The sequence below is a fragment of the Podarcis cretensis genome, assembly GCF_951804945.1.
Source record: "Podarcis cretensis genome assembly, chromosome: 5".
Classification (NCBI taxonomy): Eukaryota; Metazoa; Chordata; class Lepidosauria; order Squamata; family Lacertidae; genus Podarcis; species Podarcis cretensis.
The window spans coordinates 5,775,311-6,063,668 of record NC_137174.1 but is presented as its reverse complement, the minus strand read 5'-3'; the positions used below and the strand labels follow the sequence as shown (position 1 = coordinate 6,063,668).

The window sequence follows — 288,358 nt, the reverse complement described above, 5'->3', positions numbered from 1 at the left end:
CAGAGGGATGTCACATGCTGCACTTCCAGGGGTGGGGTTGGGTTAAGCTTCCAGAAAGTTTAAGTTTTTGGTGATGATAAAAGAAGTCTTTTGCTCATATGGCTGTGAAAATATGCCTGAAAGCTTGTTTGAAGAATGTATGTCATCATCTTAGAGCCTTACGGGAAGCTGAATGAGATCTCTAATAGGGCTGTTTTAGTTCCCTATGTATCCCCCTGCTCCTTTCTCTGACTGCTGAAATTAGAGTAAAACACAAAACAAAATTATTCAAAACAACTGAAATTTTGAAAATGAGCATCATTGGCACAGACTACATAAACTTTTTTCTTTCTTTCTTTTCTTTCTTTCTTTCTTTTTCTTTGTTCTTGGATGTTGGAGACAGCTTTTACTTGGTCAGAGCCACTGTGTCCCATAATCCAGCATTTCTTAATTGCTCTTGGATGAACTTGGTAGTGTCTTTTTTTTAAAAAAAATCACACACAACATTATATGTGTATATCCATGCACAGACACCAGAGATGCCATCTTTTGAAGGGTTCAGCCTCAACAATGGAGAGCCCACCTTCCCTAAAACACACATACCCCTCCCCTTGGAACTGGCATTTGTGACACACATCCCCACACATGTGCACACACCCATTGCTTGCAGACCAAACATTATGTTTTGAGAGCAGTTGATCCCCTTGACAAACAGACCTCGCAAGTAGGGCATCAAGGTGAGAGAGTGATTCTGTTGTCCGTCCCCAGCATCCAACCTCTGATTTAAAATCTCCAAGGAAGGAGAGTCCACAAGCACCCAAGGGAATCCATTCCACTGTTGAACAGCTCTCGCAGTCAGAAAGTTCTTCTTGATGTTTAGTCGGAATCTCCTTTCTTCTAACTTGAAGTCATTGGTTCGGTCCTACCCTCCAGAGCAAGAGAATAATCTTCCATGCGACAGCCCTTCAGATATTTTCTCAGGTGGGGGGAGGTCTCCAGAGAAACTTCAGCTCAGCACTTAAAAAGCAAAATATTCTGTATCAGAATAATGCCAAGGTATTCTCTTTCCAACAATCACCAGTGAGATGTCTTTGGGTAGCTTACAAGCAGGACACGAAGGTGATTGTCCTAAGTATCGGGCATTCAGAGCAATAAAGCTTCTGTCCATGGAGGTTCTACTTAGATATCATGGCTGTTAGACCTGCTTTGATATCATGTAACCCTTTCCTGCCAAAAGCCATCACAATTTTCTTTACCATGACTCACCCTCCCTCAGGTTTTCCTCCACTTTCATGTAAAAAAGGTAAAGGGACCCCTGACCATTAGGTCCAGTCGTGACCGACTCTGGGGTTGCGGCGCTCATCTCACTTTATTGGCCGAGGGAGCCGGCATACAGCTTCCGGGTCATGTGGCCAGCATGACTAAGCCACTTCTGGCAAACCAGAGCAGCACACAGAAATGCTGTTTACCTTCCCGCCGGAGCAGTACCTATTTATCTACTTGCACTTTGATGTGCTTTTGAACTGCTGGGTTGGCAGGAGCTGGGACCGAGCAACGGGAGCTCACCCCGTCGCAGGGATTCGAACCTCCAACTTTCTGATCAGCAAGTCCTAGGCTCTGTGGTTTAACCCACAGTGCCACCCGCATCCCACTTTCATGTAACTCCTTCTTAATTCTCTGATGTGCTTACAAATGCAAGCGGCAAACACTGACTTCAACACACAGCATAGAAGACAGACTGTTCTACTACTGAACACTTTACAGGGGCTGCAAATTCAGCAATTTACATCACATGCTGCTCATTTACTATGTTCCAAACATGGAAATGCCAAGTGACACAAAGGCCACAGAAATAAGTTGATTCAGAGGAGGCAGGGGAAAGAAAACCATAACATAATCAGGAAAAAATGCTTTAAAAAAAGAGTACGCACATACAGTTCAGAATCCTGTCTGTTTATGTCAAGCGTATGCCATCCTCCAGTTTGTGACTTCAAGACCTATATAGTTACAGGACCTCTTTGACCCTGAGACCCAAACCTGCATTTTGCATTCCAGTGCATGTCAGGCTTTGAGGGACCCTGTCATTCCTGCTCTGCATGCTCCGCTACAGCATGTTGCGGCTTTAGTTCCACGCCATACAGTATGTCAAATTTTACATTTATGACAGCTCTTTTGAAGCCAATGTTTTGGTCTGGAAGGTCATTGGAACCACTTCATGCACGCTGACATTTCCCCCTTTAAAAAATAAAAGTAAAGAAATGTTGCTTACTCCTGCAGAAATTTTTGCTTGGAAATAACTACTGCATTGCATTACAAATGCTATGTAATCCTTGCATATTTTTGTGAAGTGGTGTGCAGGCATTCAGAATCTGCCTTCCTTACATCTCTATGCATCCCAGCTGAGATTGAATTAAGTGGCATTGACTGAAGGTGCCCCTTCAAAAGATTATCTTCACTCTGGGGTGTTTCTGAATCCTAGAGGTATTGCTTGTTTTGTGCCACATTTGTCCCATCCCCCTCGCCCCCACGCTGAGCCCCTCTGTGCCTAGAGGAGATCTGTATCTACTGCTCAGTTGGGTAAAGCCCTCCTTCATGCATGTGTATTGGGGGGGGGAGAAACTTAAGCTGCCCGTTATCAATCACAAACCAAAAAGAAGAAGCTATTTGGGAATAGCCATCAGTTCTTTCTTGAAAGCAAAGAGGATTACACTACCCAAAGGGTTTATTGCCATTGTTGCAATGGGGGGGGGTGGTGGTTCCATCAAAGTAATCTTTGCTGTGCCGCAAACAGTAGGCAGAGGGTTAAACTGAGGTTAAACTGTGTTAACATAAATGAAAGCAGTTGTATAGCCCTGGGTAACATAGCCCCATTTGTCTTTCAGGGCAATCTGCAGACTGTTCCAAAAATGGCTTAAACCACTGTAATCCATTAAAATCAATGGGATTTGTGCTGTGGACTTCAATGTCTGCCTTCAGATCCTTCCTAAAGCCCAACTTTTAGGTGAAACCTTTGGTGTAACCCTTTAATCCAGATCTTTGGCAGAAAATAAAAACAAGGTGCTTGCTTGTGACAACAAAAACTGCTGACGTTTTATCCCCACCCCTTCTATTGTTCTCACCCCTTCTATTGTTCTCATCCACCACCCCAGTCAAAATGTAGGCTATAAATTTTGCTAAATGTGCATCTAGATGCTAATTGCATGCCTCCAGGTGAAAGCAGCGGGACGCGGGTGGCACTGTGGGTTAAACCACAGAGTCTAGGACTTGCCGATCAGAAGGTCGGCGGTTCAAATCCCCGCGACGGGGTGAGCTCCCGTTGCTCGGTCCCTGATCCTGCCAACCTAGCAGTTTGAAAGCACGTCAAAGTGCAAGAAGATAAATAGGTACCGCTCCGGCGGGAAGGTAAACGGCATTTCCGTGCACTGCTCTGGTTCTCCAGAAGCAGCTTAGTCATGCTGGCCACGTGACCCAGAAGCTGTACACCGGCTCCCTCGGCCAATAAAGCGAGATGAGCGCCGCAATCCCAGAGTCGGTCACGACTGGACCTAATAGTCAGGGGTCCCTTTACCTTTACCTTTAAGTGAAAGCAGCAAACCCTTCTAGCTCCCCTTTGCCTCACCATAGCGTCCTAGCCATCACTATTGACAAACTTGTGTTTTGCCTGTGCCATTGTAAGAGTGTGCATGACTGAGTGTTCCTTCATGAAATTTTTCTAAAAAAGAATCCTTCCACACAGGAAACCGAGAATCAAGCTAGACATCACATTAGCTCTGCCGCGTGGCCCTTAAGTAATCCCACCAGGGATCCTAACATGGGGTGGTGGGGTGGTAGGAGTATTTTCACTATGGGCCTAATCCAGATCCCCCCACAGCTGCAGTTTGCACTCGCACAAAGGGCCCCAATGATTGGGACAAAGGCAGACTTTGGTAGTCTTTCTACAGCCAAAATTTGGTGCCCCCAAATGGATCTTCTCAATTCTGTGCCCCCTTGGTTTGGTGACCTGTGCAGGGAAGCTGCCTGCACCACCCTATATCTGATACTAAATGGGACTTTTAGTCATGCAAATCCAGTTGCAATTCTTTTAGACCAAAGATCTCATTTCACATTTTTTTGGCATGTTCTCAAAATAAAATAGAAAGAAAAACTGCACCTTGCCTTTCTAGCAAGGTAAAGACACTTTTTGCCAATTTTAATCTTTTTGAGAAAATCGCCTTTTGTTAATGAAAAGGGGCTACAAGCAACATTTCCCCATAACTGAACAGAGTAATTTCTAAGCAGTGTACAAAATTGCTTGAGCATCAGATAGTTCGGCTCCCTCCCGTCTGCAGCAATTTTAGCTAATGATAAAATTAAATGTGTAAGCCTCCAGGATGGGTTATCTTTGGAGACGCTGCAGTCCTTTTTCAGACAGACAAGTTTCAATAAACACCCTGTCAGTTCTTGTTTATAGAATTAAAAGAACTTCCATTTTATTCTCCCTTTAAACATACCTCCTTTTACACCAAGCTCTTTGATGTATTTTCTCTCTCCCCCCCCCCCGCCCCCTTTATTCTGCCTCACAGCAAAGGCCCTGGAGGGAATTCAATAAAGCCTCCATTTAGAGCCGGAATATGGCAGGGTTTGCACTTTAAGTGAAAGCTGTTTATGCTACTTCCATTTTTAGAGAAGGGGGAGAGAGAGAATTTAAACCTTGTAGGACAAAATCCCACCCCTTTTCATATGATCCAGGTCACTCAAAGGCCAGTCTTGACAGTTTAGCTGTGACACTTTGTGTGAAAAACGTAGAGAGATCCCTTGATTGCTATAATTTTTATTCTTACAAAGAGCCAGTTTTAATTTCTCTTCATACCACAGTTCCCAAGAACCTGCATCTGTAGAATAAATTGTAAAAGAGCTTCTGTTAGGCTGCCAGCTCAGCAGAAGAAGGGTGACACTTTGGGTGAGTGTCACAAGCTTGCAAAGTGATACCATCAGTTAGATACAGTTAGATACAGGCACGACAGACTTGGAAAGTTTCATCCAAGAAATATCTTCTTCTTTTAACTGAAAACAATCCCATCACAATCCAAACTACCAAGTTCTGTGGTGACTTTTGCTGAAATGGAACAGATATTTGATTATTCAGAATCTCCCACAATGTTTGTTGTCCTGTAACGACATTTTCCGAAGAGGAATATGGCTGAAATCCTATGACTAGGGAGTACAGTGGTACCTTGGGTTACATATGTTTCAGGTTACATATGCTTCAGGTTACAGACTCAGCTCACCCAGAAATAGTACCTCGGGTTAAAAACTTTGCTTCAGGATGAGAACAGAAATTGTGCTCTGGCAGCATGGCGGCAGCAGGAGGCCCCATTAGCTAAAGTGGTGCTTCAGGTTAAGAACAGTTTCAGGTTAAGAACGGACCTCCGGAACAAATTAAGTACCGTATTTTTTGCTCTATAAGACTCACTTTTTCCCTCCTAAAAAGTAAGAGGAAATGTGTGTGCGTCTTATGGAGCAAATGCAGGCTGCGCAGCTATCCCAGAAGCCAGAACAGCAAGAGGGATTGCTGCTTTCACTGCACAGTGATCCCTCTTGCTGTTCTGGCTTCTGAGATTCAGAATATTTTTTTTTCTTGTTTTCCTCCTCCAAAAACTAGGTGCGTCTTGTGGTCTGGTGCGTCTTATAGAGCGAAAAATACGGTACTTAACCCGAGGTAGCACTGTAAACTCCATTGAACCCAGGGAATATTCCAAGTAGGAATTGGGCAGAAAAACTGATACCTAAACTCAGAACTTAAACTGGAAAGCCAGGCTACTTTGTTTAATTGGCATGAATGTTGGGGTGCAACCCATGAGTTAATATTTCTGCCAATAGTATTAATATTGGTGTCAATGTTGGGGTGCGACTCATGTATAACTGCTGTTAACATCGTGCCATCAGTGTACATGGTGTTTTACACAAGATGGTCTTCTGCTGGTCTGGTTTGATGAGCAGTACCTGCTCTGGTTATGCAGGTGTCTCCCTTTGCACAGGACACAGCTCCCCTCTCGAGTAACAGCAACAAAAGAGGCCGGTCCCTGCCCCCAAGATGTTGCTCTTTAAAGTTTGTCAGTAAAGGAGACAAGGGAAGGTGGAAGGACAATAAGACTGAAGACTCTCAAATAATAGTCTCACCAGTACTTTGGTTGCAGTAGTAAACCGTGAACATAGTGATATTTACTTCCAAGTAAATATGCATAGGATTCACACCACCTGGGCCCAAGAACTAAGATTTTATTGAAAAGGGATATTGGATGGATGGACTAAATGCAGAGACCGCATTAAATTCAAGCCCTGGAAGGGATTATATGAAAAAGGCAGAACTGTTAAGCAACAGAAGATTTGGGGTTGGTGAGGGTTGCTAGAGCTGGCAGAATAAAGGGCTAGGTTGTGGTGGGATGCCGAGGGAAATATATTGTTGTGCATGCACACACACACACACACACACACACACACACACAGACAGACAAAATCACAATCTCTGAGCGATGTGAGATTCCAGCGTTTCCAGGCGCTTACCTCCTTACACAGAATAAGGGGCTGACAACAAAATTAACAACCAAGATCTCCCCCCAGAAGGCAAAATATTACTTGCTCTGTTTTGCAGCTGCATCAACTGATACATTTCTTAGGATACGGAAACCCAAAATGGAGTTCTTGGTTTTGGTGGCAGCCCAGTGTCCTGGGTGTGGTGCAATTGTGGTCTGTCTTGGACCACGGTGACCAATCATAATTGTCCCCAAAGTCCTTATTCTAAAACTCAATCTTGCTCAGCCACTGTTTCCATTTGAAGCTGAGTGTCTTGGTGAAAGGGAGAGGTTTCACCTGGTGGAAGGTGGAGCCAGGTAGGTTTTGGGGTAACATGAAAGCTGAGCTGATTTCTTCCACCTCACCCCTACAAGACATACTAAAAAAGAATCCTTTTGTTGTGTCTTAGGATTTTATCCCCTCCATCTTAGAGGCAGGAAAGGTTATGGACTCACAACCTCTCTTTCCCTCTCTTGGGAAAGCTCTAGTTTGAAACCGCAGTGTCTGTAGTAAATATTTTAATCACAACCCATCTCTGTCACTCCTTCTGATCTCATCCTGCTGTAACTCAAACACATGTAAAGGTTCTAACCTCTGTTATTAAAGTTTTTCTTCTTCTTTATTGTCCAAGTCAAAGGGATTCTCAAACTGTAAAAAAAGAGATTGTTTTCAATAAAATATAATTGGAGTTGTGTTTTAGACAGAGTGACAACCAGATGCTGAGAGGAAGATGACTACAATTAGAAAAGTTTTTCAGAACATTTAGTCTGTTCAGAGTTATTGGCAGACATTTTGTCTGCCAGAATCCACCAAGTAATTCACCATCCCTTGTCCCTCCTTCAAAGCTATCTAACCCTGACCCCCTGAGGTTCATCCTTAACCCTCTGCGGCAGAGACTGGGAACTAAAGGCAAAGAGTGGGATGATGATAATGATTGTGATTTATTACATTTGTATACCTCCCTGCATCTGTAGATCCCAGAGTGGTTCACAACATAGAATTACTGTTAGGATTCCTGCTCCATGTGTTGCAGTCATGGGATTGTTGTCTATCACATGATGGTGTATGTTTTCATTCCATAGTGTGGGAAGTGACGGAGACAGGATGTTTATATTACTATGTTCCATGAAGTAGGACTATAGTCCTTTGTTTCTTTCTCTTTGCTGTCTGATGAGAAAGAGGAAGGAGCTAAGTCAGAATGCTCCGCGTGTATTATATGTAAATAAAGTAGATTAGCCAAAATGCTGAGCTATTGAGTCTGTTACGCAACTGCGCAAACTCTGCAGATCCCTAAGTGTGCCAGTGTCGGTTGACATCAGTCGCTGTGATGTTCGGGCTGAAGAAAGCTTTTTAAGCTCCCAAACAACCGACCAGGAGGGAGAGAACATGCCAATTGGGCATGTGTCTCTACCAGGGTCCTACACGAGAGTAGGACCATCCTAACAATTACAATATAAAAACCACAAAATATATAATAAAAATATGAACAAAGACAAGCCAATAATCTCTCCCCCACACACACACTTAAATGGGGTACTAGTGTCAATCAGCCAAAGGCCTTGTTGAAGAGGAACATTTTCGCATGTTGCCTAAAGGTGTTTAAGGAAGGCGCCAGGTGAGCCTCTCTGGGGAAGGCATTCCCCAAACAGGGAGCCGCTGCAGAACCGGCCTGTTCTCATGTTGCCACCCTTTAGACCACACATGGAGCAGACAGATATTTCCCCCAGATATTATGTCTAGGTATAGATGCGCAGCAAAACAGTTGTGCCAAGTGAACAGAACAAAACAATGAAAAGTCACACATGTAGGAGAGCTATTGGCAAGTGTTCTGTCTGCACATGGCCAGTGTTGGTTAATTCATATAAATTTTGATGGCTCAAGTGTATGTTTGCTTGTTAGTTACGTTTCTGAGCACAATTCAAAGTGTTGGTGCTGACCTTTAAAGCCCTAAACGGCCTTGGTCCAGTATACCTGAAGGAGCGTCTCCACCCCCATTGTTCAACCCCAACAGCACCGAGGGCCTTCTGGCGGTTCCCTCATTGCGAGAAGTGAGGTTACAGGGAACCAGGCAGAGAACCTTCTTGGTAGTGGTGCCTGCCCTGTGGAACGCCCTCCCAGCAGATGTCAAGGCAATAAACAACTATTTTACCGAGGGCCTTCTGGCGGTTCCCTCATTGCGAGAAGTGAGGTTACAGGGAACCAGGCAGAGAACCTTCTTGGTAGTGGTGCCTGCCCTGTGGAACGCCCTCCCAGCAGATGTCAAGGCAATAAACAACTATTTTACTTTTAAAAGACAACTGAAGGCAGGCCTCTTTAGGGAAGTTTTTAATGTCTAATGCTGTATTGTTTTTAATATTCAGTTGGAAGCCGCCCAGAGTGGCTGGGGAAACCCAGCCAGATGGGTGGGGTATAAATAAGTTATTATTATAATTATTATAGTTAAAATGCATATTAATATTCATGTTCATATTACAGTGGTACCTCGGGTTACATACTGTCAGAGCTGCCTCCAGGTCCCAGCTCACAGAGGACCAACGCTAGGCTGTAGTTATGTACAAAAGTCTTTATTGAGGTTCAGTTTCCATTTTAAAGCCGCAGCGCGCAGCTCTACGTCTCAACCCTAGACCGGCGAAGTCCCGTCTGAGTCTCCGCCCCCTCCACACCAGTTTAAGACTCTCGCCTTGCTCCACCTCTTCCTAAGTTCCTTTCTCCTCTGGGCCCTCCTGCCCGCTAGGGTTTCATCCTTCCTGGACTCCTCTGACGCTGACCCTGATGATTCTTCCCCCTCCTTCCGGCGGGCTTTAGGACCTGGTTCCCTATCCGGGCTACCTTCTGTGCCACTCGCCTGTACATTTGAACTTGGCGCGCGCGCCCAGCCTGCAACTTTCCTCTTGACCGTTCCCTCGCTCTCCGATGGAGGCGTGGCCACCCCTGACTCCTCTTCTCTCGCTGGTGGTGAATATGTGGGCTCTGATACCAGGGACTCCTCCCCCCCACTACGCTCTGGTGGGGAAGCTGGTCCTGATTTCCAACTGCTGCTCTGGGAGTCCCCGCTGGCCCCTTGTTTCTGGGGTGTCCCCCTTGGGTCCCCCCTTGCCCTGCCCATCGGCGCCCCCTTCTGTGAATCTTCCGATTCGCTGGAGAGGCTCACGGAATCTATTGGGCTGCTGTCATCCTCTCCTACGCTGCCCTCGGATTGCTCCCCCTCGCTCTCCATCTCCTCTCCTCCCTGCGCTCCCGCTGAGTCCCTGACACATACGCTTCAGGTTACAGACTCCGCTAACCCAGAAATAGTGCTTCAGGTTAAGAACTTTGCTTCGGGATGAGAACAGTAATTGTGCTCCGGCGGCGCGGCAGCAACAGGAGGCCCCATTAGCTAAAGTGGTGCTTCAGGTTAAGAACAGTTTCAGGTTAAGTACGGACCTCCGGAACAAATTAAGTACTTAACCCGAGGTACCACTGTAATTAAAAACAATAGGTCTGAATGGGGAAAACATAATTATTTTGAGAATGCATGCACATGTCACAGCAAGCATGTGCAGGAATGGGAGCATCAATGGCAGACGCATCTTGAAGATGTTTTCATTCATTCATTCATTCATTCATTCATTCATTTAAATTGGCTGTCTGATTAATTGGGAGCACCTTTTAGTCAATCAAATTGTTTGAACAAATTAATCTCATGGATGAATTGACTGGACATTGCAGTCCTGATCGAAAACTCTCCGATATTTGCCTTGTGTTGCATGAGACCTGACCTCAAGTATGCCTTGGTTTGCACAGGCAACATTTGCCAGTGTGTGATGGATTGAGACACTATAATAGGTGTCAGCTTTCAAGAGTGACATTTAGCCGTGGCTGTTTTTGACAGCATATGGGGGATGGAGTACTGAGAAATGAAAACCAGTTCTTGTAAGTGATAAAGAGTCCTGACTCTCAATAATTGCCTTTTCCCTCCCGTTATAACTCTTCAGAATGTCTTTCTCAGCCTTTGTGTGTATGTTTTTAAGTGAAATGGTGTTTGTTTGCTTTTTTTCTACAACTTTAAAACATATATAGGTCGATGCGTATATAATGATCTCATTGGAAAAAATAAATTTACCTGTCTACTCAAATATAATTCCCATTGAATTCATTGAGGAAAGTGGGTGTAAGATGGCAATCTATGTCAATTACAAGTATCATTTACATGAAGTGAAAATTGAAGGCATTATTATTATTATTATTATTATTATTATTATTATTATTATTTATATACCATCCTATACCCGGAGGTCTCAGGGTGGTTCACAGAAAAAAATTGAAATATAAAACCACAAAACATATAATCAAAATAAAAATAGCAACCCAATAACAAAACTGAAATGTTTGTATAGTAAGCAGTTACAATAGTCCCTTTAATTAGGGACTAATTAGGGACGCGGGTGGTGCTGTGGGTTAAATCACAGAGCCTAGGGCTTGCCGATCAGAAGGTCGGTGGTTCGAATCCCCGCGACGGGGTGAGCTCCCGTTGCTCGGTCCCAGCTCCTGCCAACCTAGCAGTTCGAAATCACATCAAAGTGCAAGTAAATAAATAGGTAAATGGGAAGGTAAACGGCGTTTCTGTGCGCTGCTCTGGTTCACCAAAAGCTGCTTAGTCATGCTGGCCACATGACCTGGAAGCTGTACACCGGATCCCTCGGCCAATAAAGCGAGATGAGCGCCGCAACCCCAGAGTCGGCCACGACTGGACCTAAAATTCAGGGGTCCCTTTACCTTTACCTTTAATGAAGTAATAATCTGTTGCTTGACTGTTACTTGATCTGTTTTGAAAAGTTAAACAGATCCTGAAAATATAAAGAAAATATGTCAGAGAGGATTTTCAGTGAAGCCTTCTCCCTGGAATGCATGTGCAAGGATTACGCACACACAAACACACACAAACACATTGGAAAGTATTCTGTAACAATGCACTTCTTCACTTTCAACCTGCAGGAGTCTAATTTAGGAACAGTTTTACCATCTCAGCTCCTGTCTGTGTGACTTATGCCTCTGTTAATGTGCTGTTAATGTGAAGTTGTATGTGCATCCATGTGTACATACATCTACATGGATTGTGAATAAAAAACTTTTTAAAAATAGTTTAAGCGTACAGTAGCAGATTTGCATTCAGAAAGCAGCTTCAAGGTGATGATTTTTTGCTTGATTTAAGTTATAATATATCTTTGCTGTTACACCTTTGCTTTTGGCTTTGTGAGAATGGTTTGATCAATGCCCAGAGCCAACATTTCTGCATTCAACCCACTTTTCATATAATTTTAAACATATGTTGAATTGCTCACAAGACAAAGACCATGTGGACTTTTCAGTTTCATGGGCTTCTGTTTATTAAAACAAATCTTACATGAAATCTTGCCTGCCTCCTTGGAGGAAGAGCTGGTCTCTAGAGTTTTGCAGTAGAGACAGGTTGGTTGCTTTAGAAATGGCGTAAGAATAGATTACCGTACGGTAGTTTTGTCTTCCCAGCTCTGCCTCACCACAAACCAGGAAGAGTTACATGAATGATTCAGTTTTCTTTTCAGAAGTGAACTCACTTAGACCCCAGGAAGAAAAAAAATGGTACTCTTCTTTAGTTTCAGCTGTCTGGTTGCTGTTTTTTATTTGAGGCAGTCCATCCATCCCTAAACACTAAAGGAAATGTCTCACCAAACTTTCCAACTCCCTAGAAACAGTAACTTTGCCTACAGTTTTTCCAGATACTACCCTGGAAAGAAATCTTGCAGTAATTCTAGCAAATCCGGCCATTCCACAAGACCAATATTTTGAATACTGTGTACAGTTCTGGTCACCCCCATCTCTAATAGTGATGATGATGATGATGAAGAGGAGGAGGAGGAGGAGGAGCACAACAAAAAGGGATCGAAATACAGTGGTACCTTGGTTTACAGATGCTTCAGGATACAGACGCTTCAGGTTACAGACTCTGCTAACCCAGAAATAGTACCTCGGGTTAAGAACTTTGCTTCAGGATGAGAGCAGAAATCATGATCCAGCGGAACGGCGGCAGCAGGAGGCCCCGTTAGCTAAAGTGGTGCTTAAGGTTAAGAACTGTTTCAGGTTAAGAACAGACCTCCGGAACAAATTAAGTTCTTAACCTGAGGTACCACAGTAATTGAGCAGAGTGGCATCTTCCTATGAGGAAAAGCTAAAATGTCCAGGCTTAGATAAATAATACACATTTGCGAGGGGGTGGGGAAAGAATATACAGTAATAGACTCTTAGATCCCACTGTTGATTAAAGTGTGTGCCATTCCTCAACAATGTATTTGGATTCATCTCATATGCTGGGGGAAGAGTAATGTGATCCTGCCTGGTGGCCCGACTCTTACACGTGTTTCACAACTGACCTGGTTCTTCTGCAAAGCTGGTTGAGCCTTGTCCCATGGGTTCAGGTGTCACAGATGCATCTGACAAAGCGTGTTCTCCTTCATGGAGAGCACGTGTTGCGGTGGGGTCTGCTGAGCCACCCCTCTGTTACCGGGCAGGGTCTCTAAAGATGGCCTGGGGCAGTGAGTGGTTCACTGGGTTGCTGGGGTAAAAGTTATGTTGCAATTTTGGTGGGAGGTGTAAAATGTTTAAATACTCTGCACGCAGCCTGGAGCTTTCTCTTTGCTGCGTGCAACGGATCACCCGCCCACCCGTCCTTGAGTAAGGGGTTGTTGCATTGACCTTGCTATGCATGGGGTCGTCTGCCGTTGGGGCAGGGGCTTGGTAGGAATTTTGTCCATCTGGCTGATTGGCTGGGCCATTAGGTTTTTGCCTACTGCGTAGCAAATCGTCACAACTTGTAAGGTTGCGGTTAGGCATTGGTTATAAATTGGTGGAGGAGGGGTTAGGATAGGCTGGGCCTGCCCCTCCATGGTTGCTGCGGAAAGGGAATTCCGTTAAAGGAATCCTGGGGCTTGCCATCTTTTCGTCCAATCCCTGGAATGGGACTATGGCCGGCAAGCCTTCGGGGAGCATGCGGATGAGAATTGAGGGTCTGTGACTCAGCTCCATTTCTCCCCGACTTGCTTTCCCCCGCACTGTCTTTCGGTGATGCCCGGAAGACAGTTCTGTCCCCAGGCGGGGGGACAGATAGTCTTAACCAATGCCTAAACAACCACTCACGGTTTTGTATTTAAATAAAGTTGTGGCCCAAATTATGCCAAAAACCTTAAACAAAAATTAAGTGTGCGTTGTGAGTTATTTGGGGGGTGGCTTGGGGACCTCGACACGCAAAGCTGATCTCTACTCCACAGTAGCTTAGGCCACATTCCATCCGTTATTCTTTAATGGCTATTCCCATGGTGGGGATGAGCTCTGGCATGAGGCAGCTCTGGCCCCAGGTGGTAGATTGAGAGGGGTGGGGAAATGGGCTGGAGGCAGTCCCAGGGGTGGGGTGGGCTCTCTTAGGAGTCAAAATGGGACACCTGTTGTCCTGGAGAACTTATCTGCTGCATGGCTGCCAGCAGGGGCGTAGCTAGCTGTTCTGCCACCTGGAGCAGCGGGGGCGGGACGATCTGCCCAGGGGGGCACCATGGCGATCCACCCAAGGGGTGGTGCGGCAAGCTGCCCACAGAGTCTGCCTGGCAGATGCATGCCCCACGCTGCCATTTCTGGCAGCGCAGGGGCCCCGAGCCACCGTGTCACTCCCAGGAGAGACGAGTGGCTTGGGCACGCTGCAGGCATTAAGTGCCCCCCCCCCGCATTGTACTATTTTGTCACCCACCCTCAAGGATGACACACACCCCACGCCCCCCTTCCTACGCCCCTGGCTGCCTGCCCCAAATGGAGGCTGAGTGGTTCTGTCTGGTATGGAGAAAGGCCTGCAATCCTGCCTACATCTGTGTTCCGTGAAATGCTCCATGTGTGTTTTATATATGATACCCAGCTCTATCTCTCTTTCAAATCAAAACCAGTGAAGGCAGTGAGGGTCCCGTGTGAGTGTCTGGAGGCGGTTGGAGGATGGATGGAGGCCATCAGATTGAGGTTGAATCCTGACAAGACAGAAGTACCGTTTTGGGGGGACAGGAGGCGGGTCGGTGTGGAGGACTCCCTGGTCCTGAAAGGGGTAACTGTGCCCCTGAAGGACCAGGTGCGCAGCCTGGGAGTCATTTTGGACTCACAGCTGTCCATGGAGGTGCAGGTCAATTCTGTGTCCAGGGCAGCTGTTTCCCAGCTCCATCTGGTACCCAGGCTGAGACCCTACCTGCCCGCAGACTGCCTTGCCAGAGTGGTGCATGCTCTGGTTATCTTTCACTTGTACTACTGCAATGCGCTCTACGTGGGGTAACCTTTGAAGCTTTGACCCGGAAACTACAATTAATCCATAATGCGGCAGCTAGACTGGTGACTGGGAGTGACCGCCAAAACCATGTAACACCGGTCTTGAAAGACCTACATTGACTCCCAGTACGTTTCCGAGCACAGTTCAAAGTGTTGTTGCTGACCTTTAAAGCCCTAAACGGCCTCGGCCTAGTATACCTGAAGGAGCATCTCCAACCCCATCATTCTGCCCGGACACTGTGAGAAACCAAGTTACAGGGAATCAGGCAGAGGGCCTTCTCGGTAGTGGTACCTGTCCTGTGGAACACCCTCCCACCAGATGTCAAAGAGAACAACAACTACCAGACTTTTAGAAGACATCTGAAGGCAGCCCTGTTTAGGGATGCTTTTAATGTCTGATGCATTACTGTATTTTAATATTTTGTTGGAAGCCACCCAGAGTGGCTGGGGAAGCCCAGCCAGATGGGCAGAGTATAAATATTATTATTATTATTATTATTATTATTATTATTATTATTATTATTATTACCTTTCTCCAGGTTAATTGGCTAGGTGTGAAACAAACCCGAAGGCAAGGGCACACTTTGTATGTCCATGCATATGTGAGAGAGGTGTGTGTGTGTGTGTGTGTGTGAATGCACCCAGAAGTGTGTGGTACAATTATAATTGTAGCCCAGTTCATCACAGGATGACACTTGTGAATACAACTTATTGTGCCTGAGGAATTAAACTCTCTGGGCTTTGGAGGCCTTTGCAAGCATCAGGTTCTCAGTGCAGTGAGATGCAATATGGAGAAAAATGGAGCTGCTTCTGAAAGATAAGGAAGGCATGTATATGGAGTAGCAAAGAGGGAGAAAATAGAGCTACCAGAGAATCTTTGGGGCACCATCCCCATCTTTTTTTGTTTTGTTTTGATAAGGAAATCCGTACTAATAGTATCAGAACTGGATACTATGCAAAGGCAGCACATGAACAAACTCATCACTGTCAAATGTATGAGAAATGTGCCTGCCTTAAATATATTATTGTTGGGGTCACCATATGTTTCCCATTTTGAGAAATGATCATCCTTTGGTTCCAAACTCTGCAGCCACTTTTCCAAATCACTTTGGTTTCAAAGAAGCTCATACCGTTGTCCTTGGATTGTCGCCGTCTTCTTTGTTTTGAAATTTGGGTCTGGCAGCCTGATGGGAATGAAGCCTCCCTGGAGCCTCTGGGCTGATAGCAACGTTGTCCTGCTTAATAGTTAAAAAATGATTCAGCAGAACAAGCTGTTTTTTTTAAGAGAGGGAAAAAAATATGAATGCTTTATTTTATGTTCAAGGGCAAAGTGTGGTCAAGCATTTGCAAATACATTCTTTCTTTCATTTCAGATGCTTGTAGTCACCCGCCGGCAACATTTTATTTGTTTTGGGAAATGTGAAAAATTATATGTGGTGCTGGCCATCTTTTTTATAGTGGATTTTGTGCCCACTAGAATTGTGTAATGAGGAAAGATAATGAATGTAATATGTCTTTAAGCCACTGACTCTACAATTAATCACTTTCATTTTGGAATGCCTCTTGCTTTTACTCCATGACCCCAGAGAATAATTCTGCATGCAAACATTATGTTACAAATTTAGTCACTAAAATTTAGTTTAGCCACCACCACCAAGCACATGCAGTTCATGGGTAAGCTCAGTTTTCCCCAGGCTCTTCTATGTAACTGTACTTACCAGCAGTTCAAGGGCTGCTAAGTCAGTCATCAGTCTTGCTTGCCTTTCCCTGTGCTTCAGGCAGGCCGCCTATCTTTTTATTTTCTACTGTGTCCATTTCCTACAGCTTTGGGAATACAGCTCTGAGGATGAGGAAGGTGACAACACTGGTGTTAGTCAATCAGTGCTGTGCACAACCTGTTGGCATTCCATTCCCCCGCTGTGCAGATATGTGGGATTCTTTCATCACATGTCTGTATTTACATTCCATCACTGATGGAGTCATGGGAACGGACGTTCCGTTCTGTTGTACTTTCGTAATTCCCTTCTCTCTGAGGAAGGAGAGAGAGAGGAGCCATGTTTTCCCTTGTCCTGGTTTGTATATAATAAAAGTAGCTTAGTACTCACACCTCAAGTCTAGCTCTGCTGTTGTGGACTCTGCTAAGTCAACGTGTGCTCACGTCCCAAGACATGAGTCACGGATGCATGTCGGGGAAGAAGATTGATGGATCTCCCGAGCGGCACGCAGCAGGGAGAAACAGGCTAGTATGTGTATGTCATTTGCCTGGGGGCCTGTCCTACCTCCCGGCAACCCCCGAAACACAACCAACTCCTGCCAGTATGGTATTCCCTGGTGTGGCGAACACACGCAGGGCCCCTGGATGTTTGACGGTCTATTGACCCTGTGCCGCCACTGCGATTGCTTTTTCCGCTGCCACCACCCCGTATCACACGGGGACACACGGAGTCCAGTCAGTTGTTAACATAAACAAATAATCAAGTTTATTTTTAAATGCAGGAACAAGCTTATGGTTTCAGCTAATTTATCTCTTGTCAGTTTCTTATTCTTAGTTCCTAACAACTCCAAACTGATTATTCCCAACCAACTATCTGACTCCACCTAACAATTCCTCTCACTCTCTCACAATACAACTCTACCAACCCACACCTAAACCTCCCTCTTCCTTCTTCAACTCCCAAGCCTCAACTCTCAACTGACTTTCAAAACCTCCCACTCTAACTTTTATTCCCCCCTTGCATTCTCACTGGCCAATCACATCACACCCATTTTAACCCTTTCCTTATGAGCCATCCTAGGAGGCAAACGCCACACCTGGGTTCTGAGAAAAAGATGCTCATTTGAACAGAACACAATGAGGGCATAGAATCATAGAATCATAGAATCCTAGAGTTGGAAGAGACCACAAGGGCCATCGAGTCCAACCCCCTGCCAAGCAGGAAACACCATCAGAGCACTCCTGACATATGGTTGTCAAGCCTCTGCTTAAAGACCTCCAAAGAAGGAGACTCCACCACACTCCTTGGCAGCAAATTCCACTGTCAAACAGCTCTTACTGTTAGGAAGTTCTTCCTAATGTTTAGGTGGAATCTTCTTTCTTGTAGTTTGGATCCATTGCTCCGTGTCCGCTTCTCTGGAGCAGCAGAAAACAACCTTTCTCCCTCCTCTATGTGACATCCTTTTATATATTTGAACATGGCTATCACATCACCCCTTAACCTCCTCTTCTCCAGGCTAAACATGCCCAGCTCCCTTAGCCGTTCTTCATAAGGCATCGTTTCCAGGCCTTTGACCATTTTGGTTGCCCTCCTCTGGACACGTTCCAGTTTGTTAGTGTCCTTCTTGAACTGTGGTGCCCAGAACTGGACACAGTACTCCAGGTGAGGTCTGACCAGAGCAGAATACAGTGGCACTATTACTTCCCTTGATCTAGATGTAATACTCCTATTGATGCAGCCCAGAATTGCATTGGCTTTTTTAGCTGCCGCGTCACACTGTTGGCTCATGTAAAGTTTGTGGTCAACCAAGACTCCTAGATCCTTTTCACATGTACTGCTCTCAAGCCAGGTGTCACCCATCTTGTATTTGTGCCTCTCATTTTTTTTGCCCAAGTGCAATACTTTACATTTCTCCCTATTAAAATTCATCTTGTTTGTTTTGGCCCAGTTCTCTAATCTGTCAAGGTCATTTTGAAGTGTGATCCTGTCCTCTGGGGTGTTAGCCACCCCTCCCAGTTTGGTGTCATCTGCAAATTTGATCAGGATCCCCTTGAGTCCATCATCCAAGTCGTTGATAAAGATGTTGAATAAGACCGGGCCCAAGACAGAACCCTGTGGCACCCCACTAGTCACTCTTCTCCAGGATGAAGAGGAACCATTGATGAGCACCCTTTGGGTTCGGTCAGTCAGCCAGTTACAAATCCACTGAGTGTTAGCATAGTCAAGACCGCATTTTACCAGCTTCTTTACAAGAATATCATGGGGCACCTTGTCAAATGCCTTGCTGAAATCAAGGTAGGCTACATCCACTGCGTTCCCTTCATCTACCAGGCTTGTAATTCTGTCAAAAAACGAGATCAGGTTAGTCTGACACGACTTATTTTTCAGAAATCCATGCTGACTATTGGTGATCACAGTATTCCTTTCTAGGTGCTCACAAACTGTTTGCTTAATGATCTGCTCCAGAATCTTCCCTGGTATTGATGTCAGACTGACTGGGCGGTAATTATTTGGGTCCTCTCTTTTCCCCTTTTTGAAATAGGGACAACATTTGCCCTCCTCCAGTCTGCCGGGACTTCTCCTGTTCTCCAGGAATTCTCAAAGATGACTGCCAGTGGTTCTGAGATCACATCTGCCAGTTCTTTTAATACTCTTGGATGCAGTTCATCTGGCCCTGGAGACTTGACTACATCTAGACTAGCCAAGTATTCTAGACTAGCCAAGGCATTGAGGAGTTCAGCCCTTTCTGTGTCCCCTGTTTGCATTTCACCATCTTCTCCTCTGAGTGACCCCACTGTTTCTTTGTTCTTCCTTTTGCTACGAACATACCCATAAAAGCCTTTTTTGTTGCCTTTAACCTCTAGAGAGCTAGAGCAAGCCTGAGTTCATTCTGTGCTTTAGCTTTTCTGACTTTGTGTCTACACGTGCTGGCTATTTGTTTGAATTCCTCTTTGGTGGTTTCCCCCAAACGGTTGAGGGCACTTCCTCAACCGTTGCACTTCTCAAACTACTTGTCTGGGGGCAGGAGAAGGAATTCCTCTGGGATTATCCTGGACCCACACTTGGGGGTTGTGGGGCATGGTGACTCAGGACAGCCTCCCTTGACACCAGAAAGGTGTGGCCAGATGTGGCTGAAGCAGGCTGTGCCCAGTTCAAGGTCAAGGAAGGGTAACTGTCTCCTTCAATTACGCAAGCAGGTGGAGGTTGCAAGGCGGCGGCTGCCTCCTCCAGTTGTGCACAACATGTAATATTACTTACAGATCTGCTCTGTTAATGGTGAAAAGGTTGTTGCGCGTCGAGGTCCCCAAGACACGCCCCCCAAAGAAAAACACAATTGACACTTAATTTTTGTTTAAGGTTTTTGGCATAATTTTGGCCACAACTTTATTCAAATTACAGCAATGTGAATGGTTGCTTAGGCATTGGTAGCACTAACTGACCCCGCACGGGGACAGCTCTGACATTCGCACCCCCCCGCGAAGTCAGGAAGGGTAAGTCACCTGGGGAGAGAGACGGGACTGGGAACCATGCCTCACCTCTCCCCAGAATGCTCCCAGGGGCTTGCGTGGCCATAGCCCCTTGCCAGGGGGTTTCAGACAAAAGCATGGGGAGCCCCTGGGTTCCTTTAATGGAAAACCCTTGAAGCAGCAGCATTTTGGAGGGGCAGGCACAGCCAAATCCATACCCCCCCACACCAACTAATTCCAAAACCAATGCCTAACCGCAAACCTTACAAATTGTGATGATTTGCTATGCAGTAGGCAAAAAACCAAGTGGCACACACTAATCAGCCAAATGGACAAAATTCCTACCGGGCCCCTGCCCCAAAGCAGATGACCCCATGACAGGCATAGCAAGGTCAAGCAAGCAGCCTAAAATAAGGGAAGGGAGGGCGGGTGATCCGAATCACGCAACGAAAAGAGGAAGTTTGTCGCTGCGTGAATTGTATTTAACAAATAGGGCTGTCAATCAACAAATGGCAACATCTAGATTTCCCCAGTAACAGCTCGCCCCTGCTTAAAGGATGGCCAAACCATTTGCCTAGCAACAGTGAGGTGTCTCGTCAGCCCCGCCCGCAACCCGTGCTCTCCATGAGGGAGAACACACTTTGTCCTAATTATCCCAGTACAAGCATCTCGCCTTTTTATTGTGGGTGCGGGCTCCAGAGTGGTTTCCCATTTGATTCTTGCTGAATATACAAGTGGCATTAATCAGATGCTCAATCCAGATCAGAGGCATCTTTCCCATAGGGCCCTCTCCCGCAGCGGCATGAGGGAGAGTTGCCCCCCCCCATGGCTGGCAGTGTGCAGCTATGGCCACCCCAACTCTATCCGTGGTAATTTGGGGGTGCTGGGCAGATATTTGCACCCCGGCGCTGCATTTGCTAAAGAAGGCCCTGTCCCTGATTGGTCTCAACTGAGTGGGGAGAGGAATCCTTCCTGACCACAACTGGAAGAATAGCTGTTCGTTCACGTTTGACCCAAAGCTGCCCCCAAGTGCACATATTTGCTTGCAATGAAATATATGAGTGGAGCTAACCACAGCAAAATGACAGAGTACTGTTAAAACCCTAAGTGGAATTCATAGAGTGAAATTTCTTCCTTATTTTGCTGTTTGGATACATAGCCTTTTATTTAAGATTTGTGTACAGCTCTAATGTCTGACTTGTGTTGGCTTAGTGACGGAATATTTGAAAGTCTCTCTCTCTCTCTCCACACACCCTTTTGGAAGGGTTGAATCAGCCTAGGACATCTGGCATTTTTGAAGTTGCCACGGTAAGAATAAGAGCAAAGAGAGAGAAGAGCAGGAAATCTGCTTTTTTTGTTCTTCAGTAACGCACTCAGAGGGGCAAACACTTGTAACTCAAATCATGCTTTTGTTGGGATTGGGCAAAAAATGTCCCACTGTGTGTCCTTAATCCATTTTGAGAGAGACATCCTGGGGCAATCGACTCATCTGCAAATTCTCTACATTTTTCCCCCTGCTGGAGAGGGAATTGGTTTACTGCCAAAACCTGTTAAACAGTAACCTATATAAAGTACTTTCTTTTTTTCAAAACAAAATAAAGCAAAGCAACCCACCGCAAACTCCTTTCTCATTTAAATCCACCTTCTAACAAAGCAGATGGTCCTATTTTCCATGTTCAGGAAAAGGATTGTGCCTATGTGCGCACAGATTCTGAAAGCCCCCCAAACCACTGAAGGAGGTTATTTACATGGAATAAAATGTAATTTGTGATGAATAACGCAGTGATTCTTGCCAAATACATCATTGCTTTCAAATGAAATCAGAAAATGCGGTGGAGGAGAATCCCTCTTAGCCCTTTTGTATGTCACAACTGCACAGTACTTGTGGCATAAATTTAAAAAAATCACATGTCCTGTTTATTTTCTGGATGGAAATTAAGACCCTGCCTTGGCAAACAGCAAACAACCTTTTAAGATTACTTCTGGACTTGGGAATGTAGGTGGAAGATTATAGGCTTGAATGGTGTCCCATAGAGGAACTCCCTGCCCATAGAAAACTGGGTATCAGAATGTTCTAGCCTACCCTTCTCCCAAACTCTGAGTTCCAACATGCAATCTGGTGGGACGGCTCAGAGGTTTTGCCATGACATTTGCTGCGTATATACACAGCACTGAAATTATTTTGCTGGTCACTGTAAAACTGGTGGGGAGTATGTTCTAATAAAACCAGCATAGATGCACAAGTAAGGAAAGGGCACTATTATGTTACCCAGGAGAAAGAATCTGCTCTTTTAAAAATGGATTAACATGGTTTCGAATTGAAAGTCTACCCCTTCCTATTTTTTTATATACATTGAGAGACGCCTTGCTATTAGAGGGTGCTTTCTGTAAAGGAGAAACCTGCAAAATGTGTGATTTCTGACACCTCTATTTCTCCTCCAACAATGGGATCCACAGTATCTTTTCTGTCATGTATCCCAAATTCCCATTCTACAGGGATACTGGCCATCTAACAACTAGGTTTTTTTCATTCATTGGCATGTGGTCTCCCATGTTTGGCCCTACATTTCTCCAAACTACCCCTTGGGTATGAAACTTCTGATTGTGTGGCAAGTTCCCGCCTCCCCCCTCCGAAATAAAGACACGAGACACAAGAATTTGAGTGAATGGGTCAAATTAGGCCACAACTTTATTGATTACAGGAATTGAGCGGTATTGGCTTAGGCATTGATCCTCACAACTAACCAGCTTCAGCCTGCATGCTTGAAGGCCGGTGAGGGTTAACCACCAGTATGGGGAGTCCTGCTGAGGCACGTCAACTAGGACCTCCCCCCAGGGTCACCGTGCGGGGACGTGCCGTGGGCCCACAACTCCATAGGCTTAGGACAAGGCCACGCCCCCCGGAATCCTTTACCGGACTACCCTTTGTTTTGGGGGAAGGTGATGGTGCTCCTTCCCCCCCTTCATTTGCACAACAATAGGACAGTACCCCCACCAATGCCTAACCGCCAATACCATGGAGTTGTGACGGATTGCTACGAAGTAGGCGAAAACCAAGTGGCTGATGCCAATCTGCCAATTGGGAAAATTCCTACCAGGCCCCTTGACGGTGACCAACCGAAGTCCATAACAACGTCAGAGAGCCTAGCCTAACGGGTGGGAGGGGAGGGAAAACCAGGTCAGCTGTGGCGCGCGAAAGAGGGAGACCCTCGGCCGCACCAGCCTCAAATAGGCGAGGCCACGCACCCTGAGCCAGCCAATTGGTTGGCTCAGGGTATGACGCATCCGAGGATTCCCTGGTATCATGGGGGCTGAAGCCAGCCCCCGTGAGTGTGGGGAGGGGCATGAAGCCCGCAACCCCACCTCCTCCCTAGCTCGGAAGTGGCTTTGCTTGGGAAGGGTTAGGGGTGCTATTCAGTGGGGGCAGGAGGACTGTTTGCTCCACCTAGCCCCTTGGGCCAAACTAACCTATATTTCTTTATTTCTGCAATTCACCTTTCATTCTACCCAACTCACTGGTTACACTCACAAGTAAACAAGCCATACTCCCTGCTCCAGGACTCTGCAGGAGTAAGCCCTGTTGAACAGTGGAACTTTCTTCTGAGTAAACATGAGCAGAACTTCATTGAGTTGCAACTGATACAAACAATTAAGGCTGCAAATCTATACCCCTTTAACTGGGAATAAGCCCCATTAAACTGCATGGGGGTTGCCCTAGACATGCATAGGGCTGTGCTGTAAAAAGGAGACTGTAAAAGTGACTCCTTGGCTTGCATTAATAATCATTCCCCCAGGCATTATGTGGTATGAAGAAACTACAGTGCTTGCTCTTAGAATATCCCACTCCCCCCCCCCCCAATTGCATATTGTGGATGCAATCCTATGCACACTTGCCTGGGAGCAGCATCGATTGCACTATCAACATAGATCAGATGTACCTATAGAATCATTCTCCTGTGCTCACGTCTCTTTGCGCTCATCTAAATGAGATCTGAAATGTTACGCTTGGAATGGTAAATGATGCAGCTGATCAGCAGAATTGCTGAACAATTCTGATCAAGTTAAAGGATTTACAACCAATATGCAATTCCTGTATTAGAGTTATTAAGTCATCAGTCACAATTTTAACCCTGGATTCATTGACTTGCTCAGTTGTGACATGATCTAGCCAAACATAAGCACTAAAAATCCCATTTATTTAATGAAGGGCTTGTCCACATTTACTTTTCCTCTACTGTTTCCCAGCATGGTCCATGCTTTAAAGTGCACCCTTCTTTTTGCTCTGGAGCTTTCCCCACGAAAACCTGCTGGATTGCAGCCAACGACAATCTGCAGAAAACCCAAATTGCTGTTTGTTGCATGTCAGCTTTAAAGAGCAGGTTTTCATGGGAAAGCTCCAGAGGAAAAAGAAGGGTGTTTGAACATGCAGCTTCAAAGTGCAGACCTGTACCTAGAAAGAGCAGGGCAAACAGTAAGTGTGGGTGAGACCTAAGTTCTCCCCGAGTCTCCCCTTTAGGTACGGTAATATGCAGGTCCTGTTTCACCCAGTAGGTTGGAAGGTGAGCAATGCAACTGAAGAAGGAGTCAGAGAGGGTGTGATCTAGAGCATTGCCAGAGCCTGAGTTAAAGCTAAAGGTAAAGGACCCCTGACAGTTAAGTCCAGTTGCGAACGACTCTGAGGTTGTGGTGCTCATCTCGCTTTACTGGCTGAGGGAGCCGACGTTTGTCCTCAGACAGTTTTTCTGGGTCATGTGGGCAGCATGGCTAAGCTGCTTCTGGTGAAACCAGAGCAGCGCATAGAAACGTTGTTTACCTTCTCGCAGGAGTGGTACCTATTTATCTACTTGTACTTTGACGTGCTTTCGAACTCCTAGGTTGGCAGGAGCTGGGACCAAGCAACGGGAGCTCACCCCGTCGCGGGGATTCAAACCACCGACCTTCTGATCGGCCAGCCCAAAAGGCTCTGTGGTTTAGACCACAGTGCCACCCACATCCCTCAAGCCTGGGTTACCTCCTTGCAATTCAAAATTAAGCACGTGCCTTTAGTTTTTTAACTCTTCTACTGAAATCAGTGAAATTAATGGTAGATTTTGGTACTTAATAAAGGATTGTGGATTTACCTTGCACGTGACTGTATTAATAGGAGTGGAAGCCAGATAAAAAACGCTGTGGGCAAGTATGAGTCACAACACAAACACCAAGAAGGTCAAATGAGCATTCCAGTGGAGCGCTGTTGTCCTAGCCCTCCCAAAATATCCAGCAATACTCTCAAGCCAAAAAAGTTCAAGTAGATGCCAGCATGGGAAACCACCCAGTAACCCACTGGCAGCTTCCACAACAAATCAGAGTTTCCAATGTTTGACAGTTAGGCCTGGATCAGCTGTTTGTCACACCCTAGCCATGAGGAGAGCTGTGCGCCACTCATTTGAGTGGCAGCCCTGCACACAGATGGCAGAGCGATAAATACTCACTTGGTAGGCTTTCGTTCAGAAAAATAATATCAATACACCCAGGCTCATACAAATTATTTAGGGTTTGGGGAACATGGTTGGCAAAACACTCATCCTGTGAGTCAAATTTGTTTGTACTTGTCTTTGCCGAACATATTGGTTTAGTTCTTTGGTTGCAGCCTGTCTATTATAAACAATTTGCACACATACTGGGCAGAATTCAGAGTGAATTAAGGCTGATCAAAGCTGATGTGCAGTCCCAGCCTCCTAGTATTGTGGATAAAAGCACAAAAGGCTCGAGTCTGAGGATGCCGTGTCATCGGAATTCTGTGTTTCCTGTCTTCGGCTTGTATTACAACATGTAATTTTCATTATAGCTTTTGATTTGTAAATGCCCTTCTTTTGGGGATTTACTTTAATGACAGCCTCCATGAAATACTTCCTGGAATGTTCTGAATGTATATTTAAGATCTGATTCTGTAGAATGTGCATTTAATTTTTAAAGTGTGTGATTCCACATGCTTCTGCTAATAATTCAAATTTGTACGATAACGCAGCCTTTCAGCCACCCACCCCCACTGAAATTTATATTGCATCAGTGTCTGCTAAAGGCAGGATTCCCATTCTGCTTGGGCTTTTCTGCATACAAACACTTGACAGCCAACACATGAGGCCATAAATGAGCTCTGTTGAATGGGAGCAAATCTCCCTCTCACCAAGCGTTCAGTTTCCAAGAGTGGTCAACTTGAAGCAAGCAGAGCATTTAGGCAAAATCCCTCCTGTGTTGTGGGTACCAAGCCCCTGGTATGCAGAGGCATACTGTCTCTAGTATTAGAGCCTCCATTCAGTTTTCAAGGCTGCGGCCATTGCTAGACATATCCTGCATAATATTGTGTAATCCTGTTGTGTGTTGTTTTCTTGAAATGAGAGTAAGAGACATATGTGGTAAAAGAGGAGTGGGGGAGAAGTCTGCTTCTCCTGGTCTTACCGCCAAGCACTGGCGAGACAGAGCAGTAGGGCATTTAACTTTGCAAATTATTGCCAATCTGGCCATCTACCACACCAATGGAGCAATGTAAGTAATAATAATAATTTATTATTTATACCCCGCCCATATGGCTGATCTCAATGGGCTTATTGCAGCTATTGTACAATGATAGAGGCCTAATCCAAACCAAGTTTTAAAATTATTTAGGCATATAAAAGTGTGATATTTTGTTTTGTCTCTTATTATTCTATATGTCTCTTGCCTTATTATTCTATACATGTCTCACCAAAAACAGCAGGGCTATGATACATCATATATTGATTAGAAATGTTGAAAGGGATAGGATAATGTTCAGGCGACAATCATAGCATCAGAAGATGGATGTTATTGGCTTATCACCTTTTCACAGGAAATTTCAGTTGTAAATGTTCAGGGTTTGCATTGTTGGCCTTTCCCCTGCAAAATGAACCCTCACAGCTTACAGTATCATGGCAACACAAATGACGTTTATTAATAAGACCTAGCATGTCTTTTTGGAGAAGATCATCGGGAGATGAAATCTCACTGGAAATATTCCAGTTGGATCTCAGATATTGACAGTATGAAGGTCTAGTCTAGAATCAGCATGTTGCTTCAAAGATTAGTTGATAAGAACGTCAGCCGGCTCTAACTTGCTTCCTTTGGAATGAACTGTTTACTTTACTTCTTAATATACTTGAAGGCATCAGGGTAGATCACAATACAAACCTTTATGAAAAATTATGAGTTACATACCAATGGGGATATTATAAAATGCCTAGAGAGTAATATGCTCTTACATATACATGATGTAAGTATACGTCTTACAATTCCCAACTGTCTCTACGTACAAGAAGCACACTGTCGTAATTAGCTTCTTCTCAGATAATTATCATTTGTCTGAAAATCGGAGAGAATAGTAATCCTGTGCTCAGAGTTAGGCTGCTTAGATTTCATTGAAGACCTCGGAGATTTAAACAGTTTTACTACACAGGTTGGCAGTCTGTGGAATTATCCCTTTGGAAGTGTGCAAGTGGATGGTTATTGAAGTACCATATGCCACCCAGTCGACAAAGCGTGTTCTCCTTCATGGAGAGCACGTGTTGCGGTGGGGGCTGCCAGGACACTCCAAAGTTGGGAGGCGGGCTAATTGATCGTTGGCCACTGATGCGATTGGGGCTTCCCTTGTTGTTGGGAAGAAGTTAATGTTGCCATTTATTGATTGACAGCCAGAAATAGTAAAACTCCTTGCACAAGGCTAGGGCTTTCTCTTTTCGCCAGTGCATTGGATTGACCGTCCCTTCCTCCCTAGAATAGGGTTGTTTGCTTTGACCTTGCTATGCCTGTCATGGGGTCGTCTGCTTTGGAGCGGGGGCCTGGTAGGAATTTTGTCCATCTGGCTGATTGGCTGGGGCCATTTGGTTTTTGCCTACTGCGTAGCAAATCGTCACAACTTGTAAGATTCGCGGTTAGGCATTGGTTTATGGTTTGGTTGGTTGAGGGGCATGGATTGGCTGTGCCTGCCCCTCTAATGCTGCTGCTGCAAGGGATTCCGTTAAAGGAATTGGGAGCTAACTATTGCTTGTCCACTCTGTCAAGGGGGCTCGGGCCATAGCAATGAGCTCCTGGTTGCATTTGGGGTGAGGGCAGGTTCCCTGCTCCGCGTAATCCCCAAGTGTATTCCCCCATTCTGACTTTCGCATCGTGCGGAATGTCAGACTGTCCCCCATGGTGGGGGCAGCTAGTCGCAACCAATGCCTACGCAACCACTCACAAATTTGTATTTTAATAAAGTTGTGGCCAAAATTATGCCAAAAATCTTAAACAAAAATTTCTGTGTGATGTGTGAGTTATTGGGGTGGACCTGGGGACCTCGACACACAACTTGACGGCACACATATTTAATTTGTTCCATTGTGCTCTAACTAGGCGACGTGCACAAATCAGAACTTTCGCTTTACAGGCTTAAAATGGATTAGAGCACTCTGCCAACCTGGTGTAACAAATCCACTTTAAAAAACAACCAGTCTCCTTGTGGTTAAGAAAGTGATGGTTAAGAAAGGGAAAGTGTTTTTAAGGAAGGGGAATGCACTAAAAAGTGAGGAATGAATGAATGATTAATGGAAGATGTGTGAACACCACGTAATCAAATCAGGATGGATGCCCATTGTCGTATAACGTCCCTGAAAACAAATCAGAACAAATATTTCATAAAGATAGCAGATCAGGATGCATGTTCAACAAACAGGTTGTCTAGAGGAGCCCATAATGAAAGTATGCTTTAAGAAGGGAGGGGGGCTCGCATAACATAGCATGTAGTTCCTTGGGTCCTCAAAGAAATAAATAAATTCATTACAGTGGAGGCAAATGTTTTCCACTCAAGTTCAGCCTTATTTTACACTGCTTCCAAATCTTTGGAATTCAGGTTTAAGACACATTTAATTGGATGTGTGGTTCCCTGAAGCTAATAGGGCTCATGACCAAGTAAATTTTGCTTGGCACAAAAGATACGAAAAGAATAAACAATTGTGTGAAGTTCTGAGGCTACTATATCCAACATCTGAGTTCTGTAGCAAATGATTGGAGCTAACTTGGAAACTCTAAAGCATCTTTAGAACTGCTGTTCAAATGGGATATATTGAAGTGCTGGAGCATTCTCAGGCGTCTTTGGGCTTTGTTCACATTTAGTGTAATCTATAAAAGCGACAACAGTGAATCTCTAACTAGGCACGGAATCAAAAGTCCCTCCATGAACTTGCCAAGATCAAAGGGCATATATAATAGCCTTAAAGGCATCTCTTCTTACACAGGCCGTTCTTAGCCCTTCTGCTGGCCTTGGGGGTAAATTAAGCACCTTAGGATAAATGCTGAATAAAACATGAAGCGATGAAGAGTTAGATTTCACAGAAGATGAATTAGTTGGATTATGGACAGGGAAATAAGGAGCCTGGGAAAACAGAGAACATTTGCATTTCAGTTTTCTTTTGTTTGTTTTTTAAATGAAACAATAGTAATTATCACGTCCAGCTTTGAAATGATCTGGTCATTTTCTTGCTCAGCTCCACAAGACTTCCAGTGCCTGACTGCTCTTAAACTAGACTTTCCTGTTAAACTGCGTTTAGAACTCTTGCTTCTTGCCCAATAAAACAAATTGCAATGTTATTCTTTTTTTTCTTTTAAAGACTTTGAAAAATGAAAACAAAGATTCTTAAACTCCAAGCCAGTCGCTCCGACCCAGCAATTCCATACACATACTCATTCAATAACTCAGGGTTTTCATCTTCATTTCAATAGAAGGCAGTCCTTGATGCCCACATTTGTCATTTTCACGTGCATGCAATCTTCACCCTCTATTGCAGTGAATAGAGAAACCCATCCTCATAAGCATTCAGTGTATGTACTGGAACACATGTACGAATCTAGAATAGGGAACTTGGAAGAATCCGCTGAAATGGAATATCAAGTGAATTTCCTTCTGTCGGCTCATTTAACCCCAATTGCAGCACTGATTCTTGCTGTGAAAGCTATTTGCTACAGTGATCGTTTTAAAAGCATGCACACGTCATACATAAATAGTATGTAAACTGTTTTGCAATATATGTTATTTATATATCAGTTGTTGTATGCAGGTGCCTGTTTCCTTTACTTGTTTCTGAAGCGTTGCTTGATGCCAAAGGCAGCCAATATGCAGTAAGATTGCAGTCCTAACAATGTCTATTCAGAAGAAATCCCACAGAATTCAGTGGTGATTTCCCTCAGGTACATGGGTTTACGACTTTCATTGAATCATAGATTTGTAAATAATAAAAATAATTTATTATTTATACCCCACCCATCTGGCTGGGCCTCCCCAGCCACTCTGGGCGGCTTCCATAGAAACCAAAAATACAGTAAGATATCACACGTTAAAAACTTCCCTGAACAGGGCTGCCTTAAGATGTCTTCTGAATGTCAGGTAGTTGTTTATCGCTTTGACATCTGCTGGAAGGGCGTTCCACAGGGCGGGCGCCACTACTGAGAAGGCCCTCTGCCTGGTTCCCTGTAGCTTTGCTTCTCGCAGTGAGGGAACCGCCAGAAGGCCCTCGGCGCTGGACCTCAGCGTCCGGGCAGAATGATGGGGGTGGAGACGCTCCTTCAGGTATACTGGGCCGAGGCCGTTTAGGGCTTTAAAGGTCAGCACCAACACTTTGAATTGTGCTCGGAAACGTACTGGGAGCCAATGTATGTCTTTCAAGACCGGTGTTATATGGTCTCGGCGGCCGCCCCCAGTCACCAGTCTAGCTGCCGCATTCTGGATTAGTTGTAGTTTCCGAGTCACCTTCAAAGGTAGCCCCACATAGAGTGCATTGCAGTAGTCCAAGCGGGAGATAACCAGAGCATGCACCACTCTGGCGAGACAGTCTGCAGGCAGATAGGGTCTCAGCCTACGTACCAGATGGAGCTGGTAAACAGCTGCCTTGGACACAGATTTGACCTGCGCCTCCATGGACAGCTGTGAGTCCAAAATGACTCCCAGGCTGCGCACCTGGTCCTTCAGGGGCACAGTTACCCCATTCAGGACCAGGGAATCCTCCACACCTGCCCGCCTCCTGTCCCCCAAAAACAGTACTTCTGTCTTGTCAGGATTCAACCTCAATCTGTTAGCCGCCATCCTAGAGTTGGAAGGGACCCCAAGGGATATCTAGTCCAACCCTCTGCAAAGCATTCATGGCAGATGACCATCCAACCTCTGCTGGAAAACCTTCTAAGAAATAGAGTCCACCACCTGTTATGGGAGTCCGTTCCACTATCAAACAGCTCTTACTTTCAGAAGGTTCTTCCTGATGTTTAGTCAGAATCTCATTTCTCCTAGCTTCCAGAGCTGGAGAAAACAAGCAAGGCAGGTAATAGATCGGAAAATATCTGTTGATGGCTAAGATATGAGTCTATTGTGTGTTACAAAAAGAATACATTTAAAACATGCATATTTCCACATATGGAACAGAGACTTGTGCAGAATAGCCCAATTGCAATCGAACAGAAAATACCAGATGGAAATGCAAAAGACACATGTTCATAAACCTCTAGTCAATCTTGGTCATTTTAAAGCCCATTATTTGCAGGGCTGCTGCTGGGCTCCCAAGCCAGCAAGGAGTGCATGAATGTTCTAAATTGGGTCCTCCCTTAAACATGGCACGTATTGCGGTGAAACCTGGACAACCGACACCCTGTGTTGTGGGTGGGTACAATTGGTAAGCCACAACACCCAATTGGAAGGTCCCTCGAAGCTGGGTACAATCTGGCCAATGGGGCGCAGTCTAAACGGATCGAGGGACCTATTTATGCCCATGCACATGACCCAAAGCTTCCTCTTTGGCGCGTGCATTCAGAACACCCGCCCACCTCTCCCTATATTTAGGGCTGTACACTTGATCTTGCTATGCTTTCATCTGTCATTGGAAAAGGGGCACGGCAGGAATTTTCCCCACTTTCCCGATTGGCTGTTGCCATTTGGGTTTCGCCTACCACGTAGCAAATCATCACAACTTGTAAGGTTACAGATAGGCTCTGGTTAAGGTGACAGGGATGGGAGAACGCTCTTGCCATCCCTATGTGAAGGGTATTCCGTTAAAGGAATCCAGGGACTTGATGGTTTGGTCAACCCCTGAGAGAGGGTTGTGCCCGTGCCTGAGTCCAGGGGAACATTTGGGTGGCAGAGATAGCCCGTTCCCGGCTTTCCGCTTATCCAGGTGTTCACCCTTGGCTGACCTATGCTGGTGCCCTGGGTCAGCGCTACCTGCATGGCAGGAAGCTAGTAGAACCAGAGCCTATGCAACCAGTCACTTTCTGTAATCAATCAAGTTGTGGCCTATATTCTGCCAAAAACCAAACCAAAAATTTGAGTCAAGTGTGAATTTATTTAGCGGGGAGGTTTCTGGGTCTGAACATGCAATTGTACAAACTGCTGCTATTAACACTGTGCAGTTGCAACAACCTAAATATGATGATCATGTAAGAGCCAAGAGACATATGAACCAGACCGGATAATCACTTTCTGCGTAAATCAAAGTTAGAAGAGTTTGGCAGGCATACTTCTGTATTGCAGAGTTGCCTTTTTGGCTGGAAGTGGAAATATATATATCTGTATTGTTTATTTGAACAAAATATTATTTTATAAATTCTGCTGCTTTTCCAGGAAGCAGGGAGGCACCCCAAACACTTTCATTAAAAAGATATAAAGCTAGAATAATTTGTAGGGTGTTTCTACCTTCCCTACCAAATTTTGGCACATCTGCAGCTCTCCACAAATGCTTTTACAGCTTGAACAGTTTTAGGTGCATGGCTAGGAATTGCTCAAATGATGCTGTATTAACATTATTTCAGCATATATGTGGAAAGACAACAACCCCGGCAATAATGAAGCCGAGACAGAGCTGCTTTCCTAAAGTAATGAGTTCAGGAAAGTAATGATTTGAACCAGGGGTTTCCTAGGTAGTAATGAGTTCGTGGAAGAGCAAAAATTTGAATATAGGATTTCTTATATCTCTTTACTATTATGCTAGCCCAGGGCACTGGATAAATGTTATGAGTTGTGCTTGAATTCATTGGCCTAGATAGTGTCTCTGAATGGGTGATAACCCACTGTATTAGGGCTGGTAGTTCTTCAGATTTTATTGAACTCCATCAGCTCCAGTCCATGTGGTCAGTACTCAGGGATGATAGGAGCTGTAGGCCATTAGCATCCAAAGTGCCACACGGTCCACATGCAAAGGTAGTGATCTAATTATTTTGTGTTACAGCCTTATTTTGGGTTCCAGGCAACCCATTACTTTGAAAATAGAGAGGGGAAAAGATGTCAATTTTCCATTTTGCCAGCCACCCGAATGATGGAATTCAGTCTAATGACTGTCCAAGGCAACAGTGGAGATAGCATTGACTTCACATGACATATATGATGGTCACTTGAGGTTCAAGTTTTCTTGGTGGCTAAGAATCCCTTTTGCCACCTTTGACTGTCGACAATCCTTGATAGCTTGCCTTCTGTGGTTCAAGCTTTGGTAACCTCAAAGCTTGATTACTGCAATGCTGTCTACATGGAGCTGTCCTTGAGGTTGGTTTGGAGAGCATAGTTGATGCAGAATGCAGCAGCTAAACTGCTGACGGGCATTGGCTTGTCAAAGGAGGGCTTTTAGCATGGTGGCCAGAAGAATGTGGCACTCCCAGCCTCATGAATTTAGGCTGGTACCATGAGGTTGACTTTGGGGCACCAATGAAAACCTTGATATTTCCGCAAGCTTTCTTTCTTTTTCAGTATGGTTTTAAATTCCTTTGCACACCACACAGATAGGCTTAGATTCCATAAACATTGCCTTGGGATGGTGCCTATCAGCTTTGCATGCAAAATCATTAAAAAATGGGCAGAAAAACCATCTACACTGCCCTGAGGTCCTTGGAGGAAGCATGGACTGTTCCTTTTCCACAGATCCTCATTCATGAGCAGCCCGAATACAAAAAACAAACAAACCCCAGGGCCCTTTAATTAAACCAAATAGTGATTCACCAAAGTACTAGTTAACCTGCTGCTGCAGTAGCAAAGCTGTTACAGAATTCTTGATTTTATCATAAATGGAGAAGACTTCATTTTTAAAGCTTTTGGACCCCTAGAATGGATGAGAAGATTTGTGTTCTACAATTCTGTTCTGAAGTCAAGCAGATCTGATCCCGCTAGCTGCAGGTGGAGAACACCTGGGAACCATACTGTATATCTGGGATCTCTCTCTCTCAATCTCTCTCTCTCCAGTGCTCTGAACTTTTTGGAGCTATGGGTGGTGCATATGGCTTAATCTGAGATTTTAAGCCAGTGCATTTTTTCTAGAAAAAGAAGTGCTGCAACTCTAGGATTGCCATATTGCAAAAAGCAAATTTCCTGACAACAGCAAAGATTTTCACCCTCAAAGTGAAAAGGTCTCACAATAATTTCCCCAGTAACTCTTAGCATTCTTGCAGTGTCAAAACCAATCCCATGAATATCTAACATCTTTCCTGTGTTTTCATTAGCTGAACAAAAGAAGTCAAATTTGAACTTCTGTGACCACAGTGACCATCCAACAAAAGAAGAAAATTACTCTGTGGTGCAACTCCAATTGTTCCTTTTCAGTCCCTGCATTCAGTCCCTCCCCATTTATCCTGGCAGTGTGGACATCTGATGTGTTTACACCACTGTAGGGAAAGGAACTGATGAACTAAGGACTTTTTGAGAGCACCCTGCCAAAACCCAGTGGCATCAAAGCAAGAACGGGTTTCTTCACCACTCATATTGGTTTCAGTCGTACAAGCTGAAAATGCTTCACAGCTGTAGCAAACTCTTTTGCAATTATTTGTTCGAATTCCTGGATATCTGCCCCTTTTGATAGTTTGTGAACTTGGCAAATAGCTTAATATTCATGCCGCTGCTGTTTTGGCACAATATAATGTAGATCAGAAGCCTCTTGGTTGAAAGTGAAAAAAAAGAATTATATTTTATTTATGGTTGTTCTATTGTCCTATAATAAGATGTGCTGTGGTGACAAAATGTCAAAGACATAAAGAAGATATTGTTGATAGTCTGTAAGTTACTGTGCGCATTTGTGTGTGTGTGTGTGCGCGCGTATGTGTTTAGGAAATATGTGTTCTCAACTTAGTGTTGATTGCTAATTCTGGAAGTGTCCTAGAGGGTTTATCAATCAAATGCCCTTGAATTCCTAGCATGCATAAAGTATTTCTGGATGCTTTTATGAATGCAAAGATTTCCACAGCGTTCAGCGTAATCAGCCATTTGTGATGCTTTTCTGCATAGCTCAGAAGCATGTGTTTGACCTCAGTTCATCCAAGTTTTGGAAGGTTGCTTAGGCAGTAACAACAGCATTTATTTGCCACAATCAATTTTTAATTTCTTCCCTCTTGTTGCTGAGTGCTTAGGGAATCCCAGACATGATATTTAGCCAACAAGCTTTATTTCAAATCCAGTCCTAACAAAAACTCTGTACAAGTGGTTTCTGCCAGACATCTGATGATAACCAAGGCACATTTTCTCTCTGAACTTAAGTTGGAGGCATGCTTCACTCAAAAAAACAAACCCTTCTGCTGTAAGAATGTGAGATACAAAATCTTTTCAGAGCTAGCCCTCTGTATTTCTGAAGGATCTTGGCTTGCACCCAGAGTGGGTGCAGTTGGATGGGGCCTTCTGGCAACTCCTGCAGGCAAGCTGGTGTCAAACACATCGGTGAGGCTGAGAGAGGGGTCTTGTCATCTGGGCAGTCCAGGACCTGACCTCCATACACCAGCCCAGGATTGTGTCCCAGGTCACTTCAGTACTGTTAATGCAACTCCATTGCCTCTCAAGATAGATGCCAAGAACAGTTGCTTTATGTGTGTTCTGAGGGTCCGTTCTTCATCACTTAAAAGTAAATACAGCCAGAGACTCACTTGTCTCTGATGAAGGAGAATGGCTTCTGGATCAGACTAGGAAAGGTAACCAGGAAAGGGCTGTGGTGCTCATGCCCATGGTGGGCTTCCCACAGATATCTAGTCACCACCACAGAGAAATTAGATGGGCCTTCAGCACGTTCCATCTGTACCCCGCCCCCTTAAAAGAACCTTCCCTTATTAGGTGCATCTCAGCTAGGGCTGGATCCATCAAATTCAGTTCTCAGTTCTCAATTTTCCCAATCTTATATCTTATATATTCCCAATCTTATATTCAGTTATCCACATTTTGCAGCAATTTGTTATCGTTTTAAAGTTCTCTTGAAAATTCATCAGCATTTTAGTGGAATTTTCTCCTAATAGACACTCCTTCCTTCCTTCCTTCCTTCCTTCCTTCCTTCCTTCCTTCCTTCCTTCCTTTACAAATGCAGTTTTGACAAACGCATCCCCCCAGTAATTTCCACAAATATAATGCATTTTTTGTAAGCATTACTTGGTTGGAGAACTGCATCACAAAATTGGGATAAGTGTAAATTTCAAAGTATAGCTGTGTTTTGCTGAGCATATTGTGTTGAAAAGTGTGAATTTCACAGATTCAGCTTTAAATGCATACTGAATCGAATGTCTCTTGTGTCTCTAATCTCTACCATTTCTTCCCACACCCCTTGTGGGAACAATAACACAGGTGTGAGCAGAGGCTTCTCTTTGGCACATACAGAGACATGAGCAGCTTAGGGGAACCATAAGAGGCGGTCTCTGCCAGAGCCCCTCCTACTTAAGAAAGAACTTGGCGGCCCTTGCAAGAGTGAATCAGGGGGCAGCAAAGCCTGTGAGCTTCTTCCACCCTTGGTTCAAGACAGCCATTGTCAACCAGAGTTGCCATTCTCAGAAGGCTGAGTAAGAGCAAAAATGAAACATAACAACTTGCTTGGTTTTGGAACTGCAGAGCTGTGGAAAGCTTCTTGTTCTGTACGATTTGCAAGAAAACAACTGAGCAAGAAAACAACATTTTTCTGGGAGCTGCAGTGATTACAGTTTTATAGGCTCAGAACGCTGGGTCTCAGGGATGCCAACTTGAATAAAATATTATGGGGGTCCAAGTAATCAATCACATGACACAGTGCACACACACCATTTGAATGGGAATGCCCATCAACTTTGTGGGGGCCCGATCCCCTCAAATATTTTATTATGGGGCTGAAGCTCCCACAGCCCCTAGGAATTGGCTCCTATGTTGGGTCTTAGTGATGTTGCTAGAGGCTGCAAGAGAGACCTAAGAGCTAACTTTAGGCTTTATCCACTTAATCTAATACACCTTAACTGTCCATTCTCCACCTTTCTTTTAAAGTGTTTAAAGCAGGGGTCAGCAACCTTTTTCAGCCATGGGCCGGTCCACCGTCCCTCAGACCACATGGTGGGCTGGGACTATATTTTGAAGGAAAAAAATGAACAAATTCCTATGCCCCACAAATAACCCAGAGATGCATTTTAAATAAAGGGACACATTCTACTCATGTAAAAACATGCTGATTCCCGGACCGTCTGAGGGCCGGATTGAAAAGGCGACTGGGCCGCATCCGGCCCATGGCCTTAGGTTGCGTACCCCTGGTTTAAAGAAACTGCTTCCACCGTGGCTCATCTAGGCTGCCTTTTGTGTGGCATTTCTAGGCAAAGGCTTTAAAACTCTGAGTCCAAGCGTTTGTTTGTTTGTTTGCTTGCTTGCTTCCTTGTTTTATGCTGGCACTTTCCCCAGGAAAACCTGTGTTTTAGCACTGAATTGGAGCAAACAGGTTCTCTGTGGATTGCCATTTGCTCTGATTCGGAGATAAAACACAGGTTTCCCCGGGAAAAGTGCCAGGACAAAACAAAAACAAAAACTACTTGAACGTGGAAATTTAAAAAGTGGACCTGTGCCTGGACAATATAATGCAAAAGGAAGCCTGGGTGAGCCCAAAGTTAGGCGTTTTAGTGCTATATCTCCATCTATCAATCAGTCAATCTATATCATTTTCTCTGTTTTCAGTTGTTTACCAGGCTGAGGAACAGTGTATATACAGTATGTCTTTTCTTAAAAAAATGTCTTTTCATATATATATTTTAAATACTCCATTCCCATTTCTACTAATGTTTTGCCCAGTGAGTTCCTTGAGCCAAAGCTTTGGATTTTGACAGGGGAGGCTTAGGTTTAAAGTTTGTGGGAGGTTTCTTAGGCTTAGGAGAAGCGGTTCTTGCCAGCTGCAAAGAGAATCATCCAGGCAGGAAAATAATGTGGAAAATATGGAAATAATTTTCACTGAATGAGGCAGAGCCCGGCTTACTTTATTACTGTGCACAGAAATAAGTCTTTTTTAAAAAGAAGAAGAACACTACCATGAGAGAAATTAATATTAGTGCTAGGAGAGAAAAGAGAATATGCCTATTAAACTTCAGCAAGTGGAAGATAATAACTACTGATGAGCAAACTGCCAGACTCATCCGCTCTTCTTGATTCAGAATCAGATTATTATTTAAGAACTTTGGGCGGGGGGAAATGGGGGAAAGCTCTCTTGTTTTCTCACAGTTCTGTCGTGGCTCATAATGATGGCTGCACCTTATCACAGTGCTTTGTTTTCAGGTGTCCCTCAAAATATATTATGATTCTTTGTTCCCTAGTTCCTCAGCAACCTACCTTGGAGAACAAGGGAGCTGAACAGTCCCTGAGCTTGCTTGCCTGGGCTTTGGGAAAGACAAAAGAATGGTATTATATGGGTTTTTTCCCACCCTTTTCCACCCAAGCAGTTAAATCTCTGAGCAATGTCAGTCACTTTTTGTGCTCTCTATGGTTTAGGCAACATTTCATATCCTTTTAGAGAGATGTTGGCAAGTACGAGTAACGGTGGTCTCCCTCAGTTATTGAATTTTGTGGTGGATCTGCAAAATTACTTCTATTGCAACCAAATGGCTGGGGGCCGGGGGAAGCCTTCAAAAAGCTGTGGTTACTGAAAGACACGATGATGACAGAAGTCATATTATTACTCCTTCTATTTTGTATTTTTCTTAATGTAAAGTAAAAGTTTTCATTCACAGCGTGATCGAAAACAGCTGATAATGCAAACTTAATGTCAGAATGAATGAATGCAACTGTGTCCATATGGCCTCAAATGATATTTGGATGGCAGAGTTTTAGCTGAACTCTTACCCCTTGATGCATGGCACACCTCTTTGGATATAAATAACATTTCATTACATGAGCTGGAGCCTCTCCTGGGCTGCTTCTATCAGAGAAAAGTAACTTTCCAGGGGGAGTGATTTGGAGTGAGGTGAGAAGTGGCAGAGGTAAACTCTAACTTCCATCAGCCCCAGGAAACATGGCCAATGACCAGGGATGTTGGGAGCTGTATTCAACATCTGGAAAGCCAAGAGCTCCTCACATCTGACTTCTCCTTTCTCCTGCTCATGACTTTTCCACTGTAGCCTCTTTGATGTCCACACCAAATGTTTCCCCTCTGGGACTCCAAACAGGAGGACTTCTGAAGGGGAAAGTCATGGCCCATGGCCACTGAGATAATTTGTCTGGCCAGTAAGCCCCACCACAAACCTTCCTGTGCTGTTCTGCTCCCCTCACAGTAAGCAGAAGAACCTCCCATTTCAGCTGCCTACAGATTTGATGATAAGGGGGGCATTTGGGGTGAGCTCTACCTCACAAACATGTGTCTGGAAAACTTGCAGGAAAAGCAGTGAGAGGAGGAATTGCTGGGGACAATGGGAATGAAATGTCTCTTTCGTCTTGGTACTTCTCTGCTCCAAAGACCCTCCCGTCCCGAGCTGTTTTCCCAAATAGGAATTGTTGCCGTTTCTTAGCATGGCATGGTGGCATATCGATCAAAAATCCATAATTTCATTGTGCAATAGGTAAAAGGAACATTAGAAAGAAGCTGTAGCATTATAACCAGGAAAACTAACACAGTGATCCCACATCTGTCAGAAACCACACTTTTCTAGGTGTTGGTCAGCCTGACAATTCCCTGCTTTGGTTGGTTGTTGTTGTTGCTGTTTAGTCGTTTAGTCGTGTCCAACTCTTCGTGACCCCATGGACCAGAGCACGCCAGGCACTCCTGTCTTCCAGTGCCTCCCGCAGTTTGGTCAAACTCATGCTGGTAGCTTCGAGAACACTATCCAACCATCTCATCCTCTGTCGTCCCCTTCTCCTTGTGCCCTCCATCTTTCCAAACATCAGGATCTTTTCCAGGGAGTCTTCTCTTCACATGAGGTGGCCAAAGTATTGGAGCCTCAGCTTCACAATCTGTCTTTCCAGTGAGCACTCTTAGTTGATTTCCTTAAGAATAGATAGGTTTGATCTTCTTGCGGTCCATGGGACTCTCAAGAGTCTCCTCCAGCACCATAATTCAAAAGCATCCATTCTTCGGCGATCAGCCTTCTTTATGGTCCAGCTTTCACTTCCATCCTGCTTTGGTTACGTGCTGTAAATGGCTGTATTTGTCTCTTGGGATCACAAGTTGCACATGATGACTGCTGTTGGCTGCAGTCAATAACTGAGATTTATATCAAACTTGGGTGATTCCATGTGGTCACACTCAGAGAAATTTATTGTTGAGCCACTCCATGTAGCTGTGAAATGACACAGGGATGCTTTAGGCTTACATCAGCCATACTTTGTTTCTGACAGCGGGGTGATCTCTGGCAGGAGGGGTAATCAATTAAGTTCAAATCTAATCCCTATGAGGTCAGCTTTTTATAGAATCAAACAGAATTATTTCTAAAATTAATGTTTGACATCTAGACATGTCTCTAGCATGAGCAACATTTGTCACTGATGTAAGGTAGGAACTGCTCATTTCCTGCTTAAGAAATCTTGCTAAAATGCACAAGCTCCTATGTCAATCACCAAGCCAAATGAAAGCTGTATTAATTTAAACATCTTTAAAATAAAAATCAAATAAAAAATACAGGCCCCATTCTGCTTTGGAAGTTTTAGATTTATTGCTGTATTTTGAGGGGAGTGGGGGGAATATTACAGATTATGTTTCTGCATAAAAGAACTAAAAACACTGATGTTTCTTATTGTACGTTTTTTCTGTTTTAAATGTGTCATTGTACTTCTGTCCAGACATTTGGATTCAACTAACCTGTGCTCTTCTGTGTGCTAGAAGGTATGTCACATATGATCCTAAGGTAAAAAATGGCTGCTTTTGCAAGTTTTAATTAATTAATTAATTAATTAATTAATTAAATTCCTATACTTGCCCTTCACCTGAACATCACAGGACAGTTTGCAATATAAACACACAAATATACCAACAATAATAACAAACAAGTGCAATGATCCACACGCACACAGTTGCTTATTTATAATTCAACTACATTGCTATAGTCTTCACTGTTTTTTATCTAGATTTATGGCCTTTCCAAGAATACTTGGCTCAAACACTTTGCTCCCCATCCCAACTGTACATTCAATGATTTTTTATATTTCCCCCCTCCTATTGTTGATGAGAAGGAAAAGGATCATCTGCCCAAGAAAGAAAAAAATCCATTTTTAAAGATGCCCAATTTCTTTTAAAAAACACATGTTGCTGATGACCTCATCAGAGCATCTATGTGTCATCAATTTCAAGCTGTCAAATGATGTCATGTTTCTTCTAGGGCAGTCCGTTTCCTCATTAGGCCTTGAACATCTTTTAGTTGAAGTCACTTGCATGAGTCTTAATGACTTCAGGGGAACTATAATCTGACCTCTCCTTTTGTATGTTCTCATCCCAATGCTTCCTTCCCCTACCAAAGGGGTAATAAAATAATCAAGGTCACTTACGAAGAGAGTTGCTTTGCTTTAACAAAGCCACCCATCCCATGAGGGCCGTTGTGTCAAAAGCCACACCAGTTTCTATGGACTTTGGTACACAAAAGGGGTGTGTTAGTCTCTATACCAGATAATCCACAAACAGCAGTGGGCAAAACATAAACCATAGTTTACTAGTGCATCATCGTCAATTCCAGTGAAGGCCTACAACATCCTGCTGGTTTCTAGGATAAAGTAGTGCTCAGAATAAAATAGATCAAGATTTCATTGTAAGTAAACAATTGAAATCATGCAAAACATTACAATTTGCAAATGCAGAATTAAAGGCTGCTAATGGAGAAGAGGCCCCTAACATCTTTAATACCAAAGATCCTGTCTTGATCTTGGCAAATGAACCCCAGTAGTGTGGCTCACCTAATAGTGAGCTGCCATACATGATTATGGACACGGGTGGCGCTGTGGTCTAAACCACAGAGCCTAGGGCTTGCCGATCAGAAGGTCAGCGGTTTGAATCCCCGTGACGGAGTGAGCTCCTGTTGCTCGGTCCGAGCTCCTGCCAACCTAGCAATTCGAAAGCATGTCAACGTGCAAGTAGATAAATAGGTACCACTCCGGTGGGAAGGTAAACGGTGTTTCCGTGCGCTGCTCTGGTTCACCAGAAGCAGCTTAGTCATGCTGGCCACATGACCCGGCTCCCTCGGCCAGTAAAGCGAGATGAGCGCCACAACCCCAGAGTCATCAATGACTGAACCTAACAGTCAGGGTTCCCTTTACCATCCATGGAGAACGGCCTGTTAGCCACTGCCCAGAACAAGCAATAAGGACAGTGCTCTCTCTGCCCACATTTAATGGTCAGCAGCTTAGGCAGCCCTCCTAAATCCCCCTACTTGAGGCCAGACGATGTCAGTGATTCTATCTGAGCTTTAATCTGGCTGCTCCTCCATCACCTGTCCACCTGCCACAAAAAGAAAAGGCAATTAAAGCCAACTCCATTAGACTTATATGAACCTTCTCTAAAGCCGCAGGGAAGACAGACCAAAAAAAAAAAAAAAAAAGTGTATCCTTTCAGGCCTCCCTGCCCCATCTGGTGACCCCAAGCAGGGGCTGAAGACACAACAAGCTAAGTGAGAGTATAACAGTAACTTTTTGTATTAAAAATGTATGTCCTTCCTCAAATAGTTGACAAAGAATAAACATTTCAGCCAATAAAATATCCATGAATTGAAAAGCCGGGGGGGGGGGGGCGTTATTTAAGCCAGTACATATAGCAGCAGTAGGATGGAAAGTAAGTTCTTGAAAGGTAGACTAGAATAAATAGACATCACATTTCTTCCTTAAAAAAAGAAAGAAATCCATTTACCTTTTAGCAGGGAGCAAATTTTATTGCATTGTGGCCTCTGAAGAGAACATCCTATCTCACCTTGGCCCATTTTATTTCCTGTATTGATCTGCAAATATTATTATCTGCAAACATCTCAGCAGGAGGGCTCATATTCAGACATGTGTGGACTGCACTGACTGTAGAGTCTCAGAGCAAATTTTAACCTCTGGTCAACAGGTTTTGTAGGTTTTTGAAATGTGCAAAATGTTTTAAGAATGGTAGAGCAGACTGAACATACACATCTGTACCATAATCAAAGATTATCATTTTACAACATTCAACTCTTTGTAGTAGGGCCAGGTGAATCTACTTCCAACCTTTCAGATCTAAGCCATTCAAACTGTTGTACTAAAAATCAACTATAAATATGAAGAATTTGCAAATTAAATCTCCCTATATGGGATTAATAATCCATTTTCTGACATTTCTGTTTTATTAACTTGGGTGAAGAACATAGCTGTCAAGCGTCCCTTATTTGGCGGGAAACTCCCTTATCCCAGCACCATGTCCTGCTGCTGTCCCTTATTGATGATGTCCCTTAAATTTCCCGGGTTTCAAAGGAAGCAGCTCCTCTCCCTCTCTGCCGGCCAGGGAGGAGGGAGGCTCCAACTGTGTTGCTTGGATGTGTTGCTCACCCAATAAGGAGTCTAAGAACGACTGGGGGGGGGTGGAGCTTGCATGCCTTGTACCGATCAAATCAGCCGTGTTGCCTGGAGACTCACCTTTGCTCAGCGCTTCCCAGCAGAGAGGTGATGGTGGTTTTCCTTGCTGCATCCCCTTTGCCGGGTTGCTGCGCTGTGGGAACCACTGCTTGAGGCTTCGTTTGGCTGCTGGCTGGGCTTTCTGCCTTTGGCTCGGAGGGGCTCAGAAGTTAAACATATCTGTGCCCAGAAAATCCCTTATTTTGGCTGTTGATCCCTTATTTTCAAGGCTGCTGGTCCCTTATTTTCAAATCTGTAAGTTGACAGCTATTGTGAAGAATGCAATTCACATCTCTTGGTATTCTTTGTTAAGGCTTCCTAAATATTTCTGCTTGTATTTTTCAAGGTTAATTTTTGCCATAATCTGAACCAATAACATCTAAGTAAAATTTATAAAGGAAGAAAGAGAAAATAAGGTGTTTTTAGTTGTAATGACTTCCATATTCAGAATGTCTGTCCTGATAAAAACTGCCAGAAGCAAATAATTTAATCAACATTAAGTGTGCCAAAAAAAAAGCATAGGAAGTGAATCACAGCCAACTTTTTCACTTAACATGAAAGATAAGTATGCCATTAACCATGCCTCTAAAAGTTATTTTTTTATTGAAAGCTAATGAGTTCAAGGCCTTCTATGTATTTCGGTGCTAATAGTAGATAACTACTTTCAGCTCTGAGCTGCCTAAGCTGAGCTCTTGAAAAAAATGAAAGCTTCATGGTGTGGAATATATTCTCCATCTAATTTCAAAATAATGAGAAATGCATGACCTTTATATCATTTCAACATTTGCCTCCAGAATATTTTAGACAACCATTTCACTCACAGTTTGTTTATTTCCTCTGTCGCAAAGACAGTAGAACCAGTGTCACTAGTAAATGGTTAGACATCTGTCAGCTTCGTGAAACTTTGATTCCGGAAAGCACATTCCAGAGGTGATCATTCCCCAGCCAATCTGAAACTGACATCTGGATGAATTGATGTGAAACTATCAATGCAGCTGACATGTTCAACATCACTGAAGCAGGATGTAACAGGGAAGACACAGAGAAGTGAAACTATTAGCAGGAGCAAAGTGAACAGGTGAGGGGGTTTGGGCAGCAGGTAGCCCAGGGGGCATAGCATATATCTTTAAAGGGTTGTGTGGAACTTCTTCCTGCCATTTGTGCATTTATCTGGCACTGCAGCCTTGTGACTTGGCAGCCCCTTCTTTGGCTGAAGGCTGCTAGAAGCTTTCTGTATTGTTTTGTTTTCATGCTGGTTCCACCGATAATGTGCTGATAGCCATAAAGATAGGCTTCGTTTTCCATCTAATTTATTTCACGTTCCCAGTAATTTGCAACCAATAAATCTATGGTGGCTTTTCACAGTATGACAAAGTGTGGCAAGCAGAACTGGTAGCTCTAATTCCACTGTAGTTTTGGTTTGGGGAGTGTGTGTTTTTTTAATATAAAAAAGACACACACAAAAAGCTTTGTAATGTGATATGACTAGACAGTATCTTCCCGCAGTATCATTACTTTTTCAAAGTAACATATGTTGATCGCTAACTCTTACAAAATATGTGGATAAGACCATGGCTTATGAAAAATCGATGGCTTTCTAAAAGACTAGTCTGCAGAGTTCACTTTTCGAAATAAGAAATACGGGTTTCTCTTTCCGAAACAAGTTGTGAATATAAAGCCAAGGCTAGTTGGAGAAAGAGCCAGGAATCTCACAGAATGGGACTGAAGCTTAGCCTAGCAGGCTTTCTCTGACAAAGAAAATGTACTGTACATATTTTGATAACCTTCATATAATATTCTATTTGCATTATTTGGGATTTTGCAAAATATTTCAAGGCTGAACATAATAGAAATGGGAAAGGAACAAGGGAAGTATTGTAGCTTGGTGATAGTCATTTACTTTTTATATTTACAGATCATTCAATAGCAATGTTCTCTAAAGAGTGAACAAATCAAGCAGCTTAATGACATTACAGAAAATAAACCTGAGAAGGCAATAACTGAGGAAGCACAATGCAGCTCTAATCACATCCACTGATGTGAGAAGAGCAAGGACAGTTTCATAAGGCTAAAACACAAATCCAGTTGATGGAGACTACAATTCAGTAGTAAATGAAAAGAATGACAGTGTTCAATCAGTTAAATCCTAAGAAAGCTAGGTGAACAGAAAAGTCTTTGCCCGACACCAAAAAGATAATTATTATAAGCTCCAAACAAACTGGGGATAGCATTCCAAAACAACAGAGAACTTAGAAAAGTTCTCCTTCAACATCAGAGTGAGGAGAAGAAGGGCCTTCATGTCATCTTAGGTGCCAGCAGGAAAGGTGCGGTCCTTCCATCCTACGCTCAGGTTGTATATACGACATGTTGCAAATAAAAGCAGTTATCATAAAGACACCACAGTCCCCTTCATTCCTAGGAAACCAAACCCTGGGTAAGTGTTGAAACCCCTGGAGTCTCTTGCTGCTTGGAGACAATATTATTTGTAAAATCCAGGGCCAAGACATTTTGGCACTGGAGGTGAACCACAAAATGGCACAGGCATCCCACCAGGGAAGGGGTGAGTAAAGATCTACAGTGGGGGAACGGGGTGGGTGTGGGTGTGTCAAATCAACCTTACCCAACAGTTGAAGTGTAAATATTCCCTGCAAGCCTTGACTGAAAGATATGTGCAACTCCCATATCTTTGAAGCTATGGAAGCTATTTCCCAAGGGGAAGCTATGGAATCCTCCAGTCTAGTCTATGTAGGGTGGCTCAGGTAGATTTCAATTTGAACTAGATTTCAGCCAATTTCCCTTTAAATACCCCAAGGAAATTATTTCCCTTCTCCAGGGGTATCCAAGATGGTGCCCTCCAGATGTCATAGAATCATAGGATTGTAGAGTTGGGACCATGAGGATCATGCAGTCCATCCCCTGCAATGCAGGAATCTTTTACATTGCATTGCGTGGCTCAAACCCACCCATCATTATTTCCCAACTGAGCCATCCCTCACGGACTTTAGACTATAACTCCTACCATCCCTGACCATTGGCCATTCTAGCTGAGGCTGATGGAAGCTGAAGGCCAGCAACATCTGGAGAATCCCACATTGGTTGCCCCAGCCCCAAACCATGTGATTGTCGGTAGCTCAGCCACTGCCATTTGAAACCTTCATTGCATAAAAGCATACCTGAAAATTGCATTGATAATTACCGTATTTTTCGCTCTATAAGACGCACCAGACCATAAGACGCACCTAGTTTTTGGAGGAGGAAAACAAGAAGAAAAAATACTGAATCTCAGAAGCCAGAACAACAAGAGGGATCACTGTGCAGCGAAAGCAGCAATCCCTCTTGCTGTTCTGGCTTCTGGGATAGCTGCGCAGCCTGCATTCGCTCCATAAGACGCACACACATTTCCCCTTACTTTTTAGGAGGGAAAAAGTGAGTATTATAGAGCAAAAAATATGGTATTTCTTGAGCAGGTGGCTGTCATCGCCACACAAATTGGCGGCATGCTACACAAACCGTTGCAGAGAGATTTAAGGAGTGATTTAAAAACAAGGCTGTACTGAATCATGTTCCAACTCTTAGTTTGACATGTCTTAAACAAGCAACCACAAAATATGTTTGGGGTTGGATGGTGGTGGTAGAGAAACTGATAAAGCCATAAGCTCTGCAGGGGATTCTCTGAAAGGAATTGTTCCAAGTGCACCACTCCCATGTATGCAAGGATATTTCATGTCACTTGGCTGAAATTAGCGTGTCAGGACTGTAAGTCAATATGATATTAGAGGAGGTATCATAGCAAACAGCATTTTTCAGATCAAGTTTTAAACCCTTGCTTTTGGCTCTCACAAATGGGCACTGTGGAAATGATTACTATGTCACAAACAGAGGATTATGATGTCAGGTGGGGAACAAGGAGAAAAAGCCAATACATTCCTATGGAACAACAGCAATTCTGTTTTTACGCACTGGCTTTGTGAAAAGGCAGAATGAAAAATGGGAGCCAGAGTAAATAAGCTGTGCTGGCTACAAAAGGACTCCTGTTCCTTAACAGAATACACTTTCCCCCCCTTCACAGAAGTTTCCGTTAAGCAACAGCTGCTGTTTCAAGGGCCACATTTTGTTTTGAATTTGTTATTCCAGATTCACATCATTCTAACGGAACCAGTTTAGCATAGTGATGAACCATGCAATCCTATACGAATGGTATAATGTACTGCAGTGTAAGAGAATGGGCCGTAAGCAGGGAGGTCCCTGGTTAAAATGTCACCTCCGTCAAAAACTGACTGGGTTGTCTTGTTGCAGTACCTCATTTGTAGTATGTTGATAATAATTCTGATTTATTTTAGAGGTCTATTCTGAGGATTATTGGGGGAGGAATTGCGTACACATAGAGAAATGTTATACAAATGCAAAAGAGATGAGAGATAAAAGTAATTTAATGCTTAGAGGTATCCTCCTATATACTGTTTTGTAATGTAAAGTAATGTAAAGGAGGGAGAAAGGTTGTTTTCTGCTGCTCCAGAGAAGCGGACACGGAGCAATGGCTCCAAACTACAAGAAAGAAGATTCCACCTAAACATTAGGAAGAACTTCCTGACAGTAAGAGCTGTTCGACAGTGGAATTTCCTGCCCAGGAGTGTGGTGGAGTCTCCTTCTTTGGAGGTCTTTAAGCAGAGGCTTGACAACCACATGTCAGGAGTGCTCTGATGGTGTTTCCTGCTTGGCAGGGGGTTGGACTCGATGGCCCTTGTGGTCTCTCCCAACTCTATGATTCTATGATTCTAAGCACACACCCCATTGAACACACTTTTCATGTGCATTACAAATGCCTCTCTTTATTACCAGCAATCAAGCCTTCATATTGAAAAAACCCTCATGAAAATTATTTAGCGTTATACTGCTCATTTCTCCTAATAAACATACTTTAGCTCATGCACAAGCAAACTCGGCCCTCCAGATGTTTTGAGCCTACAACTCCCATCATCCCTGACCACTGACTGAAAAATGTCAGTCAAGGAGGAGGAGGTAACAGTGGCAATGGTGAGGTGGTCCCAGGATTTTGGCCATTCAATAACCATGGCCCAATGGGAAAATTTATGGAAGATCAATTGGAAATTCACAAACTGTTACACGATTAGAGAGAACTTTCAAAAAATGCGACATCGATGGTATCTAACACCATGGAAACTTTCCAAAATGTATAAAAATGTGTCAAGTAATTGTTGGAGATGCGGAGACTCAGGAACATTCTACCATATGTGGTGGACATGTAGGAAAATACAGGTATTCTGGGAGAGTATACATGCAGAACTGCCAAAAAAATGCTAAAGATCTCTTTCAATAAAAAAAAGAGGCCTACCTCCTGGGAATAACAGATTTGGATATTCCACAAAAGAGGAAGGGTATATTTTTATATGCGACGGCAGTAGCAAGAGTTTTGATCGCAGCAAAATGGAAGAGTAATGAAATCCCCTATATACAAGATTGGATCCAAAAGCTGACAGAATATGCCAAATTAGATGGTTTATCAGAAAAAATAAAGAATAAATCAAAACAGGAATTTGTTTCTAAATGGGAGGTTTTCAAAGAATATCTGAAAAATAAATATAGTAGTTTAAATTCTGTTGCAGCATTCGAGGAACTTCAGTAATAGATAGAAGAAATTAGATTTATTGAGAATAAGTTAATTATGAAAAAAATGTGTATTGGCAATAAGTAATATGAATTTGAAATATGAAATAGACGGGAAGTTGGGTCTTTAGTGTTAAGACCAATAGATATTTTATTATTTGCCAAGAAAATTATGTGTCTATGGTTATTTTTGTAATTTGTGTGTAATTTGGTATTTGTGTTTTTGTGTGTTTTTTTCTTGTTGTATAAATAAATAAATAAAAAGAAAAATGTTATACAAATACAAAAGAGATGAGAGATAAAAGTAATTTAATGCTTAGATGTATCCTCCTATATACTGTTTTGTAATGTAAAGTAAGCATACACCCCATTGAACATGCTTTTCATGTGCATTACAAATGCCTCTCTTTATTACCAGCAATCAAGCCTTCATATTGAAAAGAACCCTCGTGAAAATTATTTAGCGTTATACCGCTCATTTCTCCTAATAAACATACTTTAGCTCATGCATAAGCAAACTCAGCCCTCCAGATGTTTTTGAGCCTACAATTCCCATCATCCCTGACCACTGGTCCTGTTAGCTAGGGATGATGGGAGTTGTAGTCCCAAAATATATGGAGGGCCGAGTTTGCCTATGCCTGCTTTTCTGTAGCTTTGACTCATGTACACATTTTTGCAATACTTTTATTAACGGCAATGCATGTTTTGAGTTATTTTCCTAAATATATTCATTTAAGACCCCCTTTCCTTTAATATATGCATTTTGTGAACACTGCACAATTTGGATAAGTACAAATTTCGAATCATGGCTTTGTTTCAGTTCTAATATTGCTTTAGAAATGGTGAAATTGATGACTTTGCTTTAAGCGCAAAGCAAATTGAATGTCTCCCCATCCCTAGTCACTGGAGGGGGAACTGTTAAATATCTGTTAAATATCTGAGCAGAAAATTGAAGATCTTTGTTTGAAGATGTTTCCTTTTCCTCCCCACTCTCTGCTAAAGTGAAAACAAAACAAAACCCCAAAACTTTAGAGCAGCTCAGGAGCTTTGTAGGCACTTTGCTTCTTTGCCAACACAATAAGCCCCTTGGGGAAGCTAATTCTAGTTTTCCATGCACTCTTCTAACTGAAGCACAAAGACGTTAAAGTTCTTCACCAGCAGTTCAAAGGACCTCCTAAAGTGAAATTAAGGTGGTCGTAATCTTGCATCCTTTTCTTTAAAATAACAAAGAGAGGACTTGCAGCACAGCTTAAAGGCACAAGAGATGGTTGTTGTCACCCTCTCTGATGCAAACCTGATGCAAAGAAGAATATAAAGGGTTCAAATATCACAGTGCAATCCTATACATATCTACACAGAAGTACTGTAAGCCCTGTTTAGTTCAATGGGACTTACCGTAATTCTAGGATTGCACTGTCTGTGTGTTTCTGGCCATTTAATTTTTCTTCACAACGATGTCTGGTGCCAGATGTAGGGACATTCTGTGTGAACCCTCTGTGTTGTAGGTCAGTTCTCACAGAGGACAAGGTCTTTGAAATGGGATTTTTGAGTATTTTGTAAAAGGTGGGGGAGTGAGTGAATAAGCCTTTGAAAAGGCACTTGGGGACAATGCATTGAACTACTTTAATGATAAACTGCTGTCCCTTCAAGCATCTTTGAGATACATCTCTCTTTCTTGCTTATTTATTTAAGCAAATTGCTTTTGCAGTGAACATCTGTGAGTATATCCCATCACTGCTCCCCCTTTTGTCATTGATGATGCCACTCATAATATTCTCAGACTGATTTGTAAGAGGACATGCATAATTTTTATACTGGTGTCAGAAAATTGCATATATGTTTTTTGCAACAGCATCTCTAAGAGCTTCCAGTTGCTGTTTTTAATATGGAATCCTTGGCATTCCCAGTCCTTCCCTGGCATTTTTAATTCAAGTACCTGAAGGCACAGTTCTGTCTGAAAACCCTGAGAGCACCTACCAGTCAAAGACACAATATTGAGCTGGATGGAGCCAGAGGTCCGATATGGTACTTGGAGTGTGTCTACGTGGAAATAAGACAAGATAGCTGTCTGCTTTAAAGCAAATGAAGTCTTCAGTTTCAAATCTTCAATGCCCACAACTTTGCTGCCTTCATCTGTATTCAACAGATGCCTCATTTTTTCCTCCTCACTGCCTAGTCTGTACTGATGAGGATAAACAATGGAAGTTTTGTCTCTCGTGAATGTATTCTTGTTCCATTTCACTTGAAGGTGGAGATAAACACTTACGGGGAGGGGGAATGCACAGGGAGGTAATTATAATTTTAAAAAGAAAAATACAGAAAGCTTTCAGAAACTGTTGATAACTTTGATATGTGGTAACTGTAGGACGCATATAGTTTAAATGATGGTGGGAGGAAGAAATGAAAGAGAAATGATTTGCAGAATAATCTCAAATGGACACATTAAAAGACTATTTAATGTGAATAACAGATGTAAAGTGGTATTCTTTATATGTGTTCTTAAATAATTTTAGACATGATATCGAAGTACAGAAGAATAATTGCCTGTGCACGAACTATCACAAGAACACTTTTTTATAGAAAAATTGCTGATTATTCAAATGTGTGTGTGTGTGTGTGTGTGTGTGTGTGTGTGGTAAAACAGAACAAGAAAGACAACACTCCATGATGCTCCCTCAAATTCTCCTAACTCAGTAGTCAGGTGTAAGAATACCAGTTGCTGGAAACCACAGAAGGAGGGACTGCTCTTTAGCTTCAATCCTGTTTGTGGGTTTTCCACAGACTCCTGGTTGGCCGCCGTGAGAACAGGATGCTGGCCTAGATGGGCCATGGGCTTCATCCAGCAGGTTCTTTTCACACTCCTATGTTCATAAGGGAAATCAGCCAAGTAGTTGCCATGTAGTAATGTTGGCCTGCATTGAAGGAGTATGCAGAGCAATTGGGGTATTTCTGGTTTTTCTGAGATATTCCTTCCCTCCTCCCATTTGCATCCTGCCCTTTTCTCAAAGACTTGTGCTTTAGGCTTTACAGTACTGTACGTTCCACCTCTTTATGGTCCAGCTCTCACTTCCATGGACCATAAAGAAGGCTGATCGCCGAAGAATTGATGCTTTTGAATTATGGTGCTGGAGGAGACTCTTGAGAGTCCCATGGACTGCAAGAAGATCAAACGTATCCATTATTAAGGAAATCAGCCCTGAGTGCTCATGGAAGGACAGATCCTGAAGCTGAGGCTCCAATACTTTGGCACCTCATGAGAAGAGAAGACTCCCTGGAAAAGACCCTGATGTTGGGAAAAATGGAGGGCACAAGGAGAAGGGGACAACAGAGGACGAGATGGTTGGACAGTGTTCTCGAAGCTACAAACATGAGTCTGACCAAACTGCGGGAGGCAGTGGAAGACAGGAGTGCCTGGCATGCTCTGGTCCATGGGGTCACGAAGAGTCGGACACGACTAAACGACTAAACAACAACAACAACAATGTTCCACCTCAGTTCCATGCCTTTAAAACCTTACTTCTTCTTCCTCCTGTGCAAATCTGAAGAGTCAGGGAATAACGTTTCCTAGTTAGTCCTCCTACTGCCTGCGGGTTTTCCTCCTGCAAACACATTTCTGAAATCTTGGTTGGAAGTGAGGGTGGGAAGGCACTAGTGGAACTTGTAGGGGAAACTAGTGAGTCAGGAACAAGTTCTGTGGGAGCAACCCCCTTCCACCCCAAGCTTCTCTGCTACAGAATGTACCTTCTCGGCTCCATTTTACATTGGAGAAGCCAAGACACTCAGCAATTTCCAAATGGTCCATGGGGTTGGAGTTGGGGAACCTGTGTCCTAAATGACAGCCCTTTGGATATTTGAAGCCCACTATCATGTGTCTTCTTAATTTCCTCCTCTCCAAGCTGAACGTACCCAGCTCTTTCAGCTGTTCCTCGTGGGACTTGGTTTCCAAACATGCACCTTCCTGCTTGCCCCATTCCACTTTTTTTCTTTCTTAAAATGTGGCACCCTGGAGTGGACACTGTATTCCAGATCTTGTGGTCACTGGTACTGGATAGATGGAGAAAACTGAGCTCTGGTCTGTCCCATCGTCTCCCCTTAAGTATTCCTTTCAAAATTTATGCAGCTTCACAAATCAAGTCATCTTCATAAACAAGTTGGATGTTTTAGGCAGCATCCCTATACCTATTTACCCAAGAGTTAGCCCCATATTAAACCCAATGGGGCTTACTCCTGCGTAGGAAGGCACTGCTCAAATGACGTCTTCGTGACGCTGATAATGTTGCCCTGACATCTAATTATTATTACCTTTTTCTGTTTGAATGGCAAGACAGGAATTGATAATCAATGGCTCCAGTATAATTGTGAAGCATATCACTTCTTTGGGGTTTGTGACTAACCTGACCCTTTTCTTCTTCGTTAGAGTCACTATTATATAACATCCCTGAAAAGAGGCTTTTGATGCTTTTGTCCCTGTTTATCTCAAATGTTTGGAACTTTAATGTCACAGGAAGCACTTGTACACAAAGAGGCAAGAAAGTAGCTTTTTCCAATTTGTTCAAGAATTAGCCCAGCAGAAAGGAAGCATTCCTTTCCCTTATTTTTCCTTCCTTCCTTCTTTTCTTTAAAAAATAAATCCTTATGGTGTTTATCAAGAAAAGCAAGACAGATAATGTGTGTTATCATTTTACTCTGTCATTGAGTTTGCTTTCTTTTTGATCACAGAGCTCACACTGCCAGCATCCATGCTTTCACCTATTACTGGAACATCAAATTACTAAAAGTTTGCTTTGAGTTTTCCTGAATGGTTACAGTTTACCTACTACTCCCCTCTTCTACTGAATGTCTTTGGGGTGATTAAATAACTATTATTATTATTATTATTATTATTATTATTATTAGGACCAACTATTTTGCTCCTCCTTTCTGCATGCTCTCTTTTGATCTTCTTCAGAACATTGAACTCTCAAACCCACACACAGTTTAACAGATTCACTGTTTCTAATTCTCAATATCAGAAAATGCCTCATTAAAAAAATGTTCTTCTCTTTAGCCTGAGAAGGCAAGCAACTACAGCAGATATGTGCAATGATGACAACCTGTTATTATAATTTTGTTGTAGTATTTTTGTCACATACTAATGAACCATTCTGGAGGAGAGAGAAGGAGGGGAAGCAACAGAAAGAGCAATGAAAATAGCAGATGTTGTGCTCAGATTCTCTTGTGGGTTTTGTGCAGATTTTGTCTCAAACACACCTCAATCCTTTCAGAGACTGAAAGTGCGAGACATGAACAAATGGAGTGGATCTTCTTCTCAAACATGTATTATACAGCAACAAAAGTTCCTTGGGCAAAGCTGGGAGAGTTGTAGCAAACTGGGCAGTACTAGTGTGGTTCTAAGATCTAAGGAGTGACTTAGGGACAAATGAGACATATCACTAACAGTGTCATTAGCAACTATGTCTGCATTTTATTTTAAAACTAATAGTAGGTGAGTAGGTCTAACCACAGTGCCTGGGGAGGGCAGTATTCACCTTTTCCTCCCTCACTGCAGTCCCAATGGAAATTCCTCTCCCTGGAAGAAAAGATCTCATTGGGCTAACAGAAGCTTCCCTTCCATTAACAATTGCACTGGGTGGGTTGCAATTTAATGGGGACAGGAACCAGGAAGAAGAGTTAAACCTCCCTTCTGCATGCATTGTGATCCTGACCAAAAAAAAAAAAAGAGCTGTACTGTCAATATCCCCTGCCCCCAATAGTCTGGAAGGGCCTTGGTCTCTTTCTGAAGAAGAGCAGAACATCTATGGGAAGTGCTTCCTTGGAGGTGGCTCCAAAGCTCCTTCACAATTTCTACCATGTTATCTGCTTCAGTTATTTTGGGTTGCCCTCCCCGTTATTTTAATTATTGGAATGATGTGACCTTTGCAATCACCTTGAATCACCTTAGGAGAGGTAGGAAGGAATTTGAATAAATTAATTAATCCCCACCTAAGCATGCACTCATGGGACATGGGTGGTGCTGTGGGTTAAACCACAGAGCCTAGGACTTGCTGATCAGAAGGTCGGCGGTTCGAATCCCCACGACGGGGTGAGCTCCCATTGCTTGGTCCCAGCTCCTGCCCACCTAGCAGTTCGAAAGCACATCAAAGTCAAGTAGATAAACAGGTACCGTTCCGGCGGGAAGGTAAACAGCATTTCCGTGTGCTGCTCTGGTTCACCAGAAGTGGCTTACTCATGCTGGCCACATGACCTGGAAGCTGTACGCCGGCTCCCTTGGCCAATAAAGCGAGATGAGCACCACAACCCCAGAATCGGTCACGACTGGACCTAATGGTCAGGGGTCCCTTTACCTTTACCTAAGCATGCACTCAGATACACTGATGGTTGTGCTACACTTGTCTCCTGTTTAGTTAGTTAGTCCCCTGATCCATGTTGATAACAGAACTAAAAAGAATGACCACAGCTTCCTTATCTTCTGAAGTTTAGCTTTGGGTCCAGAAAAAGGCGGAGGAATGATTGGGAATTAATATCCTGATTCAGCCAAGCTTTACCCCCTCCCCTCCCCTTGGACCTTTATATGGGTTTAAATGCTGAGCATCTGCTTAAGTACTTTGCTGATGTGGGGCTGAGGAAAGGAAGCTTTCTGCCCCCCTGTGGTCTAGATTATTTAAAAACTGTACATGGGCTATTTGTGCTTTCCCCCCTAACAGGGAGCCTTCAGTCATTAACAACACCAACACAACAACATTATGTTTGTGTGTTCTGTTTAAAACTCAGAGGTATTGTGCATTACCTCAGAGCCACAGGTGCATGTTTTAAATGTTAACATCTTTTGGAAACAAAACTTTGAGATGGGGGTAAAGGAAGACATATTCAGCTTTGAAGCAGATTCAGAACATTCTGTTTTAAAACAACTCTGTTCCCAGATATAGTATGAGGAAGAAGGTATAGAGCTTTGGGGGGAAAATACGGTTTCACATAAGGTGTTTCTGAATCAGAGTAAGAATTTGAAGTTGTTTATAACCACTTGCCTGGTTGCCTGTGATAGGAGAAGATTGTGTCTTGGTAACCAGGTAGGGAAGCTGCAAAGTGTCTCAATCTCCACATTTTTCAGGTACACCATATATGACTAAAAGCAATGGGGGAAATATTTGGTGCCATTCACCTACCTAATTTGCACTTCCTAAAACATAGTGTGAACTGAGATGCAGCTCTATGTAGATATTTGCACTTCTCCGAATTTTATGACACAGTTCTCAACACTCTTTTTTTCTTTTACAAAGCTGTGTTTATAAAGGGGAGGTGTGCACAACAGTCACTGCCCCATGTATATTGATGAAAATGACATACCTTATATTAGGAAGACTGTTTGCAAAAATGTGTATGTTAGATAAATTTGCACACAAAACTGTGCATCAGAAGAAATGAATGCAGGTGAGTTTTCATGAGGAATTCATGGTGCAGAAATGTGGCAAACTGAATTTGAGACCAGAAAGATGCTGAGCTCTGCACCAGGGAGTTTCTGGATCAAATCCTGTCTCAACCAGGAACTCACTGGGTGATTTCCATCAGCCTCAACTCATTTACCTGCAATACAGGAACTGTTCATCCTTCGTACAAATCTGAGATAACTTAAATGAAAATATTTGTGTACACTTTAGCAGTGCGCTTTAATCATAGGAACCCTGGAGTTCCTTGGGAGCTCACTGGCATTCCTTGAAGATCAGGATGGTCGGGGGAAATGTATGAATGTCAGCTCGCCCAACCACTACAGGTTTTGCTCTGGCATGCACAGTAATGAAGGAGGGCTGTATAGGTTCCAGTGTATACTATCAAGCTGAGGCATGGAGAGAGTCAAACCCAGCAGATGTGACCAAGTAACCCATGCAAACCCTAGGAAAAAGGTTCCAGATTCAACCCTCCGCAGTATATGTTTCTTGGCAGAGAAACCAGTGTGAAATGGTTTCCTGAAGGTACAAGTTAGAAAACCACAGCTCAAAAATGCTTAAATATCATTGCCTTCTTTGAGCAAGTGAAGCTAGAAATATACTATTTTTTTCTTTAAGCATTTTAATTTCCACATACACCAACAGCATGGTACAAACGGCACATTTTACAAAGTCTTGATTGTGGGTCAAGGCTTGATTTCATGTTTTGTTTGCATTGTGCCCCTCAGATAAAAAGTGTAATTCACTGAGCCACCTCTCCAGATAATCTCGTTGTGTCAAGGGTTGTTCTGTTTTGTGAATGTCTGCAGTAAGTAATCCATGGAAAACAGACAGGCGTCTCTTGTCATTTTGGAGTGTTAATCCATTGCCCCCAGAGCATGAGCGTCCACAAGGATAACAAGTGTGGGAATGACCAAAACTAACATTATGTTTGGATCTTATTTTCTCAACAATGCCAGAGATCAATGGAACTGCTGAGTGTGTCAGATAAGATGTGGTGGGATTAATGAATTAAACTCAGGAAGCAGAAGGGGTTTGTTGAACATGCAAGGAGATCTCCTTTGTATCCCGTTGGTGTGCTGTCTATTAAACAATGAAATTGGAAGCAACAAAATGCTAAGGTTTTGCTTCATAACAGTTAAAACCTCATTGCAAAATAAGAAACAACAACACGTAGTTGAAATCAAGGAGTAAAATGAACTAATCCTATTGGTATGTGGCGCCTGTGCCATCACACAAAGAAGTATGTATGAAGAAAGCTAGAATGGCATTCTGTTCCAGTTCAATGTACCAACCCCATCCTTTCTTTCTGCTTTTCAGAGTACAATTATAATGAAGTTTCCATCAAATTGTTGATTGCATTGTTCCAGTATAGCTGATTTTGTGGTGGCTGAAATGCCATTAAGGACAAAGATTAAATGGATTATTATTTTTGGTGGGGCAGGGGTTAAACTCAAATTAACCTTCAAAGAAATCAGATTATACTTTCCTAATCTGAATTGTTTTCCATCGCTTGTCATTCTTGCTTTTAAATTAGTTACGTGATTAAAGCTTTTAAAATCCTTCAGAGATGAATTTCGAAAGAAAAATGTGGAAAAAAATCAGGACTAAAATTTGAATTGAATATTGCCTCTGCTGTAGGATGGTGCATAAATTGACTGCATGCAGCTCATCACAAGCCATGCATAATACTACCATCCAGTAACTCTGCTGAAACACCTATAGCCAATACTGTGCCATTTCTTCTTTCTTTTTTTTAATAATACACTTTTATTGAAGTTTTTTTTCAAAATACAATAACAGAGAATATTAAAGAGGGTAAAAAAAGAATAAAGAGACAAAGATAGATAAAAAGAAAGAAATAGGTAAAAAGAACTTCCAACTATCCATCTGTCAGTTATATATACAATAATTCTTCAAGACAGTCAAATATTCAAGACAAATTTGTCATCAAGACAAATTAATATTCAGCTGTTCCTCCCTCTGCTAGGTTATATTTTTCCAGTCTACTGTATGAGACTCTCCAGTTCATTCATTTCTTTCAGTGCAAGAAGTCCAAAGAAGATTCTCCCATTGTTGTTATATATAAGAATCAACAATAGTTCTCCAACATTACAGCATTGCCTAAAATATCAGGAAACATTCGATCCTTCTCAATTATATTCTCCAAAAATTTCTTCACTGTGTTTATTTATCACGGCATCAATGCATAATTATTTAATTACTATATGGTCCTTAACAGCAGTGCCAACTTAAATAAAATATTGTGGGGGGCCAGGTAAGCCCCACCCCATATAATCAATCACATGATTCAGTACATGCACACACCATTTGAATGGGAATGCCAATCAACTGGCCTCACCCCCCTCAAATATTTTATTGTTGGGGCCAAAGTCCCCATGGCTCCTAGGTTAGTTCCTATGGTCCTTAATTCACACCCAAGTCCATGTCTCCCAATCTCATTTCCTTCCAACCACACTTATCAATCTTTATTTTTCAAAAGAATCCAAATTTCCACCTCCTTTTTTATTCTTTCCTATTCTATTCTATTTCAGAAAAGTTGCAAGAGGCTTGATAGCTTTTTCTTCCAAATTCAATCCAAATTGCACACAGAATCCTTCCTTTCTCCTTAAGTCATTTTTACAGGTACATTGAAACCTTCACATTCTCGTATAGATTTCTCTGACTTTAAAGACAAGGTTTAAAAAAGTGATTAAAATCAATAGATGTTCCCTCTTGTGTGAGTAACCTTGCGTTGCGACCGATGCAGTCTCTGCATCCTTGTATTTAACTAGCCTAAAACATATGTCAATTATTTCATCCTGGAACAGTTTGAAACATTGGAGCAAGGAAACATCGGGGCAAGGAACCATAAACACTTTTGGACAACAAGCATGTTTAGAAAAAGCTGGCTTCTCATCTATTTGCTTATGCTGTGAACGATCTGGAAAATCTGGGAATGCAAAAATAGAACATTCTGTATGAGCATGTCTGCATGAGGCTTTCTTCCAGAGACCAGATGTCTTCATTAAGTTATCCTCTAAAATGCTGGGAGGTTCAAATAGGAGTCTCTGACAGCTTTCTCCCTGCACCACCCTGCAGTGGTTTGCCAGAAGAGGGAGCTTCTGGTGCTGTGAGGTTGATATCCACTGCTTCTTGGGGGGGGGGGGGGCATCAGTGCAGATACATGTGTGGAAGAAGGCACTGCGGCCTGATCTTCCCACTGCTGACTTTGCCAATGGACACACAGTCCAAACAGTTTCACTGGTTCAGTCTGAGAAAACTCAATTCCACAAAGAAGGAACAGGGAGGCTTTCACCTGATGCAGATAACCTTTTTGGTTTCCCCAGCCCTGCAACCCACACACCCCAGAACGCCTATACATGAAGCTGTCATCTGTGCATGTGCGATGGTTGTCTCAAGTGTTTGCACCATTCTTAATATTCTTTCGTATCGTCTTTGGGTAAGAATTGCATAGAGATGAAGATGAAGGGCAGTTTGAAGAAGCTTGTGTAAGAGTTCTTCCCAGGGTGAGAGGCTGGGAGGAGAGGGATGCATTTTTCTGTATGAGACAAAAGTTGGGATACACTTGTGAGAGAGAATCTTGTATTTTTCTATCTCTCTTCTTCTTCTTTTTGTTATTCTTTGCTTCAGCTTGAGTGTCTTTTATTGTATTGTGGAAATTTTAATAAAACTTCATTATCAAATGTCTGCACCATTCTTAAGAGAATGTGGCTTAAATTGGAGAAGAAACATGTCAGACAGCAGTATTTGTCAAGTAACTACATAATTTATATGGATTGTGGCTGAAGTCGTATGAAGATGCCTTCATTAACTAGCAGTGGGAGCACACACTGAAAGTGGAGTAAGTGGCAATGTGAACATATATTAAGTTCATTGACCTTACTCTGAGTAAAACATAGTTGAATATCATTCAGTGACGAGTTGAAGGCTACCCAAGACTCACATGAAATGAGCTTCATGGGTAAATGGAGATTTGAACCTAAGCTTTTCCAGCCCTGGTCAATGAACCACTCCCCCACATTGACTGTCAGTAATAATGGTTCCTTGAGAATGTGTGCCCTGATGAGGACATGTTAACAATATTTCATTAACAGACATGAGCATAAACAGATATCAAACAAATCTTTTCTTCACAAAACTGAATCCATGATCTCACCAAATGAATGTTCAAGTGTGCATATATATTGGATCTTCCTTTGCCCCTTGAGAGAGGGGAGCAAGTTTACTAATAGATTGCTTCAGAAAGCCAGAGCCGCCCCAAAGAGAGGGAGGAAAATGGATATTTTTAATTTAAGGTGGTGGTGGGGAGAGAGATCTTGAGAGAATCCCCTGTATAATTTACAAGTCTCATTGGACTTATATGTGTCTTAACGAGGACTTTTTTGTTTTAACTAGGAATTTCTCTTGCTGGCTGGGAGGTTCTTGGGGAGGAGGGTTTGTTAACAAGACTTTAAATTAAACTCCAGTAGTAAAGTTACGTTGATGGAAGGCTCTCTAACTCTCTCTTTCTTTTCCCTTTTGTTATCAGCAACGGAGTAAAAACAAAATTACACTTATCGTTCAGATGGATTATTTATGACAGTCGAAAGAGTCAAGGACTAACACCAGGGGGGAGAAACTTTTCCTTAAGATAGGGGAGGGAGAAACGGCAGTGGGAGAGAAAACTCGCGCATTTGATGGCGAAATTTATTGCTCCCTGCCTTTCCCGAACTGGTCCCTCCGCAAATCCTTGGCTCGATGTTTTTTGCATGTGTGCTTGGTGACAGCAGGAGGAAGGAAAGTGGGCTGTGCTACGCTTGTTCTCCCATTGTCAGACACTCTGGAGAGAGTGTTGGGTTAAAAAGAAGGGGAAGGGAGGAGGGGAGAGGGAGAGAGAGAGAGAGGGAGAGAAACTCTGCAGATTCCTCTGTCATCTCTGCCTCTCCATGTGCGCAGGAAAACTCGGTGCTGCTGCTGCTGCTGTTGCGTCTCTCTCTGCCCCCGTTTGGCATTCCTGCTGCCTGCAACTGAAGCCGGAGGGGAGCACCAGAGCGGGATTGGCTCCGGGCACAAGGCGACCGCCGAGCAGGGCTTTGGTTATGATTCTTCTTTTTTGAAGGCGAGAGAGGTTGGCGGGGGAAAGCGCCAAGAAGCCGCCACTCTGGTCCCTTTTCCGCTTTTGCCCTGCACCGGTTGCGCCTCTCTCGGAGCCACTGCGCGCTGGCTCGCCATCCTTCTCCTTCCACGCCGCGCGTGGGGTGAGGGTGGCGAATCGTTGCGAGCTGGTTTTTGTGTGTGTGTGTCTGTGTCCACCCCCCCCCCCACATGTGTGTCTGTGCGTGTCCCCTTCCGCTCCGGTGACTTAAGAGAAGGAGGAGATGTTACAAACCTGGCCATGAGGTTTTTGGATCACCCTGCGCTCCTGAACGAAACTGATCCGCGTCACCTGTTACCTCTCAGTTTTTAGATCGCTTTGAACTTCTGCTTGGACCCATCGCTTCCCCCCCCCCCCCAACTCCCTACACCCAGGAGACCAGAAGGGAGCGTCGGGGGGGAGGACTATCCAGTGCTCTTCTGCAGCATGGGCTGCACCCGCCGGACGGCTTGCCTTGTCTGGGGAGTATTTCTACTAGCAGAAAGCGCTCGCTGCCAACATGCCAAGAAGGACAACGTGCCGCGCCTCAAATTATCCTACAAAGGTAAGCCTGCTCCTTTCGCCCTCCTCCTCTTTTTATTCTTTCCTGCTGGTGGTTCCTGCTCGTGCCGTTTCCCCCTTTCCCCCGAGGTTGCTCCTTGCTCGGCGGGGCCAAAACCAGCCTCCTCCTCCCAGGTATCTGGTCTCGTAGTTCTGCTCGGACAGACAAAGAGGCGCGAGTTCGCCCGGGCACTAAAGCGCGCCGGGCGGGGGAACCAGCGGAGAACGCTGCTGCCACTGGATCGCGGTGGATTCCCTCGGAATTCCGGCCAGTCCAGGGTCCCCAGCATTCCTATCTCCCCCTCACCCCCTTTCTGCATTGCTTTCCCCATTGCATTGATCGTTTGGGGCTGCCGAGGCTTCCTAGCGCTCTCTCTCGGCGCCTGACTTCGGCTGGGATGGTGGCGAGCAGGGAAGAGTTAAGCCGTCGCCATGCATATTCAGGCGGCAGAAGTCTGACAGTCGGATGCCGAGCCGAAGCGGGGTTGGGGGGGGGGGCATTTGCCAGGAAAACGAGGAAGCGCAAAAACGCAGTACTGGAGAGGTGCGCGCGAGGATTATATACTGTACTGCGTTTCATACCAGGGCACCTCTCTGGTGTGGACACGTCGCCCGCATGGCTCGGATCCGGGCGCAAAAGCGACAGGGGAGAGAGGAAACTTGCACGTGATCCTTAACTTCTCCGGACCCCGCAGAACAACACCGTCGTGCAGAATTTTGCACGCAGCAGTTAAGCTGCTCTTGCAAGTTCAGGCTCCTAGTCACACCCCTCCCTGCTCCTCCCCCCCCCCTTCCTCCCAGGGCTTGAAAAGCGCAAGAGCTGCGTGCCGTGGAAGGTTTACCTCGCACTTGCATTTGGTCCACGGATGGGAAGAAGACAGAACTGCTCTGTCTTAAGGAATCGATTAAAAAAAAAAAAAATCAGCTCGTTATTAATTTGTAATAGGGGAGAAGATCACTCTGGCTTCAGATGGGGAAGCGAGACGCATAGCTTATTTCCCATAATGCAGAAAAGAAAGAGCTTGTGTCTATGGTTATAGGCGTCCCTCGTGGCATGTTGTATTTATGTCTGTGCAGGTTGTGGCAGTGAAAGGAGAAAGGGGGGGGGTGTCTCCCAGCTTCCCACTTTCAATGAGGAAGATTTATGTCCTTGTTTCCACCAGTTTGTTTAAACGAAAAAAGGAAAAGTCCAGCAAAGTCTCAGGGACCAAGTAGCAGCACACTCCTAACCAGGCCTACTCAGAAGTAAAGCCTATTGAATTCAGTGGGGCTTACTCGCAGGTTTGGACTGCAGGGTTTGGACTGCAGCCTAAGTTGTGCAACTCAAGCTTGATAAACCTTGGGGTAGGTCCACTGATGGTGAAGGAGATGATGGGAGGAACCTGCCCATTAGCTGCTCAGGGACTGACTGATGCCAGGCGGACAACACCAACATGCCTTGGCTGAGCAACCTAAAGGCTGATAAAAAAAAGCACAGGACAACAATGACATATGTGTATTCTGACTTAAGAGTGAAATCAGTGTATGGGAATATCAAAACAAGTCTGTGTGTGCATGTGCATATGTATGAAAGCAACACTCTGTTGTTCTTAGAATACGCTAATTAATTTGCCATGAAAAGATGGCTAATAAGAATGCAGGGAAGTTACCTTTTGCTTTCTAAGATGAGTCATCACCGTATAATCGGACCCCTAAATTCCAATTGACATTTAATTGCTTATGATCTAATTAACTTTAATGCATCTATTGAACTGCAATTACATGTACAGAAGGGATTATTTAAGTAGCTTGTTTTAATTGATCTGTTAAGAGGAACAATGTCTCATCAAAACTATTTCTAACATTCTGAGGCGACAATCCTTTACTTAGGAGCAAGTCCCTTGGAATCCACTGGGACGTACAGTACCTCTGAGTAAACATACATAGGTCTGCACTGTTAGCCTGCACTCTTAAGGAGACTTACCTGGCAGCAAACCTCACTGAACTCAGGAGGACAAACTTCCGAGTGAACAAGCATTGGATCGTGCTGCTAAAGTTTAGTGGAAGTCCTAATTCTGCCACCTCTCAGCAGAAAGAAAGACCATTTATTCCATGGGTTTGGGTGGTGTATCCCATGGTTATTTTATTTTGATTGGGTTTGGCATGCGGACTGAGATATCAGTGTTGTTGTGTTGCTTCAATACATTTCCTACATGTTTTGATGAAAACTATACCAGAACGGTGGTTTCCTGCTTTTGCTTTTTCCATTAATATTCATCAACTTAGACATCAAACAGGAGACTGGAGGATCTGGAGCATGAGCTTCCTATGCATATTTACCACGAAGTAAGGACTTGCTGCCAAGTGAGTTTGTGTACAATTGCAACTCTAGTGATCTTTCTGCTTTTTGCCTTACATGGAGCTTGTGATGGGATACAACAGATGATCTTTCCCATAACTACCCTCTGTGGGAGGTTAGATCCGAGTGATGATATTAATTTGAACCCAGCCACCCACCGAGCCTCAGGGTGAAGCCACAATGTCAAATCTCTCTCTCTCTTCTCAGTGCTCAGAGCTCTCCACTACAACATGCTGGCTCTGAATCTAATATGAAAACTAAATGAGCAACAACAAAACCAACCAAAGAACCACCTTAGTGCCCAAATCTCTGTTCTTCATTAATAAATCAAATCGAGTGTTTAAGCACATGCAGCATACATGAAATACTTTGAAACACTCTTAATATGCTTCATAAACACTATGCCAGCGTTATTGATTTCTTTGATCTACTTGCTTACCTCTGTGCAGCTTTTGCTACAGGATCAGGCTGGCAGCCTGAGTGAGGGATGTGCTCTAGCAGTGCCTGCAATGCCATTAATATCTAGTTACCAAGGGACATGGAAGAATAAAGAACATGAGCTAATAAAGCTTTGGATAATTAATTGTCCTTCTAATGCGCACGCTGTGAATATTTCCTCAGTGAAATGAGCACAGCAGTCACTGTAAGTGCTCTCTATTAACAGAGAGATGTTGTTGAGCAGGAGATTAATATGCTGCAAATGAGCATGGTGGTTCTATTGCATGACAGCACCACAAGGCATTTTCTCACTACTAGGGCTAACTCTGGCGAAGGGTTGGGGGAAATTCTTTTTTCCAGATACTGCTAACAATGTGAAGATATTGCCCTTTGGCTACCCAGCAGGTTTCTCTTAGGCATAGAGTGCTGGGTAATTTAATAACATAAACTGCGAAATGAGCAGGTGGGTGTGTAGGAACACGCCAAGCCATTTTCCTTCTCCTATCTTACGGACTAATATTTTTCTCACACACTCTCTGTTTTACACGTGAGCAGCTGTCTTGCAGTCATTTGTCAGATAACTGATGCTAAAGGTTTCTTTCTAAGCAGCTTGTTTCTTCCTGACTTATTAGGTGTTAAGCGCAGTTGAACTTCATAGATTTGTTTATTTTTCTGAAAGATTTCTAACCTGCGTTTCTGGGCAACCTGCCTTCTTTAGGCAGTTTGCAAAGATGTAAAACACCACAACAAAATTAACTCCACTAATGGGAAAGAGGCTTGCTGGAAACATTTTTTTTTTTTTTAAGAGTAAATCATGAAGGGTTAAATCCCCACCAACGTTAATTTCCTACGGTCACTTGTTTTCAAAGGTCTGCCATTAGCTCTGCCATTTCTCAGGTTGGTAGAGACTGAAATTTCTGCAACCTCTCTTTTTTTGAATCCTTGTGACTTCCTTTCGCTCAGACCTGTACCAAATTAGAACCATCTTATATTATGAGAGGGAGTGATATGAAGAGCATGCATTTAGATGCTCAGAGTTATGGACTTTTTATTGGAAATACTGTAGCAGGTGCTATGACATATCTAGGTTTCCAGGAATCAAATAACTATATGACTAGTTCCATGAGGCGAACAGGTTTCTAAGACTAGCTTTTCTCACCCTCAACATACACGTGCATACACACACACCCCTTTGAAACTTAGTGCAGCTTTTTAAAAACTCCTTGTGATACCATATGTAGAGTCTCAGCTGCTTCTGGAAGGGAAAGACAAACATTTCAGTAAGCCCATGCAGGTCCTTGGTTAAGGCTAAAGTTGTTCTTTGGAGCCCAGTTCTAAGTTTTTATGTAAATAGGGTCTTGTCCCAAATCCCCGTTTGTTTTTCCCCAAAGCAGCCACAGTACAATTAATGCTGTAATATGTACACATATGTACACAATATGTACACAATGTACACTTACTTTTCAGCAGAACACACATAAATTCAAGATAGCCATCTGGGTTCATTAGCTTAATATAACCACCCAAAATGTCATAAAGTTGTGAGCAAGCTTCCAAGTTCCTCAAAGCTCTTCTTTATGCTGGATGTAAAGTGAGGAGAGAAAATGTTAAGCCCTAAAAGTCAGCAGTTTCTAACTGTCACAGGTGTGGGGGGCTGTTTTGTTTTCTGCTCAAGGTAATTGCAAACTATTCCCAGGGAAATTGGACTTGGGTGTAGAAGAATTGACATAAGAATTTATGGTAAGCTAAGGTGATTTCCAGTGTGTACACTCAAAATCTTATTTAAACAAGGTGGTCTTCAACACATTGACCATAATCCTGAGGCATATATCCTTGGGCTTGGAGAAGAAAAAAGCGACAGCATGCATCTCTTGCTGTGGATTCCAGCAAATTCCTATGATCTGGTGTAGGTTATTCCAGCTGTTTCTCAATAAACTTCCCTCCCAATAAACCACGGGTGCCCAAACTTTTTCCAAAGAGGGCCAGATTTGATGAAGTGAACGTGCATGAGGGCCGACCAAAGTTGTTGAGCTTTATATACATTTTTTTGCAAGGATTTGAGCCAAATAAATAAACTGCCAAAGGAGCCGGATAAAACCAGCCGAGGGGCCGGATTAGACCCCCCCAAAATGGGCTTTGGACATGCCTGCAAAAAATGGAATGGATTTTTAGCACTGTACTTAAGGATAGCTTCATTGTGTTCAAGGGGTGTACATTAATTGAGTCCCAATAACTTGTCTCAAAACTGAATTACCGTATTATTATTATTATTATTATTATTATTATTATTATGGCTTAATTTCTACACCACTTTACAATTTTGAGGAAAAAATCCCAAAGCAGTTTACAACACATTAAAACATTAAATAGAACAATCCAGAATCATACACTACTAAAGAAAGTCAAATTTAAAGTATACATTCAAAGCAACATAATTAACAGGAAACATGTCATCTTAAAAGATTTCAAAATAAAACATTACAAAGGAGGTCAATCACAAAGTGCACATAAATTAACATAAATTTATGTTAATAAATTAACATAAATTAACTAAAGCAGCATAATTAACAAGAGAATAACATATGAGTTAACTCTACGAAAACCATAATATTGCGGAGAGATAATACAAAAGCCCTTTTCTTTGAGGCTCAAATGTTTACCACATGAACAGCACACATGGCTGAAGTGTCACTGTCCCTTGATTTTGCAAAAATGCATGAGCTGCCTCAACAGAAAAGTATTGTTCTTGGGTTGACATTGGTCAATATGCACATTCTGTTCACACGTCCATATTTATTTTACCTATTTCATGAAATTTATACACCACTTAATTGTAAAAAAACAACAACAACCCAACAACATCAAAGTGGTTTACAGAAGATAAAACAGAAAAAAAAATAGAACCCTACATTAAAAAGTATAAAAGTTAAAATACTAAAACTGATTAAAATTACCTCGACTTTCAAAGCATCTGAGTAAGGTAAAGGTAAAGGTATCCCTGACCATTAGGTCCAGTTGTGGATGACTCTGGGGTTGCAGCGTTCATCTCGCTTTACTGGCCGAGGGAGCCGACGTTTGTCCGCAGACGGTTTTTCCGGGTCATGTGGCAAGCATGACTAAGCCACTTCTGGCAAACCAGAGCAGTGCATGGAAATGCCATTTACCTTCCCGCTGGAGCGGTGCCTATTTATCTACTTGCACTTTGACGTGCTTTGGAACTGGTAGGTGAGCAGGAGCAGGGACTGAGCAACAGGAGCTCACCCCATCGTGGGGATTCGAACCGCTGATCGGCAAGCCCTAGGCTTTGTGGTTTAGACCACAGCACCACCCGTGTCCCAGCATCTGGGTAGGATTGTCTAAATGTTTTTAGCAGGTGCCAAGAAGTTCAGTGGAAGGGCGTTTGCTAATGCCACATGGGGTAGGCACACAGCATGTGGGGCATAGAGGGAGCCCCCTGAGGGGCCCTCACCACTACTTCCACCACACAGCTTTGCAAAGCTGCAACAACTTCTCTATCATGATGTTGTGGTGAGCATGGCCAGGCGCATGGATTATCACCAGGCAGTTGCCACCACTCCTCCGACGGAGTGCCATCTGGATGAGAGAGTCTCGCAAGGTTGACTCTGCTCACAGATGGCCAAATTCTGAGGAAGCAGCTTCCATGTGATGGTGACAGCAGGGCCCCTCTGAGTTTTACCCTGGGCGGGAGTTCCTTTCCCTTCCCATTGGTGGTAGGCGAAAGTGGGCAGGGCAAGGGATGTGATCTTTGCACAGTAGATGTCTGTCCAGTCATGCAAAAGGCAGAGGTTTCTCTCCCGATAAGCAAGAGGCATGGCCACAGTCCAAGGACACTGTTCAATGAGGGAGAACCAGTCAAGGAGAGCGAGGAGCAGGGCTGCAAGAGAACATGGACCAGGGAGAGTTCCAGGAGCTAAACCTGGAGAATTAGATTACCCGCCTGGGCTTCCCTCTACTGAGCTGTGCCAACCCAGTATCCATATGCACATTTTTTCTGTTCTGTTCTTTTCTTTTTGCATTTGTTTTTAGAACCCAAGAAAGCAGCAGATACGAAAAACGCCTATTTTTTGACATCCACTTAAATTGACTTACAAACCCTTCTACCTCTCAGAACCTCTCTTAAGTCTGTGAACCACATTCAGTCTCTGCACGCATAAACCAAAAGTTTCTCAAATCCATCTGTCTCATCCCATTTGTTTATTGAACATTTCTCAATTCTCTTAAGGATGTTTGGGAAGAGTAAATGTGTGGTTCTTTTTGTTATTGTTGCTGCTATTGTTACACAATTGAATGCACATCGCTTCAGGACAATTAACGGGAAAATGATTCCCTGCGTATTCATTTCTTCTTTTCACAGTCTTTCTTTCAAGTCTTATTACAATAAAGTACTCTGGCTCATAATTGTCCACAAATGATCAAGATGTGAGACGTAGCAAAGAGTAGCTTGAGAACCTCAAGAAATGGACACAGTTTAGATTAAAATCAGCAAAACTGCATATAAATCTCCTATCAGGTGACAGATCAGTAGAACTTCATGAGTTCCTACAAGTTTTCAGGGAAACTTTACAAAGCACTTTGTATAAAATTAATAATAATAATAATAATAATAATAATAATAATAATAATAATTATACCCCGCCCATCTGGCTGGGCCTCCCCAGCCACTCTGGGCGGCTTCCATAAAAACCAAAAATACAGTAAAATATCACACGTTAAAAACTTCCCTAAACAGGGCTGCCTTAAGATGTCTACTGAATGTCAAGTAGTTGTTTATCGCTTTGACATCTGCTGGAAGGGCGTTCCACAGGGCGGGCGCCACTACCGAGAAGGCCCTCTTTAATAATCCATTTCACAGATAACATTTCACAAGTGTTAACCAAACAATGTAAATTGTGGCTATGACAAGGAATGCAGCATGGTAGTATATTTGGGTGGACAGCAAGGACTGGTATTTTATTTTATTTTAACATTTATACGCCACCTATCATTCAAAGAGCTCAAGATGGCTTAGACTGTTCTTTTACTCCCCTGCTCATCATCACACCAACCCTGTGAGGAAGACTAGGCTGAGAATGAGTGGCTGTTGGTCACCCAGGGCTGCAGCTCCCTGTCGAGCCAGGTGGCCCTTGTGACCAAGCCAGGTCTGCCGCCACCTGACAGCCCTTACATAGTCATGGCCAACAGGAGAAATGTGAAAGGACTGGAACCTTTTGTAGAAAATAAGAATGTAGTCAGGGCATCCAAGGACATGATGCTTGTACAGTGGTACCTCGCAAGACGAATGCCTCGAAAGATGAAAAACTCGCAAAACGAAAGAGTTTTTCGTTTTTTGAGTTGCTTCGCAAGACGGATTTCCCTATGGGCTTGCTTCGCAAGACGGAAACGTCTTGCAAGTTTGTTTCCTTTGTCTTGCAAGTTTGTTTCCTTTTTCTTAAAACCGTGCATTCACTTCGAGGAGCAACTCATAGCACGTGGTGTGGTAGCCTTTTTTGAGGTTTTTGAAGACTTGGTGATTTTTGAAGCTTTTCCAAAGTCCGTGCTTCGCAAGACGAAAAAATCGCAAGACGAAAAAACTCGCGGAACGAATTAATTTCGTCTTGCGAGGCACCACTGTTGTGTCTTAGCCCCATGAGGATTTTGGAGAATAATAAAAAACAATCTCCCAATGGAGGCTGTTCCACTGTTGCTGAACAGTTCTCACTGTCAGAAAGCATCCCTCCAAGTCTCCCTATTTTCCAGAGACAGTCCCGGAATTATGAAAGCCACCCCGGCTTCTGATTTGATCTTGAAATGTCTCTATTTCCACCGCTAGTAGCGGTGCCACCGAACTTGGGGAAGAGGACGAGCCAGCGCTTGTCCTGGGCGGCAGTGGTAGCTGTGAGGGAGCTTGCTATGGCCTTTCCATGGCTGCTGCTGCCGGCCTCCTCCCCATGGCAGCTCCTAGAAGCTTCTGGACAGTGGATGAGGAGGAGCAGAGGCTGCTCCCACTCCCAAAGCCCAGCCTTGTGTGAAGCGCCAGCCCTGAGGTGCAGGCAAAGGGCAGTGCCGCCCTGGGTGGGGAGAAAGGGGAAGCGGAGCACAGCTCAAGGAGTCTTCATTGGGGGGGGGGATGCTTTGTGCATCCATGTCTAATCTTTTCCCTTTCTAATTGGTGTGAGTTTTTTCTTTTTAAAAATCTACTAAAAACAGTCTACTAAATACAGACGGTCGTTTACCCTTGCTAGATTCAACGTGCTGCCATCTGCCTTATTGCAGGGCAGATTCAAGGGTAAACCATACGCGAAATGAGTCTGCCCCTGTGGCTTGATGGAGGTAGAAACTGTCTCTCATGCCTTGTTCCTCTGCCGTTTCTATGGGGATATACGCTCGGCATTTATCATCCCTGTTATACAGAAATCTTCAAATGGGTCTGAACTTCAATGTCTAAAATCCCTGGTAGAGGACAAGGATCCTGAGATCACGCTAAGGGTGGCCAAATTCTGTGTGACCGCCATAAAATGTAGGGAACAAGCTGTGCTACCATAATGACTGAGGCCTTAAATAACAATTTTAGGTTATATTTTTGCGATTAAGATTTAATTTACATATTTTTAACTGTTGCTATATCTGTATTGCCCCTGTTATACCCAGCTGCAAATTCAAATGTTTCCCTATCGTATTTTATGACTTCCCTGATGTTGTATGTGAGCTGGAACTGGTCTGTGACCAAAATTAATAAATTCTAATCTACTAAAGAATAAAATAAGATCGGGATTAAGGAGTTTTCTCAGGACAGTGGAGGGCGTGCATGCTGTGTCCCATTGGTGAAGTGGGCATGGCACTTGCCCTTCTTCTGATAGGAAATACTCTGCAGGTGGGGGGAGAATGGGGGTGGGTCCAGGAGGGTCAGGGGGGTTGGAGTGAGAAATATCCCGATTTTCATCTGAGTAATGTTGGAGGGCATGGGATCTTCTTTCTTATAACTTGAATCCATTGGTTTGGGCCCTAGCCTATGGAGCAGGAGAAAAGAAGCTTGCTCCATCTTCCATATGACAATTCTATACAATTTGAGCATAGGTTTACTCCTTCATATGGGTGAAAAGGTTGCTGCATGTTTTCCTATCCTTGTGACTTGCTGGCCCAGTTGTTAAGGCACGGGCCAAAATACATCGGCCCTCTTTCATCTCTGGTTGTTAAAACAGTGACACTCAAACACTTAAACCTTCATTTCTGTACTTTCTTTTTTTTATAATAATATTTATTAAAGTTTCAAAAGAATTACAAAAAGAAAGAAAACAAAAAGAAAACAAAAAATACAAAGTACAGAAAAAGTAAAAAAGCAACTAAAAACATTCCAATCTTTCCATATCTTATCTTTCTTTTACTTATTTCCCTGACCTCCTCACACCTCCCTCTTTTGTATTCTAGTTCAATTGTTGTTTCAGCAAATCCTTACCCTTTGTGCATTTATCTTGATACTTTATCATAATATATTATGACTTTACATTTTTACATGTTAACAATCCATTTTTACATACCCCTTAGCCACCTTATTGCTAAAACCACTTAGTTTCATTCCAATCTCTCTCTAACATTCCTTGATTTTACAGTGTTTCTGTAAATAGACTTTAAATTTCTTCCAATCTTCTTCTACTGACTCTTCTCCCTGGTCTCGGATTCTGCCCATTTCTGTACTTTCCAGCTCTATGGAACTTGGTCTGGGCACACACATGTGCCTAAGACGTGTGTGTGTGTGACTTTTTCTTTCTGGGGCTGTGATGCTCACCTGCCTCCCGAACACCAGGGAGCTGCCGAGAAGAGGAAGAGTGAGGCAGCAAGGAGACATTCTGTTTTGGGAAGTGATTTATAAATTCAATAAACTAAAAACAATCCTGTGACTTATGAAGGCGCTACAGGGTCTCGTCATTCTGATGGTTAGCTTTAACAGCGAAATGGTGTGGCACCTTTTCACTAGAAGTAGGGAAAGAGGAGGGTGAGCCTGTTGGACTTGGCCATCTTTTGCTTGGCACTCAGTGAGGAGAGGGTGAAGAGGAGAGAGAATCCCTTCCAACACCCTCCTCTGCACCTCCCCTCTTGCAGCTGCTCTCTGCAAATGGAAAGCAGGATTTTACCCTAAGAGATGCTTTGCAGAACTTGCTATATTAAACAGCAGAAACGTGCATGCTTCTGGACAGGAGCTTTCCAGATACTCCTTTTTCCTTAGCTAGCCCTTTTGGGTGCTAGTCCATGCCATGCCATGCCATGCCATGCCATGCCAAGCCAAGCCATGCCATGGTTTGGTTTGGTGTGTCATCTAAACCGGGCCTTGTGGTTAGGCTCTCTCTTGCTAATCACCAGCTGTAGCCAAGACTTGGCTTAGCGTGTGAAACAGGCTGACTCGTTGGGCTATGCTGCTCTCTCTCTCTCTCTCTCTCTCTCTCTCTCTCTCTCTCTCTCTCTCTCTTCCATGCTTGTTTATATAGATGACATAACCACATTTTAAAACAAGCAACATATTTGTGGGATAACTGTAATGTGAGCCAGCTCTTCAGGGCAATCTATTACTTGTGTGTATGTGTGAAATTACATCAAAGAAGGAAACTGCCAACCAACTCTTTCTATTTTTGGGTTTCCTTTTAAAACTAGGTTTCTTTTCCAGGATTTCTTTAGTGCTGTGCTATGATGCTCAGATTCCTGCGTGATGTTTTGGTTTTGAAGTTTTATCTTTCTTCAGTCTGATCGCTACATCTTTAGAATGAGCTTTTGTTGTTTCGACGTGCAGGCTTTAATCTTTCCAGTTGCTTCAGATCTTCCTATTTGTTCTTTGGAGGCTGCAAATGTATTTCATTTTCCTCCCTGATTCTTCTCATGTTCTTTCTTTCTCCTGCTTCCCCCCCTAAAACAGAGTGTCAAATACAATCATGCAAAATTAACTCTGGCATTTCGCATTAGGAATGGCAGTGTCTATATTTTCAGAGGCTGCTCTATTCCCTAGACAGAGATTCAAGGCCCAGGAGAATATTCTGCCACATAGTCTTTTCCCCTCATGATAAATTCTGTCACTTCAGAGTAAGTGTGCATTCAAGTTTGATATTACATACAAACTCCAAAGATGTGACATGAAAGGGTGGAAAACAGTCTATATCCCACAACTTTTGAAAGGAAGAAGAAACAAAGTCCTCCTTTATGAGAATCAAAAGGGGGACATTGGACAAATTTTTGCAACTAATGGAACAAAGTCTCCAAATCCATTTTGCTGCTATCCAAACTGCAGTGTAAGTCAAATTCCAAAGCAACTGAAACTTCAAGGCCAAGCATTAAATGATGAACCTCAACCAAGGACTACTTGTCACTACAGAAGGGAGGCTTGAAGCAATTCCTGGTTAGCACTATTAAAGGACTAATAAGCTCCAATCAATATGTAAAGATGTTGTCTTGGATTTTCATTGGGCATTTGAAAAGGTGGCAAGCGTGCATCTCAGAGGTGTACTGTTGTCCGCCAATGATACCTTGGCTAGATTAGGTCAGCTACTCATTTGCTGATGAAATTTTGTAGCAAAATCAGGAAAGGTGGGGAGAGAACCTGTATTGCTGGAGCATTTAATAATATAGAGGCACTAGGCTTCAGCTTTACATGCCCTTCATGCAGAATTATTTCTACTGTAAACCATGATAAATTGGTATTGGCGAATCTGGTATTTGCTACCTATTTTTGTCAGTCTATGAGTTCTTCACTGATTCTATAGATTTGCCATAAACAAAGACTTTCCAAAATATAGCAGCACTGGAACTCTGCAAGAAGTATGATTGCTTCTGTATAATTTAAAATATTTGCTGTCTTTGTGCTGCTTTGCTCAAATGCTCAGCTAGGTGAACGTCATTAAAACAGTTTTTGCTGATAAAATAGTTAACTAATTTCCTATGAGAAGATGTGAAGGAGATTTTCATGTACCTGACTGCATTCTAAAAGTATGATGGTTCAAGGTTTACATGGCTCCTTCTAACTAGATGTCCTGCTGCCACCCAAGAACAATAGCAGGTGCACTTTTTTGGTAAATAATGAAGCCATCCCAGAAGACTGACAAGAGAAGCAGAAACCAGTCATTACACACAAGTTGTGTGGCAAGAAACAAACCAAATTAGGGAAGGAGTGTGAAGATTCCTTAAACATAGTTCAGGGACAAAGCCCAGAGCCAGGACTCCAGGGTCAGGAAACTGCATAGGAGTGTCAAGACTCCAGGGTCAGGAAACTGCATAGGAGTGTCAAATTGTCCCAACAATTGGCCTTGGCTACTCACCACACTTTAAAGAGAGACAGTTAAAGTCCAACTTCTCAGGAGAATGTCTGCTATATCAGTAACTCCTGGTCTGAACCTGGGTGTTCTTTCATGAGGACTGGTTCTGCTCCTGCCTGTTGAGGTGCCACTGTTGCCTCAAGAGACTGTGCCATGGAGTTCTCTCCACCACACACACATCTGATGTACAAGCAGCCTCCTAGGCATCTCCTCACTCTGAGCGAAGGAAGAGGGTGCCTGCAAGACTTCCAGAGGGCGAGTTTCAGTGGAGGGGTCTTGAGTTGGGGTCCTGAGTTGGGGTCTTGAGTGGAAGGGTCCCTTTCCATGGCCTCTTCCTCACCCTCATCAGAGTCCTCAGGGATGGCCATGATGCTACAGGCCTGGACCATTGGGTTTGAGAAGATTCTCTTCTCCATCAGTTTCTTCTGCTGCTTATTCATATGAGGAATGATATCCGCAACATTTCATTGGAAAGGCATTGACACCCCCTCGCCACAAAAAATAACATGAAGAGAGAGGCTTGGGTCCTAGTTCAGAATCAAGTCTGTTGTGTACACGTGGCTTGAGTATTGCTCAAAGTTAGGATATTGGGAATATTCTTGCAATTTTCATTTTTCATAGAGCCGTATTTATTTTACCAGCTCTTCTAGATCCAGAGATGGCTGCTGTTTCTGTCTGGTTGTGTCTACAGACCCTTTCCTAACAGCCATAGTTCTTTAAGGCAATAGTTCTACAATCAGTCATGGAATCTTCTCTCATAAACCATTGGAAGATCATTCATAGACTCCAAATCAGGTCATCTTCCAAGACTAATAGTGTTATCTTTCAAACACTACTTTTTTAAAGTTATACAAAACACTTGCATGACCCAGATTCTGGTACTGTGTTTCCACGTAAGCATACATATGCATATATGCAAATCTAGAAATGTTTCTACACCCTGAGACAGATTTGTTATTTTTCTTTTCTTTTAGTATGGGACTGTAAACTCATTTATTTGAATGTTCCGGATTGAGTTTACACTGCTAGGAATCAAAGCAGTACCAGACCCAGATTCCTCATTAATTCTGAATTTTTCTAGTGGTAAGATTATGTGAGGAACTACTTCATTGACTCTTCATGGGTTCAGATTGGCATTCTTTGGCCAGAAAGTATATTAAATTGATCCACCTAGTATCAGTTCAGTAGAAGTGATGAAACAACCTAAGAACAAACAGGCAGTAAGGAGTTGCTGGGGGGAAGTGGGAGATGAGCCGGGGAAGAGCCTACCCCTGCTGTTTCACTTCAGTCTGGAAAATGTCTGGGATTGGTTCTGGGCGTGAGCTTTATATAAATCTATTTGGATGAGCTAAGCCACCTAAATAAGGTGTGCAGGTGTGGGCTGGGGGGGGGGTCTTCCGTTTTATCTTCCATAGACATAAGTCCACAAATACCTGATATCTCAGCAAGTACCAGAACACACCTGTCAGGAGAGTCTATTTTAGATACGTAGGAGGAGAGCACATGTTGGAAGATCTCCTGCCTGTTCCAGCTGAAGTTTCCTCCTCATCCCTAGGGAAATGTTCTCTGCATAATTGACAGTCAAAGCCTCAGCGCCTAGGGCTTGCTGATCGAAAGGTCGGCGGTTCAAATCCCCGCGGCGGGGTGCGCTCCCGCTGCTCGGTCCCAGCGCCTGCCAACCTAGCAGTTCGAAAGCACCCCCGGGTGCAAGTAGATAAATAGGGACCACTTACTGGTGGGAAGGTAAACGGCGTTTCCGTGTGCTGCGCTGGCTCGCCAGATGCAGGTTTGCCACGCTGGCCACGTGACCCGGAAGTGTCTCCGGACAGCGCTGGCCCCCGGCCTCTTGAGTGAGATGGGCGCACAACCCCAGAGTCTGTCAAGACTGGCCCGTACGGGCAGGGGTACCTTTACCTTATTCAGTATTCTCATGCACTATTCAGCTACATGTCACTGGGCACATTTATATTCTCAGCTACCATCAAAATTTAGATTTAAACATTTCAGGATAGGGGCCTATCATTCTCTGTGGTTTTTTTTTTTATATAATAATCTTTATTAAATTTTGTATAACCAATAAAAGGCATTCATAATAACATAATATTTTCCATTATCCACATTTCATTCTCAACTTTGGACTTCCTCACATCTCTTGTTCCTGCTTTCTAAACATAAATTTTGCCAGCAAATTATTAACTTGATTTAATTCATATAATATAATTTTCCAATATTTAATGTCTCAAATTTTGGGATTTAACATACTCTTATTGAAGCTTAATCATAAAATATTAATTATCCCGAATTTATCTTTTCATCTTCCGATTGAATTTAAATTTATATTCTTTATAACTAGTTTGTTGAAGCCATGTTTTTGCTAATCTTACATCTTTCCTATCATTCTCTGTGTTACTGTGTAAAAGGCCGTGTACAGCCAGATAAATAACTAAACAACTAGAATAAGTGTAAGTGTAAGAGCAAAAGCAACAAACAGCTATTTTTAGAATTGCATATACATTGCTTTAGATTCCTAATAAAACATGCCCTCATACATTTTAAGATTACAGAATACCCCAAAATATTCATTAAAGTAAGACTTAATTTAATATATACATTTACATTTAATGTTTAATTTTTTAGAAGTTCAGAAATTTGAGAAGTGCAAGTTAATTTGGTGGAAATGTCACCAGTCTTTTTTCCACATAGCAAGCAGTTATATATGTTACCTTGGGGTTTATATATTGATTCCCAAATATAACATTGAATAACACCTTGCTCTAGATGTTGTCCCAATGCATTCCATATCTGTGTTTCAGTAAAATGTTAATTAGTTTATTTTCAGAATGGTAAAAACAACCAAAGAAAGACATTTATAATGACAGTGCTGAGAGGCAGCTGTATACTTTGGTGAAACCACCTGCTTTGCTGTAAAACTGGAAACAGGATCCAGTTTACGGTTCCACATATTATTTGGAAATGGGAAGGTAGAAATGGTTCATAATTCATTTTAGCTCCCTTTACAAATTTCGCACAAGAGTTTGTGTGAAAGAGTGTAAACAGCTCAACTATTGCGAAAGCAGGTACACAGGCTGTACACTTGTTGAACATTACATGTGAAATATACATCTCAGCTATTTGTGTACAGGGAAAACAGATTTGACACTCCTTGAATTTCACACTCATGTGAACACCCTTTTGATAATCAGCAGAAGAGGACTGAACAGACTGGGGGGAAGAGAGAGAGAAAAGCTCTGTCAGTGCCGCAGAAGACAAGTCGTGTACAGATCTGGATTGGAGTGGTGCAGCCACACACAAAAAGCTAGGCTCCCGGATGCCCAGTATTATACTGCAATGCTGGGTTTATCCCTGTTACGTTGCTGTTCCAAGGCAGTCCGCTATACTGCTGTTCTAGACTGTTCCTAGCAGTAAAGTTGGTCTTCTGTTAGTTGCTGTCAGGGCTGGTTCAGCTGCAGGGCAGCACGGAGACTCAGAGGGGAGCAGTAAAGTAAATTCTGCATTCAAGAATAAAGAATAAACCGGGAGTTGCCTGCCCTAAGGTTCTGTTTGTGGGCTTTCCTAGGGCATCTGGCTCAGCACTGTAAGAGCAAGAAGCTGCACTAGGTGGTTGTTTTTTGTCAAATCCAGCAGGGGTCTCCTGATGTTTTTCCTTGCATATTATTCTTTGCTGGATTGGTCCCCCCACCCCACCCCATTGCACAACTTGTTATACAATCTCATAAGATTCAGTAGGATCAGGACCTTGGTTCTGATCCTTTTAAAATCCCACTTCCTCACAACCAAGGTGGGTGCCAGAGACCTCAGGCCTGTGGCATTCATAAATTTCACTAAAGATCTGCCCGTTGAATAAGAAAACACCCAGTTTCAGACATTTGGCTTGGGGTCTCAAGCTGTCATTCTGCCTAATGTCTCCCATAAGTTCAGCTACATTTAAATGCAATGAAAACCCCCAGGAAAAAACTGGTTATAGTTGCATCTGTGCTTACCTCATATCCCATGATGTGCTGTAATGTTCAAACTAGAATTTTATTCCACAGTAAATGTATCTGCTTTTTATGATTGCTGTGCTAAATATGGACAACCCAAAATGAGTGAAACGGCTAAAGACTTGTTTTATAAAAGTCTTTATTTGAAGTAAAGCAAATTAAATGTACAATCTGAGGAGGTTGTTTCTTTCATCTCATTCTTCCCTCCACTCCCTTATTTTGATCCACAAAAGGCCTCTTTCAAGACATGCAAGTGATATGGAAACTAACTGGTGCAGCTATTAAATACTCACTAAAGAGCAATTTCAAATTCAAAGTGTGGTGGACTTGAATACTTTAGTCAGCCATAAAGCTGGCTATGGGCAAATTTCCATTTCCTAGACACGTTACCTCATAGAAGTGCTGAAACCATAATGATCTGCTCTTCCTGATCAGACCAAGGCGGTTGCATCTTGTTCCCAACAGCGCCCAGCCGGATGATCACAAGAAAAGCCCAAAGGCACCAGCCCTTTCTCTTTGTTTGATATGGGGATAATATGTGCCAGTTTCATATCTTGGCCAGAGAATTGTGACATAGAAACACAGGCTGGTATGAAGTCCATTCCAGGGTAGTTTCCAGGGTAGATGTAGTAGATTTTGCAAGTCCAGTTGGGGTGTCCAATGCAGCACCTTGCGTGTGAAGACCCCCAAACCCCCTCCAAAATAAATCACACAGGACACAGAATATTTGTTTTAAGATTTTTGGCATTAATTTGGCCACAACTTTATTGATTATAGCTTGTGAGTGGTTGCTTAGGCATTGGGTCGGGCTACCTGAACCTGCACTGGCAGGAACAGGACCGACAACTGGACTTCCAGAGGTCAGTAAGGGAAAACATACTGGTAGAGCACAGAGGTGGATTTCTGCCTCTTAGTTCACCCCAGATGCTTCCAGGAACTCTGGCAACACCTGAAAGGGAATCGGACAGAGCAAATAGAGCCCCTGGTTTCCTTTAATGGAATTCCCTAGCAGCAGCAACCAAAAATGAGGGGCAGGCACAGCCAATCCATAATCCCCTCCACCAAATAATGAACCAATGCCTTACTGCCAACTTTACAAAGTTGTGACACGGTAGGCAAAAACGAAATGGCAACAGCCAATCAGCCAAATGGCAAAATTCCTACCGGGCCCCTGCTCCAAAAACAGACAACCCCTAGACAGGCATAGCAAGGTCAAAAACACAACCTTAAATTATAGGGAGGGAGGGAGAGCCACTGCATGATGCGAAAGATAAAGTACTTCATCTCGTGCAGCCCCTTAAATAGCCCCTTAGTTGCCAATCAAACCCCAACCTAAGAAAATTTTCCCCAGTAACAAAGAGGCAACCAATGAGGTGCAGAGTTCATCCAAAAGGGCCCGCCCCAGCAACAAGAAGGCAATGCGTGGCTCTCCATGATTTGGAGGACACGATTTCTCATATTTTATTGGATTGATTTCAATAAGTGCATGTGTCCTGATAATGTGGGGAAGAATCTTGGAGTGATGCAACCAGCTTCTTGCTCTCTTGGCTGGTGAAAGATGGCTGCAGAGATGAAGTGCTGCCTGGTGCCTGGTGCCCTTAAACACGCAACAGGGTATCTTGAAGGCATGCCTTTCAACTAAATGTCCTGACAGTGGAACCTGAAATCTCCCGTAACTGCAAAGCAGGTGCCAATACTTTGGCCACCTCATGAGAAGAGAAGACTCCCTGGAAAAGACCCTGATGTTGGGAAAGATGGAGGGCACAAGGAGAAGGGGACGACAGAGGACGAGATGGTTGGACAGTGTTCTCAAAGCTACAAACATGAGTCTGACCAAACTGCGAGAGGCAGTGGAAGACAGAAGTGCCAGGCGTGCTCTGGTCCAGGGGGTCACGAAGAGTCGGACACGACTAAACAACAACAATTCCTCTCTTTCTGAAAGATGCGTTGCTTGAAGAAACGTGTTTTGTCGGCACAAATAAGTTTGGAGAGAGCTTTGAAATCTTTCTGCATTCCCTGGGACAGGCCTCCCCCACCAGTACTATGAAGCCACATGAGCTATTTTACCTTCTGCCAGACATATGGAGGTGATCAGTGTGTGGAAATTATATGAGAAGGTGAGGTGGAATTGCCAGGCTAGGAAATGTCTGCTTATAACATTTTAAAACCACACCAGGAATGGAACTTTACATTTAAGGGTCTGTATTATCATCGTTTTTAAAAAAATAATAATTAATGGCCAATGGTTGAAAGAATAAAAAGCCTCGTGGCACTTTAAAGACTAACACATTTACTACGGAATTAGCTTGTGTGGACTAGAGCGCACCTTCAGATGCATCTGACAATCTGGGCTGTAGTTCATGAAAGTTAATGCCACACAAAAAAAAATCTCATAGACCCGGAGTCTCACCTAGCCCAACCACCTGCGATGCAGGTATCTCACCTAGATCATCCATGACAGATGGCCATCCAACCTCTGCTTGAAAACCTCCAATGAATGAGGTTTTCATCTTTAATGTTGGTCTTTTATGTGCCTGAAGACACTTTTGTTATTGTTCTTTTTTCCAGCTGATAACTGGAACTGGGCACCTCTTTTTTGAATCAGCAATTGCATATTGTATGTCAGAGCCTTGCTAAATTTCACACTTACCTGCTAAGTAAGTGTGAAATAAGATATTGCTTATACTATTGAAATGGCTGCATGGGAGAAGTTGTGGAATGTAGATTTAAAAATTACAGCCTGCTACACAGTGAAAGAAAACTTTATGAAAATGATGTACAGATGGTATTTAACTCCTAGTAGACTTGTGAAAATGTACAAATCAAAATCAAAGTCATGCTGGAAGTGTAAAGAAAAGTAATTTCTATCATATGTGGTCACCCTGTAAAAGAACAAAAGCTTTATGGGAAATGATTTATAGTGAATTAATAAAATGTTTAAGATAACCTTTAGTAAAAAACAACAACCCAGAAATTTTTCTCTTAGGGATTGTGAACACTGAGATTCTGAAGGACTTTAAAAATTTGTTCTTGTATGCCACAACTGCAGCCAGAATGGTGTTTTTCCCAGAGATGGAAAGAACTAAGGAAGAGTGGCTAATTAAATTGATGGATTATGCCGAAATGGCAAAACTGACAGGTTTAATGAAAAACCAAGAGGGGGAAATTAAGAACAGGGAAAATTTGTCGAATATCTGAAAAGTTCTGGCATGCAAGTAAGTTCATTAGCAGGACTAACTTAAATCAAGCAGTTAAAATCACTAAGATAAAAGGAAGAATAACTTTAAAATGGAGTAAAGTGGAACATGCAGTGTTAAACTAGAAAAGGAACCACAAAGGGGGGGAATCAAATATGGAATTGTATTTGAAATATGTGTTTGCAAGGTGTGTATTTGTAATATTGTGAAAACTGAAAAATTATATATATAGAGAGAGTAATTTAATTCACTGAAATTGTACACATTACTATGTATTTAAATTTGATTGGTTGGTAACTGAATTCTAGAGAGTTCTCTAGTACAGTGGTGCCTCGCAAGACGAAACTAATCCGTTCCACGAGTCTCTTTGTCTTGCGGTTTTTTCGTCTTGCGAAGCACGGCTATTAGCGGCTTAGTGGCTATTGGCGGCTTAGCGGCTATTAACGGCTTAGCGGCTTAGCGGCTTTAAGAAAAAGGAAACAAACTCGCAAGAACTCGCAAGACGAAGCAAGCCCATAGGGAAATTCGTCTTGCGGAATGACTCAAAAAACGGAAAACTCTTTTGTCTTGCATGTTTTTCGTCTTGCGAGGCATTCGTCTTGCGAGGTACCACTGTAATTCTCATGTGATTGGCAAACGTTGGTCACATGGAGAGGGGGCAGGGCCACCCAAAGTTGATGGGCATTGCCATTCAAATGGTGTCTGTGTGCCGCATCATGTGATTGATTATGTGGGGTGAGGTGGGGTGGGGCTTACCTGCCCCCACCGCAATATTGTATTCAAGTTGGCACTGCTGTAAAACTTTTCCTAGTGAAGGCAAACTTGTTAATGGCTGGGCAAGCAGTTGCCTTTGGGGCCAGGACTCAATCTGTTCTGAATGGGGCTTTAAAGATTGGGTTCACCGTTGCTCTTTGACCAAGCCTGCTCCTGGATGTGTGGATGGCATCCGTGCCCAGGAGTGCTTTCCATCAGAGCTATGCCCCAAAAACCTTTCATGGGTCTCCACTCTATGGGTGGGCAGAGAATTGGGGAGATTGTTTTACCAGGTGGGTAAATAGCCCATAGTTTCTCAGGGATGTGGAACTCACCATTAGCAGGGAAAGTGGTACAAATGCTTTCCCCAATCATCATCATTATTATTATTATTATTATTATTATTATTATTATTAGCAATACTAGTAGCAGCAGCCTGGCTACAATTTTGCACACTCCTCAATGCCCCAGACTTAGCACTGTTCTGCAACATTGTCTGTGCATAGCCGGCAGGGTGGGGTGTTATAGACCCCCACACCCCAAACTTCTCAGATAAACTTTTGTGAGGTTTCATCTCAGTTCTGCTTGTAGCATCTCAGGCTGGTAAGCCAACTGCAGCTTCTTGCATGAAGGTCTAATTGTTTGTCATTCACATCCTGGTAACTTCCAGATTAGACTGAGGGCAATGCACTCAACCTGGGGCTGCTCTGGGGAAATGTTCAGAAATGAGAGCTCCAGAATGCAGCAGCAAAGGCTACTGACAAGGGTGTGCTACACAGAACTTATGACTTTCTTCTCTTTTGTGTCCTGGGACAATTTAAAGTGCTTGGGTTGACAGTATGGTGGTATTTATCTTTCAGGCAGCCTTTACAACGTGGTTTAAATAACAATGGTAGGACAGGCAACTGTGTTTAGAAGAAAGTGCTGCTGCTTCTTCTAGCTCCCCTCAGACCAGATGTTTTTTCAGAAGCCCCTTTGGTGACCGTTGGAGGAGGGAAGGTCCATTATGGGAGCTGGGTGTTGGCAGTTCTCCAAGTGTCACTCTTCTCCCCTTCCCTTGGGACTTTGGATGGTCTGAGACCAGGTGGTCTTAAGGATTATCCAACCCTCTGTGAACTTCCCAATATCCTATTTGGAAGCCTGCTTCACTCTTTAAAGCTCAATGGTTGAGAGACTGGGGGGAGGAGAAAGATAGAAATCTCTGCACCTCCCTCTAAGAAAAAATTCCCTGGCTCACCTTCTGAGCCTTCCTCATCTCCATCCCTGTCCCCATCTTGACCACCTCCACCCTTCTCAGACTTGGTCAGCATCGCTCACTTTAGGTATCAGTTTAAAAGGATGGCGTGCTTCATAGAGCTTTGGGGGAGGCATAATGGCTCTGGAAATAAAAATATAAAACAGCAGAGAGCCAAGAGCTGTTTGAAAACTCGGGCTAGGAATGAACATCCCAGTTCAACGTGAAGATGGGACTAAGTCCACTCTGTCTTGTTTCCATGTGGATTGTAAAGGGAATACCCTGTAAAATCCATGTGGAAATAGAAAAGTAAAACAATTGTCATAGTCGTAGTGGTAATTACTCACAGTGCAGCCAGAGTGCTCCAGCACTGCAATTGTTGGTTTATTTTAAAATTCCATTTACAAAGCTTCAGATTAGTCTTCAAGCCACCCGCCACCTGAGCAGCTGAACTGCTAGGGTCTTCTTTGCAGCACATGCTTTGAAAAGAGTAGAGGAGCTGCGACCAACAAGAGGAGCAGGACTTGATGACATCCCATCACTCCTAGAGGAGCTATATGGCAGAAGAATGGCTGCTTGCAGTATTTATAAGGGGGCACCCATGTTTTTGCCATACAGTTCCCTCTGAGATTGATGGAACATCATCAAGTCCCATCGCTCCCAGGGAAGAGGAAATTCATTCCACTGAAATGAATGGGTCATTCCAGCATTTTGATGGAGCTTGCACAGGGTAAGTTCCTGATAGATATGCTCAGTGAATACTAAACATTCCATTGTAGAGGTCATTCAGTTTCTGGAATGTAATAGGCTCCCCTGGGAAATCTTATAATTACTTATCATCTGTTACTTAACATACTTTTTCATGTTTGGCCACCACATGAATTTTGATTTTCAGTGACTGTGTGGACGCTGTTACTCAATAGTCTGCTGTCTTGTGTGCAACAGCTGACCATATCAATCTGATTATTTCCAGCATGTCATTTTGCTTTCCTTGGAAGAACACTCAAATATGCAGCTCTCTCTTCTACAGTGGTACCTCGGGTTACAGATGCTTCAGGTTACAGACGCTTCAGGTTACAGACTCTGCTAACCCAGAAATAGTACCTCAGGTTAAGAACTTTGCTTCAGAATAAGAACAGAAATCATGCGGCGGCAGCAGTGGGAGGCCCCATTAGCTAAAGTGGTACCTCAGGTTAAGAACAGTTTCAGGTTAAGAATGGACCTCCAGAATGAATTAAGTTCTTAACCCGAGGTACCACTGTACATTTAAAAGCAAGGCAGTCCCGGAACAACTTCAGTGCTTGGTTCTTGCCTAAAGGAGGCCCTTCAGTCTCTTGCTAAAATGTTACAATGAACCAATAGCAGTGAAAGTAGATCAAATTAGTGAAAATCATATCAACGTGTATGCAGAGACAACTGTTTGTGTTTGCCAAAGCCTTTGCTTCCAGATGCCACAGAGATAAGAGACAGTGCAATATGTTTCTTATTGGGGTTTATGTCACAGCTAGTTTGGGTTCGCTTTCTTAATAGAAAGCATTCTTTTCATTCTGTCCTTTAGACGTCTACCTGTCATAAAACATGGCAGTTTTATGGCCCATCGATCCTTATACTGCATGAGATTTGTTGCCGTTTACTCCTGTATGAAATCAACTGTAATAAATCTCTGGCTAATAGAAATGTCCACACAAAGGAATCCATGTCTGAGTGACTTAGAAATGGGACATTTCTCTTGCTACCTTATGAAAGGCATCCCAAACCCTCAAGCAAGATGTTTGGAGTGAGGAAGCGCATGGCCTGTTTCCCCAACATTGTCAAGATGTTCCAAAGAATGCAAGAATTTAATCCCTCTCCTCTTCTTTGTCTTCTTCTTCTTCTTCTTCTTCTTCTTCTTCTTCTTCTTCTTCTTCTTCTTCTTCTTCTCTTTCTTCTTCTTTGTCTTCTTCTTCGTCTTCGTCTTCTTCTTCTTTTTTCTTCTTCTTTCTTTCTTTCTTTCTTTCTTTCTTTCTTTCTTTGGGGTAAATGCTCATTTAAAGTGAAGCCAGTTTTGCGCAGTTTGTGCTGTGAAGTGAAGGCTGCCTGAGCCACTTGCTGATGAAGTCATCTGAAGTTCTGGCAGTGATGACTTTCAGGCTCAGTGAGCATAGAGGGCTGCCGAGAGAATTTGTGTTGTTAAGCCCTTGTGCAGTCGTAGAGATAGCTTGCCAAAGTGCAAGGGAAATAGCTGTTGAAACAAAGCCCATGCAGTGGGGAGAGACATCAGTGTTCTTTTGCTAAGGTTGCCAAGTGGCAATGAGAAATGGACTGGGCCTCTTCCTTTTCATAGAATCTTAGAATTGTATAGGGACCCCAAGGATCATCTAGTCCGACCCCCTGCAATGCAGGGGGGGAGGAAAGGGGGAAAATAAAATAGTTGCATTAAGAAATAATTAACATGAAGAAAGACAAAAGTCTGGATGAAATATGAATGGACTGTCAGTTCTGCATTTCAACAATCCACATTACAGTGGTACCTCGGGTTAAGTACTTAATTCATTCCAGAGGTCTGTACTTAATCTGAAAATGTTCTTAACCTGAAGCACCACTTTAGCTAATGGGGCCTCCTGCTGCTGCCGCACCGCTGGATCACGATTTCTGTTCTCATCCTGAAGCAAAGTTCTTAACCTGAAGCACTATTTCTAGGTTAGCTGAGTGTGTAACCTGAAGCGTATGAAACCTGAACCATATGTAACCCGAGGTACCACTGTATGTTTATGCTCAAAAATGAAACAGGTCAGTTGATGACTAGGGTCACTCTCCAGACAATAGTCAAAACATTATTAGGGCTCAACCAACAGTCTCTATAAAGAGTCATGGGCTCATTATATAGAGTCATGGGCTCCTTTGCAAAAGCCAGTCAGAGGTCAGCAGAAGAGGGCAGTGAGGTGTGCTGGGAATCACACAGGCTGAAATCACAGGCACGTTTCACAGTGCTTTAACTGTCGCCTGCTTCCTCTGCTTTTATTACTACAGTAGTACCTTTGGTTACGCAACCCTCTGGTTACGTAAACTTCGGGATGCAAAGGCGGCAAACCCAGAAGTATTTTACCGGGTTTTGCCGCATGTGCACGTGCAGAAGCGGTCCTCAGGTTGCGGAAACCTCAGGATCCAACTGGACCTCCGGAATGGATCCTATCCGCAACTGGACGTACCACTGTATATGCAACTTCTGTTCCTCCCAGTCAAAATGTCACTGCACCCATTGCTGCTACAGGACATACATCTATCTTGGAGCATTCTGGCCCATGTTGCCCTGTGACTAGTGTTGAGTGCAACCCCTTTATAGGCTTTGCAGCTTCAACTCTATACCTCACTTGCTCCTCTAAAACCTTGCATTTATCTATTGTTTCCTCTGGGGAGACCAAAAATAGAGCCCAAAGGGATCATGGAAGCAGGGCAGGGTCTGTAAGTCTAGTATTTACAAGCCTAGGCATATAAATGACCAATAATAACAAAAATGCACAACTCAGAATATTTCTGACATGTAATATTCATGTTTTCCCCTTGACATCCTCCTGTGCTTGAGCTTCTGCAGTGAAGGCATATCTTACAATCAGATTGGTATTTCACCATGTTTTAAACTAGTTTCTGGAAGCTGGATGTGCCGAAAATAAGTTCTCAGGGCCCATGCCTGCATTTCTGAACTTGCAGGTTTTCCCTTCAGGCCAATAATGTACATCTCTCCCTTTTGCACAGAGTGGCAAGACCAAAACAAAGCTAAGAAGCCTAGTTTTGTTTGCTTATTTATAGAAAGTGACACATTTTTAAAGTTAAATTACAAAGTGAAATGTGGTCTGTTACCTATTAAGCCGATAATAGATTAAAGGTAAAGGTAAAGGTACCCCTGCCCGTACGGGCCAGTCTTGACAGACTCTGGGGTTGTGCGCCCATCTCACTTAAGAGGCCAGAGGCCAGCGCTGTCCGGAGACACTTCCGGGTCACGTGGCCAGCGTGACATCGCTGCTCTGGCGAGCCAGAGCCGCACACGGAAACGCCGTTTACCTTCCCGCTGGTAAGCGGTCCCTATTTATCTACTTGCACCCGGAGGTGCTTTCGAACTGCTAGGTTGGCAGGCGCTGGGACCGAGCAGCGGGAGCGCACCCCGCCGCAGGGATTCGAACCGCCGACCTTTCGATCGGCAAGTCCTAGGCGCTGAGGCTTTAACCCATTACCTTCCATTAAAAACATAGCTCAGGTTTTTAATGAAAGGTACTCTGTCATGTGTTTAATAGGTTACTTGTGTAATAATAATAATAATAATAATAATAATAATAATAATAATTTATTTATATCCCGCCCTCCCCAGCCGAAGCCAGGCTCAACAATCAAATAATCCAACATTCTAAAAACATTTCATTATAAAAATTAATTAAAATCAAATTGATGGCAACCGTTAAGCAAAATTCTGTGCAGATTGCCAGAGGAGGGAGTCAGGCTACGCCCTGACCAAAGGATTGGTGGAACAGCTCTGTCTTGCAGGCCCTGCAGAAAGATGTCAGGTCCCGCAGGACCCTAGTCTCTTGTGACAGAGCGTTCCACCAGATTGGAGCCACAGCTGAAAAAGCCCTGGCTCTAGTTGAGGCCAGCCTAACCTCTCTGTGGCCTGGGACCTTCAGGATGTTTTTGTTTAAAGACCGTAAGTTCCTCTGTGGGACATACCAGGAGAGGCGGTCCCATAGGTATGTTCCTATTACTTCACATTTAAATTGTGTTAGGTTAGCAGAGAACAATACAAATACTTAGACAATTAAAATTCAGTTGACTTTTAATTTGACTTTGATCAAATCCTATGCCAACCTGTTCTTAAGACTGTAAACAAGACGAGGTGCCAGACCTGGAAGCTCTTCAACTGAGGCAAATCCAACCGCCAGATCTTTGCTGGCTGAGGAGCAAAGCATGCTCAGGATTCGTTTGTCTGGAACTTCCTCAGCGTTTCCCAATTAACCACTTTCCCATATTTTATTTCAGTTGTTGCCACATTATTTCCAACAGGAATATTGCAGATTAGTGAGACCCCCAGGTATAGGTCGGTATATAGATTAAATAAATAATAATTATAATAATAGTGCTCTTCTGGTTCTGTATGAGCAAACTCAAGTTAGCAGGCAAAGCTTGAAGTTAAAATGTTCAGGCAATGAAACGAAAAGTTTGGGTGAATTCACCCGGCCCTCAGACTCCTACCTCTTGGTTCGCATGCTTCATTCATTGACCCAATGGCACAGGTGCATGGGAAGCCGATCTGTGGTGTGTGGCTGCTTGATTCACATTTCGACTGTTCTGCGTGTGTAAATCTGCATGGCTTCACTTGCTTCCTTTTGAACTAGTCATAACTTTGCTAATGTATTCTGTCTGTAAATTAGGTACAAAAAAAAAAAAAAACCAAAAAAACCAAGACAGGCTGAAAGTGTCTAATCTCTTGATAATGGGACGCGGGTGGCACTGTGGTCTAAACCAGTGTTTCCCAACCTTGGGTCTCCAGCTGCTATTGGACTACAATTCCCATAATCCCTGACCATTGGTCTTGCTAGCAAGGGATGATGGGAGTTGTAGTCCAAAAACAGCTGGAGACCCAAGGCTGGGAAACACTGGTCTAAACCACTGAACCCAGGGCTTGCCGATCGGAAGGTTGGCGGTTCGAATCCCCGCAACGGGGTGAGCTCCCGTTGCTCGGTCCCAGTTCCTCCCCACGTAGCAGTTCAAAAGCAGGTCAAAGTGCAAGTAGATAAATCCGGCGGGAAGGCAAACGGCGTTTCCGTGTGCTGCTCTGGTTCACCAGAAGTGGCTTAGTCATGCTGGCCACATGACCCGGAAGCTGTCTGCGGACAAAACGCCGGCTCCCTCGGTCTGAAAGCGAGATGAGCGTCGCAACCCCAGAGTCATCCACCACTGGATTTAACTGTCAGGGGTCCTTTACCTTTAATCTCTTGATAACATGCTACATATATAGATGTTAATATGTTTTGCCACGTGATTCATAGACCATGGCTGAGAGCATGTGCTTCTGTTCATGTCTTTACATGCAGTTTTAGTTCTTGTCTTGTGCCCTGGGAAACGTTGTACCAGTCTTTGTGGATATGCAGAGAAGCTGGTTGTGGGTGAGATTTTAGTCAAACATTCAGGGGGAAAGTAGTCATTGGCTCTTCCCCCCATTATTGACTTAGCTAAGTTGGTAAAGAAAAAGCATTTTTATATGCATTGTATATGCGATATAACACTGTGACACCAGATGGCGCTGTGGAGTCCCCTCTTTCCCAACCGGATTTCCCTGTATGAGTTTACAACGTGTTTAATTGAATTGCTTCTTTGATGGGTCTAGATCCAGCCTCATTTTCTTTCTGCTGCTCTACTTCCCAGTCTAGAAGAAACTTGGTCATTATGTTGCTTCTTAACATATGGTTACCAGATTTTTTTCAATGAATCCGGGGACACTTTTTTTTTAAAAAAAAAAGTTGAGTAGCAACAGGGAGTCAGTAGTGGGGATGGTGAGGCAAAAGACCCTGGGCCCAAGCAAACATGCATATTGTATAAAGGTGCAAAGCCCTTCTTTCGCACCCTGTGAAACATAAATGTGCAGAGTTCTTTAAAAAACTGGGCAATGGCACGCCGCACGCCCGTGACTCCCGAGCCTTCCCTGATCTCCTTCCCCTTCCCCCTTTGTTCTGACAGATCGGGAGAGGCTAGGGAGTCACTGGCGGGTGGCCGTTGCCAGGAGGGGCCAGCCTGGTAGTGCAGTTGGCTCTGGCTGGCTTCAGGAACTGCTCGCTTCTCATTGCCGTGGCGCAGGAAAAATGGCAGGCACCATGGCAGCAAGCAGCTCCTGAAGCCAGCCAGAGCCAACTGCACTACCAGGCTGGCTCCGGGCTGCTGAGGCTGCTGCTGCCATGTTTCCCGGGGACAGATTTGCAAATCCGGGGACATTCCAGGGACAGAATTTGTAAATCTGGGGACTGTCCCCGAGAACCGGGGACATCTGGTAACCCTGTCTTAACAGCCCTTGGACTGGCCAGCAGTTCCTCCTTGCTGGTGTAAAGTGAGCCATGTGCGGTCAGCAGCTTGCCATTCTCTCCAGCTTCGTCTCTTCTTCAGAGGATCAGTGGCCTGTCTCCTGAGGTGGTGCATAGTACCAGGAAAACTAGGTTAAATGTTGTCTCCGTTATGTGCTCATTAGGTGAGCTGCTGTTCCCTCACAACTGAAGGATGATAACAAAACTGACTTACGCGGCAGAGCGATTTTAAGGAATGCTGAGATATTGTATGTGAGGTGCTCTTACATTAGCCCATGAGTACATTAAGGGACGCGGGTGGCGCTGTGGGTAAAAGCCTCAGCGCCTAGGACTTGCCGATCGAAAGGTCGGCGGTTCGAATCCCCATGGCGGGGTGCGCTCCCGTCGCTCGGTCCCAGCGCCTGCCAACCTAGCAGTTCAAAAGCACCCCTGGGTGCAAGTAGATAAATAGGGACTGCTTACCAGCGGGAAAGTAAACGGTGTTCCGTGTGCTGCGCTGGCTCGCCAGATGCAGCTTGTCACGCTGGCCACGTGACCCGGAAGTGTCTGTGGACAGCGCTGGCTCCCAGCCTATAGAGTGAGATGAGCGCACAACCGTAGAGTCTGTCAAGACTGGCCCGTACGGGCAGGGGTACCTTTACCTTTACCTTACATTAATAAAGTCCCATAGAAATGCTATGTGTTAATTTCCAATAGGCAAGGGGAAAATAATAAAAACATATTAGGGAATTTAAGAAAGTACCTTTGCATTTCCCCTGCTAGATCCTCATAGTGAGTGAGTGAATGCTATTCTGTTAGGGGTGTTCTTGTTTTAAAATAGGAAACGCCTATTTCCTTTAATAAGCCTGATATTTCAGGTGTGCTTAGAAATGTCAATAAACTGGAGACCTGCTATTATCAGGAGGGGTGACACAATAAGGACTGCTGTTTCCCGAAAGAAGCTGGGTAATCTCTGTGGTTCTAGCATCCCTGTTTCTGCTGTGTGCTGAGTATGGAAAGCATTTCTGAAAATATAAACTCATGCTGTGTGTATGTTCATGTCAAGGCATCTGCTTGTTCCAAAGGGATTAACCTTTTGCAGGAGTTAAATTTGGAACAATGGTCCTTAGTTAGAAAAGATTTCCTTTATTTTCCATGTGGAAAACCTGAGGAGGATTGCTCCTTGACTTGAGTTCCGCTTTCCAGGATTTATGCTTTCACAGGTATCCTTGCTTTGCTTCGGCATAGCCCATTTCAGTAATAGCAAGTGACAAGCTATGTGTTACTTTGAAATAACTTATGTTATGGTTCACCTCAAGTCTTTGGGGACTCAGCTGGCGTATTAAACCAAATGCATAGAAATGTGCTCTCTTTTGACTAAAGGGTTAAATATGATGCTTGTTGTTGTTTCTGGCAAAAAAATCTTGCCCATCATTCTGCTTGGAGGTAAACTTAACAGCTTCACTTTACCACAGGTCATTTGATGGAGAGAAGAGGGCAGCTTTGGGCATTAAGGCAAAGCAAGGAGGAGGGTGCCCTGGAAGCATGTGGAAACATATTTTGATTATGAGGAGAAAATGGCCCCCTGCCCAGTGGGACCTTAGGATGAAGGCTGGTAATAGTAATAGTAATATAGTAATAGTAATAGGTGAGGAGGAATTAAAGAACCTTTTATTGAGGGTGAAAGAGGAGAGTGCAAAATATGGTCTGAAGCTCAACATCAAAAAAACGAAGATCATGGCTACTGGTCCCATCACCTCCTGGCAAATAGAAGGGGAAGAAATGGAGGCAGTGAGAGATTTTACTTTCTTGGGCTCCATGATCACTGCAGATGGTGACAGCAGCCACGAAATTAAAAGACGCCTGCTTCTTGGGAGAAGGGCAATGACAGGCCTAGACAGCATCTTGAGAAGTAGAGATATCACCTTGCCAACAAAGGTCCGTATAGTTAAAGCTATGGTTTTCCCAGTAGTGATGTATGGAAGTGAGAGCTGGACCATAAAGAAGGCTGATCGCCGAAGAATTGATGCTTTTGAATTATGGTGCTGGAGGAGACTCTTGAGAGTCCCATGGACTGCAAGAAGATCAAACCTCTCCATTTTGAAGGAAATCAGCCCTGAGTGCTCACTGGAAGGACAGATTGTGAAGCTGAGGCTCCAGTACTTTGGCCACCTCATGAGAAGAGAAGACTCCCTGGAGAAGACCCTGATGTTGGGAAAGATGGAGGGCACAAGGAGAAGGGGGCGACAGAGGACGAGATGGTTGGATAGTGTTTTCGAGGTTACCAGCATGAGTCTGACCAAGCTGCGGGGGGCAGTGGAGGACAGGAGTGCCTGGCGTTCTCTGGTCCATGGGGTCACGAAGAGTCGGACACGACTAAACGACTAAACAACAACAACAATAGTAATAGGTATCCAACAGTTGTCTCCTTGATACAGGGCTCATGTAGGGTCCTGAATCAGCTTAATAGGCAGCCATTGTACTATTTTGACCTTTTAGGCTGCGTAACACCATGTGAGATTCCTTTTTTAGACTATCAAGATAAGGCAGTGATGTAGCCTTACTGTATCACGACATGAGGTCAATCTGGGCTAAGCTCCAAGGCTGATCCATAGGTTTGCAGGATCAAAGCCATGGGATTTATATTGGCTTAAAGCTGGTTCTCCCACATCTGCAACCCAAGACATTACCCTGCGTAGGTTTTCTGACTTCTCTTTTCCCCCAAGCCAGCTGCAATTTAAATGGAAAGAAGCACCGTGTTTGCAGTAACAACTTGGTTTTCCTGCTGCTTTCCCTTGACGTTTGTTGCTGTGTTTCTTGTTGCTATTAACATACAAGATTTTGCTTGTGTTTGTTAAAATTGATAAAATGCAGCCTTGGTTAATTGTTTTTGGCTTTAATGAATGCCACTCTGAGGGTTCCACTGAAGTCTAATTATTGTACACTCACAGCAAATGACATCCCCTTGAGGTGATTTCCAGTGACAGCATTTAATTGAAACTGCACGGCTGCATGCATGAGATCCTTTGAAACTCAGATCAGTATTTCTGTGCCCTCAGTACTTATTATCTAAAAAGACAGAGGTGCCCGGACCTTCCAGGGAAGCTGTACTCCTGAACCTTAAGGAGGAGGGGGTGGGCTGTGGCCACAAGTCAGGCACAAGTGGCACCGAGTTCAACAGGGCTTGGACTTACTTCCGAGTAAACCAATGTAGGTTTGCACTGCATGCTTCACGCACACAAAAATACCTTGTGTTGCCATCCAGAATTTTGTTTGAATAGAAATATTGCTTCCAGTCTTTGAAAAGCAGCAGATAAGCCATGTGTGAGGTTTCAAAACGATCAGATAAAGGGTTGCACAATGGAGTACTGTATACTAATGCTTCGTTAAAGGGATTCTTTCTTTTATCACTTGGTGTGATACTGTATTCTAAAACTGGCAGCCTAATTTGTTTCTTGCACCATCTGTTCTTTTTCTTCCTGTCTGCTGTCGGGAGGGAGGAATAAATAAATAAATGCCGCCCATTAAACTCGAGCTGTTCAGTAAGTGACTTCATTTGAGCTGTGACTGCCGATAGTGAGATCCAACTTCAGGAACGAGTTTTTACTGTGGTGCAATTTTGTTATCTGTGGCATCGCTCTTCAGGGTAGGTATGTATCCCACTTTTGACCACAACCAAGGTGCCACGGACAGGCAGGAGGCAGAAGGGAGTTCTAGGAGACCAGGGAGAAGAGGCGCTTGTCCCCCACTCCTGCTCGTTCAAAAGTTTTACATTATTGTTATTAATGTCGATTAGTGATTTTATTGTTCTATGCTTTATGTATACCACTGTGAGGTGTTTGGTTTTTTTATATATATAATAAATCCATGTATAAATTCTTTGAAACGATACATGCCAGATCAGCCTCCTCATCCATAATCAGATCATGGGGAGATTTTATTCTGGACTGCCCTGCAGTCGCAAACCCGAGGGCTGGCTGGTATGGCAAACACAGTTCCCCAGGTTGGAGGAGGGGCTGGCACACGGCACAGTCACTAACTGCCTGGGCTGTGTGGCCCTTACCTGGCCTGCCCCTCCTCCCACCCCATATCTTCCCCTACACAGAACCACTGTAACTGGGCCTCCCCCTGCTCTCCCTTGCTCCTCTCCCCCCAAGCACATCCCACCAAGTACCCTTACAGCCCAGTTAAAAACAGTGGAAACACTAATAAAGAATTTAGAAGGATATAAAACAATTTAAAAGAAGCCCTCTCTGCTGAGCAGCAGCAGCAGCAGCAGCAGGGTGGTCCTTGCTTGGCCGCAGCAACAGTCTTTATAAAGCCTGTTACAGATAGGTAGCCATGTTGGTCTGCCATAGTCAAAACAAAATAAAAAAATTCCTTCCAGTAGCACCTTAAAGACCAACTAAGTTAGTTCTTGGTATGAGCTTTCGTGTGCATGCAGGTATCTGAAGAAGTGTGCATGCACACAAAAGCTCATACCAAGAACTAACTTAGTTGGTCTTTAAGGTGCTACTGGAAGGAATTTTTTTATAAAGCCTGTCAGTCCCCACCCTAGACCAGGTAGATAGATGCAGGAGCAGGACCCTCAGGTTCTCAGCAGGGTGGTCCTTGTTGGGCAGCAGCAGCAGTCCATAAAAGCCTGTTGCCCCTAGGCCAGGTGGAGAGAGGCAAGAGCAGGGCCCTCAGGCTCTCAGCAGGGTAGATTAGATTATCTCTCAGAGTAGATTATTAACACATTTGATATTCATGGAGTGTTGCAGTTCCTGATGAGCAGGATCTAAGTGCTGTTCTCCATGATGGTGACTGTCAGATGCAGCCTATTCACAGGGTCTGGTTGATGTAGAAGCCAAGGCTGGTTGCTGCTGGAGATTTCCAACTGGTTGTGTAACTGAAGCACTGCCTACGGAAGTCTTGCCAAATACTGATTTTTCTTGCCCATTTCCTACCAGCTGTGAAGCTGAAGCATCTCCTGCCAGACTCTGTTTTGTCTCCAAATTCAAATTTAGACATCCATCAGGTCCTGCACACACTAGCCGACACTCAGCAGCACTGGTTTGTAGATATGCACCACCCATTGCGGGTCTTGGAAGGCATTTCTGAGTGGGTGGCTCTGCTGCACTTTTCTGGGAAGATGACAATGTCTGGGACTGCTGTTGTAGTTCTTGTTGCTCAAGGAAGCAATATCTCCTCTTCAAATATCATCCCTTCCCATATTCACCCTCCCATTCTTTGTGCCGTTTTACGCCAGCCTTTCTTAGATGTGCAAGTTGCACTTGCTCAAAGCACAATTCAGTTTCCTCAGAAAAATAATCCACTAAAATCCACTAAGCCGCTAATCCACTAAACCGCTAATAGCGCTAATCCGCTAAGCCGTCAATGGGCTTGCTTCGCAAGACAAAAAAACTGCTAGACGAAGAGAATCGCGGAACGGATTCTGTTCGTCTTGCGAGGCACCACTGTATTTATAATTTCAGTTAACAAATAAACAGGTTGGTCAGGATAGTTAAACTGCTCAGTCAAAGCACGCACGTGATACTCCTTCAAACAATTCACATGGTAAATCTTAGGTTTAGGTGTTCCTGAGGGCAGGCTACTAAATAGTTAACCGTACTCAAGAGTCTGACCACCTCTACAGGTTCCACCCAATTCACACAAAATTTGCGCAGTTTAACTCCACGCAAAATCAACACTTTACCTCCAGGAACAAACTCCCTCAAGGTAGAATTTCTATTACAGTAACCTTTTTGCACCTGCTGGGCAACTTTAAGACTCTCTTGGAAAGTTTTCCAAACATCACTCAAGGCTGTTCGTAGCTTCTGCATATAATCTTGAACAGACAAAAGGGCTTGTTTGCAACACTCCCTCCCACTGTTGTCTTAACAAACTTAATGGATTGTGCAAAGACCTCCCTTATACTAGTTCATTTGGGGAGTACCCCAGACTTTCATGCATTGAATCATGATACGTGCACATCAAAAACATAAGGTGCTGGTCCCATTCTTTTCCATGAGCTAAAGCATATTTCAGCAGCATGCACCCTTTCAACTAAGACATTGGACCAATGACAATAAGCCAGGCTTGCCCTATGTTCATTTTTGGTAATTTCAAAAATATGCTGCATTAACCGGGACATGAAAGTTCCACCCAAGTCACTGGCGATAGTTTTTGGTAAGCCCCAGTGACAAAAAAACGCTTAATAAAGCTCTTGCCACAAAAGGGGCACTAATTTGTGATAGCGGAATCATTTCACAAAAGCAAGTACAATAATCAATAACAGTTAAAGTATACTTCTTGCCAGATTTTGTGGCTTGTGGCATTGGGCCAATAATATCTATTCCTATTTCAGTGAATGGTTCCCCAATAATCTCACTGGGCTGTAACGGGAACCGCTTATAATCTCCAGCATGATTCACTCATTGGCTTACATCACAAGACCTGACTTCATGACATATGCGAGCTCCCAACTCTTCGGCTGTCTCTGCTATGGGTGCCCACGAAGCCACGGGAGCTGGCGGATCCGCGGCATCCCAGAATTCAGATCCCACATTTTCTGCTCTCTCTCTAGTTCAGCTTTTGTGCTTCAGATTCCTAAATGGATAGGCAATTAAGAGAAATTTGACACAGGGATGTCTGAGCAGCCTAGTCAGTGGTAATGATTAATATTTTCAGGGAACCTGACAGTTAAGACAAAATGGTGCTGGAGATAAGACCTGCTGCAGAAATTTAAAAGAAAAGAGAATTGCTCATATAAATTAATTCTGCTAACTGCAACCATCTGTTGAAGCCAAGTGGTTCTTAAACCAAAAACCGTAACACAGACCTAACTGAGAGGGAGGGGGCAGCTCAGGCATAATAAAAGGAGCTGGTGAAATGAATGAGAAAGGGAGACTGTGGTTCTTTCATTTTTTTCAACCTTCACAAGGGCTGTGCATGATACGGTTTTGTATGGAAGGTTTCCCAGGGGGAAGTGGCAGAACAAGCAGAAATCGGGATGAGCCCAGAATTCGGCTTCTGAGGAATCACATAAATTGTTTAAAAAAAGAAACACCCCTTGTGACTGAAATATATATATATATATATATATTAAGAGTTTGTGTTTTTAATGCCTGCAAAAATCTCAGTAGCCAGAAGGGTAGCCAAATCCTTCAGCTGAAACCAGGGATTCAGTTTCCCGTGTGGGTCTTTCCCCCCACCCATGCTGTCAAAGCCAGAGTAAATTGTGCAAAAGAATTAACATTGCAGAATAAATTACGTATCTCAATTATTAAGAGAACCCAAGAGAAATTATGAATATTTTCTTGTTTTTCAGTTTAATTTGCACAGTGCTGCCCTACCTTCCAGATAGTTGGCTGCTGTATGGTTAGGATTCTTATCACTGTAAAATCTCCTGCAGAAAGTTGAGTGAAAATGTCCAAACCTTCTGCCCTGGCTGGCATGAACTGGCATGGCTTGGGATGCCACATCATTTCCCTCCCCCACAAACTCTATTTAGGATCTTGTTGTCCTACATGTTGCCAAGTGAAGCTTTTCTCATAGTTCAGATATAGGATTATCTAGGCACCTAGAAGTTCTAAAGCATGTCAAAGTGCAAGTAGATAAATAGGTACCAATCCGGCAGGAAGGTAAATGGTGTTTCCGTGCGCTGCTCTGGTTTGCCAGAAGCGGCTTAGTCATGCTGGCCACATGAGCCAGAAGCTGTCTGCAGACAAATGCCGGCTCCCTCTGCCTATAGAGCGAGATGAGCACCGCAACCCCAGAGTCATCCGCAACTGGTCAGAGGTACCTTTACCTAGGCACATAATTTTTATTTTCTTTTATTGAGCACAGAGTGCACACAACCTTTGCAGGCACTCAGTGAATAAAAAGATAATCCTAAAACAGGGGAAATGCACTTGCATCATTATTTTATTTATATACATTTCACGTTCATATCCCTTCCTCTCTCCGAAGAAGCCCTAGGAAAGTGTATATTGTGTGATCCCATTTTATCCTTGCAACATGTGTATTAAATTGGGCTGGAAGAGGTGTCACCCCAGAGATCAGAGTGGGGACTTTCATACAGGTATCCCCAAAATGTTATCAAGATCTGGCAAACCTTGTTGACCCACTGACTCACATGCAACTGAACAGTGATGCATTGTGATCTGGGTGGCACTTGATAGCCCTCTGTTCTTGCAGTCCCAGGTAGGCAGCAAAAATGAGTTTTTGATTGATTGATTGATTGATTGATTGATTAACTGATTGCACTGATAGCACATCTTTCCGCCAAGGAGCTCAGTGTGGCATACATGGTTCTCTTCCTCCCCTTTCTGTCTGCAAAGCAACTCTGGGAGAGACTGCGACTGGCTCATGATCACTAAGTCAACTTTGTGACCAAGTGGGGATTTGAACTCTAGTCACTCAGGTCCTAGTCCTAGTCCAACCACTACCCCACATTGGCTCTCTTAGGAAGGGCTGTAACTCCCTGTGGTGCTCATGCTTTGTGTGCTGAAGGCTCCAGGTTCAAAGCAGAGCACTTCCAGGAGAGATTCGTGTCTGAAACCCTTCCAGTCGAGGAAGTCACTGGAAGTCATGAGAGATCACCAGATATGGAGGGCTGGTCTACCTAATATACTACAATGGCAAATGAGACGCATCCCTCTCTCAAAACCGCCAGCCAAAAGTGTGTTTCTATTGCACACCTTTCAGGATTGTGTTGGGAGTGCTGTTTTAACTTGAAAATCCTATTCATCTTCCTGGACAGACTGATAAGGTTCCCACATCCTCGCTTGTTAGTTGTGTCTGTATTTGCGGGTTTTTTCTTTTCTTTATCTAACATCTCTGCCGGTCTTTTTGTTTCTTTGTTATCTGGAATTGGGTATCTTATGTTAGATCCGCAGCTGACAGAAATGTGGGGGGAGGAGCCCATTTCAGAGGCTACTTTAATGGACTCAACATGTCACGTTCTACTGCACATCTCAAAAACAGCATTCAGTGAAAGCAGTCCAGATAAGACCTACAACATGAAAGTCTGGAATGCATGTTATTTGTCACTTGGAAGCCTCTCCATCATGAGAGGCCATCAGATAAAGACAGATTGCATACCTTTCCAAAAGGTAAGATGCATGTCAGTGAAATTGTGGGCCAACATTAATAACAAAGTATATTAAGTTTTACAGACGGGTCTGTATCAAATTTCTCTTAATTGACTGTATAAATAAGAGTCTGTAGCACAGAGAAGGAGTGTCTAATTTTCCCCCCTTAAGATCAAAACAAGAAGGTCAAAATTAACTTACCGCAAGCCTGTCCTAAAGAAAAACATAATGAAGCAACGGTGTGTGAAAGCCAAAACTGGAACTCACATCAGAAACATAGGAAACTGAATCCGACTACTGGTTTATCTAGCCCAGTATTTCTTACACGGGCTGGCAGTGGCTTTCCAGACATAATATTCCCCATCCCTACCTGGGGAAGCTGAGAATTGAGCTTGGGACCTTTTGCTTGCAAAACAACTGCTCTACTAAGATACAGACCCTCCTACTTTATCTTCATAAAGTGATTGTCACCTCTCTGTAGCTAAGAGATCTCTGGGGAGGGAAAGAGATGAAGCTGAGATATTTCTGTGCCTAGGGCAGAAAATCAAAGTTCACTGATTTACCGGTAAGTAAAAAGACGCGGGTGGAGCTGTGGGTTAAACCATAGAGCCTAGGACTTGCTGATCAGAAGGTTGGCAGTTCAAATCCCCACGACGGGGTGAGCTCCCGTTGCTCGGTCCCTGCTCTTGCCAACCTAGCAGTTCAAAAGCACATCAAAGTGCAAGTAGATAAATAGGTACTGCTCCAGCGGGAAGGTAAATGGCATTTCCGTGTGCTGCTCTGGTTTGCCAGAAGTGGCTTAGTCATGCTGGCCACATGACCTGGAAGCTGTACGCCGGCTCCCTTGGCCAATAATGCGAGATGAGCACCGCAACCCCAGAGTCAGTCACGACTGGACCTAATGGTCAGGGGTCCCTTTACCTTTACAGCACATCTAGAAGAAGAAAAATTCTGCCCCTGAACCTCCACTGCCTTGTGGGATGTCTCTGGGAGAAGAAAAGGCTAAGGAGTAAACCCTACACAAATTCAGAGTCCCTAAGATGGTTGGATGGCGCCTTGTATGCCTCCTTCCGGCAATTCCTGCAGCCCAGTGGATGCCAAACATCTTGCTCTGTTTCCTTTGGACCACATCTGCAAGGCCAAGAGGGAGGTCTTGTTGTCTGGGCAGCTCAGGACTCCAGAAACACTGGCTAATGCCTCAGGGAGGTCACTTTGGTGCTTGCTAACACAGTGGTTTGACTTCAAGCCTGGAGATGCACTCTGCTCTCTCTCTCAGTGGATGCCAACAACGAAAACAACAAAAGAAGCAACTGGCAATCTGCTCTCCTTTAATTTATTTGCAATGCTGTTTGCAAAAAATAAAAATAAAAAAGTACGGTCAACATTAAGAAAAAAATATCATGGTGGTGAACAGCAGGAGATCAATGATAACACTGCATTCATCAAATAAATATAAAATGCAACACAAATCAGTATACCACCAACATAGCTGGGTCACTTCTTGGCAAATGCCTGGTTAGACTGTGGTGGAAACCAGAAGTTGTGCACTAACTTGGAAGGTAAAATGAGGTTTATGTCTGGTTGGTCTTAAGGTGGACAGGGCAACTCTGTTGGGGCATGCACACACCTGCATGTTCATGTTATCGCAATGCTCTCCTTGACTGCTGTTAAGTCCATGCTAGACTACTTGACGAAGCCACCCTCGTACGAGTATCTTCTCACTATTTGTATCAGTTGCCATTTTTTAAATATAGAGCTGAGGAGTGTGTTGGCATACCGCTAGGCACATGAATGTTGCAGCAGAAGAGGACCATTTGAAAAAACTGGGGGCAAAGACAGACATTTGCTGCATTGTGATGTTGTTAGTGCTTTGAAGAGCCTGTGACTCAGGGATGGGGAAACCGTGGCTTTCCAGTTGGACTCCCAATCCCATCAGCCCCTGCCTGCATGACCAATGGCCGGGGATGATGTGAGTTGTAGTTCAACAACTTCGGAGGCCCACAGGTTCCTCTTCCCTGCTGTAACTTGTTGGGGGTGAAATATTTAAAGTGGCGAAAAAGCGGTTTTGAAACAGCTGCTGCCCTGAAAACATATTCCTCCAAATGCAGATGATACTGTGTGTTGAAACCATTTTCAACACACTATGCAATGCGGAACATTACCTTCATTAAATTTATATAAATGATTACTACTGCTCCATCTAAAGTATGAACTTTGAAAAGCACAAGCCCCTTTAGAATTTAATAGACAGGAAGAAAAATGGGATGTGGATGGAATTCTCTAGTCAGGGTAGGCTTTTCCTGATCCGGCACATTGAAAAACCAATTTATATATATTCTTGTGACAACGGCCTAAGACTTCATTTTGGTGGTGTATCTGTAATTGCAAAGGCTATAAACCCAACTAATGACATCCACCTGGTTAAAAGCAAAGTTGTGTGAATATTGATTTAGATCTGAACCAGGGAAGTGTGCTTTTCTGAATGGTGTTTTTGTTTCGTGCCATTCGTTTCTTTACATTGACTGCTGCAAAAGTATTAGGATGTGTATATCAAAAGTGGGTCACACTCCATACATTTAGACATAGTCCAAAGGTTAAATGGGGGGTCTGGGTTGCCTGTGTCAAAATAATATTTACTAGTCCCCAAAACAGCTGGTAGCACTTAATCGGGAATTGGATAATAGAAATGTTCGTGTAATCAGGTGATCCAGAGGGAAATGATTTCATGCCGTGTATTTAATGAGGTTTCTCTTGTCTGTCACATTCAGGTTACTCCTGAGCCTTGCTCTGAATGATAAAGGCAAGCAGCAACATAAGTGTGCCTGTGATTGTTACACCAAGGGAATATAACCCCTATGTCAATATTTGCACAAAGCTAAGAAAATCTTTTATATTGTTGAAACACTCCACCACCACCTTTTTGCTTCTTCTCATGATGCTTTGATGGGACCCAGGCAATGTTTCATATTCCACTTACCTCCAGTAAGAGAAATATTGTTTTACATTGTCCACTTCCTCAAGTAATAGAAAGCTCCAAGGACAATGATGTTAAAAGTTCCATGTAAGGTGAAAATATTGGATGCTTTTGTTTGTTGTCGAATGGGCAGGTTAAGCAGATGGCAAGCGAGTAGGCAGGCAATATACTCGTTCCAAAGCAACATTTGTGTCACAGAACCTGCTCCTGCCAGAAGAAACCACTGAGTAGTCTTCTGCAGCCATTGTGGAAATGTAAGACTATAAAGAATATTCCATAAAGGAAGGTAGGATGAGATTTCTGTGTTTGGAGCCACCAAAAGGCCTTTAAATCAGGACTCCACTGGCCATTGATAAAGACTAGGCCATCTACAAACAGATAGAGATATGGGTGGGGAACATTTGCAGATGGCATATATACAGTAGTATGCAATGTGGTCCTCTTATTTGTAAGAGACACTGTTCATTGAAATAGCTTGTGGAGACACCTGTAGATTGCACCCCTGTGCATACTTATGTGAGAATAAGCTTCACTGAACTCTACTTTTGAGTAAACATGCACTGGCTTGCACTGTTAGTGACTAAATGCTCATGGTGTAGATGAAAGCTTAAGAATTACATTTGAAAGTATTAAAATTGTATTAAATGGGAAACTCCGTACGATAATCACCCTCTGTGTAAAAGAGTGTATTTACCTAAAAGCACATTAGTTACTGCATGTCTCTTTGACATATCATCCTACTCTTAGGTATCATTGCAACTCTAGATGCTTCCAGAGCTCTATTCATGTGACATTTGAATAGAGGTTATGATGACAAGGTAATTGGAACTGTCCATTGGTTTTCGTTCCCACAAAATTATGCAGAGCTATCTCACCCTTCTGTTCTGTGCACTGTTCCAGTAATAAAAGCATGTCTCATGAATTGCCCTTTCATAAGTACATTAAACATGCTTTTCTTTAACTTGCAAGTCTAGCCATTTTTGTTGAAATCTGTTGCTAGCAGATATGTTCCATTAGAACTAATGAGACTCAAAAGTGAATATATTTTGTGAGCAAAGAAATCAAGGCTGCAAAACGTATCTGATATCTGAAATTAATCCAGTGGATAATCCAGTGATGACAACAATGAAAAGTGAAGCAGAAATATGAAAGCAACAAGGGTTCAGGTCATGATAGCTTCATGTACGAGTTTGTAATATTGCCTTGATGCAACACCAGCTTGATGGTTAACCTCAAACCACCCTCAAAATAGAGACTCAATAGACACAGAATTTACTTTAAGGTTTTTGGCATTAATTTTGGCCACAACTTTATTGATTACAGCATGTGAGTGGCTGCCTAGGCATTGGTTCCAGACTACCTGAACCTGCTTGTGGCAGGAACAGGACTGACACTGGGCACCACCAGAGGTCAGTAAGGGAAAGCATCCTGGGTGAGTGAGAAGCTGACTTTGATCTCACAGCTCACCCCAGATGCTCCCAGGGGCACTGGTGTGGCCCTAGCCCCTTGACAGGGTTCGGGCAAAAGCAAGGTGAACCCCTGGATTCTTTTAACGGAATTCCCTAGCAGCAGCAATGGAGGGGCAGGCACAGCCAACCATGTCCCCTCCCCAAAACATTGAACCAGTGCCTAACCGCCAACCTTACAAAGTTGTGACGATTTACTACATGGTAGGCAAAAATGGGACGCAGGTGGCGCTAAAGGTTAAAGCCTCAGCGCCTAGGACTTGCCGATCGAAAGGTCGGCGGTTCGAATCCCTGCGGCGGGGTGCGCTTCCGCTGCTCTGTCCCAGCACCTGCCAACCTAGCAGTTCGAAAGCACCTCCGGGTGCAAGTAGATAAATAGGGACCGCTTACCGGCGGGAAGGTAAACAGCGTTTCCGTGTGCGGCTCTGGCTCGCCAGAGCAGCGATGTCACGCTGGCCACGTGACCCGGAAGTGTCTCCAGACAGTGCTGGCCCCTGGCCTCTTAAGGGAGATGGGCGCACAACCCCAGAGTCTGTCAAGACTGGCCTGTACGGGCAGGGGTACCTTTACCTTTACCTAGGCAAAAACCAAATGGCAATAGGCAATCAGCCAAATGGCAAAATTCCTACCAGGCCCCTGCTCCAGGACAGAAGACCCCTAGAAAGGCACGGCAAGGCCAACAGAACAACCCTAAATATAGGGCGGGAGGGCGGGTAATCCGCTGCACGTCACAAGAAAGTGAAACTCTCCAGCAACATGCAGCAGCTTAAATAGCCCCTCAGTAGCCAATAGACGACCCAACAGGCCAAATTTCTACCTGAGCAATCGACGGGCAACCAATGGGGAGTTGTGGCTATCCAAATGATCCCGCCCCACAACAGGAAGGCAGTTTAGGTGATCTCACCGCGACATGTGCCCTCCATGATGGAGGATTCAATTTTCCATTCTTCTGTTATTACTTCACAAATAAGATACCACATGCGCAGAATTAGCAGATGATGTACCCATTCCTGCAGTTTAGGATTTCTTATAGCCCAGGCTTCACACAATTAGTTGGTGGTAAATGGCAGGAACCTATTTCTGTGCACCTGAATGAGGAAATGAACAAGCTTCTGTCATCCATTACCTGGTGTGAGAGGTATTTTGTCTCCATCCCTGAGGGCAATGCAGCAGGTACTTGACTAATCCGAGTCAAGCGTAGGGGTACCTACTTCAGGTACATCTCCCAGATTGCAGGCTATAGATTCAATAGGACCCTAATCACCCCCCTGCTTTTAGGCATTGCAGGACTAGAGACTGTGTAGGATTATTGCTGCTGTTGTTCCTATTTCTAAATTTGCTGGGAGATTTTCACCTACGATGCACTGTTGAATTGGTTGGGTTCAAGTTATAGTTTTCCTATAGCTGCTATCTCAGACCCTCCTCCGGTTATAGGGAACAACTAACAGATTAAATAGGGACGCAGGTGGCGCTGTGGGTTAAAGCCTCAGCCCCTAGGGCTTGCCGATCGAAAGGTCGGCGGTTCGAATCCCTGCGGCGGTGTGCGCTCCCGCTGCTCGGTCCCAGCGCCTGCCAACCTAGCAGTTCGAAAGCACCTCCGGGTGCAAGTAGATAAATAGGGACCGCTTACCAGCGGGAAGGTAAACGGCGTTTCCGTGTGCGGCTCTGGCTCGCCAGAGCAGCGATGTCACGCTGGCCACGTGACCCGGAAGTGTCTCCGGACAGCGCTGGCCCCTGGCCTCTTAAGTGAGATGGGCGCACAACCCCAGAGTCTGTCAAGACTGGCCCGTACGGGCAGGGGTACCTTTACCTTTACCTTTAACAGATTAAATGTGAGTGCTAGGGAAGGAGATACCTATACTTGACAGGGGTGAGATCCTGAGGCATTGGAGAGATGAAGAAAGGATTACCAAAATAAAAAATTCATTTTTACTGTCTCAAGGGGACTCGCACTAGGAATCGTCCCTTGAATTATCCCCAAGGCTTTCTGGTAGGTCCTTTTTCTACGTGAGACTATCGGTTAAAAGGACCCCTGACTGTTAAGACCAGTTGTGAACAACTCTGGGGTTGCGGTGCTCATCTCGCTTTACTGGCTGAGGGAGCTGATGTTTGTCCGCAGACAGTTTTTCTGGGTCCTGTGGCCAGCATGACTAAGCCGCTTCTGGCAAAACGAGAGCAGTACACGGAAACGCCATTTACCTTCCTGCCAGTTGCACTTTGACATGCTTTCGAAGTGCTAGGTTGGTAGGAGCTGGGACCAAACAATGGGAGCTCACCCCGTCGCCAGGATTCAAAACGCCGACCTTCCAATCGGCAAGCCCTAGGCTCAGTGGTTTAGACCACAGCCCCACCCATGTCCCTGTGACTATGGGTACTAAAGAGGAAAAACTATAATTCACCCACTAAGTGAACCATCTGTAAGGTCACTTCTACAATTAGAGCAGCAAAAATATTCTAGCTCTCATCTGTAGTCAGTACTCCTCACAGGAGCCATCTCCAAGGTGGCAAGGTCCCTTTGCCCCCCCCTAAAATATTTCAGGGGGCTTCCCTCCCCCAAAGTTGATGGGCATTGTGTGTGTGCCATGTCATGTGATTGATTTTATGGGGCGGGGCTTACCTCCATATTTTATTCAAGTTGCCATCCCTGGTACTCCTGTACCACATTTAGAGGGAACAAGTGGCTTCAACTTGTTTAAAATGTTACAGATAAGATATGTTTATTATTATTATTATTATTATTATTATTGTTATTGTTATTGTTATTGTTATTGTTATTAAAATCTGCACAAGATTTTTAAAACCTAGTCACGCCTGCTTTTACATTTCAACCACACACACATTGGTATGAGGCCCCCACACGGGGTCCTCATAGGTCAACATGGCCATTGCCCTGAGAAGGGGTCCCCATCCTGGCTTTAAATGAAGCTTACTATTTTTGTTCTAGTATTGACATTGTTATCTGTAACCGTGAGCTTTGAATTGTCTAATCCACCAACTAAATTGATCTACAGATGTTTGCTTCTCCTTCAAGGGGCTCACTAAAAGCAATCACTTAAACATCGTCCTTCAATATTATTAGCATTTATTACAATTTACCTTTCCTCCAAACAGCATAGGGGTTTGCAAATGTGTGGACACCTGTAGGAGTGGAGAGGCTAAGGGGGCAATTACTCCCCAAAACAATATTTATTTCCCTTTTTTCATTTAAAAATAAAGAGTTAGATTCTAGCATGTGTAGAACCCGAGATATGAAGCAAAATATAAAGGTATTAATCTTTTTTATTTTTTTATTTTGGTGTGAACCTAGTCTGTTCTCCCCTTTTCCTCCCCACCCCTGGCTTCCCATGTATACCCAGTTGCCCTTCCCCTAATTTTTATTTTCCCAAAACCCTCTGGGACAGTTTAAGCAGACAGGATGTGGCTGATCTGACCTCAGCAAAGTTACACTTCGTGATTCTAGTGAAATTGATTAGGAGAAAAGGAGGTAGAACCTGCGAAAGGAGTGGTGGAATAAAGAGTGAGCAAAATAAGACAAAATGCAAAATTAGAATAATAGATTTGAAGCAATAAACCTGACTGCGGTATTTTTGCACTGCTCATGAATTATTTCTCCTTTCAGTTCTTCTGGTCAATTCCTTAAGTGCTCCATCTGTTATTTCCACACACTTGCAGACTGCTCTGCATCAAAATATTTCTTTTGCATTAAATTAAATCAGACTTGTTTTTACAGTGTCACTAAATCATGTGAAGAACGGCAACATCGTCATTATTGTTGTTAACAAGACTGCTAGTGTTCATTGAGTGTGTGCGTGCACGCACACACACAGAATATATAGTGTTTTAAAACTTATTTTGCAAATATGAAAAATGGGCTCCTTCAGGAGGAGGGTTGTTGCGCCTAGCTGATCTCTCAGGAGAACTGGTCCAAGTAACAGAATATACACTGACTGAAATAAAATGAGTTTAAATATAATTTCCTCCCTTGTTAGTAGCAGTGGCTATGTGGCTATTTTTTGTAATGTAAACATCCTACTTCTAGTAATCCGATAAGGACCCGAAGGTAGCGTCTGTTTTTTTTTGACGAAGCAGCTCCTCGTGACCATGAAGCTGTTTTAGTGCTAATGCTAAGACCAGTTGTGTACAGTGGTACCTTGCAAGACGAATGCCTCGAAAGACAAAAAACTCGCAAAACGAAAGAGTTTTTCGTTTTTTGAGTTGCTTCGCAAGACGGATTTCCCTATGGGCTTGCTTCGCAAGACGGAAACGTCTTGCAAGTTTGTTTCCTTTGTCTTGCAAGTTTGTTTCCTTTTTCTTAAAACCGTGCATTCACTTCGAGGAGCAACTCATAGCACGCGGTGTGGTAGCCTTTTTTGAGGTTTTTGAAGACTTTGGTGATTTTTGAAGCTTTTCCAAAGTCCGTGCTTCGCAAGACGAAAAAATTGCAAGACGAAAAAACTCGCGGAACGAATTAATTTCGTCTTGCGAGGCACCACTGTAATTTGGAACAGTAGCAGATGCTCTTGTGCAGGGGCAGGCAACCTAAGGCCCATGGGCCGGATGCGGCCCAATCACCTTCTCAATCTGGCCCACGGACAGTCCGGGAAACAGCATGTTTTTACATGAGTAGAATGTGTCCTTTTATTTAAAATGCATCTCTGGATTATTTGTGGGACATAGGAATTCGTTCTTTCTTTTTTTCAAAATATAGTCCAGCCCATGGCTGAAAAAGGTTGCTGACCCCTGCTCTTGTAGAAGCAGAGGTGGGGAAAAAACACATACAATATGTAATGTTTTAATGAGATTCTGTGTGATGTTTAGGTTTTTGTTTAAAGCGCGACAGACCTAGCCAAGGGTTTGTGAATCCATGGGTTGAAAAAAGTAGACAAGAGTTAAATTAAAATATTCTGTAAGTGAATGATTGCATTTTACTTACTCGTGGTCATTAGCAAATTATCCAAAGCATAGCATTACTGTGGATGGGTTAGTCACAGTTCTGAAGAATTTAGAATTTGGGTTGAAATGTTTTTAGGTCTTCATTCTGAAGTCTTCCTTGATGCCCACACTTTCTGAAAACTCCATGATGTCCTCAGCTGGGCTTTCCTTATCCACAGGAAGTCTAGGAAGTAGTCTGCCATGTTTCTGAGATCTGCTCATTGTTGTGAAGTTATTCTTTTACTTCACGGGACGCGGGTGGTGCTGTGGGTTAAACCACTGAGCCTTGGGCTTGCCAATCAGAAGGTCATCAGTTTGAATCCCCGCGACGGGGATTTCCAATTGTTTTTCAGTTCAACAATTACTTTGATAAAATACATATTTTGTTATATGCAAATGGCTTTAGATACGTATTAGGTCCATAAATTACCATATAGCATATATTCAACAGGGACGCTGGTGGTGCTGTGGTCTAAACCACTGAGCCTAGGGCTTGCCAATCGGAAGGTTGGTGGTTCGAATCCCTGCAGTGGGGTGAGCTCCCGTTGCTGGGTCCCAGCTCCTGCCCACCTAGCAGTCCAAAATCACGTCAAAGTGCAAGTAGATAAATAGGTACCACTCCGGCGACTGGACTTAACTGTCAGGGGTCCTTTTTACCCATATTCAACACACAAAAAACAGCAACAATTTGTTGTTAACAAAGGACAGCTGGACATATAAAGGGCCCCGTTACCTTCAGTAGCTTAGGGCCTCATCAAACCTAAATCCATCCCTGGCTTTCTGTAGCATCTTTTTGAGTTACAATCTGTATTGAACAGCTTTCTGTGACCGAGTGAACATCTTCAGTCATCCAGGAAAAGCCAAGGGAGCATTTCCATTTGCATGATTCCCATCTCCCAGGCTCTTGTCCTAGATGCGTGCAAGTGTGCCAGCAGCATATCCGAGGAGGCCTGAGTTGCTGGTGTGCTCATGTTGCTGGATATGGCGGGGTGCAAGTGGCATGTGCCTTATTCCAAGCAGCTGTATGGATTACCAAAATGGGAAAGCACTGCCCTTGTGTATCAGCATGCCTGCTTTCAGAGCAGTAACCACAAATTTCCTATTAAATTCTTTTGGTGGATGCACGATCCAGACTATGCTCTTATGCTCTCCTTTTAAGGTGGCAAGCTGGCAGGAAATTCTGTAGAGAAAGAAGCGTGCCTTGCTGGTGCTTGTGAGCCCTATGGGCCTTGTCTAGACCTCAGTGAGATCGATATTTTGAGGGAAACAGCCACCAAAATTTCAATTGCAACTTTTGGAATAGGCATTTATTCACGCCGCATTCCATTACTGAGCAGCTCTTTTCATGCCTATGACAATTGCTTCAATGCATTGTTGATGGCTGTGACCAGTCCACTGAGCTGGCGGCAGTCTGCTTTTCTCTTTTTTCCTGAGTATTGTGTTGGCCACCTGTGTAAAAGGCATGACACACGCATCATAGCAGACCAGATTAGACATTGCAGTGCAAATCCTTTTCTTCTTTTTCTTTGTTTTTGAGCTGTCAGAGATTCAGGCTTGAAGCAACTTCGTTGAAAAATGCTTCTGCCCCATAGCCACCTGAGGTGAAGACCCAAGATGACACTCACACATGCTCATTCTGCAGATGACACAGAGGCAGGGAAATAGTGTCTCCTCTCAAATCTGCCCCTAAAGCAATTGCTTGAGATCCCTGAGCTCATAAACCCTGTACTTCTGCGGAGCAAATAACACACAAATGAGGTCTAAACTTGCACTGTTTCTCTCTATATTTCTGGAAGTGGCTTTTACAGTGTGTGAGGGTGCAAATATAATGCAGCTATTAACAGTTGGGGCAATGTCAATAAAATGGAACAAACTGTCATGTGACTGCAGCCCAAATCTTCGGAGTCCTTCTTAATCCAAGGCTGGCTCCATGTGAGAAGGAAACATTTCAGTGCGTGCCTGACTGGCATTTTTCTGGAGTGTTTGGCATTTGCTACAAGGGTGTGTTTTCAATGTATCTGATGTAAAAGTATCCCATTTTCTAGTCTTCAGTTATGTACATATACATTCTTATCTTTTCATCAATCATGAGAGAACCTTAATGATTTGGATACCGCCTGCTGGAGAGTTAGACAGGAGTCGTATAATTGCGGGAGGGCATGAGGATTACTTCTAAAGTATTTTTAAAAGCACTGTACCAATCTATATTTTAAAAGGATTGTTTAAACATGTAAAATAGAGAATGTTAGATTTGCCCAGGAAGTAACTACACTGTATTCTGGTCTTACCTTTCATAAAATGTTAGTAAAAGAGAATGGCAGAAAAATATTTTGTTTGGTATCTGGGAAATTCTTCCAGGGAGCCATTTAATCCCTAAGTATTTCTTTGGTATTACAGGAAAACACTGACTCACTCGTGATTTTCAGTTCTTCTTGCAGATGTAATCCATCTGTATTTGGGATTTATGCTTGCATGGAGTGTCAACAGGAATTATGTGCCAATGAGTTTTGTTAAGAAATACACAGAAGAGGGAGGAATCTTGCCACAGTGCTGCCTTTGTCTACACAGGTTTAACATCTACACTCTCATTCAATATATATACGTGGGTATGTGGAACTCCCTGCTAACTGCTTATAAATATTACAATATGGAATGAATGAATGAATGAATGAATGAATGAATACATAAAACTTTCACCCATCTATATTTTGCTTACACCATTTTGCTTTACAGCATTTGTTGTTGTTTTTTAAAAGCCACAGTTTTGAAAATAAAAGATTGGGTCGTAGATGCCTGGTTAGGCAGGTCATAAATCAATGTAGATGGGCAGTTTGAGGGGTGCGGCAGAATTATGCTGAAAAACTAAATGTATTTTTAAAGAGTTTAACAGAAACCACACAGACACATTTCCAGCACAGCTCTGAAGACTAGAAGCTAGGAGATGTTCAGACTTTCATAAATATTGAATATTGTTTTATCATATGCTGTGTGATAAAAGTGATGCCAGTTTTAGACAAATAAATGAAATTAATGATTGAATACTGTAATAGGAATAATATTATGAATCACTGATGGCAGTCCCCAGGCCTCTGAACATAAGACTGATAAGTATTCATGGGTATAGTTGCTGAGCGAAGCCTAGATTTCTTGGTGAAGTAATACTTAAGGTTCCGACACAACAGCAAGAAATTGGATGTATATTTTTAAAATTCCAACTACTGTAAAAGAAGCTGGTTGGTTAGTCATCAATTCCCAGGGCATTCTTGTAGAAGTGATCATAACATTGACCAAAGTCTAATATTAAGTAATGCCTTTGTACTTTACTTCATTGAGATTTGGTTCACTGATTTTTTAAAAAAAATGATTTTTCATTTTTGTAAAGGGAAGAGAAATTTACAAAGGTTGCTTTTCTACCAGTGGGAGATTTGAATTTGAACTTTGCTGGAAGGGCCAAGAGGCAATTATCCCAGCAGGCGGAAAATTTTGGCTGAGTTTCAAAAAATCCCTCCAGTCCTTTGGCTGTCGGATGGAAACATAGATTAAATGAATGTCCATTTAGAATCAGAACATTGCAGTGGAAATACTTTTTTTTTTCCAAGGCAGCAGTGGTAAGTGGAGAAGACTGACTTCCCATTTACGACTCCATCAAATGGAGCAACTGGCCAGTGGAAAACCCCTCAAGGGTTGCATCATGTGCTATGTAGATGCACTGAAGGAAGCAGTGTTCAAAACTCCCCTTGTTCTAGATGCATTTTGCAACAGGGAATTTCATTAGGGAGAGCAGTTTCTGAGTTTTGGGTGCAGTACCACGCCTAAGATTTCCAAAACAAAATAAAAAAATTCCTTCCAGTAGCACCTTAAAGACCAACTAAGTTAGTTCTTGGTATGAGCTTTCGTGTGCATGCACACTTCTTCAGATATCTGTGTATCTGAAGAAGTGTGCATGCACACGAAAGCTCATACCAAGAACTAACTTAGTTGGTCTTTAAGGTGCTACTGGAAGGAATTTTTTTATTTTGTTTTGACTATGGCAGACCAACACGGCTACCTATCTGTAATAAGATTTCCAATTAAAACTGCAGGGTGCAAGAAAAGGAGGGCCTTTTTCTGCCTCCCCACTTCCAGCTACTCTTCGAAGACTGGAGAATAGACCCTCTTAAGAATATTAAGGGGGTGGGCAGAGGAAGGACTAGGCCATGTGAAAAATGAACATAAGATTTTAGCTACAGCTCATTCATTTTCAGCTTTGTATTCTTGTTATTAAAAAGTGCACCTAGCCATTCCATTGTTCCACCCATAACTTATGTTTTAGGTACCATTTAGCTCCTAGCTTTCACAGCTCAGCTTCTAACACTGAAAGGAAGAAACTCAGCTGAGCCACACTTCCCACACTTTCAGGTTCATGTGCAATTGATTAGATCTCCTATGTGCCACATGTGAAATTGCAGAACACCAAGGTTGAAAATCTGGACTTCTGTCTGTGGCTTCCTTAACCATGCAGCCACATCTTATTTATTTATTTTCACAACACCTTTCTTGAGAGAATATGAAAATATATTGCACAAAACTTGTCAGAAAACGTTCACTCTGTGATCTCTGTGGTGTGTTTTTTGCTGATGTTGCTTTTCACAATGATAGTGCATTAGTGGTGCATTTATCCTCAACCATCATTTTATTTTATTAGTTGTTCTGTCATGCATTATTGCCATCTGGAGGGACAAAAAATATGGTGTGTGTTAAGTTGTGGGTAGACACAGCAGACGATGCAGCAATTTCTCCAAAGCAGCTCTTTATTTGTAAGCTGGAACAGAACTGAACTGAAGGGTTCAGTCAGCCTGCTTATATAGAGCTCCAGTACAACGTAACTGTAACAATTTTCTAAAACTATCCAATCACTGAACGTCACTTTTGATCCCTTATTTGCATAACTATCTACAGTATCCCCCTGCTGGCCCAGGGTGAGGACTTCAGTACATAACAGTGTGAAAAGTAACAGAATTTTAGGAAGATACCATGGGACATGCCCCTCTTGCAAATGAAGCAGCGTGGTCCCCTAAAGCCTTTTCAGGTACAAATGCTTCATCAGCCAATCTTGATCAATTCTTCATCAGTCAGACTTGTAAGAATTAATATGAGAAGGATGCAGTTCAATTTCTTAACAAGCCAATCTTACATGTAAACAAATACAAACACTGTAGAAAATATGCTGTGGGTCAGTGCTCATATGATACTGTAGTCACTGATCAGCATTGAACGAAACAGATTGGTTATCCGGAAACTCTGTTCCGGCGATATTTGATGACAGATTATGTATATATCAAACTTTTGAATTATTCTACCACAACTGGTGAAGGTTTAGAGACTTTGGTTGTAATTTCTGATCATTTGTATTAGTCTATAAAGTCTTTAGTGCCACTGTTATTGGCCATTGTGTTGTGTTATATTGTGCAGCTTGTCTATATTGCAACACAGGGGTCTGTTTATGGATTACCATTAAGAGAGTAGAGCACAGAAGTCTAACCCAAGCGCATGGTAGTTTCCCATTTTCAGGGTGGTGGTTGTAATGTTTCACTGTAGAAAAGCGACCAAACAATTCAAGTCGTACTCTCTTGGGAGTCTGTAAAGTGTTGCAGTCCAACAACAGAGGAATCATGTCAGTCTGTCTGTCATATGTTTTGTCCATCAGACATGCATGTGGGAAAACAGGGGTCCACCTCTAGATGCTGCCAGCATTTGATGTGCCTGTAGCCTGATGAATGCTGATCACAAACAGGCTTAAAAAGGAAAGCAAAAGTTTCAGCCAAAGCCTCTTTAAAAGCCATGATGTGCAAAACACAGGAAGTCTGTGGTTAAGCAGTATGTGGAGCAAAACCTCCCCAAGCCCACAAGCTATTACATTAACTGTCTTTCATCCCTGATTCCAGTTTGCACCCTGTCACAGAATTGGTTTTCCTTGATGGCCTATGCTCCAGCCTTGTCTTAACAGAGAACCAAGCTAGGTCTCATTGCTTGAAACTTGGCATCTTGCTCAATTCTGCGTAGGTCTGTGACTCAGAGCAAAAATTCCCCGTTCTTTTGTGCATTTCAAGTCAAGTGTATTACCAGAGCAGAGCAGGCTGCTTGCAAAGCCCTCCTCTGGACTGAGCCCATGCTGTCGGTCTCTCCACTACTGACATTCATCCAAATTCTGCTGTAACTGAGAATATATAGAAGTTATCAGGAGACTTGGAAGATGTAAATTTCAGCTGGCCTTCAAGATAATTAAAAATGACACTTTCTCAATGTGCTGGATATGTGATCAGAGAGCAGAATAGGGATGGCTGAACCAGACTCCAACCTAGGAAATGGTGCTGATAGGAAGGTCATGGAGTGGGGGCGAAGTCACAGACTTGTACTCCTGGGAGAGAACCTGGACATGGGCCATCTAGGCCAGCTGGTTTATTGAGGATAGTGATTTACCTACAGACAAGATGAGTGGTGGCTGCTGTCATTGTATGGACTCCTAAGGGTTGCTGAGCACGTGTGTTTCATCCCAGTCCTCTCACATAAATATATGTATTTGAAGCAAATCATCACTTGCAAGACACATAGATTTCTGAGGTCAATAATAAAAAAAAATCACCTCCAAAGTCATGAAAAGTCAAGCAACTGTTCAGCTGGGAGGGTCTGATTAAGATTCCAGAACGATTCCAACATATGTACTTCAGGGACATTAATTATCCTGCTCAGTATTAGGAATTACCTTTTTTATATATCATTTGCTCAGTGTTTCAGACCAAGGGTGGGGAACCTGCAGTCCTCCCCAAGGTGTTGGGCTGCAGCTCCATTGGCCATTTGGGGGGGCCACTTGTTCCCCATGTCTGACTTAAAACTCTTTAATGTGTTTGCTTCTTTAAAGCAGAGAGCTTATTAAATGTATGCCTGACTTTGACTTCAGGGACACAGAATTGCTCGTGCATGGTACCATCTTTTGCCGAAAGTACGACATCCCCCGAAAATAAGACCTACTTCCAGTTTTGCCTCTCGCTGTAATATAAGGCATCCACCAAAAATAAGACCTCCCTGATAATAAGGCCTCCCCTGAACATAAGGCCTCCCTGGAATATAAGGCCCCCAAAGCGACCGTAAGGCACCTGACTCCTCTGGACTGTAGCGGCGGGCGCTGCCACGCAGCTCACTGATTGGCCGCAGCGCAGCTGGAGCTGTTCAGGCAGTGCGAGGTCTCTTTAAATCAGAGAGCCCACGCCGACACCAGGACAAGCTGCTGCCGGCTGCTCACTCTGCCCTGATGGAGTCTGGCTGACTCACAATTAGACAATAAATGTGTGCCGTATTCTTCTTCATGGAAAAATAAGACAACTCATGAAAATAAGACCTAGCGCATCTTTGGGAGCAAAAATTAATATAAGACACTCTTATTTTCAGGGAAGCAGGGTAGCTCAGTATATACAAAAAAGCCAATGCAATTCTGGGCTGCATCAATAGGAGTATAGCATCTAGATCAAGGGAAGTAATATTGCCACTGTATTCTGCTCTGGTCAGACCTCACCTGGAGTACTGTGTCCAGTTCTGGGCACCACAGTTCAAGAAGGACACTGACAAACTGGAATGTGTCCAGAGGAGGGCAACCAAAATGGTCAAAGGCCTGGAAACGATGCCTTATGAGGAACGGCTAAGGGAGCTGGGCATGTTTAGCCCGAAGAAGAGGAGGTTAAGGGGTGATATGATAGCCATGTTCAAATATATAAAAGGATGTCACATAGAGGAGGGAGAAAGGTTGTTTTCTGCTGCTCCAGAGAAGCGGACACAGAGCAATGGTTCCAAACTACAAGAAAGAAGATTCCACCTAAACATTAGGAAGAACTTCCTGACAGTAAGAGCTGTTTGACAGTGGAATTTGCTGCCAAGGAGTGTGGTGGAGTCTCCTTCTTTGGAGGTCTTTAAGCAGAGGCTTGACAACCATATGTCAGGAGTGCTCTGATGGTGTTTCCTGCTTGGCAGGGGGTTGGACTCGATGGCCCCTGTGCTCTCTTCCAACTCTATGATTCTATGATTCTATACAGCCCAAGATGGGTGGAGTCGCTGCAGAGCTGTTAAGAAACAACAGTAAGGTTGCACCAATGGTGGGCCTTGGTGTCTCAGATTTCAGGGATGCCCTGTGCAATGCCCAAATCCAGTGCTCCCCGCACCTCTCACCTTCTATTGGACATAACAGTGGTTATGCTGCAGCACCCCAGAAGCTCTGTCCCCGATGCGACCGTACCAGTCGAGCATCCCTAGAGCCACCTCTGGGTTGCACAGTGGTTGAGAGTTAACTGGGTGGGTAAATGGCTTGAGCATTTTGCTGTACTTAAAACACACCCTTGCTCGCCCTGACTGATCCACTTTCCTGTACCCTCTGTGTCTTGTCGATTTTTGGGCTGTGTGTCATATTTAACAGCCCCTGGCCATTTTAGGCACTAAATAGATAAGTGATTTGGATCCCTCGACAACATCGTTTCTCAACATGCAAATCTGGCTGTGTGCCCTTCGCATTTATACGCAACGTTACAGAGGATCACATGAGCCACTGTGCTGGTTATTCTTTCTATAGGCACCCACCCACTTTGCCATCTGATTCTACTCATCTGAATTCAGGGCTGATCCAAGGAGATTTGGTGCCTGAGGCATAAAATCCAAGGGATCCTCCTCACCCATATGATAAACTTCTAATAATCACCCAGACGGGTGGCGGTGCACCACATTCTTCTGCTGCTTTAAACACATTAAAATTCAAATAGCATCATCTATACTCATTGTCTAAAACACTGTGATTGTTTTCCAACTGTGGTCATCATTTTGGTAATGCCTACAGGTTGCTCACCATCCCCAGTACATTTGCAAGATCTCTCTCTCTCTCTCTCCTCCATTGCACCTTCTGCTAGAATCATAGAATCATAGAATCATAGAGTTGGAAGAGACCACAAGGGCCATCGAGTCCAACCCCCTGCCAAGCAGGAAACACCATCAGAGCACTCCTGACATATGGTTGTCAAGCCTCTGCTTAAAGACCTCCAAAGAAGGAGACTCCACCACACTCCTCGCTAGACTGCTCTCTACCCTCCCTTCCATCCTCAGGCAGTTTCCATCGACATGGCCCCTCATCTACCCATAGTGCCTCACCTTGTTTTTCTCACATGAAGGCAGATCAATAATAATAAGAATAATTATTTATTTATTTATTTATTTATTTATTTATACCCCACCCATCTGGCTGGGTTTCCCCAGCCACTCTGGGTAGCTTCCAACAAAATACTAAAATACAAATATTAAAAGATCAAATGGAAGGACAGGCATAGTTACATTCAGCACAAGTGCTTCAAGTTGATGACCAACCATTTTGCAGAGATGAGCAGTGCAGGTCTAAGACTGGGGCAAGGGAACTTAGTCCCTTGTTCTGAGGTTCAAACTAGATGTGATGGTGGCAGCCATGTTTGTTCATGCTTCTGCCCTTGAGTATAAAGTGGGAATGGATACCAAATGTTGCTCCAGGCTTCTCCTTGCCCACTGCCCCACATGCTGGCAAACTGGGATAAATGTGCCTGAAGAGGAGGATTCAGCTCTCCTCACCTGTGCATGTTGGCTATTTGCAGTTTAGTAGCGCTGCAGAGAGCTTGCTGGGGAGACCATGCATTAAAAAGGGACTCAAAAATAACTTAAACAAGGTTTTAATAACAAAAATAAAAACTCCTTATACACTAAATACATCAACAACAAACCAGACCCAACCACCAACCCATCCCCCAGGGTAATGGGAGAGATAGGTGCTGCTCCTTATATACTATACAGTGGTACCTCGCAAGACGAATGCCTCGCAAGATGAAAAACGCGCAAGACGAAAGAGTTTTCCGTTTTTTGAGTCGTTCCGCAAGACAAATTTCCCTAACGGCTTGCTTCGCAAGACGAAACGTCTTGTGAGTTTGTTTCCTTTTTCTTAAAGCCGCTAAGCCGTTAATAGCCGCTAAGCCACTAAGCCACTAAGCCGCTAAGCCGTTAATAGCCGCTAAGCCGCTAAGCCACTAATAGCCGTGCTTCGCAAGAAGAAAAAACCGCAAGACGAAGAGACACGTGGAATGGATTAATTTCATCTTGCGAGGCACCACTGTACCCAATTGCTGACACAGCTTGATCAACACAACTCAGCAGCACCTGCTATGTTTCACAGCTGTAAGACCGGGTCTCGTTATTTGCCCTGGCCCTTAAAGACATACACAACTTGTGAAATAATAATGAACCTTCACATTTTAAAGTGACCATTCAAAAGTGCATCCCATTTGATGTTAAATCTAGTTTCCTTTGGTTTGATTTATCCATGGTCCAAGCACACGCGGATGCCACCAGTATGTCTAGTTAGGTCCTCCGTGTAAAGTGTATTCAAGGCTAGGTTAAGATCCTAGTCCTTGGGACATTTAATCTGGCATTGTAAACAGTCATACTTGAGAGGAGAACATAAACCAAAATATTCAGGTTCAGGTCAGAATGAACCTGACTTGTTTCAATAGATTCTTCGGTATGTGCTACTTTTTGCTCCTTAAACAGTGATACGATTCTTATCAGTGGAAGTTCACAATGACCTGATGACATTTGTGGATCTCTGGGATATGCCTGAAAACCTTGTGCTGTTCAAATCAGTGTCTCATACGGCCAATTCTGCTTCCCCTCTCTCTTGTTTTTACTATATTTATATGTACATGCTCCCCACCCTCTAAACACACATTTCTGAATTATTTATTGCATATAGATTGGCATGAGAAATGACTGAGCAGAGACTGAAATGGGAACTTCTGAGTTAGCCTATGGCAAGTTGAATTTTGAAAGCAGCCATTGACTTTATAATAGAAGCAGAACAAGTATTTCGAAGAAAGAAAAATCACGTTCAGTGTAGATGTCGATTAGCTGTTTCACGTTGTGCCTGTGTGTTATAAATGTTATGCATTGTCCTGTGTGTCTGTACAGAATCAGAATTGGGAGAATTAAAGGGTGGCTTGCCCCCTTACGCTTTTCCATACAGAGATTATCCTTCAAGATTGTACAGAGGTTTGAATCCCCCAACCTTCAGAAGGATCTAGAAAATGTGTTCCTCTTTGGAATTTCTAACGTACCATTTACAGGACCAGCCTGTCCAGGAGGTGAGGCTGTTGCCTCAGGGTGGCAGATCCAGACTGTGTGTGTCCTCATGCATGTGCCCTGCCCACTGCCTGGCAGACAGCAGCGGATGAGTGGGTGCAGAAAGGAGAAAGGGAAGGAGCAGCTTTCAGGGTTTGAGCCACTTTCAAGATTTTAGCCTTCTCTAGAGAACACAAAGGGACGCAGGTGGCACAAGGGACACGGGTGGCGCTGTGGGTTAAACCACAGAGCCTAGGACATGCCAATCAGAAGGTTGGCGGTTCGAATCCCTGTGACAGGGTGAGCTCCCGTTGTTCGGTTCCTGCTCCTGCCAACCTAGTAGTTCGAAAACACGTCAAAGTGCAAGTAGATAAATAGGTACCACTCTGGTGGGAAGGTCAACGGCGTTTCCGTGCGCTGCCCTGGTTTGCCAGAAGCGGCTTAGTCCTGCTGGCCACATGACCCAGAAGCTGTACGCTGACTCCCTCGGCCGATAAAGTGAGATGAGCGCCACAACCCCAGAGTCGGTCACAACTGGACCTTTACCTTTACCTTTAGAGAACACAAGGGAACCTCCAACTTCATCTTCACATCCAAGTTTCCTGCATTGGGATAGAAAAGCTGAAGGGTTGTTTTTTGTAAGGCTTTCACGAATCTAAGCACAACCAGGACTAGACTGGCTTAGCTTCAGGAAAGGGGTGGCCTCAGGTGCATTCAGGCGATATGGCTTCATGTGCCTTGAAGAGACACTTCTCTCTCTCTCTCTTGTAAAGTACCATGTGCATAGCTGGTATAGTTGAAGTGACAGCAATCGGTGATGATGATATTATATAATAATATAGTAAATATAATAATAATATAGCTCTCCTGCAATGAGCACAACCAAGTCCATTGTGAAATTAAACATCATACTTAACTTCCTTAAGATTTTTTCTTGTTGTTGTTGTTGTTGTTTAGTCGTGTCTGACTCTTCGTGGCCCCATGGACCAGAGCACGCCAGGCACTCCTGTCTTCCACTGCCTCCCTCATGCTGGTAGCTTTGAGAACACTGTCCGACCATCTTGTCCTCTGTCGTCCCCTTCTCCTTGTGCCCTCCATCTTTCCCAACATCAGGGTCTTTTCCAGGGAGTCTTCTCTTCTCATGAGGTGGCCAAAGTACTGGAGCCTCAGCTTCACGATCTGTCCTTCCAGTGAGCACTCAGGGCTGATTTCCTTAAGAATGGATAGGTGTGATCTTCTTGCAGTCCATGGGACTCTCAAGAGTCTCCTCCAGCACCAGAATTCAAAAGCATCAATTCTTCGGCGATCGGCCTTCTTTATGGTCCAGCTCTCACTTCCTTTGTTGGCAAGGTGATGTCTCTACTTTTTAATATGCTGTCTAGGTTTGTCATTGCTTTTCTCCCAAGAAGCAGGTGTCTTTTTATTTTGCGGTTGCTGTCACCATCTGCAGTGATCATGGACCCCAAGAAAGTAAAATCTCTCACTGCCTCCGTTTCTTCCCCTTCTATTTGCCAGGAGGTGATGGGACCAGTGGCCATGACCTTCGTTTTTTGATGTTGAGCTTCAAACCATATTTTGAACTCTCCTCTTTCAGCCTCATTAAATGGTTTTTTAATTCCTCCTCACTTTCTGTCATCAGTGTTGTGTCATCTGCATATCTGAGGTTGTTGATATTTATTCCGGCAATCTTAATTCTGGCTTGGGATTAATCCTGTCCAGGCTTTCACATGATGAATTCTGCATATAAGTTAAATAAGCAGGGAGACAATATACAGCCTTGTCATACTCCTTTCTTAAAGAAAACCTATTATGGTCATCTTACCAACATGCCCTGCTTCTATAGCAAGCTCAGTACCAGTTATTGCAGACTAGAGCATACAGCATTTGTAGAGTCTTTAACCATTCATCATAAAGGTAAAGGTAAAGGTACCCCTGCCCGTACGGGCCAGTCTTGACAGACTCTGGGGTTGTGCGCCCATCTCACTTAAGAGGCCAGGGGCCAGCGCTGTCCGGAGACACTTCCGGGTCACGTGGCCAGCGTGACATCGCTGCTCTGGCGAGCCAGAGCCGCACACGGAAACGCCGTTTACCTTCCCGCTGGTAAGCGGTCCCTATTTATCTACTTGCACCCGGAGGTGCTTTCGAACTGCTAGGTTGGCAGGCGCTGGGACCGAGCAGCGGGAGCGCACCCCGCCGCAGGGATTCGAACCGCCGATCTTTCGATCGGCAAGTCCTAGGCGCTGAGGCTTTAACCCACAGCGCCACCTGCATCCCAACCATTCATCATAGTAAGAGGCAAAAGCTTCCAGCAGCCACTGTGAGATGACTGAGGTCAACTGCCAGTAAAACAAAAGCCTGGGAATTGAAGGAGGAAATATTTGAGTGAGAAAGTATCTAAAGCAATTTAGTAAAATCCCCGTTGTGATTGCGTAATGGTATTTCTTGACTGATCCTTTATCTAATAGTAGAAGAAACATAACAATGAGGAAAAGTGCCAGAAGCAAAGCAGGGAGGATGGGGAAATGAGTGCAACTGGCACAGCCTGCATGTTTAGGTCACAAGCAAGTTTTAACTTATGCACCTAATATCTGCTGCTGTTTTTCTTGATCAACTACAGTAATATGTTTGGACCAAATCCAATTCTCATTTAAGACAAGAAAGAATTTAATTATGTTAATAAGTAGTGGGATTTGTGTACAGCTTACATTTTTGTCAAACTAGATCACCGGAGAACAAAAACAGAAAGTTATCAGCAGAAAGCGATTTCATTCAAAGCAGACAAATCCTGAAACTCTTTAAATCACTCGTCTTGTAAATATTGAGTTGCATCAATCTTTCTTGCAGCCATTTTTGTTCCATTTCAGTAGATCTGACAATATCTGAAGCAGCAATTGGGATGGGGAGGAGAAGGGGGCTGGTATTCAGCTAGGTTTTACTCAGAGTAGACCTTTTTACATCAATGGACATAACTTCATCATGTTCAATGAGTCTACGCTGAGTAAAACTTAGCTGAATACCACCTTGAGCAGGCTTCCTCAAACTCAGGCCTCCAGATGTTTTTGTCCTACAACTACCATCATCCCTAGCTGGCAGGACCAGTGGTCAGGGATGATGGGAACTGTAGTCTCTCAAATCATCTGAAGGGCTGAGGTTGAGGAAGCCTGACCTTGAGTATTCAACCTTCCCTCCATCACATACCATTTCCTCTATGAAAAATACTAAACTGTGGGATGGGGTTTTAATCCTTATCACCCTCCTCCCCCTCCCCTGGGGAGGAAATGTTTGTTTGCAGAAAATTTTAAGAGATGATTTTATTACCCTGTCTAGTTTGGTCCAAAGTCTCTAATTTTAATGCTCAGCTTATGAGTCTCCATTTTTAATTCTTTAGCCTCCTTTTCAGCGGTTTCTTTTCTCAACATGTCAAAAGAATGCTACATGGAGGGAAATGATATTCAAACTGTTCTTCCAGAAACGACCCTTGTCTAATTACAGCAAATGCTGGAGTACAGTTACAGTCACTAGGAGAAATAATTGGGGAAAGCATGGAGGAAGTCCGTGAATGATTTTGTGAACAGGTGGGCAATGTTTGTACAAGTCATGTTCACAGCATGCCTCCATCCTTAAAACGAGATCCTAGAAGATCAACATTAAGTCCCATGATTCTTTAAAGGCATTCATAATTTGGGGCTCTTGCCTGGTTTGGTTCTGTTATAAACTTAGCATTGTTTAAAAAGGCCATCTTTGTTTGTCCCCAAACTTGTCTTATCGTTAGCATTTGAGTTTTCCCTTGGTATTGCTTGTGTCCTCGTGGTGCTAAAAAAAAGATTAGATAATACAGTCCATTGAAACTAATTAATTTATGGAAGTGGACTGAACTTGATTGAATTTGCATCGATTGAAACTGTGGCATTGATGTGCTCTTCAGTTGCCTTTCATGGGTATTCTAGCAGGCATTGATTGAAGAGCTATTTTTTTAAAAAAATGTAAAAGCTGAAAGATGACCAACCCCCCGTGGTGAGAAATAGAAGATCTCCTGGATCAGGCCATCTAGAGCCCATCTAGACCAGCATCTCCTTCTCACAGGCGCCAAACAGATGCCTGTGAGATAGCAGCAGAGCTGTCCCACTGCGGAATCCCTGCGACTGCCCCCAGAGGTGGGTTTAGGGTACTGCTTGCAGTGCGGCCACCCTGGGCACACAGCCGAGGGCGCCTTCTCAAAACCCAGTAAGCGCTTGTACAGCTTCAGGAAGGAGGCGTAAAGGCTCTGACAGGGTCCGAGAGTTCTTTGGCCTCCTTCCCAAAGCCAGACAAGTGCTTACCGGGCTTTGGAAAGGAGGTAAGGAGCCTCTAGGAGAGCCTTGCCTCTCCTTCTCAAAGTCTGACTTAAGCCAGCGCCGCAAGGGTCGGGCATCAAATGTTGGCCTTGCACAGGGTGGATTATTGCCAAGGTCTGTCTTTGCTGCCTCCAACAGCAGGGGTAGAGTGTTGGGCTGGGGGTAAAGGTACAGGTAAAGGGATCCCTGACCATTAGGTCCAGTCGTGACCGACTCTGGGGTTGTGGCGCTCATCTCGCTTTATTGGCCGAGGGAGCTGGTGTACAGCTTCCGGGTCATGTGGCCAGCATGACTAAGCCGCTTCTGGTGAACCAGAGCAGTGCATGGAAACGCTGTTTACCTTCCCACTGGAGCTGTACCTGTTTATCTACTTGCACTTTGATGTGCTTTCGAACTGCTAGGTTGGCAGGAGCAGGGACCGAGCAACGGGAGCTCACCCCGTCATTGCGGGGATTCAAACCGCCGACCTTCTGATTGGCAAGTCCTAGGCTCTGTGGTTTAACTCACAGAGCCACCCGTGTCCCTCAGGCTGAGGGTATCTGAGCTGAAATCCACAAACTCTTCTCATGCATTACTTGTGTGAATGGACAACGCAGGTGACATGCACACTATGCATTTAAAGCACATGACTTTCCCCAAAGCATCCTGGGAACTGTACTTTGTTATGGCTGCTGGGGACCAATCTCTTAAGCTCTTTGGGGACCAAAGCACAGTTCTGGATTATTTGGAGGAAATCGAGTGTTTTAAGTGGTAGTGGGAGTACTGTAGTTAATTTCTGTCTGCTTTCCTATTGAGAAACCCCACGTGGTTTGCAAAATAACAAGAGAGGCTCTTTTAGAGTAGCACGACCAGTTCGGCTGCAGTGGGCACTGATGCCTCAGGGGTTGCTGCAACAATGATGTAGAATGGAGCGAGTAGCGTCAAGTTTGCCACAGATTATAAGACAACGTAGTAGAAAATGCAAGATGTAAATAAAATAATGAACTAAAAGCTAAAGCAGTATCGAGCATCACCGTTCCATAGTAACATCAATATTCTGACAAAGTCTGCTAAAATAAAGATTGTTTAGATTAGAGATAAGGTCTTTGTTCATCAAATTAATCGAAAGTTTCTTGTCTTTCATCCTGCAGAAATGTATGAATCCAACAATATAATCACTTTCCATGGACTGATCAATAGTTCCAGTTACCACACATTCCTTTTGGATGAGGAGCGAAGTAGACTCTTCGTTGGAGCAAAGGATCACATATTTTCTTTCAACCTAGTCAACATCAAGGAATATCAAAAGGTACTTTTCAAGTTAGGTTTGATCTAGCTATATTACAGCCTTTCCCAACCTGGTGCCCTCCAGATGTTGTGGAACATGACTATTTGCTGGCTGGGGTTGAGCTGTATTCTAAAACATCTGGAGGGGCAGATTTCTTCTGCATACAACCTATAAATTAAGAATGGATGGAAGTGCCTCCGAGTCCTCAGAGTGCATTTCCCTCAATGGTGAGTAACTACAGTCAGCTCCCACACACCAGCAACTAGGAAAAAGATTTCCATATCTGTGAATACAGTTTTTGGACATTCATGAAGCCTAGAATTAAACACTGATTTTTGAAGTAAGTGATTCTTGCCTTGGACGCCCAACTCCCGTGTACAACCGCTGGCATGATACACAGGGCAAAGGAAATGTGTGATGGCAACATTGTTCTTTGTATATAGTAGAGCATAAAAAGTTAAAAAAAAATATTAACCCTTTGATCTTTTCTGACCTCCCTATGTACCTGTGTGGATAAGCCATATGCCAGCCTAGTCTCCTTCCACCTCTCCCCAGATCACCCTACCTGGATCCTAAATATGAATTTGTGCAAATATATCTCACAGCAGAATGAGAAATTGCTTACATGTTCCTGCTTTTTTTGAGGGGGGGTCTCATCTGTATAGCTTCCTCACTGTTATTCTTCATCTTCATGCTTGGCCAGAAGGAACTGAAGTGATAGAGCAGGTATACATCGGGAGCTTTCCTGCTCAATAGTAGACACAGGTGTGTCTTCTCTTTAGTTAAATAATTTTAAAATTTCCAAAGATGTCTGGTCATCTTGTGAACCACTTGTATGACTATCAGGTATCAGTCACAGCTAAACAATCTATTTTACCATCTTTATTGTAGGCATAGGCAAACTCTGGTGGTCAGGGATAATGGGAATTGTAGTCCCAAACATCTGGAGGGCTGGAGTTTGCCTATGCCTGCCTCATTGGCTTAGCCCTCGTTTGTAGCATCTGCTAAACATAATATGAATGACAAGGGCTGATTCTCAGGCTAGTGGATCATTCTTGTGGCTTTAATAGTTGCACAAGTTGCTAATCATGTTCACAGAATCTTAGAGCTGGAAGGTACCCCTAGGGAATCTCAGCTAAAGCATCCGTGACACATGGGTATCCAGCATGCATTAGTCAGCATATCAGTTCCATTCCTCGAGATTTTGTGTGTGGCAAGGAAGCCGTTTTCAATTGTTGTGGCCCTCATTTGGAACCTCCAGAATGCAAAAATATTGTCAGTAGCCCCACAGCACAATATGTACACGTTTATTTGGAAGTAAATCCCACTGGGTGAGTACAATGGGGCTTTCACTGTAGTATGCTTAAGAATGTGGCCCTATAGTGCAATCCTATATGCATGTCTATTCAGAAGCCTTAATATTAGGATTAGCTCAAGACAACTGCAACCTCTTGGCTTAAGACAGCTAATTTTTGAGCACCCTCTTCTAAATATTCCTTATTACACAAGACCAGGGTGATGAAAAGAGCAGATTACGTAAAGGGATCATGAGCCCTCATTCCATTTCTCCCTTCCTTGACACCAGGCATTTCCATGTAATATGTTCCTTCTGTTAATAAACCATAATCGATGGGGCACTAATAGACACATGATGGATGGGTAGAGAGCTCTTTTCTTATGATGGAAGACCTGGCTTTTACTTGAAGTTGCAGATTTAAATTGGAAGCTGATGCACGTTTCAGCAGTACACTTTGGTGCATATGTGACCCCCCCCCCTTTAACATAAAAAAGACATCCATCATTTAATATATTTTAATGAGCCCTTCAGCCTATGCTAAAATGCAGCTTAAATACAGCAATTGTATGTCATTTCCGTCAAGAACTGAAATGTGTGTGTTTGTGTGTGAGAGAGTTACAGAATCTATAAATGAACCTTATTACAATAGAAGCATAGTTTCAATGTTGGGGTGTTATTTCTGACTTGGTATGACCTTTGGCCTGTTTGCTTTCTTGAATGATGGCAATAAATACATCAGTCTTTTACTCTGAAGTAACTCAGGGTATTCATCTGTATTCTCTGAGGATCAAGATGAAGGCAAAGCTGGGAAACCATAGAGGAAACTGGTTATTTATTTGGATGTTCTGTGGAATTCACAGTGCAATGCAGAAAACATCTGGAATGATTAAAAAGAGAGATCATGCTGCTATGGGAGGGGAGGAACCCTGTTCTTCTAAGTTGTGAGAACCGGTGGTAAATTCACACATGAGCTGTGAGCCACATCTCATCGCATACAACTTGTAGTTCTTGATCATGATTAGACAAATTCACAGAGCGTATGTTTACTGATGGACATAGATAGAATACCAGATGTTGGGGACAAAGGACCTTCATCTTTGATTAGGGCTTTCTGTTTGCATCTAGTTGGCAACTGGTGGAAAGAGGCTTCTGTGGAGGTTGGGTCTGATTCTGTAGGCATCGTTCAAATCAAAGCTCCATCTAGTTCAGAATGTCTTCTACTGCCAAACCAACTTTTGTCCCTGTTTGGCACAGTTGGGCACACCCGAGACATGTTCTTTCCGGGAAGATTGTTGCTTTTGTTGCTTTCCCTTTAGTGCAAAGGGAAAGGAGACCACAAAATTGCGGTGCATGTTTTTTTAGTACCAGAGTGGGACTTGGGCAGCATCAGAAAGCCTATTCTAGGGTTTTGTTTCTAGGTTATTTATTAAGGAAACTATTAAGGGACGCGGGTGGCGCTGTGGGTTAAACCACAGAGCCTAGAAGAAGAAGAAGAAGAAGAAGAAGAAGAAGAAGAGTTTGGATTTGATATCCCGCCTTTCACTCCCTTTAAGGAGTCTCAAAGCGGCTAACATTCTCCTTTCCCTTCCTCCCCCACAACAAACACTCTGTGAGGTGAGTGGGGCTGAGAGATTTCAAAGAAGAGTGACTGGCCCAAGGTCACCCAGCAGCTGCATGTGGAGGAGCAGAGACGTGAACCCAGTTCCCCAGATTGCGAGACTACCGCTCTTAACCACTACACCACACTGGCTCACCTAAGGCTTGCTGATCAAAAGGTCGGCGGTTCGAATCCCCATGATGGAGTGAGCTTCCGTTGCTCGGTCCCTGCTCCTGCCAACCTAGCAGTTCGAAAGCACATCAAGTGCAAGTAGATAAATAGGTACCGCTCTGGCGGGAAGGTAAACGGCGTTTCCATGTGCTGCTCTGGTTCGCCAGAAGCGGCTTAGTCATGCTGGCCACATGACCCGGAAGCTGTACGCCGGCTCCCTCAGCCAATAAAGCGAGATGAGCGCCGCAACCCCAGAGTCGGCCACGACTGGACCTAATGGTCAGGGGTCTCTTTACCTTTACCTTTTAAGGAAACAACAATAATCTTGCCAGTTTCACTCTCCACCCCTGCTGAGTCATTTGTGAATCTCACAGTGAAACTGCTGAGGCATCAAAGACCCTCGGAATGAAATGGGATGGGCTTGCAGCTCCTCTGTCCCATCCTCCCAGAAACCTTGTGGAAATAATGGCTGTGCATCTCTCATGCAACAGATGGGATGGTACAAGGATGCGTTAAGTTTGTAAAAGCTAGAAGGCATTGGAAGGGAGGAAGCCATGTGTTAACTTCCTCATGCTGGAATTGTTGTTCTGCAGGGAGAGGGCTCTCTCTCTCCTTCCCCAGCTAGTGCTGCTCTTTTGATACCATGCATCAAACCAGAAGTTGGTCCTTTGACACACAGCCCTAAACTTTCCATTCCACTTGGTGCTTCATGCAAAGTCAAGATACCTCATGCATTGCAAAATACCTCAGTCTGTGTTTGCTGATGGTGCACAAATCCTGGTCAGTATTTTTTTGAGGGTTTTTGTTGTTGTTGTTTTTTAATGATATTTTATTAAGATTTTTTAACAGAGAAAACAAAAAAGTTACTATACAATAAAAAATGAAAAACAATAAAAACACAAGCGAATACAAAAACTACAAAAACCAGTATCCGACACAAAACAAAGAAAATAAAAAAATAAAAATCCCTCTTTTTAATTTCTCACTGTTCGTTAACTTATTTTCCTGACTTCCTCACACCTCCCTTTTTTGTATTCCATTTAGAAATTGGTTCAGCAAATTCATACCCTCTTAATTTACCCTTAATTATTTATCCTCATATATTATAGCTTCAAATTTTCATCTCATATCAATCCATTCTTGCATGTTCTTATTTTGCCTTATTACTAGAACCCCTTCATTTCATTTCAGTGTCATCAACATTCATAAATTTTACAATGTTTCTGTAAGTAGATTTTAAATTTCTTCCAATCTTCTTCCACCAACTCTTCTCCCTGGTCTCAGATTCTGCCAGTCATTTCCGCCATTTCGATATAGTCCATTTTTTGAGGGTTTTTGACAGTGCAGGTGCCACAGGAATTATGTACATCAAATGCATGTGCAACTGTTCATCAAGAACTTCCTATGGCTGGACAGGTTTTTTAAAAAACAACAACAACAACAACAACAACAACAACAACCCAACAATACACAATAACCTGCTTAGTACTTTATGTGCCTGTGAGGTGATGATTGGAAGCCTGGAGAAAGGGGAAGGTCTGTGCATGAACAAAACAGGCACTTTCAGGCATACACCACACACCGGGGTGCATGGGATACCATAGATGTAAATGTGGAAATGGGCAAATGGTGTGATATCCAGAATTCTGATAAAAGTGGAATGAGAAGGAAAAGAAATCAGCAGAATATTTTAATGAGTAACAGCTATCTACATGCCTATGCTCTGTGAATTTGTGTAATCCTTTTAAAGCCATCTAAGCCACATTTTGTGGCAGTGTGAGATGCCCGTTCTTTCCTTCTTGAAACACGCATCCAGCCAATGTGGATAATGATACAGACCTGTATCCCAATATGCTGCATGTGTGTAAGGCTCCTTGTGCAGGTGGATCCCTTAGCTGGATCAGAAGACTTTATATTTTCCAACTCAGAGTTCATTCATTCTGCTTCTCTCACCCACCTTCTTATTCACCAGTCTCAGCACTTCTTTAGCCAGGAATCAAAGCACAAGCTTTCGAGAGAGTCTCTTCTCATGGAATTTTCAACCTCATTTCATAGGTTTACAAGAGGCTATTGTTCGTATTCAAGCATTTTATCAGACATATTCAAGCTCATAAAAAATCCAGACTGAAGCTCTGAACTTTGTATATTTCCCATCCTAATTTTGCCTTAATCTGCCATATTTTTCTAAATAAACCTTCTCCTGCTTTGTCAGGAAACTGTTTTAAAACGAAGGTTACGATCCAGTCATGTTCCCATTCATATTGCATTATCTGAGGCTCCCAACTGAACCTTAGCCCGGCATTATTGGAAGATCATGTTTTATTCTATAGGCAATTCCTAAAAGCTTTTTGAAATACATGAATAATTCACTATGAGGGTCTTTGGGCTTTTGCTGTAGAAGACGAAATGGATGTTCCAGAAGAACTAATAATGAACGCAATCTGAGGTTGAGATTGTGAATCTCAGTAGAATTATTGGCACCAAAGCCATGGGTCAGGATGAGCCTCAGAATGGCCTTAGTGCATCTGCTCCCTCTTGATGAACATCCAGTTTCCAGAGGCGACCGATCGTATGCCTCTGGGAGTCTGCAAGCAGGGTCTGGGGGTAATGGCTGACTCTTATTTGTTCCAGTAGCTGAGATCCCTTCTGAACATGGAAAAGCCATTAAACAACCAGGGACAGGCCCACCCAGGGACAGAATTCAGGGCCTCACAGCCTTCCTAGTTGTTTTAAATGTTGGGCCACCCTACCTAATTACTATTGTCTTGTATTTAAGCTTTGTTAGGTTAACAGAAAACAAAAGAAATATTTAGAAACATAACTTTCAGTTTGTTATATGTCTATAGTATGGTGAGCTGCCTATATAAAATCTCTAATACACACAGCATTAATTCATCAGGCTTCAGAACTCCTCCGTTTTTTTGTTGACTGTTCTGGTTCCCCTTTTTAGCCTCAGAGGTTAATGGTGAATGATGGATGGCAAAGAGCCACAATTCAGCATAATGTTGGGGTGCCTCAGCTACCTGCCCCTTGAGGTAGAGTTCTACCTTGGGGTGACCACGAGACATGGGATGACAAGCTGGCCTGGGGTTTGCTGCTTCTGACATAGTGCTCCGGTTTCTGATTTGAAATCTGGTTTGAACTATATTTACATGACTCCAGGGCCTTTGCTTTAGATGAAAGCCAGCAGAAGAAAAAGAGAAATGACAACATGTGCAGTGATATTTTCTGCTGTACAACAGCAATAGCAATCTGATACGGAGAAATACTGATATTGATAATGCATAAGAAAAGTGTGAGGGAGAGAGAGAGAGATCGTAGGTGACCGGCATTTGGGGGACATTATGCACAATTCTCAATTGCTGGAGCATGAAATGACCTAAAGTGATTTTTATGTTACATCTTTAGATTGTTTGGCCTGTATCTCATACCCGGAGGGACGAATGCCAGTGGGCCGGAAAAGATATTCTGGTAAGTACAAATCTGCCTCGCTCTTTTCTCCTGTCCTTTGTAAAGCTAGTCAATATTTCATGAACTCTCATCTTTTTAAATTTTAAAGCTTGTGATTCTTTCCCCCCTTTTACCCTTTTATTTAAGAATTGCTTCATTGTGCTAGGTTTGTGTAAAGGCAGTTTTTTTTTTCTTTCTTCCCATGTAAACCTGTGAAGGTAGGCTTACATATAAGGGAATGAGCATATAATTGTCCCCTTATTTAAGGAATCTAAAAAGTTTGACCTCATTTCTGTAATGACTGAGGCCCTCAATCTGCAGGGTGTGCTGAATAGACAGACCATTGTGAATACAATAAACCTCATTAATGTCAAGAAGTTGCCAGGAAGGCCCTCAGGGGTCTTCCCTGACAGGAACACATTGATGCCTAAGTGATGTTAATTCCCCCCCTCCCATTGTGATTTTTTTTTTCTAAAAAAAAGAAGAAAGAAAGAAAATGAAAACAGTTATTTTAGGCCTTCATTTTCCTCCCCCATTTCCTCATCCCTTCCATATGATCTATTGGAGAGAAACCTGGTTGCAAACTGTAGGAGTATTGAGTGGAAAAAAAGAATGTGGGACGTTTACTAACCATACAGAAAATGAATACATTCCATATAGGCCAAAAGGGAAATCACAGTGTTTGCAATAGCTGAAGGGAGAACGGAGCTAAAATATTCACTAAAATTCACTGAAATATTCATAATGTCAACCGCTGGAGGTCTGCATCCCAGTAGTGAAAATGGGTTGACTACCCTTAACCTGGTCTCCAGTGAACAATGGCCTCTCTCCATATATTATCTTATTAAAAGAGAGAGAGAGAGAGAGAGAGAGAGGTTAAAATAACAGAGGAATTTTAACAGGACTAAGACAGAGGAAGAGGTTTTTAAAATTGCCCAGGTTGAAGCTGGAAAACAGAATGTTTACATTCAATTCCATGCCATAACACACTTAGTCTTTATGACATGTGGGCTGCATCCAACAATATTGCTCAACTGATGGTAAGGCAGAATAGGAAGAGACGCCGTTTGTTGTGATTATTGCGCCTTCCTCTGTAGCTCTCAGAAGACTCACACCCAAATATGCTCTGGTCCTCTGAAGCGGATTTGGAGTGAGGGGTTTTGGAAGCTGTTGGGAAGAGATCACCAAAAATTGCTTCCCTTTCTGGTCCACTGATGGAGATCTTGCCATCCGCTGAATGGCACCATTGTATACTGTCTGTCGTCTTCAACATGTTTCTACTGTTGCAGTTGTCATAAAAATCTAGTCAAGTCAGGTGATGCTTTTTATTGGGCTAGCTAGACTTTAGAAATACTAGAAATGAACTCTACTTCAACCATAGGGTTTTCAAGGGGGAAGTAAAATACGATGATAGTTTTTCAAAATCACTGAAGACAGTTTTGGGAATTTCTTTGGATGTACTCCTTTCTGTTGGCAGAACTTCAGAAACCCATATAGATGATCAAGGAAATCTCAGTGGGCTTTCATTAAGGAGAGAATACTGTACATGTGTGTGTGTGTGTGTGTGTGTGTTTCATATTAGTACCAGCATATCCTTATCAGGATAGCATATATTGCACTCTTGTGATTGCCTAGAACTTTATAAATCAAGTTCTTTACTTTTTTTATAGCCATTTTTATTTTAAACTATGTGATTATTAATCTCAAGGCACAACCAATTTCATCATACTGAAAATTCAAATTCCCTAGCAATAGGCCAGCTGCAACAGCTGCACTGCTTATATGAAATGAATATTAACTGTATGCCGTGTATACAAACCCCACCGGTCACCTCAAACATGACCTGAGACTAAAGGTTTCTTTTGTAACTGTATTGGATTGTAGGCTGTATTTTCACTCTGCTGGAGTCCAAATGGTTCTTTCTACGCTTCAGTGTCAATCACACAGGACCATGAAACTGATATAGTCTGAGGTCTTGACATTTAGCATGCCAGGATTGTACTGCAGATTGATAACTAGGGAGAATCACCATCAGCTTACATTTTTGAGGGGAGAGGGAAGGGAAGGCAAATGGAAATAGTTCTCTGGTGGATTGAGGGGAAGGAATTCTGCACATACAGATAATTTTGATTAAAGGTTCATTCCTCTGTACTGCAACTTCTTGTCTCTGCATGCCCTGGGTTTGTACACATACCTGTGAACATCTCCAAGGAACACAAACTTTGGCAAAAGAAATGCAAGCAGACAATGAGGGAATAAGTCCTATGCCGAGAACATAAATTTCTAGGCTTGGTATCTGTGAGTGATTCCCAACACATTCTTTTTGTTTGTTTAGACTCCTGCAAGTATTTTAAATTTTTGTTCCACAAATGAAACTTTTGCAACTAGGATGAAATATTCAAATGTATGGCTATTTCTCCTGGTCCCATAATAATGTGAGATTTGAAATACAGACCTTGCTGTAGGTGGGTGTTTTTCTGGAGAGTTGCCAAATTTCAGAGCTCTTGGCAATGTTCTCCTAGGTATATCAGATAGAAGTAGAATTCCAACATAAAAGAAACTTATCTTTACAACTCTGGATTTCTTTAGGGATCATTTGTAAATAGTGTTTTGTTAAGAGTGTAAAAATGATATATGCTACATTTGCAAATTTCTTTATATCATTGCTTTTAAGGTCATTTTTTAAATGCTGATATTATTTCTGGAATCCACTGTATGTGGAAGACCACAATCTGCTTCCCAAATGCCTGCCTGCCACCTGCTTTATCTAGCCTTGATTACTATACTGTTGGTGATCAGTTGATGAATATATGACCTGACTCTGCGAGGTCAAACGCTCAATGCTCCTCTCCCCTAAACGAGTTCTGGTTGAGAGCCAGTTGCACTGCCTGACACTCAGAAAGTGCAGAGCAACAAATGGGGTGTGCAGCATGTTGCGCCACAGGGAACATTTTGCAGTTTAATGAAGGAGAGGAACGTGGGGCCATAGTCAGTCTTCTGCACACCATCCTAAAGGGTACCAGAAGGTGGCCACTTCCTAAAAGAAAATTGTACCTTGCACCCTCTGTAAGTTACCAATGGGGTAGGTTGCTATGAAGCCAACCCAATGGACAAGAGGAGGGGCAGAGCTGAATGCACAATTGTGTTCTGTTGCACAACATGGATCAAAAGCGAAACACCCAAAACAGCGGGGGAAAGAAACAGCCATTGTTAACTAGTGCTATTATACCTTAGAGATCTGAATCTGTTTACTGAGAGAACCTCTTTTAATGCTTAGGTTGTGAATGGAAGATATGAATATAAGGGGTGCATTTTGCTGCCTGTAGGCTACTGTGCAACCATTCAGCGACAGCCCCAGCCCCCAGGGATCATAAGGAAGGAATAAAGACTATGACAACGCATATGGAATTAAACTTAGGCCACAACTTTATTGAACTTCAGAATGTAGGAAAACCTTGGCTTAGGCCTTGGGCATGTATCCCTCCCAGCCCCCCAGCCAGGGGAAACTGGGGCTCATCAGGGTAAATGGGATATGAGGGTGCTCTGCCAGACGTAAGTGTAGCAGGCAGCCCAGCCCATATCCCCACATGCAGGGCAGTTCACTGACGACCTTTCAGTGTATGGCCAGGGACACCCATATATATAACCCCTTTAAGAGGGGGACCCTGGAATCGCCGCCACAGGGGGGTGAGTCACCTATTCATGCCCCCCCAATAGGGAAGAAAAGACTAAAGGATTCCACCCAAGGCCATAACCGCCAAAGTTGTGACGAATTGCTACGGGGAAGACAAAACCTGTCCATGCAAGAAAATTTCTTCCCAGTCCTTCAACAGCAACCAGTCAAAGACCATAGCAGCGCCCACTAAACAGGAAGAAAAAAGTTAACCTGCAAACAATAAATATTAAACAAAGTGAGGGTAGGGAGGGTGAATCTCCAGAGCTGACTGCCTGGCTATTGTCAGCTCCACCCCCTATTTATAAATGGGGCTGGCCCCACCTCCCAGCGAGAAACTTGATTACTGAGGCTGGGCATAAACCTCCAAAACTAACACTGAGAGGCAAGCCAGCCCCTCTTGCCAGTAAGCTCCCTGGGAACTGTAGCACCATGAGCGATCCCGCACTATACAATGTATAGTGTGAGTGCTCATTATTTTATTTATGGGAACAACGACAGGTGTTTGTTTCAAGAGATAGCCTCACATTCATAAAAGAAAAACAGTTTATTAAAAAAAAAAACCAGATCAGCAGCAACAACATAGGAATGAAGTTGTGTTTAAAATCCCACCAATGATTCTTCATGTTTTAGAGATTATTTGGCAATCAGTAGAGCAAAAGGAAACCTCTTTAAAAGGTTTGCTCTTTTTCATATTTGAAATATTAACTATACTTTGGTGTCCTCTCCTAGCTTGTCATGTATTGATGACTGGCTTCTTAAAAATCTTTTTGTGACTATATTTCATTGAGAAATTGTTGTTCCAAATTATAGGTATAGGATGAGTATAGGTATTGCTTCCTATCCACAGAGGGCTTGGATTCCATTTTTAATTATTATGAGGTGCGTTGCCTGAACATGCAAGCATTCAAAGTGTGGCATGGGGTGTGCAAGCCAACGCCTTTGCAACCATTATGCCTCCTCAAGTCTTTCCTGTATTGCTCGGGGAAGATTCTACATGGAAAGGGGAAAAGACATTTCAGATTTCTGGGAACTTTCTGTTTTTAAAAAATGGAGATGTGAGAGCTAAGGAAGGGTAAACTGATCCCTCCTATCTACTTTTCTGGCAGAACAACTTGGTCTCTGTTGTACCCAAACCCACCTATTGCTTCCTGCCTCACTTAGACAATCCCTTCCTGATTAACTGATTTCCAGGGCTCAAGATCCTGCAAGGGTGACCCAGGCAAGTTTGAAAAAGCAACTTGGCAAAGCTTGTTTCCGCAAACGATACTGTGCGCCAGATTTTAATTGAAGGGAAATTTTAGACTTCCTTCAGTGAAGGTGTTTTCATTCTAGTATTTCCTATGGGATGGTAAGGAAAATCAAAATCAAAGTAGCTTTTTTAAAAAAATGAATGGATACAGTGGCCACATGCAGTTTCACAGCCTGAGCTTCTGTGGTATGTTTGTTGACAACGTATACACATTGCTAAGCAACTACCTCTTATAGTTCCAGCAATCTGTTGTGTCCTTTCAACACGTCCTTCATCGACATTCTCTCTCCACTTTTGACTGAGAACTTTGAAGTTCATTTATCACAAATGGCTGCAGCTGGAAATCTTTACAGGATATGAATGATCTGAACAAGGACTTCAAAGATTGGCTGATTTATAAGTGGTTTATAGGCCTATATAACAGGCCGACAGGAGCTGTGTCTGCCTTATTAACAGGTGTTGCTTCTTAATAGCAAGTGCCACCTTTTAATACTGATCTGAGGTTTACCATCTCTCCTAGGCCTGATGCAGGTGAGATTTGAGCCAGAGGATGAGATCAGATAGGGATCTGCAAAAGCCAATCCCAAGAACCCCCTGCCCTAGGGATCCACACACTTCTTTGATATTTAAATCCACCAGGACTGGGCTTACAATGTGATCGATGCCTCTCTGAGGGAGAACATGGCTCCCCCTGCTTAAGATGTCAGTAGTTAAAATCTTCCTTTGGGGAAAAATTGGGTCCTTTGGCTCTGGATAATTATTGCCTAGTACTATTCTTGAATAAGATTCTAGGAAAGGTGGTGGTTTCTCAGTGCTAGGTGGGCTTGGCTGATCCTCATTATTTGGATCTGTTTCAAGCTAGTCTCCAGGCTGGTTTGGGGACCAAACAGCCCTGGTGGGTGACTTATGCTGGGGAATGGTCAGGGTTAGTGCAACCATGTTGGTTCTCCTGAACACCTCAGCAACCATTGATACAATCAACCATGGACTCCTTCTGAGTCACCTAGTCAGGGTAGGTTTTGAGGACATGGTGCAGTCCCTTCTGGAGGGACATACCCCAAAGGTGGTACTGGGGAACTCCTGTTCTGCCTCATTGACCTTTTGGGTGCCTTAGAGTTCTGACTCTTCCCCCCATGCTTTGTAACATCTACCTGAAGCCACTGAGAGAAGTATGCAGATGACCATGCTACTCTACCTCTATTTCCCTCCAGCTATTTCTTGGGAGACTATGGAAACTGTGAACAAACGTCTGCACTCTGGGGGTGTATGAGGGCAAACAACCTGACTTAATCTAGATAAGATGATAGTGCTACAGTGGACAGGGAAGGCTGCATATGTGTAAAGCTGCACTCTCCCAGAAGACCCATGTGGGTGCTTCTGATTTTGTTGAGTTGCAGGTGGCATCTGTTACCAAGGCTGCTGTTTATCAGCTCTGACTGATTCACTGGTTGTGGTCCTGTTTGGAAAAGCTTCAGGTACTGATTCCTTGTTTGTGCAACAAAACATACATCACCAATTCTGTGCCAGCAGCACTGATTGTCAGTGCATTTCCAGGCACAAATTAATTTGCTGGTGGGAAGAAAAGGAAGCAGCAAGAGATTTTACTTTCTTGGGCTCCATGATCAGCAGTCATGAAATTAAAAGACACCTGCTTCTTGGGAGAAAAGCAATGACAAACCTAGACAGCATCTTAAAAAGAAGATACATCACCTTACCAACAAAGGTCTATATAGTTAAAGCTATGGTTTTCCCAGTAGTGATGTATGGAAGTGAGAGCTGGACCATAAAGAAGGCTGATCGCCGAAGAATTGATGCTTTTGAATTCTGGTGCTGGAGGAGACTCTTGAGAGTCCCATGGACTGCAAGAAGATCAAACTTATCCATTCTTAAGGAAATCAGCCCTGAGTGCTCACTGGAAGGACAGAACCTGAATCTGAGACTCCAATACTTTGGCCACCTCATGAGAAGAGAAGACTCCCTGGAAAAGACCTTTATGCTGGGAAAGATTGAAGGCACAAGAAGAAGGGGATGACAGAGGACGAGATGGTTGTACAGTGTTCTCGAAGCTACCAACATGAGTTTGATCAAAGTGCGGGAGGCCGTAGAAGAAAGGAGTGCCTGGCGTGCTCTGCTCCATGGGGTCACAAAGAGCTGGACTAGGAGAAGGGGACGACTAAAGAACAACAATCTTCAAACCCCACATAGGTTCGAGTGGTCTTTCAAATAACCTCATTCTAAGCTAAGACTGGCCATGGAGACTATGTTCATGGGCTAATTAGTAAGATCTATCAGGTTGGTCAGCACAATAGACAGGGCCTTTTTGGTGGCCATACTGTGATCCATGGTGATGTCCACCACCAAGAGAAAGTGATAGCCTAAGCAACATTGACATCAGCAGGACCTTGGACAAGGACCAAGGTGCTGGTTCAGGACCATGGTTAGCAATCCTGTAGCTGAAGAAGAAAATGTAGGATACACTTGCAGTGTCTGGGAGCGGCTGCCTGTTTCATAGTCAGTGCAAGAGTGTCAAGATGGAAGTGCCCTTCCACTGTACCCATGGTGCGTCTGACCAATTAAAGGGCCAGTACATTTTTCTGCAGTGGTTGGCTTTTTCTAGGCAGTGGGTTTTGTACTGCTTTGAGGAAACCTTTTTGGGATTTTTCTAATCATCTGAAAAGCCTATAGTCCAGTCATTGGAGTCCAGTGGCAGAGCTATGGAATCAGGCAATTAACAGGTTGTTAGCCCACCCACTGGTCAAAATGGCCCACATGGGGTGGAGATTGGAAAACTGTTAAAATGACCCACCAGCTAGAAAAAAATTCTACACCTCTGGAATGTCTAACTCTACATAGGTGGCTTATGTGAAATTATCATTTTACCTTAAGCCTGGTTCTCTTCTACATATATTCTCTGTCTCTGTTTAACAGCATGCATTTAAAATTGGCCGTGGGTAGTATCTTTAGAGGAAAGAAATCTAATTCTTCCCATGAACTCTGTTCTATCAAGAAATCAGAAAGATAACTCGAGTCTCTCTGGTCAATGAACACTTAATCAGAGAGATAACAAGACTTGAAATGGGATGTGCTAAGCTACTAAAAATACCTTATCATTGTCCACACCCCGTCAGCAGCTTCATTCTGAAAATTCCCAGGAGACGTTCCAAGAGAAAGAGGAAATCTAATTTTGTGTTTATCACTTTTGTTACTTCCCTTTTGACAATACTCATCATGCTTAAGAGTAATGCCATTCCTAAGAGGGCTGAATGTTTCACGCTGTCTATTTAACAATTACTTTTTGTTCACCATTTTAGCTACATTTCCAGCTCTTTAAGGCCAAAGCTGGACATGATTTTCTCTGAGTAGGAGAGACAGGTTCTGATAGAAAGCTCATAGTGGAACATAATTTTATGGTGAAACTCATTTATTGAATGATACAGGTGTGCTCTGATCTTTCCTCAAAACCAGCCTCACTGAATTCATGTTGGCCACTAACACGCATAATGAATATGAAACATTCACCAGCACACACATTGTACTCTCTTATTCTGCCAACTCTCCAGAGCCAGTTTGGGTGGCAGGAGGGCACACAGGGGGAGAGGTAAAAGCCTCATTGCTCCAATGGGACTCCTTGCCTTGGTACCCACTAGCACAACTGTTTAGTTGAATCTAACCCTCTGAAATCACTGGATTTGACACCATCCATTTATTATAAAGAACATGAGTGTGACTTAGTGGGATACAACCCTAAGAAGCCCTGACGCTGTTCATTGTGTGGCCAGTTCGCCAGGCTATGCAAGTGGTTATTTTCAAACACAGGAGAGTCAGCTGTAGCCTGTCTCCATCAACCTCCTCCTCCTCCTTCTTCCTCCTCTTCCTCTTCCTCCTCTTCCTCTTCCTCCTCCTCCTCCTCCATGTTACTTGAAGTTGCAGGGAGTGGTGGGGGGGTGGTAATAATTACTTGAACACAAGAAGGAACACCCTCCCTGCCCTCTGAGAATTAGCATGTTGGCAAAAGGTTGCACTAAAAAGCTACTTTTTGTATACTTTTGTATATCTGCGAAGTTTTCTGGAGTTGTGGGGAAGCCTTCCAACATTCAGTCTCCCACTTTCAGTCCATGAGCAACTGTTCATATATAAAAGCCCTTAGATTTCCAGATGCTTGTAAGGTTATGCAAGTGGGTTCATTCACTTATTTTTAAATAGCAGAAGTGAATGTTCTGTTCTGATAATGGTTCTGATAAGAAGAAATGGCAGTTCTTGCTTCAGAATAAATGCAATACTCTTCCAGTCATTAATGCCTAAATGTGTAATTTCCAAGCTTATGGAGAAAAAGAGAATGACTAGAATCTAGTGAAAACACCTAGTTCTGTTTTATTTATTTTTCCATATACAGTTCAGGTGTTTTGACAGATGGGTGGACTTTATTTTTGTAATCGTCTAGGGGGAGAAATCTGTGTAATATAACGTAATCAGCATTATGTACCTTTTGTGTTTTGTTTTTTTTAATCCTTCTGTGCTTGGCTCCTAAGTTTTTATTTTATATACCTTTTCATTGTTTGCTCAGGCTGTGTATATAATCCCTTCTATCTGTTTGATACACAAATATTGAGAGCCGCTTAATAATAAATAGAGAGATTTTGTTGCTGAGAAAGACATATGAATTTTAAAGTGGTGACTGTTGGCAAGAAACTCCATCGCTAACATTTCATTCTTTGGTTTAGGGTGGTTCTTGTTCTCACTAGAGAACTTTGGAACTTTATCTGAAACTAAGAAATTGACAGGATAAGAGTGCGGAAGGATGGCCTGATGAAGCCAGAAGAGACTCATGTTAACATTGGACATTACTGATTCTCAAATGGTGTCATAATGGGAACCCTGTTGTCATGAGAAATCTGTCCGATGTCAATGGATATTTTTTATGTAAAATCTCCATTCTACGAGCTCCTCATGCGTCTTAAACGTAATGGGAGCTGGGTGAATGGGTGATGAAAGCAGCAGGGCAACTTCTGGACACTTCCAAAGCATCTGCGTGTGTTTGGATCATGGCCAAAAGAAGCACAAAGTAAATGTACTGTTTTTAATAATAATAATAATAGGATGGGAAATATATGATGAAAACAATCTCCACTTGAACTGCAGTCAGCACCCTTTCACACTCTTCCTAATAGAGCAAATGACGCCCTTTGGATGAATAACTTTGATTTGACAAGCCATTGTCAGCCCTTGTTCACCTTCTGTAGAAAGGGTGTGATGTGATCCCTGCTTAGGTCTCGCCCACTGAAAGTAATGGAACTAAAAGTCCTTAACTTTGGCTGGAGCAAACCCATGCTTCACGACACACAAAGATTCATCTCCAGATCTATAAAAATAATAGCAAATGAGACAATGCATGCAGAGTGTTCAAGGAAAGCACTACAGATGTGCAGTACGCTATTTTTCCATTGACAAACAACCTCCCAATTGTAGCTAGACAAAAGATCATTACTGGTGTGGAGTTACATGTGCAAATGTTCCTCTGAGAAATTAATATAATATAATATAATATAATATAATATAATATAATATAATATAATAATACAATATAAAATGATTATATAATATAAAGGCTAGGTTAGAACTCTTCTCCCAGACATATATCTTTTTCTATTTCAGAGATCATTTTATATGGGGGGGGGTGCATTTAATCATGTGATTTCCACTTGCAATTTGAAGTGGCATAGCCTAGGAACAGTGTTCCCGTTTGTTGAGGGATTTGTGTAGATCAGGAATAAGCGTTCATGCACTTCAAAATTATGTGCTTCCTTATTTTCCCATCTGTTATATTTAGAGAGAGAAAGAGAGCGCTTGTGTGTGTATGTGTGCGCGCGCACACACGCACACACAGGCACAAAGCCATTGCTGTATTTGCCAACATCTTACACCAAGATCACACAAGCTTTAACTACTCTGTATTGTTAGCATTGGCTCTCCCATTAAAGAACAAATATCCTGTCGGCTGGAGGGTAAGGCAGCAACAGTGAGCTGCTGCCAAGTTGGACAAGCCCATTTTGAAGACGGCTAAGTCATTCCAGGCTCAGAGCCAGAATAGCGGGAGGAACTGCTTTGCATTGAAGTCGGCATACTTTGCCACCCGTTTCCAGAATCACACTGTTTGCCAAGTTTCACAGCTAAGACATGTCTGAATACCATCATACCATCGCTCTGTGGAGTGAAGGGGAGAGCCCTAATAAAATTGGCAGAGTATTTCAGTCTTGGCTATGTCATAACAAAGCCCACAGGGAGGCTTTCCTATACCATTTGGCAATCTTTTCACAAATGCAAATTTAATTAGGCTTTATGACAGCCTGCATCTATGGGGCCCAATACAGTTTTTATTGGCGTTTCCTGTTTCCAATGGAGTATGGCTGTTTGGGTGGCAACCAATGTTAGAACTTGTCCCGTAGAGAGAAGGAAAAGGGGTGGGTTACGGTAGGTAGAGCATCTTCTACAACCGACATCATGGTCCTATCTCTCAAATGGTGACTTTCAAATTGGAACAGAAAGTCAAGTCCGGGTGTCATTCTAGTCTGAGACAACAAACAATTTTATCGCATCTTAACAATAAATTGTTTTATTGTGTCATAAGATTTTGTGGACTGTAGATTAGAGGATTATACAATGGTTGAAGCAGGCCCTAGTGCAGAAAAGGTCCTCAAGTTGCTGCAGAGTCTTTGCTGCTATACAGTGGTGCCCCGCAAGACGAACGCCTCGCAAGATGGAAAACCCGCTAGACGAAAGGGTTTTCCATTTTGGAGGCACTTCGCAAAACGAATTTCCCTATGGGCTTGCTTCGCAAGACGAAAATGTCTTGCGAGTTCCTGCGGGTTTTTTTTCCTCCCCCCCCCTTTTCTAAGCCGCTAAGCCGCTTATCAGCTGATCCGATAAGCCGATAAGCCGCTAAAAGCCGCTAAGCCACTAATAACGCTAATCCGCTAAGCTGTCAATGGGCTTGCTTCGCAAGACGAAAAAACCGCTAGATGAAGAGAATCGTGGAACGGATTCTTTTCGTCTTGCGAGGCACCACTGTAGACTAAAATGACTGCCTCTCTGGGATATCAGACTGGCAAAAGATTAAATGCATATTTTAATATGTAAGCCCTTTGAGTCTCTCCTATGCAGGTGAGAGACATGGAGAATACTACTGTGTTAATTTCCTCTTGATATTTTGGTGGGTTTCAATTCATTAACCATGGTGTCCAGTCGGAGTGACACTGGAGTGACACTGGGACACTGGGTATCTGAAGAAGTGTGCAAGCACATGAAAGCTCATACCAATAACAAACTTAGCTGGTCTCTAAGGTGCTACTGGAAGGAATTTTTTTATTTTGTTTTGACTATGGCAGACCCAGCTTTTTCTTTCCATTCTGTCTGAACCAAGATGGGGTATAGATGTACTCGACTGATATCTGGAGATGGTGACAGGCTAGATGAGGGCCAAGAAAACACAGTTAAACCTTGATAAGATGGTGGTGTTGTAGATAGGTTCATGTGGCTGGGAACTGGGAAGACAGGTAGCTTGTTTCGGATAAGATACAGTGGTACCTCAGGTTACAGACGCTTCAGGTTACAGAATCCGCTAATCCAGAAATAGTACCTCGGGTTAAGAACTTTGCTTCAGGATGAGAACAGAAATCGCGTGGCGGCAGCACAGCAGCACCGGGAGGCCCCACTACCTAAAGTGGTGCTTCAGGTTAAGAACAGTTTCAGGTTAAGAACAGACCTCCAGAACGAATTAAGTTCCTAACCTGAGGTACCACTGGACTTGGGATATGAGCAACATACACTCATGCACAGACCAGTGGGGTGCCAGAGGCAGATCAGAAGACACATGGCGGGTTGCATGTGATGATATTGGTCCCCCCCCCCCCACGTGCGGGGACAAGATGAGTGAAACTATAGTCTGATCGCAGCCTATGAGAATGTCAGCAATAGACACAATGCAGCCAACGTTCATCATGACTAAGGTTGAGCTCCTGTGTGTATTTCATAGGGAAAAAACTCCATTCAACAAACTGACATCAAAGTAATAATTCATAGGACCTGACAGGCCCAGTAAAGCAAAGAATGAGAATTAGGTGGCCACCCTAATGCAATTTACCTGGGAGTGAGTCCCATTGAAATAAGCAGACCTACTACTAGGAGTCCGACTAACAATGAGTATCACCCAGTATGTTTTGTTGAATCAAACAGAAAGTGGGGGGAAACTTCACTTTGAACTCTTTCCCTCAGTGGAGATGAAATCTTTGCCATCAATTTTATGTCGTTTTTGTGGTTTAATATCCTCTTTCACTCACTTTTTTCCCCAGTTGCATAAAATATATAAAGGAAACTAATCTGTTGTGGCTGTATACGGCTGTAATGGAGCTTAAAGGCTCTTTTAAAACAGCTGTAAAACACAGGAAAGCTATTTTAGCCATTGCAACTGGAATGGAAACTTTCAATGGTAAATAAATTTATTTTATAGTTGAAGGTTTATTGCTCTTAGTAGCCCCTCCTAGTGTTTCATTAGCTCTTTTATTTCTATAATCCATCGTTAAAAATACGATGCGTTGTAGATGAGAGACAAATTAAAAAGAGAGGGTGGGATACATATTTTGCTGTCAGTTATATTAGCATTAATTTGGACAAACTCTGTTGACATTAATAGAGCAGCACTGTGTAAATCCAAAGTAATTGATGGAAGAATTTAGCCTAAGGGGGCAATTCACATACCGCTTAACACTGCCTGTAGTCTCCTTGACTTCATTGTAGCTTTGTGAATGCAACTGGTCTGCAAATCCGTATCTAAGAATTCTAAAGGCAGTCTAGCAATAAGCAGACCAGCTTCTTACTTTGTGACTTTTTCAAAAGGCCATATCTTGGTGGCTGAGTCCATATTTTGCGTGTGGAAGATCCTAACATTATATCCAGTTCAAAAGATCTTAGGTAACAAGAATGGGCAAAAACCCTGAAGAACTCCTATCCACTGCTCAAAGTAGGGAACAATCTTTTCATCCCGATATGTCATCACAACGTTTATTTTATTTTTTTTTTCAGAAGAAAAGCTGAAAAACAATATGAATGCTTTCACTTCTTATCTTAGGACCAGCATACTTCAAAGGGGATCATTATTATTTCATTTGGATAGGGTTGTTTATAGCTTGCTTGTGAAATAGCCTGAAGCCCACCTGCCAGGCTTCATCTCACCTGCCCTGACAGATTCACTGTGCTTGACAGGCTTCCCAAATTCTCATCAAATGCTGAGATGTTGCAGATGAGGGAAACTGAAGGAAATTCAGGAGACGGTTGCCTAGGGGGCAGGGGGTTGGCTTCCAAACTGGCAATTAGTTTCCACAGATGTACAAGAAGTGCCAGGAGGAGATGGAGCCAGGAGGTCTTTTGAGGAGAGACTTCACCTCCTTTCCCAACCCTCGCTGGTTCCATTATGAAATTGTTTAAACTTACAGCAATGTGGGCAGTAGTTTGTTTTCCTCATATCCCAAACTAGCCATCATTTTATGTTGCCTTTTGCTTCTTCAAAGCACACTTGAGCCCAGCTGCTGTCCACATTCGGCATGTAGGAGACTTTATACTGCAATTGCTCTGCACCTCCTTGAGGTTGGAAGATGTTCTGCTCACATGGCCTTTTGGCAAGGATGTGAAGCTCACCTGTTCTGAAAGGCCTATGGCTTCTGCATAGGCACTGTAGCCTTTTTTGCCACTGCTTGTGAAGCTGTTTTTTCAGACTGTGTATAATTATTATTTATGTTCAGTTGGAAAGCCACATTGAGCCTTGGAAGGTTTAAAATGAGAAAGCAATGGTGAGTAGCTGCAGAAGTTGTTATGTAGCATGCCTGTGACAAAGAGAGGATTCAGTATTTATGCTGACTTATTTTATGCTCCTTTTTTGCCCTTTGTAGAAAGAATGTGCTAACTTTGTCAAGGTGCTTAAGACTTACAACCAAACTCATTTGTATGTCTGTGGAACTGGGGCTTTCCATCCCGTGTGCACATACATTGAAGTTGGAGGTCATCCTGAGGTAAGTCTGCATCTAAATGCACCAACTTAAATTTTCATTGAATCAGTCATGAGTTTGATGTCTTCCAAAGGAATACTGATGGGTCTGTGGATGGCAGTGAAGCTTTTTATTTCAGTCCTGGTAAAGCTATATCGTAATTCAGAAATGTAGGGACTGCTGCAATTGGAGTTAAGCATCTCCAAGCCTCATTTTAAGCATGTTCTCTAACCTCCCAATGAAACCAGTGGGGCTTAAAAACCCTTAGCTGGTAGATCACACCCATAAGCCATTTTCTGACTTTCTTCATGATTAAATACATTTAGCATAGCCTCTGTGGTTTCCAAGGCCAGCTGCTCACGTTTCCGTTTCTGCTCATGACTGATAGGTAGCTATCTAAGCATGTCCTATTATCAGCACCTTTGTTCTGGTGCCAGTTTTCCCCTTAAGAGCCGCCTCCCAGTCTGTGGAGTTTGACACCACAGCTCTTTTCTCCCCATCTGGAGTGTACAGAGCATGCCACATACGTGCATTTCCCAGTTTTCATATTTATCTGGAGATGGTTTTTGTCGAGTCAAATGAGGCCTGGCTTGTTTCATTTGCTCAGTTCTAAGTGCACACACCCAACCCTGGAACTTTCAGGCATGAGAGCAGCGCTCTTGCACAATTCCCACAGATTTCATTGGGTTTCCCGCATGAGAGTATTCGGCAGATTGTGCCACTTCTTTCTCTGCTGTCCTCCGTGTCCGTTGCAGCCCAAACCTACATAACACCAAGCACAGATTATGGGATGTCTTTGTGTGTATGTGTAGCTCCCCAGTAGTGAAGATAACCAATGAAGGAGGCCAATGGAAACCAAAGGCTTGCTTGTTAGCTTACGGTTATTTATTTATTTGTGACATTTATTGCATTTCTAGCCCAACTTTTATCCAAGGAGCTCAAGGGGGCATCCATGGTTCTGCCCCCTCTTCAAGGATTCCCCATAACCACCAAGGTCCAAGGTCAACCAATGAGCTCCATGGTCTCCCAGGTCCTAGTCTAACCATTACGCTACACTTGCATTTTTGAATAAAAAAACCCCACCCCACTTTGCAGTTATGGTGTAGCTGCACATGTTGTGCTGAAAAAGGTCCCAGATTCAGTTTCTGCAGCCTCCAGAACTCAGATAGCAAGGCTCAGTGAGCTGCTGTTAGACCATAGTTGTCTAGACTGACCAACAGAAGGAAAGCCGGACTATGGCATGGGCTTTACTGAGACACCGGCAGTCTTTGACCCTTCATCAACTGTCAGGGACTACCCACAGTTTTTCCATGAAGCTGCAGAGGAAGAGAAGGGAAGCACTGACTCTGCTAAGAGATCAGCTGGTTTCGTGCTCTTTTTAAGCATTTAGCAGTAGCCATTCCATCAGGCTCTCAGCTGGTCATTAAAAGGAAACTAACTATAAGAATTGGTGCATGTTTCTTCTTTTTCTCCTCTACAATCCCATCCCTTTTCCCTTTTATGTTATGTCCAGAGAACTGCCTTGTTTTCGTTTTGATCCACTCTGGGAGCCTTTTCAGCTGAATAAGCAGGGTTTTGAATAAATCTAGTTGCATGTGTTCTGTGGAAAGCAGGGACCTATAGCTTCCTGAATTTGCCCAGGGAGGGAGGGGACAGGATGTTCTGTATTAAAAGAAGCCCTTGAAAATAAGGGCCACATCCCAAAACAGGAAAAGCTGTTTTGATGACCTACAGACCTACCTGGGGTGAAGCTGAACAACCCCATTCAGCTAGACTGATAGGCACAGATGCTGGGCTTCTTTGGCATCCTAAAACTATGTATGTATTAGAAACAGAGGAAGCTGACTAGCCTTGACTCTTCACTAAGCTAAAGTCATTCCATCTTATTTGAAGGTATCATTGATATTGTACCCTTCAGCCTCAAGAAGGTTCACAAGGGATTGAATATACAACGCAAGTCCCAGCAATGAAACAAGAAGAATTTACAAGCAGGGCAGCAGTTAATTTAAAAAATGCACTGGTAGTACAATAATAGACATGTCTACTCAGGAGTAAGTCCCATTCCATACAGTAAAGGTAAAGGTAAAGGGACCCCTGACCATTAGGTCCAGTCGTGGCCGACTCTGGGGTTGTGGCACTCATCTCGCTTTATTGGCCGAGGGAGCCAGCGTACAGCTTCCGGGTCATGTGGCCAGCATGACTGAGCCGCTTCTGGCGAACCAGAGCAGCACACGGAAACGCCGTTTACCTTCCTGCCGGAGTGGTACCTATTTATCTACTTGCACTTTGACGTGCTTTTGAACTGCTAGGTGGGCAGGAGCAGGGACCGAGCAACAAGAGCTCACCCCATCACGGGGATTCGAACCGCCAACCTTCTGATTGGCAAGTCCTAGGCTCTGTGGTTTAACCCACAGCGCCACCCACGTCCCATTCCGTACAGTACTTCCAGGTAATTGGCAAATGATCGCTAAAAAAGAATCCCACGTGCAATGGTTCAAGCATATGGTGCCAGTCCTGGCCCCTGCACTGGCTGCCACATAATTTCCAGGTGCAATTCAAAGTGCTGGTTTTGACCTACAAAGCATTAAATGGCTCAGGACTGCAAGATCTCAAGGACCACCTTTCCTGATATGAAACGACCTGACCCTGTGATCATCAGCTGAAGCTCTTCTTTGTGCACCTCTTCCACATGAGGTCTGCAGGGTGGCAACATGAGTGGCTCCTCATTTGGGGGATGCCCTCCCCAGGGAGGCTTGCCTGATGCCTTTGGTACATATGTTGAGGTGCTAAGTGAAAACATTCATCTTCTCCCAGGCCTTTGTCTGATTAAACAACCCATGGCCTTTTAAACTGGGAGGGGTGGGTGGGTATTATTTTTGCTTGTTCCTGTGTTATGCATTTTTGTGTTTTTATATTGTGAACCACCCTGTGATTCTCAGATGAAGGGTGGCATTGATCTTCAATAAATAATAATAACTGAGTGCTCCGGTCAGTAAGGACTGGTTGCCCTTGCTTGGGGGAGACAGGAGACCCACATACCGCATTTTTTGCTCTATAAGACTCACTTTTTCCCTCATAAAAAGTAAGGGAAAATGTGTGTGCGTCTTATGGGGCGAATGCAGGCTGCGCAGCTATCCCAGAAGCCAGAACAGCAAGAGGGATTGCTGCTTTCACTGCGCAGCGATCCCTCTTGCTGTTCTGGCTTCTGAGATTCAGAATATTTTTTTTCTTGTTTTCCTCCTCCAAAAACTAGGTGCGTCTTGTGGTCTGGTGCGTCTCATAGAGCGAAAAATACGGTACTTGTTTCAATGTTCCCTACCCCATGGATGCACAACACCAGCTCATAGGTGGAAGACTAGATGCTCAGCTCTCTCTGTTTTACTTGACTGATCCAATCTGATCCAATGACATTCTGTTAAAACAGCAGCAGCATTAAAATTCCACAATCTATATTAAGGGAATATATTTATTAGGTTACTTGGAACATAATAGGTCTTGTAAAAGGCATTCCCCTAAAGTGTTGGGTTTTTTTTTTTTTTTAATTTTCCTTATGGGTCTGCATGGCTACCTTTACTTATTTGTGGATTTAAACTTTCACATGCTCAGGAATAGTTGGAGTTTCTCCCATCACTTCATTTTCTCTTTGAGGTTTTTCTAATATACAGTGTGATTGTATTATACTAAAAAATGTTCGATATAAAAAAGATGTTTTACTTTTGTTCGTGAAGTAACTTGTCCAGTTATGCTTCCAAGGACATTTCAAATCCATAAAACAGATTTGCCTATGTTTTTTCCCCCCTGAGAAAAAAATGCATTTACTCAGAGACCACCTCATGAATTTGACATTCAAGTCTGCAGATTGCTACAAAAAATAAATACATCATTATTCAAGTGAAAGATGCTACACTTAATTGTTTTTAAAAATCAAATTTCCATCTTGTAGAAAAAATTAACATATTCCTCCAGCGATGATTTAAGGACTACGAATATCTCCCCCCTCCCATATTAAAACATCTATTAATTTTTAAATGCTCTTTCTTCCAGGCATACAGTTTTATAGAGCAGGTTCTTGTTATACTCTTGAGAGATTTATTTCAACATGTATTTTTGTCAATTATCAGTTGTCTCTGGACCACACACACAAACACACACAATAACACTGCTTACTCCATTAAACTGATTTTTTACCCCTGAGTCCCATTTGGGAATTGGTAGACGTATTAATTAGCTTAGTACCGTAAGATGCATGTCAGTCAGTTATTGGGTATCTGCCAAGAAGACTGTCTGCAGATAGATGGCAAATATGAGATCATTTACTTTTACAGTTTTATAAGCATGCAAGATCACACACACACACACCCACACACACACATAGGCACTTGATCAACAATTTATGGAAAGAGAGATTAGAGAAGAGAAGCTAGCATAATTTTTTCCACCAGGCACATACTGTCAAATGGAACTATATATCATTATCCATACTCTCTCCAACTCTCTCCTTTCTGTACATTATGTGTGGCAAGAGCGATTAAGACTGTTTTGGTTGGAAGGGTCCTTTCTTTCCACAGCTGTTGTGTTTAAGCACTTAATTTTAGATTAAGGTTGCAACAATCACATTTACATGGGGCTGTGCTATACTGACCGCACTGGGGCTTACTTCAGAGTAAACATGCCTAGGCTAGCGCTGTATTTGTTTGTTTATTTGAAAGAGTGTTCACCCAACTATCAAAGTGTCCTGTCCCTGCAAGGCAGTTTACAAGGCTCCAAAACACGTAAGAATACAATAATCACAATTTTGACATTTAAACATAGATTAAAAGCGACCAGCAGCTAATTTGGTTTTCTCAAGTACAGCACAATTCAACCAAATATAGACTGGAACAAAAATGATTTCAGAACTCCTTTTCTTTTAAATCCAGCAGTAATGAGAGCATATCTATTACCCAGTGAAAAAATTCCAAAAGACCCTTATCCCTGGTCCCCATTGGGCTAGCTGCTGTCACTGGTACACCAGAAAGCAGGGTGTCTGTGGTTGCTCTCAGTGCCCAGGTAAACTCATTCAGGTGTGAGCAATGTGTTGAATAACTTAGTCCCAAGCCATTTACGGCAGGCATAGGCAAATTCTGGCCCTCCAGATGTTTGGGACTACAATTCCCATCACCCCTAGCTAATAGGACCAGTGGTCAGTGATGATGGGAATTGTAGTCCTAAACATCTGGAGGGCCGGAGTTTGCCTGTGCCTGATTTAGGGCTTTAAAAGCCCAATCAGTTCCTTGATATGGATTAACAAATGAACAGGTGGCCAATCTGGCTGACACAGAACAGGTGGGATATACAATGGTGCCCCGCAAGACGAATGCCTCGCAAGATGAAAAACCCGCTAGACGAAAGGGTTTTGCGTTTTCGAGGCGCTTCGCAAGACGAATTTCCCTATGGGCTTGCTTCGCAAGACGAAAACGTCTTGCGAGTCTTGCGATTTCCCCCCTTTTTTCTCCCTTTTTCTAAGCCGCTAAGCCGCTAATAGCCGCTTAGCCACTTAGCCGCTAAGCCGCTAATAGCGCTAATCCGCTAATCCGCTAATAGGGTTGCTTCGCAAGACGAAAAAACCGCTAGACGAAGAGACTCGCGGAACTGATTATTTTCATCTTGCGAGGCACCACTGTAGTCTCATTCCCACAAGCATTCCTGCTGCCTTGTTCTGTTTCAGAGCAGTCCTCAAAAACAGCAGCCCCCTCCTTGAAATTTTTTTTGGGGGGTGCTCTTGGCCCCCCTTATATGGCACTCCTACCTGGATGCAACCAAGGTACTTGGCCCTGTGGCTTTGTCAGCTAAGGTTAGGTAGGTCCATAGCTGCCGAAGAAGCCTAAGCCTATAAAAAGCCCTCCTAACATGGACTTCACTCTGTAGTCACCTCCGTAGTCAGCTGTGAGTCCGGGAACATTCCCAGACCCCGTGGTCCTTTAAGGGGAGTGTGATCCCAACCAAAGTAAGAGGTCAGCCTCCATTCACATTAGCCGGATTCCAGATCCACAGTACTTCTGTCTTATTTGGATTATACTTTGCCTTATAATCCCTCACTCATGCCAGTGCTATTGACGGAAAGCGTAAGTACAGTGGTGCCTCGCAAGACGAAAAGAATCTGTTCCGCGATTCTCTTCGTCTAGCGGTTTTTTCGTCTTGCGAAGCAAGCCCATTGACGGCTTAGCGGATTAGCAGCTTTTAGCGGCTTTTAGCGGCTTATCAGCTTAGCGGATAAGCGGCTTAGCGGCTTAGAAAAAGGGGGGGGAAGGAAAAAAAACCCGCAGGAACTCGCAAGACATTTTCGTCTTGCGAAGCAAGCCCATAGGGAAATTCGTTTTGCGAAGCGCCTCCAAAACGGAAAACCCTTTCGTCTAGCGGGTTTTCCGTCTTGCGAGGCGTTCGTCTTGCGGGGCACCACTGTACTTGAAAACCTTTCATTTAGTGAAAAAGCTGCCATGGGTGAATGGTTTGTAATTTTATTGATAGTTAATTTTTTTGGTGATGCAAGTATGTCTATGCCCTCCAGGTTTCCCAAAGTAACAAGCACACAGGCACATACAACCATGCATATGGCTGTATAAAAAGACATGTACAGTCATACCTCGGGTTGTACATGTACAGTCATACCTGCGTTTTTTCGGGTTACGGACCGCCGAAACCCGGAAGCAGTGGAACGCATGTGGAGAAGTGCCAAATCATGAACCGCGCATGTGCAGATGTGCCGCTGCAGGTTGCGGACGCTGCAGGTTGCGAACGTGCATCCGCATGGATCACGTTCACAACCCGAGCATCCACTGTACATTAACATACGGTAGTTACAGCATTAAGCTGCAGAAATATAATGCCACATATATGTTCCTTTTCTTGTATAAGTTGAATATTATTATTGTTCAGGCTTTTTTTAAAAAAACAAAAATTCAAATTAAAGACTGACAATTCACAATCTCCCCTGATTGTGAATGCACGTAGCAATGCAAGTAAATCAGGGTTGAGTCAGAACTGCCCAAACCCATGGTTAAACCCATTTAATTTTTTTTTTTTTTAAAAAAATAATATTTATTAAGAGTTTAAAAATTACAAAAAGAAAGAAAAGGAATTAAACAAATCAACATAATAAAATACGAAAACAGAAACAAAAACACTACATAAAACATTGAATTAACAAAACAAAACAAAAACAATTAAAAACACTTCCAATGTTTTCAATCTTAGCTTTCATTCACTTGTTTCATTGACTTCCTCACGCCTCCCTTTTTGTATTCCACTTCAATTAACTGTTTCAGCAGTTCCTTTCCATCTTCCTCTGTTTTCTGTCCTGTAATTAATCTTAACATATTCTAACCTTGTTTTTTTTCCTTTAATACATTAACAATCTACCTGTACCTAGTTCCTTATAACATTTCTGCCAAAGCCATATAACTTCATTCCACCATTTTTCTATAGCTCATTAATTTTACAATATTTCTGTAAATAATCTTTAAATTTTTTCCAGTCTTCTTCCACCGACTCTTCTCCCTGGTCTCGGATTCTGCCAGTCATTTCTGCCAGTCCCATATAGTCCATCAACTTCATCTGCCATTCTTCCCGGGTGGGTAAATCTTGTGTCTTCCAATACTTCGCGATGAGTATTCTTGCTGCTGTTGTTGCATACATAAAGAAAGTTCTGTCCTTCTTTGGCACCAATTGGCCGACCATGCCCAGGAGAAAGGCCTCTGGTTTCTTCAGAAAGGTATATTTAAATACCTTTTTCGTTTCATTGTAAATCATCTCCCAGGTTAAACCCATTTAAACCAGAGTCTCTCCCATGCCTAGTTGTGTGGCGATTCCCACCCCCTCCCACAGATAGAATAAATAAAGACACCGGACACAAGAATTTAGGTTAATGGGTGAAAAATGGCCACAACTTTATTGATTACAGGTAAGAGCGGTATTGGCTTTAGGCATTGGCCCTATCAGACTAACCGGTATAACCGGGAAGGGTTAAACACCAGCAGGGGGAGCCCCTGAGATGCACATCCCTAGGCGCTCCCCAAGGGGTTACCGCTCAGGAGCGCGCTTTAGGCCCTAGCCTCCGTAGGTTTCGGACGAGGCGCCGCCCCCCAGAGTCCTTTAATGAACTACCCTTCAACATTTGGGGGAGGTGATGGCGTTCCTCCCCCCCAACTCATTTGCATAATAATACCCCTGCCAATGCCTAACCGCCCAAACCAAAGGTGTTGTGACGTTTTGCTACGAGGTAGGCGAAAAAACCAAGTGGCTTCCAAAATACAGTGGTGCCCCGCAAGACGAACGCCTCGCAAGACGGAAAACCCACTAGACGAAAGGGTTTTCCGTTTTGGAGGCGCTTCGCAAAACAAATTTCCCTATGGGCTTGCTTCGCAAGACGAAAATGTCTTGCGAGTTCCTGCGGGGTTTTTTCCCTTCCCCCCCCTTTTCCTAAGCCCTAAGCTACTTATCAGTTGATCTGCTGATAAGCCGCTTATCAGCTGATCCGCTAAAAGCCGCTAAACCGCTAATAGCGCTAATCCACTAAGCTGTCAATGGGCTTGCTTCGCAAGATGAAAAAACCGCTATATGAAGAGCCTCACGGAACGGATTAATTACGTCTTGCGAGGCACCACTGTACAGCCAATTAGCCAAATGGAAAAACTCCTACCAGGCCCCTTGCGGCGACCAGCCGAAGCCCATAGCAAACCTAGAGGGTGGGAAACCGCAGCTGCTGAAAGGAAAGAAAGGGGCAAGCACGGGCTGCCCCGACCTTAAATGCCCCCTCGTAAGCCTCCACCTGCCGCCAGCCGATTGGCTGGCGCAGTAAGAAGAAGAAGAAGAGTTTGGATTTGATATCCCGCTTTATCACTACCCGAAGGAGTCTCAAAGTGGCTAACATTCTCCTTTCCCTTCCTCCCCCACAACAAACACTATGTGAGGTGAGTGGGGCTGAGAGACTTCAGAGAAGTGTGACTGGCCCAAGGTCACCCAGCAGCTGCATGTGGAGGAGCGGAGACGCGAACCTGGTTCCCCAGATTATGAGTCCACCGCTCCTAACCACTACACCACACTGGCTCTCAGTAAGTGATGAATATTAATGAACCCGGGAATCCCTGAGTCCCGCGGGGCTGCAGCCAGCCCCGCGAGGTTGGAGATGGGGTCGTGAGCCTGCAACCCCCCCTCCTTATGTCGGGAGTGGCTTTGTAGGAAATCATGAAAGCATAAATATGAATATGGGAGCTCACAAAGCACCATAATGGAGGCCTCTGCAGCTTTGGCCGACATCAGTTTTGTGTAGTGGCATTAATCAACATAGCTGAATGTGTGTGTTTGGTGGCCAGCTGCTACTCTCCTGGCTGTTACTGCATCTAGCAATGAAATTATGAAAGCACCAGTTGCCTAACAACATAGAATGTGTCGTTAAATGAACCCCATGCCATTCATCAGCTTTGAAATGCTATAGCTCCTAACATGTCCATTCAGAAGTATAAATTGCCTAAGGAATGCTGAGATAGCTTAGGTGTTCCAGATCTTGAAATTACCAAGAATATATTAATGAATGAACTTAGAAAGTAAAAAAGAAGCAGCTGAAACAAAGGAAGATGTTGCTTCTATGCAACATGGCTTCGTCTGCAATCCTAACCCCCACCTCCACCCTAGCACTGCTGCAGAAGGTTAGGCTTAGGTGGGGTCTCTGCTGGCCAGCAAGCTCTATTCCTGTTTGCCATAAGGCTCCCCAATGATGGACCCAAACCTGGTACATTTCCCAGAGAGGGGCCCTGAGTGAGCCCTTCTGCTGCATGAGTCTGCAGGTGGTGCGGCAAGACACAGGGAGAGGGTGGACCTTTTGTGCTTCAGGTTTTTTCCAGGGAACAGATTGTGTATCTTCTTTTCTTTCACCTCTTTCTTCCTTCTTCTCTTCGATGTCCTCTGCTCTGGGCCATTATTGGGTCCAAGGGTTACACACACACACCTGAAGGTGGTCATGGTTGATGGAAGGAGCCTGAGTGACAGTCAGGGAAGGAAAGATCTCCCAGGGTGGGAGACGGAGAGAAGAAAGGAAAGCTCCCAGGTGAGGAGAGCTGGGAGGCTCTTTCTGCGGGCTCTTTCTTCCACTTTCTGCGGGTGACAAGGGCTAACAGCTATCAGGACTCTGCATTTTCTTTCTTTCTCTGTTTTTATTTAGATTAGTTTCTTTTATCTTATAGTATTGTGAAAAAGCTTTCATAAAATCATGTGTGCGTGGAACAGATTACAGTGGAACCTCTACTTGTGACAATAATCTGTCCGGAGGTTGAAATGGGTCGCTGGGAAAGGCGCCATTGTGTGCAGGTGCAGGCGGCAATTGCCCGCTTCTGTGCATGTGCAAACCAAGTTAGGTCCCTGGATTCCTTTAACGGAATACCCTTCACATAGGGATGGTGAGACCATGACGGCATAGCAAGGTCAAGCACAAAATGCCCTAAAATTAGGGAGAGGTGGGCAAGTGTTCCGATGCACATGCTGAAAAAGGAAGTCTGGGACACATGCAAGGGCTTATATAGGTCCCTCAATTCATTTAGACTGCATTTGGGACCTACCCAATCGGGTGTTGTGGCAATCCAATAGACCCGGAACTGGTGGAAATGACTGGCAGAATCCGAGACCAGGGAGAAGAGTCGGTGGAAGAAGATTGGAAGAAATTTAAAGATTATCTACAGAAATATTGTAAAATTAAGGAATGTTAGAAAGATGTTGGAATGAAGTTACATGGCTTTAGCAGAAATGTTATAAAGAATTAAGTATAATAGATTGTAATTGGATTAAAGGAAAAAATAATGTTAGAATTTTTTAAGTTAAATAATAGGACAGAAGTTTGAGGAAGATGGAAAGGATTTGCTGAAACAATTAATCGAAGTGGAATACAAAAAAAGGGAGGTATGAGGAGGTCGCTGAAACAAGTAAAACATTGAAGGTATAGGTTGTGTTTCTTTTTTCTTTTTTTAATTACTTTTGTTTTATTTTTGTTATGTATATGTGGTATTTTTGTTTTTATATTGTATTGTATGGGTTTGTTATGTTTGATTTTTTTTCTTCTTTCTTTCTGTAACTTTCAAAACTTTAATAAATATTTTTTTTTTTTAAAAAAAAGAAAAACAATAGACCCACCCACAACCAGGAGGTCAGTCTCACGTCTCACTGCAACACTGCCCTCTTTTAGGGAGGTCACGATTTAGCACTATCCAGAATCTAGATGGATTTCTGGCTTTTTTTTACTTCTTTGCCACATTCTCTGATGATGTGAAGTTAATGCTTCATTAACATCACACTAAAATGTAATGCTGTAGTAATATTACTCACTTTCAACTGACCTGTGGTAGCCTGGTCAATTTGTTTAAGCTTCTTTCATTTGTTTCCAGCTGTGTTGCAGCTAATTTCTCTTCCCTGATCAATTTTTTTAAAGAAAAAAAAAGCTCAAGTTTTATGTACAACATAAAACTAAATTTATTGCCTCTGAAGTTTTGTGATAGTACCACCTGTAACCTCTTTGGTTTTCTGGTTTTCCTTGTGCAAAATGTATTGTACAGCTCTCAACATTTGGCCATGTTTTGCACTGCGTGGTAGGTGTTTCCAATGCTTTCCTATTAGAGGAAAGCCAGAATACATTTCCCTAAAAAGGATAAATTGGCATCTTCCTCTGAGCTTATTTGAACTCTCTTATAGTTTGCAGTGATGATGGAGCAAGGCAGGAGCCTGGAATCCACACAAAAGGGTTTCAGTCCTACAATGGAGAGCAAGTGAAGTGTTATCAGCTCATATTCATGTTTCATGCATTATCAGATAATGTAGATTATAGAGCTATTGTGCTCATCTGATGTAAATCTGCAAAGTGCCATCAGTATGAGTGCAGCAATATAGATAAGGCTCCAGCTTCTGGCTTGTGTATTTGCTCAAATTATGGTTTAAATTTTACTCTAGGTTCATTTAGGGGCAGGCTAACCTGCTTTCTCTCCATTATGGTACTTGTACATGGCATTTATTGGGGCACTCTCTAATCATTTCAGAAAACAGGTAATTTAAACAGTTCCAAGATGAGATGATGCTTTCAAAGGAAAAGCAGCTTCATGGCATTATATTTATAGCTCTAGTCATAATTATAGCTAGCAGAAAAGGTTTCCCTTTTAAAATTATTGTAACACTCTCCATTCATTGCAGTTGCTTCTGTTTAACCTTCCAAATTGAGATTTATTTATTCCCTCCCTCCCTCTCCCACAATTACAGTAAAGCTCAACATTCAGAGCCTGTCCATTTAAATGCCAAACCCCAGTTGCTATGGTTAGAAAGCGAAAGTTTATTAAGCAGAAAAAAATGTGAAAACACCCAAATCGTTTTCCCTCGACAAGCAGTCTTTTGGCAGAGACTGAAGTATGACTTGAAATGTATTTAGGGAGACAAGAACAATGTGCATCTAGGAAGGCTAAAATAAGATGGGAGTTTGCAGTTGATACCCACAAACTAATGGTTTGTGCTGGAACAGTTGCTGCACCATCAATGATAGGCAACCAGAGCTCACTGGTTTTCACTTTTGCCAAGGCTGGATGTGACTGTAGCAGGATCAAGGCTGCTGGAACTGAAGCGCCGTTGTTTGGTGCTGGTGGCTGGAGTCACTTTGAATGTCACTTGTGCAGGCCACCCAGAAGGTCAAAAGACAAACAGTTTGCAGGGAGTGGAGACAAGGACAGAGCACAGTGTGAGTGAGCAACCAAGTAGGGCCAAAACAGCAGGGCCAACATAGCCCTAAACTCCTGAGAGCAGGAAGACCTTTTAGAGATGACCTCCCCACTCCTCCCTTTTGTGAGATCCCACAGGGCAATCCCAGCCCCACAGGATCTAACCAGACCACTGTGGGAAGACAAGAGCCCACCTCCTCACTGCTCTCTGAGCCACCACACCGCTGGGCAAAGTTGCTCCATATACAGGGGACTTATGGACCGGTTATCCCCTCCACAAACAATAACCTTGTTTTCCTACAGTGTGTGTGGTTAATTGGGTCCTAGCGCTGGGACAAGGATATAATTTGTTTCCTGCTGGTGGTGGGTGGAATCAAGCTATGAATAATATAGACACAAATTTATTCAGGATTGCAAAACACAATATGTGTACAAGCAAAATATGCACTAGAATCACATTTAGGACTAAAGTGACACTCAAGATCAGATAGACACTCCTTTCAGTACAATGCAGTGGAACAAAAAGTGAGTGTCAAGTAAGATAATATTTCTTTTGAATGAATGGGGTCTCTGCACCAGAATTTTTTGGCTGCTGCCATTGTTTCCTTAATGTATATTACACTGCACCTCTGCGGTGCTCAGAAATGCTTGTTGATTGCAACTACAAGTTGTATACAGGATGCCACAGCTGAATGGCTTTCATGAATGAGAAAGTGAAGGCAGTCAACATACTCATTAGGTTCAAAGAAACAAGCTCCAGAACTGTGGGAAAACTTTTGTCCAGGCTGATGAAGAGGAAAAGGGAGGAGGAGGAGGAGGCGCTGCCATGAAAGCAAATTCATGTGTCAGGACCCACACTTCCAGTGGGTTAGATACTTTATTATTATCATTTGACCACACATGATGCCATAGTTGTGTGAGTCCTTGCTTCACTGCCCTCCCAGAGTAGAAGATTGCAGACAATAAGAGCTTCATGGTGGAAGCCCTTGGTGCTGAAGATAACAGCTCTTTGCTGTTCTCTGAAACCCTTCCACCCCCACCCCAGGCAGTGCTGCTCCTTGCAAGTGCAATTATTTCCCTCCCAGTTGCTTTATTTCTTTTATGCACCATAGTAACCAAGAGAGGAGAAAGAAGCACTCTCCTCATACTTCAATATTTCTCTCTCACACCAGAGATGTCGCTTATTCGTTTTGCTGTAGAATTTAGTAGTCTGGATTATCATCATCCTTTTCACTAGAGTTGGAAACACTCTCAGTATTCGCAATTTAGGTGTTAATTATTTATCCTGCCAGCTAGGATATATATAGAGTTATTGACTCCTAGAAAATGAATATTCATGCTGCATCTTCAGGGTTACTCCATGACATGATGCGATGGCTTCTGTGTGATGCATAACAACGTAAGAATACATAGTTAAATGATGGTGAGAGGTCTCCAGAAGATGAGATGATGGTTACCAAGCTAGACAGCTTTAACAGGGGGCTAGACAAATTCATGGAGGATACAGCTATCAGTGGCTACAAGTCAATGACTACTAGTCCCCATGATGATATTCTACCCCGGAATCAGAGGCAGTATCTGAATGCCAGTTGACGGGGAACATAAATGTTCTACTTGGGGGGCTTCTGACAAGCATCTGTTTGACCAGGGTGAGAAGCAGGATAGTCAACTAAATGGGACATGTGTCTGAACTTGCAGAGCTTGTTTTGCAATTGCACAGTTTCCATCCAATTCCATTAATTCCTGCTGACCCATAGATCCTGCTAAACAGTCTTGGTTAGGATGGCTGAGAAAGTTGTTACTTCAGAGATCTGCTTCCAGTCAGAGTAGGCTTCACAATACTGAATGATCTGATATCGTACAAGACATTTGCATGGGCAAAGAAATTGCTCCTGAGAAATGTTGCTTAAGTTTTGATTTTCTTTGCCTCTAAAGAAATCCAGATATCTTAGGGATGAATTAGGCTGCCTAATGCCAGCCCATATCAGTTTCACTGGCACTCAATCCTAAGTCAGCTCGGTCTCATTTTGTGTGGAATTTTTGAAAGAACACACAACCAGCCCACAACTAAACTGTCTACATTTTGCACACAGATTTTACATAAAATGCATATTTCTAATATAAAATAAGCACTTTTAAAATACCGCTCAATTAATTCACCCATAAAACACACATTTTGTACTTTTACTTAAAATACATTTGTGTGTGTGTGTGTTTGTGTGAGCACACGCACATTTATTGCACCCCAAAATTGCATTGGGGTGTGTAATCTGACTGAGAGTTGCCTTCTGATTATCTGCTGGGAAGCGCGGGCTGAATGAGTTTCTTCTGCCATCCCTTGCAAATTTGCTTTGGTTTTTCCTTTAAGTGAAATTTGGTGGTAGCTCTATGTATTGTAGATTTTATATAAATATAAATATATTACCCACTCATGTAGACAGGCCATGAGTTTCCTTTAGCAGCCAAAAACCTCAGCACTGTTGCTTCAGAGCAGGGAAAATAATTGAAAACACCGTCCCACTCTTGTTCTTGTACAACATATGCAAAGTTTCATTCACACACCTTAGGGATACTGCAGGGAAGCCTGACTGAACTCTTTGATCTGCAGAGAAAACAAACACCACCCACCATCTGGAGAAACCCATTTAATGAAAAGACAACGATACAGTACATGGGCAGGTTTAATTGCGGAAATGAATTGGAGATAGATAGGATAAAGTGATTTTTGATTTAGGGCAGTAAGAGGGAGAAATGTGGCTCTAGAAAGTTATGAAGTACATAACTGAGGCTATCTGTACCAAAGCTGCATTATATAAGTTCCAGGATCGTGCCACAAAGGCAGGTTGACTGACCTTGATATTTTTAAAATCACATTTCAAATGTAATTTGTGCGGCTAAAGGAAGCACCTGCTTTCTGTTGATAACTCCCCACAAATATCTTGTCAAAGAGACTTTTAAAACATTTAGTCGTGGAAGGAAATAGTGGATTTGCGTTGTGGCTGACATGTTCTATTTTAGCTTTGAAAATATAATTGCCAGGTGGCTATAAAAATTGCTGGCTCTTTCAGTGGCATGGCCTTGGCCAGGAATTCCTTTAGGTCTGTTTAATTATTTGATGGGGACTGTAATGTGCTTAAAGATAGAGGTTTCCCTAAAGTTTGTTCACCTTGGTGAAATCCAGAGACTCTATCAGGCATGTCAGCAACTTCAATCCTAAAAAAGGTCAACAAGTTTGGGGTAAAAACATAAAAAAAGCTGAACAACTTCAATCCTAGAAAACGTTGACAACTTTGGTTGGCCCTCACAACCCTTCATTTCCTCAATTCTTGCCCTATTTGAAAAACTTTGGACACCACTGTGAGTCTAAGTGGACGATGAAGACAGTAAGTTTATTTCAGTCCAGCACATCCTTCGTGTGTCACCATCGCAGAAGAAACACAGCAGCAACCCTTCTTGAGACAGGTCCCTGGCGATGCTTTGCTGTGGGCAGATACGTCACTGTGGAAAGATATATGTGACAGTTAGAACACATTTGCTGCTGGATCAGTGTCAAGTACACTGGTACCTCGGGTTAAGAACTTAATTTGTTCTGAAGGTCTGTTCTTAACCTGAAACTGTTCTTAACCTGAAGCACCACTTTAGCTAATGGGGCCTCCTGCTGCTGCCGCACGATTTCTGTTCTCATCCTGAAGCAAAGTTCTTAACCCGAGGTAATATTTCTGGGTTACCGGAGTCTGTAACCTGAAGCATATGTAATCCGAGGTACCACTGTAGTGCCACACCCCATAGACAAATTCAACTTTTACTATAGCCCTGAAAGGGCCTGGTCTACCACTTGCCTTTTCAACTATTGCCCTTCTTAGATGAAAAGAATAAGCCAAGGTAGAGGCATAGCATGGGTGAGGCTGCTGGGGGCATAGCCCCCGGAACAGTTTTTTTGAGGGGTGCATTCCTCACCTGCACTAGATGCCAGCAATAAATGCTCCTCAGCTGAGCCAAGGTTTGTCCTGGGAGCATTCGGTTCTCCTGCTCCTCAAGAGAACCTCCCTGGACTCAAAGGTATTAGACACCTTCCACCCAGTGGTGAACATTCCTTTTGGGGGTTAAGTGCACAATAATGATGTATGTTGCAGATACATCTGATTACAGAAAAGCTGGAGGTTGCTTGGCTATTTAACGGTTACCTTAGAGGCCTATTTTCAATAATACTATTTCAGCCATGCCTTCTGTGTGATTATGTAATGGCATTAACTACCAGGTCTGTAGAAACCAATTTTTTGCTAGGAAGAGCAGTACAGCCCATAAAGATCGTGTAAAAGGGAACGGTTTGGAATTTATGCCTTTCAGTTGCTTTTATAATATAGATGAAACAAAGACATTTTCAGTATGACATTCTCTGCAAGGTGGCTTGCAGCACATATCAGGCTGCCTAAGTCTTTCCAGCAAGACCCTGTCCCTCCTTGTCACATAGTGCTGTTTGCATCAAGCTACCAGCCCATATTTCTCCCCCAATCCCACATAATTCAGATATAACCTTTCTTGGGAAAACCCAATAAATTAAAAACAAACTGTTGCCAATGGCCCATTTGTGATATGTCTCGGGACTCTTTTACAAATTAGCCCCGTACTTGGAAGCTTCCTAAGATGCTGGATCCATCCAGCTTTACCTGATTGGTCCCTGGGTCACCACAAGTGTGAACTGATTATTTTTTGTTGTTGTACTGTCTTCAAGCTTATGAAGGGGAAAATCACAAAATATCCATGACATTACCCTTTAGACTGGATACAGATAATCTGTCACAGACTCGATCCTATTGTTGTGAATAGCGGGTCGCTTCATCCACGCTGATTTTGTTCCACATGCAAGTGTGGAGGCTCAGTGAATTATGCCTGGATAAATGACATCAGCCAGGTTTTTTTTTTGTGTGTGTGTGTGTGTGTCTGTGTGTGCAGAGAGAGAGACAGAGCTTTTTTCTAAAATGGGTGGTGCTGTGGGTTAAACCACAGAGCATAGGACTTGCCGATCAGAAGGTCTGCGGTTCGAATCCCCACGACGGGGTGAGCTCCAGTTGCTCGGTCCCAGCTCCTGCAAACCTAGCAGTTTGAAAGCATGTCAAAGTGGAAGTAGATAAATAGGTACTGCTCCGGTGGGAAGGTAAACGGCATTTCCATGTGCTGATCTGGTTTGCCAGAAGCGGCTTAGTCATGCTGGCCACATGACCCAGAAGCTGTACGCCGGCTCCATTGGCCAATAAAGCGAGATGAGCGCCGCAATCCCAGAGTCGGCTACGACTAGACCTAATGGTCAGGGGTCCCTTTACCTTTATGTTTAGTGGTACTCTCATTTTCCTACTCATACAGCCCCTCAAGAGGCCAGACGTAGATTCACAAAATGTTTAGGGCTATGCATCCCCCTGCATCCTCCAGTGTGGTGTAGTGGTTAAGAGCGGTAGACTCATAATCTGGGGAACTGGGTTCGCGTCTCCACTCCTCCGCATGCAGCTGCTGGGTGACCTTCGGCTAGTCTTAGCCCCACTCACCTCACAGAGTGTTTGTTGTGGGGGAGGAAGGGAAAGGAGAATATTAGCCGCTTTGAGACTCCTTCGGGTAGTGATAAAGTGGGATATCAAATCCAAACTCTTCTTCTTCTTCTCCAGAAAAAAATAATAATAATAATAATAATAATAATAATAATAATAATAATAATAATAATACCTCTAAGGTGGTTTGATTGAGGCAAAACACAGAAAAGTAAAGCAGATGGTCACATAACTCCTAAAGGAGATACCAGATGCTCTTCTACACTGAAGGTCTTCTTTGCAGACTAAGCCATCCCTGAAACATGGAGCGTTTAGAAGTTTCGGAACTTGATCAAAGGATTGAAAGCAGTGGCTGCAGCATTTACTCTGTAGAGCTGCTGGGGGTTTCCTTTCCCATAGGTATTTTTTAGCTAAAATCATGAATGGTTCTGCATGGTTTCCTTTACGTTTTGCAAAAAGGAAATGAAAATGTGTTGTTGCACCTTAATGACAAATGGTATTGATTATTTTCCAAAGCTGCTACTCAATAACTATACTTTTTTATAAGTCCACCGAAACACACTTTTGCAAACATGGCACCACCGCTGAAACCTGGAAGTATTTTACTGTTTGCAAAGCCCTCTACAACCATTGTTTATTAGCAAGCTTGCAACTGCTTTTTTGAAAAAGGTTATGTGATTGCACTTAAAATACAAACCATGTGTCAACTGCTGCAAATAAGTCCTTTATTGTCTCCACCCCCCACTGGAGTAGCTTGTTGCAAGTTTAGCTTTCTGCTTGACTAGATGCCACTGCTCAGACATAGTAGTCTAGGTACCCATAGGGAAACACAAAATGCTTGTATAATTTTTTAATTCACTAGCGGTTTCGTGTTTTCGTTTCTTGAATGGATTTGCCAAGGGTTGTATTACACACCAGAAAAACATGACCCCATTGCCAAAAGCATTCCTTCTGCTTGCCCCCCATGGCTGCCATGATATCTAGTTGGCCTTCCTGATCTTATAATATTCACCAAAGAATAGGGACCTTGAATTATAATGCAGGGGGACCAGAGGTAATTTAAGCAGATATTGGCCACATCTGTACCCTACATTTAAAGCACTACGATACCACTTTAAATAGTCACAGCTTCCCCCAAAGAATTCTGGGAGCTGTGGTTTGTTAATGGTGCTGAGAGTTTTCCCACCCAGAGCTACAATTCCTTGTTGTTGTTGTTGTTTAGTTGTTTAGTCATGTCCGACTCTTCGTGACCCCATGGACCAGAGCACGCCAGGCACTCCTGTCTTCCACTGCCTCCTGCAGTTTGGTCAAACTCATGTTTGTAGCTTCGAGAACACTGTCCAACCATCTTGTCCTCTGTCGTCCCCTTCTCCTTGTGCCCTCCATCTTTCCCAGCATCAGGGTCTTTTCCAGGGAGTCTTCTCTTCTCATGAGGTGGCCAAATATTGGAGCCTCAGCTTCAGGATCTGTCCTTCCAGTGAGCACTCAGGAACAATTTCCTTCAGAATGGATAGGTTTGATCTTCTTGCAGTCCATGGGACTCTCAAGAGTCTCCTCCAGCCCCATACGTATGGATTGTGGCTAATGTCTTGCACACACCACATCCCAAAGCAAGAGAGGGAGCACACTGGAAGCATGGTAAACAGGAATGGGTAGACAGCCAGGCCCTGTGTAGACACAATGGATAGGTTTGATCTTGCAGTCTATGGGACTCTCAAGCACGTGGTTTAAGAATCAAACCCTTTTCACAGGGAACTCTGAGAATTGTGTCTCTATGTGGGGAATATGGCTCTCCTAACAACTCTCAGCACCCTTAACAATCTACAGCTCCCGAAATTGTTCGGGGGAAGCCATTGTAGAAGGTAATGTGGAATTTGACATGGAGCTGCCATTTTGAGAAGCAGCCTTGAGTTCTTTGTAATCCACAGTTCCTGATTCAATCAGGTGGGAATGGTGGTACATGAGAGATGTAAAGCAAATGCTTCATAATATGTAAGAAAGCAGGAAAGTAATGAATGCTCTGCTAACATGGAAAATACTTGTAAAGTCAGCCCGTGTATGTTAGCGCAATATAAACTGCATTTAATTTGTGCTCTTCAAGGAGTGTAGGGAAAAGCAGAACAGACAAATTGAAGTGACCAACTTTATTAGAAGGAGTGAAGAAGAATGTGCTAATTCAATATGTGGTTTGGGGTGTAAAAGGAATTCACAGCTTTTATTAGGAGAGTTATTTATTTCTCTTGAAGGGTTTGCAGGAAAGGGTAGGGGGGGGGAGGAGTACCTTTGGTACCTCAAAAGCAACTTACTAAAGTGACACTCCATTAATAAAATGTGCACGTGTTGAGATCACAGAACTCCTATTTGCTTTTGGAGATTATATCCAGGATGCAGCCGACCTTCTTCCTGTAATCCTAGTTGAGTCCAGCACAGTAATAAAAACAGTGGGATGCTTTAATATTATAACAATTAAGTAGGTGACATAATCTTATTTTATTTTATTTTTCTTCCTTTGGGAGGGGGCTGTTTAGGAGGCTGCATTCAACACTTTGCATCTCTATAGTTCTGCCAGTTTAAAAGTCTGTATATGACCGTGTTATGGAACTGGAAGGAAAGGAATTTTAATATCATTAAATCAAATTGCAGCAATGGGTATGAAAACTGAAAGAAAAGGCATGTTTAAATAGTTTGGTATATATTACCTCATCTAAAAAAAGTTATTTGACTGACCTTTAGCAATCAGCTAGGCCATTTATATGATTTTTGTAAGTTCTGTATATATCCATAAGTGTCAGACATAATAAATACTTCTAAACAGATGTCTGAATCGTGTCAGAAAGGCAGGACTGTGGAGATTTAAAGCATTTATGGGATCTTGCTCTTGTCTGAGCAGAGCCTTATGAAAGAAGCGACTTAAAGGAAACCCAAAGTAATATATTTTTCAGTGGTGAAATCTTGACTGTATTGAATACTACTGAGAATTTTGCCAGTTCCTCCAATAAAGCAAGAATTTCCATATAGCATAAGCATGATCGTTGAAATCTTTGGAACTTGTTTTTAAATAAAGGTGATGTAATAGTTAAATGGTAGGTGGAATACAAGCAAAGGAGGAAATTAGAGGGCTTTCATTAATGTTTTTCACATTGTGGCAAGTCCGAATTCAGGTCATAGGACATAGAAACAAAATACTTCATCCCTGAAAGTTAAATGCCAGAGGCAAGAGAGGCAATTAATGTTTCAGTGTTACAGTGAATCTACATAGTACAGTACTTGTTACAAAGGCTTGGAAGCAGACCCAAGGGAGCTTACACTCTTCAAGCGTAGGAAGCAAAACAACAACAACAATGAAATAAACTGATAACTACTTCTTCTTCTTCTTCTTCTTCTTATTATTATTATTATTATTATTATTATTTTATTTATACCCTGTCCATCTGGCTGGGTTTCTCCAGTCACTCTGGGCAGCTTACAGCACCTAAAAATTTGTAAAACATTAGTCATTAAAAATTTCCCAACACAGGGTTGCCTTCACTGCAAAAACCCAGTGAACTTTGGGTTCTGTTCAGCTAAGTTGCCCTGAAATTTCAATTGAAATTAATAGCCCATTAATTTCATGGTGTCTGCACTGAATACAGTGGTACCTCAGGTTAAGTACTTAATTCGTTGCGGAGGTCCGTTCTTAACCTGATACTGTTCTTAACCTGAAGCACCACTTTAGTTAATGGGGCCTCCTGCTGCCGCCATGCCGCCGGAGCACGATTTCTGTTCTCATCCTGAAGCAAAGTTCTTAACCTGAAGCACTATTTCTGGGTTAGCGGAGTCTGTAACCTGAAGCGTATGTAACCTGAAGCGTATGTAACCCGAGGTACCACTATACAACTAAAACTGGACACAACCCCTTTTTGCCACATTGATTTCAATGGCAGTTCAGCATATGTGTCAAAACTATCCTCAATTTTTGAAATGAGAAAAACAACCAAGGGGTAAAATGTGGGAAAGCAAAAGTAAGTGGGATCAAAGAAAACATATGCAGTTACATGTCATATAGCAATGGTATTCCTCCCCCCATTAGATAGCATGTATGTATAGCTTTTGGGACAGGTGGCGCTGTGGGTTAAAGCCTCAGCGCCTAGGGCTTGCCGATCGAAAGGTCGGCGGTTCGAATCCCTGCGGCGGGGTGCGCTCCCGCTGCTCGGTCCCAGCGCCTGCCAACCTAGCAGTTCGAAAGCACCTCTGGGTGCAAGTAGATAAATAGGGACCGCTTACCAGCGGGAAGGTAAACGGCGTTTCCGTGTGCGGCTCTGGCTCGCCAGAGCAGCGATGTCACGCTGGCCACGTGACCCGGAAGTGTCTCCGGACAGCGCTGGCCCCTGGCCTCTTGAGTGAGATGGGCGCACAACCCCAGAGTCTGTCAAGACTGGCCCGTACGGGCAGGGGTACCTTTACCTTTACCTTTATGTATAGCTTTGGTTTAATATGGAGCCCAAAGAGGTTTGTGAAAGGAGGGTGTCATCATGGGGAGTTCCTAAATCGCTCAGCAGCTTCTAAACAATTCCCAAGTAGCAAATTAATTTTGCCTTCTCCCCCAAGAGACCTCAGATGAGACAGTGAATGATTTGCCAGTGGTTTTAAACTCATTATGAGGACAGCCAGACAATATGGCAGGGGCCTTAAATTAATGGCAGCTTGCAATCGAAAGGAAACACAGGTGGAACTTCATAAGCCAATTTGCATATGCTCAAAGGCTAAGAAAGAAATGAGTCGGGGGGGGGGGGGGGAGAGGAAAGCTCAGTGGTAAAATGCAGATCAAAGTAGGCCACACGGAGCAGGCTGGGCCACTAGCCTGACTCGGGAGAAAGCAGCTTTCTGTGTTCAGTGTATCCATGAATAAATAGAATATTCAAAGGTGAGCAAGAGTAGACAGATGGTTTTCTTTCTTTATCCAGTGCTTTGTCATGTTTTGGTTAGAATTAGCTTCTATTTCCAACCTCCATCTCAGTCTTCCGTACTATTTCTGCTCCTCCCACAGACCTCAGTGTCAACAGTTGCAACAGGAGAGATATGAAATGTTGGGTGGGGAAAATATGAAAGTGCCCTGTTGCTAAACAGACCGTGGTGTTCCAGCTGTTGATGCTTTCACATCATTTTGAAAGACTAGATTTTGAAACCAATGCTGGGAACAGTGCAGAGCCTTTTTCAGCAGTGTGCGACATCTAAATAATTAGTCTGATCTACCATAAGTGTCAGTGGAAGTGATTTTGAAGGAATTAAATGTGTGAAGTTAAAGCTTTTGAAATCAAAAAGCGTGTCTCCGTTACAGTTGAACACAGATTTCATCAGCTGGTTTTGACCTTTAAAGCCCTATGCAGCCTAGGACCCATGTACCTACAGGACTGCTTCTCCTGGTATGCCCCACGGAGGACCTTAAGGTCCACAAATAACAACACTTTGGAGGTCCCAAGCCGCAAGGAGGTTAGATTGGCTTCAACTAGGGCCAGGGCCTTTTCAGTACTGGCCCCGACTTGGTGGAATGCTCTGTCACAAGAGACCAGGGCCCTGCAGGACTTGACATCTTTCTGCAGGGCCTGCAAGACAGAGCTGTTCCGCCTGGCCTTTGGTTTGGACTCAGTCTGAGCCTTATGTTTCCCTCCCCTTATGGTCTCAATTTATTGACTATTTTAAAATGAGGCTGCATTTTAAATTGCATTTTAACCTGTATTTTAAATTGGTCCCCTCCTTTTTCCCCCTATTATGTTTTTACTGTGATTTTATTGGTGTTAGCTACACTGAGCCCGACTCTGACCGGGGAGGGTGGGGTATAAATAAAAATTGGTTGTAATCCTTGCGATACTGAGCATGATGTACCAATGGTCTGAGTCAGTATTTTGTGGCTTCCTTTGGTTCTCTATATGTTGCAATTAACTCAAGCTCCCAGCAATTGCAACCAGCACAGTACCAATAGGTTATAAGACCTCAGTGCTACCTCCAAAAGTAGAGGTGGGCCGTATTTTATTCTTCAGAACTACTCTGCTCTCCAGAAGTGATTTGGGAGTGAGAAGTGTGTTTTCCCACACAAGTGGTCCTCTCGAGAGATTCCAGGCTGCATAATGAGATTGGTGCCCCCTAGCTAGAATGACCAGAGGGCACTAAACCTGCTACCCACTTAAAATACAATAGTAGTTCTCGAAAACGGCTTATTTGTTAAACTTACATGAAGCTGGTTTAACCACTGCAGAAAAACAAACAAACCCTCAAACCAAAAATAAGTGAAGGTTGATCCGAAATAGAAACAGCAGTTCAAATAACAGACGCATAGTCAGCCTTGACAGACTTGTTGAGGGGGTTGAGGGCTGGATCTGAAATTGTCAACCTTTATTGTTTCCTGGAATATCTTTACCAGATGCTTTGTAGAACCAGGTGCCTTTGTTGTGGATACTGTGCTCTACATAATTTGAAGATTTCACCTTCAGATGAGTTTGTAATGTCTTCTATTTTGCAGGGAATTCATTTTCCCTGCAAAAAAATTAAGATATTTCCAACCCCACATTGCTATATAATCAATTGGATTGTGATGCTATTCTCCTTAGTGATCAGTGGAGGAGGTAACTCTGGACTGACTCCCAGTCTTATTGAGCCAGCCAGGTATATGTGCTTGCATGTGAGGTGCATATGTGAGGTGTTGTTGCATGCTATCACAGTGTGAAAGCTGATTTCAGCACCAGGGCTGGTGGGCTGGAAGAGCCTGGTTTTTCCCCATGGCCACCATGTCAGGAGTTCAGCCTACACTCAAGTAGGACCCTGGTAGCGACACATGCACGACTGGCATGTTCCCTCCCTCCTGGTTGATCGTTCAGGAGCTTCATAAGCTTTCTTCAGCCCGAACAGCACAGCGACTGATGTCAACCGACACTGGCACACTTAGGGATCTGCAGAGTTTGCGCAGTTGCGTAACAGGCCTCAGCAACTCAGCATTTTGGCTAATCTACTTTGTTTGCATATAAACACACACGGAGCACTGCAACATGGCTCCCCCTCTCTCTCTAGCATCAGACAGCAAAGAGAAAAAGAACAAAGGACAATAGTCCCACTTCACAGAACACAGTAACACAAACATCCTGTCTTCATCAATTCCTGTCTTCATCACTTCCTACTCTGTGGAGTCAAAACATATACTGTCATGTGAAAGACAACAATCCCATGACTGCAATCATAGATCAGGAATTCTAACACACCATACAGGTTCTACTGAAAACAGCTCAGCTGGACACATGACTTCCTGGTGCATTTTGTTAACAGAATCATGTTTCAAGATGATTTTTTAGGTAATACCTTCATTACCTCAACCAAAATTTCACAAGGCGTTATGCAAGGTTTCAAGATCTCATCAGGCTGGAGGCAAGAAACATGTTTAGGTGCCTGTTGAAGCCATGGCTTCTGCATCTGGTCACAGCTTGAAGACAGAAAGAGGGACGAGATATCAGGTGTTTAATGGAGGCCATTTAGGTGCTATGTAGGCAACTCCAGAGGGGGTGCATCATCATAATCATCATCATCAATAAAAACCTATATTTATATAGGTACCAACTGAGAAGATCCATAAAAAAACAACTGTAGGAAAAGGAATTATTGTGAAAATAAGAATTTTTGGGGGGTGGGGTGTGTGCCAAAATTTGTCCTCACTCAGAGCACCACATTACCAAAATCTGCCTCTGATGTAGGCATCACCTTGTAGTATGGCTTGAAAAATAACAATAGCTGAGTCACTCTCTTTTTTAAAAAATGCAAAAAGCTAGCCAATTTGGCTTTTCTTGACTTTCCCCCCAGCACACCACCTAAAATTAATTTCCACCTTTGCTAACATAAGGACTTCCTAGTTTCTCTTGATTCCTGTTTTCTACCTGCCAAGGGGCTTATGCGTGTCACTTAAGGATGGAAACAGACCTGGGTAAAAGGCTATTCTTGTATTTTTGGAGATGGGTTTAGGGTTGCGTCTAAGTGCAATGCATGTTTTGTCAAATTCGTCTTTGCAGGCATTTGCAATGGGAGAATTTAATCCTTTTCCCCCCTGTTGCAGTCTGCAGGGAAAACCCGCCAATGAAGGGATCCCTCCAATGGGAGATTTCCCCCAAATGTGACTCTTAGTCCTGCATAGAAATACTTCTAAAGAGAGCTACTCTTGCCTTCTGGGAGAAAAAATGGCAGTTGGCACCGCAATATTTCTCCCCCCTCCCCTCCAAGTCTTCCTGCTCCTTCTCCCCTTTTATTGTGATAATTTGGCATATACCAATTTGGGAAATATATGCTTGACAAGGTAATTAAAAAATAAATAAATCAGCCCAAGTAAGAGTTGTGGATGGTTAGTTGTTTTATTGTGCATTGCCAACATAAACCTCCCCCCTCCGCAAAATCCAGGTGGTGTGTTTCTGCAGAAAGGCAGCAATAGCGGCAAAAAGGTTTTATATTGGAGAAGCCAACCTTTAATTATTTTTGCATTCATACATCTGGAGGAACAAACATGATTAGGAGGTGCAAAATCTCTTGCCAAAATCCTGAATATTCCCCTTTTCTGCTGGGAGCCCCAGGACTGCAGAGTGGAGTGGAAGTGAGAGAATGGTTTTATCAATTCTGTGTTTCAAACAGTGCTTTTCTTTTTTAAAAAAATGTTTAGGGGTACTCTCATTTTGCTACTCAAATTGAAATATTGCCCCTCAATCAGGCCAAACTTAGAGTCACAAAATGTTTAAAGGTATGTGTACCCCTGCGTCCGTCCCCCCCCCCCCCCAGAAAAAAGCACTGGTTTCAACCATCACCAGTTCTAATGGTCCACTCATAATGCATGAAGAAAACTCAGGTGGCTTCTGAATCAGGAAACTGTCTTTAACATGAATATTTTTTCAATCACAGCAAACCGCCTGTGCCAGAAAACATCTGTTTTTGAATAAGAAGCATTTGTGTTGCTCAGGGGAGAATATGTGTATATACTCTTGATGTATGTTATAGGGAAGGGGGGAACTTATAGGCTTCCTTAAAACTCTGCAGAGTAATTGTAACTTGTCAGGGAAAGATGTTATAATTATGTCTACTAGAACCTACATCTCCAGGCACACAATGGAATCCATCTTTTCATAGGTAGTTTTATTCTTCAGCAATACCTTGTATTAGTACGTGCGGTTTTATTGCCCCTTATTTCTTAAAAAAAAAAAAAAAGACAAAGCAAAAGGAGAACGCTGTTTTATATTAGTTCAAGGGGAAAAAACCCAAAATCTCACATCCATACCCTTTGCATTCCCAAAGTGGATACTATTTAGGTGTAAGCTGGGCTGGCAGCGTGTCTCGTAAATACAAATTTCACAATTTGGTGTTGGCAGAGTGGGGGGCAATATGGAAAATAAAGCTAATGTGCAAGATCTGAGCCTGTGTGTCCGGCTTGCTGCTCCCTGAGTGGCCTCCGAGTACACAGTGAAGCTCCTCACAAAGGGAAAGCCCCTTGCAGAATTGAACTTGCCTGCTCTTGCTTGGGGGGAGGGAAGAAGAATACATAGGATGTCCTCCTTTCCCCACCTCCAACCTCATGCTAAAAACAGGGTTTTAGAAACCCTTAGTCCTGCCTCCAGATTGCTTCGGATACAGGGCAGACGGTCCCTGATTTCCCAGGATGGGTCACCCAAACTGGGGGCCCCTGGATTTGAGGCCCTGGGCTGGGTCAGAGGGCAGTGCACAGTCTCACTACAGTGTTGCCCCGCAAGACGAATGCCTCGCAAGACGGAAAACCCGCTAGACGAAAGGGTTTTCCGTTTTGGAGGTGCTTCGCAAAACGAATTTCCTATGGGCTTGCTTTGCAAGACGAAAATGTCTTGCGAGTTCCTGCGGGTTTTTTCCCTCTCCCCCCCCCTTTTTCTAAGCCGCTAGGCCGCTTATCTGCTTATCCGCTAAGCCACTAAAAGCTGCTAAAAGTTGCTAATAGCGCTAATCCGCTAAGCCGTCAATGGGCTTGCTTCGCAAGACGAAAAAACTGCTAGACGAAGAGACTCGCGGAACGGAATAATTTCATCTTGCGAGGCACCACTGTATTTGTGATGAACGTTCATGTGTGAACATGTTCCTAAGTAACTCCAGAGTATTACTTCATAGTCTCACGAAAACATGTGCCTGAAAGGCATGGCTTAACACAGGATGTGTAGTTATTATGACTTGATTTAGTAAGAGCCCCGTGATGCTAACCTTCCACTGACAAGACAAAGCCCAGTAGACATGAATGGGACTAACGATGATCATAGGAAAACTGTAGACACTGATGTTGTTTCTTACGCACCTACCTTATGCACAGCTTCATGAACTTTCTCTCATGGTCAGTGATTGTAATTTTGTTAATCTATTTCATAATGAATTTCTATCTATGAAAGACCTCCTGGAAAGATCAATTGGAAGAGGGATCTCCTGTTTTAATTAGCCTCTTGCCATTGCCCACTAGCTGTATAGTAACATTTGTTAAATTTATTTTGCCACGTAATTGTGTCCAAAATTAATTGTTCCTATTAGAACAAGAGCAGCAGCAAGGACGTTTGATACAATGGTGTGTCAAATTTGACAAATGTTTTTGTGATAGGCAGGAAGGCATTATGACTCATGTGCCACATGAACACTTTCCTCTGACTTGAGGTCTCTTGCAGCTGATAAAATTGCTTTGTCCATATTAAAATGCAAACCTCCAGCCCCTGGAGTTGCAAATGTGCTCTGAAATCACCAAACCCAAATTTATGATGTTTTATCATCTTGTGGCTATTAAGTTAATTGAACTGACATTTCCAGCACTTTTGATCACCATGGTTCTTGTCTTACATTATTCACAAGATAATGTTGTCTTGCTTGAATGTGCAAAACTACTATATGTTACCATGTAATAATAAATCATCGTGGATTGTTGCCTATTTTAACCTCTGGCAATTAACCAACAATAGGTGTGAAGATCAAAGGTTGTAAGGCTGTTTGAAGCATGCTCTTTGCACATGGTGCAATGGTTATCCCAGTCACTAATATATGAACTTAGCTGGTGTGCAGGGATTTATCAACATTCCTTATATATTAATGGGGAGGGTCATAAAATGCATGTGGATCTCTGTTTCAGACACTGTAAATATTAGGATTGTAACATTTACTTGATTAATCTGCTAAAACTAATTCACTAAACAACTTTGATGTACTATAATTAATTAGGGAGTCAACTTTGATTTAAAAAATAATAATACTAATAATTTTAATGTATTTTACATCATTAAAAGAAACATGTCTCCTCCTATCCCAGGAAGGCGTGCCTCCCAAATATTAAGGTCTAAAGAATTGTTTTTGACGCCAGGCCCAAGTTGTGGAATACAGAGACATCCCTCTGTAAGACTTTTTCAGGCCAACAGTCCTATTCACTTGTTTATAATTCCCTTTCTTAGATGGGCCAGTCATTCTTGTGTTTATATTCTTTTGCCATATTTTATGTTGTTCACCACATTGGCGTTTTATGTGAGTGGATGGTATATAAATACTTCTATAAATGAATAAAAACAAAATATGCAAATTTAATTGATTATTTAATTGACCAGTCCACATGTGACTGACTATGATTTCATGACTTTATTAGAATGTGGTCTAGTGACTATGAGAGATCATTTTTTTAAATACATAAAATATGCATTTTTTATTTGCACTATCTCTGCACCAAATAGCATTAGTTCGTAACCCAGTTAGTAGTTGAATTCTGATCCACAGGCAAGTTGAGTATCAGATGGAGTCAGTCAATTGCACAAAGCAGTCCCAAGGAACTCCTCCTCCATCGGTACTTTGTTCACATTTAGGACATTTTGGTCTTTTGCTCCTACAAAGCAAATTCTGAGTTTAACAACTTTGACTTTGTTTGGTTGAACTTTGGATTAAATTTGCTAAATCCCCTCCTCTTGAGAATTCCGTTAATTCCCGTATTGGGGATGGGGACACATTTGCTACACCCTCCTTCCCTGCAAGAAGAGGAGAAATGGACAGCCCCTCAGGGGTAATGTGGGCAAGGACATAGGGCAATTTGCCCAATGGGGGGAAGTGGTGATCAGGCTATTTAAGCCTGCTTCACCCAACACTCCCTCCTCTTCTCATTGAGACACCTACCCTCCCACCCCTTTTTCAGCGTGAGCTCTGCTAGTTGCCTTCTTTGAGGGGACTGAGTAGGATTTTTTTTTGGGGGGGTAAACACTAATTGATGGGACGCAGGTGGCGCTGTGGGTTAAAGCCTCAGCGCCTAGGGCTTGCCGATCGAAAGGTCGGCGGTTCGAATCCCTGCGGCGGGGTGCGCTCCCGCTGCTCGGTCCCAGCGCCTGCCAACCTAGCAGTTCGAAAGCACCTCCAGGTGCAAGTAGATAAATAGGGACCGCTTACCAGCGGGAAGGTAAACGGCGTTTCCGTGTGCGGCTCTGGCTTCTGGCTCTGGCCAGAGCAGCGATGTCACGCTGGCCACGTGACCCGGAAGTGTCTCCGGACAGCTCTGGCCCCTGGCCTCTTAAGTGAGATGGGCGCACAACCCCAGAGTCTGTCAAGACTGGCCCGTACGGGCAGGGGTACCTTTACCTTTACCTTTAAACACTAATTGGTGCATGTCACATTATTTTTGCCTACTTCACACTGTTGGGTTTTGTCAGCATGACTGGAGTGGTGTTTGGTCAGGATTTGGCTAATTGTCATTTGGTCTGGGTGAGTGAGTGGATTTTGGAAAATATGTGACTAATATTGGAGCCACAGTGGTGTTTGGGAGCTGAAATGCTCCCATCAACCCACCTCACCACCAGAAACTCATTGGTTTTGGTGAATTTGGTTGAATTATTCTGATTGGCAGATTCTATAGTTGTTATACTGTATTTTAATAACTGTAACTTGTTACCCATCTTTCTTGTCTCACGTCTTCTTGGGTGTGTTGACAAGTGTCCTTTTCTGCCTTATCAGAACTTTGAATAAAATTGCATCCTGGGAAATGCATTTATTTTCAACAAGACAAAACCAAGGCTGAAGACAGAGTCTTGTAGAAAGACAGCCCTTGAATCACTAGATTTCAATAATTAATAAAAAGCTGGTGCTGGTTCTGCTGTTATTTCCTGTGATGCATGAGCTTTCTCCAACTCTCCATAGGCTCACCGTACACAGGAAATCCAAAAAACAAAGTGGAATGGGGTGATCTTGAAAGCTAAAAAATAATAATAATTGGATATTGCAGTTTTGTATATACGCCAATAAGTTATTTAACAAAGTAGCAACTTCTCTGTTAAAGCAATTACAGCCCATAATTCATCATCCAAATGTATCATGAAAACTGGGGAGGGGGGAGAGAATAAGTTAAGGTACAAGGCTAATAAGGAAAGCGCTCAGTTGGATTGATTTTAGGATAGTGGATCTTATTGCTTGCATATGCTGTCCACTTAATAATTTGCCTAGAAGGAACACTCGCTGCAAAAGCATAGCATTTATTTTTCCAGAGGTCACCATATGTAAGCGAGACAGCAGCACAAGTGATATATTATACATGACAACCCTGAATGTTGCTACACAAAGAGATTCCAATTCTCAATGTCCTCCGAGAATTGTTCAATATCCTTGATGGTATCTTATGTCTGGAATACCGAGAATATGGCATTTTTTAAGTCCTTACTAATCAGTCAAGGATAACATGACATTCATGCAGTTTTGGGATTGCTCTGTTTCTGCTGGATTACGTTGGTCACTCAGATGGAAGAAGCATGAGATCCTTTGGCGTTTTCTCTGAAATGATCTCAGCAACATAAACATAAGATCTCAGCAACTTAGATTTTTCATGCTAAGAAATTTGGCAAGTCCATTAAAAAGAAGCCAACAGTATATCAAACTAATCAAATACTTTGATTCAATGAGTTGCTGAGATGTCCTGCCTGCTAGCTCAGAGGCTCCATCCATCCGTTTCTCTTGTCGGGCTCCTCTCCCCACAACTTCCATACAGAGTGAAAGGGAATGTGTGTGTTTCTTAAATCCAAAGAATTGTGCAGCTATATCTATGCACTCAAGGGAACATTGGACGTGTTTTCTCCCCACATGCCAGAATGATGTCACAAGATATATATGCTGTTAAAAGGAACCACAGCTTCATGAAAGCTTCCATGGGTATGAAATAAGCAAAGCAATGCAAAACCTACTGAGCTGCAACCAAAAAGTGTGTGCTTCTTTAATGCTTAAAGTGAGAATCATGAGGGTGCTGTCCTGCTGTTTTGTGTGTGAAGACCACCAAACCCCCTCCAAAATAAATCACACAGGACACAGAATATTTGTTTAAGATTTTTTGGCATTAATTTGGCCACAACTTTTATTGATTACACTATGTGAGTGGTTGCTTAGGCATTGGTTCGGACTACCTCCTGCCAACCTAGCAGTTCGAAAGCACATCAAAGTGCAAGTAGATAAACAGGTACTGCTCTGGCGGGAAGGTAAATGGTATTTCTGTGCGCTGCTCTGGTTCACCAGAAGCAGCTTAGTCATGCTGGCCACATGACCCGGAAGCTGTACGCCGGCTCCCTCGGCCAATAAAGTGAGATGAGCACCGCAACCCCAGAGTCGTCCGCGACTGGACCTAATGGTCAGGGGTCCCTTTACCTGAACCTGAACCTGCATGGTGGCAGGAACAGGACTGACAACTGGACTTCCAGAGGTCAGTAAGGGAAAATGTACTGGTGGAGCACAGAGGCGGATTTCCGCCTTTTAGTTCACCCCAGATGCTTCCAGGAACTCTGGCATGGCCCTACCCCTGAAAGGGAATCAGACAGAGCAAATTGAGCCCCTGGATTCCTTTAACAGAATTCCCTAGCAGCAGCAACAAAAAATGAGGGGCAGGCACAGCCAATCCATAATCCCCTCTACCAAACAATGAACCAATGTCTAACCGCCAAACTTACAAAGTTGTGTGATTTGCTACATGATAGGCAAAAACCAAATGGCAGAGCCAATCAGCCGGTTGGTAAAATTCCTACCGGGCCCCTGCTCCAAAAACAGACGACCCCTAAGACAGGCATAGCAAGGTCAAAAACCAACCTTAAATTAAAGGGAGGGAGGGAGATCCACTACACAATGCAAAAGAGAAAGTGCTTTGCCTCACGCAGCCCCTTAAATAGCTCCTTAGATGCCAATCAAACCCCAACAGACAGAAAAAATACCCCAGCAACAAAGGGGCAACCAATGAAGTGCAGAGGACATCCAAACGGGCCCGCCCCAGCAACAAGAAGGCAGCTTAGTGATCTCACCGCAACACGTGGCTCTCCATGATTTGGAGGACACAATTTCCTCCAGATGTGTGACATCACGTTGGTGTCGTTTGGAACCAACGTGTGCCAGGCAAACATGTTTCTCTACAAGCAGGCTTTTGCCTGGTCAAACAATCTATGGCTTTTTAAACACATTTGTGGGCGGGGGGTTATTGGTTTGCTTTGGTGTTTTTGTTATACATTTTGTGTTGTTATGTTGTAAACTGCCCTGTGATGTTCAGATGAACAATAATAATGATGAAATGATGATAATATTTTCCTGCTTGCCTTGAAAGCTAAGCTGAGGATGCACTTCTGGGCTCCGCCCACCAACCCAGGTGGATAGTCTGAGCTGGGAGTCAACCCCTCATTCCCCACATTCCCTCTCCTAGGTCCCATACCAATGGATTCAAGTTACAAGGAAGGAGATTCCAACTCAACATCAGGAAGAACTTTCTTGGCAGTAAGAGCTGTTTGACTGTGGAATGAACTTCCTCCAGTGGTGGTGGACTCTCCTTCCTTGGAGGTTGGATACCTCTTTGAGATTCCTGCATTGCAGGGAGTTGGACCAGACTTGCATTTAAAATGTTGGGTTAAAATTCAGAATTAAAAACAATAAATAAACAGTGCAGAGTCAGTGGGTGCTGGAAAGGACTTTAGAAAGTTGAGGGGAAAGTCTACTGAGTCCCAAATGGCGGCTGATATCGCCCTGACCTAGCCACTGTGATCCACGCGACGGTCACCTCCAGACTGGATTATTGTAACTCGCTCTACGTGGGGCTGCCCTTGAGACTGACCCAGAAACTCCAGCGGGTGCAGAATGCCGCAGCGAGACTCCTTACGGGGTCCTCGCCTAGAGATCACATTCATCCGGTGCTATACCAGCTGCACTGGCTCCCGGTGGAGTACAGGATCAGGTTTAAGGTGCTGGTTTTAACCTTCAAAGCCCTATACGGCCTAGGGCCCTCGTACCTACGGGACCGCCTCTCCTGGTATGCCCCACAGAGGAACTTACGATCTTCAAATAAAAACACCTTGAGGGTCCCAGGCCTCAGAGAGGTTAGGCTGGCCTCAACTAGAGCCAGGGCTTTTTCAGCTGCGGCTCCAACCTGGTGGAACGCTCTGTCACAAGAGACCAGGGCCCTGCAGGACTTGACATCTTTCCACAGGGCCTGCAAGACAGAGCTGTTCCACCTGGCATTTGGTCAGGGCGCAGCCTGACCCCCTCCTCTGGCAATCTTTACAAAGCTTTAGTTTATGGTTGCCATCAATTTTGATTTTAATTCATTTTTATAATGTTTTATAATGTCATACTGTTTTAGTGTTGTTAGCCGCCCTGAGCCCGGCTTCGGCTGGGGAGGGCGGGATATAAATAAAATTTATTATTATTATTATTATTATTATTATTATTATTATTATTACTACTGCAAAATTGTGAAGGGACAGATGGGGTGGTGGGCATGCCTAATGCTGGAGAGGATGGCTGGGGGCCAACCCTTTAGGGAGCTGCCAACCCCTCCCTGACTGGCCCAGCAGCCACCATAGCATCTCAGGGCCATGAAGGGCCACAATTGATCGCATGACAGGGGAGACAAGGGCCCCCTTCTGCAAACTGCAGGCTAGAAAGGGGCTTTCTCAAGCTCCCTCCCTCCTATCATGCCAAATGGCAAGCCACACCCAAAACTGATTATGCACACACACAAAACATCCATAAGGGATTCCTAAACCCATGGAAATACTGAAAGTAACTGTTTTGACCATGCTCCTTGTATTCTGCTCTTAGCTGAGCTGTTCTTCCACCCCATCAAACCAACATAACATAGTAAGAAGGACCAGGTTCCTTTATCACACGGCTGTGGTTTGTTGTAGCTTCCTGTATGACACTGTTATTGTTGTTTTAGATTGGACTAATCATCCTTTAATTATACATTACATTATTTTAGGAACACTCTGTTCTTCAGAGTTCATTCCAACTCAGGTCTAGTAATAACTTGCCTTGGTGATACAAAAGATCTTAAAGAATATTGGTGTTGAGTTTAACAGCTTGCAGGACTTGTGCCATTCTCTATTACTGTCATGAGGCATTGACGTTAAATGTTGTTATATTAATTTACTTTGAAAGGCTTAGAGATTAGAAAACATACCCTTGAAATCCCCAGTCGCTTCCTAGAGTTTGAAAATAAAGATAATAATAATCTCAGGATAGCAAAAGCTATTGCAGGAAAATGTTTTCCTCCCACCCAATTTCATAGCCCCATTCAGAGGCCACAAAAGTCAGTCAGTCAGTCTGTCTGTCTGTTTCTCTCTCTCTCTCTCTCTCTCTCTCTCTCTCTCTCTCTGTGTGTGTGTGTGTGTGTGAGAGAGAGAGAGAGAGAGAGAGAGAATTTCAGTTATTTCAGGAGATGGAGTGAATTTTGTGAACAGGGTGTCAATAGCTATCCTCCCAAATGCATTTTGTTGTGTCCAGAATTGTGTTGCGTAACTCCGTTCTAAGGGCATTCTAGTCAAAACAAAATGGCTGCAGCCATCCAGATGCAGACAGGAGGAGTGCTACTGGTGACTACTGTCCCAACCACAACTTTTGCCATCACCACCCAAAAATGCATGTGAGGGAAGGCAGTTTAACTTCCTTTGTTCTCTCCTCCTCAACCTCACCACCAGCTCCTAAATTCAGGGGGTGGGAAACAGTTTGGGATTAGATTCATAAAGGGAAAACCAACTGAAAATGAGTAAGATCAATCTAAGTGTGGAAAAAAATGGAAGTGAGATTCTGTAGTTTATTTACAACATGGAGTGTGTGTTTTGTGTGTGGTGCAACTATTAATTTATTTGCCAAAGCGGAAAGGAGATCTCTTGGGCCATAGGTTAAGACATCACATGCTTTAGATGTGGAAGGTTGGCAACTGCAGTCCATGGTTATGAAAAGGAAATCTGGATGGGAAAGATTCTTGCCTAGCCATTGGAGGAGCTATTGCAAATCAGAGCCAAGAGGAGGCAGGATTTCCTCTTTAGTGTTTTACTACCATGCATATAGATATGTATGGTCTAGAAGCCAAAGACTCAGCTGAACCTTTCCTGAGAAGTCAGAACTAACTACACATTCAGTCTTTTCAGACCTGTACCACTTCAGTTTATGAGAAGGGACCACATTGACCACACACACACACACACACACTAGCATAGAGCAAAAAAGTTTTCACTTAGTCCTCTCCCTGTTTTTTATGCCGAGAAGTATTAAAAAATGCAATCTATTACCTACAGTCTGGAGAATAATAGCCCCAGAAGGCTGTACCATATGATTATACTAAATATATAAATCAGCCTCCAGCCATTTAAGCCAGTTTGGAAAATAGTACATATTGTAATTTTTTTTAACTACCAGAACAAAAATGAAACATATTGCAATAGACTGAGTCAAACATCAGAAATGCTTCTCTTGTCCAAATTTATTTAATCTGGATTTCCCTCCTTTTAATGGCTGTTTCTCATTAGCGCTTTCATTAATAAAATTTGTTGAGTTCATTCTTTGATCCAGACACCCTTCCCTTTTATGAGTCTCCCCCCCCCCCCAACAAAAACCTCAGCTTGCCCTTCTGGGGTGTCTGAATAAGTGAGTCCTACTGTTCTACTAATGACATGGGTAAACTGAATTAAATAAAAACATGAATCCTTGGCATTTAAACGTCAACCTAAACAATCCCAAATCACCCACAGAATGTGCAAATTAACCTTATGTTTTGGTGTGTTTTCCCACAGCCACACACTCGAGACAACTGCTCTTTTGTGGCAATTGCCCTACATTTCCCTCAACTGTTTCACTTCCGTTATCTCCGCACTTTGCATCCCATAATTCATGGGGATGGATTAGTGCAGCTATGCATATGAGGTCGTGAATGTGGGATAACCTCTGTAGAAAAGGGTAATTCTGTACTAACAAGTAAGGGGCGAACTTCTGCTAAGGGTACTGGGAGGAAAATAACATTCTCTGGTTTTCTAGTCCAGTTCTCAAAAGTTCTGCATGCAGAAGTAGAAAAACAAGCCAACTCAAATGAAGTGTAGATGAAGTAACATAAAACTTGGGATTTATTCTTTTATTATTATTGATTAAATTTCTGAACCACATTTCATACGGGAATCACAGGGCAATATAATACAATACAAAAACACAAAAATGCATACCATGGTTATAAACAAAATTTAGTTTGTGTGCTGAACTGATGGACTAATAATTCATACCCAGTCGTCTCCATGCTTGGTTAGATTAATTGTTTCTTCCTTCTTCCTCTGCAGGACAATATTTTTAAGCTGGAAGATTCACATTTTGAAAACGGCAGAGGAAAAAGCCCCTATGACCCCAAACTGCTGACAGCTTCTCTTTTAATAGGTAGGATTTATTTATTTATTTGTTTGTTTGTTTTCATAAAATAGGCTTTATCTATAGGTACCTGCTTCTTCCTGTTCCTGGTGGTTATCAGAGCCTCTGCTTCCTTATTGCAACATCTTCCCAGGGAGAAATGGAATGTGGTTTTGTTTGGCTGCACCGCAAGTGAAGACACGCTTAATCCTACACAATAATAGCAACCCATAATTTCTGATGATAGACATGCCACTTGGGAAATTCCAATCTTTACAATAGTGCAATCATTACACTATGAATGTGAACTTATGGACAATGGCAACGATGCAAAATTCTGGTTCTTAAATCATGCACATGGTCTTTGTGTTTAGGGCAGACTCTCCCCTTCAGATTTTCTTCACTGTGTGCTTCTCCCCATGCATAAGCAGCTGCAGGAAGGAACATGAGAGGGGGAGCAAAGTGGCTGTGCCATTTTCTACCCCCTTAAAGGTAAAGGTAGAGGACCCCTGACAGTTAAGTCCAGTCGTGAACGACTCTGGGGTTGCGGCGCTCATCTCACTTTACTGGCTGAGGGAGTCAGTGTTTGTCCACAGACAGTTTTTCTGGGTCATGTGGCCAGCATGACTAAGCCGCTTCTGGCAAACCAGAGCAGCACACGGAAATGCCGTTTACCTTCCCGCCAGAGTGGTACCTATTTATCTACTTGCACTTTGACATGCTTTCGAACTGCTAGGTTGGCAGGAGCAGGGACCGAGCAACGGGAGCTCACCCCGTCACAGGGTTTGAACTGCCTACTTTCTGATTGGCAAGCCCTAGGCTCTGTGGTTTAGACCACAGCGCCACCCACATCCCACTCTACCCCCTTACCCAAGAATAATTCTGGGAGCCATGGTGCCTGAATAGGCTGTAGAAGGTTCCTGTTCATAAACCTCACAGGGTCCTGCCCTTGCTAGAAAATTGTGGACATGCAACAAAATTAGAATTTGAACATGTGTGGAGGCAATTGGTATTTCATTATCATGAAGGCACAGGAAATTCAAAAAGTGATTAGTGGCTTGATGTTACTTGAGCAACAAAGATACGCATTTTAAAGAAAGAACATTGCTCCCTATTTTCTAGATGTTCTTCAGGGGACGGAAAGCATTTCAATATGAGTTTCTCTTCCTCTGCACTTAAGAAGAGTAATTCTGACTTTTAACCAACCCTTGATGCTTTTTCCTGCCTCTGAAAGTTCAGGTGATTACTCCCCTGAGGTCACTGCCTTGCTGCAACTTGCACCCTATATTTACTCAAAACAGAAGGGAGAGAAAGTACGTCTGAAAAGACGGGTATATAAATTAGTGCCTGGGGCAACTTTAATTTGTGATGCTGCTTCTCCAGAGAGACTGACTTCCCTATTTGCATTAATATTCAGTCAAGAAAGAATACGATGACAAGGGCGTCTTACGCAAACCTCATGGCATGTAGCCAAATGAAGTCAATGGAGTCTTCTCTGTCTTCTCACATTCCTTTTTCATGTGGACTTACACTAATACAATGATTTTGGGTTTTTGGGGTTTTCCTCTCATAATCTCTTTTTTCTTTTTTCACAAATCCTTTCTTCTTGTGTGGAAGGCATATGGAATTGGAGGCAAGGTGTTAAGGAAGAGAGAAATCAATATGAGGAGCAGAGGTGATGGCTTTTAACGTTATTCAGTAGGACAGAAAGCTGCCTTATATTAGGTCAGACTATTCACCCATCGAGCCTCATATTGTCTATTCTACCTGAGGGGGCATCCACATTAGTGCCTTAGAGCACAATGAAGTCCGCCCCCCCCCCACGCACCAGTGTGTTTCACAGCTCTTTCACCCATGGAAAAAGGTAAAGATAAAGGACCCCTGGATGGTTAAGTCCAGTCAAAGGCAACTATGAGGTGCAGCAGTGCTCATCTCACCTTCAGGCCCGGGGGAGCTGGCGTTTGTCCGCAGACAGCTTTCCAGGTCATGTGGCCAGCAGGACTAAACCGTTTCTGGTGCAATGGAACACCATGATGTAAACCAGAGCGCACATAAATGCAGTTTACCTTCCTGCCACAGTGGTACCTATTTATCTACTTGCATTGGTGTGCTTTCAAACTGCTAGGTTGGCAGGAGCTAGGAAAGAGCAATGGGAGCTCACCCCATTGCACAGATTCAAACTACCAACCTTTCAATCAGCAAGCCCAAGAGGCTCAGTGGTTTAGACCACAGTGCCACCCGCGTCCATAGATATTCATATCAGTGCAGCATGCACTTTGGCTAGAGATGAATGAGCAGGGGAGGCTGGTCCACTTGTGCACCACCAAGATCTCTCTGTAATCAGCCAACCCTCCCTTGCTTACCTTCTAACATCAAATCTATCCAGGGGGTCATTGTGACTGTCAATCTTATACTTGCAGGAATGAGGAGGATGGGGACAAAACTAGAATCATCCAGCTGAACCTGTTATGATTCTGGCTCCCTCTTCTGTTTTTGCTCCTTGATTCCCATCCCACCAGTCTCAATGGCCATCATTCGCCACTGCAAATTTAGAACAGCTTAAAGATTTCAATCCATGTGAAGTTGGTTTAAGAAAAACATGCATCAAACAGTGGTATCTTATCAGCTCAGGCAGGCAAACTATTGAGCAGTAGAATCCCTAATCTGTCCTGCATACTCAATTCCAGGTACAAATATGGGAACTGGAATCTCAGCTAAACAGGAACTTCCCCCACCCCCAAGCCACGTCAAGCCAGGAATTGAATTTTGTAACCTCAAAACATTTTTAAAATACACAAATGGGCACACTGCTGTTTTTTTTAATCACTCCTAATTCAATAATATTTTTTAAATGTTTCATAGCTATTAATTCCTCTGCCCTAAATGTTTCTTGCTCAATCTCCTTCCAAATGGTTTTCATTACTTTTAAGAGCTGTTCATTTATGATAACTGTTACTCTGGTGTGTTGAGCAAAATGCCAGCTGTGGCAGAGATGTGCACAGCTCTCAGGCATCATTTAGCTGCAATTCATTATTAATAGGCTGCTCCAAGCGCATCTTCCCTGTGCATGTTCATGAGGAGGTCTCCACATTAATTTTACCTCAAATATGAGAACATTTTAAAGACCAAACAAGAGTAAAGGAGGAGGGAATTGCATATTTTTCTATGGTACTTTTGTAATGGAGATTATTAATTAATGAACAAAGCTAAGGTTACACAATCTGTTCTTCTTTAAGGACACAACCTAGGCTTCACTTTAGCAAGCTCCACTGAATTGTGGAGCAGGAGCTCTGAATCTCTTGTTCAATGCCCATTCGTCCCAATGATGGATGTGCAGAATAACTTTCCTGTGGACTGTGCCCATTCAGATTTGAATCTCCTAGCGTTAGATGTATATAGAAATGTTTGGACTGTATTCCACTAACTCCTACTCAGATTAAAAAGGTAAAGAGACCCCTGACCATTAGGTTTAGTCGTGGCCGACTCTGGGGTTGCGGCGCTCATCTCGCTTTATTGGCCGAGGGAGCCGGCGTACAGCTTCTGGGTCATGTGGCCAGCATGACTAAGCCGCCTCTGGCGAACCAGAGCAGTGCACGGAAACGCCGTTTACCTTCCCGCCAGAGTGGTACCTATTTATCTACTTGCACTTTGACATGCTTTCGAACTGCTAGATTGGCAGACAGGGTGAGCTCCCATTGCTCGGTCCCTGCTCCTGCCTACTCAGATCAGACTCCTTTAAATTAATGAGCCTAAGCTAGTTACGATTATTAACTTCAGTGAGTTAGATTAGCATCAACCAGAATATAAAAACACTTGACGCCTTTGGTCACACCATAAGTTAGTGAGAACAAAGAAAACAGCCTTGAAAAAACAGAACACATAAGAGAGCTTGCATCAGCTGTAGTTACTTTGATATGGAGAAAGCTCTCTGTGCTTGGTTAATGAGACACAGAGACTGTGTGACTCCCTTTCTGCTGAGGTTCCAGTTCCTTCTGTTCCCTTCAGTTACCAACTTCCTGGGGTTGTTTTGCTTAGCTCCCTCTGAGCCGTGATGGTGTCCATAACTTAAACAAAATGGAAGAGACTGTCAAACAATAGTAAGTTTATAAACCAGCATAAGGGCAGCCAACACTACGTGTTAGTCCCAAACTCTAGGGAAAACCCAATCTTTGCTTCTAATATTCTCTAATATTGCTCACAATGGTCAATTCAATTTTTTAATCAAGCTGAGGAGAGTTTCAACCAGCAGTAGCCACCATACACAGAGCAACCAAGCTTGGGATATTCCCATGCAAGCCCTCTAGTGCATTAAGTTCAATGTTTTTCAGTGGGCACCTTGAAAGGATTAAGCCTTGCACCCATGACATTCAGGCTGGGCAACACATTGGCTTCTTCTAGGATGTCTTCCCTGAATGTATGGATACCTTTACTAAGTTCTTTTCTGACAAGGACCATACATATCCATGCAAATTATTAGGGCAAGTAAATAAAAAAAAAAGTTTTTGGCTCTTAATCAATACCCAAGATATATGCAGAGTGAGACAAGAAGAACATTACATGACCTTTCAGCCAGGAGAGACCTGAATCCCAGCAGGTGTTCAGGAAAGGTGCTTGAAGGAACTATCTCTCTCTCTCCCTTACCACTCATATTGTGCATCCTTTCTGTCGCTCTCTAACATGGCCAAGAAACAAAATCCAAGATCCATGAAAACTGGACCAGTATCCCAGAGTACACCTTTGGATTATCTCCCATAGAAATGATTTTTTGCTATGGGGAAAATGAAGCATTGGGATTTTGTGGAGGGGGCTGCAGTGCCCCCTCCACTAAATCGTGTGGGAAGGATGGGGACCTCAGTGTCTATCTTTGCACAGAGCACAAACCTTTCACACACAAGCCCCATAACGTATAAAAAATACTGCAAACGTCTGGTTTTAAACACACACACAAGTACTACATGCATATACAAATGCACATGAATGAATATATATACACACACACACTTTGGCTTCTGAAATCTCTTGCTCTGGGTGACCTCTTCCCCTCTTTGACAACGATGAAATGAAAGCAGCCTTCTTGTCTTTCCCTTGATTTATATTGATTCCTCCCAAGTCTCTGGAGAGAGCTGACAAGCAAATGGGGGTAAAGTTAAGTAAAGGCTAACAGAGGCATCAAAGGCATTTTCTCAAGCACAGTACATAATAAGAGCTATAATTAAGTGATTGTCTCTCCTTTTAAAAATAGCAAGTGGCAGATGAGACAGAAAGATGATAAATAGGTAATTAATGTGCTGTTCTCTTTCACTCGATTTTGATTATACCTCCTGCTGGGGAGAAGAGCCTTGTTGCTTTTAATCTCCTTCTCATTCCACCTATTTCCACTATCATGTTTTCTCCCATTCCGACTCTTATGATGCACAGCCCTGCTTGCAGCCTTTCAAGGGAAGGCGGCTCAACTTTCCCAGCAGGCATGATCAGACATGGCTGCCCCGCCATGGAAATGTATTCTAAAATTGGCATGGAAAATACGAGCATGCCTTGGAACTAATAAGCTTGTTTCCAACAAAGTCATATTAAATTCTGTCGAGGGCATTTGCTGGGGCCGTGACAAATGGAATACCTGAACTTTAATAACCAGTCAATTCATTCCATGATTTTTGCTTTGAAAGGCAAAGATCCTTATTCAGCGCTCTGTGAGCCTTCCTAAAGCAGAATCAAAGCAAGCACGGTCATCCCAGTGTCAACTGCAGTTCCCTGTAGACTAAAGAAACAGGTTCAGCTGTGGGCCAACAGGGTTGGCCTGAATCTCTGGCAGACCAGTTGCCAAGACCCACTTGCTGTGCTTCCAGGGGATCTGAAGGGGTCTTCAGGCACCCAGAAGCATCTGGGCAGAAATCTGTAGCCAGAACCCTTGAGTCCCCAAGCCAAGTGACTGCTGGCAGCCAGAGGCATACCTAGGGGTTGGCCAGAATGGCCCCACCAAAGGAGCAGGCTCAGGGATCCCCAAAATCTCCACTCTGGCTCAGAGTGGCTAGGTGTAAAAGTAGCGACTGGAGGGAATGAAGGAGGCAGGGAGGCAGGCAGACTGACAAAGGAAGAGCAGAACAGACCCAACACCGTTGGCCACAGAAGTCATTGGCCAAGTGGGAGAGGTGATAAAAAGCCAACTTTTTGAGTTCCTGGCTCATGGTCTCTTCTGGCTTTGGAGACATCTTCTTGCCAGGGTGTGTGTGTGGCACCAATACAGCTCCTTGCACAAGGGAGCCTAGGTATGCATCTGTGGTATGCAACTACATTCCAACAATCTGCTTCAGTTCCTCAATCTTGGTTCTGGGAAAGTATCAGGCTGATCTTCTGTGTTTTGCTAGAGCAATGTGGTGCCTTGCTTTGGCTCCTGCCTTGTTGACTTTCTTTCCACTCCCTCTCTTGTAGACCACCCATTGACCTTGGTCCCTTGGCCTATTCAACAGAATTTGCAACAGCTAGCTGCTTCTGTCACAGTCCATAGACATTTTCCATCATCACTGTAGCCTAATCCTGCGATGGCACAGGCGCAAAGCCAATGCCGTCTGTGCACAGAGTTGCCCATTTCAGTGAGTGGAGCGTAAATTGTGCGCTTGGGAGCTCTGAACCACACATCCTAAAGTGGTTGATGTTTAGAGGCATCTGTCCTCGGCGTGTCTTTTTTGCAACATGGAAAAATTTTTCCAAATTGTAAAGTGTGGCACACGGGCATGTTATAAAAGATGGATAAAGGAAGGAAGGAACTGTGGTAAAAAGGAGGGGCTTTTTTGATTGTAAAAGAAATGAAACAAACTAGAATCATAGAACTGTAGAGTTGGGGGGGGGGAGCCAAAGTGTCATCTAACCCAACCCCTCAATGCAGGAATCACAGCTTAGGAGGGGGGCAAAGAAGAGAAAAGTACGATGTCAAAAGAAACTCTCAGTGAGGAAAGTCCAAAGGAGTGTGTGCTCTGATTTGAGATGGGAGATGGATTGAGGTTCGACAGGAAGTGAGGAGCTAAGTCTTTTGTTGAGGCTGACACATTTCCTGTCTCTGAGCTTCAAGGCAGGCAGCGCTTATCACTTGGACACCTCTGAGATTCACCAGAAAATAATGTTGCCCACCTAGATGCTTGTCTCCTCCTCTAAATAACCAGGCATCATAAGCAAGGCATATATTGGCAACACTCCCTCCTCAAGTTTCTCTGCAAAAAGCTGGAATGAAAGAGGTAAACACGGAAGGTCCTGAAATGTATATGTCCAGACCTTTGCCCATGCAAATAGCTTTCAACCGTCATGCGTGTCGTGCATTGGCATTCTGTTTGCTTCTTTGTAATAAATTCCAAAAGGTTCACTGAGTGGCTGATATTCCGTGCAATTTCATGCAATGTTACAGATGGTGAGCTTTATTCTGGAACGGCGGCAGATTTCATGGGCAGAGATTTTGCCATTTTCCGTACGCTGGGGCACCATCACCCAATCAGGACAGAGCAGCACGACTCCCGGTGGCTTAATGGTAAGTCAGGAATATCGTTTATCCACTTTCCATAGTTTTAAACGATGGCTAATTAACTTTAATGTGCAACACTCATTCACAGTCGCTCAGCACCACATTGGTATTGCCACAAATGAATGAAACTAATTGGGCTTGATTTTATGTGTGCTTTGATTTTAATTCCATTGTTATTTGCAGAGTGTGGATTTTGCCTTAATGTGGAGATGGGCAGCTTCTGCATTATTGAGAGCTGCTATATTCTGTGAACTGAGAGCCAAAAGTATGTTTTCCTCTGCAAACCAATTCCCTGCCCCGACATCCCCATGCACTGTGGAGTCAGACTGCATAATAAAATTGGCACATTTAGCACTAAGGTCTTCCCAGCTGTGAAGCACATGGGCTCAGGCATATGATCACATGCCAATATTTAGATGTACATGTTTCATACAGATATCAAAACGAGAGATAAAACATTCAATTGTAGAATGTCTCAGCTGCTTAAAGCTGGGAGACATTTTTGTTCTGTTCTTCATCAGCAAAGCCATGGGTAACTTCTTTTCCCATATCTTGATTAAAATTTGTGAGTCTCCAGGAATCAGATAAAAATCTATTTAGGGGTTAGTTCTGGTTCATAGGCCACCAGTTAACTATCCTGCCTTTAAACCATGCTGGAAGGCCTAAGGTAGCTCTGCTTCTGCAAGGCAAGCAAATTTCCCTGGGGGAAGTTTCACCACAGACACAGAAAAGGACTGCCAGTGAGAATTGCATTATTGAGCAAGCAGTTGATATCAAGTCCCCATTCTCTGATTTTGAAAAGACCTTTCCTGTTTCAGTATAATCTGTTTCAACTCTAAAGCTCTCATTGGATGATCTCAGAAATTATGTTGATTGTTTACATAGACACACCAAACAGAAAAAAGTAGATCATTTTTTTTCCTGAGCCAGTCCAATGGGATCTGCTAACATTCAAGGATGCATCCATTTCCAGCCTTAGAATAGCTCGTTTAGCAGGATTAGCTGAGTGCAGTGCAGTTACCTGTGGATTAAGGTTGAGCGTCGGCTGAGATGATAGTTGAAACTTACCGTACTTTTCTGTGTATTAGACAAGGGTTTTGTACTCCAGAACAAAGTAAAAAATGGGAGGGTAGTCTTATACGGGGGGGGGGGGTGGACTGACAATTGGTTGCATCTGTGAGCAGGATCTAGCTATTGGGTGGGTGAATGGTGTCTTCCGCAAGGGCTGCTTTGCAGTGGCGTAGCGTGGGTTGTCAGCACCTGGGGCAAGGCAAGTAATTTGCGCCCCCTAATCCAGGGCAAGGCAAGTAATTTGCGCCCCCTAACCCGGGGCAAGGCAAGTAATTTGCGCCCCTAACCCCTAACCCGCCGCCGCTGCCAGCTTCTTCTTGCTGCTGCCTGGGCTGGCCGGATGTGGTTCTCTCCCGCCCTCAGCGCTGCGCTGGGCGGCCGCTGCACTGTCCCTCCCCCAGATAGTCGCTCCCTCTCCGCTCCGCTGCACACCGCAATGCACGCCTGGCACCCTCCCCCTCCACAGTGGGCGGCGACCCGGCAGCTCGGATCGGATTCGCACAGCCAGCACTGCAGTGAGAGAGAGTGAGTGAGCCAGATAGGGGCAGAGAACTGCAAGTGCAAGCGCGCCCCCCCCCCCCAAATGTTGCGCCCGGTGCGGCTGGCCCCCCCCTGCACCCCCCACGTTACGCCACTGCTGCTTTGGATTGGCTGCTGCTTTGTCAATCAGGTGGGCTATTTGTGGATGCGTAAATGGCTGCTTTGGATTGGCTGATGTTCTGGGAATTTGGCTTGCGTCGCTTGCGATTGTTAGCATTGGCCAGTTGGGTGAGTGATATTCGGTTCAGCATCCCCCCACAAAAAAATCGCTCAACAACTGTGGGTACCCCCCCCCAAAAAAAACCCTCAACAACTCTGGTTAATTCTCCCCCCAAAAAGCTCAACAACTCTGTGCCATCTCCCCCCATTTTCTTAATTTGAGCCCCCCCAAATAGGGGGCATCTTATACATGGAAAAGTATGGTATGTGATCTGCCTAATGCAGCCTCCTCTAGTGGGTCAAATGCAGCAGACAATGAGTTGAACCTGATGGAATAATTTGGGGAGGGGGCATAGAGCTAGCCAGAGAGGGCTGTGGTATGAGGTGATTCCCAGATAGAGACTGGAGGGCAGCATTTTTTGGGAGGGGGGCCAGCCTGCTGTTCCCCACCACCACTGTGTTCCAGTGGCCTTACAGCATCCTGGTGACCCTAGTGTGGCCTTGAATGCCTGGCCTTTGAGAGCCTCTTCTGTGGCTGTGGCTCAACTCTTGGGGCAGAGCTGCCATAAGAGCCTCTTTGCAGAGGCGTCACTATTGGGAGGGGGATCTAGATCAAGGGAAGTGATAGTGCCACTGTATTCTGCTCTGGTCAGACCTCACCTGGAGTACTGTGTCCAGTTCTGGGCACCACAGTTCAAGAAGGACACTGACAAACTGGAACGTGTCCAGAGGAGGGCAACCAAAATGGTCAAAGGCCTGGAAACGATGCCTTATGAGGAACGGCTAAGGGAGCTGGGCATGTTTAGCCTGGAGAAGAGGAGGTTAAGGGGTGATATGATAGCCATGTTCAAATATATAAAAGGATGTCACATAGAGGAGGGAGAAAGGTTGTTTTCTGCTGCTCCAGAGAAGCGGACATGGAGCAATGGTTCCAAACTACAAGAAAGAAGATTCCACCTAAACATTAGGAAGAACTTCCTGACAGTAAGAGCTGTTTGACAGTGGAATTTGCTGCCAAGGAGTGTGGTGGAGTCTCCTTCTTTGGAGGTCTTTAAGCAGAGGCTTGACAACCATATGTCAGGAGTGCTCTGATGGTGTTTCCTGCTTGGCAGGGGGTTGGACTCGATGGCCCCTGTGCTCTCTTCCAACTCTATGATTCTATGATTCTATGATTCTATGTGAAGAGGCAAAAGGCAGCAGTGGAATTGGGACTGTGCACACCAGTGGAGCCCAGAAAGTTCAGATTTTGTCACCGCCTTGTCCCTCGCCTTCCACAGTGATGCCCTTGCTCAGTGGAGGAGGAACCCTCTCCAGCACCCGGGGCGGCCCAGCCCATATGGACTGCGCTTGTGCGGCATCCCATGCGTGCGCACTCTGTATGGAATGCCGCACAAGCACAGTCCGTACGGGCTGCCACTCGCACGGGATGGCCATACGGGCTGCCGCTTGCACGGCGACCGTACAGACTGCTGCACAAGCGTCATCCTGTATGGACTGTACAGTGGTGCCCCGCAAGACGAATGCCTCGCAAGACAAAAAACCCGCTAGACGAAAGGGTTTTCCGTTTTTCGAGGCACTTCGCAAGACAAATTTCCCTATGGGCTTGCTTCGCAAGACGAAAACGTCTTGCGAGTCTTGCGATTTTTTTCGCTCCCCCCCCCCTTTTTCTAAGCTGCTAAGCCGCTAATAGCCGCTTAGCCGCTTTGCCGCTTTGCCGCTAATAGCCGCTAAGCCGCTAATAGCGCTAATCTGCTAAGCCGCTAATAGGGTTGCTTCGCAAGATGAAAAAACCGCAAGACGAAGAGACTCGCGGAACGGATTATTTTCATCTTGTGAGGCACCACTGTACATGTGCGGCGACCATACGTTTGCGTGATAGCCGTATGGTTGCCTTGCAAGCGGCAGCCAGTACGGATGCCACACGAGCAGCGCCCATACGGACTGCAGGCACCCTTGGTCGCTGTACAGCTGGGGGGAGGCAGGGGCCATCTTGTCACCCCTCCCAGAGTGGCACCTGGGGCAGCCCGCACCCTCCGTCCCCCCTTCCTACACGGCTGTTCCTTCAGCTCCGTCCCACTGTGCAAACTTCACCTGCTCTTCCTCCTGCTCCTCCTTGCACTGATCCGGACCATGCTGTCAGAGAGGAAAGGCCTTTTTATTTTCAATAGCCATATGCAGCCCCGCACCAAGCCCCAGACTGGTGTCTTCTTGGGTTCCCACTTGCATCTTTTCTCAATTCACACTTTTCCTTTGTGCTGCCTGGGTGCCTGCTTAGCTCAGTTTTCCTCCCAGACTCTCAGGAAGGCAGACAGTATCTCCCTAAGTGCTGCTGACACCTATGAGCTCTGCATCCCTTTTTCTAAAATCTTTCAGTATGTTTTGGAGGTGGCATTTCAGCCATGTGGGTTTGATTTGCTTCAAGCCACATCTCTAGGCAAGTGCTCCTGCCACACCTTTGGGTTCCTTAACGCTCCAGCTGCAGAAGTCGGAATCACAAAAGCTCTGCCTCTGAGAACCAATTGCTGCCCACTGTCACAAGGAAATTCCACAATGGCTTTGGACTTGTACTGTAAACTAAGGCAGAAGCAACAATGAGGGAAGGGGGGGGGCAGGAATGCCTTTTAATTCAGCGGGCACCCTGTGCCAGACGTAATGACTCACTGATTGGGAGCCCTGTAGGCGCTAACGCAATATAAATAACAACTATGAACCTCTGCCAAACATATGGCGCTGCTCTATGCTAGCATCATGAGAGCGGTGTGTGTGTGCCATTTGTGAGAAATACTTCGGGAACAGTTATTCCTTGGTTTTACTTTCACTCTAATTTTAGTCAAGATACCCGGACTTCAGAGAATGTCAACGGGTGAAAAGGGAGATTTTTATTATTATTTTTCTTTTGGCTTTCTGTGGACCTATAACCAAAGAATCTTCCGGAATACTATCTTAACTCTCCCCAGCTGATTGATCCCAAGGAGAAACTGCCCTAGCTTAGTCATGCAAGTAAAAGCTGCTTTTGTGCTGTAGATCAACACACTGACAGCTGAGTCAGGAGGATTTATGCAGCGAGAGAGCGCAAGCATTGTCCACTGTCCCCATGGCTCAGTGCCGAAACTGTGGCATTCCCCTCTCTCCTTTTGAATTGCGCTCACCAGTCTCTCGGCGCTGAATGTGAGAACTGGTTTTTCCCAAGTTAGCACTAAGGATGCATCTGAGAGGATCAGGAAATGGAAACGGCCTGAGGACAGAGAGGGGGTAAGATTACCTACCCAGAGCTTCTTGCAACCCCCTCTAGAAATCAAAGCCTTTAGAAGCCGGAAGCTTTTATGGAATTCAAATGTGTGTATCTCCTCTGACTTACCAAAGGGAGGCTATTGGGTTATACTCCTTACTCCACGTGATGCCTTTAGAGTAATAGTTTTCAAACTCAGGGGACCCTTTCCAGGTCGATTTGTCTGCCCTGTGTTACGGTAAAATCTGGGTGCGAGGCTACTCTGCCACCCAGCTCGTCGGACTAAGTCCGCGGGTCCCTGCGGAGGAAAATGAGCTCAGCCGGAGACAGGAGCAAGCTGCAGAAGATCCAAGTTTATTGCGCAACAGGTTCAAGGCGAGATTGAACAGTGAGAAAGGGGTGACATGAACTTTTGAAACTTCCCTCCATGTCCCAGAATACAGTGCAAAATACATCCCAGTTACATCATGAATACATTAAGAAGAGGTTGGGTTACACAGATTACATCATGAATACATTAAGAAGAGGTTGGGTTACACGGATTAACATATGGAGGAGGGAGGAGGAATATGCAGAGTTGGAGATATGCGCAGATAAACACTTCCTGAGTACCGGTGATGAGAAGACAATGGTCCAAATATGTATAGTCTGCCACCTGGCATTGCCCGGAGGAAAGGCTTGGCAGAGTGATTTGACAGGATTAGGGTCTTGACACCTTGCTTGAGGGATTATGGAGGACAGGGGAGGTGTCATGGAGTCCTAGAGAAATTGAGCAAATTGGCACGTTGGGTTTCTATGAATTTTATAGATTTTAGTCCCTTTTGACATTGACAATTGGAAATAAATGGATATATTGTAGTGAAGAAGAAGGTAAAGAAGATATGCCCCCCCTTCTGTATCACCTGGAAACCCAGTTCATTGTACAGCACTTTCTAGGGCAAGTTCTAGCATGCGCTGTGCTCATGCAAGAAGTCAGCTGTCTGTTAGGCCTCTCTTTCTGCAGGCTGAAGGGGCCATTAAAGTCCTTTCTGGCTACCTTAGGGAACTGAGAGATCTCTCTTCCCCCCACCCACATGCACACTAGGGAGGGAAGAATCTCTCAAGTTTGGTTCCTCGGTTTTATCCAGTGGTAAATAATAATAATAATAATAATAATAATAATAATAATAATAATGTCCCATATCTGCATATGCATGAGGTTGTTTTTTAAAAACAACAGCAACCTACGAAAATCCATATGCATTTTCATGTACACTTCTACTCTTGCTAATTTTAACACAATTTTTGCAAGCAATTTTCCTATAATAAAATGCATTTTGCACATTATTTTTTACTAGCGTACACTTTTTTTGTATGTGCTTTTCATTAATGTGCACATTTTTGAATGCATTCTTTGGCTGAAGAACTGCATCTCCATTTGGATTAGTTTTGAAGGAGAACTGTGTCTCACTTCATATATTCCTTCAGGGAAGACATAACTGGTATGTTTGCATCAAAGTGCAGATTGAACATATTCCTCCCTCATCCTTAACACACACACCCAAACTTTTTTTTTTGCAGTTTTTACTTTTTTTGACAAAAGGGTTCTTAATCTTTAGACCGACAGCTTTCACTGTAAAAATCTTAAGCTCAGCAAATTTCAATATTAGGGGCAGACAGATAGATGTTTTTGTCCAACTCCCTCCACTTCGCTCTGCAAGGAAATAAATGGTTGTATTCCCTTTATGCAGAGCTGAGGTTTTTTAAAAGAGAGAGAGAGAGAGAGAAATGTTATGGGATTTTTTCATCATGTCCTTGCTTTTTATTCAGTTTTGTAAAGCTTCTTGATGTTTATACCATACTGTCTATGGCTTTAAAAAAAAAAACTAAGTGGGAAAATAACCATGCCAAGTTCTCCAGAGACATCGTCCTTAAGCTGCTGAGTACTATAGAAGTTGAGTGAGTATTCAGTGAGAGAGAGGGGGGGAATGCCCTCATAATTTCACAGCCTTTGAGATGGGAAACATGGCCTCGATCCTCAGTCGTACAGCACTTTCTAGCAATATTTTTCAGTGACTTCCTTTGATGGATGACTATGGAATGCTCCCATTTCTGGATCCGTTGATCCCTGAGCACATTTTGAGAGCTCTCTGCTACCTTGACTAAGTCATCTGAAGTTACACCCACTGGGCTCCTGCGTGTTTGATAGCTGTGTCAGTTTCTTGGCTAGCTCTGCCAGGCAGTCCAAAAAGAGCCAAAGTTGCCAATGGGAAATGGTTTCCCCAGTATATTTGAGTCAGACGCTTGTGCTAAGTTGCGGTTTATTCCTGAAAACAGGGAAGTAGTCTCCAGACATAAACAGAGAAGTGAATCTTAACCATGTTGACTTCAGTTGGAGAAGAAGCATCATGGGCGACGACATCACTGGATCTTGAATGTCTGACTTGACTCCCTCCCCCTCCCCTCCTTCTTCTGTGACAATTAGTTTAATTAGCATTGACCTCGTCAATATGAATTTCCTCTTTTCTGGCCACCATTGTCAGAGTCTGGTGGGCATTAAGAGATTTACTGTTGACTGCATAATTGGAGTTCATGTGTGTGGTTGAAGTGAGTGAGGAGAATGGCACAGAAAACAATGCATGTCACCGTGGCGCGATCGCCTCTGCTGACATCGCTCTCAATAGCTCCCCCTCTGTGAAAACAGGGACTGTTTGCAAATTAATTAGTTTCTGGCAAGAGCCTGATTGTTGACCCAGAGTTTGTAGAGTGGAAGAACAATCAGATTAGTGTGTTCCATACAAAGGCCCAGGGTGACACCGGTGTGTGGTTTGCCAAACAGGGTAGGAAATGAATGGAGTGAAACAAATTCTTCTTTGGAGACACCATGGCAAAGGTTAAGTGTGATGTGGCGGGAGCGCATGAGCCATAAAGGTGGGGTGGAGTGGGGAAGAGATGGATTAGATATGTTCATCTGCATGAAGCTGGTTAATGCTAATTGACTCGTGGAGCAGCAGAAACATGAATGAGTGTGAGGCTCTGCAATGGGGTATGTCTCCTAAACGAGCAGTAAAAATTGTCCCAAAGGGAAATACAAGAGAGGCAGAAAGGAAATGCACACATTCAATCCAAATTTAAGGATTTTGAAATTAGTTTAATTGCCTAATCCCTTTCCTGCTCACTCAGAAGTAAGTCTGTCTGATAGCAGAACTTTCAAGTGCGCATAAAATTGCAACCACAGTCTGAAGCCTATGGGCACAATCAGGTAATTTTAATTAAAAACAGCATAGTCCCCGATTGCTCAAATTTGTATCTGTGTTTTAATACAAATACTAAAATAATTTGACAGGTAATTAATTCTGTAGTAGCAGCCAAGAAGCTTGCTCCTATGATGGGTTGGTTTTACCTTTTAAAATGTGTAGGTATACTTCAATATTACGTCGAGCATTTATTTTACTGGAATTGGTACGGGGTTGTGTAAAGTTATTTAAGTGGCATCCCATTAGTCAACCTTTAAAATGATATTTGAGTGTATATGTTCAGTCTGAAAATTATGGGTGGACAGAAAGAGAGAAAAAGTATTGAGAAAATGGAAACAAAAAGAAGACAAGTTCTGTTTCATTACCAGAAACACCAGAGCTTGCCTCCTTTTTGAAAATTACCAGCACCTGCCATGCCCATACTTTTCAGAAACACTTGAAATACCCAAATATAACTGCAAAGGCTACACAGCGAAGACCTACTGTGCTTTTTCATCCTTCCCATTCATTACACAGGTCAGCTTCCTGTTGAATTTTGCCCAGTGTGATGTAAAGCTGCTATTTGTGAGTAGCAATGAGCTGACAAAGCTTATTTGTCAATAAATTCAGTTCCTCCAAAAACATTAGGATGATTCATGTGGCAAAAAGGAGGTCACCACCTGGCAACAATAGACAGGAAACAGGAGATAACATTCCCAGGGTGCAAACTTTGCATTCTTTTCCAGAATAAAACTTTCATGTGGTTTGCGCCTATGGGGTTTTATGATTCATACTTGCAGATTATTAAAAATACCACACCAGAATAAATATGTTTTAAACACACTTCCATAGCTGATGGTGGGTGATTTCTTCAAGTAAACACTTCAAGATATTCACCATACTCTCTGTTTACAAAGATGAGCCTCCAAACCCATTTTGGATTCCACCTTACAAGAAATGCCGATCTAAAGTAACCTGCGATTGGGATTTAAATCTTCAACCATTTTAATTAAACTGTTTCAATAGGATTTCATTGTAAGTGATTTCATTGCAAGTATCCTTTACTGGACCAGAGTGGCTATTTTTAAATTTTGTGCACGTTCACCCCACTTCACCTCCAATATTTTCCATGACTTGCATAAAAAAAAAGAGTGAATATATTTTTGAATTCAGTTACCAAGAAATCTAGACAAATTAAATTGTGTGTGTATGTGTGTGTTTCTGTACTTATGTCTGTGTTTAGACATAGACCATTGGCTTATCCTATCCTTCACCAATCACTCACCTATAAGAAAGGATGCTCCGTCGTGGAATAGTTCTTCTCAGGACAGAGTGTGCTCAGCTTAAAAATATTTCCTACCCTGTGGCAATCTATTATTCCTCTAAATCTTGCCACTTATTTCATTAAGGGAGCTTTGTAAACAGATATTAAGTTGATCCACATGTACACTGCAAAGTGCAGAATAACAAGCTGAACAGAACACTATAGGGCAGAGATGGGCAAGTCCGCCTACTGGCCAGATTGTTACTGACTCCAGCCCAACCTCCAGCCAAGTTTGACAGGTGGGCGGGGTCACCCACGTGTCAGTCACCTGACACCACTGTGGTGTCAGGTGAAATTTTTTTGCCTGCAGTTTGAAACCAGACCATGTGGGCAAATGCAGTCTGCAGAGCACCTACCAAGGTTCGCCACAAGATTCAACAGTCATTGGGTAGTCAGGTCTTACAGAACACTTTGCAAGGGGCTTCAGAAGACCAGACAAGGAGCTGATCATCAGGTCTGATTGCTCAGGGCTTGGCAGGTGCCATCCATCAGCAAAACCCTTTGGGTTGAGCCAGGTAGAAGACAGCAGGCCCAATAAGTTGGATGAGAAATATGCATATGAAAGTCATGCATAACAATGCATATAGGAACCACGGCAGTGCTTTGGGGGTGAGCATTTCCCTATGTAAATGCACAGCACAAGGAGCACACCCTCAAGTAGAAGTCAATGGGATTTGCTTCTGAATAAACATGAACTGAATGCTGTTCTCAATTACAGATGCCTGCCTTTTCCATTAAAGAAAGACAACAAATTTGCAGTTACAGGATAGCAGCGGAAATATGACTGCAAATTTCCTTGTGTCCTTTGAGAGCTGTGCTGCCTTTTCGGCTTAGCATACAACGTGATTTAAATTACAGCTTGTGCCGAGATGTGTCATGGGATTGCTCTCCATGTTTCAAACTGTTTATAGTTCAGTGAGCTCAACCTTCGCCATTCTGAAAATCAAATAATGTCATGGATGATATCAAACTCATAGTTGGTATGAGATTGCTTTAAAACTCGCTTGCATTTAAAGCATAAGAATCTGTGTGTGTGTAAATCTTCCATTGACGAATGCTTTGAAACTGAATTTGGCCAATGCATGAGGGTTTTGACATCACAGCACATTGATGGAAACTAAATGAAAACATATCCTTGCGGACCTGAATCAGCATCCATTCAGACAGTTGTGCTATACAGAGTTTTGAATGCATTTTTGGAATGTCAGTTTATACTCCGAATCAGAAAATAGCTTTTGTGTTGATGTGGTTACCTCAGAAACAGACCTAGCTTACACACACAACCAGGGAGTTTTTTGCAGCCGGAAGTCACTGGAACTCAGGTGGGCGCCATTGCCATTCTAAGACAACAGGGGAGGCGTTTGTGGTGAGTTCCAGCACCTCTTTTTCTAGGAAAATAGCAATGCATACAGCAAAATGAGGTGGTAATATGGGAATCACCCCCTTCGCACTTCATATGCTGGAAACAATTTTTCATGGTTTCCTATGTAAAACAAAAATAAGCATAGACTGCCTAAAATGCAGAATTTGCAAAGGGATGTGCTAGAGCTGTGGTTAATTTTCTCTCTGCAATAACCTTTTATACCCTTTAAGGGTATTTACAGTCGGTTCCACAACTTCTTGTGTACCAACCTGACTGGAATGATAGCATTCTGAGCCCTACCACTTCAGATTGGGAGTGTGTGGGTGGTTCTTCTTCTTCATCATCATCATCATCATCATCTTTATCTTCATCTTCTACAATTTTGGAGTGCTTCTTAGTGTTACAAAAACCTTACATGCATTATTATTATTGAATTGCAAGTAAAAATACACATATGAGGTTCAGACTGTGTAAAAGCTTTTCTCTGAGGTACAGTGGTACCTTGGGTTACATACGCTTCAGGTTACAGACTCTGCTAACCCAGAAATAGTGCTTCAGGTTAAGAACTTTGCTTCAGGATGAGAACAGAAATCATGCTCCGGCGGCACAGCGGCAGCAGGAGGCCCCATTAGCTGAAGTGGTGCTTCAGGTTAAGAACAGTTTCAGGTTAAGAACGGACCTCCAGAATGAATTAAGTACTTAACCTGAGGTACCACTGTATGTGCTCATTTACAAATGGCCTGGATCTTTGTACCCAGGAGCATTAAAATGTGGACTTCCACCTGTATCTCTCTCTCCCCCCCCCCCCATTTTATCACTTGAGACCATGCTCTGGCTCTGCTTCATCTCTCTGGCAGGCCTTAGTGAGAGAGACATGATCAGGCCCCCCAAAATGGTTCAGCAAACACATCTATGCATGTTCACCCCACCTTTGGTTTTATTTGTGTGGCGGAGGAGAGAGATAAAAGTCATCTTCCCGAGTCATAAAAAGCCAAATAAAACTTATCGCACAGTTTAAAATGTTATGGTGAAGTCAGAGATGCGCCATAGTTTATTTGCTTGTTGTTGGACTACCTGCTAACTACTCCATAAAGAAGAACAATTACTATATCATGTAATACAATACTGTACAGTTTCATGGCATTACAGAAAAACTGGCAACAAAATTATGGTGTGCATTGGGCTTTTTAAACGAAACAGCTGCATTTTCATTGGAATAGTCCTATCAGAGCTTTTATCCCTTGATGTGTGTGTGTGATGGAGCATCAATTTCAAGAGTTTATTGAAAGTGTTCCACTACCAACTTTGTCCTGCTCCTTGAGCACTCCATTCCAGGCAGATCACCATAACAGAGTTACAGATGAAACTCCCCAAAGCATTTTGCTTTTGCTTCATTTTCCATTTTACTCAAAGTATGTATGTGGTGGACTCTCCTTCCTTGGAGGTTTATAAACAGAGGTTGGATGTATGATATAGCTGAGATTCCTGCATTGCAGGGAGAAGGCATTTCTGAAACTACGGTTCAAGGCTACTTTATCAGAGAGAATCTACAATGGTTTTCCACTGTGGGAATTGCTACTTGTCCCATTTTTAGGGCTTTGTTTTGTTTTTAATCCTCTTCTTACACAATGCAGCCGCTGAATGGAAGACCAGCATAGGAAAGAAAGGAGCTTCTTCACTTTTTACCCAGGCTCTTCTAGCAGAAAACACCTTGACTATTTCCCCCCTTGGTCAAATGCTTGGTTTTCTGTGGCAGAACAGTCCTGGAAGAGAGACTTAAGAGGCCCCTGCTCCCATCTTTGGCCTCATCCATACTGATGTGCAATGAGGACAATAAGCTTCCTGTACCTTCTTTAATTATCCATACGATGTTCTCGTCTACATCACTGCCTTCCCACGCTTCCCCTTCCTTAATCTAGCTTTTCTCATACCTGGGATACTCCAAAAAGGAGAGGGCATGAGAAAATCCAGATCGAAGGAGGGAAAAGCTTGAGTAAGCGGTGATCTAGAGAACCTCATATGGACAATGAATGGGCATACAAGGAAGCTTACCATCCACATTAAACAAAAGCATGGACAAGCCCTTTGTCTTCAAGCTGCAGCCTCAACAACTGGACTCTAAGGGTAATTACAGAACGTGGTTTCAGTTTTGAGTTTCTGCCTTCACCCAGGCCACACTCTTTTGAAGGCTGAGGTGGTTACCCAGAGTCTTAAGTCGGTATCAGCTAGCCGGTCTTTTGAAATGGACCAGCCAGGGATTGGGCTTGGCACTTTCTGTCTGCAACATATATGCTTCACCTCAGCTTCCCCTTCCACAATAGAAATATGAAGGGAGCATTTCCTTGACTGGTGGGAAGACTGAAAAATGACCAGGAGGATTCCATGCAGGAAATCAAAGTTCAGGGAATCAAAAGATGAAAGGAGGGATTGACTTTATGGCAAACATAGCAGGAAATAATAAAAAGTTTTAAAGATAACCGTAAAAAGGAGGATTGGGGAGCAGACAGATACAGTGTCTTGCAAAGCTGGCAAATAAAAGTATCCTAAAGTGAGTTTAAAAGGTTAAAATAAGATCTACAAACATGGGAAGGGAGGGAGAGCAGCGGCAGCAGCATATCCTAGCCTTGTAGCCTGGAGAAAATGATCCGTATGCATTCTGCATTAGAGCCCAACAAGTTAGCCAACAATAGTGCTGTCAGAATTATGTACATGATGATTTATTTCCTTGCTTGCACAGCTTGTCTTGATTTTGTAAAGAAAATGTATTTTCAATTACTTTAGCAGCAAGATAGATGAGGTGGAAGGATACAACGTGACTACTAATCTTGGGGGATATTTTCATTTATATAATGTAGCCCCTGATCTGTATTCTGCAGGCGGATGCATTTTCAGGCACACAAAGAATTGCATACCACAATGGAGCTTCCTATCAGTCTTCTAGATTGTCTGATATTTTGCTTCAGCTGACAACATGGGGCTGACTTTTATTTATTTTTTACCATATTACTCATTCCTCTCTTGTGTTCTCTCCCTCTCTCTCGTTTATCCTCTAGTCACTCCTTCCCAACTTTCTTCTTTCTTTTTGGGACAGGGTGGGTGGTGGTGTCCTAAATGGGTGGGGCTACCTCCAGTGGGCGGAGCTAAGCACCGATCTGCCCATGTTCGGATGTACCTATATTTCTGCGTCACAATATCATGCATTTCCCTGGCCACCTTCCTCATGCCTGGCTGATGTGGCACTAGAATGCTTAGGACATCAGGGCATGTTGCAAAACGGAAGGGGGGAACTGAACAAAAGGCTTCCAGTTCCAGCGGGAGCATGTGAGCAAGTGCATTTCTGTGCATGTTGTTGTCAGGAGATCATCCTACTCTCGAGTAGGACCCTGGCAGAAGCAATTTGCACTTTGTCTCCTAAACTGTGTGCACCTGTCCAATGACAGACACTTGGTTTAAGTAAAAATAGCATGCCTGCTTTAAATATGAACCAGTCAGAGAAGATTTGTTTTCTGGGCTTTTTCACAACTGGCTTGTGACTACACAAGTTCTGTCTTCACATTTATAATGCAACATTTCCACACACCCTTTCACAGAGGCACACGCTCCCCTTTGCAGAAATAACACCTGGCTTTGGGGTTGTGATAAGCTGCAAAATCACTGCATTGCTAAAGTCACAAGAATGCATATCAGTGTTGATTTTTCCATGTATGCATTAGGGAAGATACTTGACAGATTTTAGTGAACTAGAGCTGACCTTTAAAATACAAAAGAGAGAGAAAACACTCATACAGTGACAGGAAGATGGACTGTGTGATCAAACAAGGCTGTTCTGTATCTTTGCCTTTTGATTCAAACAACTTCCCCCTTCTTCCCCCTCCAAATTTGCTCATATATATTTTTTTAAAAAAACTCAGCAATATCACATCAGTGATAAGCCCATAAATGAGATCCTCTGAGCTAAAATACCGGTGTTTATTCTTCACATTTTCTGTTGCTAAATTAAATTTGAAATTACACATTCTAGCCACATGAATACCAAACAGGGCTGTCATAATTGATGTGATAACACTGAATACCAAAAGGGGTAATGAAGAATATTTTTTTTGTCCTCTGCTCTGCCAACTGTTGTTTCTATCTCTTGATGAATTTTGTGTTATTTCACTAACATGACAGGTTAGTGTAAAAAAACAACAACCCCACAATCATTCAACCATTGCTTATTTCAAACTTAACTGGCGCCGTGGATTTAATCTTCCTTTAATAGATTTTGTGTCAAGTTTGTCTACTCTAGCTGTGAAAGTTAATTATAAGATGCACAAAAATATATTCAATGTGACCCCAGATTTGCAGCTCTGAGTCTGCAAAGAAGAAAGCACTAAATGTTTAAAATGCAAATGTGAATGAAGAAAGGGATGTGAGGGCTGAGGGTAAGTGGAACATGAATAAACTAATGAATCTCAGGTGTAGGAGTTAAGGCAGGCATGGAGAAGATACAACGTGATGGCTTTACACAAGACAAACTGTGAATGTGGAAGGCAGCTCCGCAGGTAGGCAATATCCCAAGAATCCTTTAGGTAGCTCATCATGATGTTGTTGTTGCTGTTGTTTAGTCGTTTAGTCGTGTCCGACTCTTCGTGACCCCGTGGACCAGAGCACGCCAGGCACTCCTGTCTTCCACTGCCTCCCGCAGTTTGGTCAAACTCATGCTGGTAGCTTCAAGAACATTGTCCAACCATCTTGTCCTCTGTTGTCCCCTTCTCCTTGTGCCCTCCATCTTTCCCAACATCAGGGTCTTTTCCAGGGAGTCTTCTCTTCTCATGAGGTGGCCAAAGTACTGGAGCCTCAGCTTCAGGATTTGTCCTTCCAGTGAACACTCAGGGCTGATTTCCTTCAGAATGGATAGGTTTGATCTTCTTGCAGTCCATGGGACTCTCAAGAGTCTCCTCCAGCACCATAATTCAAAAGCATCAATTCTTCGGTGATCAGCCTTCTTTATGGTACAGCTTTCACTTCCATACATCACTACTGGGAAAACCATAGCTTTTACTATACGGACCTTTGTTGGCAAGGTCTCTACTTTTTAAGATGCTGTCTAGGTTTGTCATTGCTTTTCTCCCAAGAAGCAGGCGTCTTTTAATTTCGTGGCTGCTGTCACCATCTGCAGTGATCATGGAGCCCAAGAAAGTAAAATCTCTCACTGCCTCCATTTCTTCCCCTTCTATTTGCCAGGAGGTGATAGGACCAGTGGCCATGATCTTCGTTTTGATGTTGATCATCATGTAGCAATCTCAAAACAAGTTTAACAGTATCATTCAGGGATACCTGGTGTGTTTACTTTTTTTTGCAATGCATCCAAATATGATTTGTGATAGGGAGAATTGTGCTGAATGTTCCCTCAGTTCTTCCGTTGCATCCTCTCTCTTTTCAGTGGGCTTGTTGCTGGGCATTCAGATACCATCTATGGTTCCAGGACTCCTGCTTACCTCCACCCACCCAGGAACCCAGAGGAAAACTGTATTGCACTTGGCACTTGCAGCCCTCTAATTAATAGGGAGCCACATGCCTATTAATCCAAAGGGGTACATGCAAAGTGCACCACGGCATATGGGGCTGGTACCTGTGGACACCTGCTGGTGCCTGCCTGCCAGGAAGGGACTCACTGCTGGGCCCCAGAGCCCTCCTTGCTGCCACTTCCAGGCAATGTTTAGTTACTCTCATATTGGTAGTTTTAAGTGTACATTGCACTCCTTTTCATTGCAGTCTATTTGTAAATTCCCCTGGGACGTTTGGTAATGGACCATCATGGCTGTGAGTCCTGGAAGACCTCGTCTCTGCCCTGCAGGTCATTTTCCACCTGGCCTGGGAGGGCAGGGCCCAGACTGACTCCAGCTGCAAAAGCTGAGGTTGTTCAACAGACTTTTGGCCTGGAGCGTTGTTTAAGATTTTTTGTTCACTGGCCGGGGTGTGCTTTTATTAATACAATTTTTTGTATCTTTATTTTTAAATTTTATTATGTTTTATGTGAAAATTTCTCAGTTTGGTTGTGTACTTTCTGATGTTTTATGTTTTGTTTATGAGTACTTTGGTTATTTTTGCAATTATGTGATTGTTTTAATGTTGCATGGGACGCAGGTGGCGCTGTGGGTTAAAGCCTCAGCGCCTAGGGCTTGCCGATCGAAAGGTCGGCGGTTCGAATCCCTGCGGCGGGGTGCGCTCCCATTGCTCGGTCCCAGCGCCTGCCAACCTAGCAGTTCGAAAGCACCTCCGGGTGCAAGTAGATAAATAGGGACCGCTTACCAGCGGGAAGGTAAACGGCGTTTCCGTGTGCGGCTCTGGCTCTGGCTCTGGCTCTGGCTCTGGCTCTGGCTCTGGCTCTGGCTCTGGCTCTGGCCAGAGCAGCGATGTCACGCTGGCCACGTGACCCGGAAGTGTCTCCGGACAGTGCTGGCCCCTGGCCTCTTAAGTGAGATGGGCGCACAACCCCAGAGTCTGTCAAGACTGGCCCGTACGGGCAGGGGTACCTTTACCTTTACCTTTTTAATGTTGCAAGCCGCCTTGAGCAGCTTTGAACTATGGAAAGGCGGCATCCAAATAAAATGAGGGATGGATGGGTGGGTTATATAGACATCCTAATATACTGCCATCTATACAAATAAATTGGGACGCAGGTGGCGCTGTGGGTTAAACCATAGAGCCTAGGACTTGCCGATCAGAAGGTTGGCAGTTCAAATCCCCATGATGGGGTGAGCTCCCGTTGCTCGGTCCCAGCTCCTGCCAACCTAGCAGTTCGAAAGCATGTCAAAGTGCAAGTAGATAAATAGGTACCACTCCGGCGGGAAGGTAAATGCCATTTCCGTGTGCTGCTCTGATTCACCAGAAGCAGCTTAGACATGCTGGCCACATGACCTGGAAGCTGTACTCCGGCTCCCTCAGCCAATAAAGCAAGATGAGTGCCGCAACCCCAGAGTCGGCCACGACTGGATCTAATGATCAGGGGTCCCTTTACCTTTATACAAATAAATTAATAGGCAGTCATTGTGGACAGTGCTTCAGATGCAGAGGACAAGCAATGGGGCAGTCATGACAGGGGCAAGCAGGTGGGCACACCCAGGGCATAGTGCCCACAGGACGCCAAAAGACTTGTTGCCAATAACAGGTTTGTTTCATGAATACATCCTCATCACATGAAGACACAACCAGATGTAGGAATTGACTCCGCTGTTTGAGTCACCATTGGGTGATAAGAATAGTCTATCAGTTGGGACTAATATATGCATGTTCAGGCATTCACCAGAACACACAAATGGCAGAATTTGGACAGTGGGGCAGGTGCATGCACACAAACCCTACTTCTAGCAACCTTGTGCGCATAGAATCATAAAAGAGTTGGAAGGGACATGAGGAACATCTAGTCCAGAGGTAGGCAACCTAAGGCCCGGGGGCCGGATGCGGCCCATTCGCCTTCTCAATCCGGCTGCAGATGGTCTGGGAATCAGCGTGTTTATTCATGAGTAGAATGCTTGCTTTTATTTAAAATGCATCTCTGGGTTATTTGTGGGGCATAGGAATTTGTTCATCCCCCCCCCCCCAAATATAGTCCTGCTCCCCACAAGGTCTGAGGGACAGTGGACTGGCTCATGGCTGAAAAAGGTTGCTGACCCCTAATCTAGTCCAACCCCCTGCAATACAGAAATCTCAGCATCCCTCAACCTGCTTAGTGCCCAACCTTCCCTGTGTTGTGTGCAGGGAAGATCTGCATGGGACTTCGGTCACATTCGCTTGAGCATGAGCAGAGCCCTCTGCAAGATCAGGAAACCAGTGTCATGGTGGGCTTTGCTTGCAGTCAAGTGGACATGAGTAGAAGCCGCTCATAGATGCTCCCCGTCACTTTGACATTCACATGTTCGAACACCAGTCTGAACATGCTTTCTGCAATGGCTGGTTGACACATGCAAGGCATCATCTCATCGTTAATAAGTCATCTCATCTGGCCATGCATGGCCAGATCACCCAAGTTCAGCAGTGTAAATTCAGATTTATTTATATAGTGAGTGTGTTAGCACATCTAAACATGGTGAGCACTGATAATTACCTTCTTAAAATTAAGCAAGCTAGGCAGCTGATATGGAATGTTTTGTGAGAAACCTAATTTACTTGGAGAATTACAGTATAATTTCACTGAACTTCTGTGTTCATTTTTTCTTCATCATATAATTAGTCATTACAGAGAATCAAAACTATTGTTGTCTCTTTAAGAACAAAGGCCTTGGGAACTGATAATTATACCACAGCTCAACATTTTCTTTCTTGCTTTTTTTCTTTCTCAACAGGCTTTCCTGAATATAAAGTGTGGCATTTGACAATTTTCCAGACAAAGAAGTATTATCTCCCTCCCCCCTCCCCCCCCCCCGCGCGCCAATCCCCAACTAGTAAAACAAATCAGAAATCCTAAATGGCCAGTCTTCCTCTCTCCCTTCTTCATTGCCTTGGCAAGTGATTTCAGATGTAAAAAAATCAGTAAAAATGTACATTAAACAATCCCCCTCATAGCCCAAATAAATCAGTTGTGGTAGAGATTAATGTCCGAAATGAAAGGACAAGTACAAAAAAGACCCATTTCAACCTACTGTATTTTTCGCTCTGTAAGACGCACCAGACCATAAGATGCACCTAGTTTTTGGAAGAGGAAAACAAGAAAAAAAAATATTCTGAATCTCAGAAGCCAGAACAGCAAGAGGGATCTGGCTTCTGAGATAGCCTCTTGCTGTTCTGGTAGCCTCTTCCGGGCAGCGAGATGAAGGCTCCCCTGCCCGGAAGAGGCTGCGTGCAGCTAAGGCAGAAGACAGGAGAGCAAGCAGGATCGCTGCGCAGAAAGCAGGATAGCTGCGCACAGCCTCTCCCGGGCAGCGGGATGAATGCTGCCACTTCCTAGAGAGGCGCCCACTTCCAAGAGAGAACTTCCTAGAGGGGCTCCCACTTCCAGTGTGGTGTAGTGGTTAAGAGCGGTAGTCTCGTAATCTGGTGAACCAGGTTCGCATCTCTGCTCCTCCACATGCAGCTGCTGGGTGACCTTGGGCCAGTCACACTTCTCTGAAGTCTCTCAGCATCACTCACCTCACAGAGTGTTTGTTGTGGGGGAGGAAGGGAAAGGAGAATGTTAGCCGCTTTGAGACTCCTGAAGGGGAGTGAAAGGCGGGATATCAAATCCAAACTCTTCTTCTTCTTCCAAGAGAGAACGTCCTATTTCAGCCCTAATTTCAAATGGGGGACGGGGAGAACTGTGAGGGTGCCAGGGAAGACCTTTGTGGGTGCATTTGTTCCTGCAGGCACTTCATCGGCAACCTCTGAGCTTGAGTTGCGCCTTCAGACTCTCTGAGGACACTTTGATTCCTTCTCCGTGCCTCTCTCACCTCTCCAGATCAAAAAGAAAGAAAAAATAGACTATTTCGTACGTCCAAGCTGCTTCCTGTTTCCGTTGCTCACTGTTGGCTTTTGCTTCCTTGGTCTTCGTCATGTTTCCTCTCTATCATTTTATTATAACTGCACCTCCAATAATATACATTAAACCAGAGTAACTGTAGCATCCAAATGGTAAAACAACATTTCCAAAATTAATTCTTTCTCGCATGGGCAAAAATCAGACCATGAAGAGGACATTAATTCAGTCTTCTTGAATGCCATCTCATATAAGAGATGCCCCTTCCTGGATGTGTGTTTGCTCAGTATTGTTAGAATGTCTTGATAACTAACAACAAATGTCCATATTATCTATTGTATATATCACAATTGAAACCCTCAATATAACTCATTTGGGAATACTACCTTATGTTCTTGTGTTGGTTTTCCTTTTGTAGTTTAGTCATGCAGCTGGCAAGAAATACTTAAGAAAGAGTATTAAATTGATTTTTTTTAAAAAAAAAAAAATCCCTAGCTTCATCTGAGCTTGAAATGCTGAGACAAGCAAAACATGTTGCTATTGCTTAAGAAAACAATGAATCTTAGAGTCAGCTCTGAGCCTCTTATTTCAGTTGCATCTGTTAGATCAAGGATGCTTTAATTGTGGTTTCTGCCAATAAAAATTGGGAAGAACTGTTAATGGAAGTGAGGCACCCAAAATGTAGTGTTTATAGGAAATACTGTTAGAGTTACAACAAATTTTTTTTTCCTGTTAAAGAAAAGAGATGGGGGGGAGTATACATTATTTTATTATTTGCTTTGATTGTTGTAAACCAAGGTCTATTTTTAGATTTGGCATAGAGATCAGAGACCTGGTTAAAGTTGAGAAAGCTTACCACTGTGGCTTTATCCTTCTTTGATCATGCTTTATCATGTTCTAGACATTTTTCCCTCTCTCTTTTTTTTCTTTTTTTGAAGTTTGTTATTTTTAATGCACTTCAACACAGATTGTTTGTGACTAGGAGGAGAAATTCTAAAGTTGTATTTGTTTTGGATTTTGTACAAGTCTGTTGTTGATACTACCATACGTGATGATGTCGTGGCATGCTTAGGTGCAGTGAAGACAGTTATAACACTTGAAAGTCAAAGTGGGTGCCCCTTTGCATGAAAAATAACATGCACTGTTGATGTGCCCCTAGGAAAGTATCCTGCAAAATTTCAGAAGGATTAGTGCCTGGGTGAAGGAGTTATTCTAAGTATATACATAAAAAACACAGCTCAGTGGTTGCTTGCTTGTTTTTGTTTTTGTTTTGTTTTCTTCCATCCTTCTGCATTTCTCCCAGAATAACAGTGATTGGAAGTAAAAAGAGAGCCCTGGTAAAGTTATCCCTTGGTTGGAAGCAAGAGCTGTCAGTCACAAATCTACCCCCCCCCTCCTATCTTCCCTTCCCTGGTATTTTCTGTATATGGAGAGTTTGGGGAAATCACACTCAGAGCAGCTCCAGTGGACTCAGAATTTCTCACAAAGCTGCAAGAGCCCCCAGATTCATTCTGAAGTGATTTGAAGGAGAACCATTTTCACTGCAGAGATATCCTGAATTTCTGTGAATCAGCTCAGTGAAGGGCTCGTCCACCCCTCCCTTTGCCCTTCTGCTTTCTCCCAGGGAAACCCAATGTTGAACTCCCTGAATCGGAACAATTGGCAATTGCGTGTTGTGTGGATTGCTATTTGTTCCAATTTAGCGCTAAAGAGTGGGTTTTCCAGGGGAAAGTGGCAAGAAAAACTACTCGGATGAGGACCCAGAAAGAGACAAGAGGACAACCACTTGGCTCCCTGCTTTCTGGGCATGAGACCTAAGCTTAGGATTTAGGATTCATCAGAATCTGATGTGTGCTTGGAGAGACACAGCCAGTAAGAAGAGATTCTGCTGGGCAATGATCTGACTCAATATAAGGCAGCTGCATATGTTTACATTTGTGAACTCTTCTCCTTTCAAATCACTTTTAAAATATTATATTCATACATCCCCAAATGCCTTACATTCTGACTTTTAAACTTGGGGGTCACTTCCTGTTGCTTATCAAAAGCAGAGTTATGAGCAGATGGTTTTGTTTTTGTTTTCAGTGTGGCTGTTTGGAGCTTTGCTATTGCTTGAATGCAACATGATGGAAGCTAACAGATAGAACAGACTCTGTGTGTGTGTGCGCGCGCGTGCGTGTGCGCACGCACGTTGAAATATTTTTTGTGCTCTTCATTCTTGTAGGTCATCATAAACATGAAAAGCTTCTGTTGTGCTGTTAGGTTGCTTCGTATGCAATGCATGCATGCTTATAAATGCATGTCTCTAAACCTATCCTATCGGCTTTGTTTATTTCTTATACTCTATGTAGGAATTACAGAGCTACAGAGAACAGAAACTAAATGATCAAAAGCACAGATGGCTGCTCAGCTGACATGAAAACATTCTTTCATTGACTTGAAATATATTGATTTATCCAGGTGGCTAAACAGCCCAAAAATTTGACCAGTCAGAAACAGTGAAAATGCTTTCCAAAGCCATTTATTCATGCAGTGACATACATAGTTACTCTGGTCCAGCTGAGGCGCCGTCCTCTTTACGTAATGTAGTGAATCTCTTGGTTTCCCATGGAATCCCTCCGATTCCATGAAAGCAGAAAGAGAACCTCCAAATTTGCTTTAAATTTTGCATTAAGAGTGAATTCCCTTGAAATTTCCCTTGTGCAAGAGAACTCCCCTAACTCATAGTATTCGTTTTCCGTTTCAGCCTGGGGTGCAGTTTCAATATTAAGCAACTCAAAATCAAACAGATTTTGATGAAAAGAAGAGATCTGGACTGAAGTGCTCAGCTGCCGCCAGTAAAATTGCAGGCTGAGCCCTTTGATGAAGTGGTGTAGAGACATATTGCCCTCCCAGCTGATGCTACTAGTAGCAAAATTCAAAGCAAATTTGGAGGTTCTCTTTCTGTGCGACTTTTTGTGTATGAGTAAAGCTGGATCAGGGCCAGGAAGCACATGCTGCTGAAGTTAATTTGCACCATTTTCTTTATGTGTTATTTACATTGGTTAGGCATAACTAAAGAAATATTGTATTTTAGTATGAAATTAGAACATTCTAAAGGATAAAAAAGTAATCCCTTTTCTTTCCTTCGATGATAAAATTACAAGTGCCCCAAAGATTGTGTTTGTGTTTGTTTGTTTGTTTGTTTGTGTGTGTGTGTTTAATAGTTTTATACTGTTTATATTTATAATGATCCTGAGCAGTGCTTTTTTTCTTAAAAAATGTTTAGGGGTGCTCTCATTTTCCCACTCATATTGAAATACTGCCCCTCAATGAGGCCAAATGTAGATTCACACAAAATGTTTAGGGGTATGCGTACCTCTACATCCCCCCCCCCAGAAAAAAACACTGATCCTGAGAAAGAATTTGGTTTGAAACAGGTTGGACTTAATGGAAGCCTTTTCCCTTTATGTTGCTGAAGGTTTCCTCCTTTCATTTCCCTGTGATTGGTGTCTCCCTATTTATTTTCCCGCTAAAGTGATGGGCAAACTCTCCTCAGCAATGGGTGATGACTAGAAACTGAAGAATAAGATTGCTCACTCCAACTCATGCCAAGGATCATAAATCAACTTGCAATTTTGGCTGGTCCTAATGTTGCCCTATCTTCTGCTGCTCCTCAAAATTCCATCCACTTGTTGTTGTCCATATCATGAACATTAATCATAGCTCAGTCATATCAGCCTCAAAGTGTAGTAGCTAAGTCTTCAGGGACCTGTGGGCAAATCACAGTAAGTGCTAGAGTTTTTGTGGAAGAAGAAGTTGTGAAATCCCTCACCAAGTCTTGGGAAGATCTACAATCTGAATGACCCAAAGCTTATGCAAGGGATATTTATAAGCTCCATTCCTGTAGTACACACTTGCATTTTCTTTTCAGATCCTCGGTTTATTAGCGCTCACCTGATCCCCGAAAGTGACAACCCGGAGGATGACAAGATCTATTTTTTCTTCCGTGAAAACGCAATTGATGGGGAGCATTCTGGAAAAGCTACACATGCCAGGATAGGACAGATCTGTAAGGTAAAACTGTGACTGGATGATGAATACACTCACAATCATATTCTCTCAATTGTAAAGAAAGGTCACTTCACTAATACCGGTATATTTAGTATTGTGGGTGGATGTGTCAAATAATAGGTATAATAAGGTATTTAACAATGGCCATATCCATGTTTTATGTGATGAGGAATAGTAAGCTTTGGGCTCAGTTTGAGTCCGGTTTGCTTAAACTAATTTTAGTTCAAACAAACCACAGTTCCCGAGTTCAAACAAAACATGGAGCTGCAGTTTGTGCTGAAATAAAAGCAGAAGCTTTTGCTCTCCTGCTCTCACAGCAAAAGAAGTAGAAAAGCCCATAGTAAAGCACAGGTCTGAGGCATTCTGTTCACCTGAACTGGGCCTGTGACTCCACAACTTCATGTAAGAACAGTTATTTCTCTTTTTAGGCTTCATTTGGGGAGCTTGGGGTGAAAGCAGGTGTAACGTTTGTAGAGCAGCAGCAACAGTCCAGAAATGCTCTCGTTGTCTTTAAGTGAGATGTACCTTTCCTCTTTGGGGTAAAATTTGGAAAACTAGCAACAGAGGCTACCTGTACACAGGGCCGATGGATTGCAGCCAGCTACAAACCTTCTTCCTCCCCTCTGAACCTCATGGCGATTCTGCACAGAGAGTCACAAACCTCTGGTGCTCTATTGCCGCTTCCAGTTCCTAACTGGACAAGGCCATGTGTGGAGCAAGCTTATTTTGGAGGAGGTGGGATCCTACGCATGGCTGCACTGAAGTGGGAACTCCCATGTGCCACTACAGCTTCACTGAGGGCTTCTCCACACTGACTTTTCCTCCACACTTTCCAGGTGCAGTCTACACAATAAGCAGACTCTGTTTTTATGTCCTGACATGAGCTATTTCTTTTGTAGAATGACTTTGGTGGCCACAGAAGTCTCGTCAACAAGTGGACCACTTTCCTCAAAGCACGCCTGATTTGTTCGGTGCCAGGTCCCAACGGCATTGACACTCATTTTGATGAGCTCCGTAAGTGGTCAAAGTGTTTCTGGAGACAGAACCGTTCTCTCTCTGGCCAGCTGCATGCTCATTACTAAATTGGCGGCTGTTTTTTGCTTCTTGCCCCTTATTTTATTTTATTTATTTTGACAGAGGATGTGTTTCTAATGAACTCAAAGGACCCTAAAACCCCAATCATCTATGGAGTGTTTACAACTTCCAGGTAGTGGACATATCATTTTACTTAGGGCGGGGGGGGGGGGGGAGCATGGAGGCTGCCCATTTTTAAAAGCTTTCTTTGTTAACATGGTCCTTTAAAAGAGAAGGCATTTTCTCAACCTTTGAACTGCTAGAAAAGTAGTAGATGTAAGAGGTTAATGAACTGGAGTTTTCCTATGAGCAATATATATATAATCGCTCAGAAGTCTGCGGCCACACAGTTTAAAAGAATGTGTGTGTGTGTGTGTGTGTGTGTGTGTGTGTGTGTGTTTCTGCATTAACCCTTTTCTTAGTATGTGTTGTATAGGAGGCCTGATTGCGTCTGGTGCGTCTTGAATGCCAACTTTTTGTTTCCATTGACCTGGAAGCCAAATCCTGTCCCTATGTTTTTGCTTTGGCTCTTCAGAGAGAATTTACACACCATACAAGCAACAACTCCAGACCCTTTCAGAGGGTTGTTACTTGCCTAGTTTGTAAGCGCTCAAGGAAGCTGAGCCCCATGGGTGCTGGTCTGGTGCTGGAGCAAACACAGGGAGGGAGCTAGGGAGAAGAAGGGGACTTAAAGGACAGTAAATGCCTGAAGATCATGGAGGGAAGGGGAAATTAAAATGTGGATATAATTCTCTATCAAAGTAAATTGTTTCGACTGAATCCCATTTTCAAAGCATTTCATTTTGATTTGGTTAGACAATTGCACAAGGTTGCTGTTGGCTTGTTTTGGTGACAGAAAATAAATAAATGGAAAGCCGGTATTTCTAGAACCTCTCTAATTTAGAAACAATTTCTTCTTTTTCTCTCTCCACCTATCTGTTTTTCCACCCTGTCTATTATTAGCAACATCTTTAAAGGATCGGCTGTGTGCATGTATAGCATGACGGACGTGAGGAGGGTGTTTCTGGGTCCATATGCTCACAGAGATGGTCCCAACTATCAATGGGTTCCCTACCAAGGAAGAGTCCCATATCCACGACCAGGAACTGTAAGTGCCCTACTCACTGGGCAGTTAGGTGGTGCCCAAGCAGTATTGGCAGGCATTCATCTGGGGGGAAATACCACTATTTTCTCTGTAGGGGTAATTGTTGAGGAATCGCTCTAGAAACATGCCCATTGATTTAATCCACCCAAAGCAGTGCAGGAATTTCAATTGCCTATTGAAATAGTATTGCATGCCTTCTAACTGTGAAAGACATCTCATTTAAATGCCTTGATCTTGTGAACCACCCTGAGATATTATTATGAGAAGGGCGGTATGCAAGTCTAATAATAATAATAATAATAATAATAAAAATTCTGAATCAATCAGTACATTCAGAGAAAAGGGTAGGGGATTTTTGGCGTTGAGGACCATAACACAATCTAGAAACAAAATTTAAAAAAATCCTTCCAGTAGCACCTTAGAGACCAACTAAGATTGTTATTGGTGTGAGCTTTTGTGGTATCTGAAGAAGTGTGCATGCACACGAAAGCTGATACCAATAACAAAGTTGATCTCTAACATGCTACTGGAAGGAATTTTTTTATTTTGTTTCTACTATGACCATCACAGCTACCTACCTGTAAGCATAACACAGTGTGTTTTTCCATATACCATGAAGTGGCATCTTTCTGAGAGGTCCATACATGTGTTTTTTTCTGAATATGTGTCCCAACCCTAGTCTACTGTACTGATAAAAACAAAAAAACCCAACATCCAAGGCAAGAACTATGTAGCAAAAACCAAACGTAATTTGGCCATTGGACCTATTAAATGTACTGCAGATGACCTCAGAGTGAACATGCATGAAATTGTACTGCACACCTCTAGTAATCTTTTATTTGCCAGCCCCCTGAAGTGCAGTAAACCTGCGCCCCATTGAGATTCACAGGCTTGTCTGCACAGCCAAATAATTTATATTTGTTTATTTATTATTTATTGAACTTATATACCGCTCTATACCCAGAGGTCTCATGGTGGTTCACAGAAGTATTAAAGTACTTATCTACTGCCCTCTCACAAAACATCAGGCTGGTGTACAGCAAGATAAAAAATATTTAAAAGTGGTGTGAAGCAATCATTGAAATGATCATTACAATTGTGTGTCGAGGTCCCCAGGGCCACCCCAATAACTCACACATCACACAGAATTTTTGTTTAAGATTTTTGGCATAATTTTGGCCACAACTTTATTAAAATACAAATTTGTGAGTGGTTGCTTAGGCATTGGTTGCGACTATCTGCCCCCACCATGGGGGACAGACTGACATTCCGCACGATGCAAAAGTCAGAATACAGGAATACACTTGGGGGTAGCGACAGAGCAGGGAACCTGCCCTCACCCCAAATGCAACCAGGAGCTCATTGCTATGGCCCGAGCCCCCTTGACAGAGTGGACAAGCAATAGTTAGCTCCCAATTCTTTTAACGGAATCCCTTGCAGCAGCAGCATTAGAGGGGCAGGCACAGCCAATCCATGCCCCTCAACCAACCAAACCATAAACCAATGCCTAACCGCGAACCTTTCACGTTGTGACGATTTGCTACGCAGTAGGCAAAAACCAAATGGCCCCAGCCAATCAGCCAAATAGACAAAATTCCTACCAGGCCCCCGCTCCAAAGCAGACGACCCCATGACAGGCATAGCAAGGTCAAAGCAAACAACCCTGTTCTAGGGAGGGGGGACGGGCAATCCAATGCACGGGCAAAAAGAGGAAGCCCTAGCCTCGTGCAAGAAGTATTAGCATTTCTAGCTGTCAATCAACAAATGGCAACATTAACTTCTTCCCAACAACAAGGGAAGCCCCAATCGCATCAGTGGCCAATGGTCAATTAGCCCGCCCCCAACTTTGGAGTGTCCTGGTGGCCCCCACCGCAACACGTGCTCTCCATGAAGGAGAACACGCTTTGCACACAACCATGGGGGAAGGACAGTTCAGCTCTAGGAAAAGCATGGCTGCTGCATCCCCAATATACGTTTTGCAGAGGAACGGGCCGTGTTAATCCGCTTCAAGGGCAGCTTTTGGTAGGCCCTGGATTATGCAGAGGCAACATGGATTTTTAGTTTCACAGCTTCCATTTAAAGCACTAGGGATGCAAACAAGAAATCAATACAGTATATGAAGGATGAATTCCTTGAAATGATTTAGCACTTAGGTTTCCTAAGGGATCCCAGTGCACCATTGAACTGGGGAATTTGAGAGGGGAAAGTGCCCACAGCGTCCTTGGACGTCTCGTCGCATGTTCGTTCCTTGTAAATTCAATGTTTATAGATGGCTGCTTGAAAATGATCGAGACAGTCCATTTAGAAAATCCAAAAAGATTATTCACACATGTTCTTGTATATGAATTCCCAGCTGCATTAACAATACTTAGCACTTCTAAATTACTTTTCTTGTTCAAAGCACTTCTCATACATTATCCGATTAATCATTATCTAATTAATGCAAGTAATCAGTATTGCACTCCATCTGGAAAATCAAGATTGCCTTTGGGATGTGAAATATGGATTTTTTTTTAATGCAAAATTGCTATAAGCTATGAAAAAACTGTTGTTAATTGTTGGTATTATTTAACTGCTAGAATGTGGCATTGATAACAAAAAACAGAAGAAGGGAACCTCCTGCAGTTTTTCTGGTTTTTAATTGTGTTTGATATGCAATTATCTCAGGCTCTGATATTCACTAATAAAAGTGGATACTTGAGTTTTGTTGCTAGGAAAAAGCACATAATAAAATGATACCTAATATATGATAAAAACCAGGCTACATAGAACTGGTGCTGCGATGGAGGACATCTTCCTATTCTTTTAAAAGACACGTGTTGTTGTTTTTAATGTCCTCCCTGATGAATTGTTAATAAGATGATAGCCATGATAATTGATTTTTCTCCCTACAGAGCGTGTTGCAAGATCAGGATTGTTGTTTAATTACATTTTGGCTTTCAAGTGCTGTATGTTTTAGGAATACATAGGCGATGCAGGTTATTTCAACACTAGGGCATTTGTGTTCTTAAATCAAAGGAAATGAACACAAAGTATAATAATGCTATCAGTATTTTACACTTCAAGTGTTCAAAGCACTTTACACGTCTTTAGGAATGAGGCGAGAGGGAAGCTTGAAATGTGAACTTGAACAGGGCTACCACAATTCAGGTTGAGTAAAGCCCCCTTTGAGCTTGGTCCAAATTCATCTGGTACCACCTCCCCCTTCCCCAAGCTAAGAATTGTTTGGAGTTGGAGTAAGAGGTGAAGGCAGAGTGGAAGCCAAATCAGGTGTTTGATTGGAACTCTCTAACAGCACAATTTATCTGAATGCTCAGGCCAGTATTATTATTATCCCCATAAAATGCAATTTACCTACAGACACTTGGCAATCTTCTGCTAATGCTGAGATTTGAATTCAGCAAGTCACTGGCTTGCATATACTGGAGGAACTGTATATCCCAACACAGGTTGACTCATCTCTATATTGGCGATGCTAGGTTGTAACCAACTTTAGTCCTACTCAGAGTAGACCTATTAAAATAAAGGACACTACTAATAAAACCTCTGAGCAGGACTAGCATTGGACACAGTATGATGATGATGCAGCAGCACCATGTGAAAACCTAAGGTTGTTGTGAAGACTTCAGTGTATACACTGAGGAAATGGGAATTTCACTGTTGTAATCTCTTGACAATATTCTCTTTTGCCATCCCCCTCCCCAGTGTCCAAGCAAAACATTTGGTGGATTTGACTCAACCAAGGATCTTCCTGATGAAGTCATCACATTCGCAAGAAGCCACCCAGCGATGTACAACCCTGTATTTCCCATCAATAATCGCCCCATAATGATCAAAACAGATTTGGATTACCAGTTCACACAAATTGTGGTCGATCGGGTAGATGCAGAGGATGGCCAGTATGACGTCATGTTCATTGGGACAGGTAAGGCTCCGCAAACCTCTTTAGAAAGTGAATGGAAAGCAGAGCAGAAGAGTCCAATATGTTTGGCATTCCTTCTGTGCAAGTACTGTCAACATGAATGGACTTGCACCAAAGCAGTTTTTGGTGGAAAGTATCCAGTGCTATATTTCTAAAACAAGAGGTGCCAAAACTCACCATGAACGCCTCCCTTGTTCTCTTTGAATGGCAATAGCTGAGAGGTGCTGGAACTGAGTTCCGGTGGGTTCCTGCTGAAAAAGAGCCCTGTCTGTGTCTTCTAGTGTGGCTCACTGAATTCCTTACAGGCAAGGCTCGACTCTATTTTGGGTGGACTGCAATTTACTTGTTTGACGTAATGACCACATCCATTTCAATAACTCTAGACCCAATTTCTCACTGGATGATAAACTTGTGTCCGGACTATGCCATTTCAGTTTGTAGCTTGGGGCTTGCACATTTGAATATTTTCCCATATCCAAAATACTTCTGTTATGTACTGAGTTGAATAGGATCCAAACTGCAGCAGTCTGATTGGTCCTAGAACAATAGGATCCAAATTGCAGCAGTCTGATTGGTCCTAGAACAATAGGATTCAGAATGCAGCAGTCTGATTGGTCCTAGAACAATGCAGCAGTATGACTGGTTGGCAGGAACCACCCAATCTTGCTCCAGATAGAAGTGAATCCACAACCTGATTGGCTTACAGTAGAATTCCAGAATTAGCCAATCATGTGCAGCCCATTGTGTAAATAATGTATATAAAGCAGATACTTTGAGGGGACTTTCATTCATTCCTCCTCACCACTATGAGCTGAATAAAGAGCATGAAATCACTTTGCGACTCTGAGTATATTTCAACTTCCCCAAAATAAATGTCCTGAATATAGCACGTTAGAGAGCACGCTAGTCCAAAACACTTTGTATGCAGCAGCTTTTAGTTCTGTATTCTCCCTTCTGGTCCAGGAGCTGCCCACCCCTGGGGACTCCCAATTTAATACTAATTCAATTAAAGCTTGAATTAAGTTCAAGCTGTGTGTGACTTCAGTCTTTTTTTATCTTGATCTCTGGAAAAGCAAGACTGTCTCCTTGTCTTCCACTCTGCAGTCCTACCCATAGCCAGCAGACTTCCATCTTAAATCTCATCTGAGTCTGACAGTTACCTTGGCAATGTGGTGTGGTTGATTAATCTCAGAGAACAACATTTTAATTCCCACTATAGCAAGGGCCACAGCAGCGTCACTTAAACAAAAATAAATGCTAAATGAAAATACCACCATCTTTTCCTGAGGTCTAGTGCAAGTTAAGGAGGAAGTAAGTTATGTTGTTTCCCTGAGTCCTAGTGGAAAGGAAATGTGATTAATTCAGCATTGTTGTTGTTTTAAGTATACATCTGGATACTAACTCTCACCTCAGTGATGGTTCACTTCAATCCCTCTCCAGCAGACCAAAATGCATATTTTTGCCCTCATAATTTACCTTGAGGGCAGGAGTGGATCATTTAACACAGACTCGAGTCCATCTTTCAGTAAACGTGAATTAATAACAGTGATTTTATCTTGTAAGTTGAGTTACTCGCCAAAGCTTGCTGATCTGAAATGAGGGGCCTGGTTCACTTTGTGTGAAATTGTTTGAAATATTATTCCACGTAAGCCTGATCTTGAGTACAGATAAAGCTTCGCTTTGGATGCCTGAGGCCTGATCAGAGACACTGTAGGGTTTAACACATTGTGCATTTGACCTCAGAGGCTTTAGAGAACAGCAAACCACTAATGGGGGGGGGGGGGCGGGAAGGTCCCTCTTAAAATAGAACTATTTATCTTAAAGATTTAATGCCTATCTGCTAGGCTGACTTCTTTGGCTTTGTCAAACCTCTGTTGTAGAATTCAAAATGTTTTAAACGTGGCAATAATCCAGTTCTCCATTATTTTGTAGTGGTCTCTCCTCCTGCTGCAAGAACTTAAATCTTCCAGTCTTTGATGCTGACAAAATTGATATAGACTTTGTTTAAAACTGTAGCTTCCGAATGACATCCTTTGCCCCCCGCATCCCCGCACAACTTCTAAGCTTAGTAAAGTGTTTTTATCCCCTTCCCCTCTTCCACCTGGAATACTCTGTTAAGAAAAACTGACAATTTGCAGGTCAGTTATTCCGCAGTGTTGGGTGAAGTGATTTGTCTGCCTACGGCAGGGGAAGCTTTTCACAGTAGAGGGAGAAATGTTATCACTGGCTGCCAAAAAAAAAAAAAAAAGCTGCCGTTGGAGGCAGATGAACAGCAGCAAGGCCAAAAGTCGGTAATCCTGCACATACAGGATACATTTCAAGCACATCCAAAGGAAATTATTTCCCCTATAATTCTGGGCTCTTTAGTTTGCCCCTTGCAAACGGTTCTCAGAAAACCTGCAACAGACTAGCTATCGCCTGGGACCATCACTAGACAGTGATACCTCTAGATCTGAATGGGATCTGTTCCGGAGCCCCGTTCGCATCTAGAAGCGAACGTAACCAGCGACGGCATGTCTGCACATGTGCGCGTCGCTTTTCACCGTTTTTGCACATACGCGTGAAGTCATTCTGAGCGTCTGCACATGTGCAAGCGGCGAAACCCGGAAGTAATGCGCTCCGTTACCTCCGGGTTGCCGTGGAGCGCAACTCGAACATGCTCATCCCAAAGCACATTCAACCCGAGGTATGACTGTACAGTGGTGTCTCGCAAGACGAAATTAATCCGTTCCGTGAGGCTCTTCGTATAGCGGTTTTTTCGTCTTGCGAAGCAAGCTCATTGACAGCTTAGCGGATTAGTGCTATTAGCGGTTTAGCGGCTTTTAGCGATCAGCTGTTAAGCGGCTTATCAGTGGATCAGCTGATAAGCAGCTTAGTGGCTTAGGAAAAGGGGGGGGAGGGGAAAAAAAACACAGGAACTCACAAGACATTTTCGTCTTGCGAAGCAAGCCCATAGGGAAATTCGTTTTGCGAAGCACCTCCAAAATGGAAAACCCTTTCGTCTAGTGGGTTTTCCGTCTTGCGAGGCGTTCGTCTTGCGGGGCACCACAAGTCATACCTCATGTTACGTTTGCTTCATGTTACATTTTTTCAGGTTGCTTCCCACGGCGACCTGGAAGTACTGGAAAGGGTTACTTCCAGGTTTTGCCGCATGCGCAGGCGGTGCTAAATCACGCTTCGCGCATGCACACAAGTGCCAAATTGCATCGCGCACCTGCGCAGGTACGGCGCTTCAGGTTGGAGGCTTTTCACGTTGCAAACGGGCCTCCGGAATGGATCCCATTCGCAACCAGAGGTACCACTGTACACCTTTAGGCGCCAGGCAAAAATGTACCTTTTCAACCATGCCTTTGCCTGACTTGATCTACATCCTATCCCCTGTTTAAAAATGCTGGCTCTTTTGGGGTTGTTGTTTTATTGAGTTGCTAGTTTTGTTTTGATTTTATGTATTTTATATTTTATGTGAACCGCCCCGAGACCTTCAGGTATAGAGCGGTATGGAACTTATATATTATATAGATAGATAGATAGATAGATAGATAGATAGATAGATAGATATATATTCCAGGGATTCTGTCCACTATGCCTGATAATGTTCTGAGAAAACACCACATCAATATTGGTTGTCTCAAAGAATCATAGAATTGGGACCCCGAAGGATCATATAGTCCAATGCAGGACTATCAACTCAAACTCTGCACCGTTTGGAATCACCAGCTGATTCCTAACAGATCTGACAACTTAATTAATTTGGCAGCATCCCTCCAGCTGTCTGTGTGTCCCCATGAAGTCTCACTTTCACATCTGCCCTTGTATTATTATTTTAAAAAAGAAAGAAAAAGAAAACATGAAATACTTTGGACTTGAGAATAAATCATAAAATGTAGCCCTGGCTGATCCTGTGTATTCCTAGCTTTAAATACACATTTGTGGCAGCTGACATTTCACTGGTAACATTACACTGACCGGTTCATTTGCTGACAGCTAAAATGGGTTCAGGGTTCAGATTTTTTTTTGGGGGGGGGAGGGTTTGCAATTAAAAGATTTCAATATAATCCTCCTTTGGAAACTTTTAAGAACTTTTGAGATCATTTTGAAGGTAAGTGGGTATTGTATGGAGCCGACTCTAAAGAACGCATAGCTGCATAATCCCCTTTTTGAAATACGATAATTTGTATTGTGGGAAACATAAAACTTTTGTAGATCTGAGACTGGACTGCTCTTGGACTCAAGGGGGAAAATGGTATCTGTCTTTATTTCAGATATTGGGACAGTTTTGAAAGTAGTTTCTATCCCTAAAGAGACCTGGCATGATTTGGAGGAAGTTTTGCTGGAAGAAATGACAGTCTTTCGGGTGAGTGTGATTGAAATGTTGGTTATCTGTTTTCGCTCTCCTGCTGCTGCTGCCGCCCCCGCCACCCCCTGCAGGCAGTTGCAGAGACAGGGTTTATTATGGAAGAGTCCAGCAAACCTTTCTAATTAGCTTCTCAATTAGAGATTCAGGCACTAGTCAAAATAAACCTCAGAGCTTTCAGTGCCAGTTGTGAGCTAATAGCAAAAATTATATTGCTGACTCTCCTCCCCCCTCCCCCTCCCCCCCCCCCCCCCGTTCACTGGGCCGCTAAAACCAATAGATATGACTGTTTGCAATTTACAGTGAAAACCATCTGTAACATTTGAAGGTTTTGCTGCCTGTCTTCTCCCCAGAAAAATATACAGAATTAATTCTACATCTGGGCATATGACATGAAGACAAAGGCGTAGTGAAAAGTCTGTTATCTGACATTGAGGGTTTCTCTGACATGACAATTAAGAATAATTTTGAAGAAGTACACAATGTAGGCAAAAGTTGGCATGGTTTTAGGAGCTGATTTCCAATGCATGTTTTTGTTTAAATGGATTTTGATCTCGTGCCATCCTGGGGAGTATGAAGAAAATGAGAAGATAAAGCTGAGATTGAGTTGTATTGCTGATTAATCAACTTGATTCAATAAACATTTTGATCAGTTAAAAACTTGTCCCATAGTCAGTCAGGCAGATTTTTTAAAAATGCGTTACTTTAATGTAAGAATTTACAAATTATCTTGGAAGTGGGATTCCACATCTCTCCTACGCAGCGAGGGATGCCTTTTTAAAGATGATTCCAACTGCAACATATGGAAGCATTGTCTAGAAACAAAGGGAATTGTTTGTTTTTCTTGCTCAATGGTAGATCACAGGGATGCAAGGGCCTCAGGGGTGATGCCTGGATCCCTTGACTGGATCCCCAGAGAGCCACAGCCAGTCGCTGCAGATGCTTCTGACCTAGATGGACCAAGCGTTTGAGAGCTTCCTGTCTTTCATCAGAATTCTTGTTTATTTATCTGCAAATTGTTGTAAATTTAATTAAGTAATTGTCAGTGTTAAAATTTAACAGGCTAAGATTTTAAAAAAGAAAGAAAATGACAGCCCTGTTCTGATTCACAAATCCTCTCAGGCTGTCCCATGTCAAGCTTTTCCTTCTGCTAGAAGCAGCATCCTACAAAGCGAGACTTCTTGGTTTCCACCCATCCCAACACTTGCTTGCTTTGCCTTATGAATAGGCACCATGTTATTTTGGCCATGTGTTCTAGGACTGTTTGCATACAACGTTCTGGGCTTTACACTGGAAGTGCAACCTGTGTGTGAATGAGTCACTGACTCAATGAAGTGTGCCTCATTGTCAGGCTCTGAACCCCTGGTTTTGAACAAGAAATAAATCTCAAGGAATGAGATGAAATCACAAGAGTAGCTGGTGGCCTGTGGTTGTTTTCTCTGTTGCCTGCAGCAAATCAGCTACTTATATTCTAAAGTAGTCTAGGGACCTGGCCATTGCATGAGCTTCTACAAATGAAACAAAACGAATGCCATGCTCTGTTAAGCCAAAAATTAAAGAGACAAGCTAAGAGCTTAATTTCTAAAAGGAGAGGTGCTTTGTCTCGCTTTCTGGAACAAATCATGTCTTCTGTCCTGGAAGGTTTTTGCCTTACATTTCAGATGCCTAGAGGTAGGCTATGGTGACTCAGATGGGGGGGGGGAGAGAGAGAGAGTGAGAGAGAGAACCATTGTATCACATTTTCCAGCCTTGAAAAAATGGTTTCCAACTTTTGGTTTGGAGTCCCACCACCTGTGCATGGAGCTGTGACTAGTAGTTGACCCATGCAAGTCTGGAGCTCAGCCAGAGCAGTATCTGATCAATCAGAAACAGAGGCTGGCAGAATCTGGCGAGGTGAGTCCTTAGCCAAAAAAACGGGTGGACTCAGTGATGGAACTGTCAGCAAAAACATCTTTGACAGCTGACATTGAGGCTGAAACTCCACCCTTAGTGGCGGTTGCACATGTGGGCAGGAGGACGGGTGCTTAGCTACCTCCTTGTCTGCTGCTTTCCGCTTGTCCCAAGCTACTTCCAAAGTCCAAAGTGGCTTAGCAGTCAGGAGAGAAGGTGGTAGGAGAAAGACAGGCTTGGCAAAGGCGCTATTTGGCGTGGCAGTGCAGATTTGCCCTTGGTTTGCCCTTGAAGGGCAAAACGAAAAGGTAGGAAGAGGAGACCACCAGAAACCGTTAGAAGGAGGCATTGCAATTCCTTTGCTCCCTTGCTGCGTTGAACATCCTGGTGTGAGGGTGCCTGGGGATGCAGACACCTCAACATTCAGCATGACCCTAAGAGCTCCTTATCAGCTGCCATAAAATACTGTTGAAATTATTTTCCTTGCAGGTGCAGCTGGAGTTTGAAGGGGGGTTGGTTAATGCGCCAAAGGAATCAAGTCCTAGGTAGAAATCTGATACGAAGTTTCAATGCAACCCATCACTTTTGAGTTTTCACATATCCCTGGGGTGGGTGGATCTAATTTTATGTCACCAAAGAATGAATTTAACAGCCTGAATTGCAGAATGCCGAACACAACACTTTTCATTGACAGCTCCAGCCAAACTGAAGGCATTCCAGATGTATTGCACTGATAACAAATGCCTTTTTAACCTGATTTGTGCAGTGTCTCCCTGAACAGCTGAGCAAACATTTCGGCAAGGCCTGTAATTGATGCCTTCCAATACCAAGTTTAATAACCCATTTGCACTGGAGAGTCTGCATGCTTAGCATCTACTGAGCCATATCCAGTTCCCCATGGGCTCGCCGGGGTGAAGTTGAAAGCTTGAAGCAGGCTATGTCAGCGTACCTTGATAGAAACTGAACCCGTATGAGGAAACTATAAGAAAATAGAAAGGTCTACACTCCATAAGACAAATCTACACATATTCCTCAGTGTGGAATTTCTACCAGAAATAGCAGCCCTGATCGGAGTTGTCCTCCTCTACATACCATTTTGGGACGCAGGTGGCGCTGTGGGTTAAAGCCTCAGCGCCTAGGACTTGCCGATCGAAAGGTCGGCGGTTCGAATCCCTGCGGCGGGGTGCGCTCCCGCTGCTCGGTCCCAGCGCCTGCCAACCTAGCAGTTCGAAAGCACCTCCGGGTGCAAGTAGATAAATAGGGACCGCTTACCAGCGGGAAGGTAAACGGCGTTTCCGTGTGCGACTCTGGCTCGCCAGAGCAGCGATGTCACGCTGGCCACGTGACCCGGAAGTGTCTCCGGACAGCGCTGGCCCCTGGCCTCTTAAGTGAGATGGGCGCACAACCCCAGAGTCTGTCAAGACTGGCCCGTATGGGCAGGGGTACCTTTACTTTACCTTTACATACCATTTTGCATATTTACTGGTATGGCGACATCATCATGATCAGCAGTTCCCTGTCCCCCTAGCAGTTGCCAATATTATGAAGCAAAGGAATCACACAGCAGTTGATAAACCCTGAAGAAGAGGGACCCTGGTTAGCTTCAGTTTGATGCTAAACCATGGTTAAAGGGGGATGATTCCCACTGAGAAAGGGATATAGGTGTGCATTCCTGAAGTTGGCTCCCAATTTGCAAACCGCTGTTTTTGGAGGGCTGCTATGACGCCTCCACTGGACCTTTGTAGAATGCATGCTTGATTAATCCTTGTGTTGAGTTTCAACATGCACAATTGCGCAGGCACAAATGCATTTGAATGCATCCATAGCAACAACGGCGTTTCAGCGTGAAAGTCAGTAAGAGCAATCCACAGCGAGGCACCCAGTTCTCATCGTCTTAAGGGAAGCAGCTATTTGAAGCATCTTTGCTATAACTGTAACTCTCTTTTCCAGGAACCCACAGCTATTTCAGCCATGAAGATTTCCACAAAGCAGGTACTGTACATGCAATCTTGAGACTCTTAAATATTTATTGGGTCCCATATTTCAGAGACCTTAACTTGCTTGCCTGAAAAGATATTGATGCCAGCTACCTCCCGTTCCTTTTCATAAATGTTTCTAGTTTCTTATGGAAATTCTGACAGACAAAGAAGAGAGAAAGTCTTTACGTGTGCTTCGCTAGCTATGAAGTGGAAATGAACTGCCTAATTGGTCTCTGAAACAAAGATCCTTGTTCCGAGCTCTAGAGATGTTGCATCTCCAGGAGTCACTGGCCGCAGGTCATGAGGGTCAAACCTCCTGTTCTCCAACATTCACACAATCACTACCGGGCCTCCTTCTCACCTGCTTCTTCCTCTATAACACCAACTAGAGGCTAATGAATGTTCAAAATTCACTTTTACAAAGACCCATTGATCACAATGGAAGTGTTCAGTGCAGGGGTCAGCAAACTTTTTAAGCAGGGGGCCAGTCCACTATCTCTCAGACCTTGTGGGGGGCCGGACTCTATTTTGGAGAGAGAAAAATGAACTAATTCCTATGCCCCACAAATAACCCAGGGGTGCATTTTAAATAAAAGCACACATTCTACTCATGTAAAAACACTCTGATTCCCGGACCGTCCATGGGCCGGATTGAGAAGGCGATTGGGCCGGATCCTCCCCCCGGGCCTTAGTTTGCCTACCGATGAACTAGGGGCGAATGAATGTGCAAGATTCACTTTTACAAAGACCCATTGATCACAATGGAAGTTTTCAGTGTATAGCGACTGCTTTATACAAAGTGGGAGTTGTCATGCTATCAATGTCAAGCAATTGCTACCCATCTGGAACCACCATGAGCTGGTGATTTCCAGGATGCAGGAAGCCAGCCTGGCTTGTGTTTTAACATGCTAAATTCAGGGGTCCCTTGTTTGGCACAGTTTTAACTCCCTCAGCCTTGACTGAGTCTTACTTCGATTAGACTCAGGAATATAGGGGGATGTGGCCCTGCACAAATGCATGACAGTACTTTGGCGCTCAGAATTTGGGAGGCACTTCAGGGATGATGAAGGGAAGACATGAAAGAGGAGCCATTCTGGCAAAGGAACCCAGAGGGCTTGGTTCCCATAGCACACTTTAGCACCTTACACCATAGCTGTCAACCGTCCCTTTTTTTGCGGGAAATTCCCTTATTCCATTTCCCGCTGCTTCCTGCTGCTATCCCAGATTGTTAGATATCCCATAGACTGTCCCCTGGACAGGTGAGACTGCTGATCCCTTATTTTCGAGGCTCCCTAGGACAGGTAAGGCTGCTGATCCCTTAATTTTGAGGCTGCTGATCCCTTATTTTCAAATCTGAAAGTTGACAGCTATGGCTTGCACCACCCTACATCCTTGAAGCAGCCTGAAGATGCAGAGTGAGGCCATTTTCTTTAGACCTTCTGCACCATGGGAAGATTGGCCTGCCTGTCTCTAAAGCTGCTCACCATGGAATCTGTTAGGGAGAAAATGTGAGAGTTCTCTTATCCATTAGATGAAGCTGCATTAAAATTGAGCCTTATTGGCCAAAGGCTCTGAGGAAGGGCCATAGCTTAGCTCTGCATGTTAAATCCCCAGCGTCTCCAGGGAGGTCCAGCAGACTCACTCGTGGACTGCTGGTCTGACTTTGTACAGGGCTGTTTTTATAATGTAGAGTTACATATCGGAATTAGGCTTCTTTTGCTGCTGGAGGCATTGTACTGAGTCTCTAACGTAAATAAGGAGCATCACGCTTGGGCACAGGATCTTCTTACAACAACTAGAGTAATGGTGGCTGAAACGGATACATTTTGTAAAAATGAAACTTGTGAGACAGACTTCGATAGGTATTTGGAAACCTTTTTTGTGTGATTTCTGGACCATATTGAGGCAAGCGGCAGATACACCACAAGCCAAGCCATGTTCTATTTATGTAACTTTTCTAAATTTATAACAAATCTTTCAGATGCATATGTTTGGTATTCTTTTTAAAGATATGAAAACAGATGTGTATCCATCAGCCACTGATATAGCTTTCGATGAGAAAGGGGTAAAGCCATCTCAATAGTCAGAATTCTGGGCAGTCCAGCTAGGAACCCCATTGAGTACTGGAAACTGGCCTAAAATGAATGAGTTTGACATGAAATATTTTGTTTGGGGCCACTTCCCTCGCACAGTTTATCACCTAAAACAACAAGGGGTAGGGGGAGATTTAAAAGAATGTGCTATTATAGAGAAAACTATTTTCAAAACAAAGCTGTCAAGTTATATATATATATATATATTCATATGGTACCAGAATGCTCTGCTTTTGATTATTTTTACAAGTACATTCTTTTTAAAGGAGCAGATTACACTGTATAATGAACCATGCATTTAAGCACAACTTCTCGATCAAAGGCCCCTTTATGTATTCAGGAGCAGGAGGGATTACAATTCTCCCTGATCCCTCGGAAAACAAATTTACAATATTAAAAGTTTTCTCTAGCTAAGTTATTCACATAAAGTGAAGCCTATAAAGTGTTGTTGTAGCCCCGAGTGAAGGGAGGAGGAAAAAAAAAACAATACACGTAGGTGATGCACTATGACAAGCTTCTGGCATTGATTGCATCTTTGAATTAGAGGCGTTTTTGAGAGCATGTTGATTCCTGATTCTTGAGCACTCCCAGCTTTAGATATTTAATGCATTGTTCTTTGTGAACTCGGGGCTTTTCATGGAGTGACGTGATGAACTTTATGTCCCGTGCAGAGCAAAAGATAACAATCAAAGCAGCCTCCCCAAACTCATCCCTTGGCTGCCTCCATCCCCACTGAAGCAAACAGAGGAGCTTGTGCCGTCAGATGCTCTGTGGGAGCAGAGGGGCAGTTGCAGACCTCCAGAGTCGAGGCCGCGTGTTTTTCTCCAGGTTTTTCTGCTTAATCAAGTGGTGGCAGAAGACTCTTGTTAGTTAACCTTCCAAATGGATCAAGTTCATGAAACGCTTGATGCTTTTGTGATAGTTCAGGTACAACAACAAAGGGCCTTCCCGTGCAGGAGGAACCTTAATTTGTCAGGCTGGAGGTGGTGTTCAGGATTCAGTTGACCTGGAAGGGAGGGTGGGCAGATAGGCAGGTGTGGACTATGGAAATGTGGAGTGGGAGCTGGTATGTACAGGAATCCACATCCCCATGTTCAGCTGCATGATGTAATGTTCAAAAAGGTCCTTGCAGCACTTTAGGCACAGCTGGAAATTATGACTCTCCCTATGGGAGATTCCTTTTTAAAGATAGATGGATTCTGGTCTGTATCAAATTTGCATATATTTGTTCCTAAAAGTCCATTCCATCCTGTTTCCATATTTATCTGCAACTTACCCTTTTTTTTATTTAAAAAATGCATGCAAAATCCTATTTGATTTTTTAAAAGACTGTTTAAATACAGTTGTAATTACATATCCTATTGCAGTATGCATATTGAAATAATTTTATCTTAATGGATGCATTTCTAAATATGTTTTATCCTAAAACGTTTTGAGCCAAGAATTGTGGTCCACACATTAGTCTGGGAAGAGTGAGGCAGGTCGGTCCACACTGGAATCCACACAAATGGAATTTCTTAACCAATTTGATCCTTAACACAGAGAAGAAGCAAGAGTCGAATGACTCTGAATTTTAGAACTTGTGCGGCATGTTGAAAGTGCTAAAAGTGCTGAGAGATAAATGAAGGAGATTCTTCTTGAACGAAACAGGTTTACTTACCATGTCTCTCTCTCTCTCTCTCTCTCTCTCTCTCTCTCTCTCTCTCTCTCTCCTGCCACAAACAGCAACAGCTCTACATTGGCTCAGCTGTTGGAGTTTCACAGCTTCCCTTGCACCGCTGCGATGTGTATGGTAAAGCATGTGCAGAGTGCTGCCTTGCTAGGGACCCATACTGCGCCTGGGATGGTGCCTCGTGCTCTCGTTACTTTCCCACCGCTAAGAGGTAAGGCTGGATTTGAGTGTCTCCTTCAAGGTCCTCACCTGATTCCCTAAGTGACGGTTTCTTTTTATATATATATATAAACTTTTATTGAAGATTTTTTTTTTAAACAAAAACAAAACAGAAAGAAAAACAAAAAAGACAATTAACATCTTGTAATAACCATATTTTCTTCACTTTTTGGACTTCCTCACATCTCTCGCTCCTGCGTTCCAAAGTTATACAATTTTAATCAGCAATTTATCACCTTGTTTCCATTCTTATTCTATAGATTACCAATGTTATGTCCCTAACTTCTTAAGTGACGGTTTCAAGCAGTAGTGGGCACCATGGTGGGGCAGCAGCGCACACCTGACTGTCAGCCACCTGCATTGCTGTGGGGTGTGTGTGGCATGGCATGAGGCAAATGCACTGGTGGAGCCAATCCATCAGGCTTTCCACCTGACCACCACTTAGCCCTGTGACCAGCAGTCAGGTGAGTGCTGCTGCCCCATCTTCCACTACTGGTTTCAAGTGATACCTGGGTTCTGCTTAGACCCTTGGTTCCAAAACTTTCCCCCTGCGGACCACATGAAAATTGCCAAAAAAACCCATGGCAGATTGCTTCATGATTTTTCAGCCCATTGTAGCAGTGTGCTGTGCTAAGTGCTGTATGATTCTTAGTTCTATTTTTAATTGTTGTTTATATATTTTATATTTTGTTGCACTACAACAGGAATTCCGCAAAAGAATGCATAGAAATAAGCAACACAGTGAACATGCAATTCATAATCAATATAAATATTCAGTGTGCATCTTCAGCCACTGATCCCTGGACACATTATGAACCACCACAATTTGGGAACTCCTGGCTTAGACTGTGGCCACATTCAGGTGTTCACCTGAACACAAGAAGGCTTCACCTGGGAATGGAGGCAGGGGGGCACATTGAAATCTTGTGCCAATGAGTCTGGCTGCTCTGGCTCCACTTCTGGTCTTTGCATGTTTAGCACAAAGGTCTGAAGACATTTTTCTGAGCATGCTCTATTGGACACCGGGGAGCCCTGTCTACTCAGGGTTCCAGATCACTTAGAAACCATCTTCAGGCCTAAGCATACAACTATCTGGAGAGGAGTCTGTGCACCTGAGGACATTGGACCAATCCCCTCATGCAAGTCCCTGAGAATTTCCAGAGATAAAGCCTTCCTGTGCTGAAGCAAATTCCTGAACACACCATTCATGGTGGCATCTGTCTGTCTTGAGAGACAATTGAGAAGTCCGCCTTTGGAGGTGAAGTCAAACCATTGGGAGGTTGCAGCACCTGATGTGTCAGTAGAGACCAATATGGGAGAGACATGTTTTGTTGCAGTTTGTCTGTTCATATTGAGCCTACAAATGACCTTAGATTAGCAGGTTTCCTAATTAGTATAATTTTTCCCCATATTTGTGCATAGGACTAGATCCATGGGTATAACCCTAGCTCACTGATGTAAAAAGACACTCAGCTACGTTTGTAAAAAGACATTCAGCTACGTTTCAGCAGCAAACCTGCTGAAAGCAACGGGCCTAAGTTGGCCATGTCTATGAATTTCAGTGGGTCTAAGTAGTACTTAGACTGAATACAGCCTAATATATCTTTTAGATTTTGACTAAATCCAAAGAAGCTTCACTGAATACAACAGATGCCAGGGGTGGAAAATGTGAGGGGTTTTTTCTGGCTCCTTGACTTCTGCTTCCGTGATGAGCTTCCATCATTGTTCAGACACCTAATCCTCTTTTCTCTCCCCCACAACCCACTTGCCTGACTTCTTCTTCCTTCGCTGTTTCTTTTCTTCTCCAAGCGAAGTGTTCAGCCTCTTCACAACATCTTTGTTTGCCCTGTTCTTTCTTCTGCTCAAAAGCATCTCTTCTCCATGGGTTGAACAGGGAGTTTTTTGCCACTACTGTTTTGATACAAAGGAAGTGGACAAAGCAAACACAGACATAGTTCTCCTTTCTACAGAGCAGATTTTCTTTTTGAAAAGGTACAAAACATTATTAAAGCAAAGAAAGAGAGATCCAGTAAGTGGTTTGGTATTGCTTAAAGACATGATGATATGAGTTGTAATAATAATTTTGGTACCGATTCAAGCCACTAACTGGTTTTTAACCTAGTGTTCTAACCAAGACTTATAATTCATCCTATTCTGTGGCAAGCATTGCTTTAGATTTTTTAACCCAAGCACCTGAGGTTTACTTAAATTCTGACTCTAGTCATCAGTACTTCATTGTTCTACATCACCAAACTGGTGGCCAATCCATACTGAATAACTATTAACTCATACCTTTCATGTGCTTTTTTCCCCTCTCCCATAGAATCCCTGGGAAGTGCCATTTGTTAAGGGTGCTGGGAATTGTAGCTCTGCAAGGGGCAAACTACAGTTCCCAGGACACTTGAGGCATGTTCCCAGTCATCGGGAGGTTTAATTTGCACTGTGTTTACTTAATTTTAAAAAAAGATTTTGTTGCCATCAGAACTAGTGGAGTTTTGGTTACCAAGAAGAGGGAATAACCATTTGAGGGAGTGGATTTTCCCTGGGCCAGGGGTTAGCTACCCCTAGCCTGGATACCTCTGAATGTCTGTTGATGAAATGAAATAATCTAAAGAAACCGAGTTAGAGAAATCTTGGCTGATCTCACTTTCTCTGAGAAGATGCCCATTTGAGATTGGGCTGCATACATGCAACACACTGAAAGCGCATTTGAAGCATATTATTTACCTCAAAGAATTGTGTGCTTGTCATTTGTTACAGGTTGCTAGGAGGTGTAACTCTGAGAGGGGGAAGCGGCAGTGCCCAGAATTACTGGAGGGAAGGAATGTGTTTTGAATGTGCTTTAATGGCATGGTGTGCACATGGCCGTACTCTAGATTGAAGGAAGCCATGGGTCCCTGGTGCGCACGCCGAACTCTCCTGAATCCAACTGCCTGCATCTCAGACACTTAATTTAGTTGTAATCAATACCCCTCAGGGCCTTGGCTACTGCAGCAACAATGCTCACTTGGGTTGGAATTATTGACTTCTGAATGCGAACACTGTCAGAAAATGGTTTGGATTGTTGTTCACAAAAGGAATGGATCATTTCCTTCAAGCATCCATATCTCAGGGTGACATCTCTCTCTGAATATAACTAATAATGTCCCTAGCGTTTTCTGCTTTGACCCCTTTGCTTTCCTGACAGAGGCATCCAGCAGGAGAAACCTCCCCAAATTGTTTTTAAGCCAAGAAAATCTTCACCAGCTCAGTTTCTGTGGGTCAGGCTGCCCTTCTAAAGTATTCCCTCCCTTTTTTGTTGTTGTTTAGTCGTTTAGTTGTGTCCGATTCTTCGTGACCCCCTGGACCAGAGCACGCCAGGCACTCCTGTCTTCCACTGCCTCCCGCAGTTTAGTCAAACTCATGCTGGTAGCTTCGAGAACACTGTCCAACCATCTTGTCCTCTGTCGTCCCCTTCTCCTTCTGCCCTCCATCTTTCCCAACATTAGGGTCTTTTCCAGGGAGTCTTCTCTTCTCATGAGGTGGCCAAATATTGGAGCCTTAGCTTCAGGATCTGTCCTTCCAGTGAGCACTCAGGGCTGATTTCCTTCAGAATGGATAGGTTTGATCTTCTTGCAGTCCATGGGACTCTCAAGAGTCTCCTCCAACACCAGAATTCAAAAGCATCAATTCTTTGGCGATCAGCCTTCTTTATGGTCCAGCTTTCACTTCCATACATCACTACTGGGAAAACCATAGCTTTAACTATACGGACCTTTGTTGACAAGGTGATGTCTCTGCTTTTAAGATGTTGTCTAGGTTTGTCATTGTTTTTATATACATTTAAAAATACAGTGAATGAATGCAATAGAGATTTACTGGTTTCTCTAATATGTTTCATTTAGACGCACTAGACGACAAGATATCCGAAATGGTGACCCTCTGACTCACTGCTCTGACTTACAGCATCATGGTAAGACGGTTGATCATTACGTGATCCTTACTCAGCCAAAGGAAAGGGTCGGGAATGGAGCCACAGAGCAAATCTATTCCTCTAGGAAAACAAGCATAACCGCCTCCAATGTATGCTTACTTGGAAGTCTAGCCCGCTGAGTTCAAAAGGGTTTACTCTCAAGCAGTGCTTTTTTCTGGGGGGACGCAGGGGTATGCATACCCCTAAACATTTTGTGAATCTTTGTACTTTTCTCCATTTACTGTATTTATTTTTCCCGATCTGAACTATAAAATGGTGATTTTCTTGAGTCAAATTGGAGTACCCGGTGCCGGATTTACGTATAAGCTAAACAAGTTATATCTTAGGGCCCCACTCTGTTGGGGCCCAAAAAAAATTTAAAGGGGGAAAAACTGGATGTACATTTCCAAAATATAAGATAAAAAACAAATAAAATAAAACCTACTTACAGCAACAGTGGCAAATGGCTTTAGAGACCTATTAGGTCCATAAACTACCATATAGCATATATTCAACACAAAAATCAGCAACAATTTGTTGTTGATAAAGGACAGCTGGACATATAAAGGGCCCCATTACTTTCAGTAGCTTAGGGCCTCATCAAACCTAAATCTGGCCCTGAGAGTACCCATAAACATTTTTTTAGGGAAAAAAAAAAGCCCTGCTCTTGAGTAAATGTGTGTACAGTGTGTGCAGTGCTTTGATTGCGATGGCTGCACTGCAGGGGGCTGGATTAGATGACCCTCAGGGTCCCTTCCAAGTCTAGAATTCTATGATTCTATGATATACTTCTGTAGGAATAACTCCTATTGAATATGAATAATTTGCTTCTGAGTAGACACACTTACCAGTACTATTGTGCTGTAAGTAAGTGTAAGTGCCCTAATTTATACCTTACTAAATTTTTGCTCATTCATTTTACTAATAACCTCCCCCCCCCCCGCAAGCTTTCCTCTAATACATGCAATTTTGTACATATCTTTTGGTTAATAAATGCAAACTGGATGGGGTTGCATTACAATGTGGAGAAATGGTTTATGTTTATTTGGAGTAAGTCCATTCAGTTGCTGCAGTTCTATGCATATCTGGGAATATGCCCCACTGAATTCAGTGGGACTTACTTCCAAGTAAACATGCTGGTTGTGGGCCTCTGCATTATTCAGTTGCCTTAGTTATAGGCCAATAGTACAAAAATCTTGTAATTTGTTAAAGTAGTATAACCACAGTATTGTAGCCCCAAAGCCAGAGTTTTTCACCTTTTTATGGCTGGTGTATTAATAATTTTCATAAATGTTTTGTGAATTTTCTTCACGGGGCCAAAATGCCATCCTGATTGCTCAAGATGTTCCTTTAGAGCTGCATTATTAAGGAGTTAGGCTGATTTGCAGCCCATGATGAGGAAACAATTTCTAAGCAGTTCATTATGTTCAGCCATAACGCTGACTTTAAAATGAGCCCCACTGCCTGATGGAAAACTAGGAAGTGGCAAAGTTCCTCCACGTGCTTTGCCTGCAGAAGGAAGGTCATAGGATCAACTGCTGGCAACTCCAGTGAAAAGGAGGCAAGGATGGGAAAGATCTCTGCATGAAATCTTGGAGTGATGCTCCTCTTCTGAGAGGGTGTTTCTGGGCTGCATAGGACAGTGGCCTGACCTGGCATTGAAAGAGGCTTTGCATGTCTGTAGGCTCTGTTGATGCCAGCCTTCTACAATGCATGTTGAACTTGCACCCTTCATATCTGCAAAGCCATTTCCGAGCTTGGGGAGGAGAGGGGGTTGCGGGCTACCCCCTCCCACACACGCGGGGGCTGGCCTTTTGCCCCCCGCGAGAATAGGGAATCCCCGGGCGTGCCTTCGACCCTGCCCGCCAATCGGCGGACTGGGGAGGTGGGGTGGGGCCTAGCCTATTTAAGGCCAGGCACGCCCGGGGACTGCCCTCTTTCCCCTTTCCAGCTGAGCGGTTTTCCCATCCCACCCACCCTTTAGGCTCAGCAAGCTATGACCTTGCTATGGACTCCGGTTGGTCGCCGTAAGGGGCCTGGTAGGAATTTTTCCAATTTGGCGCACTTCTAGCCTTTTGGTATTGGCGGTTAGGCATTGGCAGGGGGTTAATTGTTATGCAAATGAATGGGGGGAAGGAAGCGCCATCACCTTCCCCCAATGAAAAGGGTAGTCCGGTAGAGGACTCCGGGGGGCGTTGCCTTGTCCGAAACCTAGGGAGGTAAGGGCCTCCAGCATGCCCCCGAGCGGTGACACCCGTGGGATCCTAGTTGGCGTACTTCAACAGGACCCCCACGGCTTGTGGACAACCCTTCCCGGTCTCCATGCCGGGTAGTCGATAGGAGCCAATGCCTAAGGCCAATACCTTTCAATTCTGTAATCAATAAAAGTTGTGGCCTTTTTATGCCCATTAACCTTAAATAATGTATCCAGTGTCTTCAAGGGGGAGGGGACTTGCCACGCAAAGGGTGGGACACTGAATGATGCAGTCAGGCCTTCCGCTCCGGAGGAAGAAATGCCCTCGTCCACCACCTTACGAGGAAGATGGTCCCCTCTGAAACGAGCTTGTTTGACACCAAGCCATGTAGTAGTAGTAGTAGTAGTAGTAGTAATAATAATAATAATAATAATAATAATAATAATAATAATAATAATACAACAGTCATACCTCGGGTTAAATACGCTTTGAGTTGAGCACGTTCGAGTTGCGCTCCGCGGCAACCCGGAAGTAACGGAGCGCATTACTTCCGGGTTTCTCCGCTTACGCATGTGCAGACGCTCAAAATTACGTCACGCACATGCGCAGAAACGGTGATAAGCGATGCGCGCGTGCGCAGACATGCCATCACTAGATACATTTACCTTGAGATGCAAACGGGGCTCTGGAATGGATCCCGTTTGTATCTAGAGGTATCACTGTAATAATAATTTATTTATACCCCGCCCTCCCCAGCCAAGACCGGGCTCAGGGCAGCTAACAACCAATAATAAAAACAAGTTGATTAAAATACAATTAAAAAAAAAAACAAGATTAAAATACAACATTAAAACATTAAGATGCAGCCTCTTCACAGGAAGAGAAAGGAAAAAGAAAGAGGGGGAGGGAATCAAACTGATTCTAAGCCAAAGGCCAGGCAGAACAACTCTGTCTTGCAGGCCCTGTGGAAAGAAATCAGATCCCGCAGGGCCATGGTCTCATGAGACAGAGCGTTCCACCAGGCCGGGGCCAGTGTTGAGAAGGCCCTGGCTCTGGTTGAGGCCAATCTAACTTCCTTAGGGCCCGGGACCACTAGGGTGTTGCTATTTATGGACCTTAAGGTCCTCCGTGGGGCATACCGGGAGAGGTGGTCCCATAGGTACAAGGATCCTGGGCCGTATAAAATCACTTACAGCCTACTCAGAAGTAAGTCCACTGAATTCAATGAGCCTAGAGGATTGCAGCCTAACTGGGACGACTTGGTTAAACCAACCAGCAACCTTGTGTTGGTTCCACAGTTGTTCACTCTGGTTAGTTGATTGATAGCTGCTTGTCTCTCTTCATTTTGCTTGTATTGGGGCAGTTAAATAGCACTATAAAGTATATGGCTATTGATTTAAAATTCCCAGGCCAGGCACAGGATGGGACATAAACCATTTTCCCCAGTTTGCCAATTATTCACATTCCAGTACAGTACAGGAGTGGAAAATATAGCTTTTGATCTTATGCAGCACTGCCCTCTACTGGAGAGATGCAGCTATTCCTGGTTTTATGCTATACATAGAGTCTCATTAGATAATCCTTCATGTGCAGGCAATAGAAAAAAACGCGAAACAGATACAGGATAGATATGTTCTTTGTTGTTGTTTAGTCGTGTCCGACTCTTCGTGACCCCATGAACCAGAGCACGCCAGGCATTCCTGTCTTCCACTGCCTCCTGCAGTTTGGTCAAACTCATGTTAGTAGCTTTGAGAACACTGTCCAACCATCTCATCCTCTGTCATCCCCTTCTCCTTGTGCCCTACATCTTTCCCAACATCAGGGTCTTTTCCAGGGAGTCTTCTCTTCTCATGAGGAGGCCAAAGTATTGGAGCCTCAGCTTCAGGATCTGTCCTTCCAGTGAGCACTCAGGGCTGATTTCCTTCAGAATGGATAGGTTTGATCTTCTTGCAGTCCATGGGACTCTCAAGAGTCTCCTCCAGCACCACAGATTTAGATTGTGGCTAATGTCTTGCACACACTACTTCCCAAACCAAGAGCGGGAGCACACTGGATGCAGAGTAAACAGGAATGGGCAGACAGCCAGGCCTGGTGTAGACACAATATTTTTAAAGCACATTTGAAGCACACTTCCTACCCACTCAAAGAAATCTGGTCACTGAAGTTTATCCACCACAAAGTCACAGTTCCCTGCAACCCTTACCAAACTATTGGGCCCATAATTCTTAGAGGGAGAGAATGTGCTCTGGATGTGCTTTAAAGTTGTAGAGTGTACACAGCCCAATAAGACTCTGTTCTGCTTTCATTAGAAATAAGGTTTTCCATGTTGCTGTTCATTCCCAATCCCCTGACACAATACTTCTCAAGTAGAACCATTTCTAAGATGAAACTCAAAAGTCGCTCTGCTCATCCCCCTAGGTAAAGGTAAAGGGACCCCTGACCATTAGGTCCAGTCGTGGTCGACTCTGGGGTTGCGGCGCTCATCTCGCTTTATTGGCCAAGGGAGCCGGCGTACAGCTTCTGGGTCATGTGGCCAGCATGACTAAGCCGCTTCTGGCGAACCAGAGCAGCGCACGGAAATGCCGTTTACCTTCCCGCTGGAATGGTACCTATTTATCTACTTGCACTTTGATGTGCTTTCAAACTGCTAGGTTGGCAGGAGCAGGGACCGAGCAATGGGAGCTCACCCCGACGCGGGGATTTGAACCACCAACCTTCCAATCAGCAAACCCTAGTCTCTGTGGTTTAACCCACAGCGCCACCCGTGTCCCCAACATCAGGGTCTTTTCCAGGGAGTCTTCTCTTCTCATGAGGTGGCCAAAGTATTGGAACCTCAGCTTCAGGATCTGTCCTTCCAGTGAGCACTCAGGGCTGATTTCCTTAAGAATGGAGAGGTTTGATCTTCTTGCAGTCAGAATGGATCTTCTTGCTCATTCCCCTACTGAGGGAGTATTCCATTTACTTGCTGGGAATCAAGTTATCACAATCCAAAGAGAAAAGAAAACCGGAACAATTCATTTCTTATTGATTTGGTGTCTGTTGATGACTTGATATTTCATTTTTTCAAGCTGGGTGGTAATAATTCATTTTCTTCACACACACACACACACACACACACACACACACACACTTGCGCCTGCATGTCGTTAATGTACAATTCCTGTGTCAACATCAGAGCAACTGGCCTGCCAGCTTTTTTCCTTTTGGCACCACAGTTTAGCAAACAGCTTTTTGTTTGCTAGATTAGTGCACAGCCAAAATGAAGTCAAACAAGACTTGACAATGGATTACACTGCAAGAGGCTCTTAGCCACATATCCCTCATTTCTAGAACAAACAAACAAAAATGGGGTTCTGTAGAGTCTGAACCTCAAGCAACCCCACCAAAAAGACCAATCTTAATCAAAGTAAACTTGTGCGATCTAAACACCCTTGGGCATTGCTGTGGGCTGTGTTGCTCGTTGCAGCACAAAAAATGCTCCGCAATCCCATGACACACTTTAGAGCAATCCATTTATTTTCCTGGGCTCTCGTCTAACAATGTGCCCTCTGTGACAGCCTAAGAGCCATGAGCAGAGGGGAAATGAACATTAACACCTTTTCAAAATGTTTGCCCAAGAGGGCTAGTATTGTGGACTTGGAAGCAGTTTTCATGCTTTGGCGTAAGGAGGTAATTGTCCTCCTTCTTGGGCATCCTATTTCGCAAGTAGAAAAACATACAGCACACGGTGTAAACCAGCCTTTCTGTTTTTGCTTATCCTTTCTTGTGTATTTGCTCCCAATAGTTATTGGGCCATTGCAATTTAAATCCCATTTTTAAAGGAGGGGGGCGGTTAAAATGAAGTCTTGAAATCTTATACCTTAATGCCTTTGTGGTGCTGCAGCAGAAGCAACTGCCATATAAATCCAAAAGCAAGCCAACATTTCTTGCAAATTGATGGATAACTTGAAAACAATGTTGTTACAAAAAGGAAGTAATTTATTTCACTTTCTTTCACTCGTCCGCAAGGTCTGGTTTATTAGGCTTGTTATGTTTCCATAAATTATTACGGCTTACAAGAGGAAATGATTAATTGAATAATGTTTCCACAAAAACAAGATTTCTGGTCATTAACAGCTGCAGCAGCAAACTACAGTGCCGTATAACCTAAACACACTTCGGTATTTTATTTTATTTTTGAAAGCCTTACATTTTATGGCTTTATGTTGAAGTAGATCATAGACCTCTTGTGGCACAATTAGATCTTCTGACACCACACCCAAACTATTGAAAACTTGTTCACCCTTTTGAAAAAATATCTCATCTTTTGAGCCAATGAAATGAATCTAAGGGATAAAGTGAGTCAACTTGTGCCATGAATTAATATATTTGTTTTTAAAAATCTTTGTCATATAATAATTAATTAATGCCCAAGTATGTGGGGTTTTTTGTGGTTTTTTTAAAAAAATAATTGACTCCCAATTAAGAAAAGAGCATGCTTAGGACTAGTGCAGTCATTCCTGATGGTTTAGTAATACATAGATGAGTTAAAATATCCTCTGGGATCATGCACTCCCTCCCCTCTCCCTTCTGGGACACAAATTCAGGTCAGGGCTGGACCATGTCAGCCTGAGGTGACCCAGGACCAGAAGCTCAGTGACAAGCCAATAGCTGGGCCCAAAGAGCGAGTCAGGACTGAAGAAGAGGCAAGACCAGGAAGATACATGACCCGGAGGCCGTGCACCATGTTGTCTTTTCCCCTGGCTCCAGTCTACTCCCACTGCTGGCTCAGGATTTGGTCTACACATGACATTTCCCTGTATTGAGAAATACCGTATTTTTTGCTCTATAAGACTCACTTTTTCCCTCCTAAAAAGTAAGGGGAAATGTGTGTGCGTCTTATGGAGCAAATGCAGGTTGCACAGCTATCCCAGAAGCCAGAACAGCAAGAGGGATCACTGCTTTCACTGTGCAGCGATCCCTCTTGTTGTTCTGGCTTCTGAGATTCAGAATATATATTTTTTTGTTTTCCTCCTCCAAAAACTAGGTGCGTCTTATGATCTGGTGCGTCTTATACAGTGAAAAATACAGTACTACTGTTTTAGATGGTTTCCCTCAAACCAGCTTCAGCCCAAAAGGGAAACTCAAGCCATGTTCCGTTAAGCCAAGGTGTGTACGTTTGAGACAGTCTCTGCCCATGCACAGGTGACAGCTGGGGAGGTTGCAGGGGTGGAGAAGCCAAGAAGGTAATGTGCATCAGGTGGAGACATCCCCGCTCTGGTGTACACACCAGCAGCAGGCTAATGCAACTTGAAACAGCGTTGCTGTGTTTTGAACCGCTAATCTGTACATATCCTGAGTCAGGCTGTCAGTTCCATATCACTCTGTATCACCTGCTCTGATCTGCAGTGGCTTTCCAGGATTTGAGGTGGCTGTCTCTCTCAGACCTACCTGGAGATGTCTGGGACTGAACGTAGGAGCTTGCGCCTGCCAAGCTGTCCCACTGTGCTGCAGCCCTTCTCCAAAGACAGGGACACACCAATGTCTTCATTTGTCAAGAAAGTCTCAGCTGGAACAGGAAGCCCTTTCTACTCCTTCCTGCCCAGAAGGATGCAGCAGCCAGCCTGGGTGGGCAGAGTCGGTCCAGGGCTTGACGTTCAGTTCTTCTAGTAACATTCAGATGTCCTTGTTTTTCCTTCCTTGTTTCCTACAGATAATCCAAGTGGACATGGGCTGGAAGAGAAGATCATCTACGGAGTGGAGAACAGCAGCACTTTCCTGGAATGCAGCCCCAAATCTCAGCGTGCTCTGGTCTATTGGCAATTCCAGAAGCAAAACGATGACCGAAAGGAAGAGGTATGGGCTCTTGAAAGTGCATCCCAGGACTTTCTGGTTCAAAAGCGTGTTCAGTCTCTCTGGCCCAGTTCTCAAGAATCTGGGACCCGTGGGTCTCAGCTGTACCACTTCAGGATTGTAGCAGCAGGACTCACATGATAAAATGTTCCTGCTTACTAAAACAACAACATCCCTCCCCCCCCCCCAAAAGAAACCCTCTACATAGATGAAATGTCAGTGAGAAAGGCTATAGTCTAGCGTTCTCCCTGACATGTTGCTGGGCCCTTTAAAAAATAAATAAAAATAAAGCAAAATTCAGTTTTGTGGGGCCCCATCTTCTGTCTGAAATGACCAAGGCACAAGTTTGTAGTTTTATTCCTCCCCCTGCCCTGCTTCTTGCTCATACCCCCCCCCCAAGAAAGCAGAAGAGTTGGGTGTGGAAACATCTCAAAGAAATTGGGCTGTTTCCAAACCTGCCAGTTTTAGGAGACTGTGGAGGCATTTGGGAGGTGACAGCTTCTATATCCCTGCTGCAAGGCCCAGTACTTACCTCATAAGGAACAGTGATTAGATGGGCACCAGCTTTAAGATGTCTAGAGAGCCAGACTCTCCCATCCTTATGAGGTAAATAGCTTGAGCTCAGGGACTCAGCTGCTGTGCTAAACCCATTGTTAGTGTAAGCTCTTAAAATTCCTCCATGGTGGTCATTTGTTTTTTGCTTCCATGACGATCTTCACCTCAGGAGCTCAAAGCAACGCCTTTCCCGTATCCTCAATCTGCGCCATCTTTGCGCCTTGCAGCGGAAGCAACAAAGAGGGCCTGAGACCCTCATGAGGATGCTTAGCTTCTGAAGTAATCCCCATGGAAAGAAAAAGCTTTCCTGGCCGTTATAGACGGAAATGGTTAAGTGAGGAGTTCGGTGTCTCCGCTCCTGCCCTTGCACAGTTACCTGTATAATAATATGGTTGTGCTTTTCATTTCCCCAGGTGCTCTGGGGGATTAGTAGGAATGTAGACATCCTACAAGTCTGGAAGGCCACTTCATCACCTCATTTTTAACAGAATAACCTTTCCCCTGCTGGCTAGATGCCACCTGAGGGTGGGGGAGAGGAAAGAAAGAAAGAAAGAAAGAAAGAAAGAAAGAAAGAAAGAAAGAAAGAAAGAAAGAAAAAGAAAGTTAAATGTTATTTTGCATGAAGAATCCAAGGGACATATTTTATTCACAGCTAGAGGTTTTGTATGGTTAAGTTTCTAAAAGCTTATTATTTGAGGGTTGGGTGTGTGTCCCCCCCCCAAAAAAAAAGGGGGGTGGGAAGAATAGAGCATGCTCTGTCATGGTACGAAATAGCATCTGGCATTTGTCCTTCTTTAGCCACATGGATAAAGTTGGTAGATTTTATTATTTGTGCAATCCTTCACATGTTCACTCAGAATCATGCTTACTGGGTTAAGTGGGACTTACTCTCAGGTAAGTGTACACAGGATTGCAGCCAGTGTATGTGCCTGTGTATGTATTATTTATAAATGTACACACACACACACACACACACACACACACACACACACACCCCTTTGGCAAAGAAATGGAAGATGGCAGGCAGTTATCTCCACTAGTCCGTGTCTCCCAAAATGATCTCTGGCCAGGGACCATTACTACATAAGCTGTGGCTGAAAAGTTCTTTTGTTTCTTCATTGGCAGTGGGGAAGTGGGAGACATGGTTTCACTTAGAGACCTAGATTTGGACCAGAGGACGCCAGCTCCTGCCCCACATCTCCTAAGCTCCGATTAAACTTTTGAAGTGGGAAGCTGCATGCAGGTCTCTTTCACTGCCCTGATTCTCATTGATTCATTTTTGTAGTCATTTGAAATGCTAACCTTTTTCCCGCCCTATAACATTTTTTTCTCCATTTCTGAACACTGTAACATACGACGAGGTGTGCTGGAAATTCCATTTCAGGGCAAACAGGCTCATAATATGCTTGGTTGTTTTACCGAGTTCTTGACTGGTTTCAGAGAGCATGGTGTTTATCATATTTGGATCCCCATCCCTTCCAAAAAACCTTAGAGTAGCATTCTGTTTTTATATCAAAGCACCTCTGTTAGGTAGTTGAGGCTAAGTTACCTAATGTCTTGTTCAGTGAGCTTCATGGCTGAGTACAGTTTCAAATCCTGGTCCTCTGCTATCCAAGTGTACTGTGCGATGCTGGCACACAGTGTTGAGGCTTTGTGAGAGAGCCGGAGAGGACTATTGAGAACAGTGACCCCTTTTTTTGCCTCCTTGACAGATCAAAGTAGATGATCGCCTTATCCGGACAGAGCAAGGTCTACTGCTGCGGAGCTTGCAGCGGAAGGACTCCGGCATTTACTTCTGCCACGCTGTGGAGCATGGCTTCATGCAAACTCTCCTCAAGGTGACCCTGGAGATCATCGACACGGAGCACCTTGAAGAGCTGCTTCATAAAGAGGAAGAAGGAGATACCTCCAAGATCAAGGAAGCTTCTAACAGCATGACCCCAAGCCAGAAGGTCTGGTACAGGGACTTCATGCAGCTCATCAACCACCCCAACCTCAACACCATGGATGAGTTTTGTGAGCAGGTGTGGAAAAGGGACCGCAAACAACGGCGCCAGAGGCCCGCCAATGCCCAGGTGAACACAAACAAGTGGAAGCATCTACAAGAGAACAAGAAAGGCAGGAACAGGAGGACCCATGAGTTTGAAAGGGCACCACGGAGTGTCTGAGCTACAGTTACCTCTAGGAACCTCATCCAAGTAGAAACTTGCATAGACAAGATAACTGGAAATAAAATGCAATATACGTGAACTTTCCCCATGGCATTTTATGTGGATGTTTACAAAGAGCTAGGAGGCTCAAACAATTTCCATCTTGTTTGAAATGAACCCAGTTTGTTTGTTTAAAAAAACACAAACCACTGACCCTCTACTCTCCAGCATTTTGGGGACATAAGCTTGTTCCGAAACTAACTTATTGTTTCATGGGATCTGCAGCAAGGCTGTCTCGGCAATCCCCTTTAGACTTGAGGTATAAAAGTGTCACCTGCCATTCTGCCATTTTGAAAAGGAAAAAAAGAGGGAGGTGCAGAACAGCTCTCATCAGCCATGCTAATTTTCCTGAACTTAACTAAAAACTTGCATGGACCTTTATCCAGCTGATGAACACCTTCCCACTTGGTTGTACACATGACTGTTTTTTGTCCCCCCCCCCCCTTTCTGGTCTACAAGTCCTCTTGCTTAGATATGTACTGGAAGAAGGAAATCAATACTGTGCTTGATTGCTTACTGAAGTTGGAGCGCCATGAACCATTAATTATCTGAAGCAGCAGCAAGTGGAACATTCTGACCTACTACTGATGACACCCCTAACCTTTGACCTAAAGATGTATTTTATTAAAACAATTATTTAAATGTACCACAACCAATATGCAGTCAAAGATAGCTCTTGGTGGGTGGGTGGGGGAGGAAATAGAATAGGCTTTTGTCTGACAATACTCTAATATTCTAATTTTTAATTATTTTAAATAGGGAAAACAAAGGTTTCTGTTGCTCAGTTTTAAATGTCTGTTATCAAACATTTGTTCAACACAGTCAGCAAACTCAGCTCCTTGCCAGACATTCTCTATGATGAGTAACTTCCAACCTGATTTATCCTTCCAAACTAAGTTTTTTTCTGGCAAAAGAGTCTGTATTGCATGGACAGATTTTCTTTTTTCCCCCTCCCTAATTGTTCAGTATGAAAGACTTCAGCTTGTATAATACTTTGATACAAACAGAAATGGATTGAAGCAATGAAGGGAAACTTGGTTGACTTAAGCTGTATATTTTATTTTTAATTTCAAAAGACTGTGAATAGCATTAAAATATCTCCTCTGCTCATGACCTCATTATGTGGATGGCAAAAACTCAACACTGTAAGATGCAGAATCCATCTGACCTGCTCATACAGTCAATGTCGTGGTTTTCAGATGGCATTCTGGCAGTCCCCTGTATTCTTTGGAGATGTCTAGGGTATCTCAATGAGAAGAGCTGCACCTGGGTAATATTGGGTATGTATGACACAGAGCAAGCATGAAGCCTAACAGACTTGGGCCAGGTTGTTGTGTGGACAACACAAATTGGAACATGCCCCAGAATCTCTTTGATGCAATAGGGCCTCCAGGGCATTCAAGTTTATGTGAAAATAATGCCCCAAAAGTAGAAGGTCTGAAAACTGCTGGATTAGCAAAGTGTTGGCCTTTATCCAGAGAATAACGGGGTGCCAAAAGACTGTACACACACACACACACACACACACACACACAAGCAAGCCCACACAGATATATGAAGTACAGAATGCACTCACTTAAAAGTAGAATGGATTTTGCAATATTTCATTACTGGATATGGGGTCTCTTATCCCAGTTTAGTTATCCCTACTAGTATTGGCAAACTTATTTCCATGGGCAAATTTGTGCCATCTACATCCAGCTTTTGCATTCCCAGAATTTCCAACTAGCCGTGGTTTTACATTAGGAATGATATAATATTCCAGCAGCACCTTAAAAAAGGTAAAGGTAAAGGGACCCCTGACTATTAGGTCCAGTCGTGGCCGACTCTGGGGTTGCGGCGCTCATCTCACCTTATTGGCCGAGGGAGCCGGCGTGCAACTTCCGGGTCATGTGGCCAGCATAACTAAGCCGCTTCTAGCAAACCAGAGCAGTGCACGGAAACGCCGTTTACCTTCCCGCCGGAGCGGTACCTATTTATATACTTGCACTTTGACATGCTTTCGAACTGCTAGGTTGGCAGGAGCTGGGAGCGAGCAACAGGAGCTCACCCCATCACAGGGATTCAAACCACCAACCTTCTGATCGGCATGTCATGTAATATTGCATAAACTGCCATGGCTTACCAAGAATGGTGCATCTGATGAAAAAGTTTCCAGCCCAAGGCAGCTTACACCACAATAAATTTGTCGGTCGCTAAGGTGCTAGTACTGGCTCTAGGGTCTACTTTACAGGGTTGTTGTGAGGATAGACAGGCTATAGAACACGTTGGCAGATTTGAAATGCTATTAGAAAAAGGAGTGTAGAGCAGAGGAGAATTCAGGGTGCATAGATTATATGTAGTATTTGGGGCTATCCCACACATGAGGCAAGGTGAGGTGACCATCTCTGGTGGCAGGAACCACAAAAACAGCAGATCCAGCCTCCAATGCCCAATGCCACTCCTACACTACCCCCTTGTAGGCCAGATCTGCTGCCTCCTGGGCAAAACCACCCCATGCTGCCCCTATACTGGCTTCTTGGTAGATCGGAGGCATGGCTGGTCTCTTTCTACGCCTAGGGAGGAAATGGTGGGAGCTGCCCTTTGGAGTTTCTTGGGCTCTGCACCCACCTGGTGTACTTCAGAGTGGTCCCCATTCCTTCCCTCACCTGCCCCACTCACACAATGGCCTTTCATTCCCATTTCAACCATTGGATAAGGTTGATCTATTTAATACTGTGGAAGAAAATGTGCACCAGCAAGCATTCTTGTTTGCCAAGTACAGTTTTATAAATCAATACAATCCCATCAGATGGACTTTATGACACTCCATAATCCATTTTCCCTATGACTCATAATGCAGTAAATATAAGTCTATATAACAAACACATTCTTTCACAAAGGCAATTCAAATCCTTTTGTCACACCAATGCTTTTTTTTTTTTTTGATTAAATGGGCTATTTGCATTCTAATTATGCTCAATCAGTAAAGAAGTTCTCTACCCAGTTTTAAAGAAGACATCGATTTCTATCTTCTTTCTAACTCTTATGTTCAATCAATTTTATTTGACTTCACTGGCATTTAAGCAAGTGCTAAAACTTTAGCACTTTCCTAGTTTTCCTGCCTGAAGCAAACAAGTCTGCACAGATATTGAATTGGAATCTGAACGTACTTGATTCAACTGAATAGAAAGTACAGCAATACTTCCAGTTTGAACTATTCAGTTAATTACCTCCATAATCAGTTATTTTAGAACACTATCTTCCACTTTATCCCAGTTTTAATAAATGCCTAAAAATTGTCAACCAGCCAGCACAGAAATTGTGCACTGATGAAAGGGTTTTGGAAACTTGGAGGTGGAAGTGTAAAGGGATCGCAGCCCCTGGCCCCTACGTTCAACATTTGTGTCTTGCTCTAGTCAAACCTGCACCCAGAAAAAGCCAAAATGAGGCCCCAGATGCATGAATGACAGTGGTGTCTTTTATCTATATGCACATTAAAGGTAAAGGGACCCCTGACCATTAGGTCCAGTTGTGAACGACTCTGGGGTTGCGGCGCTCATCTCACTTTATTGGCTGAGGGAGCCGGCATACAGCTTCCGGGTCATGTGGCCAGCATGACTAAGCCGCTTCTGGCGAAACCAGAGCAGCGCACGGAAACGCCGTTTACCTTCCCGCCAGAGTGGTACCTATTTATCTACTTGCACTTTGAGGTGCTTTCGAACTGCTAGGTTGGCAGGAGCAGGGACCGAACAACGGGAGCTCACCCCATCACAGGGATTCGAACAGCCGAACCTCTGATCTGCAAGTCCTAGGCTCAGTGGTTTAAACCACAGTGCCATCCGCACCCTATTAATAATTAATATTACTAATCATCAAATCCAAAACTGTGACAATAGAAGAATTAATCATGGTCTTAACAGGCTACCTTCCCTGTAAAAGAGCTCCCTCTTCTGCTTTACATGTTCTTCCTCCAACATCAAAAAATACTGGCATAAATCTTTCTCAAGGCTTCGCAAAAACTCTTGCTAGCAATAACTTATTTTGCAATCCCCCCCCTTTCGTTTGCATGTTTCTGCAATTCCCCCATTCCCTTAAAACACCTTCTCATAGACACACTTACTTTCCATTTCCTTTTTAGTTTTCAGGCTATAAAACTGTGCCACAGACATTACTACATCTAAGAACTTTAAAAAATAAAACAAACCATTATTTCCCTATCCAAACTGTTGTTATAACACTTAACCAAGATTACAGAAATGTGGGGTACTAATTCATCATCAAATGCTTTCCATATAGTTTTTTTTTATCCATTCAGGCCTCTTTTTAGTCCTCCCATTTCTCAGAATTACAAAAAGGCATATTTTAAATAATTCCATCTAACCATTTAGCTGCCTCATCATCATCACCACCCAATTTCTGTTTCTTTCATTTCAAAGGTGCCTTTTAAGCCAGAACTGCCAACCAGTTAAAGGATTTTAGCTTTAGTTGGTTTAGCATCTGCCATGAAATCCAGGTGTTCCTTGACTCACTTAGAACACAGTCTGGCACAGACCTATTTGAAAGTAAGTCCCACGCACTTCAGTCAAACCCCACTGAACTCAAAGGGACCTCAGAGTATTCAGGCCTAGTGTACCCAGGCCTCTATATTGGTGTCTTTTTTTTGGAGATGGTGTCTTTTTTTGGAGTGGGTAAAAGCCTCAGCGCCTAGGGCTTACCGATCGAAAGGTCGGCGGTTCGAATCCCTGCGGCGGGGTGCGCTCCCGTCGTTCGGTCCCAGCGCCTGCCAACCTAGCAATTCGAAAGCACCTCCGGGTGCAAGTAGATAAATAGGGACCGCTTACTAGCGGGAAGGTAAACGGCGTTTCCGTGTGCGGCTCTGGCTCGCCAGAGCAGCGATGTCACGCTGGCCACGTGACCCAGAAGTGTCTCCGGACAGCGCTGGCCCCTGGCCTCTTAAGTGAGATGGGCGCACAACCCCAGAGTCTGTCAAGACTGGCCCGTACGGGCAGGGGTACCTTTACCTTTACCTTTTTATCAGTTAGAATGTAATGAGTGAAAGCTGTCTTTTAATTTCTTTCTAATTCCCTATGGATAACAGCAGCCAGAGCCAGGGTCCTTTCAGTGCAAGTTATTTATATTTGCCACTTAAAATTAACCCTCAAAGATTAATCAGCTAGAATTGTTCTTGATGAACAAGTTAAAGAAGGGTTCACAGGAAGGAGCGCCTGCCTAGACTTAGAATAATTCTGCATCCCTGGAACAGAACCGCCGCTGTGCATCAGACACAAGGTATATTTCCCTCTCACAGCAGCTAACTGAATCTGCTAGCGCAGATCCAAGAGAACAATGCACGTGCAGAAATGGTTTGTGTCTGTCTCTTTCCCACAATCACCGTTGGCAGTCAGGTAGCACATGCAAGCATGCGCTGGAGCTTCCAAACATTTGCTAAGCAAAGGACTGTTTTGTAGGTGGGAGGAGCAATGCCCTGTGTGCACACTAAGTATTTGCGTGTGAAGACCCCCAAAACCACCCCCAAATGAAGACACAATAGACACAGATTTTAGTTTAAGGTTTGGGGCATTTAATTTTGGCCACAACTTTATTAATTACAGCATGTGAGTGGTTGCTTAGGGATTGGTTCCAGACTACCTGAACCTGCACAATGGCAGGAACAGGACTGACACTGGGCACCACCAGAGGTCAGTAAGGGAAAACATCCTGGGGGAGCGAGAAGCTGGCTTCAGTCTCACAGCTCACCCCAGATGCTCCCAGGGGCTCTGGCGTGGCCCTAGCCCCTTGACAGGGTTCGGGCAAAAGCAAGGCGAGCCCTTGGATTCCTTTAACGGAATTCCCTAGCAGCAGCGATGGAGGGGCAGGAACAGCCAACCATATCCCCTCCCTAAAACATTGAACCAATGCCTAACAGCCAACATTACAAAGCTGTGACGATTTGCTACACGGTAGGCAAAAACCAAATGGCAACAGCCAATCAGCCCTGCTCTAAAAACAGATGACCCCTAGGCAGGCATAGCAAGGCCAAAGGTAGAAACCCTAAATATAGGGAGGGAGTGATGCACGTCGTAAGAAAGAGGAGCTCCCAGCAACATGCAGCAGCTTAAATAGCCCCTCGGCAGCCAATAGATGACCCAACAGGCCAATTTTTTGCCCCAGCAACCAAGGGGCAACCAATGGGGAGTTGTGGCTATCCAAACGGTCCTGCCCCACAACAGGGAGGCAGTTTAGGTGATCTCACCGCAATGCGTGCTCTCCATGATGGAGGACACGATTTGCTAAGCAAAGGACTATTTTGCAGGTGGGAGGAGCAATGCCCTCTGTGCACACGGAGTATTTCATGTTATGCAAAAGAACACGAATTCCCAGTAGCTACGAGATTTTGGAAGATACCCTTGCTGAGATAAATGCAGACATAGCTGTACATGCACTGTTGCAGTTTAGTAAGTCATCACTAGATTCATGTTCAATTTATGGAGAAGAGCAGAACGAAATGGGGGGGGGGGGCATGTTCTAGCTGAAGGCCAAAGACATTTTTTGACCCTGTTATTTCACTGAGGGTTAAGCACATACTTAGATGATTCTCTCTCTCATTGAACTACATTGGACTTTAAAGTGCCCACTACTTGTAATCACAAACTCTCTGAATATGTTTTGAATTTCAACAAGAACATCGAAGTTCCCCTATTAGTTTTTCTCCTGCATCAATAAGAGAAAGAACACATAGTCTTGCGACAGCTCAAAGATTTGTGGCATGAGCTTATGTGGATGGTAGTTTTCAAATGCAACAAGAATCTTTGTGGTGTTGTTACCTCAACAGGCTAAACACGACCGCCTCTTTGGAAATTATGACATGACAGCCACTGCTTTTCTTCAGCCAGAGCACCCCAGAGACCAGTTCCGGCACCTCTCAAGGGGGTGACACTGTGGGCTAGTGCTCCCCTCCTGCTTCTTGCATTTACGTACTTTTGAGAAACCCAAAACATATGAAGTCAAAACAGAAGCTGGCCAGCATGTGCAAGTCTACACTTTTAAAAAGATCTGTGACTCCACCTAGTGCAGGCATGTCCAAATTTCGGCCCGGGGACCTAATCCGGCCTGCCTGTCGGTTTAATCTTGCCCTTGGGGCAGTTTATTTCCTGGGCAAAAATCAAAAAAAAAAAAAGCTCAACAACTTCAACCCTAACAAAAGGTCAACAACTTAAATCTTTCAAAAAGCTGAACAACTTTGTGGGGAAATAAAAAAAAAAAACCCTCATCAGCTTCAATCTTTGGTCAGCCCTTATGCATGTTCACTTCATCAAATCTGGCCCTCTTTGAAAAAAGTTTGAACACCCCTGACCTAGCACCTAACCGTGCTAAGGGACCAATTCATATTCCCTTTTCTTTAATCTATCTCCTGTGTAGCAGTGGCAGGCTTTAAGCTCTCCAGCCAGGCCTCTACCATTGCACATGTGCGCATTTGCATGAGGAACTTTCCAAGACACCCAACCATCCACCTGAATCTAAGCACATGAGAGAGGCAGGGTCACATTTATCTGACTGGCACCAGAACCAGAACCCAAACCAGCTAGGGAGATGGCTTGCTGTAGTTTTTAGCACCCCCGTGGGTGGTGAACACGGCTGTTGTCAAACTGGCATCTGTTCAGGGCTGCCCCGAGTCTCCCAGCGACTTACTGTGACAACTTCATAGTGAGCTCCCACATACTTTTTCTTGAGCACTGATGACAGCTCAATGTTTCTATGAAAACGGACAAGCTGTGATCCTAAACACACCCACTATGGAATAAGGATAACTCTCTCACTCTTTATCTCAACCTGCCTTTGATAATAGATCCTCTGGTGGAAGATCGAGCCACTCCAGCAAAGGTGAGTTGAAAGAGACATGACAAAAGTTCATAAAATAATGCATATTATGGAGAATGAGCACTCACACTTTACATTGTGAGTGCCCTTTACGGGATCGCACATAGTGCTACAGTTCCCAGGGAACTTACTGGCAAACAGGGAATGGCCTGCCTCTCAGTGTTAATTTTTGGAGGTTCACACCCAGCTTCAGTAGTCAAGTTTCACTGCTTGGAGGTGGGGCCAGTCCTATATATATATAAGGGGGTGGAGCCGACATTATCCAGGCAGTTAGCTCAGGAGCTTCACCCACCCAACCCTCCCTTAGTTTAATGTTTTATTGTTTGCAGGTTAACTTTTTTCTTCCTGTTTAGCGGGCGCTGCTATGGTCTTTGACTGGTTGCTGTTGAAGAGCTGGGAAGACATTTTCCTGCATTGGCAGGTTTTGTCTTCCCCGTAGCAATTTGTCACAACTTTGGCAGTTATGGCCTTGGATGGAATCCTTTAGTCTTTTCTTCCCTATTGGGGGGGGGGGCGTGAGGTGGTGACTCACACCCTGCGGTGGCGATTCCAGGGTCCCCCTCTTAAAGGGGTTATATATATGGGTGTCCCTGGCCATACACTGAAAGGTCGTCAGTGAACTGCCCTGCGTGTGGGGATATGGGCTGGGCTGCCTGCTACACTTACGTCGCACAAAGCACCCCCATATCCCATTTACCCTGATGAGCCCCAGTTCCCCCTGGCTGGGGGGCTGGGAGGGATACATGCTCAAGGCCTAAGCCAAGGTTTTCCTACATTCGGAAGTTCAATAAAGTTGTGGCCTAATTTTAATTCCATATAACGTTGTCAGAGTCTTTATTCCTTCCTTATGATCCCTGGGGGCTGTCACCGCCTGGATAGAAAAATGCTTTTCTTCCTCTCTCTGGACTCTTGTGGCATCCAATGAAGCAGAATCCAACTGTGGAGCTTTGCTCCCAACTTGGATGGCTCCAACAGAGGACTGGAGAAATCCATGGAGGGGAAAGCTATCAATGGCCACTAGCCAGGGTGTCTTTGCTTTGGCTCCAAGATATGAGGGAGCAATGTACCCCAGGAAAAGAGAGGGCTCCTGGGCTCAGGTCCTGGGCTTGCCCCTCGCCCACAATCATCTGGTCGGCCACCGTGAGAGCTGGCTGCTGGAATAGCTGCCCCACTGGCCTGATCCTGCAGGACTCTTCCAAGAAACTCCCACCACCACCCTGTCCTGATTTCATGGTGGTATAAAAAGAGCAGACATAAGGAGGGGGTGTCTCACCATGGAATGAGCACCCAAAGATTTTTCCGAGAGGCTGTTTGGTTAACCTCCTTCCTGCTGCAATCTTAAGTGTGAACAGTTTCAGACAGCTAAAGTGGATCGTGTCACTATATGAATTAAAAATCCCAAAAGAAAATTTGATGCATAGGAATGCTCAGCTAGGAGAGCCAGTGTGGTGTAGTGGTTAAGAGCGGTAGATTCGTAATCTGGGGAACCGGGTTCGCGTCTCCGCTCCTCCACATGCAGCTGCTGGGTGACCTTGGGCCAGTCACACTTCTTTGAAGTCTCTCAGCCCCACTCACCTCACAGAGTGTTTGTTGTGGGGGAGGAAGGGAAAGGAGAATGTTAGCCGCTTTGAGACTCCTTCGGGTAGTGATAAAGCGGGATATCAAATCCAAACTCTTCTTCTTCTCTTCTTCTTCTTCTAGGAATCCCTCTCTTTACAAATATATGTTTACCAAGAGCAATTGAATGAGTTTACTAATTCGGACTCTTCCAGCTACCCATTACCCAGCAGAGATGCAAATCCTTCTCAACAAGCAAGGAAGAATCATAGAATTATAGAATCACAGAGTTGGAAGAGACCACAAGGGCCATCGAGTCCAACCCCCTGCCAAGCACTGCTCTCCAACAAGGCTCCCCTGTGGTACATTTGCCAGAAGACTCAGACATAAGATCTCACCCCTCCAGTGAGGAAAAGGGTGGCTTCGGCATCACAGCCGCTCTGGTCCATTCCACAAGGTGCATTCCTTCCAAGTAAACAATGCCACTTCTGTATTTATATTGCTCCAGCTCAGATGGGAACTAGAAAACTGGAGAAAAGTGAGAGGGAGGGAATGTAATGAAACTGCTGCTGTAAATTATTTCTTTTAGCATGTATTTAGTTGTTAAATAAACATTTCTTCAAAATATTTGAAGTTGGCTGTCTTGACTGTTTACATGGAAATATTCCCTGTAAACCTAATGGAAGTGTGGGGTGCATTACTGCCAATATAAGCCTGTCACTTTTCTTTTAACTCTCCATTCACTAAGCCAAAAGTGTTTGCTTTTCGCTTCTATGTTGATTATATTTAGAATAGTGGTCTAGCGTCACTAAACCGAGAACTCCCACATTCTAATCCAGATTTTATCTTCTTATGTGGTCCTGGTGTAGCAACTTGTTATAATAATGTGTGCTACATTTGCAACAGCAATAGCTGGTTCTGTTCATATGTGACCCCCTGTCTTCATTATACTGTGCTGAATGTCGTGGTTAGGTTTTTTTTTATTAAAAAAATGAGGTCAGATTCACAGACGGTCTTGCCAAGGGTTCTGTTTGTTATTCAGGTGGGCAATATAGGCAACCCCAAGCAGTGTCAGATTCAGTATCAGTTGCATATCAAATTCTGGTTCAAGATCCAACTTCAGAATGTCTGAGACCGAATGGAATCTGTGCCTATGCTAAGGACCAAATCGAGGGCACAGCGCACCAAGGCTCGTTTGCACCTCGTTCTGCCACATGTGTAGACCAGAATTGGCTGAGTGGTCATCACAGAGCTCTCCGCTTGAAGAACTATTATGGATGCAAATAAATCTGTGGTTTGAGGCTTGAGCCAATTTAAACAAGAGCTTGGTCAGGGTAAAAAGGTAAAGGTACCCCTGCCCGTACGGGCCAGTCTTGACAGACTCTAGGGTTGTGCGCTCATCTCACTCTAGAGGCCAGGAGCCAGCGCTGTCCGCAGACACTTCCGGGTCACGTGGCCAGCGTGACAAGCTGCATCTGGAGAGCCAGCACAGCACACGGAACGCCGTTTACCTTCCCGCTGGTAAGCAGTCCTTATTTATCTACTTGCACCCGGGGGTGCTTTCGAACTGCTAGGTTGGCAGGCGCTGGGACCGAACGGCGGGAGCGCACCCTGCCGCGGGGATTCGAACTGCCGACCATGCAATCAGCAAGTCCTAGGCGCTGAGGTTTTACCCACAGCGCCACCCGCGTCCCTTTTGGGTCAGGGTAGCTTTTTAAAAAGTCCTCGGAGCTTGCTGAAGGCGTTCCAGAATTACATTGGTGAAACTTTCTCAAGAGATTGGTCGGGGGAAGGAGAGAAGGTATCTTATACTCCTGTTCAGCTCTGGCCTTTGCAGTCTCCTCATCGTATACCTTCCAGCCCAAATGCAAAAATGCTAGTATTTGCAACGCTCATCTTCTGCTGTGGCAAATGAGAGTGTTGCTCCACTTGGTGGCCTCTCTCAAAGACACAGGTATGTCTGCCACGGAAAACTCCGTAGAGTAATTGGGTTTCCATACCAACACCTCTAGGAATCTGAGCTTCTTGAATTACCGAGAAGTCCATTTTCCTATCATAAAAAGGCTTGATCTGAATGTTAAGCTGGCCTGGAGTTTATTTTTAACTTCTTTCCTGACATTTAGTTTGATGGAAACGTAAGTGCATTAGTTGTTGCTTCATTTCATCAGCCAAGCTGCCCATCTAGTGAGCCCAGTGCTCACAGCCAATGCCAGCTATTACGGTGGATGGCAAACGAAGCCTTGGGTGAGGGAGGTCCGAAGACATTCTTCTTTCCTATGTTCACAATTGAGAGAAAAGGTTGTGGCTTGCTGGTGGAGCAAATGCTTGGCATGCAGAAGCTCCCAGGTTTGATCCCTGAGCTCCACAGATAGGGCTGGGAGAGATCCCCAGAAAGCCACCGCCATGGGGTGGACAGGACTGAAGCAGCTGGACCAGCGCTGTTGCTGACTATAAGGCAGCTTCTTGAGTCTCATCCTCCTATATATTTAACATCCATATGGGGGCAGAAGAAACATGTGTTCTAAATCTTGTGCAAGCCTATTTGGTCTCAAAAACTTACATATACAATTGGCATTTTAGGTGCCTGCAAAGAGTAAAGTTAAAATGTGGCTCACATCACCAACTCACCTAAAAAGGCCTTTTTTTTCTGCACTGGTCTCCCACATGTAGACCTCCTGCCCCCAAAGAGATGAAGTGGGGTTATTTTCCTCTTTATCTGTGTTCTGCCAGCAATTGAGAACTTTTCTTTATAGACAAGCTTTTGCCTTTTGTCGCTCATTAGCAGGTGGCTGGTTAAAGCTGTGCTTTGTGCTTTTGCTGCTGTTGTCAGTTTTGCTCATTTGTGTTTTAGTTATCGGATTGTTGTTGCTTCTATGCTTCTTCTCATTCAGCTGCTTTGAGTGACCCCATTGTAGAGGGAGAAAAGGGTGTGTGTAAATCTATTAAATACAGGAACAGAAACACATATTTATTTGTATCTGGAGAAGTTCTCCATGCAAGGTGCTCAGCCTGGCTTAGGACGGAACACAGGAATTTGCACCAAGATGAAGCAAGGGTGAAAGGACAGAGGACAGCTTCCTCTTTTAAAAAGAGAGGACCTTACACCCTGCATACAGTGCCAGAGCTGTTGCCAAATATCAGCTGCTTGGGAGACTGAGCTATTGCAATAATAATAATAATAATAATAATAATAATAATAATTATTATTATTATTATTTTTATTTATATCCCGCCCTCCCCAGCCGAAGCTGGGCTCAGTGTTGGACTCGCAGGGGTCAGCAAACTTTTCAGCTGTCCACTGTCCCTCAGACCTTGTTTAACAGCCCCATCTCACTTGCCTAACTGGGCTATGGTGGTAACGGAAATATTGAGAGGGTGGGGGAGCAGTGGAGATTTTGATATGGCCAGAGAATATTCAGTGGCGTAGCGTGGGGGGTGCAGGGGGGGCCAGCCGCACCGGGCACAACATCTGGGGGTTAGGGTTAGGGGGCGCAAATCCACGGGTTAGGGGGCGCAAATTACTTGCTTTGCCCTGGGTGCTGACAACCCACGCTATGCCACTGAGAATATTACAATTTTACTTCACATGTTTGCCCACATGTGCTACTCATAAATCATAGGACTGTGTGTGTGTTTGTAGCTATATATATATATCAAGCCAGGTAAGCTTTATGCCACAGGTCATTTGATTAAAGTATTTCTGTGTGTGTGTGTGTGTGTGTGTGTGTGTGTGTATGAATGTCCTCTACATTTTCATATATTTGGTATGATTACTCGGTTTGAAAGCTATCATGTTCCATGGCAGAAATGACTTGTGGTATGGGCCTTGGCCAACTCTTTCCTTATATTGCACATACTTTATGGGCTTGAGAAAGAGGTTTGATCAAACGGAGGAGAAATATGATTTTTCCATATTCCTTGGTTTGCACTTGAGGGGGTTGCATGTTTCTGTGGGGGGTGTGCTGCACGGAGGCAGCTAGAGGAGAGAAAGGGCTGGAAGCCTCACTAGGGGGAAGTCAGGTATCCAAGTGGATTTGCACATCAGACGCAACAGAAGGTCATTTCTGGTTGGGAGGGCTTAGAAATTCCACAATGATCATATAGTTGTTCCTCACGGCTGGATGACAAGGCTCTCCCGCTGCTTTCTGTCAATCACAACATGGAAGGATAGCTCAGTCTCTCTCCTCCCCCCCCAACACACACTTTATGTGCGTGCAAAGAATTAAGAGAGAGAGGGGTGTGTGGAATAGCATTTTGTAAAGAATCAGTTGCGATATCTTCAGTGACCTTCTGCCACTCCCTGTGGGAAGAATATGCATTGTCTTTTCATAATGCACGAAGCTGATGCAGCTGTTTGTTTTACTATGGCTGACTGATACATGCCACTAAAGAGATATATGGTGCTGCTTAGCCTTTTTCCCAAGGAGCCAAGCCAGGGAGAATGGCTGCAAACTATGTTGTGTTTCATATATCAGAACCTTTGCACTCAGTAGCAGTGAAAACTTTGCTCAGCCCAAGTTCTAAGCAGCATTTCCCCCTTTGCCTCACTCAGAAAAATGCACAGTGTAAGAACATAAGATGGGCTCCTGGATCCAGCTAGGGGCCCCATCTTCTCTATTATCCAGGATGCAGCGTGGCCAACCAGAGGCCTATAGGAAGTCCGCAAACAGGAGCTGAGCACCATCCCATCTTGCAGTTTCCAGAAACTGGCATTCAGAAGTATCCTATCTCTGGAGGCAGAGCACAGCCACTCTGGCTGCGGCCACCGATAGCCTGCGAGGGAGACTTCCCAGACCTGCTGAAAGGGGCGGTCATTAAACCACTTCTTAAAAAAACATATTTAGATGTGGTAAATATGGCCAACTATCACCCAGTCTCAAATCTTCCATTCTTGGGCAAGGTGATTGAGCGAGTGGTTGCTGAACAACTCCAAGCATGCCTGGAAGATGCAGACCATTTTGGATCCCTTCCAGTCAGGATTCAGGCCTCATCATGGGACTGAAACTACCTTAATCGCACTGGTCGATGATCTCCGGTGGGCTAAGGACAAAGGTGAGAGCTGTTTCCTAGTTCTGCTGGATCTCTCAGCAGCCTTTGACACCATCGACCATAACATCCTTCTGGACTGTCTAGAGGGGCTGGGAGCTGGGGGCACTGTTATACAGTGATTCTGCTCCTTTCCCCTGGGCCATGTCCAGAAAGTGAGTGTTCAGACCCCTGGGCTCTCACTTGTGGAGTGCCTCAGGGTTTGGTCCTCTCCCCCATGCTTTTAAATATCTATATGAAGCCACTGGGAGAGATCATCAGGGGGTTTGGGCTGGGTGTTCATCAGTATGCAGATGATACCCAGCTCTACCTCTCTTTTAAATCAGAACCAGTGAAGGCGGTGAAGATCCTGTGTGAGTGCCTGGAGGCGGTTGGAGGTTGGATGGCGGCTAACAGGTTGAGGTTGAATCCTGACAAGACAGAAGTACTGTTTTTGGGGGACAAAAGACGGGCAGGTGTGGAGGATTCCCTGGTTCTGAATGGGGTAACTGTGCCCCTAAAGGACCAGGTACGCAGCCTGGGAGTCGTTTTGGACTCACAGCTGTCCATGGAGGCACAGGTCAAATCTGTGTCCAGGGCAGCTGTTTACCAGCTCCATCTGGTACGCAGGCTGAGACCCTATCTGCCCATGGACTGTCTTGTCAGCATGGTGCATGCTCTAGTTATCTCCTGCTTGGACTACTGCAATGCGCTCTATGTGGGGCTACCTTTGAAGGTGACTCGGAAACTGCGATTAATCCATAATGTGGCAGATAGACTGGTGACTGGGACTGGCTGCCAGGACCATGTAACACCAGTCCTGAGAGATCTGCATTGGCTCCCAGTATGATTCCGAGCACAATTCAAAGTGTTGGTGCTGACCTTTAAAGCCCTAAATAGCCTCGGTCCTGTATACCTGAAGGAGCGTCTCCACCCTCATCATCCAGCCCAGACACTGAGATCCAGCACCAAGGGCCTTCTTGCGGTTCCCTCATTGCAAGAGGTGAGATTACAGGGAACCAGACAGAGGGCCTTCTCGGTAGTGGCGCCCGCCCTGTGGAACGCCCTCCCAGCAGATGTCAAGGAAATTAGCAGCTATCCTATCTTTGAAAGACATTTGAAGGCAGCCCTGTTTAGGGAAGTTTTTACTATTTACTGTATCATTTTTAACACTTGATTGGGAGCTGCCCAGAGTGGCTGGGGAAACTCAGCCAGATGGGTGGGGTATAAATATATTATTATTATTAGTAGTAGTAGTAGTAGTAGTAGTAGTAGTAGTAGTAGTATTTACCTCCAAGTGCAGGATCTACAGGAGGGGTGAGTCCCATTTCATACTTAGAAACCCTGCACAGGCCTTTGTGCTGAGCATGCCAAGGTCAGAAGCGGAGCCCACAGGTCTGAGAGGACTGGAGGTGGGCACTCCCAGCCCCGCTTTAATCCCACGTGTGCTCAGGGGAATACCCAAAAGGGAAGCATAGTAACATGAGACATAGGAAGCTATGACATACGACCCAGGCCATTGGTCCACCTTGATGCAGACTAGCAGGGGTTGAGACAGGAATGTTTCCCAGGCCTACCTGGAGACGCTGCGGAATGAATGTGGGATCCGCCACGGAGTTGTGGCCCTTTCCCAACTTATACACTTATGTCATGCTCACTTCTGTCAGGGGTGTAGTGGTTGTCTTGCACATCCAACCTATTGTTGTGTGGTATGGTGTGGTGTTGTGATGTGTGGTCTTGTTGTTTCCACCCTCAAATCCAAGCCCTGCACAAAGATAGCATACATTTTGTTGTTGTCACAGGAGACAGTGGAGGAGTTTGCCTTTGGGGTGAAGTCAAACTGTTGGAAGGTTGTGACTGTAAAGCAGGGGGGAGGCAAAATAAGGCCTGGGGGCCAGATGCGGCGCAATCGCCTTCTCAATCCAGCCCGCGGACGGTCCGTGAATCAGCATGTTTTTACAGGAGTAGAATGTGTCCTTTTATTTAAAATGCACCTCTGGGTTATTTGTGGGGCAAAGGAAGTTGTTCATTTTTCTTTTTCCCCCCCAAATATAGTCTGGCCCCAGTGGCGTAGCGTGGGTTGTCAGCACCCGGGGCAAGGCAAGTAATTTGCGCCCCCTAACCCGTGGATTTGCGCCCCCTAACCCTAACACCCAGATGTTGCACCCAGTGCGGCCGGGCCCCCCTGCACCCCCCACGCTACGCCACTGTCTGGCCCACCACATGGTCTGAGGGACAGTGGACTGGCCCATGGCTGAAAAAGGTTGCTGACCCCTGCAATAGAGACTGATACAGGAAAGAAATGTTTTGTTGCAGCTGGGGCAGAGAAAGGCGTCCGGTTTTGCTGCTGCAGATGCACCAGGGCGTTTATTCTCTTTACACTCTTCCCAGCGGCCATTCCTCCTCCGGTCACTGCTGTGGATGTTTGACCTGACTGTCTCCAGGCACTGTGGTCATTTGCAAGGGATTCCCACATGGCAGGGGTAATATTGCCAGCCTTAATCTCACATTTGCAGAGATCATTGTAAAGCAGGGTTTGGGGTGGATCTAGACACATCAAAAAAACGTTTCAGGAAAACGCGTTGAAGAGCTCATAATGGGAAATCATGTTGCTGAAGGATCAAACTCTACAGCGGCATCTGGAGTCACAGCGTTATAAAGCATTTAAAACACTTTAAAACAAAAAATGAATTGGTCTGCCAATGGCCTGGTCCCTGAAGCCAGTTCCCTGCAGAGCACATCCTTGCAGATCCATTTTGCCAGCTTCCATTTTGTGGGCATAACCTTCTGTAAAATGGGAACCGTAGAAACCCACCTCAGAAGACTAGTGAGGATTAAATGACCCAAGTCCTTTGGGCATAATATCTTTAAAGGTAAAGGTAAAGGGACCCCTGACCATTAGGTTCAGTTGTGACCGACTCTGGGGTTGTGGCGCTCATCTCGCTTTACTGGCCGGGGGAGCCGGTGTACAGCTTCCAGGTCATGTGGCCAGCATGACTAAGCCACTTCTGGCGAAACAGAGCAGCGCACGGAAACGCCGTTTACCTTCCCGCCAGAGCGGTACCTATTTATCTACTTGCACTGGCATTCTTTCAAACTGCTAGGTTGGCAGGAGCAGGGACCGAGCAACGGGAGCTCACCCCATCACGGGGATTCGAACCACCGACCTTCTGATCGGCAAGTCCTAGGCTCTGTGGTTTAACCCACAGCGCCACCCGCGTCCCCATAATATCTTTACCCAAGCATTAATGGAAACAGCATGTTTTCCTCTTGCTGGAGTTTGCTCCTCATACATTAAACTGCAGAACAGGAAAGAGGAAATTGCTTGGTGGCAGGGTTTGAAGGAGACAACGGACAAATCTCCTTGCTCCTTCAGGGTAAAAGGTTTCCGTCTTTCACCATATAATTCTTCTGGTGCCTTGAAGTACTCCTAGGTACACATTAAGTTCCAGGGAATGTGCTAGACCTTATGCAGCAAAGAAGGGTTTTATGGGCCTTTCATATATTTTCAAAAGATTAAGTGCACCTGCATATCAAGGAAAAAACCCTCCATCTGGAGGCAAGCAAGCATAGGACGAATGAAAAGTTATTTAAAACATTTAAAGGTGCATCACTGCCATCTAGTGGTTAATTGCAATAGGAAAAATAACAGGGAAGCCCAGTCGTTTCCAACTGCTTTGGTATTAAATGCAGGCATGCTACATTTAATAATAATAATATAATAATAATTTATTATTTATGCCCTGCCCATCTGGCTGGGTTTCCCCAGCCACTCTGGGCGGCTTCCAACAAAACACTAAAATACAATAACCTATTAAACATTTTGAATTATGGTGCTGGAGGAGACTCTTGAGAGTCCCATGGGCTGCAAGAAGATCAAACCTCTCCATTCTTAAGGAAATCAGCCCTGAGTGCTCACTGGAAGGACAGATCCTGAAGCTGAGGCTCCAATACTTTGGCCACCTCCTGAGAAGAGAAGACTCCCTGGAAAAGACCCTGATGTTGGGAAAAATGGAGGGCACAAGGAGAAGGGGGCGACAGAGGACGAGATGGTTGGACAGTGTTCTTGAAGCTACAAACATGAGTCTGACCAAACTGCGGGAGGCAGTGGAAGACAGAAGTGCCTGGTGTGCTCTGGTCCAGGGGATCACAAAGAGTCGGACACAACTAAACGACTAAACAACAACATTAAACATTAAAAGCTTCCCTAAATTTCCCTGTGATGTAATCACCACCCACGCCCTGTTGCAGTTCAGCACCCTTATCTGCAGCTGGAAAACCTGCACATGTGCTGCAGCCTGAACAAAATCTGGGATTCGAAATTGTTAACACATTGATCCCATTCCTGAAAGAAGTAATCTGGAACCAGGAGAAACATGGGCGGGGAGGAAGAATGTTGTAAGCACCCTGAGGTCAGTGTGTTTGAGTGTTCCTAAATGTCTTACATTTAATGCAGTGCTTCTCAAACCTTTGGAACTGACTCCACACCATTTCCAAATAATGTAGGGTTTGTCCAAAACCGTGGCTTGTAGATTTGTCCAGAAATGTGCATTTGAAGCTATTTGATGGTGCAGAGGGAGCCACCTATCTCAGGAATGGAGTATACCAGACAGAGGCCACATCTTTACCACAGCACACTGCATGTGAATGGGGAGCATAGCTGTCAACTGTCTCTTATTTGGCAGAAAAGTCCCTTATCCCAGTGCTGTGTCCCGCTGCTGTCCCTTATGATGTCCCTTAAATTTCTCAGGTTTCAAAGGAAGCAGCTCCTTTCCCTCCCTCCCTGCCGGCCAGGGAGGAGGGAGGCTCCAACTGTGTTGCTTGGCTGCGTTGCTCACCCAGTAAGGAGTCTAAGAATCACTGGGGGGTGGAGCCTGCATGCCTTGTGCCGATCAAATCAGCCACGTTGCCTGGGGACTCGCCTTTGCTCAGCGCTTCCCAGCAGAGAGGTGACGGTGGTTTTCCTTGCTGCATCCCCTTTGCCGGGTTGCTGCACTGTGGGAACCACTGCTTGAGGCTTCATTTGGCTGCTGGCTGGGCTTTCTGCCTTTGGCTTGGAGGGGCTCAGAAGTTGAACATACCCGTGTTTGGAAAATCCCTTATTTTGGCTGCTGATCCCTTATTTTTGAGGCTGCTGGTCCCTTATTTTCAAATCTGTAAGTTGACAGCTATGATGGGGAGCCAACGGCTAAATTGCCCATAGATAGCTTGGTTCTGTGTCAGTGTTTTGTATGCAGTGGAGCAGCTCCCCTTGAAAGCCAGTCCTTGGCACAAGACATGTCCGTCCTCCACCTCTGAGGGCAAGGGAAATTCCACGTGGGACCCCAGCACCACCACCCCCCATGGGTGTGGAGGCTCCCAGAAGGCCAGGCATGATTTCAGAACAGTTCTGGTCATGTCTTCTGGCCCTCAGCAGGGCTGTGGGGCTTGCAGGTGTGGGGGGCTATTTCTGGTGACACGCTTCTCGTGGCTTTCTGAGCACCGCGAGCCACCCACCCTGCTCGCCACCCTGTGTAGACCCACCACAAACTTCAAAATATCAAAATAACACAAGCACTGGGCTGAGAGAGAGGAGTGCATTTTGCAAAACGTATCCATTATTCAAAAAGAACACCAACCAACAATTTAGCAAGCATGGAACAAATACAGCATTGCCAAAGAAAGAATTTAAATACATGAGTATAAAATGAAAGCTAACTGACAATTAAGTTCCAGGTGCTACTTTTGCTGCACTTCAAAGGCCTCAGCAGCCTGGCTTAAATACAGTTCAGAGGAGATGGGGTCCTCTCACTAGGCTAGAGGGCATACAGTGGCTTCCCCCATTTATTTTTCCTTCAGAGGAGGCTGAGAGCAGCAAAAGCAGACCCAACCCAAGATATTTTGGCTCCTGAGGTGGCCCCGAAAATGGCACCCCCATCCCCACCAGCGTAAAAGGGATTGGGGAAGATGTATAACAGTAACCAGAGGGGATGAAAGATCAGCATAGGAATATCTCAGTCAGTAAAACATGAGGCTCTCGGGGTTCTAGCCCCACTTTGTGCAAAACTTCCTGCACAGATGACCCTTGTGGTCCCTTCCAACTCTATAATTCTATGCTTCCATGACATCAGGATCTGCTGCCCAGGCGGACCCTACCGCCTGAAACAATTGCTTCACCTTTGCCTCATGGGTGGGCTGGCCCTGAGCAAAAGGAAAACGCTGGGGACAGCAGTATTGCCAAGTCCTTGTCCCCAGGAAGTTCCAGCTGCTGGCGTAGGTTTGATGAAATCTAGGGATGTTAGTGTCTTTCTCGGTTTGTTGTTAACAATAGTCAGAAAAGCCATTTTGGGCACTGCCGCAGACCCCAAACCCACGCCTGACAAAGATGTCCAGCTGGTGTATCTCTCCACAAGGCTAGGCAGCTTGATTCTCACAGTTTGTCCTGTTTTATATTACTGAGTCAGTCCAAAGCATCTTACAATCAAAAGCAATGAAAGGTAAAAAGAACCATAATACAACAGGCTATGCTTTGTAACTGCACTTGAGCAACTCTCAGTATCTATCTGCTGCTATCTAACGGCCCTGTTCTGTGTTTTGCTCCACGGTCCACACAAATGTCTGATGGAGTTTTGGGAGAACGAGTCAGAATGTTGCAAACCAGGTTGCGATCTACAAAAATAGCTCCGGGATTCTGTTTTGATATTATGCATACTACCGAATTTGTGTGTATGCTTTTGGTAGTGCCATTGCATGGTGGATAAGCCACATGTTTCTTTTCAAATTTGCTAGTGTAAACTGAACTTTCCCCAAAAAGGTTTCTGAGGAAATGTACTTGTAGCCAAGATTTCAGATACCACATGGGCTGCATAACTGAGTAAGGCAGGTCATATTTGACACAGCTTGGTTTGGAAGATGAGCCAGAGTAAAGAAAATATCACAAAGGAAGCAGCTGAGAGCTGGACAACTCAGCAGAGGGACGTGATGGAGAGAGGGCAGTAAGTGGCCAAGTGATGTGGGGAAACTAATGGCCCACAGAGTGGGAAGCAGAGAAAATGGTCTAATCCCATGCCAGATGCCCTCCCTTCCTTCATAGCTTCTTAAGTAAATGCAGAAGGCTGTGGGACCCCGGATAGTGGAAGGAGCTCTCAAGCACACAAAATTAAATTTTCCACTGAAATCAAACTTTAAGCCACCAGCCCCCTAAATCATGCAGCCTTGTCTCCAGCTGTCACAAGAAACCCAAATCATCCACAAAAACTTCAGCAAGCCTTTTCCTGCTCCACTGTGAAACACGCCGGCTGAGGTCTCGATTCACTTACAATAACAGCGACCACATTCCCCTCCATTCCTCTGCATTCAAGTTATTCTGGATGTAAACTGGGGGGGGGGCCTTGCTGGGAGCAGCTCGATTCACTTACAATAACAGCGACCACATTCCCCTCCATTCCTCTGCATTCAAGTTATTCTGGATGTAAACTGGGGGGGGGGGGGCTTGCTGGGAGCAGATCCATGCACTTTTCCTGGAAACAGTTCGGAAGGTGCTCTGGAATAGGCAAACCAACCTTCCCTGTGCCCCGCCCAACAGCTGCTGCAACTTCTAAAGGGTTAATGAAGGGGAAAAGGTTGCTAACATGTACTCAAGCCAGCCATAATTTCTCCTCCCAATCCAATGAAAATAAGTGCTAGAGTGGTAAAAAAATAAATATTTATTGTGGAAAGAGACTCCTACTGTGTTCACTGTCGCTTGCTCACAAAACAAACACAGCACAAAATGAAAAGCTCCTCCAAGTAGGAAACACTCCCTGTTGCTTCTCTTGTGACCTATGAGGAGATCTGGCTTTCAAGGAAACAGCTCTGAGCATGCTCAGAATGTATGTATCCTGGTAGGGCTGTAAGGGCCTCAGTCCTCCCAGTCAAAGCAGTGAACGTGGATTGCCTTCATAAAAAGAGCCAGGAGAAACTCCTCTCTGGAGCTAAAAAAAAATGGCAGTCCTCCTAGAGCAGGCTTCCTCAACCTTGGCCCTCCAGATGTTTTTGGCCTACAACTCCCATGATCCCTAGCTAGCAGGACCAGTGGTCAGGGATGATGGGAATTGTAGTCTCAAAACATCTGGAGGGCCAAGGTTGAGGAAGCCTAGAGACTCCTAAGAGGGATCTCTTCACCACAGCCATTCTTTTCGATTAGGATTGACTTAAGTGGTGCAGAAAGCTGATGGACATAAATTATATCTCTGTAATTTCAAGTATAAAACACGTGTTGGACAGGAAAAACTGAGGTGCCTTTTTTGTGGGATGGCTTTTACAAAAAAAAATTATGATAATGTATTTTATGATGGCAGTGGTTGGACAGTGCAAAAAAGAACAGCAAACTTGTGTGCATAATAAGCAGTGCCAGTTCTACAATAAATCTCTGTCTGGAAGCACCCTCTGGTCCAATACAGGAGATCAGTGATCTTAGCCAACATCTGTAATAAATCCAAACATCTGTTTACATGCTCCTTTTTATTTAGTCTGCCTGTGCCAGCTTTCAGAATACACGAATTCAGAAGAGCATGTAAAAAGACACCCAAACAGAATACAGTGGTATCTCGAGTTAAGAACTTAATTTGTTCTGGAGGTCCGTTCTTAACCTGAAACTGTCCTTAACCTGAAGAAGCACTTTAGCTAATGGGGTGTCCCACTGCCACCGTGCAATTTCTGTTCTCATCCTGAAGCAAAGTTCTTAACCTGAGGTACTATTTCTGAGTTAGCGGAGTCTGTAACCTGAAGCATCTGTAACCTGAGGTACCACTGTAAAAACATTCAAATGGAATAAAAGAGCCTATGAGTCAAGCAGACAAATACACTCAAAATCCCACCCTTCTGCTGGCTTCATCATAAAAGCTAGCCACAGAGAGAGAACTATTTCCAAGGGGAGCTTCAGAAGTGTGTCACAGGTGACAAGGCGGCTTGTTTTTTGCTTCCTTTCTGCCTGATCCATTTGCTGCAAAACTTTGATGTAAGGTAGCCAAAGCATGACTGAGAACCTCTGGTTGTCTTCTGATGACGTTTTCATTAAGCAGAATTGGGTGCCAGTCTTGGTATGAGGAGGGATGAAGAATCTGGAAGGATGCCAAGGTTGACAACAGTCTTTCCAACCTGGTATCTCAGTCCACATACCTCCTGACAGAATCTTCTGACAGCCATTTCTTCATTTGCTAAATCAGCCTTCCCCAACCTGACACCTGCCAGATGTTTGCACTACAACTCCCATTATCCTTGACCACTGATGGAATTTGTAGTCCAACATAGCTGGGTTAGGCAAGGCTGCTCTGTGTCCAGCCTCCAGTTATGGCCAGGCACTGTAGAAGCTCCAATACAAGAAGAAGATACACCACGTGACAACTGATGACCTGTCACTGTGCAATTTCATTCAGCAGACACTTGTAGCTGAGGAAATAGGAAGGAAGGAAGTCTGTGGGGCTCAGCAAGAAATGTCAAGAGCAAGCGATCCATATCACAACTGTCTGCAGGTCTTCCTATCAGGAACAAGCAGAAATACCTGAAAATAGTCCATGGCATGCCTACCAACTTCATCAAAGAACCCTATGAATTGAGATGGCAAAGTATATTCCACAAAGTTAGTTGCCTGAAGGAACATCTATGCAGCCCTGTGTCTTTCCAGATCTTTCTTTCCCATTGCAGCACTGCAGGGTTTTGTTTTGTTTTTAATCCAAATCTATGGGTTTTGAGGACAGAAGGAGCAGAGGACAGCAGGAAGCCCCAGAAGCCCTAATGTATGGAAGCTAGGACCCACAGCTCCTTACCTCTCTCGCCCTGACCTAGCCACTATGATCCACATGACGGTCATCTCCAGACTTGATTATTGTAACTCACTCTACATGGGGCTGCCCTTGAGACTGACCCAGAAACTCCAGCAGGTGCAGAATGCCGCGGTGAGACTCCTTATGGGGTCCTCGCTGCGGGATCACATTCACCCAGTGCTACGCCAGCTGCACTGGCTCCCGCTGGAGTACAGGATCAGGTTCAAGGTGCTGGTTTTAACCTTTAAAGCCCTTCACAGCCTAGGACCCTCGTACCTATGGGACCGCCTCTCCTGGTATGTCCCACAGAGGACCTTACGGTCTTCAAACAAAAACATATTGGAGGTCCTGGGCCACAGAGAGGTTAGGCTGGCCTCAACCAGAGCCAGGGCTTTTTCAGCCATGGCCCCGATCTTTTGGAATGCTCTGTTACAAGAGACTAGGGCCCTGCAGGACTTGACATCTTTCTGCAGGGCCTGCAAGACAGAGCTGTTCTACCAGGCCTTTGGCCAAGGCACAATCTGACCCCCTCCTTCGGTAATCCTCACAGAACTCTAGCCCAGTGGTTGCCATTAATTTGATTTTGAATTGATTTTAGAATGAATTGGTTTTAGAATGCATTTCAATCCCTTGATTGTGATTTTATGTAAATTGTGTTACTTTTATTGCTGTTAGCCGCTCTGAGCCTGGCTTCGGCTGGGGAGGGCAGGATATAAATAAAAAAAAAATTATTATTATTATTATTATTATTATTATTATTATTATTATTATCATGGCCATCACCTGCTGTGGGTCTTCTGGTGCCTGCTGAGATAATTTTTTACATTTTTTTTTCTAAAATTCAACTGGATGTTGTGATGGATTAAGCAGGAGAGATCCAGAAGGATGGGTTGGGAGGCAAACTGGGTTATGGTAACCATAACCTGCTTGATTTGGGTATCATGACAAACAAAATTTACCAAGAACCATGAAAAACAGTTGGAACACAGGAAGCCTGTGGCTCACACACCCAAACTAAACTATTGATGTTACTGTAGATGCTGCAACAACAACAAACCCCCCACCCACCCACACACGTTTGTGTCCGTGTGCACACACAGAGGGAGAGGCAAATATTTTTATTACAAAGCATCTTGTTAAAGGCAACTGCCCCATAGCTTTCAAATTAAAGACACAAACTAAGAAATCAATGATACTTTTAAGCAGCCAGGTGTGCAGAGAAAAAGTGTGAGAAATCTTTGCACCTGTTCAGCTGTCTCCTAAACATTGAATTCTGGAGCAACATAAGATACCAGGAATTGATAAAATAACCTAAGGCTTTGCCTATATATTTAAGAGTAGTTGGTGACTGAAGGCGAACAGATCTTTCTTTCTTAATGTGACCAAAATTAAAATCCAGTCTTGCTAATCAATGCATGAGTGGCTTCTCTCTCTTGTAATTATCTATGGTGATTACTAAAGCTATACTAAATTAGATTCATTACACTTCTGATGGAAAAAGTAGATGAGCTCTGGCAAAGTTAACTGATGTTCTGTTTGGGTAAAAAAAAATATATCTCTGGGCACAAGCAGTATTTTTGAACTCTACCATTTTCTTTCTTACAACTTGATATGTATGAATCTCTAAAATCTGACACCGATACTTTTAGTCCATTATAAAGGGAATTAAGTAATGTTTCCCAAGTATGAGATTACAAGAAGCCTGTGGAATGAGGGATACAGAGCTGGAATTGTCATGCAGATAATTTCATCTTTTTGCAAGACTGTTTTCTAGCTCCCATGGCGAGGGGTGGAGGAGAAATTGACAAGGGAATGGGCCAAACCTGCCTGTGGCTGAAGCTAAATATTTTCAGCGCTTTACATACATTGATTGTTCTCTGTCCTGCAGAAATGACAGAAATAAAGCACTTTGGCAAATGCTTCCACATGGTTTGAAAGCAGAATTGTAGCCATCCAGCTCATACAGTAATCCCAGATTTTATCTTACAATCTGTCTTCTATCATCTACCCACCCACCCTGTTTAGGAATAGATACGATGGATGGATGGGTGGGTGGGTGCGTGGGTGGGTGGAAAGAGAGCTTTGGCACAGTTATGAAATTAGTCTGAAGGTAGAAGGTATCTTTTTGCACTGTGGCTTCTCATTACAAAAGCCCACACTGCTAGTGTAATGATAAATAATAACAATAATAATTTATTATACCCCACCCATCTTGCCGGGCCTCCCCAGCCACTTTGGGCAGCTTCCAATAGAGCATTATAAATAGAATAAAACATCAAAAATTAAAAACTTCCCTAAACAGGGCTGCCTTCAGATGTCTTCTAAAAGTCAGATAGTTGTTTGTTTCTTTGACATCTGATGGAAGAGTGTTCCACAGGGCGGGGGCTACTACCAAGAAGGCCCTCTGCCTGGTTCCCTGTAACTTGGCTTCTCGCAGTGAGGGAACTGCCAGAAGGCCCTCGGAGCTGGACCTCAGTGTCCGGGCAGAACGATGGAGGTGGAGATGCTCCTTCAGGTATATTGGGCCGAGGCCATGTAGAATGACAATGGAACCAGGACAGTTCAATCATGGGTGGAACTGCATAACTTCTTTACTGGGAGCAGGAAGAACGTTGCAAACTATGTCTTTTATGTTTGTGAGTATTGCAAGGGGCAAATGCACTTGCTCAAAGGTTTAGGGCTATGGCGTGGCAGATATCGCTGTTATTGTCCTTCAGTTGATGTCTCATCAATAAAACAACCGAAATGATCTGCGGGAAAATGGCATCTAAATTATGCTTAAGTAAACCTGGTTCACAGGAGTGATTCTCAGCTGGAGCACCAATGTGGACGCTGAGGGAAACTTGAATGTGAATCTCTAATATCGCAGAAATGGCAAAGCCTTCCCAGCAAATATATTTAGATCCCTGCCTGACTGGCTTTAAATCCTTCTTAAATTGCATCGGGAAATTGAAACTGCATCCTTGCTGCTTTGGCATTAAAGTTAAGTCACAACCAACCTTTGAGGATGAGTCTGTGCCCCACCCCCCTTTTCTCGCATCTGTTTGTTACAGCCTTATGAAACCAGAACCATTCAAGCTGAGGAACCTGAGCAGCTCCCATCATCCCTGACCATCGGCCATCATGCTGGCTGGAGCAGATCGGAGCTGGAGCCCCGAAGCATCTGAAAGGCCTTGGCTTCCACACCCCAGATTTAAAGGCAGATACTCTGGAAAAGTAACAAGAAGATAGGTCTTTGCTTTGTTAGTATTCCTACAGCTGCACAGTTCTGATCATTTGCCCCCTATTCTAGCTGTAGAGACCAGGCTATGGCTAACCACCTCCACAAACAGACATGGGTGTCCTGCCAGTCCAAGCTGCGCACTAACACTTGCAGCCACTTGAGTCTCCAGTGACCAGTTGGAGCCCAAGAGCAACCGCCAGCAAGGGGAGCGCAACGCCTTCCAGAACAGGCCATGCGCCTCACCACCAGACATGGGAACCACTTGCAGCACTTCCATTTTCTCAGGAATTCAGCCTGCTTAACACATCCTCTCCTCATTCCCCAAACTGCCCAACAAGAGTACCACTGCAGACGCAGCAGGCAAGAGATGTTAGAGTCCACTCCTTGTGCCTTACCTGGGTAGATTAGCCAGGCTTCTTGTCCCTCTCTGCTGGAGGCAGGTGGTGCTAACAGACCAGGGCCCACAGCAACTGTGCTCCTTCTGAGCCCTGGGGAAATCATGGTAAAGGCAGACACAGGTGCCTGCAACCAGGAACAGGTGAGTCCAGCCTAGTGGGCCCCTCTAGGAAGCCAAGCTCTCTAGCAGAAGCAAACTACCTGCAAGAGTATCACAGGTAGAGACAGCAGGCAGTAGTCTTTAAAGTGGACTCCTCACACTCTGCCTAGCTAGACAGTGCAGACTTCTTCTGCCTCCACTGCTGCTGCTACTGGGTTTGTTTATTTTGTTAGCTAGTTAGCAATCCAATTTATCATTTTAAAAAGTGATATGCAAAGATGTGTTTTCAGAAGGAGAGATGGGAGAAGAGAGGGAAAGGTGTTGCAGAGCATGTAAAATGCTCCGAGCTTTTCCTGAGGGCATCTCTTACCCATGGCCTTGAAGGAGAGAGATCACTTGAGGGCGAGACCAAAATCCCTTGTTTTCTTTCTGGCTGGAATTCTGGGACAGGAGAGAGGAAAGCTGTATGTGTGTGTAGAAAGAGAGAGAGACAGAGAGAAACTAGTTGAAAAACTAATATATATGTTGTATTATGAAAGATAATTATAATGAGGAACATTCATAGTTCATTGCTTAAAAAAAAAAATCACATCAAACTAGCCATAGGGTACAAGTCCTGAGACAAATCTTAGCTAAACTGCCTCTGGCTGAATACATTCAGAAGACACTATTTCTTAATAATGCAATAGTGTTCTGGTAATAACCACAGTGGAGATTGATAGTAAATATAGCCCAATTCAGGAAAGCAACTTATGTTGTCATGTTTTCTACCACAGACTTACTTGTTGGTTTGTATTAATTTAAAAGGGAAATAGACAAATTCCTGAAGGACAAGGCTACCAATGGCTACTAGTCACGATGGCTGTATATTTGGATTTGGATTTGGATTTGATATCCCGCTTTATCACTACCCGAAGGAGTCTCAAAGCAGCTAACATTCTCCTTTCCCTTCCTCCCCCACAACAAACACTCTGTGAGGTGAGTGGGGCTGAGAAACTTCAGAGAAGTGTGACTAGCCTAAGGTCACCCAGCAGCTGCATGTGGAGGAGCGGAGACGTGAACCCGGTTCACCAGATTACGAGTCTACCGCTCTTAACCACTACACCACACTGGCTCTCTAGTAGCAGAGGCAACCTGTCTCTCTGCTGGCAAAAGTGAGAAAGAGTCTTCTTGTACTTATATCAAGCTTGTTAGGGCCACATAAGCATCCGACTAGCCACTAGAGGGAAACCCGAAAGGTTTGGTCTGATCCTGCAGGGCTCTACTGCTGCTCTTATTGCTGGCTCCATCAGCTGCACCATCCTGCGGAAACTCCCCCACCCCCATTCAAATCAAGCTCATACTGAGGTTTTTGGGAGCAGCCCAAATCAAGATACTTTGAATAGAGAGATTTACAGAGCTCAGAAAATGATGGACTCAAAGGTAGAAATTTTAGAGCAAATGGATTTGTCTGGGCTGTTCTGGAAAAGCCCCCATGCAAAGTGCTCTTGAAATACTTTCTGGAGCATTGAGAAGGCGATAGAATAGATGTTCCTCTGGGAAGAAGATTGGGAATTTAAAGTTTATATTTGGAAATTTTGTAAAATTTAATGAGGAGAGAAAAATCGTGGAATGAAATTTTTATGACCCCAGTGGAAATGTTTTAAGAGTTTAAGTTCAAATAGATATATCAATTTTAAGGAGAAAAAGAGGGAAAGGATTTGCTGAAATATTTAATTGAATTAGAATACAAAAAAGATATACTATGTGAAGGTTTGATGTGTTTTTTGCTTTTGTTTTTCTTTTTTCTTTAACCTTTTTTGTTTCTCTTTTTTCTTATTTGTATGGTATTCTTTTTTTAAATGTGATACATTGTTTTGTTTTTTGTTTAATTTGGTGTTTTTCTGTTTTATTTGTAACCTTCAAAACCTTAATAAATATTATTTTTTTAAAAAATAGAATAGATGTTCCTCTGTTTTTTGTGCAGCTTTGACTTGCTTCATGAACTTCCTATTGGCTTTCCCGTCCAGAGAGAAGTTTGCCAGTGACTTCAGAGAGGGCCCTCTGCCCACTTTGCCTGTTGAGGAAACAATGGGAAAGAGATGACTGAAGAAATAAAGAGAAATGAGCATCTCCTTCCTCCTTCATTGCTTGACTTTGTGACACTTCACCATCACGAGACAGCCTTCAGTCTAATCTTAAACTGGTAGGTTTTTAAAATCATTAAATAATCCTAACAAGCATTCACTCATTTTCAGTTCAACACATCTTCCACACTGTACCTGGGCAGATGGCACTATTGGGTATATTCTATCTAATGAAAGCTTTCCCACACATGAGGTATTCCTTACACTTTAATTAATGTTATTAATGAAATGCCACTTAAGCGATGAAGACTGATGGGCCGTTTCCTCTCTGAAACTCTGCAGACTGAAAGCCGACTCTAAAAAGCTGTTCACAAGTTATATTTGCCTACTGCAAAACGTAGAAAAAACAAACATTAATAGATGTGGAGCTACCTGCTCTAAGGTTTCTATTTTTTTTCTAACTATCATAATGAAAGCCAAATGTTGAACGGCAGGGCGGTCGGTGACCAACAGCTCCTTTAATAACAAGTAGCTAGAAAATATCAGCTTTCATGTTTTACCTCAGTGAACAGGCAACAACCCCCAAAGCAACTCGCCATGGTATTGAATATCAATATCAGGACACAGCATTGTAATAAATATGTCTCATACAATTTATAGCACAGTGTCAGGTTTTTGAATTTGGCTATCATTCTAGGATCCAAAGGATGCACTTCAGAACCATAATAGCCAACGGATGTGTTAGTCTTGGCTTTACTCAAATATGTCTCTTTGAAGAATTGGACAAGAAAGGGTACAATGTTTTGTTGAAACCATGCGATATATTTTATGCACAATACCCATGTCATGGTCACCTTTGTTGAATAGGGCTGAAATAGTAATGCAGTATTTACATAGTACTTTCTGAGTGCTCAAGCACTTCGTATATCTCAGGAAGCTGAACAAGCTAGCCCATTATTATCATATGTGTTCTGAGAGCTGAGGCCAACACACATTGGCATGCCTAGTCAGTTCATGGCAGGAGCAAAGAATTAGCCTTGCACATGCTCAGAGGCACTTGATTATTCTGATGTAATTAGCCACTACACTGCTCTAGTTTTTGGAAGTTTATCAATCTGAATTTTAACTTGTATGTTACATATACCTCAAATGGAAACCATATCAAAGTTTGGAAAGCAAGGGCTACAGTACAACAACTATTATTATTATTATTATTATTATTATTATTATTATTACTGGAAGTGTCAAAGTAGGGGCCATTCACACATTAGGTGGCAGCAATCTATATCTGCCACCACATGTACACATGACAGTGAGACTCAGTCAGTCTCCACATGCATGTGATAGACATGTTTCTAAGCACCTTTGCTATATATGTATGTTACATTTTTTAGGTGTACGGTAGAGAGGAACTGGAATGCAGTAAGTAAAGCCTAGACAGTTGAAGGTTTTGGTTTACCAGCCAGCTATGATGCTTGCTGGGTGAATTTTGCCAGTTGCTTGCAGACTTACCTGGCTTGATTGATTGTTATGCAATTTGAAAAAAATGCTCCAAATAGCAACATATCATATATGACCAAGCTTAATGGAAGTCTTCCTTTATTACACTGACCCTTGCTAATGAAAACCAAAATAATCCCTTCTCCAATTTATATAGGACTAGAAAATAAATAACTCTCTGGATGAATTTAATATGGTGAACTCTATATGTCAGTTAATTAAGTTCTTGTTCTCATCTTCCCAGCCATAGATTAGTCCAACAACTCTCCACTGTTCTGGGCTGTATGCAGGCTCTTTCAGGTTAGCAATTTTTCTTCTTTAATTCGTCTTCTGGACTTGTACCAAGGCTTCCCTCATTTAATTTCTCTTCATGCCGGGGGCATAGGTAACAACGGCAACAAAAACTTGGTTTTGTAGCCTTGCATCTCCTCCTGTAGCTTTTCCCCTTCTACCACCGGTGTCTTCCATCTTCTTGAAAGAGACTGGAAGTAATATTACTGCATAAAGGTGACTCTAAGCATGTGCAAATAAGGGACGCGGGTGGCGCTGTGGGTTAAACCACAGAGCCTAGGACTTGCCGATCAGAAGGTTGGCGGTTCGAATCCCCGCAATGGGGTGAGCTCCCGTTGCTCGGTCCCTGCTCCTGCCAACCTAGCAGTTCGAAAGCCCATCAAAGGTATCGCTCCGGTGGTAAACGGCATTTCCATGTGCTGCTTTGGTTCGCCAGAAGCAGCCTAGTCATGCTGGCCACATGACCCGGAAGCTGTACGCCGGCTCCCTCGGCCAATAAAGCGAGATGAGCACCGCAACCCCAGAGTTGGTCACAACTGGACCTAATGGTCAGGGGTCCCTTTACCTTTAACTTTTAAGCATGTGCAGACTACCTTAACCTCACCACCCCTGAGCAACTGGAGCGTCTCTAGACTTAGGGATAGAACTCCATTCTAAGCAGATGTTGCTTCAGGGGCTGGCAATGTCAGACAGCTGCTGTGCACCTCAGGGAAAGCCTACCAGCGCCAAACCCTGAACAGCTGCCACAGAGCAGCAACCGCCTTCCTGGCTGGGCAAAGGAGGAGGGTGAAGAATGGCAAATCAGCCTTGGGAAGGACTGGCAGTCCCTCTGCAGCATGCGGAGCTGGCATTGCAATTCCGTGCCGATTCACACTTCTCAAATTCCACAGTGCAGTTCTCCAACTAAATAATGCATACAAAAATGCATATACGACCAAAAGGGGCACACCAAAATGCTTATCTTAATGAAAGAAGCATATGGAAATGTATTCTATTAGGGGAAGGTTCTTTGCAATACTCACACACAGAGTGAATGAGGAAATGGGTGAAATGAATACAGTGGTACCTCAGGTTAAGTACTTAATTTGTTCTGGAGGTCTGTTCTTAACCTGAAAAAGTTCTTAACCTGAAGCACCACTTTAGCTAATGGGGCTTGCTGCTGCTGCCGTGCCACCGGAGCACAATTTCTGTTCTCATCCTGAAGCAAAGTTCTTAACCTGAGGTACTATTTCTGGGTTAGCGGAGTCTGTAACCTGAAGCATATGTAACCTGAAGCGTATGTAACCTGAGGTACCACTGTATAAGATTGTTAAGAGGTGAGGAACAGAGAGAAACTGATCATGATAGATTCATCCATCCCTACTTCAAACCCTCCAACGTTTATCTGAGGGAAATAGAAATGTCCTATTCTATCATCATCATCATCATCATCATCATCATCATCATCACTACTACTTATACCCTGCCCATCTGACTGGCTTGCCCCAGCCACTCTGGGTGGCTTCCAACATGTATAAAAACATAATTAAACATTAAACATTTTTTTTAAAAAACCTTCCCTCTCCAGGGCTACCTTCAGATGTCTTCTAATGGTTGTATAGTTACTAATCTCCTTGGCATGGGAGTCGCATTTGAGTTACCTTTTACATATCAGTTTTTAGTTCCGGTTTCAGGTTTTCTGGAGACATTGCCCATCCTCTAAATAAATCACTTTATTTATCTTTTTTTCAAAAAATCCAGCTTTTCCTCCATGATGTTCAGAATGTCATATGAAAGGCTGTCTCACCCCCCAACCCTCATCCACCCAACCCCTGGGAGGCAAATATTACTCTATATATCTTACTTATTATGCAATTTGTTTTAACCATGGAGTTGTGTTCTATTTTATGGATTGGTAAGTCATTTTGAGGTGTTATCTTGTAGAAAGTGATGAATAAATTTAATAAATAAATTACATCTAAGAGAGACTTTTTTTTGCCAAAGGGTATGCAAGTAGGTGTGTAAGTATTTGCAGGTAAATGAACTGTACGCACCGCCAACCCAGCTAGTATACTGGACTGGTTTTCATTCCAAAGTGTTAATTCAGGAAATTATCATTTGCCCATCATCTCTCGATTTTGAAGACTCTTTTAGGTTCGTACTAGGAATAGACACAAACCCATTCTCGCAAAAGTTGCCTCGCAGCCAGAGCCTCTGGGCACAAAACCCAATATGAGAAACAAAAATTGGCTCACAGAAGCAGGTTTAAAATAAAATCCATCTTTTTCTTAAAGCCGCAGCGGAAAAGAAACCAGCTCTGCTACACTAATATTTGTTTAGTTCAGGCTCTTTGTTAGAATGGAGAGGGGAAGGGGAAGGTTTTAAAATTACATTTTTGTATATGTTTTGCTTGGAGAAGAAAAATACTTCAATTTTCTCATCCACCCCAAAAGAAAATAACCAAAGCAATCTGTTGAATGGAGAGAATGCCTCAAAAATAAGCAGCTGGTAAACAAAGAAGAAAGGAAGGAGAAGGAGCCAAAAGATGGAAAGGTACTGTCACGAAGATTGTGCACCACTCCCAATCTCTGCCGACTCCAAGGGGGTTCCAGGTGCTTACCTAGGGTCATGTTTCCGCTGGGAAAATCATGGCACAGCAGACACTAGTGTCTTTGAGAAGACACTAAAACCATGAGAAGACATTAAAACCATGGAGAGACCTGGTCTGAACAAAGACATTGGATTCTTATCTCATTATACATGACAAAGCCATTTTTCACCTTCTCACCCCTTGCTTTTTCCTGTAAGACCTATTGCAGTCGTTAAGAGTCGTCAACAGGCTCATCACAGCTATCTGCCAATCACCCAATCCCACCACCCTTCTGAGTAATACCCCTCCCCACCTTCTCACTATATAGAAGGGTCTGGTGACTTCTGTTTCAGTGTATCTGAAGAAGTGTGCATGCACACGAAAGCTCATACCAAGAACTAACTTAGTTGGTCTTTAAGGTGCTACTGGAAGGATTTTTTTTATTTTTATTTTTGAGAAATATGGTTTGTTTTACACGTATTTACACCTGGAGCCTTCAATTTAGAGGCTGCAGAACATTATACCCCATTGCGTTCCCAGCCCCAGAGTCCCCGCCCCAGAGAGCCTAGCTGACTAGAGGGAATAATGAACAGGGAAGACAACTGAAATGGGATTAAAAAGGCCACAACTTTATTGATTTTCAGATGCAGGCAGTGCTTTTCATCTGGGGGGATGCAGGGGTACACATATCCCTAAACATTTTGTGAATCTTTGTACTTTTTTCCAATGACTGCATTTATTTTCCCCGATTTGAACTATGAAATTGTGATTTTCTTGAGTCAAAATGAGAGTACCCCTAAACATTTTTTTAAGAAAAAAAGCACTGGATGCAGGTAAACTTTGGCAAAGGCATTGGGCATGTTTCCCTCTCAAACCCCTGGTGGGGAACTGAGGCAGGACAGGGTCTGGTTGGGTGGGGGAAGCTCTATGGCCCAACGGCCAACTGTTTCTGGCTGTATGGACAGAGACTACTCCCCAAGACCCCTTTAAGGGGGTACCCTGTAAACGCTGCCACTGGCAGATCAGTAAGTGCACTAAACTCGCTCTACGTGGGGCTGCCCTTGAGACTGACCCAGAAACTCCAGCGGGTGCAGAATGCCGCGGCGAGACTCCTTATGGGGTCTTCGCTGCGAGATCACATTCATCCGGACTATACCAGCTACACTGGCTCCCGGTGGAGTACAGGATCATGTTTAAGGTGCTGGTTTTAACCTTTAAAGCCCTATACGGCCTAGGACCCTCGTACCTACGGGACCGCCTCTCCTGGTATGCCCCACAGAGAAACCTACGGTCTGCAAATAATAACATCCTCAAGGTCCCAGGCCTCAGAGAGGTTACGCTGGCCTCAACTAGAGCCAGGGCCTTCTCGGCTGCGGCTCCAATCTGGTGGAACGCTCTGTCACAAGAGACTAGGGCCATGCGGGACCTGACATCCTTCCGCAGGGCCTGCAAGACAGAGTTGTTCCACCAGGCCTTTGGTCAGGGCGCAGCCTGACTCCCTCCTCTGGCAACCTGCACAGAATCTTGCTTAATCAGTTGCCATTAATTTGATTTTAATTGATTTTTATAATGAAATATTTTTAGAATGTGCGATTATCTGATTGTTTGTGTGATTGTTGTTAGCCGCCCTGAGCCCGGCTTCGGCTGGGGAGGGCGGGATATAAATAAAATTTATTATTATTATTATTATTAAAGGATTCCGCCCAAGGCTTAAACCACCAAATGTGTGACTTGTGCTACGAGGAAGGCGGAAACCTGACAATCAGGGAAAATTCCTGCCTGGCTCCACAAAAATACAGCAACTGTTAAAAAAAACCATAGCAAAGCCCACTAAGTTGGAAAGGAAAAGGTTAGAAGATAAAACAGAAAAAACAACAGCAATGCCAAAGGGTGGGCAGGGGTGGGTGATGTTCAGAGGCCGTCTGGGCTGCTGAGAGTCTCGTCGGCCTGGTTATATGCCTGGGGAGTGGACCTGAGTGGAGCCTGCAAAGCTCAGGTCCACTTCCTCAGGCTCCGCCCCGGCCACCGCAGATAGGTTTAATTAAAACAAGGGGCTGGCAGTGCCAATGATGCTCTGCAATCTGTGGGTAGAACCTCTCAACAGTCAGGGCCCACATGGCAAGGCTCTGGGGGGCGATGGAGACAACCGCTGCTCACTGCAAAGATGGTTAAGTAGCCATTATATGCCATCATTGCTTAGAATCCTTTCCATAACATGTGGGAAGATTAAAGACAGAGTAAAAGGTAAAGGACCCCTGAACGGTTAAGTCCAGTCAAAGGTGACTATGGGCTTGTGGCTCTCATCTTGCTTCAGGCCGAGGGAGCCGGTGTTTGTCCACAAACAGCTTTCTGGGGCATGTGGCCAGCAGGACTCAACTGCTTCTGGTGCAACAGAACACGGTGAAGGAAACCAGAGCGCACGGAAATGCCGTTTACCTTGCCGCTACAGTGGCACCTATTTATCTACTTGCACTGGCATGCTTTCAACATGCTAGGTTGGCAGGAGCTGGGACAGAGCAATGGGAGCTCACCCCGTCGCAGGGATTCGAACCACCAACCTTCTGATCGGCAAGCCCAAGAGGCTCAGTGGTTTAGACCACATGTGGGAATGTTTGGGCTGAGTCCGTCATTCATA

The 288,358-nt window shown here is 43.8% G+C and overlaps 1 protein-coding gene across 1 annotated transcript; it reads left to right on the top strand.

The window, feature by feature from the left end:
* Positions 1 to 61,631: 61,631 nt before the first annotated feature.
* Positions 61,632 to 252,472, top strand: SEMA3A (semaphorin 3A). Its single transcript, XM_079975176.1, has 17 exons — positions 61,632 to 62,568; positions 126,895 to 127,052; positions 133,505 to 133,567; positions 148,410 to 148,529; positions 186,342 to 186,435; positions 193,802 to 193,921; positions 218,163 to 218,305; positions 219,202 to 219,316; positions 219,440 to 219,509; positions 220,340 to 220,484; positions 224,187 to 224,406; positions 228,666 to 228,757; positions 232,598 to 232,639; positions 236,445 to 236,602; positions 240,495 to 240,562; positions 248,450 to 248,592; positions 250,857 to 252,472. Exons 1-17 carry the CDS (start codon positions 62,451 to 62,453, stop codon positions 251,310 to 251,312), a joined length of 2,325 nt encoding a protein of 774 aa, XP_079831302.1. The 5' UTR covers positions 61,632 to 62,450; the 3' UTR covers positions 251,313 to 252,472.
* Positions 252,473 to 288,358: the final 35,886 nt, after the last annotated feature.

Bases quoted from the DNA above. Each gene is read 5' to 3' on its own strand.
- SEMA3A (XM_079975176.1), top strand. From the start codon at position 62,451: ATGGGCTGCACCCGCCGGACGGCTTGCCTTGTCTGGGGAGTATTTCTA. The intron at 219,317-219,439 runs GTAAGTGGTCAA...TTATTTTGACAG, and splicing joins CACTCATTTTGATGAGCTCC to AGGATGTGTTTCTAATGAAC. The intron at 220,485-224,186 runs GTAAGTGCCCTA...CCCCCTCCCCAG, and splicing joins CATATCCACGACCAGGAACT to TGTCCAAGCAAAACATTTGG.